Raw genomic sequence first — 259,414 nt, 5'->3', positions numbered from 1 at the left:
GTCTTCACTGCTGCCTGCGAGCTTCTCTAGAGGAGAGCAGGGAGTCCTCTTGCGCTATGGTGCACAGGCTTCTCATCGCGGTGCCTTTTTGTGGACCATGGGCTGTAAGTGTGCAGGTTCAGTAGTGGTGGCACACGGGCTTAGTTGCTCTTCTAAGCACATGGAATCATCCAGGGCCAGGGATTGAACTCGTGTCCCCTGCATTGGCAGGTGGATTCCTTTCCACTTTACCACCAGGGAAGTCCTCATTCAACAAATGTTTCTTGAATATTAGCAAACTCACACTTTGCTAATCACTTGACATATAGTGGTGAACAATTTTCACAAAGTTTATAATCTATTGGGGGAAGTCAGATAGTTAATAATTAATAACAAGCATTACTGGATCAGCCTCTTCCACAGTATAGTAGAGTGGAGAATTTATTATCTGTTCTTTAAAACTGAAGAAATTGAGTTAGTTATGTGACCTTGGGCAGGAGATCTTCATAATTCCTGGCAGGATTTCATCACTGCTGTGGATCAGGGGAGCCGTGTCTCCCATTCATCTTTCAAATAAGTAAGTAGGCAAGCAAGTAAGACGGAGTTTGTTCCTTATGTTTTCCTGTCTCTGTTCCACCAGTGTGTGTTGGGTGTGGATGGGGGCTGGGCAGATATATTGGCTTTTGGTTCCTACATGGGTCTGTATTTGGATATGATGGAGACAACTTTGCTCCTATAGCGAATCTGCTCTTGGATAAAGATGATTTTTTTTTGGTCAATTTTCTGCTTTATTTGTCCTTATATGGGCAGTAAGTGGCAGGATTTATATTTCACACCGAAAATTGCTGGCTTTCAGCTTGCTGCTGCTATTGGGATTGTAATGGCTGCAGTGAGCATGTGTGTTCCTGAAAGGGAGATGGGAAAATAGACTATTGGTCTTATAGAAACAGAGCTCCTTTACCAGATAAAGTTCCTTCCCCAGCTAAAAGCCAAATTGAAACCAAATGGTGATTCTCTTACTACCTGGAGAGTTGTTGAAGAGATGAGCCTCCTTAGATGACTTCATCAGGTTGAGCGCTGGTACTTCTCTCTGGTTTATTAACCATGGTTACTATGTTCTTTATGGGGCTTTCCAGGTGGTGCTACTTGTAAAGAACCTGCCTGGAAATGCAAGAGACTTTAAAGATGCGGGTTGAATCCCTGGGTTGGGCGTGGAGAAGGGCATGGCAACCCATTCCAGTATTCTTGCCTGGAAAATCCCATGGACAGAGGAACCTGGTGGGCACATGACTGAAGCGATTTTGTGTGCACGGATGTTCTTTGGTTTACTCATGAAATGAAGAAATGACTGAAAAGAACCTGTTGGCCTTCAGTGTCTTCTGTGGTAACCAGGAGTCAGCATTTGAGACTGAACTTCCATGTCAAGCAAGTCCATGGAAAGAAAAGAAATTCTAAATTGGAAATTCCCCATTTTCACTGCATCTTAGTCTTCACGATGATCCTTTAGTAAGCTAGTTACCCGTGGCTTCAAATTCAACATTGTTCACAAGAGGCTGCACTACTAGAGATTATAAGAACTAAAAAAAGGTAAGGAGGGGAAGAGCCACATGGATATTATGGACACATGTAAAATTAGTTGTATATTGACTAATTTTCATTTACTGATATTAAGGGCTTACCCTTTTTTCCCCACTATTTTTTCTTTGGATGTATTGTGCATTCAGTACTCCCTTCCTTCCTGTATGGTTTATCTAAACTGTTTTGAAATGTCTGGCAATTATACTTGCAATGAGAGAGAGAGAGAAACACTGTGGAAGTTAGGACACATAAAAGATGAGTAGGAAAATGGTGGCACAGTGGGAAACAATTTGCTTGCCAGTGCAGGAGACAGGGGTTCAATCCCTGGGCTGGGAAGATCTCCTGAAGTAGGAAATGGTAACCCACTCCAGTATTGCTTGGAAAATTCCTTGGGCAAAGAAGCCTGGTGGGTTACAGTCCATGAGGTCACAAACAGTTTGACACAACTGAGTGACAGAGCGTGCACACACACACACACACACACACAGGAAAGCAGTATAGCTGAGTTCAATGCAGAGAATCATACATATAGGGCACTGTCCTGTACAGTGGCCTAGATTAGGTTGCAATTAGCATATTGAAAAGCAGAGACATTACTTTGCCAACAAAGGTCCGTCTAGACAAGGCTATGGTTTTTCCAGTGGTCATGTATAGATGTGAGAGTTGGACTGTGAAGAAGGCTGAGCGCTGAAGAATTGATGCTTTTGAACTGTGGTGTTGGAGAAGACTCTTGAGAGTCCTCTGGATTGCAAGGAGGTCTAACCAGTCCATTCTGAAGGAGATCAACCCTGGGAATCTTTGGAAGGAATGATGCTAAAGCTGAAGCTCCAGTACTTTGGCCACCTCATGCAAAGAGTTGACTCATTGGAAAAGACTCTGATGCTGGGAGGGATTGGGGGCAGGAGGAGAAGGGGACGACAGAGGATGAGATGGCTGGATGGCATCACTGACTCGATGGATGTGAGTCTGAGTGAACTCCTGGAGTTGGTGATGGACAGGGAGGCCTGGCATGCTGCGATTCATGGGGTCGCAAAGAGTCGGACACGACTGAGCGACTGAACTGAACTGAACTATTAGTTTTCAAAGTTAAAAAACAAAACAAAACAAAAAACCCCAAGCATTTGTGAGAGACATGGTTAGATAAAAGTAAAACACAAAGTTCAAGATAAGCCTAAATAGTTAAAAGAGATCTGAATTTTGTCTTTGGGTCCTGCCTGGTACAGAGAGCAGTAATCATGGGTGACTTGTTCTGACAATAACTAGAAAAAAAATCCTTATTAATGGCTTGCAACATTGTAACCAAAAGCAGAACAAATTATAATTACAATTGTTACATATGTCTTGATTTACAATGCTTAGGAAATACTTAAATATTCATTGGTAATGCATTTAGAAGCTATTTCTCATATTGGGGTACAGATTACTAATTCTCAGATTAAGTGGTTCTTTCCAAAGTAGATTAGGGGATTGTTTGGGGTGGGGGGGGGGTACTCAAGACTACCTTCAGTTTTAGTAATTCATTTGGAGTAATCACAGGACTCAGCATATAATCATACCAGCAAACCAGCAAAGGGAAAAGGCACATGGGGCTAAATCTAGAAATGGTTTGCTGCACCTTCAGTTACTTTTTAAGTATATATATATTTTTGAAAGTGTTGCAAGCTTCCCAGATTCCTTCCCCAGTGGAGTCACACAGGATGTGCTTAATCCCTCACCCAACAAGTTGTGTCTAATTGTATGAAACAGTGCCAACCAGGGAAGTTCATTAGAGACTCTAATCCTAGATTTTTTTTTTTTTTACTGGGAGCTTATCATATGGGCACCCCTGCCTGACATGTATCCAAATTTCAAACTCCCAGAAGGAATGCAGAGGGTTGCATAATTATATTGTTTGTAAAAACAGTTGAGACACAGTGAACTGCTCATATCAGTCAATGGTGGGAATTCTCCTCGAATCTAAGTTCCCAGATGCCAATGAAGGGCCAACCCCGCCAGCTGTAACTATAAGCAGTCAGGAGTGCTATGTTAACTCTTTTCTGCACAGGCATAAGTGAACTCTTATAAAAATTCTAGAGGTAACTTACTAAATAACTTCTTATATATTGCCTAAAGAAATAATCTAACTTTTGTGAGCATTCATTAATATTAGTATTAATTCTCCCCAAATGAATGATGCTAGTATAAATTTAGCCTATTCATTCTACTATTACTATGCACGCTAAATCGCTTCAGTCGTGTCTGACACTTTGCGACACTATGGACTGTAGCCCACCAGGATGCTCTGTCCATGGGATTCTCCAGGTAAGAATACTGGAGTAGGTTGCCATGCCCTCACCCAGGGGATCTTTCCCACCCAGGGATTGAACTCTCATCTCTTAGGTTTCCTGAATTGGCAGGAGAGTTCTTTACCACTAGCGTCAGCTGGGAAGACCTTATTCTACTATATTTATCAAGAATTTCAGAATTTAAGTATTAAGGTTTTCAAATCTGAATAAGAACTTATTTGCCATCATTTAAATGGAATTTTACTATTCTATGTGTTATTTTCCAATTAAGGGTGCCGATTTGACTAGTTCTGTTATTTGATAAGGGGGATATTCCAGCCATTGATGTAACCATTTCATAGCACACAGAAATACTGAATATTATGGATTGCATAGCTTGATTAACTTGATCCTGATTTATTCTCTTTTGAATTCCAAGTACCCCAGGAGAAGGTAGCTATTAATCTTCAGCTGGTTCCTGTTTCAGCATATGAAGAACGTTTGTTAAAGAAAAGCACTTACATATCTCATTGTGTTTCACATTTCTGTGCCAAGGGAAAGGGCAAAGAAATATTTCAGATGTGCTACTAAAAACTGTTATTATTAAGGACATAACTGCAGGATATAGGTTGATTTCAGATTCTGACCCATGATGACTAAGCAACAGGTTTGAGGAATGCAGGCAGATATTAACATTCTGGCCCATAGGAGTTTACAAAGAAATGGCAGGGCATGTGGGAAACCCTGGAGAAGCAGACTGCCTCCTCCCAACAGGCGCAAACCCCTTCACACTGTAGAAGCAGTAACTTAGTTTGGGGGATGAGAAAAGAGGGTATTTTTTATTTCTTGCTAAAAATGCCACTCGTAGATGGGTGTGGAAAACCCCTTGCTTTTAGTGTAGACATCTAACCATTCATCATTCATATATTTGGTGTCTCCTCTGGAGCACACATACCAAGAGTCAAGGATACTGAGGAGAATGACATTGGTCATGCCCTTGAGATAAGATTTCCTGTGGCAGTGATTTTGAAATTACAGGGTGAGTAAAAACCAGCTGAGGAGTTTGTTTCTACCCATAAGCATTTAGATACTGGAGTGTAAGTGAAAGATTAGCCATTTATTAATAATTGTTGGAGTTGGATTATACCATTGTCCTTTTTATTTGTGTGAAAATTTCCATATAGATTTATATTTTATTTTTAAAATTATATTATGTTTAAAATTTTTTAATTTTATAAAATTATATATAATTTATAATTTAAATTCTATATAATTTATAATTGTCTTACATTTAAAAATCATATTTTAAAATTGTATTTTCTTTTTAAAATTTTACTTTAAGTTTAATTTAATTTTTATTTTATATTGGAGTATAGTTGATTTACAATGTTAGTTTCAGATGTACAGCAAAGTGATTCAGTTATGCATATATATATATCTCCATCCTTTCTCAGATTCTTTTCCCATATAGGTTATTACAGAATATCGAGTAGAGTTCCCTGTGCTATACAATAGGTAAGCTGGGGTTTTTAATATCCTGATAATTTACCTTGTTTTACTAAAAAATTTAAAAACATTAGCATTTTTAGTCCAAAAATATACTTGCTCTTACTTCAAGATGGGAGACCAGGATATACCATAGAGCAATTTTTATCATACAGCTGGCATAAATCATACATACTACTATAATTAAAGTATACTTTCAGCCAGATAATGTGCTTTTTATATTCTGATTAGTGATATATGAATTGGTAAGCAGCTTGCTCCATAATAGGCAGTAAAAGATGCTTGTTTGATGCTAACAAATTTCTAAAAGTAGTTTTACATACAAATCATTTGGAAAAACTAATTTGACTAAAATATTTAAAACATTTGAAAAGAAACTGACCATAAGACTGAGGGATATGTTAAGATGAACAGAATAAATAATCTAAACATTAAAACTCTCCCAAGTCAAGGTATACATTTGAAGACAGGAATCACACTCTAATATATGTGAAACATGAATGAAATTGTAAGATAACAAAATAAAATGATCATCCTTTAAAGTGCCTTATTATAAACTATGTAATCATTAAAACGTCAAACAATAAAACTGAATATTGAGTGAATGAATGGCTAAATAAATAAATAGGTGGTTTTTCTTTAGCCTCAGTTTAAGAGTCACACATCTAATTGTCCAGCAGAAATGTGCTTTTGAACTCCATAAAACTTATCAATTTGAGAGTCTTTTAAAAAATTAGCAGGCCCCAAAATAATACATGTACATTCTCTCATATCAATAATTGACTAGAGCTGAATGAAACTACCGCCTTTGTTTGCTCAAGATGACTTTTCTCAGCTCTTACCTTTTCTTTGCCTTCACTGCTGTTTTTCTGCTTTCTCATTGCCTTCTTGCTCAATGAAAGCTACCATGTGCTTAATTTGCTATTTCTATCAGCACCGCACAGGCTTATGGCAAACACAGAATTAGCCTAGAAAGTAATGGGCTAATTTGATGGGCCAGATGAAAGAAAGGGCAGACAGAACTCAACAAAGGTCTCAGCTTCCTTGCTTTATAATTCTGGATTCTGCATTTGCTATTTTTGAGTTTCTCTAATGCTAATTTATGTTATTCTTTCATAGCTTCTATACTTTTCTTAATTTCTTTTAGCTTGTCTTGAAATATTAGATTTTACAGTTTCACATTTGGTCAGCATGTCTTTTTGAAGTGTTTTTGTCATGGTTTGTGAAGATTTTATTCTGCACCTTCTCTTTTTTCTGATAAAAACTCCACATGATATTTGTCCAATTTTTTCCTTTGCTTATTTTGAAGATAAGTTTTTCCTTCTTTTATAAGAGATGAGGTCCAACGAGACAGATTTTCTAGCTTCCCTGTTCCAGGGTTTCTTCTATTGTTTTTGCAAAGTAATAAGAAAATAATAGCCTCTTTCAGCGATCTGCCTCTCATTGCCTTTTTTTTTTTGATAAGGAAGCAATGCATCATTTAACAAGGGAGAATTACTTTAAAACAGGGACTATCACAATGAATAGCTGAGAGAAGAGAGGAATTTTAATCAAAGGTACAACTGAGTTTAATGATCCAAAACAGATGACTAGTTCTCCTCTAGAGTTACAGCCATAACTGTAAAAAATGCTGCGTGGTCTAAATAACTTTTTCATATACATTAGAGCAAAGTGAAGGAAAAATTTTGTAACTATATAATCCAGAGGTGGTCTCACTCCTTCTTGGAGTGTTTTTAACTTTTCAGACGTCATTTTTCTTTCTTCCACCTCCTCCCTCCACTTTTGCTTAAAATAAATTTCCTAAGCCACATACGCCAGTGTTTTCTCTTTCATAATCTCAATACTAGATTATCAGTTATTTGGCAAAGTTTTTCATGAAGCTATATATATTATCCAATAATTTGTGTTGCATTCTCTGAAATTTTGTTGAGAACTGACTTAAAATTGCCTAGTTTCTAAAAAATACTTATATACACATTGTTAATTAGTTCAGTTCAGTTCAATCACTGTGTCTGACTCTTTGTGACCCCATGGATTGCATGCAGCATGCCAGGCTTCCCTGTCCATCACCAGCTCCGGAACGTACTCAAACTTATGTCCACTGGGTCGATGATGCCATCCAACCATCTCATTGTCTCTCGTTCCCTTCCTCCTCTTGTCTTCAATCTTTCCTAGCATTAGGGTCTTTTCCAATGAGTGAGTTATTCGCATCAGGTGGCCACAGTATAGGAGTTTCAGCTTCAGTATCAGTCCTTCTAATGAATATTCAAGACTGATTTCCTTTATGATGGACTGGTTGGATCTCCTTGCAGTTGAAGGGACTCTCAAGAGTCTTCTCCAATACCACAGTTCAAAAGCATCAGTTCCTTGGTGCTCAGCTTACTTTATAGTCCAACTCTCACATCCATACATGACTACTGGAAAAACCATAGCATTGACTAGACGAGCCTTTGTTGGCAAAGTAATGTCTCTGCTTTGTAATATGCTGTCTAGGTTGGTCAGAGCTTTTCTTCCAAGGAGTAAGCGTCTTTTAATTTTATGGTTGCAGTCACCATCTGCAGTGATTCTGGAGCCCCCCAAAATAAATTCTGTCACTGTTTCCATTGCTTCCCCATTATTTGCCATGAAGTGATGGGACCAGGTGCCATGGTCTTAGTTTTCTGAATGTTGAGTTTTAAGCAAACTTTTTCACTCTCCTCTTTCACTTTCATCAAGAGGCTTTTTAGTTCTTTTTCACTTTCTGACATAAGGGTGATGTCATCTGTGTATCTGAGGTTATTGATATTTCTCCCAGCAATCTTGATTCCAGCTTGTGCTTCATCCAGCCCGGCATTTTGCATGACATATTCTGCATATATGTTAAATAAGCAGGGTGACAATATACAGTCCTTTCCCAATTTGGAACCAGTTTGTTGTTGTTCCATGTCCAGTTCTAACTGTTGCATCTTGACCTGCATACAGATTTCTCAGGAGGCAGGTCAGGTGGTCTGGTATCCCCATCTCTTGAAGAATTTTCCATAGTTTGTTGTGATCCACACAATCAAAGGGTTTGGCATAGTTAATATAACAGAAGTAGATGTTTTTCTGGAACTCTTTTGCTTTTTTGATGATCCTGCAGACGTTGACATTGGCAATTTGATCTCTGGTTCCTCTGCCTCTGCCTTTTCTAAAACCAGCTTGAACATCTGGAAGTTCATGGTTTACATATTGCTGAAGCCTGGCTTGGAGAATTTTGAGCATTACTTTCCTAGAGTGTGAGATGAGTGCAATCATGCAATAGTTTGAACATTCTTTGGCATTTCCTTTCTTCGGGATTGGAATGAAAACTGACCTTTTCCAGTCCTGTGGCCACTGCTGAATTTTCCAAATTTGCTGGCATATTGAGTGCAGCACTTTCACAGCATCATCTTTCAGGATTTGAAATAGCTCAACTGGAATTCCATCACCTTCACTAGCTTTGTTCATAATGATGCTTCCTCAGGCCCACTTGACTTCACATTCCAGGATGTCTGGTTCTAGGTGAGTGATCACACCACTGTGGTTATCTGGATCATGAAGATCTTTTTTTGCAGTTCTGTGTATTCTTGCCACCTCTTCATAACTACAGTTGACATGTAGTTTATGTCTGTTCAACTCTTGTGTTGGACTGTAATATTTACCTGTATACAGATTTAGGAGTTCCTCTGACTATTGTAACAAAACTGCTTATCTTATGACTGTTTTCTCTTTGGGGACATGTTAGGCTTTCTGTGTTATATCCTAATAAAGGTTCCTTGTTGAGGCTGTTTGCTAAGGTCGTACTGATGTAGATTTCAAGCAGCATCTCCTCTCAAAGGGACAAGTCCTTTCCTCTGTCAGGTTCCTAGGAGAGTGGAGGGATTGAAGGCCTTAGGACTTAAGCAGGTTAGATGAGCAAGGGTGTCAGTGCAAAGATGACTCAAGTTCCATGTAGAGACTCACTAGACAATGAAGTAGGGTTCTGTGCCTTCTTACCAGGTTTCCCTGATAGCTCAGTTGGTAAAGAATATGCCTGCAGTGCACATTCTGGTTCAATTCCTGGGTCGGGAAGATCTGCTGGAGAAGGGATGGGCTACCCAATCCAGTATTCTTGGGCTTCCCTTGTGGGTCAGCTGGTAAAGAATCTGCCTGCAATGTGGGAGACCTGGTTCAAACCCTGGGTTGGAAAGATCCTCTGGAGAAGGAGAAGGCTAACCCACTCCAGTATTCTGACCTGGAGAATTCTGTGACCTGTATAGTCCATGGGTTCGCAAAGAGTCAGACATGACTGAGCAAATTTCACTTTCATATTTTTCCCTGCCTTCTTAGATCTTGTGCCCAGTTTGATCCTTTGAAGACTGGCAGGTACCTTGTTGATAGGGTCATATCTGGCTCAGCAGGTCTCAGAATTGTAATAAGCTATAAAAAATGTCCTCCAGTGGAACCATGATTGCCCAGGTTAGGAGGCAGAATGGTCCAAGGTCATGAACTAGCTCTGTGTATCTGTGTGTGTGTGTGTGTGTGTGTGCTCAGGGTCACTCAGTTGTGTCCGAGTCTTTGCCACCCCATGGACTGTAGCCCACCAGGCTCCTCTGTACATGCAATTTTCCAGGTAGGAATACTGGAGTGGGTTGCCATACCCTCCTCTAGGGGGATCTTCCTGATCCACGGATCAAGCCTGAGTCTCCTACATTTTAGGCAGATTCTTTACTGTCTGATCCCCCAGGGAAGCCCCCAGGGTGCTATCAGTATCCACCAAATCTGATGGAACAGTGACAGGAACAAAGGAGAGAAAAAATACTGAAGACTGTGGCCAAGAATTTCAAGTGAGGGAGGAGCAGGGAAGGATGCCAGGTAATGGTGAGTTCACCGGATGGGGCCCTGAGGCTCTGTACTGGGAGCATGCACTGGGCAACCCTTTTCACCAGCCACCATGCACACTGCAGAGGCTGGCAGCTGCTTAAAGGGGTTTCTCTCTGAAGCATCCTTTCAGAATACTATTCAGAAACCTTTTTCATTCTTCGCAGTCCTTCCAATCTGCCACCCTCAGATTTTATCTCTCAAATGATTCATCATTAATTTCACAGAGAAAATAGAAACCATCTAATAGAACTTTCTCAAATTCTGACCTCACATCTACCAAATGACGTGCGTCTACAACTGTGTCCTCCTTTTCTGCCTTTTTGATGGAAGAGATTTCATGCCTCATATCTACAAATAATTCCTTCACTTGGTTACTGTCTTAAATACCTCCCTACTTATAAAGGAATTCACTCGTTTATTTAACAGATACCTACCAAGCATCTACTTTGTAACAGATGCCTTGTTCCATTTTTTGAGTAACTCTTTTCTCTTCCGTATATTCAGCGTCTCTCACTCCATTTGCTTCTTCCCAGTAGTATTTAACTGTGCTCAATAGTCTCAGTCAAAAATCAACTAAACTGAATCAAATTGAAAATCATCTCCTGTCTCCCTACCCCCTTCTTCAGCTCCTAGCCTTTTTTCTTCTCTGCACAGCCAAGCAACCTCTAAAATTTTGTCTATACTTAGTATTTTAATGTCTGCATCTCTCATTCATTCTCCTGCTCTTACTAAAAGTACATTTTCTGTAGTCACCAATAACATGGCATTTGGCTAAATATGGAGGGGAACCATTCAGTCTTCACCTTATTTGATCTGTATGCACCTTTTAAAAATGTGGACCGCTTTTTTTTTTTCCTGGGTTTCCGTGGGAAACCACATTCTTCCTATGTCTCTGGTTCATCCTTCTCAGCCTTTTTGCATGCTACATTTTGGTCTGTATTTCCCTTAAATGTTGATGTTCTTCAGGGTTTCCTACACATCTTTCCTTCTCATTGTCAGCCCTCTCTGTTTGATGTCATCAGCTCTTCAGACTGAAATTATCATCCAGATCATGTAAGAAAAATGCTTTGATATGTGTTTAGACATGAAGTTGTTGGGATCACAAAGCCTGTTTTGTGTAAATAGGTCTATAAGGAGAAAGCCAAAATAAATGTTTTAATGAATCCCAATTAGCAATCTATTTCATGCCAATTAAATACCAGTGAAGTAACAGAGCAGTTATTAGGTTTATTGTTAGTATCTTAAGGTTTATTGTTAGTATCTTAAGGTTTATTGTTAGTATCTTAGGCGTCACAATGCTGGGTATATATTACAAAGTTGGTGTGTAGAGTCAGTTCTTACAACAAATATTCTAACAGATATAATTTCATGTAATACTGATGTAATTGATAAAGGTATGAAATATGAAAAAGAAACTGCAGTATCTATTGTTTTGAGTTAATGTTACATTCTGAAGAAGATGATGATCGTAATCCTTTTGTAATTAAAAATAGCCTATCACAAAATGGTTCTTTTTGTCCTGAGCAAACTGCCCAGTGATTCATATTTATGATACAGAACCTGCATATATAAATTGGACATGGCCTTCTCCCCACTTGGCTAGTGCTACATCCTCTAACATTTTTGATGTTTGAATTATAACCGCTTGCCTTCTGCCTTGGAAAATTGTCCTCTGTGAGGATTGTATCACTTGCGCCCCTTTGGCTTGTCCAGGGGCATGTATACCAGCAGGAGATGTCATACAAGAGGACAGCAAGATCAGGGCATTTCTTCTCTGCTCACTCCCTTCTCTATGCTGTATCTTTGGCAGTAGCTGCTCTCCCCACCCCCAGTAAGTCCACTACATGTGAACCTTCAAGTTGTGAAATTTCAAAGACTCAAACATGCATTAACATGTCCAATGCCATGCCAAAGGTGAGTGACATTGCAGCTCGCCCTCCATCTCCTGTCGCTGATGGTCTCAGCTCTGCCGTCTCCCAGTCAGTCAGTAACTCTTGTCGGTTCACTCAGTGCCCGTCCCTGTATACCAGCTGTTGCACTGTTATTGTTTTTTAGTTGCTAAGTCTTGTCTGACTCTCTTATGATCCTATGGACTACAGCCCACCAGGCTCCTCTGTCCCTGGGATTTCACAGACAAGAATACAGGAGTGGGTTGCCAACTGTACTTCTCAAGGTACTGTATTGTAAGATTAAAAAAATTTTTTTTAATTTTTGCTTTTTTTTATGCATTATTTGTGTGAAAAATATTATAAACCCATTATATTACAATACTATATAGCTGATAGTGTTAGTTGGGTACCTAGGCTAACTGTGCTTGACTTATGAACAAATTGGACTTATGAGCCTGCCCTTGGAATGGAACTCATTTGTGTGTAGATTTACTGTATAGGTTCTGCTGGGCAGTGCTCCCTTCAAGTTCCATTAACACCATTTGCTGCTCTTGATTTTTCAGTCATAGGTGCGATATGGGTTCCCCACTGCTGTAAGTCTCTCAGGGCCTCAGTATTCCCTGTTCTCAGTTTTGCCCTCACCTTGTTACTCCTTTCACTAAAATCTTATTTGAATCCGTCAATTTTTTTCTTTCTAGGACCTGACTGATAGGACAGTGTTGTAAAAGTAGCCCAGTGCTCTGTGTCCTCAAAAGCACTTGTGTCAGTGGTTTTCTGCTTCTGTTAAAGATTCTCACTGAATAACATTCGTGATGTGGGGGTTCCAAGATTTAGCCTATATTTTAACCACAGCTGAAAGCATGGATTTGTGATTTGTTACTTCATATGGGCTGATGAGTCTCAAATTTATATCTCTAGCCCAGATCTGTCTCCTAAATTTCAGAACGAGATGTTCAACTCCTCTGATTTCTCTGTTCTGATAACCCACAGATGTTTAAAATTCCAAATGCCCAACTGCAGTTCATCTCCCCGTATGCCCCTTAAGCAACTTTCTCAGCCTGTTCCTGTATGCATAAAGTTAGGAACCCAGAAACTTCTTTATGATCTGAATAGTCATGGTTCCTGTTAGCCCAAGTTTGCAGTACTTTTGCTAGTACAGTTCCCTTAAGAATATTGGGAGTTTCCTATACACCAGGTGAAAATCCACTCCATGCTCTAGAAGCCAAAGCCACACTTGTTTTCAGGACAGTCTTCTGTATTTTAGACTAATTTACTTTGGGATCAGGCTTTTGTGGACCTACATCTTTAAGCTTTTGAGAAGCCATTTTATTCAGCCCAAGAAAGCACCAATTTAGATTGCTTAGAAGTCTTATAAAAGTGTCTTATAACTTTGATTTTATCCTTAGGTCATGTTTTAATTTGAAAATCTTTTATTTGCTCGAGAAGCTGAAAATAAGAGTTTATACCCTTGACTAATTCTAGCCCCCTCTACAATCTATTTAAATTCTACTTACAAAGTGGTCAGTTGTTTTCCGAGCCTATGTCTTTCCTGAAGCTCCTTCTACTTCTGCTAGTATGAACACTCTGTTTTCCTCTTTGAAACCTCTGCTCAAATCCAGAAGTCCACCACGTTATTGGGTGGACTATCTTTCAAGTTACTGCAAGCGATACTTTTAGCTTTATATAACATAGGTCACTGGTTTTTAAGCTTCTATAGCAGTTTCTTGCTTTTTATCCCCCTAGTCTCCTGAAATTGTTTTCTTGCTATTATACCTGCCTCCATTAACAGTTTCCTTCCCATCTGCCTCATGGCCCTAGAATCAATGTCACATGTTTGAGAGTTTTGTTACGGCATGATCTCAACTCTGTCCACTGCATAATGTTGTAGTTGCTTTTCCTTTGCCTGCCTTCCTCATGTGAAGATGGCAACTATGTTTCCAGTGCCTGAACCATAGTAAGTTTTCCATAAATATTACTTAATAAGTAAATAAAGTATTCTTAATTTTTGAAGACCTTTTAAAGGCATCTTTGCTGCTGCTGCTGCTGCTAAGTCGCTTCAGTCGTGTCCGACTCTGTGCGACCCCATAGACGGCAGCCCACCAGGCTCCCCCGTCCCTGGGATTCTCCAGGCAGGAACACTGGAGTGGGTTGCCATTTCCTTCCCCAAAGCATGAGAATGAAAAGTGAAAGTGAAGTCGCTCAGTCGTGTCCGACTCTTAGCGACCCCATGGACTGTAGCCCACCAGGCTCCTCCATCCATGGGATTTTCCAGGCAAGCGTACTGGAGTGGGGCGACAAATCTCAATTACCCAATTCTTCAGTTGCTAAATTGGGTCTGACTCTTTGCGACCCCACGGACTGCAGCATGCTAGGCTTCCCTGTCCTTCATATCAGTTCAGCTAGTTTCCTTCTTTCTTTTTTTTTTAAGATTTATTTAATTGTCTAATTTATTTTTGGCTGTGCTGGATCTTTGTTGCTGTGCGAGGACTTCCTCTAGTTGCAGTGAGTGGGGGCTACTCTTCCTTGCGGTGGGCGGGCTTCTCTAGTTGTGGGGCATGGGCTCTGGACTGAGGGTTCAGTAGCTGTGGGGCACGGATTTAGTAGCTCCACAGCATGTGGGGTCTTCCTGAACCAGGGGTCCAACCCACATCCCCTGCATGGGCAGGCAGAATCCTAACCTCTAGACCATCAGGGAAGCCCTGTTCAGTGAGCGTCTTCTTAACTGTTTTCTCTAGTATAGTATCTGTTTGAGTACAACCTGAACAAATATGAGTAATGGCCCTTGTTTGAACCAAAATTCTCCTACTTACAAAGCATGACCCTAAAAAAAAAATCAATGTTTGTATGACTCAGTTTTCTTATTTGTAAAGTAAGGTTGATAATAATTATCTCATATGATTTTTGGTGAGGAACCTGGGTGCAGAATTGAATATTCAACAGGTGATGGCTATTATTATTACTTCATTTTTAGATCCATGCATAATAAACTTGTAACAATGGCTGTTTCCAGAAAGAAATAGGTATCTGGGGAAGGGAGTGGAAGGGAGACTTACATTTTGGTGTATTTCTCTTTTTATACTTTTCAAACTCTCTACCCTCTATATACATTACCAACTCAAAATAAAGATTGATTTTAAAACTATTACATGTATATTTGTTCATTTTAATCTCTATATTAGTGGCTTGATTGATGCATTTTAAAATCAGCAAGGAAAATGTGGAATAATTTCCCATGATAGATTTAAAATAGATTTATTTTTAAGCTTTTTAGGGACCATTAGAAATACTAAAGGGGTTCCCTGCTGGCTCAGATGGTAAAGCGTCTGCCTGCCATGCGGGAGAGCTGGGTTTGATCCCTGGGTTGGGAAGATCCCCTGGAGAAGGATATGGCAACCCACTCCAGTACGCTTGCCTGGAAAATTCCATGGACAGAGGAGCCTGGTAGGCTACAGTCCATGGGGTCGCAAAGAGTCAGACACGACTGAGCAACTTCACTTTCACTTTCACTTTCAGAAATACTAATTAAACAGGAAGCATTTTTACAGGGGACAATTTTATTGCAGCATCAATACTGCAGCATCAATAACATCCATGTAAATCCATGTAATTCTGAAGAGCGTAAATGTGAAATTTCACTCAATAATTAAACAGTACATAGTGCAGGAAGTGATTAATCTCTCCATACTAGAATTGTCATTCAAATAGTATTTTGTAACTTGACTTCATATGTTTGGCTGGTGTGGAGCTGTCTGGTCTGAAAATGTGCATTAAAACAAATGCACATTTGTTTTTTTAACAAAAAAACATTTGTTCATTTTAACCCTATGTTTCTATCTTTTCATCCCTCAAATGGTTTTTATGATAACAGAGTTTTTCAGACCACTTGAGGCACTTTGGAGTTATGCAATAAGACAAAAAATGGGTATTGTAAAATTATCCCAGCCTTATGGTAGAAGAAAAAACTGTTTCCTCTGCAGAAATTTTTAACTTCTGAAACTGATTCTGTTCTTTGGCATTCAAGAGAGCTCTAAACATGTTCCTTCACCAGACTTCATTAGTCACCTTCTGTGTGCCGAGCACTGTGCATTTGATTAGCAATCTTTTGCTATGCATTGTGTTCATTTTCTACAACATTATTCTCATTACTCACTTATTTGATACCTCAATTATCTAATTAAAAATGTTGCTTTTATAATTCTTGCCATTCATTTATCTATCAAGAGCATTAAGAAGTATCGCTGGTATTTAGGGTGTAGGCTGAAGTAAATGAATAATTATCTCAATTTTTGTGAAGACATCTTAAATTATGTTAAAAGACAAGGTGCAGTTAATTTCTTTGACTATTCCATGAGCATTTGGAAAAAAACCCAACTGTATTCTTTTTGTTATGTTCCAAAAAGATAATGATAAACTGGGAGAAATATAAAAAATGTATGTTGAACAAAATTTTATGCTTCCTAATATGGGGAGATTCTATGATTTGGGCCTAATTTTAAAAATAGGCAAAAAAGATGATCACCAAATCTTCTAAAAGAACATAGATGCTCAATAGATATGTAAACATTCTTCCTTGCTATTCCTTTCTATTATTTTCCCATTCCTTATATTCCTGATTTCTAGGCTTAACTTTATTCCTTCTTTACTTATTATTTCCTTGGGTTTTTCCAGAACATTTTTCTTGTTGTTTTTTTTTTTTAAGTTGAATTCTTAGTTCATTTATTTTCATTTTTTATTTTGATAAGTATACGTTAATCAATACATTTATGTGTATTCTATAAGTTTTGACAATTTTTTTAAACTTAATTCTATACATTTAAAATTTTCTTTTTAATCAGGATTATTTAATGCCATGTTTCTTACTTTCCAGATATATGGATTTGTAAACCTATGTTCTCAATTTCTAATTAACTTGAATACTAATCAGAAAACATATTGTATATAATAGCAATCCTTTGGAATTTATGGGCTTCCTGGGTGATGTGGTTCACAGTCATTTTTTAGCTATTTTCACAGGTGTTCTATAAAAAAAATTTGTATTATCTATTCATTTATTCATTACATATATTTAAACTGTAAATCATATTATTAAAATTTAGAAGTTTGATTATATTTAGTTTAATTTTATAGTACTGGAGAATGATTTGTTAAAATCATTGTTTTTTTTCCTGTCATTATTTTTGATGCTGTTTTTTTGTATCTGACAGCAATTTAGGGTGTAAATGTTTAAGTATAGTATCATCTTAATCCTTATACTGGCAAATATTTCTTCATGACCCCCTTCATTACATTATATTCTATTTAATCTGACACTGAAACCACAACCCTGATTTTCTCTTCATTCATGTATGCCTAATATATTTTCTTCTATTTATTTTCAATTGTTTGAATATCCTTTTGTTTTAAAAGTGATTCTGTAGACAACATATTTCTGGATCTTTAAGTCTTTATCTTTTGATCTATCAGAGTAACTAACTTACATTTACTATAGTTACTGTATGGAGTTACTGTAGCCAAACTATTTTAAGTTTCCTAATTACCACATTTTAATTTTGTTTCCTTTCTCATCTTTTCCTCTTTTTATTCCCTTTCCTTTCCTACTAGATAGATCAATATTCTACTGACTTGAAAACCATACTTTTTATATCTAGTTTTCTAGTAACTGTCCTTTATTTATTTCCTCTCTCTTCATCTCTATCTCCCAAATTTGGGAAAACTTTTTTTTTTTTTTTTTCCGGTATGAAGAGCAGCAGAAACTGACTCTGAGAGCACATAGTATTCAAAATCTTTTGCCTTTGCCAGGTTCTTAGCTTTCTAAACCTGAAAGCTAAGAATGGACTCTTTTCTTATCTGTAGTCTGCTGTGTCATCGTTTGCCTGAATAAGCAATACTTAGGTTGCCTGGGTTGGGAAAGGTCACAGGGAACAATAGGGGAAAGTCCTGATAGTATCTGAAATTGTTATTCAGTCATAAACACTTGTACTCTGCTTACTATTTCCAGTCAGAATGCTACCACAATTTTGGAGGGGAATTCTGCTATTTTCTAGTATTTTTAATTAGCTGATGGATATAGTTAGTACATTTACCTGAAATTAGCTAATTAAATCATTTTGGCATATTGCCTCCGTGATATTAGAAATCCCCTCTTCAACTTTAGATTCTTAAATTCTCATCTGCCATTTATTCATTTATTCACTCAATATTTCAGTTCAGTTCAGGTCAGTTGCTCAGTTGTGTCCAGCTCTTTGTGACCTCATGAACCGCAGCACACCAGACCTCCCTGTCCATCACCAACTCCTGGAGTTTACCCAAACTCATGTCCATTGAGTTGGTAATGCCATCCAAACTCATCCTCTGTTGTCCCCTTCTCCTCCAGCCCTCAATCTTTCCCAGCATCAGGGTCTTTTCAAATGAGTCAGTTCTTCTCATCAGGTGGCCAGAGTATCGGAGTTTCAGGTTCAACATCAGTCCTTCCCATGAACACCCAGGACTGATCTTCTTTAGGACAGACTGGTTGGATCTCCTTGCAGTTCAAGGGACTCTCAAGAGTCTTCTCCAACACCACAGTTCAAAAGCATCAATTCTTCTGTGCTCAGCTTTCTTTATAGTCCAATTCTCACATCCATATATGACTACTGGAAAAACCATAGTCTTGACTAGATGGACCTTTGTTGGCAAAGTAATGTCTCTGCTTTTTAATATGTTGTTCAGGTTGGTCATAACTTTCCTTCCAATGAGTAAGCGTCTTTTAATTTCATGGCTACAATCACCATCTGCAGTGAGTTTGGAGCCCAAAAAAACAAAGTCAGCCACTGTTTCCACTGCTTCCCCATCTACTTCCCATGAAGTGATGGGACCAGATGCCATGATCTTAGTTTTCTGAATGTTGAGCTTTAAGCCAACTTTTTCACTCTCCTCTTTCACTTTCATCAAGAGGCTCTTTGGTTCTTCTTCACTTTCTGCCATAAAGGTGGTGTCATCTGCATATCTGAGGTTATTGCTATTTCTCCTGGCAATCTTGATTCCAGCTTGTGCTTCTTCCAGCCCAGAGTTTCTCATGTTATACTCTGCATATAAGTTAAATAAGCAGGGTGACAATATACAGCCTTGACGTACTCCTTTTCCTATTTGGAACCAGTCTGTTGTTCCTTTTCCAGTTCTAACTGTTGCTTCCTGACCTGAACACAGGTTTCTCAAGAGGCAGGTCAGGTGGCCCGGTATTCCCATCTCTTTCAGAATTTTCCACAGTTTATTGTGATCCACACAGTCAAAGGCTTTGGCATAGTCAATACAGCAGAAATGTATGTTTTTCTGGAACTCTTTTGCTTTTTCAATGATCCAGCAGATGTTGGCAATTTCATCGCTGCTTCCTCTGCCTTTTCTAAAACCAGTTTGAACATCCGGACGTTCACGGTTCACGTATTGCTGAAGCTTGGCTTGGAGAATTTTGAGCATTACTTTACTAGCGTGTGAGATGACTGCAAATGTGAGGTAGTTTGAACATTCTTTGGCATTGCCTTTCTTTGGGATTGGAATGAATTTATTAAGACCCTAATAAGTGTCATCTACTGCAGTTTCAGCTGGAATAAAATACAGCACAAAACCAATAATCCTTTCTCTCAAGATGCTCTCTTCATGGGGGTAGGGGGCACAGACAAATCACCCAGTAATTATAAATGTAATAAGAGCTACAGTAGTAAACGTAGTAAAAACAAACAAAAAAAAAAAAAAAAGAAAGAAAAGAGGGCCACTAACTCTGACTGGGGAAGTAAGAAATAACTTCACAGAAGACATGACTCTTGACTTGGGTCATGAACAATAGATGAGTATTTCCATTGTGAAAGATGACAGAAATTCAAGTTGTCGGCTGCAGGAAGCAAGGGCAACCAGGGAGAAAAAGAAGCTTATGAAGCCCCATGAAGAACTGAGCATGTAATACATTGGGAATCGAAGGATTATTTGGCTGAGGGAATGGGGGGACCATGGGCAGCAATTATAAGACTGGAAAGATTTGTGCTTTGAGCTTTAGGAAATATGTATCTTCAGTTAGAGATTTTTACGCAGGAAGAAAAAATAGATGTCTGGGGAGGACACAGAATGCAAGAGAGAGACAGAGAGAAAAAAAGAGAGCACACTAGTGCTTGGAAGAAAGGAAACAAGCTCAGAGGTTGCAATGAATCTTTCCAATCTTACGTGCTAGCTTGGGCTCTTATAATTCTCATGTAGTACAATTTTTAAACTAGGATTTGACTGAATGTTACAACTTCTAGTCAATGCTGAAAACATTATAATATTGGGATATTAAAGGAGCACTTTAAAAATAGATATAAAGTACATTTTCAGATACATTGGCAGCAGTGCCTACAGGGCTATTTAGTAGATACTTCTTCAGATTGTCAGATGTGCTTCTCATGAACATATGCTTTGGCCTTTTTGAGGGGTAGCAGTGGAAGAGGAAGGGTTGGGGTGTCAGAGGATGATTTATTACCTCACCATTTAGTAAACATCATATAACTGCAGATTTTTGGTATAATAGCCACCAAACATTTTAAATTGTATCTTCCTCCTCTTGTCCTTTTCTAAATTCCAGTGGTCAAACTATAACTGAACACTTTTTAATGTGCATACAATTTTCTAAGTTTCCGCAGGTGATACAATGATAGTAAGAAAGTAATAGTTTACCATGTGGTTCATTCATGCAATAAACCAAATGTATAAATGATAATGTGTGTGTGTCTTACATCGCTTCACTTGTGCCCAACTCTGTGCGACCCCATGGACTGTAGCCTGCCAGGCTCCTCTGTCCATGGGGATTCTCCAGGCAAAAACACTGCAGTGGGAAGCCATGCCCTCCTCCAGGGGGTCTTCCTGACCCAGGGATGGAACTGGAGTCTCTTATGGCAGATGGGTTGTTTACCACTAGCGCCACCTGGGAGCCCATAAATGATAATAAAGCAAGTTATATAAGATAAGATATCTTATATATCATAGTATAATAACCTTACTGAATAGGATAGAATAGATTACAACAAGGTAACAAACAACTCCTCAATCCCAGTGGCTTAACAAAGCGAAAAAAGTTTGTTTCCCACTCATAGGAAGTGTGCTGTGTTCCTGGGAGGTTCTCCAGGACAGCTGTCCTCCATGTGCTGATGCTATGATCACAAGGAACCTCCATGGTGGACATTTCTGCCATGATCACTGAAGGGGAAGAGTCGGGCTGGACAGCAAGAGTGAGCTGGGGCCTGGACTACTGGCCATAAATGCTTCTACTCAAGATGTGATCCAAGCCACTTCTGATCACATTTTCCTGCCAAAACAAGTCTTATGATTTTGCCTATCTTCCTATGTGTCAGGATACAGAGAGGATCAGATATTGGTAAACAGTAATAATGCTCATTAATGCCTGATAAGATAAATATCACACAAAAAAGTCACAAAGAAATGGCTGAGGGCATGCCAGAGAAGGAAGCAATCACACTTAGGATGTTAGGTAATAAAAGACAGTTCTTCTATGTTTCTGTCAATAAGTAGATGTTGTTTATTGCATCGTGTTCTTTCACCAGTAGGAAATGGCCTGCCAGGGCTCCAAATTCAATCCTAGCTCCCAAGCTTGTTGATTTGATAGAACCCACAAGACTTCTGTGCTTTCCCCAGATCTCTGTTCTTTTCTTTCTCTTTTATAGATCTCAAATATGTGGCCTAGGAAATGGATCTGTATAAGAGTTTCTGATAAGGTTCTAGAACATTTTAATCACATTCTAAGAACTTTTCTCTGCTTCTTGAGACATGGTTCTACTTTGCACAAAGGCGTGGTGGTGTGAGTAAACCAGCTGAGTAAATCTAACCCATTAATAATGTCTTTATCTTGGAGCTTAAATTTTATTTATGAGAGCTATCAGGGTGCACCCAGAAATTTAGCATAGGAATAATAATTGATCATTGTGATCCTACATAAAGGATAAAAATAGTTCCAGAACTTTATAGAAAGTGAGAACACCATTAAACTGAAAAAAATAATGAGAGAGAGAAACCTAGATTTTCATTTTTCCTGTAAGTTCTTTGGAGAAAATTGAGAACTTTCAGTGTTTTTCCCACTTCTTTTGTTTACTTTTTACCTCTTCATTATAATTCAGTGAGTGAAAAGAAGAAAAGTCCAATTTTCTTTAAAAAAAGAACCTTCATATATATGGAATTTAGAAAGATGGTAACGATAACCCTCTATGCAAGACAGCAAAAGAGACACAGATGTATAGAACAGTCTTTTGGACTCTGTGGGAGAGGGCGAGGGTGGGATGATTTGGGAGAATGGCATTGAAACATGTATATTATCATATGTGAAACAAATTGCCAGTCCAGGTTCGATGCATGATACAGGATGCTCGGGGCTGGTGCACTGGGTTGACCCTGAGGGGTGGGATGGGGAGGAAGGTGGGAGGGGGGTTCAGGATGGGGAACACATGTACACCCGTGGTGGATTCATGTCAATGTATGGCAAAACCAATACAATATTGTAAAGTAATTAGCCTCCAATTAAAATAAGTAAAGTTCTATTAAAAAATTAAATAAAGATAGCCAGACTTAAAAAAAAAAGGAACCTTCTTTTTTTAAAAAATAATTAGAATGGTTAGATTTTCCCTAGAATGTTTTTTGTGTTCCTTGGAAATATATTGACTGCATATAAAAGGGTGAGAAATCTCTGTACCAGCTCTGAACTGGGTAGATACAGTGAATAAAATGGAACTTTTCCATATTTTAAGAAATCGGCTGCACTAAAAGCTACGAAGATGCATGTTTGTCTTACCATGTTACATCTTAAAGTGAAATTGGAGTTAAAAATACTTTATTGTGACTGTGTTTGCATGCAGTTTGCATGCAACTCTGTTTCCTTTCAGAGAAGTTGTAAAGCAAAATAAGTAGAGGGAGATTTTTAAAAAGATAATTCTAAAATACTATTGACAAGTAGTGCAGGTGGCTTTGACTTGAGCAGTGACTGTTGATCAGCCATCCTAGGGCAGGTGGGGGGTGCAGTTCTGAAGAGGAGGCAGGAACTATGTTCACCTTGGACATGGGCTAGGTAGAAGCATGGGTGGAAGTGGCAGTGCTGGCCCTATAGGAAGATTCGGAGCATTTTCTGCTTTGTCATCAACAGGCTGCTGGAGGATGTCACGGCTTTCACCTGAAAGCATGTGAGAGCATATCTGAAGACCAGAACCAAGCTCTGGTGGATCAAACCTGGGTCTCCTGCATTGCAGGCAGATTCTTTACTGTCTGAGCCCCCTGGGAAGCTGCAAGATGAACAATAAAGTGTGCATGTTAGTGGCTCAGTCACGTCCAACTCTTTGCAATCCCATGGACTGTAGCCCACCAGGCTCCTCTGTCCACAGGATTCTCAAGAGTACTGGAGTGGGTTGCCATTTCCTTCTCCAGGGATTGAACCCAGGTATCCTGCATATTCTTTACCATCTGAGCCACTGGATGGACAATACACTCATCCAGATAAAAATGTTAGGGGAGACCTCGGAGGAGAAAGTCTTGAATCACCTTCAGCATCCTAGTGGGGAAGGTGATGAGAGCGTGGGCTGTGCCAGAAGTGAGAGGAGAAGGCCAAGGGAATGTTGGTGGAGCGGGTCTGGCAGGTAGAGAAAAGCAAATTGTCCTGAAGGAGGGTTGACGTTTACAGCTGTTGGACTGCACTCAGTTAGTAAGAATGGGTTGACACCTGGAGGAAACTGAAACAGCTCCTCATTTTCTCTATTCTGTTTTTATACGTATTTTTCTTTCACTCATGTAACAGTCTCCCCTGGGCTCCCCTGGTGGCTGAGATGGTAAAGAATTCACCCACAATGTGGGAGACCTGGGTTCCCTCCTTGGGTTGGAAAGATCCCCTGGAGTAACCCACCCCAGTATTCTTGCCTGGAAAATTCCATGGACAGAGGAGCCTGGCAGGCTACAGTCCACTGGGTCCCAAAGAGTTGGTCAGGACTGAGCGACTAAACACAAGCACAGTCTCCCCTAGGGTCAGTGATTGGTGACCTTGATATGGGTGTAGATTGTCAAATGTGTTTGGTTCATAAAAAATAACTTTTGTTTGGAAAATGCTCTCACAAGGGAAATAGGACTTAATCAAAACTTTTTCTAGTTTATTTTTGTAAGTTTGCAGTGTTTTGAAATGTTGGGCAAGGCCTTGTATTTTGCTGTTACCATGTGACCAGATTGTTTTCTGGAATTTTGAAGACTTGGGATCACAATCTTCCAACTTCAGAGGTGCAGTGGAAGGCACTACGTGGAGGTAGTGGGTGAAGAATGTAGGAACGAGACTGCTTTGGATAAGACTGGAAAAAACCAAAAGACAGATGGACATGGAACATGGAGGGAATATAGTTTGGAACTTGAATACCTCTGTGAGAGAAAGGAAGAGAGCAATGTTTTGTGGCATATTGTCTTGTGCACACTGTATAACCTGTCACGTGTGTTTATTTAGACAACCCATTCCAAACAGATATGGGGTAATAATATTTAAGCATTTTGAGTGAGGGGAAGTAGGTTGAGGAGGCAGCAAAGATATAATCTTACAATAACCCTCTCTTAGCTCCTTCCTTGGTGGCTCAGGCAGTAAAGAATCTGCCTACAATACAGGAGACCTACATTCGATCCCTGGGTTGGGAAGATTCCCTGGAGGAGGACATAGCAACCCACTTCATTCTTCTTGCCTGAAGAATCCCCATGGATAGAGGAACCAGGCGGGCTACTGTTGGGTTTGGGAAGAGTCGGATGCAACTGAGTGACTAAGGCAACGCTGACCCTAAAGGACAAAGCAGTTTGAACAGGGAATGATGGAGTACACTTTACTTATGTAATATTCTCAACACAATAGAGACGTTAAGAGAATAGCATCAAAGAGAGAATCTACCAAGAGCCTTAAGAAAGGGGAAAGCGTATCAGAGCCAACAAAGTTCCTTCTAGGTCACCAGGGTAGTAGATCTGATTAGGGCTTGAGGTCAAAATCAAAGGTGTAACAAGTGTTCATTTCCTTTGAAAAACAAAGACCTAAAAAACCTTCCTTTAAAAAAAAATATTCTTTGTTCAGATGACCAAAGCCCCTGTGTGTTAATAAAAGAATCATAAATAAATTTCTTTTGAAACGGAAAAAAAAATCATCATAATTTCGTGATTTAAAACATGAGTGTTTTTTTGAGATTATTAGGAAATAATCAGAAATCATGTAGACTTTAGAAGGAATTGAAACCAAGCAAATATGATTACTTGAAGGAAAAAAAAAGTCTTAGGGTCCCATTGAGAATGGTCCCCTCTCCAGGGGGCAGCAGAGACGCCCAAAAGAAGACGAAGATCTCGGCGACCCGAGAGAGGACGAGTTGGTAGGGGCAGGGCCGGCGCTGGGGAGCAGAACTGCTGCCCGAGGGGCGGGTTGGAGGAGCGGTCGGGGACCGCGGCCGGAAAAAGAGGCAAAGAGGTGACTTCTCAGATAAGCTTTCAGAGACGACGCTCTCCGCCCGCCCGCCCGTCCGGAGGCGGGGTGGCAGCCCGATTAAAGAAGCAGCCAGCCTGGAAGGAAGGAAGAAGCGAGGGAGGGACGGGAACAGTAGGAGGAGGAGCAGCGAGCTGGGCTGCAGCGACCGGAGGAGGAGCGGCCCCGGCGAGGCCACGTTTCGTTTTTGTTATTTTCCACCGAAATAGTTCTCGCAGGCTCTCCAGGAGGACAGATCGCGCCGAAGCCCGGGGGCCCCGACCTTCCAGGTGACAGCCGGTCACCCTGGTAGGAATCAGCTCCGCCCCAAGTCACCCCCTCCCGCCCGCCCACAGCCGGTTCCCCGCCCAGCCTCCCCGTGCCCGCCTGCGGCCAGCGGCGGCCGCAGCGGCTCTGCAGCGCCGGAGAGGGCGGCGAGGGCCCTCGGACCCCGCGGAGCCGCGGACGAGGAACCGGGAGGTCTGACCCCGCGCGCGAGCCCGAGGAAGGAGGATGGCGATTTAACTCGCCCTCTTCAGCCAGTCCTGCTGCCCGGCGCTGCCCGGGTGCCCGCCGCCAAAGCCCGGGAGCCGCGCCCGGAGAAGTGCCGCATGGGGCAGGGCCGCTAGGGCGCGGAGTTCGGGGTCTCGCCGAGTAGGGCGCACGGCCCGGCGCAGCAGTTGGCACAGTTTCGGCGGCGCCTTCAACGCGAGAACTGGGGGGCTGGGGGGCGCGGCGGGCCTCTCCCCCCGCCTCCGTGCCCTCCTCGGGAGGAGTGAGTTATGGAGCCCCCCAGCTGCTTTCAGGATGAGCCGTTCCCGCACCCCCTGGAGCCCGAGCCTGGCGCCCCGGCGCAGCCTGGCCCCGGGAAGCCGAACGACAAAAGGTTCCGGCTGTGGTACGTAGGGGGGTCGTGCCTGGACCGCAGGACCACGCTACCCATGCTGCCCTGGCTCATGGCCGAGATCCGCCGGCGCAGCCAGAAGCCCGAGGCGGGCGGCTGCGGGGCGCCGGCGGCCCGCGAGGTGCTGCTGGTGCTCAGCGCGCCCTTCCTGCGCTGCGTCCCCGCGCCGGGCGTCGGGGCCACTGGGGGCTCCGGCCCGACGGCGGCGCAGCCCAACCCGGCCGTGTTCATCTTCGAGCACAAGGCGCAGCACATCTCGCGCTTCATCCACAACAGCCAGGACCTCACCTACTTTGCTTACCTGATCAAGGCGCAGCCCGACGACCCGGAGTCGCAGATGGCCTGCCACGTTTTCCGCGCTGCAGACCCCAATCAGGCAAGACCGCGCGGCTCCGAGGCCCCGGGGAGGGTCCGACACACCCGGGGGGAGTGGCGGGGCAGCGGGCGCCGGTACCCCACGTTAAGGACAGGCTCGGGCCCCGCTGCTGGCGCGCGCCCTCCACGTGGCGCACTTGAGCGCAGCTGGTCCCGCTCCTCGGACCCCGAGTCCGGGAGCTGGCTTTTGGGTGCGGATGGGGCAGCGGGAGCAGGTGACCCGCAGGAACGAGGACGAGAGAGGGAGGCTGAGTGGCTTCGAGACGGCGGAGGAGCTAGGACGATGCGGGGAGCAGCGCAGGTCCTGGCAGGATCCCGACGTCTTGGGGTGTGACTGGAGAGACGGCATGCCCGGCCTTGGTCGAGTGTGTGAGTGCGTGCAGGTGTGTGTGTGAGTGTACGCGGGAGAGGGTTGGGTTCCTAAAGGCCCCCGCACTCACCCTGGGTCTTGGTCGAGTCCTGTACCTTAGCCCCTTGATGGTTACACCTTCGTCACAGTAACACCTGCAGGTCTCCGATGTGGGAAGATGTTTCAGAGCCCGGTTTAGGGAGAAGTTACTAGACGTTGTCAGATTGTCAGCAAAATACGAACCTGCGTTTAGATGTTGAGCGGAAAGGCTGCTGCTGCTTCTTTTTTTCCCTTTTTGCCGTCTTTTACACACTAATTGGAAACAGAATCAATACCCACTTGGGTGATTTAAAAATCAGTGTCTTAGAAGAGGCGAAAAATGTCTTTTCTAATATAATTTCTCTAGAGTTTACGAAATCGAGGTGCCTGTTACCAAACAGTACGTTTTTACTTCCTTAAGAAACGGACGCAGTCCTTTTTTTCTTCTGGAGAGAGATAGTTAAACAGTTTTTACCACATTTTGGTTGTGTCTTGAAAAAGAGCACCCCTCCCCCCCTTTTTAAACAAATGTGTAAGGAGGTGTTTTTTTTTTTTTTTTTTTTACCGTATCAAAAGTCCCTGAGATGCTGTCATTTTTGAGTTATTTATTTGTTTGGACAAAGTACTTTAGATTCTTTGGGAAAATAGTGATGTCTAAATATAAATCAATAAAGTCCCAGTTGTACTCTGTGGCCAGTTTCTTTAGCAGCTGGCCAATTAATAGTCAGATGAGAAAAACATTCTATAAGTAAGGCTTTAAGCTTTGAAAATTCATATGATACTAGAATATATGAATTTTCAAAAATTAAAGCATCTAGTATCTGTAACAGAGAAGGAAATGGCAACCCACTCCAGTATTCTTGCCTGGAGAATCCCAGGGACAGAGGAGCCTGGTGGGCTGCCCTCTATGGGGTCGCACAGAGTCGGACCAGACTCAAGCAACTTAGCAGCAACAGCAGCAGTATCTGTAACAGAAAGACTGTCTGTTTAATAGCTTTCCACAAAAGGCCTATAGTTCAGCTGAAGAAAATAAAAGTTCAATATCTTCTGATTCCATCAGTTACTTTGTAAGCTAGTTTAATATGCTCAGAACTCCCAGTGTGAAGAGAGCGATTTTGATGTATGGGACCTCTGTTACATTATGGTAAAATACCTTATTACAGATGATCTCAGAATCCTAACCATGATTAAAATGAATTTCATTTCATACTTATGTGTTCAAAATTTATTTTTAGCTGTCAGTTGTGTTGAAGTTGGAGGGCAGCATGTTCTTTATTTCTACTGTTGTAGTACTGTATTTATCACTATCTTTATTGTTTTAAGATTTTTGGGTTCTATGAGTAAGATGGAAGTAGTGGCATTTTTCTAGGACTTTAAGGAATATTTCAAGATTCTTGATGGTTCTTTTCTTCAGGTCTGAAGCATGACACATCATTGCTAATTTCACTGATGGTCAAAGTTTGTTTCTGGGTTATAGCACCTTAAATTCTCAACAGTAGCTGTTGAGTTTTCCCTGGACTCATTGAAGTTCATTTAAAATATCCCATTTTATTTACCTTCCTTTTTGTATTTAGATTTGAGAGGCTAAATGTGCTGTCACATTACAAATAATAGCATGTGTAAGCTTATGTACCTGCTATGTAGGAGCAGTGGAAGCCAAATGGCTTTTTGATGAAAGAAGAAACAAATTTTTCCTGTTTATTGTCATTTCCTAGTTGAGTCTTTGATCTAAAGATGTAGATTACTATTTGCTCCAAACCTAGAGAGCCCCTGGCAGAGGATCATTAATTTGAAAGGCCAGATGTTGTCTACTTAAGAATTATCTCCAGCCATAAATCAAGGGTTACAAACCTCAATGGCTGGGAGGATGGTTGAGTGAGGTCCATGGAGGACTGAATAGGGAAGTTCTTTCTCAAGGTGCTGCTCAGCTCCAGATGGAAATTACATTAACAGAATATAAGCTCAGTGTTGACCAAACTTCTGATTTCTCAAGAGAAAATGGAAATTTGGATTTTTACATATGAGTCCACATTTTAAAGTATTAGCAAGTATTTTAAACATTTAAGAATCCTATCTGGGCTAAACAAAACACATCTGAAGTTTGGCTTCAGAGATCTAAGGGCGGCCACTTTTGATCTTGTGCATAAATATTTGCTGAGTGGCCAAGTGCAGTCATTAGATACTGTGTGCTCTTTGTCACATTTCCTTTTGAAATAGTGAGGAGAGTTAGAATGATTTGGAAGGCAGAATTTATAAGTCAGACTCCCAGTAGTGATGATTCCACAGTTGAACTTGTTTGAGGATGAATTCATCACATTATTTCCATCCAGCAGTATACCTCATATAGCGTAGAATCTCTGGATTTTTCTGAGCACCTATGAAATGAGAAGGAAGAAAATTTGCTGTTTGCTTTGCCACTGAATTCTACATTTGAAGTAGAGACTTATTTGTTCTTGTTTAGTCGCTAAATCATATCTGACTCTTTTGCGAGCCCGTGGACTGTAGCTTGCCAGGCTTCTCTGTCCATGGGATTTACCAGGCAAGACTACTGTAGTGGGTTGCCATTTCTTTCTCCAGGGGATCTTCCCAACCCAGGGATTGAACCTGCATCTCCTGCATTGACAGGCAAATTCTTTACCACTAAGCCATCAGGAAGCCCCAGAGAATTATTTAGCTGGACTTTAAGATTATGGCTAAATCTCCTAAGTATTTTCTACAGTCCCTGAACAAAATATAGAAGGTAGCCTGGAGCAGAAGTCCTGCAAACATCCCCAAGTAAACTAGCCTCTGCTTTGTCTTTCTTGCCCGTCCCTTTTCTGAAACAGACCTGTCTGTTGGATGCCCATATAACTTATTGTTTAATGTAGGACAATTTTATGAGAAAGGAGGTGTCGTTAAACTTACACTGGCATAACAACTATAAAACTGGATTGTTTAGGGCAAACAGGAACATAGATGACCATAAATAAATGGAAAAGTTTGTGTTTCTGCCAAGTCACGGAAATGGAGGATATGGTTTCTGTATATAAAATGATGATGTTTTGCAGCATATCTACTCACACATCTTTTTGGGGGTGGATCTCTTTTTGAGGGTGACCTCAAAGATGGGAGTGCTGTGTGTATGCGAGTCGCTTCGGTCTATTGTGGGGAGTTGCCAAAGTGATGTGCCCTCTGGCTCCACACCTTCCTGGTGGGTAAGAGTTAGCCTAAGGATGCTAAACCTTAGCCTGGAGGAGTGCTCTGCCATAATGCTCTGATGCAGAGCTATTTCTCCCAGGTGCAAAGAGAGGTGTGGGTTGGGAGCAAGTGAACTAGTTCCAGTTCAAATATATGCCAATACAGATTGCTTCCCATTTATTCAAGCCTGTGTAGTCTTGTATGGGAGGAATGTCAGTCAGCATGCATCAGCCAAGGTTGGGTATTTGAAAAGTGCTTAACTCTGCATAACTTAAAAAACAGTTGCACTGGCATAAATTGAGTCTTAGACTTAAAACTGGTTGGAGAAACCAAGAATCTCTGATTCTATACCTAAAATCTTGGAAGGTCACTAATATTCTTCAAAGTACTTGCCTTTATCTACTTTCAGAAAGAGCCTGAATGTAGCATTCAGAAAATACTACATATTTAGCATTATCTCCATTTCCCCCATGAAAAAGCAGAACTTGTTTTATGTTATATATATTTTTTATATTATAAATAAGAATTGTTGGTGTTTAATACTCTTGCCTGGAAAATCCCATGGGCGAAGGAGCCTGGTGGGCTGCAGTCCATGGGGTCGCAAAGAAGCGACTTCACTTTCACTTTTCACTTTCATGCACTGAAGAGGGAAATGGCAACCCACTCCAGTTGTTCTTGTCTGGAGAATCCCAGGGACAGGGGAGCCTGGTGGGCTGTGGTCTATGGGGTCACACAGAGTTGGACACGACTGAAGTGACTTAGCAGCATCATGACACTTGTTAGAGATTACATGTGTTATCATTTGCATGAGACTCAATAGCATGTGTTTCAGATTATAGAATGAGTAGTCATTTAAAACACAAAAACATGATTGCTGTAATTTTCATTGATTTCATTTGTGTATATATTCCTTGAAGCTCACAAGAATGTACTTTCAAAGAGATTTTACAAATTGTGTTCTTAAAATTAAAAAGTGAACTCGACATGGTTTATTTTCAACTCTAAGTTCTCTAAGCCTGTGGGTTTGTTGCTTCTTTTAAAATATTTAGTATTTTCTGAACTTTGCTCACATAACCAATTTTTACCCATATATTTTCAAAAGATCATTTTTATTGTTGTCAGAGTTGAGGATCAGTGGCTCTGGGAATATATAAGCAAGGAAACCAAAGAAATAGAAATCTTGAAATTTTCACATCTCTCTCTATACTTTCCAAGTACTTTGTGCTATTCTAGACAGGTAGATTTCTTCCCTCGTGTTTGCTCTAGTCACTTTTGTTGTTCTCTCCCTTTCTAATCTGAGGTGGATCTAATCTGCCTTGGCTTTGTGGTAGGATTGTGACTACCATATCTAGGGGAAAGGTAAAAATGTATACCCAGAGACTCCCACTTGTGAATGGCATGTTATAGTGAAGATGGTGGTGTTTGGTATCAAGGCTTGTTTATCATAAACCAGAGGTTCTCAAACTTGAGTGTGTGTCAGAATCACCTGGTGAGCTTGTTCGAACAGACGGTGGCCCTCAGCCTCAGTTTCTGATGTTATCAAGTTCTCTGATGATGTCCAGACTCTGGTCTGGGGACCACGGTTTGAGACCCACTGCCCTCAGTGATTCTGTTCATCTGGTTGGGTATATAATCCTTTCTATTCTCTTGGTTATTTTTGCAGCTATTCTCAAACTTGCAAGTTCAGGGTGAGTGTGGAGAGGAATAATATCTACAGAAGATTTTTAAGAAACTCTTCATTTTATAGCTTAATAGCTTTGCATATTTTTCTTTGCTGCTGCTGCTGCTAAGTCACTTCAGTCGTGTCTGACTCTGTGTGACCCCATGGACGGCAGCCCACCAGGCTCCCCCATCCCTGGGATTCTCCAGGCAAGAACACTGGAGTGGGTTGCCATTTCTAGATAGACATTATTCTGCCAGACATGCTGAGACTAGCCATATGTTTACTGAAAACATTACCTTTCAAGCCAAAGTTTTAGGTTCTTCAGATGGCATAATCAATTTATAAGGAATATATTCTAATGTTTAATTATGATAAATTTTTGTAAAAACCAAAGCTTTATCTATTTGAATCTGCAGAACTAACATGTAAAACATCAGTATGTGTAATATACTGTCTAGTAAGAAAAAAAAAATCAGGCAAGAAGAAACAGAATTGACAGTTTGGTGAAAAAGATTATGACTACTCTGAGTGATTATTGCAAACTTTTCTCTCCTTCTCCTTCCTCCTCCTCCTCCTTTGTCCTTTTTAAATCTCACGGCTTTTGTTTGTTTTGTTAAAATCATCTAGATAGTGATTTTAGACGCCCATTTCTTTTGGGCTGTGTTGCCATGTTGTGGTGGCTTCCCAGGTGGCGCTAGTGGTAAAGAACCCGCCAGCCCAATGTAGGAGACACAGGTTCAATCCCTGGGTTGGGAAGATCCCCTGGGGAAGGGCATGGCAACCCACTCCAGTATTCTTGCCCGGAGAATCCCCATGGACAGAGGAGCCTGGTGGGCTAGAGTCCATGCAGTCGCACAGAGTTGGACACGACTGAAGCAACTTAGTATGCACCACTGCATGCCGTGTTTTTACTTAGATATATCCCCCTGTAAAATGAGGGACAGATCAATTATAAACTAATTTTTAGTACATTCAGAATTATTGACCAGATAAAGGATTTTGCTTGAATTATGGTCTATATAAAATATTAACACAAATTTAGTAATTCATTGGGAGGCATCAACTAAGCATGCCATTGGCTTGCTACTTTAAGGGTGTAATGTGATTACTAACATACACCATAGTATGTCTGTCTAAATAGCTTTTTAATGCTTAAAAGCTAACCTTTGTTGAGCTCTTGCTGGATGATATTACTGCCCTTAGTGCTTGTCCTAGGCTATCACATTTTATCTTCACAATAACAGTGTAAAGTATGTATCAGTCTCCCTCCCATTTTACAGATGAGAAAACTGAGCTAAAGAAAGTTTAAATATTTCCCTAAAGACACAAAGCTTGTAATGGTAGAAGCAGTTTTCAGTCTGTGTGAATAGTTCTCTTATCTGCTACTCTAAAAATCTGATTTTAGTTGTTAGTGATAGGAAACTTTATGCTATCACTTTTCCCCCATTTTAAAAAATATATAGTTGTTTTATTTTATTTTGTTTTCTAGTTTTATTGAAGTATAATTAACAAGCAAAAGTGAAAGTGTGTTAGTCGCTTAGTTGTGTCTGACTCTTTGTAACCCCATGGACTGTAGCCTGCCTGGCTTCTCTGTCCATGGAATTCTCCATGCAAGAATACTGCAGTGAGTGGGTTGCCATTCCCTTCACTAGGGGATCTTCCAGACCCAGAGATCAAACTGGGTCTTCTGCATTGGAGGCAGATTCTTTACCATCAAAAATTGTACATATTTAAAGGTATAATGTAGTGTTTTGATATACATATAAAATGGAAGGATTACCACGTCAAGCTAGTTAACATATCCATCAACTCAGATAGGTATTGTTTTCTCTGTGTGTGTATGGTGAGAAAACTTAAGATCTACTCTTTTGGCAAATTTCAAGTCTACAATATAATATTATTAACTATAGTCACCATTCTCTCTATTAGATATTCAGAACTTTCTCATCCTGCATAATTGAAGTTTGTTTCCTTTGACCAACATCTCCCCATGTCTCCCATCCCCCAGCCTCTGATAACCACTATTTTACTCTCTGCATTTATGAGTCTGACTTTTTAAATTCCATGTATAAGTGAGATCATGCAGAGTTTGTCCATCCCTCCCCACCACTTTTTAATTAAAAATCTCCACATTTAAATGTTTTCATTAAATTTGTAAAATAATAATGAAATGCTAAATGCATGCTTGGATATAGTTTTGCCAGTGTGTATTTTTGTTTTAATGGAAAGTGAAAAGTTGTGTGATTTGTTAGACTGGTGAAGCTGAAGTCTAGTCTTTTACATTGTGTCTTTAAGAGTGGCAGGGAAGTAAACTGTGAGAGTCTTGTTTGCAACCCTGTAACTACTTTGACCTGAAGTGTTAGTTGCTCATTCATGTACTACTCTTTGCGACCCCATTAGGAGGCTGTCTGTGGGGTCGCACAGAGTCGGATACGCTGGAAGCGACTTAGCAGTAGCGGTAGCAGGAGTGTAGCCCACCAGGCTCTGTCCTTAGAATTCTATAAGCAAGAATACTGGAGTGGTTGCCATTTCCTTCTCCAGGGGATCTTTCCAACCCAGGAATTGAACCTGGGTCTCCTGCACTGCAGGCAGATTCTTTATGGTCTGAGCCACCAGGGAAGTCCTGATAACTACTTTAGTTTAGAATAAAGATTCTTTAGGATATGTATTTAAGAATGGGTACAACCATGTGTTTGTTTTATTGACCCTTAAAGGATATAAATATTGTAAAGTATAACAAAGTAGAAAGTATAAATTATAAAAATGTATTGTAATATCAAAGTATATAATTATAAAGTGTGAAATTATAAAATAGTCTGCCTGCAATGCAGGAGACCTGGGTTCAATCCCTGGGTCTGGAAGATCCCCTGGAGAAGGAAATGGCAACCCACTCCAGTATTCTTGCCTGGAGAGTCCCATGGATGGAGGAGCCTAAGGGAAAGAATATGTAAATTTTAAGGTTACATTAATCCCAGTGATCTGATGGGCTGATATATGGTTTTGCAGGAGTTCAAGTAGGGAAAGGTGGTTCAAAACAGCATTCATGGGTTCACAGTAACATCAGCCTGCTGAACCCATGGTGTGGCAGCCAGTGCCCAGCCAGTGCCATAGGCATGCGTTTGGGAAAATAACATCGTTCATCACATTGAATTTAGCTCATTAGTGTAATTGTTACTGGTTTTATACTTGTGTTCGTGGGTATTTTATAAGTTGGCTTTGGTTTGAAAATTGTTTAAAAGCTAGAGCTGTGTCTAAAGTTTATGTCTAGATTTTTGTGAACATGTTTAAAGTAACAGTAAGATAATTACATTAACATCTTAATTTATATTTAAAAGTATTCTAACAACCAAAGGTTAAGTTCAGAAAACTCCTGGCTTAAACTTTCAGGTGTTATTTCATATGACTGCAATCATCTATGATCCTATGACAGAGAGGGAAAAAAGTATGAGATTAAAATTTTGGTGGGTTTAATTTCAGATAATCTTATCACAGGTGTTTGCAGCTCTACAAAAAAGATGCAGAGGTATTCTTCTCCAAATTACTGATCCCTTTCAAATTTTATTTCTTGTAAGAGGTTGGGTTGGAAAGAGGATCTCCTAGTAATGGGATCTTCCTGGTTAAATATAGAAGCCTAAATTTGCTGCTTCAGATCTTTTATTTTGTGGATGCCCTTAACTAGTTGGATAGTCCTCACTTTGGAACTCTTGAGAATTTTTACAGGAATTTCTATAATTGTCAAAGTTAGAACACGAAACTTTGTACTGTCAGTATTATATAACTTCTGAGTAGTTTGAAATCAATTTCAGATTGCAAGTCAAACAGTGTTTCTGGTTGAGCAAATCAAGTAATATTTTATATCTCACAATTGTATCTTCACTCACATTTTCCATAATAGGTTATACAATGTAGACAGATACATTTATGGCTTAGGGTTTTACAAAGCAACAAGCAAATCTATCTTCTGGCCTCAGACAGCTCCCAGTTTTTTCAATTCACCTCTTGCCCTGACTTCAGCCATTTAATTCTCATTAGCTAGGCAGCTCGAGGGATTTTCTTGAGTTTATCTGAAATTAAACTGATGGCTTTCCTGCTTGGTTCTGCAAGTATTTCTGTTCCTTAGATTTCCAGTAACATATTCTTAATACCAGGCTTCCTAAGAGGTGCTAGTGGTAAACAACCTGCCTGCCAGTGCAGGAGATGTGAGATGTGGGTTCAATTCCTGGGTCGGGAAGACCTCCTGGAGGAGGGCATGGCAACCCACTCCAGGCAAGGCAAGGTCTCTTGCCTGGAGACTCCCATGGACAGAGGAGCCAGACTCGGACAGGACTTAAGCAACTTAGTACGCACGCAAGTGCTTTATACCTGGTGGGATTCCCCAGTACTGTGTGTTGCATGCGCCGCACCCTCCACTTTGGAGACTACCCAGTGTCTACTGTTGGACTCTTTAATATTGTGCACTGCCTGTTTGATTGAATTTCTTTCCACTTTTGGAAGCTAGTCTTCCCCCTTCTGAGGGATGATCTGGTTGTCTGGTCCTTACCACTTCCTGTTGGTTCCCTCCAAAGCTATTAGCCATTATTTACTGATTTTATTTTGGTTTTCATATGGAATTTTGCTAAGATCTATTGGCAGGAACATAGCCTAGTGGTGATAGGTAGTAGGCACGATCCCTCTATATTCACCCATAATTCTATATCTAATTTGAGGAAGGTTCAATAGGCTGAATTCAGAAAACTAGATTTTTGTCTAGCTTCTAATAGTACTGATAAAGCAATATGAAAGTGGGTGGTGTTATATTTTATTTTTCGACAGCCCTTTATATTTTAACTTCCCCCATTGATCCTCAATTCAAACGGCCAAATTGTTCTGTTAAAATAATAATGGCATTTGATAAAATTGCCTTCTCTATATTCCTTTAAAAAAGTGTGTTAGTTATAGCAATAACTAATAACTAATATAACTAGCCAATACCACTAACCAATAACTAATATGACATGTGGAATCTGGAAGTTAATTGATATTAAACTTTCATTTCTGTTGACAGTTAGGGTGAATATATGTTGAAATTATATTGTTCATTTTAATAACTGGAGTGTGAACATGACCAATTAAATCTAGCTTAATTAATATATGAGGTAGTATTGAAATTCTTTGGAATAAAAGTATATTTAAAACAAAAATTTCAATTTCTCAACTATTCTTACTTAAGCCCATCTTGTAGTTTAACAGAGTTTGTTATCTCTCTTTTGCTTGATCCACCACAATTATCCAGTGTTTGATTCTATCTTTGGAAGGTATGCTCTAAACTTCTAGGAACCATGTTAAAAAATAATAGATATATATTCATGATAATATTAGCTCTAAGCAGTATATATGTATTTAGTTTCTTTTTCAATCTTTGACTTTTTTCCCCTTTATTTTCTATTTTTTAAATTGTGAAAGTATGATAGCACATTTAGTGGGAAACTTGGAAAATACAGAGCCAAGTTACATATAGTTCCACTATATAATACAAATATTTTTTTAAGTAGACAGATTAAGATTTTTTTAGTTGGAGTTTCAATATCAAACTCAAAAATTAATAGAATGGACAGAAAAGGAGAAGGTATAGTAGACCTGAAAAGCACTGTGAACCAATTCAACATCGTTAAGATGTAGACAGTTTTCACACAACAGCAGGATAAAAATATGTTTGTTTTCTTGACTGGAGGGTCTCAAACTTAAGCATGCATTACCTAGAGGATTCATTTTCATGCTGATTGCTGGATCTCCATCCCCAGAGTTTCTGATTCAGTAAGTGTGAGGTGGGGCCAGAATTTGCATTTTTAACGACTCCCCGGTGACACTGATGCTGCTGGTGCAGAACCACACTCTGACAACCACAGCTCTAGACTGGGGGGTGACACACTCTTCCCTTTGTTTTTGGAAACGCAATTTCTGTGACCACCACCACCCCCCAACTCATCTATTTATATATTTATTGTCTATGGCTGCTTTTGTTCTGCAGTGACAGTACTGAGTGTTTTTGACAGAGACCCTATGGCCACCAAGCCCCAGGTTTTTATTATCTGGCTTTTTATAGCAAATGTTTGCTGACCCCTTCTCTAGCAATCCTGTTAAAAATAGGTATTTTTATCTCCATTTAATAGATGAGAAAACTAAGTCAGTAATTTTCCTAAGGATGCAAAGCAGCAGTAGCAGCCGATCTGGATTTCCGAACCTCATGCCTTTTCTGAAGCCCACTTTGTAAATTTTTTATTGATGGCCCTTAAATGTGTCCGTATAGCTCAGAGTGCCAGCTTCTTTCAGCATTTACATGCTTACTTGACATCTGCTTGTGAATATGTAGTTGCTGATACTTATAACCTGGGAATTATATTTGAGTCCTAGTTTTCACTTCCCAAGGACAGTCCTCATGAAGGACAGTCCTCATTGAAGGAAGTCATCATGTTGATTCTGCTTTCAACAGTGACTTTTTTTTTTTTTTTAATTTTTGGCTGCACTGGGCATGTGGGATCTTAGTTCCCTGAACAGGGATGGAACTGTGTCCTCTGCAGTGGAAGCCCAGAGCCAACCACTGGACTGCGAGGGAAGTCCAAAACTTGGTTTTTAGTATGTCCATGTCTCTCCAAGACCACTGCCACCACCTGGGTCTAATTCTCATCAGGTCTTTCTGGGATTATTAGACTCCTCTCAACTATTCTCCCTGCTCTACTCTTGCTCTCTTATCAGTCCCTTCTTCAATGGAAGCACAAACCAGACCAGATTTCCTTTGTGCTCAGAGTAATATCCAAATTCTTCTCACGTCATCCTGCCTGGCTCTGCCCCTTCATCTCCCCCGTCCCTGGCTGCCCCCTCAGTCTCCTCTTGGACTGCCCCTCTCCACATGCTCCCTACATTTCAGTCATCCTTAGCCAAGTCCAACTGAGATCACTGCAGAGTCTCTGCAAGTGTGCTTTCCATTCTTAGCCATTCTCAGGTTTCAGTTCTTTGCTTGACTCGCAAATAACACATCCTCAGATTGGCCTCTGACAGCGCTCTATCTAATAAAGTCGGTAGATATCTCAAATTTTCACTTCTATCTCAGCCCTTTATTTGTTTTCCTTTTGGCATTCACACATTTAATATTAATTTAAAAAACATTTTCTCTGAATACTGTCACCACCTCTAGAATGTAAGCTCCAAAGAGACAGCAATCTTGTCTGGTCATGGTTGTATCCTCAGATCTGCTGCTGCTGCTAAGTCACTTCAGTCGTGTCCGACTCTGTGCGACCCCAGAGACGGCAGCCCACCAGGCTCCCCTGTCCCTGGGATTCTCCAGGCAAGAACAGTGGAGTGGGTTGCCATTTCCTTCTCCAATGCATGAAAGTGAAAAGTGAAAGGGAAGTCCCTCAGTCGGGTCCAACTCCTAGCAACCCCATGGACTGCAGCCTACCAGGCTCCTCCGTCCATGGGATTTTCTAGGCAAGAGAGTACTGGAGTGGGGTGCCATTGCCTTCTCCGATCCTTGGATCTAGTCTTATAGTAAAAGTTATTGCTAACAAGTTGAAATTAAGCAGAGTAAGAATTGGCCCCTACCCTCAAGGAATTTAAGTCCACTGGTGAGAACTTAAAGTCTCCTGGCAGTAACATGCATGTGCTCTCATACTTGTTGCTTTTCCTTAACTTTAAGAAGTGTTGATTTTATTGGTTGCACAATATTATTTTTCTTATTAATACTTATAATTTTAAAGACATCATACTGCTTATAGTATTAAATGTGGTTTAAGCAGATATTTTTGAAATAAGCAGATATTTTTTAAATAAGTAAAATTATGCAGTTTCTGAAAACAAAATTGTAAACTCATTTGAGATGGACCTTTCCCCTCCCACATCAAAACACAATAATTTTAGTGAGGCTGCCAACGTGAGAAAACGTGAATGTTTGAATAACGTGAATCAAACCTTCAGGCACCTGGAAGATGATCAGCAAGAGTGGTGTTGGGAATACACCCTTGCAAGATTTGGATATATTTTAGTTTCAGTTCAGATGTTATTTAGGCTTCTCCATGGAAATAAGGTCTCATTTGGAAGGCTATTTATTTTCAAAATACTTTGAATGGCTTCTGTGTTTTACTCCCAAATCTAAAATAGACCTTTTAAACCTTATCCTTAAAGGGGCAGGGAAGTGCTTAAGAGGTGTCTCAAAAAAAAAAATTCTTTAAGTCAAAAAAGTTAAGTGAATGAATGACAAGAAGACACCAGGGTAACCAGGGACGGGAAAGAAAAAAAATATGGCCCATGCCCACGGTGAACTGTTGACCAATAATAAAATGTATGATTTGTATTCTGGATTTTTTATTTGCTTAAATAACATGTCCTTGTGACAGAGTGGTTTTGGCTTGTCTGTCTGTTTACTTCCTTTGTATTCTTTTTATCTAATGTTTGTAATACGAGCCATTGATAGGTTAGCTTTAGTTTTCAGTGGCTACTGAGGCATGTACCAAGCTACACATAAGGTAGTATTCATGCTTGGCAGCCGTATCTCCATGGATTGGGGGTCAACTTTAAAGAAAGAAAAAAATGACACAAGGAAAGATGATCTTATTTTTCCAGGAAAAATTAAAAGTGCCAAAGTTATTTACCTTTATAGAGATGCCCATCTCTTCTCTTCCTCATTCCTTCTTTGCCTTCAGGCATAATCTGTCCACCCATGAGCATCTCTGCTTTTTTTTTAACGTTTGGTCCCTTGTGTGGGGTAGGAGATGCCTCTGCTTCATTGATGGAGCCCTGTGTATTTACTGAATGAGCATCTCTGTTTTGTCGTTTCCCTTTTTTTAAGTGATGGAGATGATCTTTGAAAGCCAACTCTTTATTAGTAGGCTTGGCTTGAAGACATAGGTATTGCTGATGGTGCATTTTTCTTTTCTGTTTCTATTCTTTTAGCTGGGGGATCTTAGTTCCCTGACCAGGGGTTGAAACCATGCCCCCTGCAGTGGAAGTCGGAGAAGGCGATGGCACCCCACTCCAGTACTCTTGCCTAGAAAATCCTATGGACAAAGGAGCCTGGTAGGCTGCAGTCCATGGGGTCACTAAGAGTCGAACACAGCAGAGCAACTTCCCTTTCACTTTTCACTTTCATGCATTGGAGAAGCAAATGGCAACCCACTCCAGTGTTCTTGCCTGGAGAATCCCAGGGACAGGGGAGCCTGGTGGGCTGCCGTCTATGGGGTTGCACAGAGTCGGACATGACTGAAGTAACTTAGCAGCAGCAGCAGCAGCAGTGGAAGTGCAGTGTCTTAACCCCTGGACCACCAGGGAAGTTGCTGATGGTGCCTTTTTTTCAAGATAGCACATGTAGCTGCTTATTATGGCAAAAGGCAAACATGTAAATAGTTTAATAGCAGGTTTGCCTATTAAGCATGTTGTTTTTCTTTGCTCCCAGAGTGGAAGAAAAACTCACAAGCCTATTCTGAGGAAGGAGAGGCTGTAATGTACATACTAAGCTTGAAGGCTGGTGCTTGTTGGCAGTGGATTCCTTTTACCCTGCTCACATTACCCCTATTTACTTAGGAACCAGGAAGATGGATAGCTTCTGTGTGGATGTGGTTGTTCCAATTTATTGTTTCTCTGGAGACCTTGTTTGCTGTGATCAGACAGTGATTTTTTTTTTTTTTTTGAGAGTGGAATCATTTCCAGACATTGACAGTGGGAACTGACATGTGTATGCCCTGTAATTTTTTCTTATCTGTTTACATTTTCCAGATGAATTATTTTTAAATGTCATGCTGTCACCATGAAAAGGAGTTAAAACAAATGGTCTGCAGATACTCAGATATCCCTAAATCAAGTGGAGACTTTGAATAGCTTACTAAAATTATTGACTTAAAAAAATGTTGAAATGTCCTCAGTAGCTGATACTACAAAGGACTTTGTGTATGTTTTCAGTTCAGAGGTCTTACTCTTAATGAACAAAGTGTTTGTCTAATGCAGGTAGGCTAAACGTGGGGAAAATCCCATCCTTTACTCAAATCATTCTCTATTTTGGACATGTTCACATATGATCTCTCTCAAAAGAAGTGACTGTCTCCTACTGGAGTTTTCATTTGCTGTTTGGTGACTTTGCAAAGAAGAAAAGATTATTGACTCTGTCGGTGTGACCATGTGGAACAGAGATAACAGACCTTCAACTAGAGAAGGCAGACTGGACCCAGGAAATTAAAGCTCTGGGCTCCACTCTTCTGTGATTAATCATGTAACACGAACACTCTGTTAATCTAGTTAGTTAGTGTTAGTCACTCAGTCATGTCCGACTCTTTGTGACCCCATGGACTGTAGCCTGCCAGGCTCCTCTGTCCATGGAATTCTCCAGGCAAGAATACTAGGGTGGGTTGCCATTCCTTTCTCCAGAGGATCTTCCCAACCCAAGGATCGAACCCAGGTCTCCTGCATTGTAGGCAGATTCTTTACCATCTGAGCCACGAAGGAAGCCCTCTGTTAATCTGGATCATGGCTTTACCACTTGTTCTTTTGTCCATCACCCCATTCACTTACTTCTCTCAACATCTATTCATTTGTTCAGTTATCAGGGGAATTGAATGTTTCTTGTGTGCCTGGCATTCCATTGAGACTGATCTATATAAAATAAACACATTCCCTGCTTCATGTTTCTTAGAGTTTTGTGGAGGAGTCAGACAAAACTGTGAATAAAGAGAATAGCACATTGTAGTAGCTGAGTGCCTGGCCTCTGGAGTCTGATCACTGCGACTCAAAGCTCTACCGTCATTGGGCTCCATGCTCTGGGGAAGTTCCTGCCTCTCTCTCTATCTTGGTCTCCTCATCTGTAATATGGAAAGCGTAGCATTGTTGTGAAAGTTAAATGAGTCCATTGATAAAAACTGTTTAGAACAGTGCCACCTCAAAGTACTCTGTAAATGTTAGCTGCTGCTGCTGCTACTGCTAAGTCGCTTCAGTGGTGTCCGACTCTGTGCGACACCATAGATGGCAGCCCACCAGGCTTCCCTGTCCCTGGGATTCTCCAGGCAAGAACACTGGAGTGGGTTGCCATTTGCTTCTCCAATGCATGAAAGTGAAAAGTGAAAGTGAAGTCGCTCAATCGTGTCCTACTCTTAGTGACCCCATGGACTACAGCCTACCAGGCTCCTCCTTCCATGGATTTTCCAGGCAAGAGTACTGGAGTGGGGTGCCAGTACATGTCCACAAGTGTCCAATTTCGAAGGTGATAGAGTCTATGAAGGCAAAGACTATGGTGCTATGAGGGAGTAAAAGGAGGAAACTTTAGATTGGGTTGTGAAGTAGATTCTCCAGCTCTCTTTTCCTAATCAAATCTTATAATTCTCTTAAGCTCCCTCTGCCGCTCAGCCCATGTGCTACAGAAGACTGGTCTCCTCTGCAGCTCTAGGATTTGTCCAGGAATCTGGTCCCTGGAGAAGGGAATGGCTCTCCGCCCCAATATTCTTGCCTGGAGAATTCCATGGACAGAGGAGCTTCATGGGCTACAGTCCATGGGGTCACAAAGAGTCAGACATGACTAAGCAACTAACGCTGATCCAAAGCCAATTTATAAGCTTGTACCTGGAGACCTAGTGGTCCCAGGGAATGCACCCATTTGTGCCAGGGCAAAATGAGAGAAGTCTTCTCCTCACTTGTTGTGTGCAGAGTTAAAGCCTGGAACTGGAACTGTAACTGCTGTTTCGCTGCCAGAGTGATGGTGATACAGAGGAAAGTGCTCTGGAGACATCTGGGGAAAACTGTCCCTGGACTCTGACAGGAACAAGCCTGATAACCACCGACTTAAGGATGATTTCCAAGTTTGCTGACTCTATTTTTTTTTTTTTTTTAATTTTTGGCCTTACCCATGGCTTGTGGGACTTTATTTCTCTGACCAGGGATCACAGCTACGCCTCCTGCTTTGGAAGGCAGAGTCTTAACCCTTGGACCACCAGGCTTGTCCCCTGACTTTTTTTTTTTTAACTAATGGGTGAGTTTGTTACCATTTACAGATAAGAAGAAGGCTGGTTGGAGGAATTGGAGAGAAATAGGTTTTAGATCAGAAATCCTATTTGTAAAATGAGAAGGCTGGAATGTTAGCAGTGATTTGCACACCTTTTTCTGACCGAAGATTCCTAAGAGAGATGACATCCTTCCATCAGTATTTGTGATTTCTAGACCATTGGCAACCATTTTGACCAACACTGGGTCTGATCAGAATCTCAGCAGGGGTTATAAAGGGTGATCTGAGGATGTTTTTCAACCCAGTTGCACATGGGAACCTTGTGGGGTGTTTAAGAGAACTATACCATCTACTAGATTCTTAGGCCCCTCTCCAGAAACACTGCGTCAGAATCTCTAGCGTGAGACCTGGAAAGCTATTTCAAAACTGCAACTGGGGAGCAGACAGCTTGGCACTTACTGCAGCTTGGATTTGGGGAGCCTCTGCTTTAGGGGGTGCCAGGTCCCTTCCTGTACGGCAGGGGTCCCAAACCAGGAAGTGGACTGCACAGCAGGAGGTGAGTGCTGGGCTAATGAGTGAAACTTCATCTGTAGTTACAGCTGCTCCTCATCACTCGTATTACAGTTCTGCCTCCTGTCAGACCAGCAGCAACATAATAAATGCCCTTGAATCATCCTGAAACTCTCCCTTCTCCCCTTGGTCCTTGGAAAAATTGTTTTCCATGAAACCAGCGCCTGGTGCCAAAAAGATTGGGGACGATTGCTGTACAGGGTTTTATTTTTAAATTAGTTAAATTTTAATTGGAAGATAATTGCTTTACAATGTTATGTTGGTTTCTGCCATACATCAACATGAATAAGCCATAGGTATACATATGTCCCCTCCCTCTTGAACCTCCCTTCCACCTTTCACCCCATTCCACTCTTCCAGGTTGTCACAGAGCACCAAGTTTGAGCTCCCGGTGTTGTACAGCAAATTCCCACAGGGTATCTATTTTAAATATGGTAGTGTATATGTTTCAGTGGTACTCTCTCAGTTCATACCATCGTCTTCTCCCACTGTCTTCACAAGTCTGTCCAGGGTTTTTGATGACACCTCCAGGAACCAACTTCAGTTAGCTTAAGCCCAGGAAATAGCATGTACTGTAGGGGTGGCTGCAGCCCAAAATGCCTCAGCTGCCATCAGGACACTATTGCTTCTTGATACTACCTTTAGTCAATTTGTTATCATGGTTTCTGTCTAGAGTGAGAGTCAAAACACTGCGTCTGACTGCTGGCGATGTTGTGAGTATATTAATAGTTGCCAGATGCCTAGGTGTTTGATTGATGGTTATTAGAGCATCTGATACTTGAACAGCAGTTACAGATATCACTTCACATATCAGTAGCTGGGCAATTCCATGAGAAATCAGGTGGCAGATCAACCTCCAGTCCGCAGGCTGTGCTCTATAGTCACTGTGTGGACATTATTACCCTGCTCGGCCAAGTTAGAGGATAGAATAGCAGTGGATGATGCCTGTTATCAACAATGAGAGAGGGGCTTGGAGAAGAAATGAGTCAAGGACACACTGAAGCACAATTAGGTGCTGTATTATAAGCAGTGAGGGGATGAGATGTCTGGGAGTGGATGAGCCCATGGAGAGGGTCCTGGCTCCAGAGCTGAGACAGGGCCCCCAAATGCAGAGATGCTCTGCAGAAAGCACTTTCTCTAATTAATGTAATTAAAGCTTTATTTATGGTCATTTGGGGCTGCACTGGCAGCCAGGCAGTTTGCCCAAGGCAGCAGTGATTCTCTCAGCTTTGGAACACGATACTTCAGGCATTTTGGGGGCGATTCAGCTCTAGTTTGCCACATCTTTTTTTTTCCCCCCTCCCACATCTACTGTCACAGGATTATGAGTGGCAGAAGGAGAACATTTAATCCTGGAAGGAGGCATCATATTAACTCTTCTTCCTCCTAAGAGAGAGATTTCTACTTTAACTTCCCCAGGAGGAAAACAGGTTGTAAATACAATAATGTTTTCTTTGCTTATTTGAGATGTTGGTAATTGTCTTAAGTGTCATATTAAACTTCAGAACATTGGACACATACATGTTTGTTCGTCTGGCTCCAATTTGCTCTCCCTAATTGAGCTGGCTTTTATATTTAAGCATTCTTCCATTGGAGAAGAGCAAAAACAATAATGGTGTCGGTGAAGGATTTTTAGAGCATGATTTGGGGTTATGTGTTAGACAGTGGAAGCCGTGAAAATTTCATAGTTGTCAGAGTTTTAGTTTTCTGGCCACCACCATTGTTATCAGCTCCAGCAAGGCCATTTACAAATATTGGTTGAGGCTAATCAAGTGTAAGGTTAGTGTGTTAGTCACTGGGGATAAAAGGTTTAAGTGATTTCTGCAGAAAGAGATAAACAGATATGGTAGCATAAGCTTGTGTTGATTACCTGGGAAAGCTCCTCAGAGAATACACAATTGTTGGGCCTCTCTGTATCCCCTGATATGAGATGAACAGTTAGTCTCCAGGAATGCAGAAATTTCAGGCCCTAGTTCTAGAATTTAAAAAATGGCAAATAATAAGAGAGAGGTTGTTTTTTTTTTTTTGATGCATTTATGTTCCTAATGAAATGTGATTGTTAATTTGAGACTTTTTAAAGTCAATGCATCTATGTAGATGTAGCAATGAAGAACTCAGTGATTAGGAAATTTTAATGACAGTGATTTTTTTTGTCATTCTTAAATTTCTATAAAGAAGGTGGCATTTATGGGTTTAATCAAGTAAAAAATTTGTTTAAATGGCTTTATGGTGATTTCCAAGAGCATTTACATGCTCAGAAATGTAATCACACCACTTTGAAAGCACAGCTTGGTAGAGCTACAAAGTGTATAGCACCTCGTACTTTTTGAAACTGTAGCATTAAAGAGATTGATAGCCTCATTATATATGGAAATGGGAGCTCAAGACTGTATGGTAACAGAAATCCACAGACAGTCCTTCACTTGGAGTCCTTTCTGGAATGTGGTGAGGAACAAATAAGCATTGTCTTTAAGTCCTTTTTCTTGTGAGCTATCACTTGCATTTCTTTTAGGCTATAATGTATTGTAGATTCCAAGAGGTGTAAAAAACATTAAAAAAAAAAAAAGTCATAGTAAGGTGATAATGAGCTCCTCATTGCTTTACTGCTTACTTTTTGTGGTACAGACACTCACTGGCCCCCAAACACAGAGCAGAGTTTTATTTTTGTGGAATCTTAGTTCCCCAGCCAGCGATTGAACCTGGTCTCCTGGCAGTGGAAGCTCAGAGTCTTAACCTCTGGACTGCCAGGGAATTCCCATACAGCAGAATTTTAGATGCATTCTTTTGTAAGCTAGTGACTTAAGAAATCACTGATGGTATTGAAGGTGATGATGAAAAGTCATGTTGATTACTCATGGAAACACTGAATGGATGTGGCTTCATCTTCTAGAATGCTAGGGTCTAGTCCCTAAGACTCTAGTCATCGATGGGGTAAATTTGGTCTGACTGTTGACTTCAGTCCTTGTTTCTCTCCTTTTTGATGCTTAACCCAGTTACTCTGAGAACACCCACACTCCTTAATGTGGCTTCCCTTCTGCCCCTTCCCCCGGCTCCCATCCTATACCTCAGCTCTGTCTTCCAACCTCTTGAAATTTTTTACTATTCCTCTTGCCCACCTGCCCTTTCACATCTCTATGTTCACAGACTGGTCTTTTTGTTGGGAATGTCCTCTTATCCACTCTCCTGGTAGTGTGGTGTCCTAATCATCACAAATGCTACTCATTTCTGCTATAAAATCTTTGCGGTCAATCCCCAGGCCCCAGGTCAAGGTTTCTTCTCCCTCTCTGGCTCCCACCCTTCTGTATGATGAAAGCTATCTTACGTCCTCAGTGTTCATTTGCAAGCCCTTCTCCACTGCTAGTTTGTAAAGGCATTGAAGGTGGAGACAATGCCATTTTTCTACCTTTAGCATCTGATACAATGAGTCATATGTATTTCGCACTTATTGTACGCTTTGTTGAAATGATTTCAACAACATATATACTTTTTGTTGTTGTTCGGAGTGGTTCTTTCCTGAGTAGAACTGTGCTGTGTATCCGTGTATCTAAGAAGTGTGACAGTTGACCAGGGCCTTAGGGGTTTATGTTGTAATTGGACGAGAAAAGACACAAAGGAAAAAACATTAAATAATTAAAGACAGCGAATAGTACTACTTTTATTTTACACAAAGAACATGGAGAAAGCATTTAGGTCCTCCATAGAGAACTGCGTAAAAGATGTTATATTTTATATAGAAGAGGAGAGGTGTGGGGAAGTGAAATAGGACTGTGCATGTATTTTGGAGGGAAAAAAAGCAAGGAAAAAAGGCAGTGCCAGAGCCCAGAGACCACAGGGAATGAGGAGAGCTAGCAAATTCTTTCAAGTCTTTTCCCTTTCTATAAAGTAGGAATAATATTTGTCCCTCTGTCTCAGAATTATGAAAAAGAAATAAGATGGTTCATGTAAAGCAAGCAGCAAAATGCCTGCAACAGAGGAAAGGTTCTCATGATAGTAATCCGTTATTATGATTGTGATTATAGTTGTGATGATGATTAGTTTGGAGTGGCCAGGCATAAAAACACACCTTTATGAGGGAACTGTAGAAAACTAAGCCGGACAATCTGTCAGAAATGCAGTTAGAGAAATAAAGGCAAGAATACAGGTCAGGGATCAGATGCAAGTGGGAATGAACACACTGTCTGGTGTGGGGAAGAGAAGGCAGAGAAATGTGAAGGGCAGATGAGAAGGGAACACAAAGAACCGGTGTAAAGAAGACAACCTTGAAGCTAAGCAGTGCTTGCCCCAGGCTGGTTAAAATAAAAAAAGATCTACTTCCTGCCGGGATGGGAGCCCATCACTGAGCGTGCCCAGCCAGAGGGCCTGCTGGTAGGAGTAAGTGTCCCAAAAGGAGTGAACAGGTCATTAGGGGCACTTGTGAACAGTGGGGAGTTGCTGTAAGGGCAGATTGTGACAAGAGATAGTGGTTTGTTGAGACAAAAGATTGGCCAAAAGGTTTATTGGAAACGGGATCCCAGTTTAAGTTTACATGGGGCTTTCTCTAGAGCTCAGTAGTAAAGAATCTGCCTGCCAATGCAAGAGATGCAGGTTTGATCCCTGGGTTGGAAAGACCCCCCTGGAGAAAGAAATGGCAATCCACTCCACCGTTCTTGCCTAGAAAATCCCATGGACAGAGGAGCCTGGTGGGCTACAGTTCATGGGGTTGCAAAGAGGCGTGACTGAGTGACTGACCAGCAACCCAGGGCTTTTTCTTTCTGCTGCTCTAGGTTTGAAAGGCAAAGTCTTGCAATCCAGAGATGCCATCTATCTCCTGGGCCCAGGGGAGACCTCAGCCATTGGTTTGGTCTCTCTCAAAATATTAGACAGCTCCTATGTCTGGTGTTTCAGCTTTGCGGTGGCGGTTTAGTCGCTAAGTCATGTCCGACTCTTGTGATCCCATGAGCTGAAGCCTGCCAGGCTCCTCTCTCTGTCCATGGGATTCTCCAGGCAAGAATACTGGAGTGGGTTGCCATTTCCTTCTCCAGGGGATCTTCCCAACCCAGGAACCAAACCCAGGTCTCCTGCATTGCATGTAGATTCTTTTCAGCTTTAGTATATCTTTATATTATTTTATTTTACTTTACTTTATGTTTTTAAGTATGAGCTAAAAAAGAGAAAGCCTTATTTATTATGCTTGTGGAAATGTTGAGGATTTTTGTCATGCAGTATAACCAAAACATTTTCTACCTAAGGTGTATACAGAAGTCTTAGAGTATGTTTCCAACTTGCATGTTTATAAAAAATCACCTGAGGTGCTTGTCACACAATTTGATTTCTAAGCCTCAACCCAGACCTACCTTATTTCTAGTGAAAGCATCTTGGGATGCGTGTTGATAAGCATCCCAAATATTTCCTCTGATCAGGCAACTTGGATAAATATCGCTTGTGATAAATGGAAGTCTTTTGAATTCCCCTGTCCTTGTAGGTCAGGGATTCTAGTTTTCATTTTTAAGTCATAGTCTGATTGTACTCTGATTCAGGCTTTGAGAAGTCATAAGAAAAGTTTACTATATTCTTCTAGTTAGACAAGGAATTAAACAAAATGCTTCTCAACTGGGGCGGGGGAGGGGGGGAGGTAGTGGATTTTTATCCCTCAGGCAGCATTTGGTGATGTCTGGAGGCAGGTAGCTCAGTGGTAAAAAAAATCCACCTGCCAATATGGGAGACGCAGGTTTGATCCTCCGGAGGAGGAAACAGCAACCCTCTCCAGTATTCTTGCCTGGAAAATTCCATGGATAGAGGAGCCTGGTGGGCTATAATCCATGGGGTTACAAACAGTTAGACACGAATGAGCACGCATGGCACGGAGGCATTTTTGTTTGTTATACTGGGGCTGTGGGTGCTATCTGTGTGTGTCTGTGTGTGTGTGTTACATCACTTCAGTTGTATCTGACTCTTTGACCCCTTGGATTGTAGCCCACTAGGCTCCTCTGTCCATGGGATTCTCTAGACACCCACAATCTACACTGAACAAAACCTCCTCCCACAAAGAATTATCTCATTGAAAATATCCGTAGTGCTAAGGTCGAGACTCTCTTAAGGTCTATCTGTATTAATTAAATTAAATTAAACTTAATTTAATTAAAGTCAATTAATTTAAGTCTTAAGCTGGGGTATAATATATATCTTCTTTGATCACCATCCATATTAAGATGTAGAACATTTCTCCATAAAAGACTATGTCAAGTAAGAGTAAAGCTGAACACTTGCTAGACTTTGAGGTAGGTCCACCTCAAGGCCCTTGCTTTGTAAATGGATATGTTAATGGTAGTGGAGTCTTTTTTCTACTTTTTTTTACTAAATCATACTTCAAAGATTCCTTTAAAATGGAATCAGAATGTAAAAGCACTTATGAATTGGTTTGACTGTCAAGTCATCCTAAAATTTTATAATTTTTCTCATTTGCCTTTATGGATGTTTCTTCTGTACCTGATTTGATAGCAGTTTTTTGTTTCAGAGACTTGCCTCAGTCCTGTAAGACATCTTTTTTTTTTTTTTTTCATTTAGAAAAAATTTTATCAGTTTTTATTGTAATTACTTGAATATGATTACAGTTGCAGCTATTGAATAGCTGTACAGTGAGTACAAACAGGACTGGGGACAAACACAACAGACTTATAAGATTTAACTAGGGGCATGGGTTAAACCTCTCACAGAGAAGGCAATGGCACCCCACTCCAGTACTCTTGCCTGGAAAATCCTGTGGACGAGGAGCCTGGTAGGCTGCAGTCCATGGGGTCACTAAGAGTCAGACACGACTAAGCAACTTCACTTTCATTTTTCACTTTCATGCATTGGAGAAGGTAATGGCAATCCACTCCAGTCTTCTTGCCTAGAGAATCCCAGGGACGGGGGAGCCTGGTGGGCGGCCGTCTACAGGGTCGCACAGAGTAGGACACGACTGAAGCAACTTAGCAAATGGGTAAGCTTTCCTGCATGGAAGATGGGCCCCTAAATAGTAGTTGGCCGGGGCTGTGGGCACATGGGACTTGCATGTTTTACAGAGGCACTGAAGGTAAGGGTTAATTCATTAACTTATTTACGGGAAGATTGATTGAGAAAGGTCCTTCAGTTTTCAGTGAGTTATGTAGTTTGAAAGACAGGATGGGAGAGAGAGAAAACCAGGTATTTTGATCTTTTTGATTAATTACATAGAAACAGTCTTTACTTTCTCTAATTTCTCTAAATTAGACAATGAAAATTTAAATTTGGATTTTTCACCAGTTCATATTTTCTGAAAAGAATCAGAAGTAGATTAAAAAAAGTAACCGTATATTTAATTAGGAAAAACAGGTGTTCATGTTTGCATTTTTCCTAGATAGTAGTTAATTTTCAAAGTAGAAGGAATAGTTTGGGATTAGATAGATGAATCTGACAAATGTAAAAGACTATATTTGAGTACGTTTTCAATGTAATTATGTAAAGTACCTTGCAGATATATTTCAAAAGCAAAATATATCTTGTAAAGATGTGTGCCTTTAGGTCAAATCGTTGTAAACCCTGGGAAAAAGGACCAGGGACTTGCAGCCTCTTGTCAGGTCTTGCTTGTCTGTATTTGGAGTTAGCCTTGTACCAACATGCCAGATTCCACCCATAAATTCTATTGAAAAGTGGTCTGCCAATTTGAAGCTGCCTGTTGCTTAATAGTCTAGCAGCTTCTTTCTATATGTTTTCTATAGAAGCTGAATACATATAGCAAGATAAAAGTCTGTGTTTAATTTTGGAAATGATTGTATCTGTTACTTAAAATCCTTAAGTTAAAAGTTGGAAGCAATTTTTGCATGAAGTTTTAAGTCCACATGAATAATGTTTTTGTATATTGTAGAAGTCTTATAAAATATTTAAAATGGAATATCTGCTAACATTGGTATCAATTTTAAAAACTAGAAAGTGCCATATTAAATAAGTAGATAGTTTAAGCCACACTTTGGAATAGTAGATTATATACTTTAAAAAATCACAGTTGAGATTTATTTTATGATGTACTTTTAGAAATAACTGTGTTTATAAAATATTCCTTTTGTTTTCAGTTTTGCATTATTTATTGCTGGCAATTCCAAGCATCAGAATCCCCTTATGATTTTTTTCTTGTTAACATCATTAAATGAGCATCTTTTAAAACAGAAAAAATTTTTTTCTCCCTAGTGGAAGCATAGGCATTACTATATTTATAATTAATATTATGGCAAGAAAATTGAATAACTTGGTTTAAATATGTCTGAGTGGAACTCAATTATTTGGCAGTATTTGGTCGGGAAAACAGGAATTGGTGCACAATCCAAATTTGAGTTTTAGTTGTATAATTTATTGTGTTGAAAATAAAAGTTATGACATATGAAATGTATTACTTATTAGAGATTCTTAGGGAATTCGGATTTGAAGAACCAACAAAATCTTGTAGCCAGCTTAACTCTAAGTATGCCTCTCTATGCTTAAGGATATTTGGAAACAAAAACTGGTCTACCTAAAAATCTTATTTATATTATTCATAAAGCAATGTAATATCAGATTTAATTAATTCAGAAGTCTTTCACTGTGACTAATTTGTGGCAGGTGCATTGGAGATATGAATAATAAAACTTGTGCAACTGGTAAAAGTTTTAATACGTTTGAAAATAATTTTCTTGAAATTTTGCTTTTTTAATAGAGGAGACAGTAATTTACTAATGCCAGTATTTTCATAATTCTCATTTTATGTGTTCATTAAACCTGTGTGTATTGAACTGGTACTTTTACATCATAGTGGTCACAGTTGCCATTCATTTCTTGTGCCTTTTCCCCTTGTTTTTTCTTCATTGTTTTGTGCTGTCAGATTTGCCATCTTTCCTCTAGAGGTGTACTTCATTTAATGCAATAACAATGTTCCTAAGACTCTGCTGCGGTCGCTTCAGTCGTGTCCGACTCTGTGCGACCCCATAGACGGCAGCCCATGAGGCTCCCCCGTCCCTGGGATTCTCCAGGCAAGAACACTGGAGTGGGTTGCCATTTCCTTCTCCAACCCACTGGAGTGGGTTGCATGAAAGTGAAAAGTGAAAGTGAAGTCGCTCAGTCGTGTCCGACTCTTAGCGACCCCATGGACTGTGGCCCACCAGGTTCCTCCGTCCATGGAATTTTCCAGGCAAGAGTGCTGGAGTGGGGTGCCATTGCCTTCTCCGAAGACTCTGCATGTATCATATTTTAATATTCAGTTCAGTTCAGTTCAGTCACTCAGTCATGTCCGACTCTTGGCAACCCCATGAATTGCAGCACGCTAGGCCTCCCTTTCCATCACCAACTCCTGGAGTTCACTAAAACTCACGTCCATCAAGTCAGTGATGCTGTCCAGCCATCTCATCTAATCAGAGTCTTTTCCAATGAGTCAACTCTTTGCATGAGGTGGCCAAAGTACTGGAGTTTCAGCTTTAGCATCATTCCTTCCAAAGAAATCCCAGGGCTGATCTCCTTCAGAATGGACTGGTTGGATCTCCTTGCAGTCCAGGGGACTCTCAAGAGTCTTTTCTAATGCCACAGTTCAAAAGCATCAATTCTTTGGCACTCAGCTTTCTTCACAGTCCAGCTCTCACATCCATACATTCCTTTATAATTTCAGAAAGAATTGTCAAGCCCTTTAGTGCTAAACCTTTTGATAACACCCCTTGGCTATTTCTGTCATTTTTAACATTTATATATGTTATATTTTTTCCTCCTGGGAAATTACAAATGAAAAGGATAATATTGGTAACTTTACCTTCTTCTGATATGTGTTCAGAACTCTGATTTACATCCTGAAACATAGTTATGTGGCAATACACAGAGGATTGTGTATTGGGGTGAGCCAGGGAAGCTTACCCAGTTGTTTAGAGTTTTACTTGAGTCTTCACTATATAGGCATGAATAACTGAACTCAGTCTCCAGCCCCCTCCCCTCTTAGGTTATCACAAAGCACCCTCTAATTATGTGACTGGTCCTTCTCATGAGTCTTCTTGTTGGGTTTACCACCCATCACCTTAGAAGTGTAAACTATCGAGTAAGGACTGAAGGACCCACTGTGAATAACAAGGATACTCCTATCACTTGGGAAACTGCAGGGATTTAGAAGCCAGACAAATTCTTATTACAGACTTTTCGATTCCCCCTGAAAGTATATGAGTAAATCACTTAACTTGTTTGAGTCTCAGTTTTCTTGTCTGTATAATGGAGGTAATAGGACTGTTATTAGAGAAGAAGCAAATTGCCTTACAGTGTCTATAAACAAGAGGTACTCTATAAAATTGTAATCATTATTATGTGTACATTTGCACTGTAATCAAGTGCTCTTTTTAAGAATCAATAGATAATTTTTAATTGCTATGTGTAAATATACAGCTAGGTCTGTCTTGGTGTAATTTGTTTCCTATTTGTAATATATATATATATATATATAATCTATGTTATTATATATTTTACATGGTATATTAAATATGTAAATATTTTAATACTTATGCAGCATGTTTTATATTATAATGTAAACATATAGTTAGAAATACAAATGAAAGTGAAGTGAAAGTGTTAGTCACTCAGTCATGTCTGTGACCCCATGGACTGTAGCCCACCAGGCTCCTCTGTCCATGGAATTCTCCAGGCAAGAATACTGGGCAGGTTGCCATTCCCTTTTTCAGGGGATCTTGCCGACCCAGGGATCGAACTTGGGTGTCCTGCATTGCAGGCGGTTTCTTTACCATCAGAACCACCAAGGAATATATACTAGAATGCAACTTAGAATGTCTGGAGTTACTCGGAATGTACTATTATCTGCTCAGAAGTGGGTGATCTGATTACCTTTTGTACCTCTTTCACAGAATATTTGAAGTTCATGACCAAAATACCCAAATTAATGTAGGAAAGCTCCACATGTTCAAACTATGAGCATATGATATGAGCATATATTTAGGAAACTATGAGCATACATTTCTAAAACTTGTCACATTGATTGGCAAAGCTGAATTAAAATACCAATTTAAAAATGAACTATCATTTCAAATCTTATTATCTGTAGCAGTAAAAATAATAACAATTGGTGATTTGTAGAAAAATCATCTTTGTTTCATATTTTTCTAAGAGCTATTAGGAAATCAGTCCTGAATATTGGAAGGACTGATGCTGAAGCTGAAGCTGAAGCTCCAGTACTTTGGCCACTTGATGCAAAGAAACTGACTCCTTGGAAAGGACCCTGATGCTGGGAAAGATTGAATGCAGGAGGAGAAGGGGACCGCAGAGGTTGAGATGGTTGGATGGCATCACCAACTTGATGGACATGAGTTTGAGCAAGCTCCGGGAGTTGGTGATAGACAGGGAGGCCTGGTGTGCTGTAGTCCATGAGGTCGCAAAGAGTTGGACATGACTGAGTGACTGAGCTGAACTGAAGAACTATTAATTAATTTTTTCTGATTAAATATTAATCTACATTCCATTGCCTAACCTGTCTATAAAAGTTGTTGCAAATTGCCAACAAGTAATTTTCACCAGCAAAACTGGTTGAGGTTAAACTATATCTTAAAACACTTCAGTCCTTCATATGTATGTAAGGTGAAGAGAAGTAATTATCTTGATCACAGGAGATAACATTTTAGTTGTGGTTTTCCAGAAATGTCATATGAAAGTCCTTTTTCTGCTCATAACGTGTCTGCTTCAAGTTTTCTATGTGGCCTGTGGTTTTAACTCGAGGACCTCCAGGGCTATACTGTCTGGAGGTCTTAGACCCCTCACTAATTATCTTCAACTGGAGCAGCTGGTTTTATTTGATTTATGTACTGGGATTCTATGAAAAAATCTTTGAAAAAAAGAATTCATTTGAGCCCCCAAAGCAGGCTCATTCAGAAATTGCTGGTCCAAGAGAATGTTTAAGGCTTAACATAGACTGAGCAACTGAGAATTGTAGTGGAGCATAACAGAGTAAAGGGAGGGAGAAACAATACTCAGGGCAGAGAACAGGTTAGTTTTCTCTCCACACACCGCAGTGAAAATGGGAAGAAGGTAGTGTGATTATTTGGCAGCCAACCATATGCTACTTGCTGGGATTATGCTATACTCCTTTTTAGTTAAGATAAAATTTGCAGAAAATAAAGTGAACTATTTTAAATAAAATGTCTAATTCAGTAGCATTTAGTACATTTATAATGTGGTGCAACTATCACCTCTGTTTTCATCACTATGTTGTATATTAAAATTTTATTTATACTGATCTTCCTTCTTAAAACTTTCTTCTTTCTTACTGAGCATCCCTGGTGACTCAGCTGGTAAAGAATGCCTGCAATGCAGGAGACCTGGGTTCGATCCCTGGGTTGGGAAGATTCCCTGGAGAAAGGAAAGGCTACCCTCTCCAGTATTCTGGCCTAGAGAATTCCATGGACTGTGTAGTCCATGGGGTCACAGAGTTGGATATGACTGAGCGACTTGCACTTTCTTTCTTAGAAGCGCTAGGAAATGACATCTAGTAAAGACTGTTAATAAAGCAGAAGTGGACAGTTGGAACCAAGGAAAGGAGACCGAGGCTAATATGTAATTTACAGGTGTTAATGTCATGTTTATTCAGTGTCAGGGTTGATTCTTAGGCTTCCCAGCAGCAGAGCAATAAGGAACATCTGATAAGTAACCTAGAAGCAGAGAAAAATGACAGCTTCTCAGTGGAAACAGTTTTTCTCAACACTGGGTTCTAAATGAAATTTGTCATTTGAGACTTCATGTGACATTGGAGCGACTGCAGTTTTACAATGGATACGGAAGCATTTTAAATATGACTTTTTGTGAAATCACCTTCAATAAAAGCTAAGGGCACATTGTTATTCTGTGAGATGATGGTAGGAATTTAGGTATAGCAGAATCACATGTATTTGGCTTCTACTTGCTTGATCTCCAATTAGTTCAGATACTTAAAAAAAAAAAACAGCAAACAAAACTAGAAAAAGCCCGAATGTGAGGCCTTAAGAAGATCTCTGTCAGTAGGTCCAGAGGGGATGGGAGCCTGGTTGGGCCAGGAGTATTTTTGTTGCTTTCTTTTTTGAAGATGCATTTGTTTATTTATTGTTTGTTGCCCTGGGTCTTTGTTGCTGTGTGTAGACTTTCTCTAGTTGTGGCAAGTGGGGGCTACTCTTGGTTGCGGTGCGTGGGTTTCTCACTGCGGAGCTTCTCTTGTTGAGGAGCACTGGCTCTAGAGACATGGGTTTCACTAGTCCAGGCTCCGGGGCTCTAGGATGCTGGCTCAGTAGTTGCGCCCCACGGGCTTAGTTTCCCCGCAGCATGTGGAATCTTCCTAGACCAGGCATTGAACCCATGTCCTCTGCATTGGCAGGCAGATTCTTAACCACGAGACCACCAGGGAAGCCCAGAGGTAGGTGTTAAGTGAGTAGTAAAATATAGTTTCAAAGCTAAAGTCTTTTTTTTAAAATGAGGCATAGATGATATAAAGTATAAACCATGCTGTGCACAAATTTATACTATTACTGCACATGGTTCCAGAGGTTACTTGTTTTAGCCAATGGATGTGGTGTGTGGCAAACCTACAAGTAACTGGGAGATATTACAGGCAAAAATTTCCTTATTTACATTTGGTAAATTTAAATTTATCACTAGCAGTGTAAGCATGAAAGAATTAGAGTAGTTTTGATTGGTTCTATACACCTACTTTTAAGTTGCTTTTCCTAAAGTTTTGCTAATTTATAGTGCAACTAGGAGTTTGAATCCAGTTTCATTGAATATTTTTGTAAGCACCAAGTATGATCATTAAGACTTTTTTCTAATTTAATACAAAAAAAAAAGATTTAGAGGAGGAAACTAAAGGCCATGGTAACATAGTGACATCAGACATAAGCTATACATTTTTTACTTCAATTTTATTTAAAAAATTAAGTCTATAAAATGTGGAAGAAATAATACCATTGACACAGTATCCCTTCATGTAAAGTCACCAGTTTTTAACATTTGGGGACCTTCATATTACTTCCTTTACTAAATGCTGAACCATTTGAAAGTAAAATGTAGACATGGTATGTCAGCATGTATTTTTTAAAAACAAAGACATTTTTAGTCATTGCAGAACCACCCTGTTGTCATTATAGCTAAGACATTTAACACTAATATAATAAAGTTAACTGTATACAGTTTGTCTTCTAATTTTTTCAGTTGTCCCAGAAATGTCCTTTTCCAGTTTTCCCCAATCCAAATTCAAGTAAGGAGCATACCTGGCATTTGGTTGTCATGCCTTTTTAGTCTCCTTTAATCTAGAAAAGCCCCTGCTGCCTTTTATCTTTCATAATATTGATGGTGTTGAAGAGTACAGGCTAGTTTTCATATAGAATGCCTCCAGTTTGGTTTTGTCAGATTGTGTTTCCTGTTAGAGTCAGATTAAACATTATAACTAGAATGTTGTATAAGTGAGACTGTGTTCTTTCCATTTCATCGCACCACAGAGACATTCAATGTCTTTTGTTGTTTTTGGTGACACTGCCTTTGATTACTAAGTTAGGGAGTATTGCCAGATCATTTACAGATGCAATTGTAAATGAGGTTTTTTTTCTTAATTTCTCTTCCAGATAGTTTGTTAGTGTATGTAAATACAACTGATTTATATTTCTGAAAACTTTACTGAATTCATTTATTAGTTTGATTTCTTAGTTTTTAAAAAACACTTTTTACTTTATATTGAACATATTAAAATAAGTATTTGATTTATGGTTCTTGGCTAAATAGTTGAAGTACTAAAATGTAAATCATAAAGCATGTGAAATGAGTAGGCTTTTTGTAGAGAAGCCAAGTGTTTTGGTAATGAGAAAATAAGATAATAAACAGGCAGTTTTCTCCAGTGAGCTAAAACACTTTCCCAGGTCATGATTAGTATCTAGTAAACTTTATCAAGCTACCTCCTCGTCTTTTAAAAACAAACTAAACCAGTCTTTAAAGATGTAACATATTATGTAAATTTTAGCACAAGGTGCTCCAATTATGGCTCCTAAAATGTGAAAATGTCACTCATATCACAGCTTGTGAAATTCCTATCTTTCATAAGAATTTTGCATATGCATTGGCATATTTGAACTAAATACATACAATTATATATACTATCTGATTATAATTAGGTACCAAGTTCATTGATATTATATAAAATTAACACATATAATATTAACCTATATATTATATCATAAATAATTTTTAATTTTAACCCCATGGACCGTAGCCTGCCAGGCTCCTCTGTCTGTGGAGTTCTCCAGGCCAGAATACTGGAGTGGATAGCCATTCCCTTCTCCAGGGGATCTTCCCAATCTAGGGATCAAATCTGGGTCTCCTACATTGCAGATAGATTCTTTACTGTCTGAGCCACCAGGGAAGCCCTGATATTAATATATATATGTATCATAAATAATTTGTAATTTTAACTAAATGGCTGATGATATAGTAATGCCCTGTTGCTGTTTAGATTATACAAGTATGTCCATGGTGCTACTACACTGGATGACCTTTACTGTTCTGGTTTGTTCTAAAATAAAGACACTAGTCTTTGACTTAAGTATATTTCATTAATTCTAAGATACCTATGTTCTCCCCACTTTAATATCTCTGCAATCTGGATGTGTCTTACTGTCTGTGGCATCTTAGATTTGATTGTATGTATTAGTCGCTCAGCTGTGTCCGACTCTTTGAGACCCCATGGACTGCAGCCTGCCAGGCTCCTCTGTCCATGGAGTTTTCTAGGCAAGAATACTAGAGTGGGTAGCCATTCACTTCTCCAGGAGATCTTCCCGACCCAGGGATTGAACCTAGGTCTCTAACATTGCAGGCAGATTCTTTATCATCTGAGCCACCAGGGAAGCCTGGTTAAGGACAGGCTTATTATTAAGAATAATAATTATAGGAAGGTGAGATTACTGAAATGATTTTCAAAGCAACCATGACTCAGGATTACCTGAAATAACTCTTCAAAAATGGAAGTTTCTAGACTTTCAATCTAGCTTATTGAATGAGCAGTCATTGAACTAAACTGCAAGTATGATAGTAAGATGGCAGCAATATTTGAGAACTTTCTGGGAAGCAGTGGTAAGTTCCATTCACCACTTGATGGCACTTTTTCAAGGCTTGAAAACTTTTGTGCCATCAATCAACATGCCCTTGCATGTTGTGTGTTAATAAATTGTAAATTTGCCAATCCAGACTTTTTTCTTTGTTTTTGTACCAATCATAAATCCAAAATTAGATGAAGTGAATATTGGCAGTATTGGATATTACTCTGGGTGAGTAGCTGCTGTGAGCCTGCTGGTTTTAGTGCTCATGTTCACTGATGGTTTAACAGTTTAGAAAGCGTTATGCATATATTATGTCATTGGATGCTCGCAGTGGTTTCTGGGAAAAATACAATAGTGACTAGATGTTGTTATACCTTTTGGTACAAATGAGGCAATAATATGCTCAAGGTCCATATCTAGTTCATACGTCTCTACAAGAAGTCCACTGGGCAACGTGGACCAGGAAGTGGTCTGTTCTGCACATTTCAAGATGTTAATTATTCTGTATCAGTCTACCACAGAAACTAAAACAATATTGTAAAGCAACTGTACTCCAATGAAAATTAATAAGAAAGATAACAAAACTAAGATTGTTGCCATTTTGAGTAAAAATAAAGTTTCTCAGTAACAACTTGAGCATTTTCCAGAATATTTTCCAGAACAGTGGTGTGTTCTATGTGCTGTATGGGACACAGAGAACTATAGCATATACCTGAAGATTCTTTCAAATTCCGTAAAGATGTAAAAGTGAGAAATAGCATTATCTGTGTGGTTATATCAAAGAAATATCATTCAAAAATTGTAGCTTCAATATAGTATGAGGAAAAAGCATGGATTCACAGAACTTTGTTGCCGACATTTAGCTCTTTCACTGGTTAAACATCTCTGACCTTGAGCAAGTGACTTCTTTCTGAGTGTTGTTTGAAAAATAGAGAAGATTGTATCTATTCACAGATTTTGTGAGGATTAAATGAGATCATGTACAAAAAGGAACTGCAAAATTTTCTGGTTCATTTCATAGGAAGGAATCAGTAAGTGGTTGTCATTAATATAATTTCCTTCCAGTAATGAAATATTAAAAGTCATAATTAATTCACATTATAAATTAATATAATAACACAATACTAACACAAAACTTAAAATTAGGTTTATAAACAAACATACAGACTGCAGGGATAAAATGATCAACCCTAGAACAAGATACATTTTATTTTATTTTTTTCTCCTTTGAGTTGTGTTACAGGTCTTTAGAAGGCTTTTAGAAAAGCTGTGGAATACACTATAGTTTTTTTTTAAACCCAAGATTCCATGTTCCATCAAGGTATTCATGAAATAAATGAAACATGCTCAAAACTTGACTTCTTATTTACAGTGTGAAATTATTAAACTTTTAAAGCCTTTTCTCATATTCTTTTGCACTTTATTATTCTCTTATAAATTGATGATCACAGTATTTCTTTATTTACTAAGGAGAACCATTGATATAGCAGCTAAATATTATTTTATTAGCAACTAAATATTATTTTACTTCCTTGAGCATTTGGGAGTGCCTAAAATCTGTGATTACTTTGCCTTTGTTCTCTGTTACTCTAACAGCTAGTGCTTTTTTCAGGTGTTCGTTTTTTTTCCCTAGTTTATCTGCTTATAAATGCTTTACACAAACTTCAAAAGTTACCCCTTCATGCTTCTATGTGTGTGCTAAGTCACTTCAGTTATTTTTAACTCTGTGTGACCCTATGGACTGTAGCCCATGAGGCTCCTCTGTCCATGGGATTCTCCAGGCAAGAATAGTGGAGTGGGTTGCCATGCCCTCCTCCAGGGGATCTTCTTGACCCAGGGATCGACCCAAGTCTCTTAGGTCTACCTGAAGTGGCAGGCAGGTTTTTTTTTTTTTTTTTTAAATTTTATGACCAGTGCTGTCTTGGAAGCCCTGTCATGCCTTATGTCCTAATTCCCTCCATCTGGATTTCAGAGTTAGTGGCCTGAAGTGCTTGACGTACCAGGTGAATACATGTCTTACCTTTAGATTCATTTTTCCTGGTCTCTGTGATTGCTGATGGCTATGCAATACAGGAGACCTGGGTTTGATCCCTGGGTCAGGAAGATCCCCTGGAGGAGGAAATGGCACTCCAGCATTCTTGCCTGGAGAATCCCATGGGCAGAGAAGCCTGGTGGGCTACAGTCCATGGGGTCGCAAAGAGTCAGACATGACTGAAAACCTAACACTTTCACACACGTGATTCTAAGTAGGGCAAGTTCAGTTCAGTTCAGTTGCTTAGTTATGGCCAACACTTTGTGACTCCATGGACTGCAGCATGCCAGGCCTCTCTGTCCCTCACCAACTCCTGGAGTTTACTCAAACTTATGTTCATTGACATGGTGATGCCATCCAACCATCTCATCCTCTGTGATCCCCTTCTCCTCCCACCTTCAATCTTTCCTAGCATCAGGGTCTTTTCCAGTGAGTCAGTTCTTCACACCAGATTGCCAAAGTATTGGAGTTTCAGCTTCAGCATCAGTCCTTCCAGTGAATATTCAGGACTGATTTCGTTTAGGATGGACAGGTTGGATCTCCTTGCAGTCCAAGGAACTCCCAAGAGTCTTCTCCAACACCACAGTTCAAAAAGCATCAATTCTTCGGTGCTCAGCCTTCTTTATAGTCCAACTCTCACATCTATACATGACTACTGGAAAAACCATAGCTTGACTAGATGGACCTTTGTTGGCAAAGCAATGTCTCTGCTTTATAATATGCTGTCTAGGTTGGTCATAGCTTTTCTTCCAAGGAGCAAGTGCCTTTTAATTTCATGGCTGAAGTCACTATCTGCAGTGATTTTGGAGCCCAGAAAAATAAAGTCTCATACTGTTTCCATTGTTTCCCCATCTATTTGTCATGAAGTGATGGGACTGGATGACATGATCTTGGTTTTCTGAATGTTGAGTTTTAAACCAGCTTTTTCACTCTCCTCTTTCACTTTCATCAAGAGGCTCTTTATTTCTTCACTTTTTTGCCATAAGGGTGGTGTCATCTGGGTATCTGAGGTTATTGATCTTTCTCCTGGCAATCTTGATTCCAGCTTGTGCTTCGTCCATCCCGGCATTTCACATGATGTACTCTGCATGTAAGTTAAATAAGCAGGGTGACAGTATTCAGCCTTGACGAACTCCTTTCGCCATTGGAACCACTCTGTTATTCCATGTCCAGTTCTAACTGTTGCTTCTTGACCTGCATACAGATTTCTCAGGAGGCAGATAAGGTGGTCTGGTATTCTCATCTCTTTAAGAATTTTCCAGTTTGTTGTGATCCACATAGTCAAAGGCTTTAGGCATAGTCAATAAAGCAGAAGTAGATGTTTTTCTGGAACTCTTTTTGCTTTTTTTGACGATCCAGCGGATGTTGGCAATTTGATCTCTGGTTCCTCTGCCTTTTCTAAATCCACCTTGAACATCTGGAGGTTCATGGTTCAGGTATTGTTGAAGCCTGGCTTGGAGAATTTTGAGCATTACTTTGCTAGTGTGTGAGATGAGGTCAACTGTGTGGTGGTTTGCACATTCTTTGGCATTGCCTTTCTTTGGGATTGGAATGAAAACTGACCTTTTCCAGTCCTGTGACCACTGCTGAGTTTTTCTAATTTGCTGGCATATTGAGTGCAACACCTCACAGCATCATCTTTTAGGATTTGAAATAGCTCAACTGGAATTCCATCACCTCTATTAGCTTTGTTCGTAGTGATGCTTTCTAAGGCCCACTTGACTTTGTACTCCAATATTTCTGGCTCTAGGTGAGTGATCACACCATCATGATTATCTGGGTCATGAAGATCTTTTTTGTATAGTTCTTCAGTGTATTCTTGTTACCTCTTCTTAATATCTTTTGGGAGAGACTGACTTTGAGGGAAATTGGGTCTTGTTCTGATAGGGCAAGACTCCTTGGCAAATACAAAGTAGTTTCAGGGATGAAGTAGAAGAAGAAGGCGTCTCTCTGCTCTGTGAGGGATGGAGCCTCCCTGGGGCTTCTGATGAGCTGTCTTTCTTTCACCTTAGATGAGAATCACCAATGTAGAAAAAAGAAAGAGCAACAAGTGCTTCTGCTGGTTCAGTTATGACTTCACCTCTAGAATGGTGGTTGAAAGGCAGAGCTTCATAAGTGCTTGGTTGACCTCTAATAGGGAAACCCAGCTCTCCCATAATCTGGAAATGCTGTGATGAGAACTTTCCCAACCATTTCCTTGATCTTGCTTATACTTGGTAGTGTGCTTTGATTTATATATAATTATGTTTTTGTTTCATGTTACTACTTTCAAATGATTCTAACCAAAATACTGAAACATTTTGTGAATTCATATGGAAGTACAAACATTATCTTGTTAAAAACCAGACATCTGCCAAATCTAACTGCCTTTGTGTCTGTTATTCTAATTTTCATATTCTTTTAGTAAACTTTAGAAACTCTGGCAGAACTTGCCTTTTAATTTCTTGATGGTTAAACTTAACAGGAAACAAAGCTGTTACAAAGTTATTTGCAAGTGACAAATTGTGGCCGCTGTATTTTCTTTTTCATCTGCCCACATTCAACTAGGGGCCTCTAAGCCTAAGTAACTAGTTATTTACATAAGCCCAGAGAAGTTATGATGATATTTATAAAATAAACAGAGAAGTAATTACCTGTAGCAGTTTATCTGCAAAGGTGCTCTCCATCAGGCTGAGTGTTGCTGCTGTTTTTAGCAGAGATCAGGACACCAGCAAAGGGGCCTCCCTGGTGTCTCAGATGATAAAGAGTCTGCCTGCAGTGCAGGAGACCCTGGTTCTATCTCTGGGTCGGGAAGATCCCCTGGAGAAGCGGATGGCTATCCACTCACTCCTGTATTCTTGCTTGGAGAATCCCATGGACAGAGGAGCCTGGTGGGCTGCAGTTCATAGGGTTGCAAAGAGTCAGACACGACTGAGAGACTAACGCTTGTATAAGACCCCAGGAAACAGTTTTCAGCTTTGGCAGAACAGGGAGTCTGCACTGTTTTCTGTGTTTCTGTTTTTTTTTTCTGTCACCTTTCACTCTCCTTTCTTCATCTCCACCCCCCTCCCAAATCAGTCATACTTAAATCTAAATGTTAGTTTTACATTATATTCTCAAACCAAAAATAAAGTGATTTTACAGTTGTTTTCTATTTTGAGGTATTCTAGTATTGTTGTATTTTGCTAGTGATGATCATTAGACTCTTCATTATAGTAACAGTACATTAGGATTTTCATTATAAAAACATTAGTTCTAACAACCACAATGACTAACATTTATTAACATTGATTACATGCTAGATTCTCTACTAAACATTTTATTTCGTTCTAAGACTATTCTGTGGATGGGTTTTATTATTAGCACTGTTTCACAGATGAAAAAACTGAAGTTTTAAGAGGTTAAATGTGAAGTGGCATCTGGTAAAAGCCAAATACCACTTCCTCTTCTTCGAGACCTGACATTTTTGTTTTGAGGTTACTCATTATTTCATTGAGGAAGTTCCAAAAGTATCCAGGTATAGTGTATATTGTGATGTTTATGAAGTATTCACATGTTTTTTGAAATCATTATTTGGGTAGCCTTAAGATGGAGATTTTAATAATTATTAGCTATATTTAGTTCTGTTCTCTTTGTCATGTTGATTGAGCTTAAAGATTGAGTATAGCTACACTGCACTGTTAGGTACATGCTGTGTAAAGGAGTCTTGTTTATCTTTCTATGAGTGGAACAGACACAAACTGTATCAAGATCAGATTGTGATGGTTGCTGTAGTTTTGGGAGGGGGGGTGTATGGAAATTGCTTTGGGAACAGAGAGAATGTGATGATTGATTTTTACTGGCAGGATGGGGGAAGGCTGTAGGGTCTGTCTCTGTATTTAACTGATCTTGTTAAAGCTTGTGATTTTAAATTAGTTCAAATTGTCACGACTGTAATTTTCCAGCAAAGTCGATGTTGAACGCTATCTGTGCACTGTGTTACACAGGCCTTCTTGAGTTATGGCAAAGAAGAAGGTTTATTTTTAATCCCTTCAGAGAGATTAAAAAATATAATGCTTTTAAGGTACCGCTGTGTGTGTGGGGAGCTATTTAAATTTTTTTGTGAGAAAGCAGTTACCTCCGTTTTTGAGATTTATTGTGTTTGTGAGTGAAGTCACTTCAGTCGTGTCCTACTCTTTGCAACCCTATGGACGGTAGCCTGCCAGGCTCCCTTGTCCATGGGGTTTCCTAGGAAAGAGTACTGGGAAGCACCTTGAGATTGATTAGCTTTTGACTTTTGAAAAGTAAGCACATTATAATCATTTCTTCATATTAATTTGTGGTTCCTGTGGAATGAATTTGGTGCCTACTCTTGAAAATATGATTTCTAGATGAGTCCCCAGAGATACTTCCACTGTATCCATTTTGTATATTGTTGTGTATACAGAGGTATAGTTTTTTCTTTTCTTAAAAGCACTGATTATGTCCTAGTCCCTTTTTTTTTTTTTAAATCACCTAGCACTTAGCAAAGCACATGGTTGATAGAAGGTAATCATTTGATCACTGAATGTTTGTGAATGAATATTAAAATATGGTAGTTACAAACATAGGTTCAGGCTTCATTGTACATTTCTTGCTTTTAGGCTAGACTTTACACTTTCAGAGCACATGTTGTTTTCTTTTTTTTCCTTCTAAAATTTAATTCTGCCAGTCACTCTGCTACTTAACCCCCCTATCTAGTTTCTCATTACCTGAAATGTAAGTCCAAGTTTATGCATGGCTTACAGCCCACTTCACATGGGACCTGGCTCAGCGTAGCCTCAGACTTTCTCAAGGGACCTACTCCTTCTTGGAGATTTCAGTTCAGTTCAGTTCAGTTCAGTCGCTCAGTCGTGTCTGACTCTTTGCGACCCCATGAATCGCAGCATGCCAGACCTCCCTGTCCATCACCAACTCCCGGAGTTCACTCAGACTCACGTCCATCAAGTCAGTGATGCCATCCAGCCATCTCATCCTCGGTCGTCCCCTTCTCCTCCTGCCCCCAATCCCTCCCAGCGTCAGAGTCTTTTCCAATGAGACAACTCTTTGCATGAGATGGCCAAAGTACTGGAGCTTCAGCTTTAGCATCATTCCTTCCAAAGAAGTCCCAGAGCCATTTCATTTGTGTACTCCCCACCCTCAATGGAAATGTCCTTCTCTTGTTTCCAAAGTGCTTATAATCTTATTGTAAATGTTCATTCACTTGTGTGACTTTTTGGAAGTACTTGAAGGTGAGAATTTCTGCCTTGATATATTTATATTGTACATCTTCTAAATACCAGAGTTTGGCAAGTAGCGGATCAAAAAAATGCTTGTCTAAAGATAGTGAACTGTCCTCAGAATTCCTCATAAAATCAGACATTAATCTGAACATTTAGCATATTATTTTCTAAGTAGTTTTGAATGTTGTATACATACAAGTTTATTTCATACTAACCATTTGTAGGTAATTTAAAAAAATGATTCTGTTTCCTATTGCTATTGTTACCAATTAATGAAAACTTAGAGGCTTAAAACAGCACAAATTTATTGAATTATACTTCTGGAAGTCAGAAGTCTGAAATAGGTCTAAGAGACGAAAGTGTTGACAGGGCTGCTTTCCTTCTGGAGGTAGAAGAATCTGGAAGGAAGTATCTGTCCCTTGCCTTTTCCAGCTTCTGGAGGCCGCCTGCATTCCTTGGCTTGTGGCTCCCTTCCAGCCATTGCGTCATTTCCACATCTGTTTCCACCCTTCTGTCTCTTTGACTCCCTTGCCTGTCTCCTTCCCTTATAAGGACCCTTGTGATTACATTAGTCTCACTGGGATAATCCGGGATAATCTATCTCAAGATCCTTAATTTAATCACACCTGCAAAGTCCCTTTTGCTTTGTAAATTAATGAGGATTACAACATGAACATCTTTGAGAAGAGGCATTATTCTGTCTATCACTGGTTAAATTCTCTTAAAACCTAGTTTTCCTAAACAGGCAATAAAGCAGAAATAGTAATTGACAGAAAGAAGACTAGATTCAGAGGTGGATTCTAAGCAACCACATGTGAAGTCTTTATGCTGAGATTTAGATATAGTCAGCGGTTTATAATTTCTGTTAAACATTCTCCATGTTAGGCAACCTTATTATTTTGTATATATATTATCTTTGAGTGAGTAAGTAGTATAATTTGTTTATTGGAACAATCAAGCTTATTGGTTTTCAGAGTTCCAAGTAGCATATTCAGGCTGATGACACCATATTAAATATGAACTGTTAAAAGTAAAAAACATAAATTTTTATCACAATACTTCGCCTTAAATGAATACAATCAGCATAAGATACTCTAAGAGCTAAAATTTATGTGTAAATTTAGCATGAAGATGGCAAATTTCACTTGAAGTTTCCATCAAGAAACTGGAATTAGCTCTTGGGTGAGGAACAAGACAATTTTTCTAGAGATTTTCTCTTTGGGAAATATATTTATAGAATGTTCAAAGAGAAGCATTGATTGTTATGTTGCTTTAGCTCATCTATAGTGGCAGAAGCTAAACTCTTTGCTCTCAAAATGTATGGTGCATAGAATGCTACAGCATGTTAAATATTTGGTACTAAAAAATGTAGCTCTCCACCTAAATTACCTCAAACCATAAATATTTTTATCTCATCCTATGCTCTTCTTTACTAGATAGGCACATAACTGTGGGAAACTATTTCTACATTTTCTAAAATATGAATCTAAGGGAATTGGATTAGCCACTGTTTATCTGTAGTAGATGAAGTCAGTATTAAACTGCTACAAAGAGTAAGTGAAGAGACTTGCATGCTTTTGGATGAAAATCATAACATTGAAAAATGTTCTGGAATATTTTACTGATTATAACTTGGATATTGAGTTCTGTGGCTTTCCATGTGCTTTTAGATCTACCATTGTTATAGAATTCAGTTACAGGTTTGATGGCTGTGCTTCCTAAAACGTTAGGTGCCAGGGAGGATGTTGTTGGGTTTGCCCCATTTTATATACTGGGGTGGGGCACTTTCATTTCCCCACCTTTAGGCAGTGACAAGTGACTAGGCTTTCTTAAGGTGGGTATTTTAGGAGCAGCTAATATTCAAAGACATGTTTCTAGAGAAAACAGAGTGTCAGCATTGCTCAAAGAAATTGGAATGTGTTTTTCTTTAATGGTCAAATTAATAGAGGTGCTTATCTGCTTTATTCTTTATTAGATGTAAGTTTCCAGTAGTTCCCAGGAAATTTTAATGAACAGAATATATACAACTTCAAGAGAAAAGTCTGACTATGAAAATTCAGAAGGTGGAAGTTATCTTTTGAAAGAGCAGTTCACCATCATTTTAACTATTGGATAAAGCAGAGTGACAAAAAGTTTATGATGGTAAATTGGAATGTGATGGGAAAGTCTACCGATTTTCTTTTTGCCTTGCTATGCTGTGTTCAGCTGTGTCTGACTCTTTGCAACCCTATGGGCTGTAGCCCACCCGGCTCCTCTGTCCATGGGATTTTCCAGGCAAGAATACTGAAGTGGGCTGCCATTTCATTCTTCAAGGGATCTTCCCGAACCAGGGATTGAACCCACGTCCCCTGGGTCTTCTGCATTGCAGGTGGATTCTTTACCACTGAGCCACTGGGGAAGCCTTTTGCATATTAGTTTAGCTTTTTTGAGTATCTTCTAGGCTAACACCATTTCCCACAAATTGCAAAAACTGAAGATATATTTTCTCTAAAATTATTTAGAAATGATTTTAAAAATCAGGTTTATAAATGATTTGTAGCACCAGTAGAGACTCTTTAGGCAGACTTCTGCCTGCAACCAAAGTTACAGTATCTTCCAATAGTTTACAGGGAATAATAGCGATTTATCTGTGATTAGGTCAGGATCCATGACAGCCTGCTTGGTTTGTAGAGGAGTTAGCTGCTACTGGTGAATTAGCTATTTTCTGGGCTTCTGTTATCCACTGGAGAACTTTTAAAGACACCAGTTACTTTTTAGTGCATCAAGTCTGAAAAGTTGCATATTGCTGTTTTGTGGAAGAGTTAGAAATAACTCCACATTTTTTATTGACTCTAATGAGAGTATAACTTCAAGGAGTTTGCTTGAAGGGAGTAATATTCCTGTGGACTTAAGGAATGTGTGTACTTCAGCCAAGTGAAGTAGAACTTTTAAAAACTATTTTAAAAAAGTTTTTTGTTTGTTCTGAAATAATTTCAAACTTATGGGAACATTAAAAAATTGCAAAGAACTTTCCTATTTCGCTCAGATTTTCCACTTATTAAATTTTTGCCAAGTTTGCCTTATAATTCTCTCTTTATATATTTTAACATTTTTTTATGACTTTTGAACTATTTGAGAGCAAGTTGCCCTACCCAGTTAATACTTGTGTGTTTTTCCTAAAAACAGACATGCTGATATAACAGAAGTACTAGCATCACTCTCAGGAAAAACCATTGATCTATCATTTCCATTTAATCCACAGACTTCATTCACATTTCATCAATGATCTCCATAATACCCTTCATAGGTTCAGGATCCAGATCTAATATCTCTCTAGTTTCCTTCAATCTGAAGTAGTTCCTTAATCTTTTCTTCTCTTTTCTCATCTTGACATTTTTGCACAGCATTGGTTACTTTTTGAAGAGTCCAGTTATTTTGTAGGATGTCCCTGAATTTGGACTTGATGTTTCCTCCTGATTAGATTCAATTTATGCATTTTTGGAAGGAATACCACAAAGGTGTGTCCTTACCCAGAGACACAGGGTGTTGATTTGTGCTGTAGATTTGGTGATGATAGCTTTTATCACTTGGTCAAGATAGTGCCTGCCAGATTTCTCCAGAAAGAGAATTTTGTTAAGAATTTGTGCTTGTCAGTTAATTGTTAGTATTTTGTGAGGACATGAGTTTGAGCAAACTCTGGGAGATGGTGAAGAACAGGGAAGCCTGGTGGGCTGCAGTCCATGGGGTCGCGAAGAGTTGGACATGACTGAGCAACTGAACAACAACAAATTTTTTGAGGAGATACTTTCCAGATTCTTATGCCTTAGCTTTCATTGATAACTCTTTTTTTAAAATTAAATTAATTTTTATTGATGATTCTCACCTGAATCCATCACTACCATGATGGTTGAGAAATGGTATTTTTTAAATTCCATTATTCTATCTTCTGGAGTTAGTTGGCATTCTGTATCAAGTTGAGCTATACTCTATCTGTTTGTCTGTCTGTCTATCTATCTATCTGTATCTTTCTATCTTTCTATTTTTCTACTAGTGGAAATTCATGGATTCCTATTTTGGACAAGGGGCTATAATCTGTTACTGACATTATTGTTTTGGAGATCAACTTGTCTCAGATTTGACCATTACAGCTCCTTCACACTGACTTCTATCTCATTTTCGATGCCCTCATCATTCTTTGAATGATACGGAAGCACATTTCAGGCTCATTTACCCTGAAAATCAGCCATTTCTTCAAGGAGCCCCAGATTCCTGTAGTGGAGGATGGTGTTCAGAAATCAAGACCTGGACACTTGGTGTGCTCATTGCTCCTGGGCATCTTAGCTTCTAGGATCTCTCAGCCTACAGACTTATAAATTATATGTATGTATGTGTTGTCTTAGTTAAGTTGGGCTATTATGACAAAATACCGCTGACTGGATGACTTAAACAACAAGCATTTGTTTCTCAGAGTTCTGGAGGCTGGGAAGTCCAGGATCCCAGGGGCTGGTAGATTTGGTGTCTGGTGAGAGCCCTCTTCCTGGTTTGTTATATCCTCACACGGTGGATGAGGAGAGAGGGAGCACAAGAGAGGGTTTTCTCTTTTCTTTTAAGGGCACAGATCCCATCATGAGGACTTTACCCTCATGACCTCATCGGCACTTAACAACCTACTAAAGGTCATATCTGGAAAAGGTCAGTTTTCATTCCAATCCCAAAGAAAGGCAATGCCAAAGAATGCTCAAACTACTGCCCAATTGCACTCATCTCACATGCTAGTAAAGTAATGCTCAAAATTCTCCAAGCCAGGCTTCAGCAATACGTGAACTATGAACTTCCTGATGTTCAAGCTGGTTTTAGAAAAGGCCGAGGAACCAGAGATCAAATTGCCAACATCTGCTGGCTCATGGAAAAAGCAAGAGAGTTCCAGAAAAACATCTATTTCCGCTGTATTGACTATGCCAAAGCCTTTGACTGTGTGGATCACAATAAACTGTGGAAAATTCTGAGAGAGATGGGAATACCAGACCACTTGACCTGCCTCTTGAGAAATCTGTATGCAGGTCAGGAAGCAACAGTTAGAACTGGACATGGAACAATAGACTGGTTCCAAATAGGAAAAGGAGTACGTCAAGGCTGTATATTGTCACCCTGCTTATTTAACTTCTATGCAGAGTACATCATGAGAAATGCTGGGCTGGAGGAAGCACAAGCTGGAATCAAGATTGCTGGGAGAAATCTCAGTAACCTCAGATATGCAGATGACACCACCCTTATGGCAGAAAGTGAAGAGGAACTAAAAAGCCTCTTGATGAAAGTGAAAGTGGAGAGTGAAAAAGTTGGCTTAAAGCTCAACATTCAGAAAACAAAGATCATGGCATCTGGTCCCATCCCTTCATGGGAAATAGATGGGGAAACAGTGGAAACAGTGTCAGACTTTATTTTGGGGGGCTCCCAAATCACTGCAGATGGTGACTGCAGCCATGAAATTAAAAGACGCTTCCTCCTTGGAAGAAAAGTTATGACCAACCTAGATAGCATATTCAAAAGCAGAGACATTACTTGGCCGACTAAGGTCCGTCTAGTCAAGGCTATGGTTTTTCCAGTAGTCATGTATGGATGTGAGAGTTGGACTGTGAAGAAGGCTGAGTGCCAAAGAACTGATGTTTTTGAACTGTGGTGTTGGAGAAGACTCTTGAGAGTCCCTTGGACTGCAAGGAGATCCAACCAGTCCATTCTAAAGGAGATCAGCCCTGGGATTTCTTTGGCAGGAATGATGCTAAAGCTGAAACTCCAGTACTTTGGCCATCTCATGCGAAGAGTTGACTCATTGGAAAAGACTCTGATGCTGGGAGGGATTGGGGGCAGGAGGAGAAGGGGATGACTGAGGATGAGATGGCTGGATGGCATCACTGACTCGATGGACGTGAATCTGAGTGAACTCTGGGAGTTGGCGATGGACAGGGAGGCCCGGCGTGCTGCGATTCGTGGGGTCTCAAAAGAGTCGGACATGACTGAGCGACTGAACTGAACTGAAAGGTCATATCTTCAAATACCATCACTTTGGAAATCAGGGCGTCAACATAGGAAGTTTCGGGAGATGCAATTCTGTCCATAACATGCATATACATTTATATACATCTGTTTCTGTGACTGGACTTCCATTGTAGCTCAGTGGTAAAGAATCCTCCTGCCAATGCAGGAGATGCAAGTTCAACCCCTAAGTTGGGAAGATCTCTTGGAGAAGGAAATGGCAACCCATTCCAGTATTCTTACCTGGAAAATCCCTTGGACGGAGAAGCCTGGCATACTGCAGTCCATGGGATCTCAAAGAGTTGGACATGACTTAGCGACTAAACAACAATTTCTGTGGCTACATATTTTTTGTCTGTTAAAAACTTTGAGTTTTTAACATTATTAAAGATATTTACTAATATTAAAACCATGTAGTCACACAAATACTTCCAATTCCAAGCCAACACTGCAGATTATTCTATACCCCGCTTTAATTTGTTACTCCCTTTTTCATCAGTGGGAACCTTGTCTTTCCTTATCCTCAAGTGTTAATATTCTCAAATATTTACATATTTGCTTAATCTCCCTGTATGTAACAAACCTTCCAATTGAGTTGGCTGCTTTCTTCATCTTTACCATGTAGTCCCCTGATCAGATGTAATACGTCTTTGGCCCCAACCAGACCGGCTGAAGCTTCAGCCTCAATGAACATGTCAGATATGCCAGCCAAGTAGACGATCATCCTGGCAACTTCGCATGGATAGGCAAAGCATTAGGAATAAGGTATTACCTCTGTTTTCTGTGGCAAGTTTAAACTTGTTGCATTGAGAAACTTAATCTCATATTTTAAAAGTAAGCAATAGAAACAACATGATACCCTTGTGATATGGTTTATTGCTTGCCTTAACATTTTAATCTCATATTTAAAGGTTGTAAAGACCAAATTAGAAACCCCTGTTAGAGTTTTTATTGATGAAATCTTCTTTTGAAGTTAACATAAAGGAATCATGTCTGTATTTGAAGAGGTTTTGATTATATCAGTGATATCAGACTATTTTTTTTAGGGGTTGTAATTGTGTATGTTTTCTCTCTCCTCTTTATGTGGTAAATGTAATTACAAGTATTGAAAGTAACCGTTTATAGGTCTGTGAAGTTCTCTGAACTTTTTCATTCTACTGATTAAAAAGTGTACAGTGTCTCATATCCTTTCTTAGATTGAATCTGCATTATTAAAGGGTTTTGCAATCTTATATATTAAATATCTTTTAGTTATCTGTTTGAAGCTTTGTAATTTGCCAGTGAGTCTTTTTTACCTTTTAGTATGCTTCTGTGTAAGATAGTATTATATATGGTATACAAATGAGTCAAATCTATTAGGAAAGATCTATCTCTCTTAATTTATTTACTAGATTAAAGAATGTTCTTTGCCTTTATGTTACACTCATACACCTCAATGTTTGTAAAAGAGGAAAAAATCTTGGCATTTTCATTTCTTAACAAGGAAAGTTGATTGTTTTTATTTTATGACATACTGTGTGTGCATGCAATGATGAAAATATTAACACAGAAGTGGGAACAGATTGTGGACAAAATCTATAAGTTCTTTAAAAATTCTATTTTGCACTTTACTTCTTATCTAATGTCTGCATTGACCTGACAGGAGGTACCGGTCTGTGGCCCAGAGGCTGCGGACTCCTGTTACAGGTTAAGTCTTCAATCTCAGTTTTGTTGTTGTTTAGTCGCTCAGTCGTGTGGACTCTTTGCTGTCCCAGGGACTGTAGCCTGCCAGACTACTCTGTCCATGGGATTTCCCAGGCAAGAATACTGGAGTGGATTGCCATTTCCTTCTCCACAATCTCAGTTTACCTAGCATATGGTTGGTATTATCATTTTCCATTTACGGATAACCCATCTCAGTTTACTTGTCCATAAATGGAAGATGATAATACCAACCATATGCTATGTTTATGAGGAGGTAGAAAGTATATCCAACTCCAAAGCATCAGTTACCCTCTTAAACAGTTTATATATTAGTGTCATCTTTTGAATTGTTTTCTCTGTGCCATTTTCGTTTTTATCTGAGAGTGGCTGTAAATGCCCACACCTCCCCAGTCTAAACTTCAGCTTCCCATATAGTGCTAACTGAGTGCTGGTACCTCTGTCTTCTTTGTCTTCCCTAATGCTCTTCTCTGCCTCATCCATGATGTTCCATTTCACTGGGTGGTTGTTGACAGTCCTGTTGTGTTGTGGGCATTGTTTTCTCTGTACAGGGCTGCAGTCCACTACAGAAACCCATGCCTCAGAACATGTGGTTTTAGTGAAACTTGCGGTCATGGTTTCTCCTGGCTCCCAGACTGGAGAGCCTCTTCTGTGCAGATGGCTCACTTACATCTTGCCCACAGCTCTAGCTCTGGGCATGGGCCAGACCAGATAGAACTCTTCTCTGGATATTTCACATGCGAGTCCATGCTTTTCTGTGACAGGACTGGAAGGGGCTCCTGCAGCCAAGAGGGAAGGAAGCCAAGGATGGCAAGAGAATGGAGGATCCCTGGTTTCAGCTGTCTATAAAGCCAGTTCTTCACTGACCCTTTCTGGTTAAACAAAGAAAATGAGTTCTCTTTATTTGCTTAAGCCAGTTTAAATTGGGTTTCTGCCACTTTTTACCGGAGAATATTTGCCTGGAATCTTTCTCTCTCCCACTCCAGTCGACGACATTTTACTCATGCAGTAGGCTCACTTCAGGCTAATTCAGATCTTCGAAAAAGTCCACTCTTAACCCTGAGACTGAACCAAGTTGCCTTTCTCTTTTCATAGTTCCTCTCAGTACTGCTTTCTTAATGTTTTGCATATTATTTTGGAATTTATATGTGTACAAGTTTATGTTTTCCACTGTATTCTGTTCCTGGAACATAGTCTGAAACCTTTAATACCAATTCACATTCAGGTACGCTGTAAATTCTTAAAAAAAATTTTTTTTTTAATTCACTGAATGACAAGGGAAGGATTTGCTGACTGCTAATTATATGTGGGATTTGATTGCAGAACTCCCACAGGACTGGGGGAAACAGAGACTCTTGGAGGGAACAAACAAAATCTGGTGTGCACCAGGACCCAGGGGAAAGAAGCAGTGACCCCGCAAGAGACTGAGCCAGGCCTACCCGTGAGTGTTTGAGGGTCTTCTGCAGAGGCGTGGGTCGGCAGTAGCCTGCCATGGAGCCGGGGGCACAGCCAGCAGCAGTTCTGGGCATCGTGTGTTGTCTTAAGTCCTTTTTGGAGATCGTCAGTAGCCCTACCGTAGAGCTTATAGGCTCCTGGACTGGGTCACCTCAGGCCAAACAACTAACCAGGAGGGAGCACAGCCCCACTCATCAGCAGACAATTGGATTTTATGCAGATAATTCCTTAATAAAGATCTTTGGTAACAAGAATGAAACTTAAAATGCCTTTTGTTTTTATCTTTACAGTTGTTGCCTAACTCTGAGCATTAAAGTAATGATGATCATTTAGAAAATGTACCAAAAATCTTCCTATAATCCTACCGCCCATATGCTTGATAGTCTTATGACATGTGTTTCCTCAGAGTTCTCAAGGCTGAAAATTGCATAATAAAACCAACATCCAGATTGCTCATAATAATTGGTACATGTTACTTGCTTCTACAAATCAACTAGAAAATTCTATCAGTTATAATTTCTAGGCCATCTTTTATAATTGATTGTTTAGAAGTGTTTAGGAAAGCTGTTCAAAGCCCATTGCAACCTCATTTCCCTTTTATTCTGCCTGGAACACCCCCAGAATTAGCTCAGCTTAAGCTTGCTGTGGGTGTTTGCCAGTGTTCCCTAGGACCTGACTTTGAGTCCAGCCCATTTTAAGCCACAAGGCTTTGCTACACCTTGTTTTTGAATGAGAATCAGCAAGGATTTTCTCAGTTACATCAACAGAATTGTGGGGAGTAGTGTGGGAAGGCAAGTTTGAGCAAACACACCCAGGGAAGGAACCCAGTTGGCCGTATTAAAGGGAGGCGTGGGTGGACAGAGATGGGGTTGCTATGCCTTGAGGGAGCATGTGTTCGCATCCACTCAGATCAAATGGGATCATAAAGGAATGCAAGATTCGAAACAGAAACAGCCATCTGTGTGTATGATAAACATTTGGTAAGTTGTGATTTCTCCATCTGCCTCCTGATGAGCTGGGGTACTAGGCTGGTGTAAGACAACAACACTTCATCAGAAAAGCCCTTGTAATGACCTCTTTCCTGAATTCACGTGGTGACTCTGATTCTACCTGGAAAAAAGATGGAGCCATAAGAAATAAAAGAGATTTGAAGTGTGTGCTTAGGTGAGGTGAGGGAACAAATTAGAGAAATGGCTTCTTTAGTTTAGAATTCACAAAATCCCATTTATTTCATTTTGAAGCAATGAAACCACACTAAATTAAACTCCATTTGCAGACTAGGAAGTGTTCAGTCTTTAAAGACATGTGTGTTTCACAGTGAGAAAGGAATGTCTTCCAACTTAAAGTGTAATTTTTGTCATCTCTTCATCCAGATAATAAAATGTTGTAATTTCCAGTTACAGAGTAAATCTGTGATAAGATATAACTACAGATACTGTGAGAATGTTCCCTGTAAACTCAGATTCTCCACTGTCACATGCCTTTGTTCTAATTTTATTTTCACCAGGGTGCTTACTCATAGAATAATGAATAAATTGTTTTGCTCAATCTTTGTCTGGAGATTTAGAGTGAAGTACCTTTAGCCAACATTGAACTAAGTACCTTTAGCCAATATGAAACTGAAACTGAGGTCGCTCAGTCGTGTCCGACTCTTTGCGATCCCATGGGCTGTAGCCTACCAGGCTCCTCAGTCCATGGGATTCTCCAGGCAAGAGTACTGGAGTGGGTTGCCATTTCCTTCTCCAGGGGATCTTCCCAACCCAGGGATCGAACCCGGGTCTCCTGCATTGCAGGCAGACGCTCTACCGTCTGAGCCACCAGGGAAGCCAATATGAACTAAGACTAATTTTAGTTCTCCTCCTTCTCCATAAGGGTATTTTGGGAGAATGAAAGTGAAAGTGGATGTGTTAGTCGCTTCATGGTGTCCAACTCTTTGTGACCCCAAGAACTGTAGCCCACCAGGCTCCTCTGTCCATGGGATTCTCCAGGCAAGAATACTGGAGTGGGTTGCCATTCCCTTCTCCAGGGGATCTTCCTCACCCAGGGATTGAACTTGGGTCTCCTGCATTATTGCAGGAAGATTCTGGTATTACTATCTCAGCCGCCAGGAAAGCCCCATTTGGGGAAAGTTTATTGTATAGATTACAAGTTCTTCAGGACTACTCCATTCTCTGGGTTCTCACCCTTTGGTTTTTCAGGGGTTGTCTTTGCATTTCACAGTTGTCTTAGTGCACTCAGGATGCTTTAACAAAAATCTCATAGACTGGGTAGCTTAGAAATAACAAACCTTTTTCTTGCAATCTGGTCCCTGTTAAGTCCAAGATCAAGGTGGTGACAGATTCATTGTTGCCATTTCCTGGCTCATAGGTGTCTGTCTTCTTACTATAACCTCCCAAGGCAGAAGGGGTAAGGGACCTCTCCGGGTTATCTTCACACATGAAGGCAGAGCCTCATGAGGGCTAATCACTTCCCAGATACCATCATGTTGAAGGAGCAGGTTTCAACATACGAATTTGGAGAGGTCACCAGCATTCAGTTTTATAGCAAGTATATTAAGGTTCCTCCCCCCAACCCCACCATTTTTTCTGGTTTGGCCCAGGGATTTTCCTTTTTCATTTTGAGGGCAGTTAACCATAAACAGATTTGGGGATCATTTAAATTGATAACTTTATTTTACCAGGGGTTTCTTCTGAAGAAAAATTGTCTAGACTTTATTATCTGACAGAACTATAAACTCCTGCGCATGTAAGTCCTGGCACATTGCACCTCAGTTGTTTCGCCTTGAAGCCTTGGATTTGCAAGGTCAGACCAGAAGATCCTGAAAGTGCTGGGTTAAGTCTGGATCATTGTTTTATAAACACAGCCCAGAAGTTCTATTCCATGGCAGGACCTTGGGTTTACTAACTGAGCTGTGCAACTGGATTCTTTTTTGTGATCAGGTGGAAGTAAGGTTTGCTTTCAGTGATGGAAAGGGAGGTTTGCTCTATCTTCTTATGGAAGATATCTTCCAGAAGATAAGAGATAAGATACCTTATGGAAGGGGAGGTTTCCTTTATCTTCTCTGGGCTGTTGATTTCCATACTGACTGACTTTAAAGAGTAGGGTCAGACATTTATAAACTTTTAACTTTGTGTGCTATGCTACTTGAAAGAAAACATCACCAAACCTAAGGATATCATAGACAAGAAATAGTAATGATGACTTAGACATCCCATATAAAATGTTAAAAGATATTGATTCTTTTTATTATGATACTTCACTGACTTTATAGATTCTTACTGCGCAGTGTGGTTTCCCTGAATCTATTTGCTCTACTTTTATATGTTTTCTTTAGACATTGGCACGGGATAACAATTTAGTAGTTGCTGAGGCATCAAAATTGGAGTATTTCTCTTTGACAGTCTGTCTTAATCTGCTTTGACTCTAGAAAGAAATGAAAGTAGTAGCTAATATATTTGGATATGATTTTTAAAGCACCTTTTTATAAGTCATGTCATATGAATCTTTCAACTGCCAGGTAAGTAGTCATGACGAATGTCTTTATCTCAGTTTTATAGATAGGAAAATAGATTTTGTCTGAGAGTTAAATTTCATGCTGGAGATCACTCAGCAGCTTCAGTGATAGAGTTGAGATGAGAACACAGATTTCTTGCTTGGCCTGATTTTTATCTTTCAATCACTGATGTTCCCTCTACAATGGAGACTATTCATTTTATAGAAAGATATTCAAGGTCACCGTAAATTGCTATGTAGGATTTCTTTAAATAACCAATTCCCATAAACATTGATAACTTGATTTATTGATGTTTGATTAACAGAGTGATGAATTATTTTCACATTGGAGTTTTAAAGGCAGTGTTGATGGCATGATAGTGAAAATGTGTACCCTTTCTTAAGTAGGGCCTCCCACTCAATCTGGCTTTTAAGATTTTTACCTAATGAATGAAGTAATCAGGGGATGGTGGTAGGAATCCTGATGCAGGATTGTGGAATTCTGGTGTGGCATCTGTAATTGCTGTATAGCTTTAGAATTGCATTGTTCCACCTTAAAAGAGTTGTCTCTGAGATCTGTCCCTTGACCACCTCATTTGTTCACTTATTGATCACTTTAAAAGACATTTAATTTTTTTTAATCTGGTAATTCCTCTAATCAATTTTGTATTTTCTCTTAGGCTTATTTGTAAAAAAAAAAAAAGGGGTGGGGTGGGGAACTTTCTTAGTTTCTTTTTAAAATTTTTATGTTATTTGGGTATCATTGATTTACAATGTTGTGTTCATTTCTGCTGTATAGCGGGGTGGTTCAGTTATATATATGTGTGTGTGTGTGTATTCTTTTTCATGTTCTTTTCCATTATGGTTCATCACAGGATATTGAATACAGCTCCCTGTGTGATACAGTAAGACCTTCTTTTATATCCATTCTGTATATAATAGTTTGTGTCTGCTAATCTCAAGCTCCCAATCCATCCCTTCGCCACCCTACTCCCCTTGGCAGCTGCAAGTCTGTTCTCTATGTCCGTGAATCTGTCTCATAGATAAGTTCAGCTGTGGCATGTTTTAGATTCCACGTATAAATGCTATCATGTGGTATTTGTCTTTCTCTTTCTGACTTACTTCGCTTAGTATGATAATCTCAGTTTCTTCTTTAGTATGGTAATTTTCTCTTGAGATTGTCCTTTCTAGTTATCATAGAGTTCCTCTTAATATTTTAGGTTGCTCAGAATACTCTTAGATTACTATTAATTACATTTTACAACCATGAATGTCATACTTATGGTTAGTGAGCCCTCCTGGAAAAGTCATAAAATATCTCAGTTTCAATAACTGAATTTTTATCACCAGACAGATAATTTAAACAAAAGTAATACTTAAGAATATGTATCAAAATTTTATTGTCCTCAAACATTTTAGTTTGCTTTAATTTTGCACTGTTATAGTTTCTGATGTATTCTATATATGTTTTATTAAGATGAAAAATGGTATTAGAAAATGAGCATTGGCCATTGAACAGAATAAGAATGATTAGATTTTATGTCTTATGTACAGTTTTTGTAGAAACCAGACTAAATTCTTGGGCACAGTGAAATGGAACCAATTCTTCATTGGTCAAAAGGTGAAAAAAAAAAAAAAGACATTTATAGCCAGTAACAAAAGGGAACCTGCCAGTGGAGAGCTGGCATTTGAAGAGGACGCATCTTTATTTCAGCTGTCTGGAATCAAATCCAGGTCTCCCGCGTTGCAGGAGGATTCTTTACTATCTGAACCACGAGGGAAGCCCTAATTGATAATTAGTATTATATAAATTGGCTTCCTAATTTATAGGGAAGCTAGTGGCTCTAGCTTACTAGGTGGCACTAGTGGTAAAGAATCTGCCAACAAGTACAGGAGACATAAGAGGCGTGGGTTTGATCCCTGAGTGTGAAAGATACCCTGGGAGGAGGGCATGGGAACCCACTCCAGTACTCTTGCCTGGAGAATGTCGTGGACAGAGGAGCCTGGTGGGCTCCAGTCCATAGGGTCACAAAAAGTCCAACATGACTGAGGCGACTTAGCGCAGCACAGCATTATATAGATTATAGGAATGCAGTATAGTGATTTGCAGTTTTTAAAGGTTATATTCCATTTATAGTTATTATAAAATGTTGGCTATATTCCCATTGCTGTACAATATATCCTGTAGCTTGTTTTATTTATGCGTAGTAGTTTGTACTTCTTAATCTCTTACCCCTATTTTGCCCCTCCTCTCCTGCCTCTCCCCACTGGTAACTACTGGTTTGTTCTCTATATCTCTGAGTTTGCTTGTTTTTAGATCTAGCCACTAGTTTATTGTGTTTTTTTTTTATTCCACATATAAGTGATATCATACATATTTATCTTTCTCTGTCTGATTTATTTCACTTAGAATAATACCATCAATTTCATCCATGTTACTGCAAATGGCAATATTTCATTCTGTTTTAATATTCTACTGCATATATGTACTTAATCTTTATCCATTCATCTGTTGATTGACACTTAGGTTGCTCTTATACCTTGGCTTCTATGAACTATTTTTGAAATAGTATTTTTGTTTTTTATGGATATATGTGCAAGAGTGGAATTGCTGGATCATATGGTACTTCTATTTTTAGTTTTTTGAGAAGCCTCCATGCTGTTAGACACAGTGGTTGCACCAGTTTACATTCCCACAGTGTAGGAGGGTTTTCAATTCTCCACATGCTCACCAACATTTGTTATATGTGTTCTTTACTCCATGTGATGGTACATGATGAAATGGTGAAATGATATAAAGATGTATGCATATCTGCTCTTTTTCATCCATGACCTTTGATAATGGACATTATAATATGAGTAAATGTCTTATGCCTCTTTGCATTGTTTTCCTCTATGTTTATGCATTTATATGTGCATTCCTGTTCCTGAGCATGCATCCACACACATGCAAAGGCACACAAAATGCTAAGTTTGAGAAAATTACTGCTGTAATATTTTTGATATTCACAAACTATGAATAGGGACTTGATGTCTGTTGTAGTCTTGATCCTTTTTCTCAGTTCCGTTCAGTCACTCATGTCTGACTCTTTGCGACCCCATGGACTGCAGCATGCCAGGCTTCGCTGTCCATCACCAACTCCCAGAGCTTGCTTAAACTCATGTCCATTGAGTCGGTGGTGCCATCCAACCATCTCATCCTCTGTCATCCCCTTCTCCTCCTGCCTTCAATCTTTTCCAGCATCAGGGTCTTTTTCAATGAGTCATTTCTTTGCATCAGGTGGCCAAAGTATTGGAGTTTCAGCTTCAGCATCAGTCCTTCCAATGAATACTCAGAACTGATTTCCTTTAGGATTGACTGATTTGGTCTCCTTTCAGTCCAAGGGACTCTCAAGAGTCTTCTCCAACACCACAGTTCAAAGGCATCTATTCTTTGGCTCTCAGCTTTCTTTATGGTCCAGCCCTCACATCCATACATGACTACTGGAAAAACCATAGCTTTGATTAGATGTACCTTTGTTGGCAAAGTAATATCTCTGCTTTTTAATATGCTGTCTAGGTTGGTCATAACTTTTCTTCCAAGAAGCAAGTGTCTTTTAATTTCATGGCTGTAGTCACCATCTACAGTGATTTTCAAGCCCCTCCCCCCCCCGCCCCCACAAATGAAGTCTTTCACTGTTTCCGTTGTTTCCCCGTCTATTTCCCATGAAGTGATGGGACCAGATGCCATGATCTTAGTTTTCTGAATGTTGAGTTTTAAGCCAACATTTTTGCTCTCCTCTGTCACTTTCATCAAGAGACTTTTTAGTTCCTCTTTGCTTTCTGCCATAAGGGTGGTGTCATCTGCACATCTGAGGTCATTGATATTTCTCCCAGCAATCTTGATTCCAGCTTGTGGTTCATCCAGCCTGGCATTTTGCATGATATACTCTGCATATAATTTAAATAAGAAGGATGACAATATACAACCTTGATATACTCATTTCCTGATTTGGAACCAGTTTGCTGTTCCATGTCCAGTTCTAACTTGCTTCTTGGCCTGCATACAGATTTCTCAGGAGGCAGGTCAGGTGGTCTCGTATTCCCATCTCTTTATGAAATTTCCACCGTTTGTTGTGATCCACACAGTCAGAGGCTTTGGCGTAGTCAATAAAGCTGAAGTAGATATTTTTCTGGAACTCTCTCACTTTTTCAATGATCCAAAGGATGTTGGCAGTTTGACTTCTGGTTCCTCTGCCTTTTCTAAATCCAGCTTGAACATCTGGAATTTCACAGTTCACGTACTGTTGAAGTCTGGCTTGGAGAATTTTGAGCATTATTTTGCTAGTGCATGAGATGAGTGCAATTGTGTGGTAGTTTGAACATTCTTTGGCATTGCCTTTCTTTGGGATTGGAGTGAAAACTGCCGTTTTCCAGTCCTATGGCCACTGCTGAGTTTTCCAAATTTGCTGGCATATTGAGTGCAGCACTTTCACAGCATCATCTTTTAGGATTTGAAATAGCTCAACTGGAATTCCGTCGCCTCCACTAGCTTTGTTCATAGTGATGCTTCCTAAGGCCCAATGATTTTGTATTCCAGGATGCCTGGCTCTAAGTGAGTGATCACAGTATCGTGGTTATCTGGGTTGTGAAGATCTTTTTGTACAGTTCTTCTGTGTATTCTTGCCACCTCTTCTTAATATCTTCTACTTCTGTGAGGTCTATACCATTTCTGCCCTTTATTGTGCTCATCTTTGCATGAAATGTTCCCTTGTTATCACTAATTTTCTTGAAGAGATCTCTGGTCTTTCCCATTCTATTGTTTTCCTCTATTTCTCTGCATCGAACACTAAGGAAGGCTTTCTTATCTCTCCTTGCTCTTCTTTTGAACTCTGCATTCAAATGGCTATATCTTTCCATTTCTCCTTTGCTTTTCGCTTCTCTTCTTTTCTCAGCTGTTTGTAAGGCCTCCTTAGACAATCATTCTGTCTTTTTGCATTTCTTTTTCTTGGGGATGGTCTTGATCCCTGCCTCCTGTACAGTGTCAGGAACCTCCGTCCATAGTTCTTCAGGCACTCTGTCTGTCAGATCTAACCCCTTGAATCTATTAGTCACCTCCTCTGTATAATCATAAGATTATACATTTGATTTAGGTCATACCTGAATCGTATGGTGATTTCCCCCACTTTCTTCAATTTAAGTCTGAATTTCACAGTAAGTAGTTCATGATCTGAGCCACAGTCAGCTCCCGGTCTTGTTTCTGCTGACTGTATAGAGCTTCTCCATCTTTGGCTGCAAAGACTATAATCAATCTGATTTCAGTATTGACCATCTGGTGATGTCCATGTGTAGAGTCCTCCTGTGTTGTTGGAAGAGGGTGTTTACTATGACCAGTGCATTCTCTTGGCAAAACTCTGTTAGTCTTTGACCTACTTCGTTTTGTACTCCAAGGCCAAATTTGCCTGTTACTCCAGGTAGCTCTTGACTTCCTACTTTTGCATTTCAGTCCCCTATAACAAAGAGGACATCTTTTTTGGATGTTAGTTCTAGAAGGTCTTGTAGGTCTTCATAGAACCGTTCAACTTCAGCTTCTTCAGCATTCCTGGTTGGGGCATAGACTTGGATTACTGTGACACTGAATGGTTTGCCTTGGAAACAAACAGAGATCAGTCTGTCATTTTTAAGATTGCACCCAAGTACTGCATTTCGGACTCTTTTGTTGACTATGATGGCTACTCCATTTCTTCTGAGGGATTCCTGCCCGCAGTAGTAGATATAATGGTCATCTGAGTTAAATTCACCCATTCCAGTCCATTTTAGTTCACCGATTCCTAAAATGTTGATGTTCACTCTTGCCATCTCCTGTTTGACGGACCTAACATTCTAGGTTCCTATGCAATATTGTTCTTTACAGCATTGGGTTTTACTTCCATCACCAGTCACATCCACAACTAGGCATTGTTTTTGCTTTGGCTCCATCTCTTCATTCTTTCTGATGTTATTTCTCCACTCTTGTCCAGTAGCATATTGGGTACCTACCAGTCTGGGGTGTTCATATTTTAGTGTCATCTCTTTTTGCCTGTTCATACTGTTCATGGGGTTCTCAAGGCAAGAATACTGCAGTGGTTTGCCATTCCTTTCTCCAGTGGACCACATTTTGTCAGAACTCTCCGCCATGATCTGTCTATCTTGGGTGGCCCCTACACTGCGTGGCTCATAGTTTCATTGAATTAGGCAATGCTGTGGTCCATGTATTCACTTTGATGAGTTTTCTGTGCTTGTGGTTTTCATTATGCCTGCCCTCTGAGGGATCAGGATAAGAGGCTAATGGAAGCTTCCTGATGGGAGAGACTGACTGAGGGGGAAGCTGGGTCTTGTTCTGATGGGCAGGGCCATGCTCAGTAAATCTTTAATCCAATTTTCTGTTGATGAGTGGGGCTGTATTCCCTCCCTGCTGTTTGACCAGAGACCGAAGTATGGTGGAGGTAATGAAGATAGTGGTGACCTCCTTCAAAAGGTCCTATGTGTGCACTGCCACACTCAGTGCCTCCGGCCCTGCAGCAGACCACTGCGGACCCACGCCTCCGCTGAGACTCTGGGACACTCATGGGCAAGTCTGGATCAGTCTCTTGTGGGGTCACTTCTCCTGGGTCCTGGCGTGCACAAGGTTTTGTTTGTGACCTCCAAGAGTCTGTTTCCCCAGTCCTGTAGAAGTTCTGTAATCAAATCCCACTGGCCTCCAAAGTCAAATTCCCTGGAGGTTCTCAGTCCCTTTGCCAGACCCCCAGGTTGGGAAATCTGTTGTGGGTCCTAGAACTTTCTTAACAGTGCAAGAATTTGTTTGGTATAATTGTTCTGCAGTTGGTTGGGTCATCTGCTCGGTAGCTCTATGGTGGGATTAATGGCGACCTCTTCCACAAGGGCTCATGCCACACCCAGGACTGCTACACCCAGAGTCCCTGCCCCTGCGGCAGGCCACTGCTGACCCATACCTCCACAAGAGACACTCAAGCACTCAAAGGCAGGTCTGGCTCAGTCTCTGTCGGGTCTCCTGTGCGTACAAGGTTTTGTTTGAGCCCTCCGAGCGTCTCTGGCAAGTATGGTGTTTGATTTTAAGCACAATTTTGCCCCTTCTACCGTCTTTCTGGGGTTTCTCCTATGCCCTTGGATGTGGGGTATCTTTTTTTGGTGGGATCCAACATTCTCCTGTTGAAGGTTGTTCAGCGGTCAGTTGTAATTTCGGACTTCTCACAGGAGAAGATATCTGGCCTCCTCTTGGTCTTTCCATTGGCAAGCAAATTGTGTAAACCCCTCAGAATATGACTTTACCCTTTTCTTTCTGCCAGTTCTCCCCAAAGCTCTGAGAATCGGGGTGGAAATGAAACAGAGTGAGATCTTGTGGGACTCTTCAGGTACAAATCCTTTCTGTGTCCCACTTTTTATTTGCAGGAAAAAGACTTCAGCCTCCTTAAGCTTCCTTGAGTTCCTTTTTCTAGTGGGTGATTTTATGACATGAAGGCATGGTGTGGTAGTTTTGCTTTCTCATTGATGCTTAAGAATGAAAACCCAAAACTTTCTCACACAAAGCTAGGATTGTCACCACTTTGACTCCACGTAACGGTAATCTGGACGTGTAGTATGGGAGATTTGATGATAGGTGATTCAGCAGTGGTAGTTTCCACAGTTAATGTATTCTTATCTTTAGGATGCTTTGGTTTTTAGCTAGTAGGGCACCAATCATCATTATTTTTCTTAAAGTTAGCAACTAAACACCAAAGCTGTAATGGTTGGAAATATGGGAGCCATAGGAAATGTGTGATGAAAAGGGTCTCAGTGACAACTTGTGTTCTCCTATTTACTTCTCTCTCCATCTGCCCTGTGTATGTTTGTGACAGGCTCTGTTCCAAGAAGGCAAAGACGTTGTAATACTGCCTCATGTGCTGTATGATTCCGTTTCAGAGTGAACCAATGAACTCATTCAGGGAACTGTGTCTCCAAAACTACTCTGGAATACAATTGTTTCTCATTTGCCTATTATGTTTTTGTTTCTGTGCTGTTCAGTCTTTGATTCTATACACAGAGTGACTTAGCGTCTAAGAATATTAGTGTTCTTTCAGTTCAGTTCAGTTCAGTCGCTCAGTCATGTCCGACTCTTTGCGACCCCATGAATCGCAGCACCCCAGGCCTCCCTGTCCATCACCATCTCCCGGAGTCCACTCAGACTCACGTCCATCGAGTCCGTGATGCCATCCAACCATCTCATACTCAGTCATCCCCTTCTTCTCCTGTCCCCAATCCCTCCCATCATCAGAGTCTTTTCCAATGAGTCAAGTCTTCGCATGAGGTGGCCAAAGTACTGGAGCTTCAGCTTTAGTTGAATGAAATGGTTACGCATTAATTCTTGACCTTTTTTTTTTTTAAAGAAAACTCTCTTATAGATTCAGATCAGTAAACACCATTCCAGTTTTCCAATAGTTGTTATTATATATATGATTTTAAAAAGTAAGGGTAGAGCAGAAATGTGCTGGAGGGGTATGCAAAACTCATGATAGATTCCTAAGTAAATTTTCAAAATTTCCTCCTTAAAAAGTCTGATTCGGTAGTTAACATCAGACCTTAGTGTAGAATGGTACAAAACAGATGTATGTTTGAGATCTGTCTCTTGGGGTGAAGCTTTTACACTGTAACGTGTGAGCTTAGCTTGTTTTCCTTCTTGTCCTCCCCCGCCCCAAACCCTCCCAAACTATAATAAACAGTACTGAGGTACTCCTTTAATAAAGGCTGCATTTTAACAATCTTTGGGTTTTATACCTATAGAGAATACCAAGTACTAAAAACCAAGTTTTATGTTATTTGCTTTCTGACTTTATTTTTGTGGTTCATACTTTTGTTCAGATCTTTTTCCTATTGCTAAAGAAGGAAATGGCAACCCACTCCATTATTCTTGCGTGGAAAATCCCATGGATGGAGGAGCCTGGTGGGCTACAGTCCATGTGATCACAAAGAGTCAGATACGACTAAGTGACTAACACACGCGCGCGCACACACACACATACACACACACACACACACACTATTAGGGGTGTATTCTAAGTTACTTCAAAACTATTAGGGGAGTGTTTACCAAAGTGCATCAGCAATTGATGAACAGTTCACAAAATGAATTATTACGAGAAACGTAATTTAGCATTTTCTTTTTACTCTTCTAAGCAACAGAAAGTTATTTAAATTGTGAATAAAGCACTGTTGTAAATGCTATAGTAGATGCAAAGATGAATGAGACCAGTGGTCCCACCCCTTATGTGATCATCAAGTCTGGAGGAGAGTGATGTTTGTGAACAATTTGAGAAGATGAATGTGGGAGTAAGGGCAAGTGAGGTCTCTCTGCAGCAGGGGCCAGGCTCAAGCCTCAAGAGTGGGAGACAGCAGTGTGAGGTTGATGGGCTACTTTGAAAGATTTGTCTTAATAATGTTGATATACATGGTACTTCAAAGTTAGTGTTTGCCGATGTTCACTCTTTCTCCTTTTGTTTAAAGATTTTTGATTTGGGGATGTTTCCCCTTTCATGTAGTTTTTGGACAATCAGAAGCCTTTTGTGGTTATTACCAGACATGGAGTTGAGCAAGACTGCTTTCAAGCCTGTGTAGACATTTGTTCCATGAGGTAAGAACTTGAGCCAGTGGCTGAGTAGTTCCTAGAATCTCAGCTAGTGTTGCTTGGAAATAGATTTAAATTTGAGGTGACAAAGAAAAGCATTATTTGATTTATATGTGTTTATTCTAATATGTCTAGAATCACAGGGTTAGCAGTAGCCAAACATAACAAACAAAAAAGCTTAACCTCCACTCAGTTGTTAGCTGTATGCCTGATGCTTCTTGTGAAATCATTTAGGGACAGGAGTCAATCCTGTGTTAGTTTTGAAAAAATGACTTGCCTTAAGCAAGATCTAAAATAATTTTTAAAAGGTCATTGCGAAAAAGCCAATATAATTAAAAGATTTAAAATTCATTAAATGACTATGTTCTTGGATCAATGTTTTGTAATTAAAAAAAATTAATTTATGTTGACAGAGAATAAAACCTGTGGAATAAAAATTAAGTAAAGACCTGCTCCCAAAGGAATTATACTAGAAAAGTCTTAAAATGGAGACTGAATAGAAGTAGCTATGGTGTTACTAGATCATGTAAGTTTTTGTTTATGGTTTCACAGAGAAACCTTCCTTCCCCAGCCTTCAGTACCTAGAATTGTAGAGTAAATAGTGTCTGGAATTGATTGATGTCTTCACCTGCTTGGGTTTATTCCCCCTCCAACTTAGTTATTCAGTCTCCTCCTTGACTTCCCTGGTGGCTCAGACAGTAAAGTGCCTGTCTACAATGCGGGAGACCTGAGTTCGATCCCTGGGTTGGGAAGATCCCCTGGAGAAGGAAATGGCAATCCACTCCAGGACTATTGCCTGGAAAATCCCATGGACAGAGGAGCCTGGTAGGCTACAGTCCATGGGGTCGCAAAGAGTCGGACATGACTGAGCGACTTCACTTTTCTTTTTTACAGTTTTATTGCCTTTTTATATATTTATTTTTTCAATTTGAAAAGAAAACCCTCTCTGTTTCATAAATTGTAGCAAGTTACTAGTCCTAACAAATCACCTCTTGTTTAAAACAGTGCTTCCTTATGTTCTTACTGCTGTATTAACCAGGGGGAAAATATACATGTTATTGTGTCCCTTTCTTTTGGAAATCAACTATATGGAAATTTACTGAGATATTTCCCTAAAACTTACCAGTTAGCTTTAAACAGAGAGGAGACCCTTAAATATATAGATATCCATATAAATTAAGCAGTAATATAGGTAAAATTACAATAAAATGGTCAACTTTCTCTTGACTGAAGACAAATACCAGCTGCCTGTGTAGATCTAGTTTGTGATTATTACTTGGGGCTAATGTTTTTAGTTTCTAATTTAGACTGTTATTGGTTTTTGAAACTTTCCCTCCCAAGATTAGCTTTGGTATAATGCCATTATAATACATTTTCTCTGTCAATTAGGTCATTTAGTCTAACTAGGAGAGATTGCAGCTCTAAAATTGGCCTGACTTTTTGAAAATATAATTTGAGTTAAAACTATAACGTAAATTAAAGGAAAACTGGTAAACAGATGGTGGCTAGACCTACAAACTGGTGGAACACTAAAGCAAAAATTATTTTAAAACCTAAAAATAGTTGACCGAATTCTGTATTTTCCCTTATAGACAAAGTATCACATTAAATATCTCCTATTCTGTGACATTTAGAAGTGCATTGAAGATCCCTCCATCCTTATTTTTATTATAAAAGACTATTTTTCTTAGAAGACACATTACATTGATGTTAGCTTTAACATAAATGCCCAGAAAAGGTCCTTTTCACTGTCTTCCTGGACAGTTAAGAAAGATAACTGAATAAATGTGTAATAGAAGTATAGCAATTTTTAAAAGATGGATTTAAATATTGGAAAGGATTGAACTTTTGAAAGAATTTTCTTTGATAATGAAAAATATACAGTAGAAATTCTCAATATTTTCAAAGGAACTTCTGATTTTTCTTCTGATCCAAAAGTAATTAATTTTCCATTTGAAATGATTAATGGATCTTGGCTTTATAAATAGATGATAGATAACATACTATCAAAGGGTATTTGAAGATGGAGATAAAGGAAATTGTTATCTGGCATTGTTTGTTACAGCTTCTCATCTTGGTTATGAAAGAAAAAGAATGCTCTAATATTATCCTGTAGTTGTCCCAGAAGCAGTGGCTTTCTGATTTCAGGCCTGAATTATTTTGACTTTTTCCCCCTTAATACTGTATTTTTCAGACAGCATCCCAAGGAACTCTCTGAGGTCAGGGACAGATGGACTCATCTTTGCTCAGTAGTTCACAATGGATGTAGATCAGCAATATTAACCCCCTAAGTGTTAACAGTGGAAACAGTGTCAGACTTTATTTTTGGGCTCCAAAATGACTGCAGATGGTGACTGCAGCCATGAAATTAAAAGATGCTTACTCCTTGGAAGAAAAGTTATGACCAACCTAGATTGCATATTCAAAAGCAGAGACATTACTTTGCCAACAAAGGTTCATCTAGTCAAGGCTATGGTTTTTCCAGTGGTCATGTATGGATGTAAGAGTTGGACTGTGAAGAAAGCTGAGTGCCGAAGAATTGATGCTTTTGAACTGTGGTGTTGGAGAAGACTCTTGAGAGTCCCCTGGACTGCAAGGAGATCCAACCAGTCCATTCTAAAGGAGATCAGCCCTGGGATTTCTTTGGAAGGAATGATGCTAAGGCTGAAACTCCAGTACTTTGGCCACCTCAGGTGAAGAGTTGACTCATTGGAAAAGACTCTGATGCTGGGAGGGATTGGGGGCAGGAGGAGAAGGGGACAACAGAGGATAAGATGGTTGGATGGCATTACTGACTCGGTGGACGTGAGTCTGAGTGAACTGCAGGAGTTGGTGATGGACAGGGAGGCCTGGTGTGCTGTGATTCATGGAGTCGCAAAGAGTCAGACATGACTGAGAGACTGAACTGAACTGAACTGAAGTGTTAATAAGGTCTTTGTGTATTACAACGTGTTTTAATGGCTCAGTTGTGTCCGACTCTTTGCAACCCCACCGACTGTAGCCCACCAGGCTTCTCTGTCTGCGGAATTCTCCAGCAAGAATGCTGGAGTGGGTTGCCGTTCCCTTCTCCAGGGTATCTCCCTGACCCAGGGATTAAACCTAGATCTCCTGCATTACGGACTTCCCAGGTGGCACTAGTGGTAAAGAACCGCCTGCCAGTGACACTGGTTCGATCCCTGGATTGAGAGGATCCCCTGGAGAGGGGCCCAGCAACTCGCTCAAGTATTCTTGCCTGGAGAATCCCATGGACACAGGAGCCTGGTGGGCTGCAGTCCAGTGAGTTGCAAAGAGTCAGACTTAGTACGCACCCGCGCTCCTGCATTATAGGCAGATTGTTTACTGAATGAGCCACCAGGGAAGTATTACAGTGAAAGTGAAGGTGAAAGTAGCTCAATCGTGTCCGATTCTTTGCGACCCCATGGAATATACAGTCCTTGGAAATCTCCAGGCCAGAATACTGGAGGGGGTAGCTGTTCCCTTCTCCAGGGGATCTTCTCAACCCAGGGATGGAACCCAGGACTCCCACATTGCAGATGGATTCTCTACCAGCTGAGCCACCAGGGAAACACAATAGGTGTCATTAAAAACAGCCCTTAGTATACAAATATATGTATGGCTGAATCCCTCAGTGTTCACCTGAAGCTATCACAGTGATTGTTAATCAGTTATACCCCAATTCAAAACAAAAAGTTAAAAAAAATAGTCCTTTGTTTACTAACTGTGCATTTTAGTACACAGTCTTTATAACCCATGAACCTATGCTGGGGGCTTCCCTAGTGGCCTAGTGGTAAAGCATCCACCTGCCAATGCAGTAGATGGGGGCTCAATCTCTGAGTCAGGAAGGTTCCCTGGAGAAGGAAAAGGCAGCCCACTCTAGTATTCTTGCCTGGGAAATCCCGTGGACAGAGGAGCAGTTCGCAATGAGTCGGACACGACTGAGCCACTGATACTTTCATCTTCTCTTTTGCTAAAAATGTTGTCAAAATACGTCCTTACTTGTTTTCATTTAAAAAAATGTTTTACTTGTTTTTAATAATAAAGGAAATGAGGCACATTTCTAAAGCCCACAATTGCTGCGTTGAAAACAAGATTTATTAGAGAAGTTCTATTTGTCTAGTCTATGATATGCTGATTTATATCATGTTTTTCTTCCTTGACACTACACACAACCAATGGAATAGCTGTGCTCCTTTGAAGTGTAATTGTTCCTAGGAAAAACAATTATTCTACAATCCTTGTTATAGAACATTTTGTAATGGGAAAGTATGTATAAATATACTCCAAAGAAATATTTAGCAACAGGGCTTCCAATTCTACAAGAAATCCCTGAAGACTCTATACCAGACCCTCGGGGGTTGCAAAGATGAGTGGAACTCAATGCCTATCCTCAAGGACTTTGGTCAGCTTATTTGGGGATAAGACCCCACAGTTAGGGAGACTGAAAATAGGGTCAGAGAGGCCAAAACCAATGACAATCACAGACCAAAACCGATGATGAATCCAAGGATGGAGAGATGGTATGTGGCCAAATAAAATGGCCAGAAAAAACTTTGTGAAGTCAAGGGTTTGTTTTATTGTCAGTGTTCTGAGGCATCATTTGTGCCCTTGAAAGATTTGCAGAAACATCTCTGATGCTTCTGCTGTGCTGTGGTGCCCAGCTGTTCCTGTAGCTCATCATTTCTCTGAAAGAAACTTGGAAAGCCAGTGTGACATGGCCGCCAAGATGTTCTTCATGCCTCATTTGGGGTAAGTGGGTAGGGTTTCTGTTGAGAGGTAAACATCTAAATTTTGAATGAAGAGAGAGTTTTATTTGTTGACTGTCTGAATACCTGAGGTTGGGCTCTTAATAATGGCCAAGTGTGTAAGCCTGCCTAAATCATTCCTACTTTGATTAACTTCTTGGCATTTTCTATTCCCTCAAGTTCCGTGTTCTATTAATAACTAATGGCCTTGTTCAGCTCCTGCATGTGCTACATTTCTTCGCTAGAAGTTGTTCACTCCTTCCTGAACGATTTCTTGCTTTCTTCCTGTTCCCATGGCATCTGGGTACTTCAGTCTATTAGGTGTGACTTGTTACTTTGTCATTGGATAGAATTCACAAGGATCTCACAAGGCAAAATTGTATGGGGTTATTTGAAACTTTCCTTATTTCTGATTATGTTCCAGGGAGCTTTAAGAGCTGTCTGGTTAAGATTCCCGCTTATCTTCTTGAAACTAGAGAGGTCTGCATTTCAGATTGTTTTTAGCACTTGTAAATTTCTCATTTACTTAGCTCATCAAATCCCCCTTGAGACTTGGGTAGTTTCAAACTACAGAAGGAAGGCTACACATGTAGATTTTGTGACTATGTATGTACTGCAGCAGCACTTTGAAAAGAAATTCAGACCTTTTAAAATTCAAAACTTATGCTCAAAACCAAGAATTTAAAATCCAAAACTCCATGCTTAGGATTTACGTGTTATAGATAGGGCCTTGTGGTTGCAGGGCTGGCTGCAGCTGGTGAGGAGTGGCTGGCAGCCGTCAGTCAGTGGAACTTCCTTCTCTGGGATCAAGTGTTTTCGAAATAAGACGAGTCCCTTTTCCTTTTTGTTTCCTGCTGCTCCACCCAGTACTCATCTCTCACTCTTTTTGGAGGAATTCTCCAGATCCAAGCTCTTTGTCATTCTCTGGTGCTATCCTTTCTTCTAAAATGTTTTACAAGCCATTCTTTATTTTCCCCCTCTTCCTTTGTGTTTATTAATGCAGTCTTCCCATTTCTGCCTCCATGAAATCCTGCTCTTTCCTTTAAAATCTAGCAAAAAGCCTCCTCCTATATGAGGTCTTCTAATCCTTTCAGAAAATGTAATCTCAAAATGGCATATTCTTTTAGTGCTTATCTTATGTGGTATTCAGTGGTTATTTGTATATATCTTATCACCCCTGAGGACAGCCACCATATCATATAATTTTTAAAATAATCTTTATAGCATATAGCCTGGTATCAAGCCAAGCACTCAGTAAAGATTTTTGAATTTAATGCAATTTGTGAATCCCAAATGTACCACCACCCGTAAAGCAGTGATGGCTGGGAGGCCAGTTAATATATGATGCCTGCCAGTCTCATCCTTCAGCAGATTGTAAATTGTTATTCACCCATTTACCACCATGTGGTTCTCATTCATTTCCTTCATTTGTTTATTTGACTGCACTGGGTATTAGTTTCAGCACGCAGATCTTTGATCTTCAATGGGCATGCCAGTTCTTTAGTTGCGGCATATGGGATCTAGTTTCCTGACCAGGGATCGATACTGAGCCCCCTTCACTGGGAGTTGGGAGTTTTGCCACTGGACCACCAGGAAGTCCCTCATGTCCTTAAAAAATTTTTTTTCAATTTATTTTTGGCTGTGCTGGGTCTTCGTTGCTGCATGTGGGCCTTCTCTAGTTGTAGCCAGAAGGGGGTACTCTAGTCGCGGTGCATGGGCTTCTCATTGCAGTGGCTTCTCTTGTTGGGGAGCGCGGGTTCTAGGGTGCACGGGCTTAGTTGCCCAGCGGCATGTGGGATGCTCTCAGACCAGGGATCAAACCCATGTTCCCTGCATTGGTAGGCAGATTCTTAACCACTGGACCACTGGGAAGTCCCCCTCATTTTCTTCTGTAATGTAAGAAACAACATCTGTTAGAGTATTTGGAAGAATACTTTTCCTCATTTAATATTATTTTAAATAGCTTTTCCCATATAACATCAGTTCAGTTCAGTTCAGTCGCTCAGTCATGTCCGACTCTTTGCGACCCCACGAATCGCAGCACGCCAGGCCTCCCTGTCCATCACCAACATCAGGGGGGTACTTAATCTGAACTAAGATGTTTGTCTTCTGGTCTGTTTTTTTCTTAAAGCTGGTAATAGGCTATAAGACTTCAAATTTGGTAGAATCTGTGATTTAAGATCAGATTAAAACTGGATAGATGCATTTTTAGGTAGCAGTCCAAGGAATTAGGGGGGTAAGAATGTCGCAACAACTTCAACAATTTTTTTTTTTAATCCAGCACTGGAATTGGAAGAGGTCAGAACTGTAAAGGGGCCAGATGATTGCTTAAAAACACCTCTTAGATTGCAACAGAACTTGACTAGCAGAATAAGTTCCATCCAAACTTTCTGAAGCAATTATCTGAGGGAATTATAAAGTCAGTTGCATAGTAAAGGGGTTCCTTGGGTAAGGTTCATATTCAAATTTGAATTACTATAAAAATGCCTTGAGTTATTTATACTTATTATATCCATTTGTGCTTCTGAGAGAGAGTCAGGGTGGGAGGGAGGGAGGGAGGGAGAGAGAAAGAAAGAAAAGGAAGCCTGATTGTATTCTCTGGAGCTTGGGGAACAAAGAGGACCATGTAATATTTATGCCAGAGGAATCTCAAGGGAAGAAGCTGGCTGATGGAGATAGTGGCAGAGAGTAGAGAACAGTGGGTGGGGAGTCTGTTTTCCCACTGACAGTGGGCTGGAGATATTCCATGGAATTGTAAGTGACCATCCAGAGAAGGTATGCTGGCGTTGGTCACAGATGGGTCAGGGAGCCCATATGTAGGTGGAGGAGACATCTCTGGGCATCTGAATGGCAAAGCAGTATAGGTATTTGTAGGGCAGTTAAGAATTTCTCTGGTGGCTCAGATGGTAAAGAGTCTTCCTGCAATGAAGGAGACCCGGGCTTGATCCCTGGGTCAGGAAGATCCCTGGAGAAGTGAATGGCTGGACTTTCTCCATGGACAAAGGAGCCTGGCAAGCTATAGTCCATACGGTCACAGAGAGTCAGACAGGACTGAATGACCAACACATTAAGACTTTCTCTGCCTTCCCCAAGGGGGTTGCAGGCAGCTGCACAGGAGCCAGCCAAGGAAAGCTGCTAGTCAAGGGAAGAGAAAACAGCAGGTCTGAGCCAGGGGAGGGCGACACCCTACTTTTGAATGAAGTACGGAATTTGGTTTCTATGTGAATTGAGACTTTTAGAGACTTTTCATTATCCAACAACACCTGGCACACAACTGTGAGGCCTTAGATTTAAGGAAGATTCAGAGGAAGATTCAGCCTGCCTGAATAGATTTGCAGGGCTCCTCTGACCATGGGATTCTCCAGGCAAGAATACTGGAGTGGGTTGCATTTCCTTCTCCAGGAGATCTTCCCAACCCAGGGGTTGAACCCACGTCTCCTGTGGCTCCTGCATTGGCAGGCGGATTCTTTATCACTGAACCACCAGAGGGAGGAAAAGTTGCTTTATGACTTTTGTGTATTGTAGTTTGTGTCCTCAGTCTTATCTCTTCTCCTGACATTAAAGTCCTTGAGGGTGAGACCTTGGAAATTAGAGAGAGTTGATGTCTTTCTGGAGAAGGAAATGGCAACCCACTCCAGTATTCTTGCCTGGAAAATCCCAAGGACAGAGGAGCCTGGCAGGCTGTAGTCCGTGGGGTCGCAAAGAGTTGAACACAACTGAGTGACTGAGCATGCATGTCCTGATGTCTTAGTCCCCAGGTCTTAGTCATCTTTGTATATTATGCAAAGCTTAATGTACCCATTTGTTCAATATGTATGTATTGAATGAATATTTGGTTGTGAGACTAAAGCAAAACATGACCTTTAAAAAGCATAAAAGTACAGTGATTTTTTAAAAAGAATTTTAAATTTTAGAGTTGTTCTAGATTTACAGAAAAATTACAGAGATAGCACATAGAGTTCATACATTCCTCATGCTCAGCTTCTCCTTTTGTTAACATTTTATGATTTTAGTATGATATATTTGTCACTACTGATGAATGAGTGATTGCTTTTTATATGTGCAAATTCTACTTCTTACAGTGGGAGGAAATAAAGGAAAACATGCCATAGTATTTATTGCAAAAAGTAGTCATTTTGATTTGTGGATCAAGGGTTTATACCAAGTATTTGTTAAACTTCTTCATGAGTTTGCTTTATATAAGTAATGTGCTTCCTAATTTCAGTTATAAATCAAAATATATTGCAAAATTCCTAGCAAGTCATATCACTCAGTCCCTTGACCCTTGAATTTCACAAAGTAGTTATGCTTTTCTTTAAAATGGTTAAGGAGGAACTTGATATTTATTTGAGCTGTCATTTTCTTTATCCCATGATGGATTGCTTCCTGTTGCTGCCAGAAATAACATGAATTAAAAGTTAAGATTATTTTTGGTTCAGGTGGTTATATACCAAACCAAAAATATCAGGAGATGATCGAGTAAAACTCTTTAACCTAAGAAATTTTCCTCCTTGTAAACCAGCCTTAATATTTTTGATCCAAACAAATTGTGTGATCTTCCTCACAAGATAATTGGAAAGAAAAAGTCATTTAATGTAAGAAAAATGTTTGAAAAACCAAAGTCTAAAATAAATTCAAGCAACAGAATGAATTTTGTATTTATAATGTGATACACACTTTGCTGTTTGCCAGGACTGCATTTGGTTATCTGTTATTTTATTTTTTTGTGTTCACACAGTTTAAAGCATTAAGGAAAAGAGTGCCAAGGTTAGAAGTACTTTCAAATGGTATGTCTATGTAAAAATGGCTTGATAAACTTGTTTCTGCAGAATGTAGTGACCTCTGAGGGAAATTTCATCAATCTAATACTTTTCCCATTGTTAGCCATTCTCAGCATTGTGGTAGTCACTGGGTCTCTTATATCATAACTGCTACCAGTGCTGGTGACTGACTGCGACTGAATGTCTTATGTCTCTCCAAACTCAATATGTCTAAAATGAATTCATCTCTTAAAGTTTTGATTATTTCTTCTGACATCCCTCTTTCATCTAAGGTAGAAATTCAGTGACCTCTCCTCAAACCTCATACTTTACCATGATTTTCTTTCTTTCCACCCTTTCATTCAAACATTCTTCACATATTGACTTTGAATAGTATTTGTATGCATTTCTTCCTTTCTACTACCAAATCCTTAGTCGAGAGCTGGATCACTTCATATCTGGATTATTGACATAGCATCCTAACTAGTCTAATTGTGTCTATTTTCTCTAAGTACTTCCATCATTTCAACATACTGAAAATCTTTCAGTGGATGCTTCTTCCTTCTTCTAGAATGTGATATGGGCTTCCAGTCTAATTTTGTAGGCAGTTCACCTCTTAGTCCACTTTATTGAGAACTCTTCTTTTTCCATGCCCCTGAGTTTTTTCATATGTAGAAGGAGATTTCAGTGCTGTTTATTGAGACTTTCTACAATGAACTAGTGTTTGTTTAATAAAGTCAACTCTTTTAACAGCATCATCCAGGACTCAGTTGGACTTGTTCACTGGCTTAGGTGTAGAATCCCCCTTGTCTCACATAAAAACCTGAGAATATACTCAGGCAAGCTGACTGATTTATCCTTGCTGTGCTGTGCTTAGTCACTTCAATTTCACCTGACTCTTTGCAATCCCAACTGTAGCCCTCCAGGCTCCTCTGTCCACAGGATTCTCCAGGCAAGAATACTGGAGTGGGTTGCCATGCCCTTCTCCAGAGGATCTTCCTGACCCAGGGATTGAATACAGGTCTCTTTTATTTCCTGTATTTCATGCAGATTCTTTACTCACTGAGCTGACTGGGAAACCACCCTTAGTCTTCTGAAAATTTTTAGGATTAAGTAAAGTTAATATTGCCAGTAGAGGTAATACTTTTTGAGCCCTAGGGTCTTAAGAGACACTGTTAACATCCTGTGCTTGGGGCTATTACTACAGTATTATACAACAATTCCAGTATTGTTCTTTCTAAACACTTTCTTTGTTCAAAATGTCCCAGCCTCTGAAGTATTTTTGGAAAAGTCCTTTCCCTCAAATGTTTGTAAGCTTGAGAGGGATCCTAAAGGCCTCATAGGGCTAAGGTTTTTGTTGGTATATCATATCAGTTCAGTTCAGTCACTCAGTCATGTCTGACTCCTTGCGACCCCATGAATCGCAGCATGCCAGGCCTCCCTGTCCATCACCAACTCCCGGAGTTCACTCAGACTCAAGTCCGTCAAGTCTGTGATGCCATCCAGCCATCTCATCCTCAGTCGTCCCCTTCTCCTCCTGCTCCCAATCCCTCCCAGCATCAGAGTCTTTTCCAACGAGTCAACTCTTTGCATGAGGTGGCCAAAGTACTGGAGTTTCAGCTTTAGCATCATTCCTTCCAAAGAAATCCCAGGGTTGATCTCCTTTAGAATGGACTGGTTGGATCTCCTTGCAGTCCAAGGAATTCTCAAGAGTCTTCTCCAACACCACAGTTCAAAAGCATCAGTCTTTGGTGCTCAGCCTTCTTCACAGTCCAACTCTCACATCCATACATGACCACTGGAAAAACCATAGCCTTGACTAGACAGACCTTCGTCGGCAAAGTAATGTCTCTGCTTTTGAATATGCTATCTAGGTTGGTCATAACTTTTCTTCCAAGGAGTAAGCATCTTTTAATTTCATGGCTGCAGTCACCATCTGCAGTGATTTTAGAGTCCCCCAAAATAAAGTCTGACACTGTTTCCACTGTTTCCCATCTATTTCCCATGAAGTGATGGGACCGGATGCCATGATCTTCATTTTCTGAATGTTGAGCTTTAAGCCAACTTTTTCACTCTCCTCTTTCACTTTCATCAAGAGGCTTTTTAGTTCCTCTTCACTTTCTGCCATAAGGGTGGTGTCATCTGCATATCTGAGGTGATTGATATTTCTCCCGGCAGCCTTGATTCCAGCTTGTGTTTCTTCCAGTCCAGCGTTTCTCATGATGTACTCTGCATATAAGTTAAATAAGCAGGGTGACAATATACAGCCTTGATGTACTCCTTTTCCTATTTGGAACCAGTCTGTTGTTCCATGTCCAGTTCTAAGTATTGCTTCCCGACCTGCATACAGATTTCTCAAGAGGCAGGTCGGGTGGTCTGGTATTTCCATCTCTCTCAGAATTTTCCACAGTTTATTGTGATCCACACAGTCAAAGGCTTTGGCATAGTTAATAAAGAAGAAATAGATGTTTTTCTGGAACTCTCTTGCTTTTTCCATGATCCAGTGGATGTTGGTAATTTGATCTCTGGTTCCTCTGCCTTTTCTAAAACCAGCTTGAATGTCAGGGAGTTCATGGTTCACGTATTGCTGAAGCCTGGCTTGGAGAATTTTGAGCATTACTTTACTAGCATGTGACATGAGTGTAATTGTGTGATAGTTTGAGTATTCTTTGGCATTCCCTTTCTTTGGGATTGGAATGAAAACTGACCTTTTCCAGTCCTGTGGCCACTGCTGAGTTTTCCAAATTTGCTGGAATATTGAGTGCATTGATATATAATTATATCAGCTATAATACTGGTAATGTTAATTGGGTTTTACAGAAGACCTCACATTTCCTACCAAGTGGTAACAGTTTCATTTTGTTACATTACATTGTAAAGGTGGGAAGAATGATAGTGTGTATTTTATTTACTCTAATTATCTGCATTAAAATTTGAGTTGTCATGTTTACCATCTGCTTGCCTTTTGGGCTCAGTAAAGCAAAGTAAAGAACAGCTTTGAAGAAGAATATTTGAAATACTTGCAAAATACACTGCACAACATTAGGGTACTTTTGGCTTCTTTATCTCTGTGGACTTATATAGCCTTTGCCACTTGGAGTCATGGTCTGTGTGAAGTGTCTGGCATTTGAGATTGGTGAAAATATTTTATATCTATGCTTAAAATATAGGTTGTGAACTTCCCCTTTCAGTACTTTTAAGGCAGTTGATTTCACTGTTAATTTCCATGTGGTTGTTCTGAAACAAAACAGGGGTTTAATTTTTCGACTGCACATCATGTAATAGTATTCTTCGCAGTGTGCCATGACCCATCTTCTTAAGCAAATATAGCACGTGTGGAGTTTATTTATAGTTTTGCCCTCTAGTCTTCATTGGCTCCTAGTTTATTTGGGGTATAATTCACTAGGGCTATGGGTTGCAGTTGTTAAGGAGTCAGCTGAGGAGGAGGAGACAGAAGGCACATTGTCCTACTGTGTATAACACTGAGGTGTGTCCACCCTTAGATTGCTATACACATTAAGGGAGGGTGTGGCTTCAGCAGACCGTAGAGGAAGACAGACTGAACAACTTTGAGTATGAAAGGGGGATAGAATATAGAAAAGTTTTGAAAATGTATTAAATAGAGCTAATTGGAGCTACCATTTATTGAGTGATTATCACCAGCATACACTGTGTTAAGGGCTTTATGTATATCAGCTTATTTAAAGCTCACAACAGTATTCCCAGAGGACTTCGATTTCCTTTGAACAAAATAGGCAACTGAAGTTTAGCTGCTACTGCTAAATCGCTTCAGTTGTGTCCGACTCCGTGCGACCCCACAGACGGCAGCCCGCCAGGCTCTGCCGTCCCTGGGGTTCTCCAGGCAAGAACACTGGAGTGGGTTGCCATTTCCTTCTCCAATGCATGAAAGTGAAAAATGAAAGGGAGGTCGCTCAGTTATGTCCGACTCTTCACGACCCCATGGACTGCAGCCTACCAGGCTCCTCTGTCCATGGGATTTTCCAGGCAAGAGTACTGGAGTGGGTTGCCATTGCCTTCTCCAACTGAAGTTTAGGACTGTGGCAAATAGGGATAAAGTAAACAAGAATGAATTTGGAGAACAAATATCAAAATCCTGAAACTGAGGAAATTTTTAATAAATTCTGTGAAGTAGATTGGAACATTTAAAAGTTTTGCATCAGATTCATTTCCCCCAGAGGTGACAGAACAGAATAAGGATAAATTGACAGTAGTAACTTAACATCCTAAGATTAGAAGGGACTTTTATAGCTATCTGGAAAAGGGGGTTGTAAAATTCATTAATTGATGTTATACAGATATCTAAAAGATGGATTACAGAGAACATTTATGCCCTTTTTGAAGATGTTTCTAGGCAGCAGAATATTAGTTTGTTGAAGAGATTTATGGTTTTGTCCCTTAAAGCTATATTTAGGAGTTTGTTTATTTTACTGTGAAACTTCACCAAGGATTAGTCTCAATCAAACTGCACCTCAAGCTGGAATGAACTAACCAACTTGTAAAAATTCAAGAAGGGCTCAAATACTTTAAATTATCTATCAGCTAGAGTATTTGGAAGGAAAAAAAATTCTAATGAGTATTTTTGAATGAATCCACACTGGAAAAGAATCAAATGTTTTCTAAGACTACTGAAATCAATTTCTACTAACTGAAATTATAGTCATTTTCTTAGTCTTAAATTGGGGCAGTTGACAAACTTGCTTGACAGAAGTGAAAAAACACTTTAAAAAATGAATTAAAAAAACAGAAACAAATTGTACATATTAACTATAGAAAAAATTTGGAAACAAATTTAGCAATGATGAAAAAATTTCCCATAATCTACCATTACTGTAATATGAATGTTGGTAAGATTCTGTTTGTAGATTCATTAACTGTAAAAAAAACACCACATATGTGTATAATTATGTACACACACATGGATGTATTCAAAGTAAAACATCTAATAAAAGTTTTCTTGAGGGTAAGACTGATAATTTACCAGTAGCTGTTTCTGAAAAACTAATATATTTGGATGCAAGGGAGTGAGAAATGGAGAGAGAGAATCTAGAGTTTGCTCTAGGTGAAATGATTAAGACCAGAAATTTCCATCTGGCAATAAACAAGCCAAAAATGATGTTAAAAAAACAATTACATTTACACTAGCATGAAAAAGAACAAAATAGAAATAAATTTAGGAAAAGAAGTACAAGTCTTGTTCATTAAAAACTACAAAATGTTATTGAAAAACAATGAAATCTACTAAATGGCAATTCATCTTTGTTCGTGGATTGGAAAAATTAACACGGCTAAAATGGCATCCTCAAGTTGATCAACATATTCAATGCAATCATATTTGGAATCCTGAGGGCTAGTTTGTTTGTTTGTTTGTTTGTTTTTTTCAGAAATTGGCAAACTTATCCTGAAATTCAGGAGACCTAGGATACTCAAAGCATTAAAAAAAATTTACAAAGTTGGAGGACTCACATTTATCAGTTTCAGAATACAAAGTTATAATAATCAAGACAGTGTGGTACTCACATCAAGATAGACATATGGATCTATAGAACAGAATTCCAAGACAAGAAATAAACTCTTACCTTTATTGTAAATTAACTTTTGGCTAGAGTGCTAAAAGAATTCAGTGGGGAAATAAATTATCTTTCCAACAAGTGGCGCTGGAAAAGCTATATTGTTGTTGTTGTTTTAGTTGCTAAGTCATGTCCAACTCTTTAGTGACCCCATGGACTGTAGCCACGAGGATGAACTTGCAGCTATTTCACACACTATCCAAAAATTAACTTAAAGTGGATCATAGATCTAAATATAAGAGGTAAAACTATAAAACTCTTAGAATAAATGTGGGAGCAAATCTTCATGACCTTGGATTTAGTCAATGTTTTTCTAGATATGGCCTCCAAAATATAAAGGTCAAAAGAGAAGACTAAGCTGGACTTTATCAAAATTAAAAGTTTGTACACTTTTACCGTCAAGAAAATGAAAGGACAATGCATAAAATGAGAGAAAATATTTGCAAATCATATGTCTAAAGGGACTTATAACCAGAATATATAAAGAACTATTACCACTCAATAATAAAGACAAATCCAATTAAAAATGGGCAAAGTATGTCAATGGCATTTTCCCCAAGCAGATATGCAAATGGTCAAATGCTCAGTGTCTTTTGCCATTATTGAAATGCAAATCAAACCCACAGATTATTACTTGACACCTACCTGAACAGCAATGACAAAAAAGAGAGACAGTAACAAGTGTTGACAAAGAAGTAGTCATTGGAACCTTCATACACTCTTGACAGGAATGTAAAACATTAATCAAACAGCTACTATGGGAAATAGTCTGGAATTGCTCAAAAGGTTAAAGATAGAGTTACCATATTACTCAACAGTTCCAACAGAAATGAAAACATAGTGTATGCAAAACTTAAAGATGAATGTTCACAACAGCATTGTTCATAGCAGCCAAAAAGTGTAAACCCCTCAAATGCCCTTTAAGTGATGAACAGAGAAACAAAAGTGATATGCTTATACAATGGAATATTATTTGGCAATAAAAAGGAATGAAGTTTATGAAAAACGAATACATGCTACAACATAGATGGATCTCAAAAAATGCTAAGTGAAAGGAACCAGTCATAAAAGACCATATTGTGTAACAACCATTTATGTAAAATAATCAAAACTGTGAATAGAGAAAACAGTGGTTTCTAGGAGTTGGGTGAGAGGAGGAAGGCTGAGGATTTGGAAGTGTGACTGGTAACAGGTACAAGGTTTCTTTCTGGGGTGTTGAAAATGTTCTAAAATTGGGTAATGGTGATGACTGCAGTGAAAGAAGAGAGTGAAAAGCTGGCTTAAAACTCAATATTCAAAAAACTAAGATCATGGCATCCAGTCTCATCACTTCATTGCAAATAGATGGGGAAACAATGGAAACAGTGAGAGACTTTATTTTTTGGGGCTCCAAAATCACTGCAGATGGTGACTGCAGCCAAGAAATTAAAAGATGCTTACTCCTTGGAAGAAAAGCTGTGACTAACCTAGACAGCATGTATAAAACCAGAGACATTACTTCGCTGAAAAAGGTCCATCTAGTCAAAGCAATGGTTTTTCCAGTAGTCATGTATGGATGTGAGAGTTCGACCATAAAGAAAGCTGAGTGCCAAAGAATTGATGCTTTTGAACTGTGGTATAGTAGAAGATTCCTGAGAGTCCCTTGGACTGCAAGGAGATCCAACCAGTCAGTCCTAATGGAAATTATTCCTAAATATTCATCAGAAGGACTGATGGTAAAGCTGAAGCTCTAAAACTTTGGCCACCTGGTGCAAAGAACTGACTCATTGGAAAAGACCCTGATGCTGGGAAAGGAGGAGGAGAAGGGGATGACAGAGGATGAGATGGTTGGATGGCATCAGCAACTCGATGGACATGAGTTTGAGCAGGCTCTCGGACTTGGTGACGGACTGGGAAGTCTGGCATGCTGCAGTCCCTGGGGCTGCAAAGAGTCAGACACGACTGAACCACTGAACTGAACTGACCTGATGACTCCATAACTTTGTAAATACACTAAAAATGTATGAATTGTATGTTTAAAAAGGCAAACTTTGGGATATGTAAATTATGTATTCATAAGACTGTTAAAAAATGCAGTCGCTTATTTTGTGAGATTTCCTGGCTTATTCTCTTCTTTTCTCTGGACTTTCTCTCTCCTTTTCCTGTTCTACTCAAGTTTCGTTTCATGTCTAGCAGTTTCTTGTCAGTCTGAGTCCCCATCTTGAGTGTGAGTGCTGAGGGGAGCAGTTTCCAGAGTTTAGCCTCTTAGACTGGGCCATTGGCTTTCTCATTCATCTGTTTTTGGAGTAGCCAAAAAGCCTTCCAGTTTCAGCTGCTGCTCTGACGTTGGCCAGCCAGGCTTTGTAGTAAGTACCTGTTGGTTCCTCTGGTTCTCAGGCTCCTTAGTCACCTTACTGCTTCACTTTCTTTCTTTCTTTCGAGAATCTGGGACTGTGCAAGTCTTGTAGTTGGCATGTGATTCCTACCAAATGATTTGTATTTGGGGATTCAAGAAGATACTCTCTCACCTGGTTTTGTTGTTGTCCGGGGGTTTTGGTTTTGGTATCAGTTGTTCTGTTTTCATGTGGAGATTTGGGAAGATTCAAAGCTTTGCTTCCATTGCTATGACTAACATTTTTTTTAGAATTCAGAAATGTAACCTTTCTGACTACTTGAGGAAGAGATTTGGAAAGAATTAGTCTGGCAAAAACAGGACATCCTCCTGGAGATTTAAATATCCTTGAAGGAAGAGCCTGTGGCTCACTGGCCTTCTAAATCCAGCACCTAGCACAGGCCGTGGCATAGGATAACACCCAGATAAACATGTGTTGAGTGAATAGAAGTGCAGAGCGATGAACGGCTTCTTGAAGGAGAGCACGCTAGAATTCGTAGCCAGCACCCTCTTACCAGTGCTGACAAATGGGGGCCTGTTTGGATGGCTTCCTCTCCTTACACATGTAGATCAGAAACATGGCTGAAGCTTTGGGCAGCTATTCAACTGCATTACCTGCTTCAGTTTATCAAGAACTATTGAGAAATGATAAGAATTGTAAGTTTTCAATATTCTTAGGGTGTTGATGATCTAGGTTGCCTGAATTCTAGAAGTACCTGAATGAAGGTGTTAGATCCTTCATTGCCCCCAAGGTGTTGGGTCTCTGTCCCAGAAGTCTTAGATTCCCTTAGGTCTTTCATAGCCTTAGATTCCCTTAGGTCTTTCATAGCCTTAGATTCATTTTCTAACCCTAGTAAGTGAAGCCGCTCAGTCGTGTCTGACTCTTTGTGACCCCGTGGACTGTAGCCTACCAGGCTTCTCCGTCCATGGGATTCTCCAGGCAAGAATACTGGAGTGGGTTACCATTTCCTTCTCCAGGGGATCTTCCCGATCCAGGGATCGAACCTGGGTCTCCCACACTGGAGGCAGACGCTTTACCCTAACTAACCTTTCTTGTGGGTAAATAAACCACATGTATGAGATAGTATCTTGCCATGCAGAATCTGTTCAATCTGATACAGGGGAAAACTGCCTGATCTTTCCTGAGCTCTCTGCTTCTCTAATAAATCACTGTTATTTATTTTATTCTCCTAGGAACTTTGAAAACTTAGTAAATAGAGCTATATATCTTAAAAATAAGAATTTCCTCAGGTCCCATCATTCTTCTGAAATTTCTGAGTTGCCTTGGGCTGGCCATGCCACGTCTTTCCCGAGTCTCTTAGCCTCATCACCACTTACTTCCCAGGGTTCCATTTTCTTGGTACTCTGTTTCACTACATTTAGTTTGATGAAATTGTGCTGAGATAGAAATGGAGTTTCAAGGCATAAAATGTGCTGTCTGTTATTTGTGTTTTTACAAAGACTTGCAATGCTTTAAGTCAGAGAAGTTGAGTTGAGTAGAAACATGGATACCTTTGCCATTTTTCAAGTCCAGATGATGTCCGATGATCTTCGACATAATAAAAAATGTAAAAAATACAATTACAAGGAGCACAGCATTCACTGTGAGTAGCTGTGAAGATGATTACTGTTACATCTCTGAGTTGGACTCTTGAATAGGTTTCTTCACAGATTCTCTTGAGATATGTGTATCAAATCAGCTTATTAAAAAACGAAGGAACATGTGGGCATCTTGCCTTAACAGTTGGCTGCCTTTAGACACTGCAGCTGTTGGAAAGGCCTGAGTGAACTAATTAAATTATGGCTAGTGCTTGCCATGAACACCCTTCTTAAAATACTGGTGGTTGGGAGAGAAAGATGTGCAAAGAATACAGACAGCTGCATTTATTTTCAATTTGAAAAAGGATCTAAACACACAAAAATGCCATTTACATTCTTGGAAGTTGAGTGAAGAATTGTAATCTTGGTATGCCATTTCTGAAACTTTTTGAAACTTCCTTCTTTTGGTTTTCTCTTTGCAACTCTGCCCAATTTTGTATATGGTGGTTAGTTTAACTCTTTAAACTGGTGAATTTTTGGCTTAAAGCTTCCCTATATTTTAAAGTGGTTTTTAAAATGATAAAAGATGCTTATGGTAAAGTTGATATAATATGAAAAAGTGAAATGAAAGTGTTAATCATTTCAATTTTTCATATTATATAAACTATCCATAAGCATCTTTTATCATTTTTAAACAGCATTTTAAAATATAGAGAAGCTTTATGGTGAAGTTTATATAATATATCAATGTATCAGCAGTAAGAAAGCCAAAAATCAACTTCCCTTTTAATTCTGTTTTCCTTCAGGAAGTTGCAGACTGATGCACACCCTTCTAGGCTTAAAAAATACATATATGAAATTGATTTGACATTTATATATTCTATTTATAATAATTGTGCCTACCATTTACACTGTTCTGCAACTTGATTTTTTTCACCTAATAGTTCATGATCTTTTCTCCACATAGATTAGAATTTAATGGGCTGAGTTCTCCCTTTTCATATACATAATGGTATATTGCATGTTGCCCTATACATAAGAAGATGTCAGAAAGAATGACAGCCCTACCCAAACAGTTTGCCCTTCTCTGTCTCTAGCCTGAATAGATGCACCGGTACCTAGAAGTCATTCAACAGCTGTCAAATCAATTACACGGCTTCTGGTGACAAGAGGAGAAACAGCAGCTGGTAGACAAGTGTAGCCACCCATTTCTGAGCATGGGAGGAGGGACAGCAGATGACATATTTCTGCTATTGTTCCATTTTTAACTATATGATTTCTTTTTAGGTATTTCATTTTATAATAATAAAAATGGTTTTAGTGAAGCATTTAAAAAAGTGATTTAGGTCAATGATGGAAGAAAAAAATTACTCATAGACCCTCATTACTCAACTTAATTATTGTTAAACATTCTGGTTAACATTTTGTTATATTTCTTTTTTCCCATGTTGTCTCTTAAATGTGTTGTTGGAAACAGTACTTTCCTTCTGTGACCTTTCTCTTCAAAACCCATCATAACCATGACAAAAAAATAAGGAAAGTCCCAGTTAAGGAATATTTTACAAAATGCCTTGTATGTCTGAAAACTATAAATAACAAGGAAAGTATGAGATACTGTCACAACCAAGGGGTGCTTAAGAAAATATGACTACTAAATGTGATGTGAGATCCTGGAACAGAAAAGGACATTTGGGAAAAGCTAAGGACATCTGAATAAAGCATGTAGTGTTAGTCGCTCAGTTGTGTCCAACTCTTTGTGACCCCATGGACTATAGCCCGCCAGACTCCTCTGTCTATGGGATTCTCCAGGCAAGAATACTAGAGTGGGTTGCCGTGCCCTCTCCATGGAATCTTCCCAACCCAGGGATTATACCCAGGTGTCCCACATTGCAGGCAGATTCTTTACCATCTGAGCCACCAGGGAAGTTCCTGAATAAAGCATGGACTTTGGTTAATAAAAATGTATCATTATGGGCTGAGTAATAGTGATAAGTTCACCATGCTAGAGGAAGATGTTAACCACAGGAGAAATTGTTTTTAAATTATATGGAAAGCCTTCATATTACCTTGACATTTTTTCTGTAAATCTAAAACTATTCTAGAATAAAACAAACAAAAAAGAATTATATTGTAATGGTACCATGTATACAGTTTTGTATTCTACTTTTTCTTACTGTGTCATCTTTTCAAAAACTAATGATTGTTTTTATTACTCAGAATGAATACACTATAATAGATAAATTATCATCTATTTCTTTCCTGTGGGATATATATATATCATATAAATTGTTTCTAATAATTAGTAATGCTCTGATGAATGGCTGTATCATTTGTTTATACCTTGTTCTAAAAGGATTTTTGAAAAAATAATTTATTTTTAAGACAAATTTAATAATTTTCAGAAATATTTCTATATTTAATTTGAGATGGTGGTGGCTCGATTCCTAAAAGTGGAGTTAAAAAGTTAAAAAGTCAAGTTGTATGAAGGTATTAAATATTTTGCCCAATTGTTTTATGAAAGTCTATTCTTATTTATAGTTATACCATCAAGGGCTCATTTTACTGGATCTTCTCCAGCACTGTGTATAATTTTTTTAAATAATCTTTTCCAAAACTAACATCTTCTTGATTTAATCTATATTTCTTTACTTTTCAATTATCTTTATTTTACCACTTCTCCTAAGAATAATCTGCTCATGATTAGAAAATTGGCAGAAGACCTGAATAGACATTTTTTCAAAGAAGACATCAGATGGCCAACAGGCACATGAAAAGATGCTCAACATCACTAATCATCAGAGAAATGCAAATCAAAACCACAATAAGATAGCGCCTTGCACCTGTCAGAATGTCTATCATCCAAAAGACCACAAATAACAAACACTGGCAAGGTTGTGTGGAAAGAGAACCTTAGATTTCTGTTGGTAAGGCTGTAAATTGGTGCCATCACTCTGGAAAACATTATGGATGTTTCTCAAAAAATTAAAAATAGAGCAACTATATGATCTAACAATTCTGTGATTGGATATGTCTGAAGAAAATGAAAACATTACTTCAAAAAGATACATGCACCCCAATGTTCATAGCAGCATTTGCTTACAATAGCTAAGATATGGAAACAACCTGAATGTCTATCAGCAGATGAATGGATAAAGAAAATATGGTGATATACGTAGTGGAATACGACTCAGTTGTAAAAGAGAATGAAATTCTTCCATTTGCAGCAACATGGATGGACCTAGAGGGTATTATGTTTAGTGAAGTCAGTCATGCAGGGAAAGATAAATACTGTTTGTTATCACTTAGATGTGGAATCTAAAACATAAAGCAAATGAATGAATATAACAAAACCAAAACAGACTCACAGAGAACAAACTAGTGGTTACCAGTTGGAAGAGAGAAAGGGGAAGAGGTAAGATAGGAGTAGGGTAGAGGTACAAACTACTAGGTATAGAAAAATAAGCTACAGGGATATATTGTACAGCACAGGGAAATGTCAATATTTTATAACAATTTAAATGGAGTATGATCTATAAAAATATTGAATCACAATGTTATACACCTGAAACTAATATAAAGTAAAGCAACTATACACCAGTAAAAAAAGGATTATACATTCATATCCTTTGTCCTATTTGAATGTGTGTTTTTCTTCTCAATTTGAGTTCTTTAAATGGTAAACACAACAAATTTAACAGAAAACACAGAAAGATGAAGTATTAGGTTCTTTTATAATGTCATAGTACACCTAGGAAGAGGAAAAAGTATAAATTCCCATGATAAAATCTAATGCAATTGAAATTGGTATCATAAGAAAATAGAAATGATAGTAATCAAATCATATTATAAATCTAAAACAGTGTTGTATATCAATTATATCTCAACAAAACTAGGTAAAAAGCAAATAGTAGTAAGTAGTAAATTACTTTCTTTGTATATATTAATTTTTTTGCAACAACATGTGAATTTTGAAAATGTTGGCGTATTTAGCAAAATTATTTACACTTGTCTTTATTCATTAAGGTATCTACCAGATCAAAATTAGTGAAAACTTAATAAATTGTGAACATGGTAATGTGCAAAAAAAACCAAAAACAAACCTCACACAACCCTCACTGTCTTTCAGAATGTATTTTAAGCAATATAAGTAATGGATATCATAATAAAAACATTTTGTTTAGCAATGATAAAAGCCAGTCGTTAGTGAACATTTTTATTACTACCCGTGAAATTAGAACTAATAATTATTTTCATGCTGTTTCCCCACCAAAAGAATCTACACATTTTTCTCTGAAAAATAGTGATGATGTGAAGCTGAGGATGTGGTGGACAGGGAGGAATTAAAACTGTTGATTTTGGATCTATGATACCTGGCCAGGTACAGGAGTAGGTCGTCATCCATGGGTGAAAGGCAGTTCAGTGTTCTGGTTTGGTTTATTTTGGACCTGCATTCCTGGAGCAGCCCTGAAGAGAGGGGCCCTGGAGCATGGGAGCTGTGTGCTCTTTCCTCATGACTGCAAATGCCAGAAATTCTGTGACACTGGACTGTGCATTCCATTCACCCAAGGCCCAGTGGCTGGCATGCTTCACACTTCCTCTGCTTTTGGCTGGAGACAGAAGTTCAGACATCTTGTGTGTGTAACTTTACCTCTCTGTGAGTTCTGTTTTTCTTTTTTGTTCTTAGGCAGTGTATGTTTTTAGGTATAAAAGTGTCCTGTATCTCTCTCACTTTTACATTTTTTGGGTCAGTTGATTGGGGTACCTTTATTCTGTGCTCATCTGAATTAAAATTGCTATGTAAAATGACTTACAGAAATCTTTTAACCACAGATTATAATATTTTGTGTGTGAGTATATGTTTACTCCTAGAGGAGGGCATGGCAACCCACTCCAGTATTCTTGCCTGTAGAATCCCATGGACAGAGGAGCTTGGCAGGCTACATACAGTCCATAGGGTTAAAAAGAGTCAGACACAACTGAATCGAGTGAGCTCACATGCATGCGTTTACGAAAGAGTGGAAGACCACACGGAAAATGTTTTTTAAAGTTTTAGGTACCAAATAAAATATATAGAATCAGGTAGGCAGATGACCTTTAAAATAGAAAACGTGATGAGAAAAGTGAAGTGAAGTTGTGTCCGACTCTTTGCGACCCCATGAACTGTAGCCTACCAGGCTCCTCTGTCCATGGGATTTTCCGGGCAAGAGTACAGGAGTGGGTTTCCATTTCCTTCTCCAATGTTAGAAGTTTACCTTTAAATATTTTATCCCTTTCTTTGCTGCCATTACCTGAGAATGGAAGCATTTTATTAGAGTCATTATTATGTAATGAATCTTTCTTACATTGAAAGAATGCTGAAACGTTCTATTCAATCTTTTTGAACTTTTAAACCAAAGCTTAAGGTCAGAGGAAAGTATAGCTGTACATGTGGAGAGAATGGGGGTGACAACTTTGCAGTCTCCTACAAGCTCTAAATGTTTTTGAAGCTTTGCTTATGTTAAGAATTAATGCAGATTTTAGTCTATTTTTTAATACATCCTATTTATTTTCATATAAAAATGTTTTAAATTGCTTGCTAATAAAATTTTTCAACCCCTTCCCTCCAATCTATAGGTAGGAAACATTCTGCTAGAATTCATGTCGTGTATATCCTTGACTTTGGGCACCCCTTGACTGACATCATCCATCCTAAAGGAGATCAGTCCTGGGTGTTCATTGGAAGGACTGATCCTGAAGCTGAAACTCTAATACTTTGGCCACCTCATGCAAAGGGTTGACTCATTGGAAAAGACCCTGATGCTGGGAGGGATTGGGGGCAGGAGGAGAAGGGGAAGACAGAGGATGAGATGGCTGGATGGCATCACTGACTTGGTGGACATGGGTTTGGGTAAACTCCAGGAGTTGGTGATGGACAGGGAGGCCTGGCATGCTGCAGTTCATGGGGTCGCAAAGAGTTGGATGCAACTGAGCGACTGAACTGAACTGAACTGACATTGTTAGACATCTGTTAGACATCCTACAGAATATGCATAGCTTTGTTTAAGTAACTTTATAAGAGATAGAACAGTTCAAGATCTACATGTTTTTGGAGGTGCTAGTCTGAATTTTTATGTGAAGTGTACTTTTGAGCAAAAGTCCACAGATTCGCATAATTTGAGTAATACCTCATTGCTTCATATTCCCTTTTATTAACTCATTCATTAATTTCACAAATAGTCTAGTCTCCAGGACTGAAAAAGCATCCATCTTCATGGAGGTTACAGTGTAGTTTTATTTATGACTTCAAGTTTTATGGACACATTCTAAAAGTAGTTTGAATTTCTTGCCTTTACTTTCTAGGAGTTTAAAAAAACAGTAATGTATAAAAACATCTTCCTTAATCTGGCCAATAAATATGCTACATTCTGTGGGTAAGAAATTGCAGATTAATCTTCAAATGCTACTAACTATTTTTAAGAAGAAAATGTCTCCTTGCCAGAGTATTATATTTTTAAACTTTATACATAACTTTTGATGGAAAAGAATTGATTATGTCTCTGAAGTTAGAATATTGTGTTTTTTCTGATTGTACTTCATTTTCAGCTATTGAAATACTGCCTAATGTCAAGATCACTCAATGTCATGTACTGACTTGGAAATATTTCTAGAGGTGATTCTTACCTGTGAGGTATGTGACTCATAAACAGTCATGCGTGCAAATTCCAGCAGGTACCCTCCCCTACTCTGCTCACCGGATCATCGTGAGGGTGACCATGAGAAGGAAGCATGGGCTTTGTGAAGATAACAGGACAAAGTAAAGGGGGAATTAAGAACAGATAAGGAGAGCTGATCCTGGAGACAAGCAGGCAGGAGGGTAGGGCTTGGGGCCAAGGAGAAGGATGGTATGTATAAGCTCCCCTTTGAAACACATTTTCTTTCTTTCTAATTTCCAAAATTTAAGTCCATGGGGTTGTAAAGAGTTGGACACAACTGAGCGACTGAATAGCAACAACAGCAAAAGAATTGGGGGAATTACAGCATACAGAGATGGAAAGTGAAGGAGAAATCATCTAGTTCTTGTCTAACACTAATGTGTATGTCAGTTCAGTTCAGTGGCCCAGTTGCGTCTGACTCTTTGCGACCCCATGGACTGAAGCATGCTATGCTTCTCTGTCCATCACCAACTCCTGGAACTTGCTCAAACTCATGTTCATCGATTTGGTGATGCCATCCAACCATCTTATCCTCTGTTGTCCCCTTCTCCTCCTGCCCCCAATCCCTCCCAGCATCAAGTCTTTTCCAATGAGTGAGTTCTTCGCATCAGGTGGCCAAAGTATTGGAGTTTCAGCTTCAACATCCGTCCTTCCAGTGAATATTCAAGACTGATTTCCTTTAGGATTGACTGGTTTGATCTCCTTACAGTCCAAGTGACTCTCAAGAGTCTTCTCCAGTACCACAGTTCAAAAGCATCCATTCTTCTGTCCTTAGCTTTCTTTATATCCAAGTCTCACTCCATACATAACTACTGGAAAAACCATAGCTTTGACTAGATGGACCTTTGTTGGCAAAGTAACATCTCTACTTTTTAATATGCTGTTTAGGTTGGTCATAGCTTTTCTTCCAAGGAGCAAGTATCTTTTAATTTTATGGCTACAGTCATCATCTGCAGTGATTTTGGAGCCCAAGAAAATAACGTCTCTCACTGTTTCCACTGTTTCCCCATCTATTTGCCATGAAGTGATGGGACCAGATGGCATGATCTTAGTTTTTTGAATGTTGAGTTTTAAGCCAACTTTTTCCCCTCTCCTTTTTCACTTTTACTGTGTATGTAAAAGAAGCTAAAGTCTATTTCAAGTGATTGCCAAGTTCATAGGGTTAATTGGTGGCAGCCTATATAACATCTGTGGCTTCCCTGGTGGCTTATGATAAAGAATCCACCTGCCAATGCAGGAGACATGGGTTTGATCCCTGGGTCAAGAAGATCCCCTGGAGAGGGACATGGCAACCCATGGACAGGGGAACCTGGTGGGGTTACAGTCCATGGGGTTGCAGAATCAGACATGACTTGGTGACTGAACAACAACATATATGCCTCCAGATTCCAGAACCTATGCTTGGATTTTTCACACTTGACTTATTCTGTTTCTGGAGTGCTCATTGCCTGTGGGAGACAATGGGCCGTGGAGCTGAAGAGGTGGTCTGAATCCAAATTGTGGAAGGTTTTGTATGCATGCTGAGATGTCTCTTATGTGTGTGGGAGAGCTAGTGATGATTTTAAGCTCAGGTGTGACATTAGATTTGCATCTAGAAAGACAATTTGACTGTAATTTGGAGAATGATTAATGTCTAGGGTGGTGGTGAGTGATAAAGGGATATTAGAAAGTTGCTGGAGTAATTCATTCAGAGTGCTTAGACTGAATATAAATAGTGGGAGTAAAGAGGAGGGTGAACTTGTTAGAGCAATATTGGGGAGGTAGAGAGAGAGAAATTAATGATTTTTGTGTATTGTTGGTGATTGTTGCTGTTCAGTCAGTAAGTCGTGTCCAGCTTTGCAACCCCATGAACTGCAGAGTGAAGGGAGAGGGAAAAATTAGACATTTTTTACTTTCTTGAGTGCATAACAGGTCACCTTAAAATTGGCTTAAGCTGATACCTATTATTTAGTTGTCACTATTGCGCAGTTTGGGCAGGACTTCGTAAAGATAGCTCTCGCTACTCCATGTGGCGTCTGACAGAGTTGGAATCTTCAGCATGGCTTCTTCCCTGTCTGGTGCCTCAGCTGAGGTCACTGTCAACTTGGAGTTGGCCAGGAATCTCTCTGTGGTGTCTCCGCATGGACAGTTTTAGCTTCCTCATAGCGTGTCAGCCTCATGGTAGTCTGACTTCTTATATGGCAACTATTTTTTCATCAGCGTACAAAAATAGAAGCTGAAGGCTTTCTAATGCATGGGTTAATGCATGGGTTTAGAAATCTCAGGACGTTATTTCTACTGCATTCCATTGGTTAGAGCAGTCACAGGTCCAGATTTAAGACTTGGGAAATAGCCCCATGAAATAATTTATGGACATATATTTAATCCACCACAGTCTGAATTCTGTTCACAAATTATTTACATCCTTTGACAGGAAAAATATACTCACCCATTTCTAAGATGCCCAGCAGTCTCATTCTATCACAATAGATAGAATGTTGTGATTCAGACTCAAATAGCAGAATCTTATTTGCTAAATCATGTCTAGGTGCAGATGAAGTGTGTTGGGTATGATTTCTCAGATGCAGAAAGCTGTGAACTAAGAGAAGTTACCTGGTCTTCTTCTCCAATATAAAATGAATTTGACTTATAAGTGGTATCATATAGTATTTGTCTTTCTTTGTAAGTCTTATTTCACTTAGCATGAAACCTTCCAAGTCCACCCATGTCGTTGCAAATGGGAAAATTTTATTCTTTTTTAATATATTCATTCATTCTTTTTTATATATATGTTGCACTCATAGGAAATAAAATGCAAAAATGTTTGAAGTATCCCCTTTGTCTGTAAGAATCTCTTTGTTTTTTACCCTGGTGAGATAAAGGGAAATTGTTCATAGCTTGTTTCAAGACAGTTTGTCTCTGAACTTTATCTTTAAAAAAAAAAATTGATTAATTTATTTTAATTGGAGGCTAATTACTTTACAATATTGTAGTGTTTTTTGCCATACATTGACATGAATCAGCCATGGGTGTACATGTGTTCCCCATCCTGAACCCCTCTCCCACCTCCCTCCTCATCCCATCCCTCAGGGTCATCCCAGTGCACCAGCCTCGAGTACCCTGTCTCATGCATCGAACCTGGACTGGCGATCTGTTTCACATATGGTAATATATATGTTTCAGTGCTGTTCTCTCAAATCATCCCATCCTTGCCTTCTTCCACGGAGTCCAAAAGTCTTTTCTTTATATCTGTGTCTCTTTTGCTGTCTTGCATATAGGGTCATCATTACCATCTTTCTAAATTCCATATATATGTTAATACACTGTATTAGTGTTTTTCTTTCTGACTTACTTAACTCTGTGTAATAGGCTCCAGTTTCATCCACCTCACTAGAACTGATTCAAATGCATTCTTTTTAATAGCTGAGTAATATTCCATTGGAGAGGGCGCAGAGAGAAGGGAACCCTCTTACACTGTTGGTGTATGAATGCTAACTATGGAGAACAGTGTGGAGATTCCTTAAAAAACTGGAAATAGAACTGCTGTACGACCCAGCAATGCCATTGCTGGGCATACACACCGAGGAAACCAGAATTGAAAGAGACACATGTACCCCAATGTTCATCACAGCACTGTTTATAATAGCCAGGACACGGAAGCAATCTAGATGTCTGTTGGCAGATGAATGGATAAGAAAGCTGTGAACTTCATCTTTTTAAAGCATTTCTTTATCCATTCATCTGTTGATGGACTCAGGTTGCTTCCATATGTTGGCATTTGTAATTAATGTTCTATGCGCATTAGGGTACGTGTATATTTTCAAATTAGTGTTTCTTTAATGGTATTTATTAAAATTTCTATGTCAATTCTACAACCTTTGCCTTTTAAAAATCTCTTGTCTTCTACTTCTACTTTCTAGTTTCTGGTATCTGTACTTTTTTATGTTGATAAAATTGATATCATTACAGTATGATGTGCCCATAGTTAATTTCGTGCTTTGTTTTTAGATTCTAAGATTTGATCATTAGTAATAGGTCATGCTGTTGTAACTCTGTAAACATTCATCAAAGCATCAGTGTGCCATGATTATACGTCTTTTGTTTTCTAGCTTTTTTTCGTTTGCTTCTGTTTTCCCAGAATCTCTACCAATTTTTTCTTGCCCTCTCTGCTGTAGTTTATATCCTTAAATTCTTCTAACATTTCAAGCCTGCTAGCCAGCCTGAAAGCCCTTCCTTTCCTAGGTACTTCTCACCCAGTATAGCTCTCTGCTATCCTGTTCAGTGGGACTGATGGCACAGGTGCCTGTGGCACAGCCCTTGAGGTTGGAGTCACTGTTTCCTTCATCCCGTGACTTCCTGTTTCTTATTTTACTGTGTTGTTTTGTTCAAGCATATTTTAAAATAGCTTCTCCAAAACATTTGTATGGGTGAACCTTCTGAATCTTTTTTGGGTGGGTGGGGATCAAGACATATGATTCAGGGCCTTTGGGGGAGGGTTGAAGGACCGGGAAGACAATGAGATCCGATGTCCTCCAAAGCTGGGATCTTTCGAGATTCACAGTTGCTGAAAACCCAACTCTTTTCTCATCTGAAAATGTGTCTATTCTTTGACAAGAATATTTTTTCAACACTGTAGAAAAAGAAATATCTAAGTACTCAGAACACTCTATGCTCTAAATGCCTTGCAGTTATGCTCTTAATAAATATAAAGGATAAGCTACTTGGTTTTGTGTTTTCCCCCCAAACTCCATGTTATAATTGTTTGTCTATTTCATCATTGTTTAATTTTTCTTTTTGGTATTCATATTTTTGAATTGTAGGAATTGCATTCAGACATTCGTTGTTGTGTTTATATATTGATAATTAATTCTGTTAGATGACAAAGTTGTGAAAATTTTTCCTGTATGGAAATCATTCTTGTGAAACAAATAGATAAGCCTCCTTTAGGGGGGGAAATGCCAAAAGGTTTGAAGTATCCTTTTTCAGTCTTTATTTAAGAATCGCTTTACTTTTTTCCCTGGTGAGATAAAGGCACATTGTTCAGAGCTTGTTTCAAAACAGTTTGTTTCTGTAGATGAACTTGAACTTTATCTTTTTAAAACACAGTTAACAAGATCTGAAAAGGTTTCTGAGCGGTGGTAGTGGTGCTGCTCTTGGGTCAATTCTATTATCCCTCCTTTGAAAACAGCTGTTCAGATAGTAAAAAGGTTGAGATATAAACTCCATTAACAGCATTCATGTCTGCAAGAAAAATGCATTTTATTGTTTTAGTATAGTGACTGGAACTGTCTGTACCGAATTTTTTCTGCACCTGTGGAGGTGTGAGATTTGAAGCTTGTGATTTATAATGAAAGAAACTGGATTAAGCATTTACCCTTTACCTAGGTTATCAGCATGGGAAATAACCCTGTGGAAAACATTGCCTGAAAGCAGGAACTACATTAATAGCAGGTCATGAGACAAACAAGGTGCCCCGTCGGAAAGTGTAGAGCCAGTGCGTTGCAAAAACAATCTGATCCTGTACACAAATGGGGAAACTTAAAGAGGCCAACCAATGAAAATGGAAGTAACACAAAAATTAATTGGATCTGGAGCAATCCAGGATACATACCAAGGTGTTATTTATTTTATTTTTTCTTTAGTGGATTGTGAACTGCTTTAACTGTAGGTTTGCTATTTCTAGTAACTCATCATATAATACAAAGACTCTTTATATGCATAGCCTTTAACAGGATAAGGGGCTTCCCTGGTGGCTCAGATGGTAAAGAATCTGCCTGTAATGCAGTAGACCCAGGTTTCGTCCCTGAGTCAGGAAGACCCCCTGGAGAAGGGAATGGCCACCCACTTCAGTATTCTTGCCTGGAGAATCCTGTGAACAAAAGAGCCTGGTGGGTTACAGACCATGGGGTTGCAGAGTTGGACAGGACTGAGCAGCTAACACTTGATAGGATAAAGCTATTTTTATTATAATGTTGGAGGAATGCATTTCATATTATGACTTCTGAACTTCACTACTCACAAGTGTGAAAGAAGTCTTATAGTGTGCTGTACTTAGTTGCTTAGTTGTGTCCAGCTTTTTGTGACCCCATGGACTGTAGCCTCCTGGGCTCCTCTGTCCATGGGGATTCTCCAGCCAAGAGTAATGGAGTGGGTTGCCATGCCCTCCTCCAGGGCATCTTCCCAAATTAGGGATCAAACCCAGATCTCTGGCATTACATGCAGTTTCTTTATGATCTGAGCCACCAGGGAATCCCAAGAATACTGGAGTGGGTAGTTGATCCCTTCTCCAGGGGAACTGCCTGACCCAGGAATCCAACTGGGGTCTCCTGCATTACAGGCAGATTCTTTGCTGGCTGATCTACCTGGGAAGTGCTTTATAGTGAAGAATTAGCATTTTACACATCATTCCTGGTTAAATATTCTGCAGAGATGGGAAGCAGGCACTGGGGAGAAATAGCAGTAGATGAATCCCTTTCTGGCCTAACCTTACCCCCTGCCTGGTTGACACCAACTGGTATGTGTACCTCCTGGGTTCCCGTCTCTTTGGATTGTATTCACTTATTTTAAAATCTGTATTTATTTATTTTTGACTGTGTGGGTCTTCGTTGCTGCACGGGCATTCTCTCTTTATGGCGAGTGAGGGCTGGTTGCACTGCGCGGGCTTCTCATTGCCGTGGCTTCTCTTGTTGCAGAGCACAGTCTCAATAGTTGTGGCACACGGGCTTAGTTGCTCCACTGCACGGGGGATCTTCCCGGATCAGAGACTGAACCTGTGTCTCCTGCATTGGCAGGCAGATTCTTTACCACTAAGCCACCAAGGAAGCTCTCTTTGGATTTTAGGAAATTTATACTTTGTCCTTTAACTTCCCTCACAGGACTACTTTAATACATAAAGGAATGACAATATTTTTTCAGAAAATATATTAAAATTTGATAAATTCACTTTTTAATTCACACACTTCGGTGTGCAGAATCTCCGAGTTTAGTGCCTCTCCTCTGTAAATGGTTTTTTGTGTACTTGGCAAGCTTTATACTGAATCTAATAACACAATCATTTTTTTTCCTCCTGAGATAATCATCTTTTAAAACTTATTCTTTAAAATTGAGGTAACATTTGTTTATAACTGGATGCAATCTTTTTGAATATGGTGATATTTCCACCCACTGTACACTTTGCCAAATCTAACAAGAGTTTTGCACATAGCAACTGCTTGATACTGTTTGTTGAATGAAATTAACTAGATATAGTCCTGTTTCTATTGTTGTTTCTCTTCAATTCAAAGTCTACATTATGTTTGTACAGTAAAAGCACAGTAGTGTTGCTTCCAGGGTTCAGAGTCACTGGCAAAACATATTTGATTTGACTTATACTGAGAAATAAAATAGGAACTAGACAAAACAGCTAGCTACACTCTTTTTACTTTTCTTAAAAAGATTGGCTGGCAAGTCTGGCTTCTATTGTATTTGAAATATGAAACATAATTATTTGTGTTATTTAGTAATACTCTAGCAAGTATTTGACATATAGGTGATTCTTGCTGAGCACTCGTTTTTTCTTTTTTGATTTTCTAAACTATTACGCTTGAAACATCTAACAAACTGATTTCATAAACAACCAAAATTACCATTGTTCTTTTCATGAATGTCAATGGTTTTGATGACCTTCTGTGTTTGATGACGATGTTTCTTTTTCAGAGTTGATAAAGACCATGGCAAGATCTAAAATCTGTGTAATCTAGATGATGATTCTGCTAAAGCTAGGTTAATGAGTAAGAAAATAATATGGTGGTATGAATTTGAGCTCAAAATAAGTTGGTCTGAGATGATAGTAAACTTGTGTTTACTTCTCAAAGTTAATTATAACGTGTTGTCCTAATAACGTAATTTTACAAGTCAACTTAGAATTAATTGAAAAGCACTTTATAAGGTATTGGAATGTCTACATTTTGTAGACTTGGCCTGTTCATAGCAACCAAATGGGTGCTAGTGGGCATTATATTATCTGGTGGATCTGATCAGCTAAGCCTGTCCCTCAGTTGATATTTGTCAAAATGTTTGAAACAGGGCCTGGCACACAATAAGCCTTATATACTTTTTATTATATAAATATTGAAAACCTTAATTGCTGTAGTTAACGGGTGGTTAAGTGTAGCATTCCAGAGACCAACTTAGTAGGATGAGGGTCAAAAACTCAGAAGGCACAGGTTTCAGGAGTAAGCAAGAGGTGATGCCCTCTGATGTCCAAGGTGTGTGTGTATGTGTGTGTTTCTGCCTTCACCAGCAATGTGTTCATTCATAGTATGGGTGGCAAGGCAGAATATAAAGGTGCAAACATGCAGATAGGTGATTAGATGTGGAAAGAGGAACTGGTGAAAGCTTTTTTGGATATATATACAAAAATAATATGTATTTTGTCTATTTATCTATCCATCTATCTACACACACACACACATACACACACTCACACACACTCACATGCACATATACAATGATTCCGACAAAACAAGTTATAGAGAAAGATGAGGCTTTGTCTTTTGATAACTGCTGACTCATATATTAATACTGTAAGATCTGCTGTAATTTTCTGATCTCTTTGTAAATCTCTTTGAAGTTTACATACAGCATCCTTAAACTTTCATTCCAAGCCTTGACTTCCTTGAGGAATATCTACAACCCTGGAAATACATCTTATGGTTTCAGCTGTCAGAAAGACAGGATTCAAGTAGGCAATATCACTTTCCTGTTTTAAGTATGAGAAAAAAAAAATCTGTAATATTGGAATCTGTCCATTAAAAAACCAAAATATTTGAACCCAGGATAGATGATGAGAAACAATGGCTACCATTTAGTGAGCACTTATGTGCCAACCATATATATTCTCTCATGTAATCCTTACAACAATCATTGGAAGCAGGTCTCATTAAGCAATTTTATACATGAAAAAAGGTTAAAGTTCTAGAGAAGTTAGTAACACATTTGTATAAGAGCACAGAGCCATAAATCGGAGAGCTGGTATTAGAGCCTGTTTGAACAATTTTGGAAGGCATTAAAATTTGATTATAACCCATATGTCCTTAAGTTTAACAGATAATTGAATTCAGTGGAGATAACTTAGGTTTAATGTTTTTATACTTTATTGCTGTGGGCATGGTAGAATATTAACCATGATTCTCAAATGTGGTTGTGGATCTCTGGGTTCCCTGAGATGCTTTCAGTGGGTCAGCAAAACTACTTTCATCATAACGTTAAAATGTAATGTGTCCTTTTCACTATGTTACCATTTGTACCGCTTGTCTGAAAGCAGTGGTAGATAAAACTACAGATGACTTAGCATGAATCAGTGTAGTGGCACCAAACTTTACTAGTAGTCATTATATTTGTCACCACCAAGAATTCACAGTAAAAAAAAAAAGGCCAGGTTCATTTGAGAATATCCTTGATGGATCAGTAGAAATTACTCAATTTATTGAATTTTGTCCATTGAGAACACATCTTTTTAATATATGTGACAGCATAGGAACTGCATACACAAATACCGTGGTTGTCCAAAGGAAAAGCATTTGTGCATTTGTATGGGTTGTATGGTGCGCAGAATAATGACCCCAAATATTTTGGTGCCCTAGTCCTCGGGACCTCTGAATATATCACCTTAGGTTGAAAAACTGATTTTGCAGATGTGGTTAAGGTTAAGGATCTTGAGATGGGGAGCTTATCCTCAATTATACAGGTGGGCCCAGTATAATCACATGTGTCCCTAAAAGCAGATGAGGAAGGCAGAAGAACGGCTTACAAAGATGCGATATAAGAGGGACTGGATCCCTGTTGTTGGCTTTGTAGGTGGAGGAAGGAGCCACAAGCCAAGGAGTGGGATTATTCATTATTTTTAGTGAAATTACATCATTTAAGTTCATGTGCAAATGATTTGTTTTTATTTTAAATGTACTTTATTTAAATGTATCTAATTTAAATGTGATTTTAAATGTATTTTAAATGAATTAAAAATATTTAATTTTCTCAAATGTAATTTTTAAAATGACAAATATTAACATAATCACAAGCACAAAAGTTCTTTGAAGTCTCTCATTTTAAAGAAAGAGAATTGCTGTTCTAGAGAGCACTTTAAAAAGGATGATAAAGATCTATAATTATTGACATGAAAAATGGTTAGGGCATGTTTTCAAGCACAAAGGAGGTCACAAAACTGATGCTTTGAACCATCCTATTTATTCAAAATATTATTCTTTAATTATATGTTCATAAAAGAGATCTGGAGGATGTTCACTAAAATTTCATTCATTTTTGGATGAGTTTTTTCTCATTTGTACTTATTTTATTATTTTACAGTGAGCATGTATCATTCAAAAAACAACAAAGCTATATAAACCCACATTTTATTATTTTACAGCAGATGTTTTATAAAACCATATTCCTGACCCAGGGATCAACCCTGGGTTTTCTACATTGCAGAAGGATTCTTTACCATCTGAGCTGCGAGGGAAGCCCAATAGGAAAACCATATAAAGCATGTATAGTGTGTTTGTATAAACTGTTCTTACAGTGCATTCTTTTTAGACATGCTAAACAGTAGTTGTGGTTTGTGGTCCAAATTTATTGCCCTAAACTTTAATGTAGTCATTTGAATCTACATGTTTAATTAAGGTGGTATTATTGGTAGCTTGACCTAGTAGGTACTGATATTAGATATTTGGTAATGTGATTGTACATTAGCAATTTTACTAACCTTTTTGTTTTCTGTCTAGTATTTGTGGATAATCCTTGCAAGAGGGAATTAGACTGATGATGTTGATAAAAAGACTGCAGATTGTTTAAGATCATAGCAGGTTGCAGCGACTTTGTAGTGTACACAGTTAATCATAAGAAACCCAGTGTTTGATATCAACTTAGTGTTATCATGAAATCACCTTTGATCTTATCCTTCTCTCAAGGTTGGAAATTGTTATCTTCACTGTCTTGATCCAGTTAGCATGATTTAGAGTGTGGGTTATGTAAATCTACAGAATCTAGGACAGTTTCTTATCAGTAAAATGAGGATAATAATAGAATTACCTCCAAGATGGTTGTGAGGATTAAAGGGATAAAATATGTAAAGCATTTAGAACAGTGCCTGGCACATAACAAGTACTTGATAAAAGCTACTGTTTTCTAGAAAGTGCACAAAATAAGTAGGAAGCAAATAGTACTTACAAAGAGCCGACTTCTCCCAATATTCATTTGCTAGTTGTTCCAGTATTTACTTTAGTGATGGCTATGCAAAGCCTCTTATCAGCTTTTCCTTTTAGAGTGGGCACCTGCTTTTAGAGTAGGTGGCATTCATAATTTGATTACTACTGTTTCCCCAAGTGAAGATACTCTGGTTTTGAGCAAGAACTTATTTAGTATTCTGATTTAGGAAGGCGGGCACAACCACCATATTTTCTTTGTTTGTTCATTCATTTGTACACTCACTTTTGCAAATATACATTGAATGTGACCCATAGGGTTTGTGCTAGAGACAGAGAAAAAGGCATGAGACACATCTGGGCAGAAGCCATTGTTAAACTAAAAATGATACGTTAAGTGTCTTTCAAGGGGGACACAGTGGATGCTGTGGGCAATTTGAAGGGCTGTGTTATGGCTACTGGGCTCTTGGGCCAGGCACCCATTGGAAAGGGCTCTGAAGGGAACTTTTCTCCAGGCTGATTGTGTTAGTCAGAGGGGAATGCAGGCAAAGGACCTCCCAGGCTGAAGAGCAGCATAGCTTTGTTCTTGGTCTCACTTGTTCCAATTCTCTGAGGACACCTTATCTTTGCTGATATGGCAGTTATGCCCTAGAGGCAATGTGCAGGGAAGATTTATATGTGATGCTGCTGTGTTCTTCACATTCTGTTCACTGGGCTAAAAGTCAGCATTTGTGTTTATCCAATATTTATAGGTCATCAAAATCTTTAGGAGTATTTCAGAAGGGCAAGGAGGTTTCTGAAAGATTTTTCCTTAGGTTCTTTTAACCATACCATAACTTGAGGGTTTTTTAAAAAAATATATAACTTAGAGATTAATTGTATTTCAGAAATGTTGCAGAAATGCCTCTCTTAAAATATTTTTTTTTCCCTCAATCAGTCCACAATCTCATAGATGAATCACAAGAAAACCATTCAACTGGCATCAGTATAAGAAAATATTTTTTACTATAATTGAATTTTCATAAACATGGGCTCATATTCTTATCTTTCGCAATCGTATGTCTTTTTACTGTTTTTTTTTTTTCCCCTTTCATCTTTTCATGTTGACAAGCTGAAGTAAAATTTTCAAGAAACTGGAGACTTCCTGCTAAGTTGGTTTGAAGCAGTGCTTCAGGGGTGTCCAGGAAGGAATATAACTCACTGGAGATAAGTTTAGAAGTGACTTAAGAGCTGGACAGCAGGAGAAAGAACAGTTCAGGGAAGTGGACAGACGGTGTGTCCAGGAAATAGATTATGAGACAAGAGAGAGTTTTAAGCAAGGAATTTCAGAATCTTGTAGGAGACACATGGAAGAAGACAGATTACATACGAGTCTTAATGTTAAGTACCATGAGGGTAAAACAAAGTGTTCATGCAGTTTATTCAGTAGGTATTTATTGAGTGCCTACTGTATGCCATGAGTGGGAGGGAGATAATTTCTATTTGAAGAATTCAGGATAGGCTTTTGATAGAGTTTGTAAAATTTAACTTGAATGGTATACAGAGGACAGAATTCTAAGGCAGTGCTGTTCAATTGAAATAAAATGAGTCAGCTCTTTGCATCAGGTGGCCAAAGTATTGGAGTTTCAGCTTCAGGATCAGTCCTTCCTATGAACACCCAGGACTGATCTCCTTTAGGATGGACTGGTTGGATCTCCTTGCAGTCCAAGGGACTCTCAAGAGTCTTCTCCAACACCATAGTTCAAAAGCATCAATTCATTGGTGCTCAGCTTTCTTTATAGTCCAACTCTCATATCCATACATGACTACTGGAAAAACCATAACCTTGACTAGATGGACCTTTGTTGACAAAGTAATTTCTCAGCTTTTTAATATGCTGTCTAGGTTGGTCATAACGTTCCTTCTAGGGAGCAAGCATCTAAATTTCATGGCTGCAGTCACCATCTGCAGTGATTTTGGAGCCCCCCAAAATAAAGTCAGCCACTGTTTCCACTGTTTCCCATCTATTTCCCATGAAGTGATGGGACTGGATGCCATGATCTTTGTTTTCTGAATGTTGAGCTTTAAGCCAACTTTTTTACTCTCCTCTTTCACTTTCATCAAGAGGCTCTTTAATTCTTCTTCACTTTCTGCCATAAGGGTGGTGTTATCTGCCTATCTGAGGTTATTGCTTATGTTATATACCTGAAACTAATATAATATGTTAATATATCAATACCTCCTTGCTCATAACATTTGTTCGATAAAATTTTGCTGAGTCAAGGGATTTTAAAAAAGAAGTAAAAAGAAATAGATGAAGTTAGTTTTAGTAGTATACTTTAGTATATCTAAAATATTGTAATTTCAGCACATAATCTGTATAAAAATTATTAATGAGTTCTATTACATTTCTTTACTGTGTACTTGAAATGTGCTATGTGACTGCACCAGTATAATATGAAAGGGGTAGGTTCAGGTTGAAATAAGATTTATATGGTTATTTTGTGCATTGGTGCCCCCATTCCTCCCTCTTAAGAACTGTAAAAGTTGACTTTGAAACCACCAGCCAACATGGTTCTATTTGGAAAAAATATTTATAAATTTCAGTGTTGGCTTTGAATGGGATTTACTGTCATGGACATCAGAAGTGCTCTGTTATCTTTGAGTGAAAAGCAGTAATCTCATGATTGTCTTGGAGGGTTGTTCAGAAGATTTTCTGCTTCTTCCCTTTGGAAAAGTTTTGAAACACCTTGTCCACTCTTAAGTATGCATTTCTTCAGTTTTGACATCAGATCCTTCTTTTCGGAACTCTTCCATGATTTAAACACTCTGACCTAGCTAACCTCCACTTTTCTTTTTTGATCAGCTCTGACTGATGCCTTTTTTCCTGATGAATCATTGACGATTATAACAAGAATGCAGATTGTTCCTGATTTCTATTCTCTTCTTTTTTAATAAATAGAATTTTAAACTAGGTATGCGGCCATCCAGAAGCAGGACTACATTTCTTAGCTTTCCTTACTGCTATAACTTTCTCTAGTTTTGGCCAGTGGGGTGTAAGTAGATTGTTTCGAGGGGGCAACTTCCTTAAGAAACCTTAAGAGTGTCCATTATATTTGTGTGCGTGTGTGTGTACATACCTCTTGCTCTCTTTTTCTGTTATTTACTCCTTACTTCTGCTTGCAATACAGTTGCCACTGTTTTGGACAATGGGGTTGAGTCCCCCAGGGCATAACAAGAAGCTAGAAGGAACCTGAGTCTTCGATATTTAATGACACAGTGTCAAAACAAAACAGCCTTGTACTGTCAACTGACTTTTTATGAGAGAGAAAAAAATTTCTGTTTTGTGTAATCAACTGTTGCTTTGTGTTTCAGTCATAGCAGATGAACCCCATCCCAACAATTGGGTTCAACAGATTATATGTAATATTACCAGCTTTTTAATATCTATGTTAATGTATATTCTCATAGACTTATATACTAGTCAGGACTCCTAGAGACAAGGGTGAATTCCATGGACTGTATAGTCCATGGAGTCACAAAGAGTCAGACACAACTGAGTGACTTTTGCTTTTCACTTTCCCAAGTGGCGCTAAGTGGTAAAGAACCCACCAATGCAGGAGATATAAGAGACGTGGATTCAATCCCTGGGTCAGGAAGATCTCCTGGAGGAGAGCATGGCAACCCACTCCAGTATTCTTGCCTGGAGAATCCCTTGGACAGAGGAGCCTGGCAGGCTTCCATCCATAGGGTTGCAACGAGTCAGACATGACCAAAGCGACTTAGCATGCATGCAACAACACTTTAGTCACATCTCCAAGGATGTCTACAGCCTGAGACCCCAGGACTCTCTCTAAGTCTTGGCTTTAATTCTGTTTTTCTCTAGGTTTCATTTTGTGTTCAGTTCAGTTCAGTTCAGTCGCTCAGTCGTGTCAGACTCTTTGCGACCCCCTGAATCGCAGCCCGCCAGGCCTCCCTGTCCATCACCAACTCCCAGAGTGAACTCAAACTCACACCCATCGAGTTAGTGATGCCATCCAGCCATCTCATCCTCTGTTGTCCCATTTTCCTCCTGCCCCCAATCCCTCCCAGCATCAGAGTCTTTTCCAATGAGTCAACTCTTCTCATGAGGTGGCCAAAGTACTGGAGTTTCAGCTTTAGCATCATTCCTTCCAAAAGAAATCCCAGGGCTGATCTCCTTCAGAATGGACTGGTTAGATCTCCTTGCAGTCCAAGGGACTCTCAAGAGTCTTCTCCAACACCACAGTTCAAAAGCATCAATTCTTCGGCACTCAGCCTTCTTTACAGTCCAAGTCTCACATCCATACATGACCACAGGAAAAACCATAGCCTTGACTAGATGGACCTTTGTTGGCAAAGTAATGTTTCTGCTTTTCAATATGTTGTCTAGGTTGGTCATAACTTTTCTTCCAAGGAGTAAGTGTCTTTTAATTTCAGGCTGAAATCACTATCTGCAGTGATTTTGGAGCCCCCAAAAATAAAGTCTGACACTGTTTCCACTGTTTCCCCATCTATTTCCCATGAAGTGATGGGACCAGATGCCACGATCTTCGTTTTCTGAATGTTGAGCTTTAAGCCAACTTTTTCACTCTCCTCTTTCACTTTCATCAAGAGGCTTTTTAGTTCCTCTTCACTTTCTGCCATAAGGGTGGTGTCATCTGCATATCTGAGGTTATTGCTATTTCTTCTGGCAAACTTGATTCTAGCTTGTGCTTCTTCCAGCCCAGCGTTTCTCATGATGTACTCTGCATATAAGTTCAATAAGGGTGACAATATACAGCCTTGACGTACTCCTTTTCCTATTTGGAACCAGTCTGTTGTTCCATGTCCAGTTCTAACTGTTGCTTCCTGACCTGCATATAGGTTTCTCAAGAGGCAGGTCAGGTGATCTGGTATCCCCATCTCTTTCAGAATTTTCCACAGTTTATTGTGATCCACACAGTCAAAGGCTTTGGCATAGTCAATAAAGCAGAAATAGATGTTTTTCTGGAACTCTCTTTTTCCATAATCCAGCGGATGTTGGCATTTTGTGTTACTCTAGACTAATTTTCTCCAGTGAAGTGATATGGCCACCTGTTTTACCAGACTAACTTCCTCAACAGCTCAAGAACTCACATGGAAAACAGTTGTATGAATATCTCACCTCCTGTTTGAGAAATACTAGGGAGTTACTCAGATTGACCTGACTTGGGTCACGTGCCCAACCCTATATCTGTCACTGGATCCACTGAGATTAAATGCTCTTCACTGTGGTCTGCTTTGTGGGGGGTTTGGAGATTGGGCTCGGGAAGGGTGCAAACATTGACAGCATCCACTAGAACCATTTGTTCTAAATTGAGGTGGGTGCTATTTAGATAAAACAGTGCCTATTTCAGCTGATAAATGATAAGAATCATCTTTTTCTTGAAAGCCATCACATGTATGAAAAATGAGGACTAATAGTATGAGGACTGCTAGTTTGCTTTGAGTTTGCTTTCTGACTTTGAAGTTGTGAATTTTTGCAAGGTAGATCCCATGGAAAATTTTGATGAAAAATAATTCTGGCCAATTATCACAGTATACAAGCTAATTATTAGTTGCCACCAAACAGATTTCTTTCATTTCTTTTATCTGCAGTCAAGTTGATTATAATGTCAGCCACGAAGCATTGCTGTAAGTATTAATCTTTTTGAAATAGATATGAAAATGCATTTGGGATATTAAAAAAATTAAGACTATTATCACATGAAGAATATTTCAGTGCCAAACCTTCTATTTAGAATTCTCAAATGAGGGTTTCCTTCAAAGAATTACAATTTACCAGTTAAATGTTTTACATACATGAAATCTGGTAAGTGAAAATAATTTTGGGGGTAGAGGCTTTGAGTTACCAATGTTTACTTGAAATCGTAACAAATTTATGAAAGATCAATTAATTGAAAGGTAACAGTGTCATGTGATTGAGTTCTGAAGGGGAGAGGAGATATCTGTCCACAGGTCATGTCCAGGGGTGGGTAGGACTGTGCTTCTGCTGGGTAAAGGCTAATCATGTCACAGTGCACTCATCCACGTGGTTTCAAGTAATCTGGTGACATTTCAGAGACCTCAAAGGTAAACGGTTATGTTTGGGGAGTACTATATTTGTTAATCTGATTTTAAGTCAGATGCCTGTAAGGTGCATAGTCAGAAAGTGTTCCTTCTCTAGGTCTGAAAGACTCAAGCTTTTCATTGTTTTCTGCAATCAAAGATGGCAGGATGCTGGAGTGGTTTGCATCCCCTTAATCATTACATGAATTTGAGCAAACTTGGGGAGACAGTGAAGGACAGGGAAGCCTGGCTTGCTGCAGTCCATGGAGTCACCAAAAGTTGGGCATGACTTAGCGGCAGAACAACAGCAATCATTATATGGTTTCCTTTGGTATCGTTTAGGCAGATCACACAAAGAAGGGCAAGGGGGAGATCTTTGATATTTACTGAACAAAGAAGCGTATCTTTAAACAGCTTGTATCAGCTCTGAAAAAAATTTTTTTTCTGGTACAACACTTTTCTAGGTACAATCACCATGTCCTTAACAGAGAAAGAAGGAATGACTGTCCCAAAGGCAAGTCTTGATGCAAGATTTTATTGTACTAATTTTTCATTTCTCCGAGAGAAAGAGTGCCTAATGACGCTCTGTTTTCAGGAGTTTGCCTCCACTGGGAGGGTTGGAGAGCAAAGGGAGCGTTCCAAGATGTACAGTTGCTACGCGGAGAGACAGTTGCTATGTGGAGACATGCTTTTCCTTTCATCCACAGAGAGGACAAGTCAGATCAGAGATCCAGCATCTGGTTGCTTGTTGTTTTTGACTGTGCTGGGTCTTCCTCACTGTGCACAGGCTTAGTTGCTGTCTGTGAACTCAGTTGCAGCATGTAGGATCATAGTTCCCTGACCAGGGATAGAACCTGGGCCCTCTGTATGGGGAATGTGGAACTTTAGCCACTGGGCCACCAGGGAGGTCCCCTGCGTGCTTGTGATTGCCTGTCCTTCCAGCCTAATTTTGGAGAGTAGCAAACATACATTTTCCTTTTTGTGCTTGAATAGCAGGTGTCTAGGACTTTTTCTTCTTTGTGTAAGGAAGAAATTCGCACATTTAGGGGTTAATGATAAGGTCTACAAGTCACTGATGCCTCTGAACACAAGTTCAAGAATGTTGGATTATTCTCCTTCGCAAGATGCTCATTCATCACTGCTGTGGGGTATAAATATCTGAAGTAATAAGGAAGGCCAGGACAAAAATAGGTTTCTGAGAAACTCATGACACTTTTTGCTTTTTGATAACATTACAGCTTTATCGTTTAATCTCAGCTGGAGCTGGTCCCGTCCAGGTCCCTCTGGGTTTAACCTCTTGTCTCTGGCCTCTTTTCCAGAGTTCGTTCTGTTTCACAACCCAGCATTGCTCAGAAAAGCTCTCTTCTCAAGAGTTCAGACGTTTCATAAGTTAAAACCACTTATCAAGTGTCCAGCTTTAGCGTTTTGTTTAGATGACTATACTTTCATATGTTACGATAAAGAACCAAGACATATCTTTTTTATTAGGTTTATTATGTCCTGTTTGAAAATATCTAACAGATTAAATGTTTTGAAGGGTTGATATTGACATACTCTAATTTTTTCAGTTTATTAACTTATTAATATATCTAATCAGTTAAAATTCCAGTTAATTTACTAGCCAGTGGTTAATATTTTAAGACTAAAATGAGAGCAGTGGTAATAAATGGTATTTCATAAACAGTGGTATTTTCCAGTATTATAAAAAACTTAAAATTTTTTCCTTTGTTTTTGGCTTAGGTAAACTAGTTCGTGAGGGAAAGCTCCCTCTAGTGTTTATTGTAGTAAATACAAATGATGTTGAACTGTGTACTTTTTGAAAACAGATTTTATTTCTTTAGGGCAATTTAAAGATTTGCAATGTAAGGTCCAGAGATTCCTGTACGCCCCTGCCTCACCACATTCATAGGCTCCTCCCTGTCAGCATCACTTATCAGAACTGTCCGTTTGTGCCTACACTGATACATCATAGTCCCCCAAGTCCCCAGTTTACCTTAGGCCTCACTCTTGGTGTTGTACATTTCAGGTTTCGACACATTTATAATGACATACACCCACCATTACGGTCTCACACAAAGTATTTTCACTGTTGTAAAACTCTCTGTGCTTTGTCTCCACTATCTCCATTCCTGCAACCATTGAAACTTTGTATTGCCCCCATAGTCTTTGCCTTTTCTAAAGCATCATATAATTGAAATCATGCAACAGGTAGCCTTTTCAGATTGGCTTCTTTCACTTAGTAATATGCTTTTAAATTTCTTCCATGTCTTTTCATAGCCTGATGGCTCATTTCTTTTTAGCCCTGAATAACATTTCAATGTCTGAATGTACGACAGTTTAATTTATTCATTCACCTACTTAAGGACATCTTGGTTGCTTCCAAGTTCTGGTAATTTTGAATACACCTACTTAAAACATCAGTGTGCCAGTTTTTGTGTTGGTATAAGTTTTCAATTCCTAAATACCAAGGAGCAAGGTTGCTGGATTGTATAGTAAGAGTAGTCTTGTAAAAAGAAACCCAATATATTGGATTTCCCTGATGGCTCACTGGTAAAGAATCTGCCAGCCAATGCAGGAGACATGGGTTCGATCCCTGGTTCATGAAGATACAACATGCCCTGGAGCAACTAAGCTCACATGCCACAATTATCGAGCCTGTTCTCTAGAGCTGAGGACCTGCAGCTACTGAAGTCCGCACCCTGCCTGGAGCCTGTGCTCCACAACAAGAGAAGCCAGCACTTTGCAACTAAAGATTAGTCCCTGCTTGCTGCAGCTAGAGAAAAGCCTGCACAGCAACAAAGACCCAGGGCAGCCAATAAATAAGTAAAATTATTTTTTAAAAAAGTATGTTTCGTTTTGCAAGAAATCACCAAACTCTCTTCCAAAGTGAGTGAACCATTTTTCACTCCCACCACCAGTGTATGGAAAGTTCCTTTTGCTCCATATCCTCATAGCATTTGGTGTTGTTAGTGTTCCAGATTTTGGCCATTCTATTAGGTGTGTAGTGGTATCTTGTTTTCATTTGTATTTCTCTGATGACATATGCTGTGGAGTATCTTTTCATAATGCGTATTTGACATCTGAATATCTTTTGGAGGGAGATGTCTGTCAAGGTGTTTAGTTTATGTTTTAATCAGGTCTTCTTTTATTGTTGAGTTTTAAGAGTCCTTTGTATATTGTTGACAAAGGTCCATCTAATCAAGGTTACGGTTTTTCCAGTAGTCATGTATGGATGTGAGAGTTGGACTATAAAGAAAGCTGAGTGCCAAAGAATTGATACTTTTGAACTGCGGTGTTGGAGAAGACTCTTGAAAGTCCCTTGGACTGCAAGGAGATCCAACCAGTCCATCCTAAAGGAAATCAGTCCTGGGTGTTCATTGGAGGGACTGATGTTGAAGCTGAAACTCCAGTACTTTGGCCACCTGATGCAAAGAGCTGACTCATTTGAAAAGACCCTGATGCTGGGAAAGATTGAGGGTGGGGAGGAGAAGGGAACGACAGAGGATGAGATGGTTGGATGGCATCACCGACTCAATGGACATAAGTTTGGGTAAACTCTGGGAGTTGGTGATGGACATGGAGGCCTGGTGTGCTGCGGTTCATGGTGTTGCAAAGAGACATGACTGAGCGACTGAACTGAACTGAACTGTGTATTGTGGATAACAAGACTTTATCAGCTGTGTCTTTGGCAAAATGTTTTCTCCCAACCGGTGGCTAGTCTTCCAATTCTCTTGATACTGTCTTTTATAGAGCAGAAGTTTTAATTTGAATGACATCCACCTTATCAATTTTTTCATAGATTGCATCTTTGGTTTTGTATCTAAAAAAGCATCACCCTACCCAAGGTCATCTGAGTTTTCTAGATTTGAGTTAATTTTGTAGAGTGTAAGGTCTGTGTCTAGATTAATTTGGCATGTAGATGTCCATTGTTCCAGAACCATTTGATGAAGAGACTATCTTTGCTCTGTTGTTCTGTCCTCTGTCAAGGTTCAGTTGACTATATTTATGTGAACCTATTTCTGGGCTGTCTATTTTGTTTCATGAACCTATTTTTCTACTCTTTTTCTAATTCCACACTGTCTTGAATATCATAGCTTTACAGTAAGTCTTGAATCCAGATAGCACCAGTCCTCCAACTTTGTTCTTTTCTTTCAACTTTGTGTTAGCTATTCGGAGTTGCTTGCCTCTAGATATAAACTTAAAATAAGTTTTCAATATCTGTAAAATACCTGCTGGGATTTGATTGTGATTGCATTGAATTTATAGATCAAGTTGATATCTGGACAACAGACAGTCTTCCTACTCATGAATATGGAATATTTTTCCATTTATGTAGTTTTTCGTTGATCATGTTCATCAGAGTTTTGTAAATCTCATATAGATCTTATACATATTTTGTTAGATTTATACCTAAGTATTCATTGTTGGGTTGCTAATATAAATGATATTGGGCTTTTAATTTCAAAATTCACTTACTCATTGCTCACATATAGAAAGCAGTTGACCTTTTTACATTAACCGTGTATCCATGCAACTTTTTTTTTTTTGACTGTACCACCTGGCCAGTGGGATCCTAGTTCCCCAGCCAGGGATAGAACTTGCATCCCTAAGATGGAACTGCTGAGTCTCAATCACTGGATGCCAGGGAAGCCCCTTGTGCAACCTTGCTATAATCACTTATTAGCTCCAGGAGGGTATTTTTTTTTTTTTTTGGTAAATTTTTATTTCATATTTTCTGCAGACAATCATGTCATCTTAGAACAGTTTTATTTCTTCCTTTCCAATCTGTATACTTTTAGTTTCCTTTTCTTGACTATTAGCAAGGACTTCTAATATGATGTTGAAAAGAATGGTGAGAGGAACACTCTTGCATGTACTTGATCTCAGTGGAAATGCCTTGAGTTTCTTACCATTAAGTATGATCTTAGCTGTAGTTTTTTTTCTAGATCGTTGAAGAATTTCCTTCTATTCCCTATTTGCTGAGAATTTTTACCATGAATGGGTGATGCATTTTATCAAATGCCTTTTCTGCTTCTATTGATATGATCATGTGATTTTTCTTTTTTAGTCTGTTGATGTGATGTGACATTAATTGATTTTTTTAATGTTGAACCACCTACATACTTGGTCTTGGTGTATAATTCTTATTATACATTTTTTTGTTTCGCTAGTATTTTGTTAATTTTTGCATCTATATTCATGAGAGATATTGTTTGTAATTTTCCTATGATGTCTGTGCCTGGTTTTGATATTAGGGTAATGCTGGCCTCATAGAATGAGTTAGGGAGTATTTTCTCTGCTTCTATCTTCTGAAAGAGATTATGGAGGATTGGTATCACTTTTTCTTTCTTAAGGGTTTGACAGAATTCACGAGTCTATCCATCTGAGCCATGTGCTTTCTGTTTTAGAAGATTAGTAACTAGTTATTCCATTTAGGCTTATTCAGATTATTTATTCTTGTGTTTTGGCAGATTATGTCATTTAAAGAAATTTTCCCTTTCATCTAGGATATCAAATTTCTGGCCATGGAGTGGTTCATAGTATTCTTTTATTATGCTTTTATTTTCCGTAAGATCTGGAGTGCTGTTCCCTCTTTCATTTCTAATATTAGTAATTTGTATCCTCTCTCTGATCTTAGCCTTGCTAGAGACTGATTGATTATGAGCTGTATATTTTTAAAAGTGTCAGCATTAAGCAAATAATAGGACTGGCTTGATGAGTAGAAAATCTTCTGCTGAATAAACACATAGTGGGTCAATCTTGAAAGTGTTTTGTGATTGGGTGGAAGGTTATGCTGCATTTGAAAGTGGATTTCATAATGTCAGCATAAGTAAATAAATAGCAACTTTTCAGGATTGTTTCCTAGAAGCCTCATTCTGTTTTTCTACAGTTTAAAAATGAAAGATTAACTTTCTTGATGACATGGTTGTAATAAGTTTGATTTTCTTTCATTGATGCCTTTGCTTGTTTCACCTTTTTTGGTCGTATCTGTATAAATATCCACATCTGAAGAAAAGAAATATAAAGTTATTTTTCACAAGTGATACAAATATTCTATATTCACACTGTGTTATTCTTATTTTGGTAAGGTACAGAACATTTTTTTCCCCTACCACATGCAAACCTTTTCCAAAATTTATTTCTTATACAGGTATACATGCCTGCTCAGTTGCTTCAGTCATGTCTAACTCTTTGGAGCCAGACATGGACTGTAGCCCACTGGGATCCTCTGTCCATGGGATTTTCCAGGCAAGAATTTTGGAATGGGTTGCCATTTCCTCCTCCAGGGGATCTTGCCAACCCAGGGATCAAATATGCATCTCCTGCACTGGCAGGTGAATTCTTTACCACTGAGTCACCTGGGAAGCCCCCTGTTTTTATACAACTGTTACTTGTATGGGTTAGCTCCTCATCTCATCCTAGGCAGAAAAAATAGTTAACCTGTATTATTTCACTTCAGGGTACAAAACCCTCTCTTCTAATTTCTGGTTGATTCCTGAATTTCATCTAAGATACTTGAGTTCTCAAGTTAAACCTTCAGTTAAATGCAAATTTCTCCATGAAAGAGCTGTAGGAGTCATCTTTCTACATCATCACAATACAGAAAGGGTACCCTGAGAGTTCTAAAGTTAACATCACTTCACAGTTTTGCCCCCAGTAAGCCTTGAATTAAATGATTACTGATCAATACTTATTTGATCTTCTTCTCCTCCTTACCTCAGCTGATGATCATGCTTTCAATTTTCCTAAGAAATTAAAGCATTCAGAGGTGAAATTCTCCAAACTCTGACCTCTATGTCTTCCTCTATCTGCACCTTTTGAGATGAACTAGCCATTCCTTGGGTCAATTCAAATTCTTCCGCTGATTCTCTAGATTCAGTCCCTTCTTGCTTACTTAAAGATGTTGCTAGCAATTCTACTCTCATTCTCCACATCATCCATTTCTCCTTCACTATTGAAAATTGAAGGCTTCCCTCAAGGCTCAGACACTAAAGAATCTGCCTGCCAGCGCAAGAGACCCAAGTTCAATCCCTGTGTTGGGAAGATCCCCTGGAGAAGGGAATGGCTAACGATTCCAGTATGCTTGCCTGGAGAGTCTCATGGACAGAGGACTGGCGGGCTACAGTTCATGGGGTCTCAAAGAGTCAGGCACGACTGAGTAACTAACACATGCTGGCAATTCTGTACTGAATATTGTCGTTTCTCCCATCTATAAGAGAACCCTCTTTGGACTCACTTGTACCTCCAGCTACATCCCTAAAAGGTTGCCTGTACCTAATGTTTGGATTTTGTTCCTGAAATTTTCTTTTGAACCTACTCCAGGAAGGCTTTTGCCCTCAGTTCAGTTCAGTTCAGTTGCTCAGTCATGTCCGACTCTTTGCGACCCCATGAATTGCAGCACACCAGGCCTCCCTGTCCATCACCAACTCCCGGAGTGAACTCAGACTCATGTTCATTGAGTCCGTGATGCCATCCAGCCATCTCATCCTCTGTCATGCCCTTTTCCTCCTGCCCCAGTCCCTCCCAGCATCAGAGTCTTTTCCAATGAGTCAACTCTTCGCATGAGGTGGCCAAAGTACTGGAGTTTCAGCTTTAGCATCATTCCTGCCAAAGAAATCCCAGGGCTGATCTCCTTCAGAATGGACTGGTTGGATCTCCTTGCAGTCCAAGGGACTCTCAAGAGTCTTCTCCAACACCACAGTTCAAAAGCATCAATTCTTCGGCGCTTAGCCTTCTTCACAGTCCAACTCTCACATCCATACATGACCACAGGAAAAACCATAGCCTTGCCTAGACGGATCTTAGGCAGCAAAGTAATGTCTCTGCTTTTGAATATGCCATCTAGGTTGGCCATAATTTTTCTTCCAAGGTGTAAATGTCTTTTAATTTCCTGGCTGCAGTCACCCCCTGCAGTGATTTTGGAGCCCCCCAAAATAAAGTCTGACACTGTTTCCACTGTTTCCCCATCTATTTCCCATGAAGTGATGGGACCAGATGCCATGATCTTCGTTTTCTGAATGTTGAGCTTTAAGCCAAGTTTTTCACTCTCCAATTTCACTTTCATCAAGAAGCTTTTTAGTTCCTCTTCACTTTCTGCCATAAGGGTGGTGTTATCTGCGTATCTGAGATTATTTATATTTCTCCCAGCAATCTTGATTCCAGCTTGTGTTTCTTTCAGCCCAGCGTTTCTCATGATGTACTCTGCATATGAGTTAAATAAGCAGGGTGACAATATACAGCCTTGACGTACTCCTTTTCCTATTTGGAACCAGTTTGTTCCATGTCCAGTTCTAACTGTTGCTTCCTGACCTGCATACAGATTTCTCAAGAGGCAGGTCAGGTGGTCTGGTATTCCCAGCTGTTTCAGAATTTCCCACAGTTTATTGTGATCCACACAGTCAAAGGCTTTGGCATAGTCAATAAAGCGGAAATAGATGTTTTTCTGGAACTCTCTTGCTTTTTCCATGATCCAGCGGATGTTGGCAATTTGATCTCTGGTTCTTCTGTCTTTTCTAAAACCAGCTTGAACATCTGGAAGTTCATGGTTCACATATTGCTGAAGCCTGGCTTGAAGAATTTTGAGCATTACTTTACTAGCATGTGAGATGAGTGCAATTGTGCGGTAGTTTGAGTATTCTTTGGCATTGCCTTTCTTTGGGATTGGAATGAAAACTGCCCTTTTCCAGTCCTGTGGGCACTGTTGAGTTTTCCAAATTTGCTGGCATATTGAGTGCAGTACTTTCACAGCATCATCTTTCAGGATTTGAAAAAGCTCAATAGGAATTCCATCACCTCCACTAGCTTTGTTCATAGTGATGCTTTCTAAGGCCCACTTGACTTTACATTTCAGGATGTCTGGCTCTAGATGAGTGATCACACCATTGTGATTATCTGGGTTGTGAAGATCTTTTTGTACAGTTCTTCCATGTATTCTTGCCACCTCTTCTTAATATCTTCTGCTTCTGTTAGGTCCATACCATTTCTGTCTTTTATCGAGCCCATCTTTGCATGAAATGTTCCCTTGGTATCTCTAATTTTCCTGAAGAGATCTCTAGTCTTTCCCATTCTGTTGTTTTCCTCTATTTCTTTGCATTGATCACTGAAGAAGGCTTTCTTATCTCTTCTTGCTATTCTTTGGAACTCTGCATTCAGATGCTTATATCTTTCCTTCTCTCCTTTGCTTTTCGCCTCTCTTCTTTTTCACAGCTATTTGTAAGGCCTCCCCAACAGCCATTTTGCTTTTTTGCATTTCTTTTCCATGGGGATGGTCTTGATCCCTGTCTCCTGTACAATGTCACGAACCTCATTCCATAGTTCATCAGGCACTCTATCTATCAGATCTAGGCCCTTAAATCTGTGTCTCATTTGCACGGTATAATCATAAGGGATTTGATTTAGGTCATACCTGAATTGTCTAGCGGTTTTCCCTACTTTCTTCAATTTAAGTCTGAATTTGTTAATGAGGAGTTCATGATCTGAGCCACAGTCAGCTCCTGGTCTTGTTTTTGCTGATTGTATAGAGCTTCTCCATCTTTGGCTGCAAAGAATATAATCGATCTGATTTTGGTGTTGACCATCTGGTGATGTCAATGTGTGGAGTCTTAAGCCTCACCAAAACTTTTCTTGTCAAAATCACCTACGATCTCCTAGTGCTTACTCCTTCTTTCTGGGAAACTTTTCCTACTTGGCTTCTGATTACAGTACCATTCTTTTCTGGTTTTATCCCAGGCTCTCGCTGTATTTTCTTTACTTATATTTCTCCGTCTCCCAAACTATATGAATTGTGCGTCTCACAGCTTGGTTCCTGGAGATATTACTCTTGTGTCTAGCTCATCAAGTCTCTCTTCCTCTTGCTCTGTCTCTCTGTGTCATCTGTGCTCACTTTTTTGATTAACTCCTCTAATCTCATGGCTTTAATTGCCATTTATATGCATTCCAATTTTTCTTTCTCAGTTCTGTCCACACCCCTGAGCTCCAGACATGTATACTCAACTGCCTACTGGCATCACCCCTTGGATGTCTGTAAGCTTTTCCAAAATTAACAATCCAAAATGAAGCTCCTACTTCTTAAGCCACCCCCATCCCTCATCCTGTTTCACGGCGGCTCCATTTTTCTAAGTCCTCTGGCCAAAACCCATAAAGTTCATTCATGCCTCCTCTTCTTTTATAGTCCATCTTAGATCCATCAACAGATCATGTAGACCATGGCTTTAAAATGATCTTTAGAAGCCTGTACCTTCTTACCCCTTCCCTTGCTGTTGTTCTTGTGTGAACCACCCCTGGCTCACCCTGAGAGTGGTAGGCTTCTGCATCCCCCCCCCCACCCCCACATCCTTTCCATCTATTCTCCATACAGCAGGCAAAAAATAAAAAAATGTTAATCTCTCAGTCATGTCTGACTCTGTGACCCCATAGACTGTAGCCCACCAGGCTCCTCTGTCCATGAAATTCTCCAAGCAAGAATACTGGAGACAGTTGCCATTCTTTTCTCCAGGAGATCTTTCTGACCCAGGGATCATACCCCGGTCTCCTGCATTGGCAGGTGGATTCTTTATCATCTGAGTCCAGCAAAGGGATTCTTTAAACATGTAACTCAGCACTCTGCAATGGCTTTCTGTCTCACCAAGGGGTCAAAGCCAAAGTCCTTTCAAGGCCCTGCAGGATGTAGATGCCCTCTGCTCCCCACAAGGGCTTTCAGTAATCTTCTGCTCCCTCACCCACATCCAGCCACACTGACTCCTCACTCTTCCCTGAACACACCAGACAAATCTCTGCTTCATGGCCTTTGTACTTGGTGTTCTATCTGCCTGGAATGTTCCTCCCCCAGATACCTGTGAGGCTCTCCTTCTTGCTGACTTCAGCTTTTTACTCAAATGTGTTATACAGATTCTTTTCTTTAAAGTTGCAACTATTCTGATATCTCCTCCAAATTTTCTGTACCCTTTTCCTTGCATTATTTTTCTCATTGGCAATTTTCACTATCTCAGATCCTTTATGATTCACTTATTTATTCTATACCCCCTACTATAATTTAACTTTCATAAAGGGATTTTTTTTTTTGCAGCAGCAGCAGCAGCTTCTCACTTCCTCCATCTCCTTGCACAGCACGTCAGACTTACATGTTAGATTTAATTAAACATTGTTGAATGCTTTCACTGTCTCAGCACTGTGTCAGGCACTTTGCACATTTAGTTTAATTTTCCCAGTTTACCTTTGAAATAAACATTGTGATTCTCATTTTTCAGATGAAAAACCAAGAGACTATGAAAGATATGGCATCTTTTCTACAGACAGTCATAGCTACTAGAATGAGCTTTAAACGCTAGACCTCTAACTGCCTGTTATGTGCTTTTCTAATATGCTGTGCTACGGACTAATCTACTTTTAAAAGAGTGATGTTGTTTTTGAAATGGAATTTGAAAAGGACTGTCCTTGTCTATCCTTTGCCATCTAACTTCTCACCCATCCCATCTTCTGTCTTATTTCCCTGTTTATTTATTCCCTGTCTTATTTCCCTAAAGTCAGCCACTACTAAGGATATTCCATTCTCTTAATCAAAATCATGAGTCCCTGCAGGGAGCTCAAACTGGTGCTCTGTGACAACCTAGAGTGGTGGGATGGGGTGGGAGGTGGGAAGGAGGTTCAAGAAGGAGGGGAGATATATATATATATATATATATATATATATACTTATGGCTAATTCATGTTGGTGTATGGCAGAAACCAACACAATATTGTTAATTATCCTTCAATTAAAATAAATTAAAAAATATATCTGTATAAAACATGAGTCCTTGGATTTCCCGTGAGTTACCCTTATTTTACATCTGATCACTTTTTCAAATTTTGAATGGTCATAGAGGCACAAGTCATATCTTTTGGGGAAGGAATTCAAAGATATGCAGTGAGACAGAATGGAAGGGGAGCCTTTGGTAGGAAGTTTAAGGACTTTCTGTCTCTGATGCTTGAGCTAATGCAGAGGCCGCCAGGAAAGCAGCAGAGAAGAGATGAGCTAAAAATTCCATTTGGAGCAAAGGAACTGAGAATATCTAAGAACCAAAGTCTAGTCTGAGAGGAAACTGCCTTGGCTGAAGCCCAAGATTCCAATTCAAGCAACTTGTCTGACTGCTGTGTAAATGGTAGAGATATTCTTGCTTTCTTTGGCTCCAAAGAGTCTCGTTACTTGTAATCTCATTATTTTCTTCTTTCTTGGTTTAACTTTTAATGTAAACCGTTTGTTTCCACATCTGTAAAACAAGATAGTAGGGACTGGTGATTCCATAAGGGACCCTTTAAGTTTAAAATTCTGTGATTTTAAAATTACTGCATTTTTCTATTCAATTTTGATTCTAGACCTAGTGATAATCAGATACCTTTTTTACTGTGCCAAATTTACCATAGAATAATAACATATATTTAACCAAATACAAAGAATCACTGAAATACTTTTGGATAAAAGTTAAAATGGTTTAAAAATCAATTTTATTTCTTAGTGAGATTATCAGACAATCTCACCTTAAGAATGATAACACAGACTGAGCAGCCTTCCCAAGTAACTGGAGCTGGAACATCTTCATGGGTTCTTCAATAATGGTGATTTTTTCCCCTTGACGTAAGTAAGCTATTTCAGGGCACATATATAGCTTCCAAAATTACTTTCCATTGGTTGAAGATGAAGTTTTAAAAGCCAAACAGAAATTATGATATTTAATGACCAAATTAGTCTTTTCTTAAAATGCTGAACTAATCTTAATAGCTTCTTAAGTAAAACAGAATTAGAAAGGAAATCTACCTGTTCCCTAATGGCGTATACTAGTTTCAAAGCAAATGCATTTTCTTTTCCTTACTGTCTCTCTTTGATTGGGACTAGTTTAAATGATCAGTTCTTCTCATTTGTCAGGTTTTTGCAGTTTACTTGAAATGCTTCCTCATATTCTTCCTCATCTTTTCTTAAATACCCTTCCCCTATTTTTTGTGAGGGCTTCCCGTGTGGTGCTAGAGGTAAAGAACTCACCTGCCAATACAGGAGAGACATGGGTTCAATCCCTGGATCCGGAAGATCCCCTGGGGAAGGGAATGGCAACCCACTCTAGTATTCTTGCCTGGAGAATTTCACGGACAGAGGAGTCTGGTGGGCTACAGTTCATGGGGTCATAAAGAGTCAGATATGACTGGAGAAACTTAGCACACACCTCTTTTTTGTGCTGACAGAAATCTTGCTGTGCCTACTATAGTTATTATAATAATGAATCAAACAGCTAAGATCATTTTAGTTGTGAAAGAATTTACCCAGTTATTTTCTTTACTTTGAATATTTTTTTACTTTAAGAAGCTTATTTTCATATTCATATTTGTATCCACTTTTTAAATGTTTGCTGAAGATCATCTGTTTATCAGTGAATTCTATGAGGAAAGAAGACACTGTAGATTAATTTTCTCCTACTTTCATAATTAAAAAGCCTTGGACACTTATGGTTATTTAAATAGCATAAGAAAGACAATGGTACTCAAATTTTAAATGCTTCTTTTTAAAGAAAGCTAGAGAGTCTATTCTTTAGACTCTGAACACACTGAACAATCAGTGTGTTTCCTGACTGCACAGTCAGGAAATGCTTTACTTTTGAAGCAATAACGGTTTTTCCCGGGAAGTTTTATAATTGGCTGCACAGTGATAACGTGGACTTGAACAAATACAGCAAAATTACTGCTGGCTTATCTAGAATGAAAGAGAACTTCTTAAGTGTGACAGAGTACTACTACTGAGGATTATATCAGTTTGGCATATTCGCAGCTCTTGGAGAACTGCTCCAATTTTCTGCTGGCTTCCTGACCAAAGGTATCTTTTCCTTTGTGTTTTTCAGTATCCAGATGATTTTTCCCACCCCTGGGTTTGCTTAGGCCATTAGACATCAGCATTGGGTGGCTGTAGAATTTATTTTATTTTGAAATTAAGTGGAGAGTTACTTTAACCATACCATTGGATTTCTTGGAGTATGATAACTAATTATGGTAATTAATTAATGAGAAACAACAGTCTGACATCCAGGGACCTAGTGGCAATTTTTTTTCTCTAGAGTGAGGAATTGCTTTAATGTCTGAATTTTGATATTTGAGGTTATATCCTTTTTTTCTCTTAGAAATTATACTTCTAATAAATTTCTATTTTCTTTTAAAAATTAATTTATTTTAATTGAGGATAATTACAGTATTGTCATGGTTTTGCCACACATTGACATGATATCACTGAAAGTATAAGGACAAAACACTGGCTAAAGGTGGCACTGTGCTTTTTCTAAATGTCATGAGGCATTTGAAAAAAGCCCAATTTATTTTATCACCTGTTGAATTGCTTATTGTCTGTTAATGGAAATGAATAATGTCAATAACTTACAATATTTCTGGCTTAATGACAGAGATGATTTTCCATCTCCTTTTAATGTATATTATTTTGTTTCTATATGCATCAATGCAAAAATGAGCCCATAGAAATCTGGATTTAGATGAGATCTTATTGAGCATCTATCTAGTCTTCCATTTTACTGGGGAGGAAATTCAGGTGCAGAATGACACAAATTCCTGGCAGATCTGGGATAGAGTATAAATCTCTTAATTCCTGGGTAGAGGGGTTATTCATTTAAAAAAAAATATTGTTATTGTGCGCTGTCATACAATAAAACTTTTGCCATGAATTGGCACTGAATCTGCATCAGACTCTTTGCAACCCTGTGGACTGTAGCCTGCCAAGCTCCTCTGATCATAGAATTCTCAGGGTAAGAACACTGGAGTGGGTAGCCATTCCCTTCTCTAAGGGATCTTCCTGACCCTGGGATTGAAGCTGGGTCTTCTGCATTACAGGCAGATTCTTTACCATCTGAGCCACCAGGGAAGCCCATAAATCTTTTAATTCCTGAGTAGAGGGATTATTAATTCCCTTTTAAATATTGTATTTGTGTGTTAAAATTATGTGCTGACATAAAATAAAACTTTCTCCTTGAATTGGCATTGAATCTGCATCAGACTCTGTGACATGTAGACAGATTCTAAGCAGTGGTGTGTCCATGACAAGAGTAAGAATACCTAGAGTTATTCTTTTAACGAGGTGTCTCAGCATCTGGAGACATTCCTGCCACACACATTCCCTTCCTCACTGGAGCGAGCATTGAGGAGAGTAGAAAGCGTCAGCTCTTCATTTTGGGGAGTGCCAGGTTTCTCATGAATTAGCAACAGGAATTTGCTAAACCTATCTCAGTCCTGGAGAACTTTCATCAGGGTTCTTGGTAGTTGTTCACTATTTGTATGCTTCTGTTTGCTGACAGCTGTCAATCAGTTTCTTCTGAGCATGAAATTCTCTCCCAATGGTCACATGGGAAAAAACTCTAGGTAAGACACAAAGTCATCCCAACTCAGTCTTTCACTTAAGGGCTTATAGTATAATGTTAGAGAGAAAAAGAGATGTTGTAAGATGCAATACATGCAAGGAGTCAAATTCATTGAAAAGCACATATAAATCTAAATATATGTCAGTTAATACTCAGTGGTAAAAAAATCCTCCTGCTAATGTAGGAGACATCAGTTCAATCCCTGGGTCAGGAAGATCCCTTGGAGAAGGAAATGGCAACCTACTCCAGTATTCTTGCCTGAAAAAGTCCATGGACAGAGGAGCCTGGCAGGCTACAGTCCACGGAGTCACAGAGTCGGACATTACTGAGCACTCATGCAACATAGAAGAATACTGTTTTCCCAAAATGTCTTGGGTACGTGCAAGTACTGGAGAGAAATTTTTTTCTCTTGTGTTGCTTCTGATTGATCTCGTAAATAAATGTCTCAGCAGAAAGTTTCCGTGGTCCTCTGATAACTCTTTTCCTCACCAAGGACATTTTACTGTCCTTGCTTTATCAGTGTCCCTTTGGTATGGGTGCTGATTGTGTAGGCAGGGGCTGTATAATGTTAACTTACATGTGCGATTACACTTAGAAGAAAAAATAGAGTGGAATGTTGTTAGATCAGTTTCATAGTTAGAGCCTCTTTGCAGCCCAGGTCATTGAAAGCTGCATTTAGTCATGACCTCAGAGAGGATATTAAAGGCAACTAGAATCTATGTCTTATGGTGCAATTAATAATTCAGATTATTGGAGGGTTAAATTACTTACTCAGCTTAGTCAAAGTGATAAGCTTTGCTTCTATCAACTGAGTCATTAACTGGATTATATTTAGACGTTGAGCTTTTACTTGCGGTCACGGGGAAGTGTCCTGTGGGACTATAGAAATTCAAGCACTAATCAGTTCTTCACATAATATCTCTCAATATAATAGTAGAGAAAAAGTACAAACATATAATATTGAAGAACTGATACAACTAAGGTCGAACTGACTATATTTTCAGTCTCAGTGATAGGATATAACTCTAATCATCATTAAAATATTTGTCACAAGATAAAAATTCTGCAGGTTCAAAAACATCCTACAGATAATATTTTTCTTATTATGCACTCCATAGAGAGACTTTGGAAATTTAAGTGCACTAGAGTTGCAAAAGGAGAAGGAAATGGCAACCCACTCCAGTGTTCTTGCCTGGAGAATCCCAGGGACGGGGGAGCCTCATGGGCTGCCGTCTATGGGGTCGCACAGAGTTGGACACGACTGAAGTGACTTAGCAGCAGCAGCAGTAGAGCTGCAAAATCGGATGAAAAGTATTAGATGAAATATGGTTAGTGAGGAAGGAGGGGTTTTACCTAACCCACTAGAATCACTGTATAGACATTCTACAGGGTTGAATGTCTAGGTCAGTCTCCATAGCTTTGGTCCTTGACAGATACTAAAACAAAAAGAAAATGACAGAGGGCTAAGGCTGCTGATCATGTGTTAGTATAAAGCATCTGACTTCCCTGGAGATAAGTCAAGTGTTCGGGGTGAGTCACTGAAACTATAGCATTTGGACTTTATTCTTTCCTAGGAAATATTCTGCTAGCAAATGGAAAGTCTTGTAATTTTAAACTGTGGATACTCTGGCCATATATCCCAAATAATTATGTGAAAAAGAAGAAATTCTGGTTTTAGAATGGTTGCTGGTAGATTTAAAGAAATACCATGTGTGTCTGAAGGTGAAGCAACCCTGCATATAAAATGATCTCTGTTTCCCAAAGGTAAAAATTACCAGAAAAGGTTTCCCCTGTCCCAAGTCCACATACTGAGGATCTACTTTATATTGAAACTTATTCTAGGCTATGGGGATACAAGGAAAAATGTGGGAAAAAAACCCAGAAATCACCACCCTCCTAACGGCTTACATTCTAGCAAATCAATTACACAGAATGTTCAAAGGGGTAAGTGCTATAGAGAGTAATAAAATGCGGGAGAGGGGGTGGAATTCCAGGGGAATGCTGGCTGTCAGAGCATGTGTGTGTGTTTTTTGGGGTAGGGGACAGATGCCACCTCAAGGTGACACTAGAGCATGGATTTAAAGGAGGTGAGGAGTGAACTGTCCAGTTATCTAGGGGAGGAGCTTGGAGTTCAGAGACCTTCAGGGAAGAGTGTGCCTGGCATGTCCAAAGAGTAGCCAGGAGGCCAGTGAGGGAGAGAGCTGGGAGGAGTAAGGTCCAAGGAAATGGGTGAGGATGAAAAGATGAAATGCAAGTTGACCATCTAAAGGTCACATGGAGGATGTGTAGCCACAGTGCACATTTAATCTGTTTGTCATGTGCAGAGAGTGAGAGCCCTGTAGGACACTGTAAGGATTTTGTCTTTTACTCAAGAAATGGGGAGCTTGGAGGATTTGCAGATGAGCACTACGACAAGTTTAAAAAGGATTCTTTTTACTTTTGAGAGTACATTAAAGGGGGCAAGGGATACCAGTTAAAAGACTACTGCAGAAAACCAGATGGGAGATAATGAGTTGTATTCCATTTTATGTGAATGTACCACCTTTGGGCTTCCCTTGTGGCTCAGCTGGTAAAGAATCCACCTGCAATGTGGATTGACCTGGGTTCGATCCCTGGGTTGGGAAGATGCCCTGGAGAAGGGAAAGGCTACCTACTCCAGTATTCTGGCCTGGAGAATTCCATGGACTGTGTAGTGAGTTCATGGGGTCACCAAGAGTCTGACTGAGTGACTTTCAATTCACTTCAATTCAATCAGCTCAGTGACAAAGAATCGGCCTGTGAATACAGGAGATGCAGATTCAATCCTTGGGCTGGGAAGATCCTCTGGAGAAGGAAATGGCAACCCATCCCAGTATTCCTGCTTGAGAAGTCCCATGGACAGAGGAGCCTGGCGGGCTACAATCCATGGAGTGGAAAAAAAGTCAGACACGACAGAGTGATTAAACAGCAACAGTACCACCTTTAGTTTATCTGTTCACTTTTTTCCTTTCAGTTTTATTGAGATATAATTGACATATAGCATTGTATTTAGGTCAAGGGGTACAACATAATGATTTGATACAGTATATACTGCAAAATGATTAACATAAGTTTAGTTAACACCACTTACCTCAAATGGTTACAGATCTTTTTTTCTTGTGAGAACTTTTCAGATCTACTCTCTTAGCAACTTTCAATATACAATACGGTATTATTAACTCTAGTCACCATGCTGTACATAATATGCCAAGAACTTACTTTTCTTGTAACTGGAAGTTTGTACTTTATATTTTCAACTTTCTATTGAGCTTTCTATTTGTTTTCATATCCCAAAATATTTTGTTCATCTTAGATTTTTAAAATCATAGCTATTTAAACAATATTTGATTGAGTGACTTAGCTTCTTGTTCAAGTCATATAGTTATATATATATATATATATATATGTGTGTATATATATATATATACTTTATTTATTTATTTTTTTAAAGGCTACCCACTCTAGTATTCTTGGGCTTCCCTTGCGGCTCAGCTGGTAAAGAATCCGCCTGCAATGCAGGAGACCTGGGTTCGATCCCTGGGTTGGGCAGATCCCTTGGAGAAGGGAACAGCTACCCACTCCAGTATTCTGGCCTGGAGAATTCCATGGACTGCATAGTCCATGGGGTTGCAAAGAGTCAGACACAACTGAGTGACTTTCACTCACTTTCACTAGGTTAACTTAGGTTGTTTCCATGTCTTTACTATTGTGAATAATTCTGTGATGAACATGAAGGTGTAGGTATCTTTTTGAGAAAGTAATTTTGTTTCTTTTGAATAGATACACAGAAGTGGAATTGCTGGATCATATGATAGTTCCATTTTTAATATTTTAGGAATCTCTATACTGTTTTCCATCGTGACTGCACTGATTTACATTCCTACCAACAGTGCTCAACCGTTTCCTTTTTTCCATGTACTTCCCAGCGCTTGTTATCATTTATCTTTTTGGCAGTTATCTTTCTATCAGATATAAGCTGATATTTTATTGTGTTTTGCTTTACATTTCCTTAACAATTAGCGATCATTCACTTGTTGATGAATATTTGAGTCATTTTGATTTGGGGAATGTTGTGACAAAGGCGTCTGTTAATATTTGTGAACAAGGCTTTCTGTGAACATATATTTTGGGGGCTTTCACCTAAATCTCTAGGAGTGGAATGGTTGGGTTGTGAGATAGATCTGTTTAACTTCTAAGCAACTGCCAAATTCCTGAGGTGCTTGTGCCATTTTACATTTCTGCACACAATGTATGGGCGTTCCAATTGCTCCATATTCTAGTCGGTACTTGGTCTTTTTGATTTTAGCCATTCTAATAGGTGTGTAAAAGATAGTATCTTTCTATGGTTTAAACGTGCATTTTCTCTGATGGCTAATGCTGGTGAGGGGTGTCTGTATTTTAATCTCTTCATTCAGAAAGTAAATTTTAGTCTTATTGTTGGAACTTCCATTCCTTTCAGCTGAAGCTCATAATAACTTAATTAGTTTATCTCAGTGGTGGTTGGTACTTTTGTTACACTTTATTTTTTAAATTTAATTTTAACCTTTTGCTCCTTTTTGTTGTTGTTCAGTCGCCAAGTAGTGTCTGACACTTTGCAAGCCCGTGTACTGCAGCATGCCAGGCCTGTGTGTCCCTCACCATCTCCTGGAGTTTGCCCAAGTTCATGTCCATTGAATCAGTGATAATAATACCTTTTAGAAGTGCTCAAAGGCTATATTGTGGTAATTCATTAAAGGTTGCAGTGGCTTGTGGAGTCTCATGGCTTTGTTTTAGGGGAATGAATACATTTAAAAGGGGAAATTATAAAAGTGATAAAATTTTTCAATCTCATCTTTATATCACTTAATCCGATAGTGTAATTTAAGTTTATGCTTTGTCTTGTGTACTTAGCTGATCAGTCATGACCGACTCTTTGTGACCCCATGAACTGTAGCCCATCAGGCTCCTTTCTCCATGGGGATTCTCCAGGCAAGAATACTGGAGTGGGTTGCCATTTCCTCCTCCAGGGGATCTTCCTACCCCAGGAATGGAACCCAGGTTCCCCCGCATTGCAGGCAGATTCTTTACTGACTGAGCCCCCAGGGAAGCCCATGCTTTATCTTATGTAGGGTCTATTACTTTCAGTATTTTATCACTTACCATGAGAATGCATTCCGTGTGATAATAATAATTGTTCTGAATTCTTTTCCAGGTTCCTGATGTTATCAGCAGCATAAGGCAGTTATCGAAAGCTGCCATGAAAGAGGATGCCAAACCCAGCAAAGACAACGAGGACGCCTTTTACAACTCTCAGAAGTTTGAGGTCCTGTACTGTGGCAGGGTGACCGTGACCCACAAGAAGGCGCCGTCCAGCCTCATCGACGACTGCATCGAGAAGTTCAGCCTGCATGAGCAGCAGCGCCTGCGGCTCCAGGGCGAGCCGCGCGCGGGGGACTCGGGCGAGGACCAGGCGGGATCCGAGGCCCGAACGCCGGCCTGCCCCGCCGACGTTCTGTCGGAAGAAGGGGCTGGCGTCGCCGACACCTACCCGGTCTTCCCTGCCGCGCCCAGCCAGCCTGGGCCATCCAGCTCTCGAGTCTGCTTCCCTGAGAGGATTTTGGAAGATTCGGGCTTCGATGAGCAGCAGGAGTTCCGGTCTCGGTGCAGCAGCGTCACGGGGGTCCTGCAAAGGAAAGTTCACGAGAACAGCCAGAAGCCGCAGCCACGGCGGAGGCACGCCAGCGCGCCCAGCCACGTGCAGCCCTCGGACTCGGAGAAGAACAGAACCATGCTGTTTCAGGTGCTGTCCTGGCCGGCGGCTCTCCCGGTGTTTCCCCCTCCTTTGCTATAGCCGGAAGCAGCCCAGCGGCCAGCTTCTCCCTGGTCCTCAATCTGGAAGCATCCAACTTCTGTCATGTCCCCCAGGCAGCAGAGAAGGCAGGTTGGAGAAAGAGCAAAGGACAGTAGTGAAGGGGTGAGAGACAGACGGGGAATGTAAGAGAAAAGGGAGCAGGGCAAGGAGGGAAAGAGAGAAAAGCACTTGAAGGAGCATCAGGGAAAGTTGGTTGGGGAAATTAGCAGAGGTTACCCAGATGGCGCTAGTGGTAAAAAAACAAACAAACAAACAAAAAACAACCCGCCTGCCAACGCAGGAGACCTAAGAGACGGGGTACCATCCCCGAGTGGGGAAGATCTCCTGGAGGAGCACATGGCAACCCACTCCGGGAGTTTTGCCTGGAGAATCCCATGGACAGAGGAGCCTGGCAGGCTACAGTCCATAGGGTCTCAAAGACTTGGTAACTACTGAAGCAGCTTAGCAAGCATGCCATCTTAGCATCACCAGCGTTTGCCTTAGGTTGATTCTTCACTAGGGCCTCCCAGAGGGCTCAGTGGTAAAGAATCCTCCTGCCAGTGCAGAAAACACAGGAGATGCATGTTCAATCCTTGGGTGGGAAGATTCCCTGGAGTAGAAAATGGCAACCCACTCCAGTATTTATGCCTGGAAATCCCATGTACAGAGGAGCCCGGCAGGCTGCAGTCCATGGTGTGGCAAAGAGTTGGACATGACTCAGCACATATGTGATTCTTCAGTAAATGTTGCTATTTATTGTTATTATTTTTTAATGACTGCAGAAAGTCAGAAGGGTTTGAAGATATGAATCTGGGAGAGTGTGAATCTTCTTGAAGGAGAGAGAATTTTCTAGAGAGAAAAAAAGTCCAGAGACTCATGGTTGTATCTTCAGATGAGGATATACCAATTTACTCTGTCATACAAAGGAGAGGTTTAGGAAACATCACAGGCCTGATTATTGGATCAGTTGTTAAAATGATTGGGCGCAAGCTATATTGTAGGTGTAAAACATGATTCTTAATTCTAATGAGTAGTTTTTGAAGTTGTACAGGGTATAGAAAGTGTCCAGTTCCACTTGAAAGAATTGAATTCCTAACAATGCCCTGTAGAGGTTCTTTAATTAATCCTCAGCTTTGAGGATTAGAGTTTTCCTCAGATTTGAGTTTTCTTGAAAAAGGAGTGACGGTCCTTTTATCCCATTGCAAAGAGTCCTTAAGAAGGAAATCGCACTGTGTACCTTGGTAAATAGTCCCAGGATGTAATATTTGCTTTATCAGAAGTTCATGGTTGTTTTGTTCTGTTTTGTTCTTGATAACTTGAGGCATGTGATTAAAGTGTCTATAGTCTTTTCTTTGGTAATATATTAACGAGTTTCTTCTCTTTTTTCTAAGCTTTTTTTTTTTTTTAATGTGAATGATTTTTAAAGTTTTTATTGAATTTGTTACAGTATTCCTTCTGTTTTATGTTTTGGCTTTCTGACCGCAAGGCGTGTGGTATCTTAGTTCCCCAACCAGGAAGCAAACCAGCATCCTCTGCTTTAGAAGGTGACGTCTTAACCATTGGACCACCAGGGAAGTCCCCTGAGTTTCCTCTCTTGATTTGTTCTTTTTCTTAGCTAGCCAGAGTCCATGTTGTTAATTTTTTCTTAAATGGTTGTTTATTTAAAAATTAAAAAAAATTATCTGCCCAATTGCAAGTATATCTTTCTGTTGATCCTTTGTGAGAAAGCAAATTTTAAATTATAATTGAATAATTGGTATTTTTAGAAAACATAAAGTGAGGAAAGGTTGCATATTTTTTGAAAAGACAATTTCTAATTTGGCAAACAATGGTTTCTTTTAAATTAAGAGCAGCTTATTTAATGAATTCTAGATGAAAGGAAGAAATGTTTTCAGATGACTGATAACTGAGGTTGTAAATTTGATGGGGTTGGGTATTGACACTGTGTTTTCCTATACAGTCCATGGTATTCTCCAGGCCAGAATCTTAGAGTGGGTAGCCTTTCCCTTCTGCAGGGGATCTTCCCAACCCAGGGATCCAACCCAGGTCTCCTGCATTGCAGGTGGATGCTTTACCAGCTGAGCCACAAGGGAAGCCCAAAAATACTGGAGTGGGTAGCCTGTCCCTTCTCCACTGGATCTTCCTGACACAGGAATCGAACTGGGGTCTCCTGCACTGTAGGTGGATTCTTTACCAGCTGAGCTACCAGGGAAGCCCATATATCTTGTATAGAGCATTTGAATCTGTATTATTGGTCAAATATTAATTGTAAACTAAGATATTAGGTTCTTGGTAAGTTGAAATTAATTGGAATGCTTTATTTTTAAGGTTGGACGGTTTGAGATTAACCTTATCAGTCCGGACACTAAATCAGTTGTGCTTGAGAAGAATTTTAAAGATATCTCTTCTTGTTCCCAGGTATGTATTGAAGTAGATTATAGTATTTGAGGAAACCAGTTAAGGCTTGTTTCTCAATTAACCATAAAATAACTGGGATTGAATCCCTTCAAATGTTATTTATTTTTTGAAAACTTATTTATTTAGTTGGAAGCTAATTACTTTACAATAATGTGGTGGTTTCTGCCAAATGGATTTATCTTCAGAGTGTTCATGTGTTTGGGTCCAGGTCTCTCAGTATCATAATATTTTGCGCTCACTGTCATCAGCCCTGTCTGCTCGTAGCATCCGTTCATCAAAGGGGTGAGTGGAGTTTTTGTGGTGGTGAGTTCTTTTGGAAATATCTTCTCAGTTTTCCTCAGAATCTTGGGCAGTGGGTTTTGGCATCACTGAGTCATGTTTGCTCTTTATACCGTAATAGGTAATAAAAGGAGAACTAGTGCTTTCGAGTTTGTTGTTATAAATGTTAAAGTTTGAAAAGAAGGTTTGTGTATGTATCGTTGGCCTTTTACTTATTGTTAATTCTTATATTGTGTATATGAAAGTGTTAAAAATAATCAATACAATTATATGTGCTTGAGGTCATATCAGGCATAAAGTAGTATTCTAAGTACCATAGTAATATAATAATTTAGTACAGTTATCCAAAAGTTAGAGCTGCCTAACTATATGGCAAACCTAGGAAGATTTTCTGAAGAGGTTGGAATGGAGGGAATATCTAAATCTGAATATGGAAAAGTTAAAAATGCAAGGATGCCTCTGAGGAGGTCCCTGGAATAGAGAAGCAATAACTTATTTCCTAATAGGTGTACCTTAGATGTACCTTCAGGGTCTTGGGTCTTGCCAAGGCCCTTTCCTGTATTTTAATGTTGAAAATCAAGGCTGCTTATTAAAAAATTTTTTTTTTGAATTTTGGAGTTAGCACTGCCATAGGTAGGATGTTCAGATATTCTTCTGCTGGAAAATGATAACCTTTTGTACATCTTGTTAATTACTCTCCTCAGACTCAGCTAATGTAGTTTCACTTCTAGAGTTTTATTTTAATATTTGTGCTATTATATGGAGACCTAAAATTATGCTCTGAAGATAAAAGCTTTCTACTCTAATAATTGAGAAAGGCAGCATCTGATTCGGTGAATATATTGAAAATTTCTAAATTCCTATTTAAGGGACAAAAAACTTGGTAGAAAGATGATTCACTTTAACTGAAAAATGGTATTTACTAAGCTGGGATTGGGGGCAGGAGGAGAATGGGACGACAGAGGATGAAATGGCTGGATGGCATCACTGACTTGATGGATGTGAGTCTGAGTGAACTCCGGGAGCTGGTGATGAACAGGGAGGCCTGGTGTGCTGCGATTAATGGGGTCGCAAAGAGTCGGACACGACTGAGTGACTAAACTGAACTGAACTGAAGCATTCTTGTAATGACATGTTTCCTTGGGGTCTTTGCATGATCATAAGGTCTGTGAGGGTGGGTGTCTTATGCTGTAGAGCATCAGAGAATAAGATGTGTTAAGACAGAGCTTAATGCTTAGGTGTTCAATAAATGTTGAATGAATATTTCTGTGTATTGGGTCTTATGTCCAGTGTTGAGGAGAGAGTTGTGTGGAAAGCTGTGTATTTCCTGTTTCCCAGAGCAAGAGTCGCCATTGGAAAAGGCTGTGCCTCTCTCTAGCCCCACCCCAAGTCTTGCAGGAAGAAAACTAGCAATGCTCATTGAACATTTAAGGGGAAAAAAAAAAAATTGAAAAAGAAGGAAAAAAGAAGCAGCCAAACCAAATATATAAACTGGCAGTTCAAACAAGATTTTTCCTTTTCCTTTCTTTTTTTTTTAAAGCAAGCTTTGTAGTGACATTAAGAATTAAGAAAAAGAATTGACTGAAATATGAGGAAGTTTTGTGTAAAGGCCTTTGATCAGAATAATTGTCAGGTTAATTTCTGCCACTCTCTTCGTGGCCAACTCCTATTGCTTTTCCACAGAATTGCACTGATAGAGGGTGGCTGCATTTGGGAACAGGCATACTTTTAAACACACGACATGATGTGACTCTTTGCGACCCCATGAACTGTAGCCCATCAGGCTCCTCACATGTACCCCTACATATGTTTCTTTCTTCAAAATCAGTAGGACTGGATTTTTGGCAAGCATGAGGAGTAAGGGAGTGGTTTTCTTTACTGGAACATTGCCACTGCCTGAAAACTTGGTGAGCTGGTGAGGTACTATGCATTTTTCCCATTTAATGCCAAGTTAGTCAAAGATTTTTTTTTTTAAGATGATGCTATTTCTCCATTTTATTTTATTTACTTATTTGTATTTGGCCGCACTTTGCAGGCATGTGGGATCTTAGTTCCCCGATCAGGGATTGAACTCATGCCCCATTCAGTAGAAGCACAGATTCTTAACCTGGATCTCCTGGGAAGTCCCAAGTGAAAGAAATTCTATAATCATGAATGAGTTGTATCAGATGGAATTTACTTTCACCTCATGGACTGTATAACTTAATTCCTCCTATTAACTTTTCTTTTTATAGAGTTGATTTCTTTTCTCCATATCCGTTGGATAGGTGAAGCTTATTAATACAAGAATTGTGGTTACTGTTTATCAAACATGCAAGGAACTAAGATATTTCTTAGTTCTGAATCTCAAAAATTTTGGGGAATAGGTGCCGTGACTACTATTTTATAACGAGAAGTGGAACTTCTGAGATACTTTTTATCAACACATCACAATATCTTATACCTAGTAAATTGCTTGAACCAAGGTGGAAGCACAAATCTGACTCCAAAGCCTGTTTCCTTTTCCCTGGAATTTAAGTGATTGCAGGACAACTTAAAATTTTTGGTTTTCCTGACTTTTCAAAGTACCGTGCTTTCTGTTAAAGTACCAAGGTGCTCAGTTCAGTTCAGTTCAGTTGCTCAGCCGTGTCCAACTCTTTGTGACCCCACGGACTGCAGCACGCCAGGACACAAGGTACTACTGGCTGCTAATTGGTGTGTATGTATTCAGGCTGATTGAAGTTCTCAAATGATTCAGAATTTCTTATAAAGTGTAGCTGAGGTTATTTAGTCTGTGTTCAGAAAGTACAGATTTGTGAATTTGAATCATTGACATCTGCAGTAATTTCTTTAATGTATTCATCTTCTAACAGTTGTGACTCCTTGAATGTCTATAAATAGATAAATGTTCTAGTACTTCTAATGCATACTTTAGGGACTTGCATGCCATTTCAGTAGAGTATTGTCAGTTTTATGATTCTTAATCTCAAGTAAATAAGAACAGGGTTTATGATGAATCATCAGACTGCTTGCTCAATGACGACCAATAAATTGAAAACTCCGGTACTGCCAAACACTGGGTGGTGGTTTTATTACAAGAGACAATGGATCGTGCCATCCTGTTTTTCCTTCTGTGGCCTCGAGTTACAGAGTGTTTGCCAGAAACAAAGCAATCTGAGCTGGTTTCACCCTTCACTTTATGTATCAAAAGTCTGCCTTATAAGTTTGCTCTGACATTATGTCCCCTATCACAGTGCTGTGAAGGAGAAATTTCGTGAAAGTGTGAAAGCACAGAACTGTTTCCATAGTGTCCGTTAAATGGACATAATCTTATAAACTCCCCACTTCTTCCCTCTCTAGGGTATAAAGCATGTTGATCACTTCGGCTTTATTTGTCGGGAGTCCTCGGAGCCTGGACTGAGCCAGTATATCTGCTACGTGTTCCAGTGTGCCAGTGAATCTCTGGTAAGTGGGGTGACTGCTGTCCACAGGCTCCTCCCCAAACCTCTGATTCCTGGGAGACTTGTCTCTAACAGACCCAAGCCTCAAGGAATGGCCATCAGTGGAAAAAGAGGAGGGCAGCCGGAAATGAGGCAGAACCACAATAGAAAAACAAAACCAGATTATCTTGGCAATTTTTCAGCCTAGATAATTTTCTTGAGTTTAACAAATCCAGAAATATTACTGGGAGTATTTTTCAAAGGTGGTGGTTCTTGTTGTTCAGTCGCTAAGTCGTGTCCAACTCTTTGAGACCCCATTGACTGCAGCATGCCAGGCCTCCCTGTCCCTCACATCTCCCGGAGTTTGCCCAAGTTCATGTCCATTGAATCGATGATGTCATCCAATCATCTTATCCTCTGCCACCCTCTTCTCCCTTTGCCTTTCCCAGCATCAGGGTCTTTCCCAATAAGTTGGCTGTTTTTTTAAAAGGTAGGAAAAGCCTAATCGTGGAAGCAGAGTGGTTACTTTTTCCATTGCTCATGTAAGAAGATAAAGAAGACCTTTTATTCTCTCAGTTGCTTTAACATCTCAGAGTAGATAATGCTTATTTCAATAGGGTAGACAGCGATTTTGTTTTTTTCTCTGTATTTCATCAGCCCCTGTCCTCATTTTAAAAACACTTTATGGTCTTTTTTTAGCCTTGATTTTCTTTCTTTGGAATTTGGAAGCTAATTTTTCTCTCCAGCATTCTCACTCCCTCTTTAATGGGAACAGTTAGAATTTTTGAAGAAATATGTAAGACGAAGTTGGAAATGGTTCTGAGTGACTAAAAATATGTCAGTATTTTCCCCTAAATTTTTTTTACGTATTCTTCCACTTGAGTTACCTCTCTAACCAATTTAGCACAAATCTTCAGATGTATATGTGACCATTCTTGGAAGCACAGCATTTATTAGACGTACATCTTCCCCCTCGATTTTCCCCAGGGAAATACCACCACTTAGAACAAAGTAAGCCAGGCTTCATTCTCTGCAACTCCTTAAAGCATGTTGCCATCCTCTTTGCTAACTCATTTGTAAAACTTTTTGTTTTGTGTTGGGATATAGCTGATTAACAATGTTGTGATAGTGTCAGGCGAACAGCAAAGGGACCCAGCCATACATATATGTGTATCCATGCTCTCCCAAACTCCCCTCCCATCCAGGCTGCCATATAACATTGAGCAGAGTTCCCTGTGCTATACAATAGGACCTTGTTGGTCATCCATTTTAAATCCTCTCTAGTAACTCTTGCCTTCCATGTTCCCAGCGTGGACACTGAGTTGAGGAATAATGAAGAAATGGAGATGAATTGGTGCCAAGACACTTTCTGTCTAGGGAATGTAGCATTCACCAGTTTTTACCCAAGAGGGATCCTTTTAAAGTTTTGTTCTCACTTTAGGCAATTAGCCATACCAATGAAAACCACATGTTGATAGCCACGTGGCCACTGTATTATATAGGTTTAGTTTAGGGCTTGGGATAGAAATTAAGGAGTTATTGTGTAAAGAATGATTGAAGGTGTGGGAGTTGATGAGTATGCAGGAGGAAGAAAAAGAGAGAAGGCTAAAGAGAGCCAAGGACACAATTCTGGAAAATGCCAACTGAATAAGACTTAGGTAGAAAATGAGAAGGTGGGGTAATCTTGCCCCTTTCCCCACCCATCCACTGCCCCACTTGCCCCTCTTCCTTCCTTCCTCAGTCCCTCCTCCTAAGACAGATTTTTCCCCCATTGCAGAGCCTTGCTCTCCTACCCTTCCAAAACCTGTCGTATTTTGTTTTGACTGTTCCATTTACACAACTTCCATATTTAGAAATCATAATGCATCCTTTTGCACCATCGATATCCACCTGTTTACGCAATCCTACAAACCAGCAGTCCCCAAGCTTTTTGGTATCAGGCACTGGTTTCATGGGAGACAGTTTTTCATGGATGGGGGCTGGGATTGGTTTTGGGATAATTCTTTAAGGACTTTGTAACTGGGAGATATATGTATAATTATGACTGATTTTCATGGTTGCATGGCAGAAACCAACACAACATTGTAAAGCAATTTTCGTCCAACTAAAGAAAAGGAAGGAGCATGCAGTCTAGACCCCTCATGTGTACTTCACAGTAGGGTTTGTGCTCCTGTGAGAATCTAATGCCGCGCTGATCTGACAGGAGGCAGAGCTCAGGCGGTAATGCGAGTGATGGGGAGCAGCTGTAAATACAGATGAAGCTTCGTTCACTTGCCCACCATCCACCTGCTGCTGTGAGGCCCAGTTCCTACCAGGCCATGGACCGGTATCCGTCTGTGGTCCCACAGCTGGGGACCCTTGCTATAAACTCAAAGGTAGAATGTCCCTTATGTCCATCTTGCTTTCCTTTTTCTCTCTGTCTGGTATCTAAGTCTGGGCCTTCTTTAGAAAGACAATTGCCTTCGTGTCCTAACTAGTCTTCCTGCCACTGGTTTAATCTGTCATCTGTCTATATCCTATCTTACGTTGCAGTTTTTTTCTCACAAAATTTTTTCACTAAGGACCAGTTTATGCCTCCTTATTAAGAGACAAAATCTACATGGTCTAGCATGGCAGAAGGGCCTACCTCACGCTTCTCCAGTCCCCCTGAAAGCGCTCCCTCTCACTGCTGTGTCCTCCCACGTGCTGTCCTCTGCACTCAGCTGTCTCTAGGCCAGACTCCAGAGGCTGCTGTGATGACTGATGTGAGGTTGCGTTTATCTGGCTTGCTACTGAAGCCACAAATGGTTCATGCACAGGACACATAAGATCAGGGAGATACGTGGGTGGTGCAGCTCACAGAAATGCTGCTGAAATTCTGAGCCAACTGTTGGCTGCGTGGAGTGAGGGGTCTGCCTGTGAGAGGAGGGCAGAGCCAGGGCTCAGTGCTTTCATACCATCGGGTGGGGAATGCGACTGTGCCAGCCTTGAGGGTCCACCCCGCTACTATACAAGGAGACTGTGTATGTTCTTTCCGTATCCATTTTCACATTCTTTTCTCGCCTGCTTCACTGGATGGGAAGCAGGCCTCCTTTGCTCAGCTCTGACTTGAATTCCTTTCCCCTGCTTTTCTACTGTGTACTTTTTAGGACTCTGTTTAAAGATAAACTCCTAGTAACCCCTTTTCTGACACCGTTTTCCAGGAATTGACCCCTTTCCTTGCTTTGTTGTCAGTGCTCTTGCTGTGCTTTGTTCATAGATCTCTAACAGTTCCTGCAAATCCATTATCTTGTGTGTTTGTTCACATATCTTTCCACCCCACTGGATGGTGAATCCTACAAGGTTAGGCTGTCCTTACTGTTGTATCCCCCAGTAGTTTCTAGAAGAGCAGGGGTTGGTAAGTGTATTTTTCAGTGATAGAGTGTGTTACTCTTAACTTCAGGTAATCTTTTTATAGGTGCTGGTTAATCTCTGATGAGGGCTTCCCTGGTGGCTCAGATAAAGAATCTGCCTGCAATGCAGGAGACCCAAGTTTGATCCCTGGGTTGGGAAGATCCCCTGGAGGAGGGCATGGCAACACACTCCAGTATTCTTGCCTAGAGAATTCTATGGACAGAGGAGTCTCCTAGGCTACAGTCTATGGGGTCGCAAAGAGTTGGACACAACTGAGTGACTAACAAAAAGAACAACAACAAATTTCTGATTACTGGATAACCTCCACCAAGAGGAAAACTGTAAAATCTTCTGATTTCTAACCTCTTTTACAAGTTTTGTTTTGTTTGTATTTTTTAGTATTTTTATTTTCCCCTCATGTACATTGGATGAGTTTTCAGAACAGGGAGTCAAAGCTGAAAGGCTAGGAACATGCTGCATTTTTCCGTCTTGAGAAGTTCTGTGGCTCAGGCAACAGCCAAGACTGGCTGAGAATGTCTTCATGTTACATTGAAGTTGCATCAGAATATTAGTGCTGGCATCATTATTCTTTTTTTTTTTTTTTTTGGCATCATTATTCTTAAGAAGGGGCCTATGCTGGAATCTTTGAAATCCTGTTCACTCTTTTTTATCAGTAACCATCTTAACTGAATGGTGAGGCATCAGAATTGCAAGCTACAGGAAAAATTAAATATAAATTTCCTGTATAAAGGAGGATGGTTCCAGCAGCTGACATATAGAATAGAACAGTCAAATATTATATAGGTCTAAGCAGTGTTATGATTGATGTGGCTTGGTAGTTGTGAAAGACAAAATATTGCAAAACTGTACATGCTGACTTATCTACTCTGAGCACAGAATATGCAACTAGCTTTTTCTCTTGTTTCTTTGTAGAGATTGTTATGAATTGATAAACAGTACAGTAAGTCCCACACGTATGAGTTTCATTTTGAGAGTGTGTTTGTAAGTCCACTTTGTTCCTAAGTCCAGCAAAGTTAACCTATGTACCCAGCTAGCACAATTGGCTATATAGTACTGTACTGTGATAGGTTTCTAATACTTTTCACACAAATAATACATAAAAAACAGACAAAAACAATAAAGAAAACACTTTTTATCTTACAGTGCAGTACCTTGAAAAGTATAGTAGTACAGTACAACAACTGGGACATGGGGGCTGGCATCTAGTGGACAAGCAAGAAGAGTTACTGACTGGAGGAGGGAGAGGAGGTGGGAGATGGTAGAGCTGAAGGGTCTTCAACAATAGGAGATGGAGGGCAATCTCAAATTTCACTCATGCCTCATGCTGATGGCACAGGTTCTGCTTCCTTGCTGGCTTCAATTCCATCTACCCTCTTGAAAAAACAATCCAGTGATGTCCAGGTATTAGCTCTTTTTTTTTTCTCACCACAGATAACACAGTAACACTAGATTGCATCCTGAGTGGCTGCTGCAATCTTTGTGTACCCGTCTATGTTTGAGTGCTGGGTCTCAAAAACTAACAGTGCCTGCTCAAATCAAGAAACTATCCTTGCCATTTCCTGTGTCATGAATCTCTTTGGTTCTTCAGTGACTTCTTCCTTTCGTCTTTGCCTTTTTTCTGGGCCTCCAGTTCTATCAGGTCTTCATTAGTAAGCTCCTCCTGTTGCTCACAACAGTACTGTGCAGTAAAGTACACAAAAGCACAACCACTTGTAGAGGATGGACGCATGTGACAATGTACGCCAGGCATGTGTGCTAACTCAACGTGATTTGACACATGAACGCACGTTCATGTCTTTGAAAGTTCCCAACTTGAAGGGTTCCTGTATAGGGGACTTACTGTGTAGAGGTCAGATGGGCCCTGGAGGGTTACTCGGGAAGTTTAGATGCTCAGTGCTCCTCCCTCCCTCCTTCCCTTGCTTCCTCCTTCCTTCCTTTCCTTCTTTTGTAAAATAACGCAAAGCAGGTGGCTTAATCTTGTTTAACCACATTTGAGATTTCTGGAAAATATAATTTCTGCTTTCTCCAAAAGTGGTTTAAAAGGTATGAAAAAAATGGAAGTGACTACTGTTCATAGACAGAAAAAGTAGAACTCCTCAGATCCACAGATCCACACAGTAGTATCCAGGGAAAGTAAAACTAGTAAAACAAAGCAACACCCCCCCCAAAAAAATCAACATTACCAAGACCCAGGCTTTGTGTGATGTTAAGAGTGTAGATTTTCCCAGAGAATTAGGCTAGATAATCTTTTGAAGTCCTTATATATTCTGTGATTCTCATTCTTAAATGCCATACAGAACTTAAGCTTGGTAGGGAAATGTTTATGAGCATTATCTTCATTATGGAATTTCCCCTTAATATCATAAATTAGCTTTCTTTGTTCCATCTCATAATTTTCTCTGGAAAGTTAATATTTCTGATGGTCACACTAAGAATACTTTATTTTTGTTCCATATGGTTGATTTCTCTTTACTCATTCCTTTAGTGTTAAACTTTTAACATTTCCTAGGATTTTTTGTTGTTGCTGAATCTAAACTAAAACAATTAAGTTATTCACAGTGCTAATTTAATTTCCCGGAGTTTGAGCAAACTCAGGGAGTTGGTGATGGACAGGGAAACCTGACCTGCTGCAGTCCGTGGGCTCTCAAAGAGTTCGACACGACTGAGCGACTGAACTGAATTTAACTTCATAGTGCTAATTTAACTTTTAGTTGCTCTGATACCATCATAGAATTTATAAACCATCTATAAAATGGTAGATTAAAATAAAGTAAAACACTGAAAATTTTACAAGTAAAATTTTAGTAATATTAATGCCTGGGAGAAATCAGTAGCCACATTTCAGTCACCATTGAAATGATCTCGTTTCACCTAGAAATGGATTAAAAAATCATGAAAATTCAGTATTTCCATTGGAGACCTTTTACATTATTACTAAATAACAAATAATAAATGTACCTGAAAGTTAAACAGATGACTAATTCCTTCACTGCCTTAAATAAATGAGAAACAAGAAAACAATGGTAAATATCCATGTAAGTCATTGAAATTGCTTTTGAATACAATACATAACAAGGCAAATGAAATGAAAATGCAAAGTCACTAAAGCATGTAGTGCTTTTATTTTTAAGCATTAGAAATCTTAATTTTTTTAAATTATAGTATAAAAGAGCAGATTATGAATACTTCATTTTTTGTACATAGAATGATGTAAAATTATTGATGAGCTTCTTAAAAAGTTATAGTAAAACATAGCTGACTAATCACTGGCTACTTGGTCCTTTAAGCAATATCAGAAGAATAAAGTGTCTTTTAAAATTTTTTATTGGAGAATAATGGCTTTACGATGTTTTATTGATTTCTGTCGCACAATAATGTAAATCAACTATATATATACATATATCCCCTCCCTCTTGAATCTCACCCCCATCCCACCCCTCTAGGTTGTCACAGAGCACCAGGCTGAGCTCCCTGTGTTATGTAGCAATTTCCCACTAGCTTTCTATTTTATCCATGGTATTATATCAGGTGGCACTAGTGATAAAGAACCCACCTGCCAATGCAGGAGGTAAGAGGCTTGGGTTTGATCCCTGGGTCAGGCAGATTCCCCTGGAGGAGAGCAAGGCAACCCACTCCAGTATTCTTGCCTAGAGAATCCCATGGACAGAGGATCCTGGCAGGCTACATACAGTCCGTAGGGTCACACAGAGTCAGACATGACTGAAGCAGCTTAGCATGCATGCAGGCATTAGATTTCAGTGCTACTCTCTCAGTTTGTCCTACCCTCTCCTTCCCCCACTATGTCCAGGTGAATGGATAGAGAAGTTGTGTGACATATATACAGTGGATTATTACTCAGTCATAAAAAGGAAGAAAATCTGAGTTAGTTGAACTGAGGTGGACAAACCTAGAGCCTGTTATACAGAGTGAAATAAGAGAAAAACAGGCATTTTGTATTAATGCATATATATGAAGTCTAGGAAAATGGTACTGATAGAGATACAGAGAATGGACTTGTGGATAAAGTTTCTTTTTATTCCAGGTTCTTCATACACTCAGATGCAACAGTGAAGTAACTCCTTTAAGTAATAACTTTTTCTTAAACCAGGCCATAAGGGAAGGGAGAAAAAGGCCTTTTAAAAAGGGCTTATGTGTACGAGGGTTCTTTTTCCTCAACATCCTCTCCAATACTTGTTATTAAATATTTCTTATCTTTTGGATAATAGCTATTCTGATATGTGTGTGAGGTAATATCTCAATTGTGGTTTTGATTTGCATTTCCCTAAAAATTAGTGATGTTAAGCATCTTTTCATGTGGCTGTTGGTCTTTTGTTTTGGTAGAAATATAAACTGGTGTTGCCACTATGGAAAACAATATGGAGATTCCTCAAAAAATTAAGAATAGAATTATCATGCGGCCTAGCAATTTCTGGGTATTTATCTGAAAAAACTGAAAACACAAATTTGAAAAGATATGCACTGCTCTGTTCATTGTGGTATTATTTACAAGAGCCAAGATATGGTATCAGTGGAAGTGCCCATCAATGGATGAATGGATAAAGAAGATGTGCTATGTGTATATATATGTGTGTATATATATATATACACACACATGTATGTGCTGTGCTTAGTTGCTCAGTCATGTCTGACTCTTTGTGACCTCATGGTCTGTAGCCTGCTAGGCTCCTCTCTCCATGAGATTTCCCAGGCAAGAATACTGCCATTTCCTTCTCCAGGGAATCTTCCCAATGCAGAGATTGAACCCAGGTCGCCTCCATTGCAGGTAGATTCTTTACCATCTGAGCCACCAGGGAATATATATATATATAATATATGTATAATGGATTATTATTCAGCCATATAAAAACATGAAATCTTGCCATTAATGACACATGATTGGACCTAGACCTTGAAGGTATTATGCTATGAGAAATAAGTATGATTTCCCTCATATGCAGAGTATAAAAAATAAAACAAAAACAAACACATACACTCAAAGAGCAGATTGGTGGTTACCAAAGGGACCAGGGGTGGGAGAGAGCAGAATGGTAAAGGGGTCAACTGTATGGTGACAGATGGAAGTGAGACTTTGGTGCTAAGCACACTGTGTATACAGAAGTTGAACTAAATGCCGTACTGTGAAACTTAAATAATGTTGTAAACAAATGTTACCTCAATAAAAACAGAACAAAACAAAGCATAGTTTATAAAGCATGTGAATGGTTTTGAATATCAGAGGTAGTTTGGATGAGGCCCTGGTACTTTACAGCTCCCCATGCAGGTTTTAGACTTTGACCTCAGTTCTACAGTGGGTGAGAAAACTACACTTTACTCTGATGATTGTGCCACAGAGGAGGAAACGTGGCCTGAAGTTGGCTTAACAATGCCTGGAGGATGAGCTGTTGGTTGACCTCCAAGAAACAACCAGGAAATCAGAATGCTAGAGTCCAACTTCTTGACTAAGTCACTGGAAGAGCAAGGAAGAAACAGGCTGGCAGTTTTCAAGCTCTTGACCTAGTGGAGAGACCCAGCTATTAGACAGGACGATGTCAGAAGTTCTTAGTGTCACAAATCAGAAGCAAAATGTTAATATTAATAAATAGAAGCCATAGATAAAAGACAGGAGTTCTCATCACAAGGACAAAAAAAAAATCTGTTTATTTAATCTTGCATTTATGTGAGATGACGATGTTCACTAAACTTATTGTGATAACTATTTCATGATGCATGTAAGTCAAATCATATTGTACATCTCAGACTTATACAGTGCTGTATGTCGATTATATCTCAGTAGAACTCTAGGAAAAAAAACTTCAGCAGCCTTCATAGAATTTCCCCAAGATTATTATTTTTTTTTTAATTTTTAAAAGGTATATTTATTTTTAATTGGAGGAAGATTGCTTTACAATATTGTGTTGGTTTCTGCCATACGTCAACATGAATTAGCCGCTTACTCCTTGGAAGAAAAGTTATGACCAACCTAGATAGCATATTGGAAAGCAGAGACATTACTTTGCCAACAAAGGTCCGTCTAGTCAAGGCTATGGTTTTTCCAGTGGTCATGTATGGATGTGAGAGTTGGACTGTGAAGAAGGCTGAACACCGAAGAATTGATGCTTTTGAACTGTGGTGTTGGAGAAGACTCTTGAGAGTCCCTTGGACTTCAAGGAGATCCAACTAGTCTATTCTAAAGGAGATCAACCCTGGGATTTCTTTGGAAGGAATGATGCTAAAGCTGAAACTCCAGTACTTTGGCCACCTCATGCGAAGACTTGACTCATTGGAAAAGACTCTGCTGCTGGGAGGGATTGGGGGCAGGAGGAGAAGGGGACGACAGAGGGTGAGATGGCTGGATGGTGTCACCAACTCGATGGATCTGAGTCTGAGTGACCTCCGGGAGTTGGTGATGGACAGGGAGGCCTGGCGTGCTGCAATTCATGGGGTCTCAAAGAGTCGGACACGACTGAGCAACTGAACTGAGCTGAACTGATAAATATCTTTTCTCCCTCTTGAACCTCCCTCCCACTTACCATGTTATTTATTGAGCTGGTTTCTCCCAGAACTTTGGTTAAACACATGTTCAGTTGTTGCACTAAAAATGATCCAAAAGGATAAAGTCAATAAGATACCTATTAACACAAGTGAATGTTAGATTTATTTTGTTGCTCCCTATGCATTGCAGGCAAAACTTCCAAAGATATCTTTATCTGATAAGCTACTTTAATTAAACAAAGAACTTAGATAACCAACAATGACCTACTGTATAGTACAGGGAACTCTACCCAATATTCTGTGATAACCTATATGAGAAAATAATCTGATGAAGAATGAATATATATATATGTATAACTGAATCACTTTGCTGTCTACCTGAAACAAAACTAAATCAACTATAATTCTATAAAATTTTAAAAAAGAAAACAAAGTTCTGATTTACTATCATTTAACTGATAGCATAGTACTCCGTGGGATTCAAAAATAGCATTCAAGTAACAGGTCAGTATTGTGGTACTACACATATTAAAATAGTCTTATTTCATCCAGTTTCCAATTTTATGTATAATTAGTTGAAGGTCTAACTTCAAGACAATGTTTTCTCTCTATCATCAAATTACATTATTAAGATTTAGTAGGCATCAACAAAGCCTCACATTGCTATTGGGCTTTTAATATGTTACCCTGAAGGCAAACGTTTGCAGACCTGGCCTCTGTTTTTCTTGTAGGTTGATGAGGTAATGCTGACTCTGAAACAGGCTTTCAGCACGGCCGCTGCCCTGCAGAGTGCCAAGACCCAGATTAAGCTGTGTGAGGCCTGCCCCATGCACTCTTTGCATAAGCTCTGTGAAAGGATCGAAGGTATAGTATAAGTTGGCCTTGGCAGACAGGAGTTTGCTTTGGCGTTGAGGAAGTGAGAAAGTTGCTACTGTTGTTGAATGCTTCTTTGTTTCGAGGTGAACCAAGAGCCCTAAGAATCATTTCTCACATCCAGTCAAATTTGTGCAGTCAGTCTCTCCTAGGTGCTTGGCTCTTTTTCCTTTTTTTAAATTTTTTAACTTTTTTTCCAGAGGCAGACTCCAGGGAGGAGCTTGCATTTCCCACAGTTCTTAAGACTCTACTGTGTGCACAGTGGGAACTGACCAAATATTTGTTGAATGAATGAAGAGAGGCAAACCCTCCCAGAATGTTGATTATAGATTTTTTTCTCTTCTCACTTGATGATGTGTTTTTTTTCCGTAAAGGTTTAGAACAGGAATGAAAGTTTCCTAACTTTTGAGGGACATTTGAAAATCACCCAGATAATAGACATGATGTCATAAAGCAAGTTAAAAAAAAAAATGGGTTTTGAAGAGTGAGAGGGGCATGAGGAAGAGGTGATTCTAACTCAGTTTTCCTTTCTTCTCCTTATCCCCTAATAAAAAAGGTTGAAAGCTACTGCACCTGAGAGGACACACAGTTTAATAGACACTTGTTAAGTATCTGTTGGGTTGGCCAAAAAGTTTTTGGCAGATTCAAGTTTTTCTAAATCTGCTTATGGAAAAACCCAAACAAACTTTTTGGCCTACCCCAAATCATGTTCTGGGTAGTGTGCTCAGCACTGGGGATGCAGAGATGATTGAGATGCAGACTGTGCCTTCAGGAAGTTTATAGTCTGAAGGGAAGGCAGGCTTGGGAGCAAGTAAATGTAATTCAGTATGATAGATGTTAGTGTTGATGGAGAGAGGTTGAGCTATAGAATAAAGCAGAGAATGTATGAGCCATAATAAGTGTAAATTGTGATATCTGTTAAGTAGGCAGGAAAATCATAGGCACATGGCAAAATTTTTTGAATTTCCACTCACCTGTGTGAATAAGGACTATTTAAATGCAATAGTCAAATTTAAAAATTTATAATATTTTATAGAACATGCCTTGTTTTCAAACATATATATAACCTTTACAAAAATGGAACAGTTTTTGGTGTATGGTAAAGGGAATATAAGTCTGGGGAGAAAAGTCTGAGTGATTCAAGAGATGGTGTTGGATCAGTTTGCAATCCAAAGAGACAAAGATTCCTTCTATGTATCTACTGAGAATACATTCTAGAGGGATCAAAGTCTTCAATGTAAACAAGCAAAATACTAAAATCATTAAAATAAAAATATTATTTAGTCCCTAAACAAGAAAGCCTTTATTAAGACACAGAAATGCAGAAACTACCAAAAGAAGACATTGACAGATTTGATTTCATAAAATCTTAACATTTTTACAAAACAACAGGTGCTTACTTGGAAGTTAAATGATGAGCAACAAATGAGGAGATAGCAGATTGCTGTTCGGTATTTGTGAGGACTGTTATTATCTGTAAGAAAAAGATAAAAACACCAGTAGGAAATTATGTAAATCATATTTTTAAAAAAGCTCCTTTAAAAATTTTAGTTTTAGAGACCTTTGTAAAGAAAGAGAATGCAAACCATACATCCAGAATTAGTAGGGCCATCCCAAGATCTTGAATAGACTGAAATTTAAGGTCCCCAAACTTCAAGGTATGTGTGTATCTGAAAGGAGCAAAGGAAGGGTTCATATTGACTGAGAAAGATTCACACAGATTCTTTTCCTAAGGCCTTGGCTAACACCTTCTGATACAATTTTTTACCCTTGTCTTTGACATTAGACTAAGAGAACATAAGATAGGGCAGTGCTCTGATAGTAAAAATGAAAGGAATAACAGTAAGACAGATACTCTCATAAGACTTACTGTGTCTCAGCACTATTGTGGTTTCCATATCTTCGACCACTTCATCCATATAGAAATCCCACAAGATAGGTGCTGTTTTTAATCCTCATTTTACTCATAAGGAACAGGCACTGAAATGCATAGTGGGTAATAACTATCACATCCTCACTACTTAGGAGGGGCAGAATCAGGATTTGAACTTGTTCGATCTGATTCCACAGCAACTTGATGTTTCTTTCTGGAAGAATATCAGAAAGCAAGGATTTTCAGGATCACACTGTCCTGAAGCCATGGCATCAGTGTGTTTCCCCAAAGGCTTTTTTCATCGGGGCAGGATAACTGTGGATTCTGAACTTGTGTTATGTACAAAGTATAAAGTGGGAAAAAGGACTGTATTCAGATTCAATACAAATTAATATGAGTAGAAAATGAAAAAGATAGGAGTATATATAAGTATTTAGGAGTATCTAGATATTAGTATTTCATGTAGCTTACTCAGAATTATAGAGTCCTGTCAATACATTTGGCTGCATTAATATGGAGTTCTTTTTGTGCTAAAAAAGAAAGAAAGAAAAGGAGTAGATATGTATGCCAACATCATCTATGCCTATGTTAAGGACATAGACCAGGAAGAGTAGCATAGTCATGTTGGTGGACCAGAGTGAATCCAGGAAGCAGTGTCTGAGGGCACCATCTCTAGGACGCATCCTCAGCACGTGAAACCAAAGTGATGCTGAGCATTGTGGAGATGGAACAGTTATCCTCAATCTTGTTTTCCTACAATAACTTGTGTGAGGGCTAAATAATATACTTACCTCTCAGGACTGGTTAATTCACTAATCAGTGATTCCAAATTGGAAGCCAAATCAAATTCAAGGCAGTGTAGGGGGCATGCATAGTTTGAAAATAAATAATATACAGCTGTTTGCAATTCTTCCATTGAAATAAAAGACTGAGGAAACTTCCTGGGCTATAGATTTAGTTACATACTTCAAGTAAATACCCTGTTTACTTTTCTCCTTTTTAATCTTTTATCCTCCTACACATGCTAATAACATGCTGGAATAATAACCAACATAAAACAAACAAACAAAAAAACCCCACTCATGTGAATCAGTTTCTTAATATACTGCCTTAGGAGACTTTGCCAGCAAATAATAAGCTGTGGTAGTGTGTGACATCACACCATCAAAATGAATTTTAGTGTTTCTGAACAATAGAACAATAAAGTTTTTAAAATTTCTACACAACAAAGCAAAAACCCTTAGCAATATCAAAAGACCAAAATAGAAAAAAACTTAAAAACCAAACTGGGCAAAATATTTGCAACTCATGTCACAGACTAAGCTTTTAATTTATCAAAAAAGTAAAGAGCTCTCAGAAACAAACAACAAAATATTAAAAAAAAAAAAACCCAAATGAGCAAGGGGCTTTTAAAAATATAAAAAAGATGTAGAGCTTGATATAAAATAAGAGATAATTATATTAAAATAATACTGAGACACCATTTTTCACCAATCAGATTTATTTAATATCCACAAATCAATCAATGTAATTCACCACATTAACAAATTGAAAAATAAAAGCCATATGATTATCTCAATAGATGCAGAGAAGGCCTTTGACAAAATTCAATATCCATTTATGTTAAAAACTCTCCAGAAAGCAGGAATAGAAGGAACATACCTCAACATAATAAAAGCTACGTATGACAAACCCACAGCAAACATTATCCTCAATGGTGAAAAATTGAAAGCATTTCCCCTAAAGTCAGGAACAAGACATGGGTGCCCACTGTCACTGCTACTATTCAACATAGTTCTGGGAGTTTTGGCCACAGCAATCAGAGCAGAAAAAGAAATAAAAGGAATCCAAATTGGAAAAGAAGAAGTAAAACTCTCACTGTTTGCAGATGACATGATCCTCTACATAGAAAACCCTAAAGACTCCACCAGAAAATTACTAGAGCTAATCAATGAATATAGTAAAGTGCAGGATATAAAATCAACACGCAGAAATCCCTTGCATTCCTATACACTAATAATGAGAAAGTAGAAAAAGAAATTAAGGAAACAATTCCAGTCACCGTTGCAACGAAAAGAATAAAATACTTAGGAATATATCTTCCTAAAGAAACTAAAGACCTATATATAGAAAACTATAAAACACTGATGAAAGAAATCAAAGAGGACACTAATAGATGGAGAAATATGCCATGCTCATGGATCGGAAGAATCAATATAGTGAAAATGAGTATACTACCCAAAGCAATCTACAAATTCAATGCAATCCCTATCAGCTACCAGCGATATTTTTCACAGAACTAGAACAAATAATTTCAAGATTTGTATGGAAATATTTTAAAATTTAAATATTAATAATACATTCTGTTGGTGATGGACAGGGAGGCCTGCATGCTGCAGTTCATGGGCTCGCAAAGAGTCGGACATGACTGAGTGACTGAACTGAACTGAACTGAATGTGATCACAGATTTTCACAGCATTTTGTTGTATATTGCACAAAGAAATGTAGAGCTGAGAAGTTTCTAGAAGCTTTTCTTCTTTCCGGTTCTCATTATATACCACACAGTGGTTTAAAACAGGTCCAGTGGTGGCCCTATACATGTTCTGCACACCATGAAAGGAATTCTAGTTTTGTTTTTTTTTAAACAATACATATTTTGTGGTAAATCTCTCCTAGGGATTTTAAAGTGCAGTCTACCTTTAAGAGTCATTAAATATGAATAGCTGGATATCCTCTTTCTAATCACAGTACAATAGCAATATTATAAGTGACCCCTAACTATGTAGATCTGTTTCTTAAAAATGGATGATCAGGCAAATCATTATTAATATGAATTTCACTTCCCCCTTTAAAAAAATTAAAACAAAAATGTTTTTATGGAAAAGATGTTTGCTTGAGGATTTAATCTAAGTTATGTGTAGAAGTGCAACAGATATATGAATAACATGATATAAGAATATAAACATTTTATTGGGAAAATTGTAACACTAAAAAATGTCCCTAAGTACTAATGATGTCCTTGAAGTTTCATTACCAAGACCTGCATAAAGGGGAGAGCTTCCTACCTAATAAGCTCCAGCTCTGCTTTTTAATATTAGTGGTTATTTTTTCTTTTTTGAATGTCCAGTTTTAAGCTTAGAGATTTTGGCTAAGGCTAATAGTATCCTAAGAGTTTCTAGGATGGCTAAGTTTGTTAGTACCTTCAGTGGTGTCTGGCTAGCTGTCAACAGCTAACCATGGCAGCTATTTTTCATGGCAAATAGATGGGGAAACAGTGGAAACAGTGTCAGACTTTATTTTTCTGGGCTCCAAAATCACTGCAGATGGTGATTGCAGCCATGAAATTAAAAGATGCTTACTCCTTGGAAGGAAAGTTATGACCAACCTAGACAGCATATTAAAAAGCAGAGAAATTACTCTGCCAACAAAGGTCCATCTAGTCAAGGCTATGGTTTTTCCAGTGGTCATGTATGGATGTGAGAGTTGGACTGTGAAGAAAGCTGAGTGCAGAAGAATTGATGCTTTAGAACCGTGGTGTTGGAGAAGACTCTTGTGAGTCCCTTGGACTGCAGGAAGATCCAACCGGTCCATCCTAAAGGAGATCAGTCCTGGGTGTTCATTGGAAGGACTGATGCTAAAACTGAAACTCCAATACTTTGGCCACCTCATGCGAAGAGTTGACTCATTGGAAAAGACCCTGATGCTGGGAGGGATTGGGGGCAGGAGGAGAAGGGGACAACAGAGGATGAGATGGCTGGATGGCATCACCGACTCGATGGACTTGAGTTTGAGTGAACTTAGGGAGTTGGTGATGGACAGGGAGGCCTGGCGTGCTGGGGTTCATGGGGTCTCAAAGAGTCGGACATGACTGAGCAACTGAACTGAACTGAACTGAGACATTTTTTGTTAATAAGTCTGACTTCAAGATCACTCATAGGGGTCATTGCTTTTGGTGAGGAGATTTTCCATTTAATTATTTCATTGCAGTGTTCCAAGGTTTGTTGTAGGCAGGAACACAACTCCGTGAGAAGGTTTAACTTCAGAGCCTGCTGGTGAAGGGACTACACACACACACACACACACACACACACACACACACACACACACACACACACACATATATATATATACACACACATATTTATGAGTGGTAAAGAATCTGCCTGCCAGTTCAGGGTTCAGTCCCCAGGGTTAGTGTTTCTGGGCATGATCACAGATTTTCCCAGCATTTTGTTGTATATTGCTCAAAGAAATGCAGAGCTGAGAAGTTCTTAGAATTTTTCCTTCTTTCTAATTCCTTGGGTCAGTCCCTGGGTTGGGAAGATCCCTGGGAGAAGGAAATGGCAACCCATTCCAGTATTCTTGCCAGGAAAATCCTATGGACAGAGAAGCCTGGTAAGCTACAGTCCATGGGGTCGCAAAGAATCAGACACAACTGAGTGATTAACATATGTATCTCTTTGGCTAGAACCTGTTTAACATGAATCCCCATCATTTCCCTTAGGACTCTACCCACCAAGAGCCAAGCTGGTAATACAGAGGCACCTCTCATCCTTGACAGATAACGAGCAAGCTGACATCTTTGAACGTGTTCAGGTAACATGATTTATAGTCCTCACAAATAAGATATAAAGAATGAGAACTGGATCCTGATTTTTGAGTTTCTTTTTCCATTTCTCTATCTGAAATGAAAGATAGGTATCCTACTATATTCTCTGATAGTTACTAGAAGCCCCTTTTGTTCCTAAGAGCAGCTAAGTGCTTAGCTTTATTTATGTTTGTCTACCAGACAGATAAAATTAAATGAGAATAAAACAGTGGATGTTGTCTTCCCATAATGTACTGTTGTTGGTCTGTCTTCAACAGAAAATGAAGGCAGTCAATGATCAGGAGGAGAATGAACTTGTGATTTTACATCTGAGGCAGCTATGCGAAGCCAAGCAGAAGACACATGTTCATATCGGGGAAGGCCCATTGGTGAGATGTTTGCTCCCTGACTGATTTTTGTTTTTTTCATATATTCAGTCAAAATTTCATAAAAGTTGTAAAAGGAGTTTGTTTGCTTTGTGTTCTCATCTTTAGGGTTAAGCCCTAATCATTCTTTTCCTCCTAGCATCTCAGAAATTTTATAGTAAATTTTAGCAAGCATTGGCACATGGAGATAAAATTTTGATGCTTTTAAAATGTAAAAAAATTGTGAATTTTGATAGAAAACCAGTAATAGCAAATGCTCATGATTTAGAATGAATGTGTATATTTTAGTAATACTAATCCATTATTTTATTTCAAATCCATATGAACATCTTATTTCATTAAAAACTTACACAGCCTTGAGCAATATTAAGCAAACATGCAAAGAAGAAGTAATGTCATGGAAACGGTGCTCCTGATTGCAAACTAAGGGATGATATTTCTGTGCACATGGTTTAGAATGTGTTCTCAGCTGCATGTAGATAAAGCAAGACCACTGGCAATGACATCTAAGGAAATTATGACATATTTACCTCAATAACACTAATTCAGGTTATATTTTTATTTCACTTTGTTCAGAACAATTCACTTGCCATGTGATAAGTGATTCCTTAATTATTTATTGTACAAGTACTTCTAGAGGACCTTCTACGAGCCAAGCTATATGATAATGTGACAAAAAAGACATCAATGATGATGCAGCCTGCAGAGAGGAGCTCAAATAATCCAAAGGGAATGCAAACCTAAATATTAAAAGTGAAAAGTATTAGTTGCTGAGTCCTTTCTGACTCTTTGCAGCCATAAATATTAATAGATACATGTAGTACAGGCAACAAGATAGCTTTTTAAAAGAATGTGCAGTGAACATGAAGTGGCTATGTGTTTGCTTTGGAACCAGAGCAAGGAGTGAGGGTAGAGGAAAGCATGAAAGAATTGGAGAGGAAGAGATTTTAGGGGGAGGGTGGGGCTGGAATTTTAGGGGAGATAAAATTTTCTAATCAGAACAGTTGAGGATTTGTGTTTTAAGAAGGAACACTGAGCAGTTAAGTGGTAACTTTGTGACCATGAGTGAACATACTCCTTGCAGGCCCTCCAAGGACATACTGGCTTTTTAGGGTTTGCTTGAGGGGCAGGAGGAGGAGGGGACAACAGAGGATGAGATGGCTGGATGGCTTTACCGACTCGATGGATGTGAGTTTGAGTGAATTCCAGGAGTTGGTGATGGACAGGGAGGCCTGGCATGCTGTGATTCATGGGGTCGCAAAGAGTCGGACACGGCTGAGCGACTGAACTGAACTGAACTGGGGATTGATGGGGGATAAGGCTGGAGGCTAAGCAGTGGTGAGATGATAAAGAGCCTTAAGTGCTATGCCTGACTTTGTCATTGAAGGATTTCAGGTAAAAGCAAGAGAAAATCAGATTTGTACTTTAAAGAGATAACTCTTCTGTCATAGTAATGGTCGGTTTGTGGGGCTGGTTGGTGAGTGAGGGGGTTACCAGTGCCAGGACTGAAATAACATTTTTGAATTGGGAGACTCTGGTAATAGACTATGTGAGAAATGATTCATTTATCAAGTACATACTATGTACTAGGCAATAGAGATGAATAATGACAGCTCTTTTCTGACCTCTAACTGTTTCCTTCCTCTAAGAAGGAAAAACCAACATGTAATCAAATGAAGTGAAAATGGAAGTACAGTGTGGTTAGCACGGTGATATATAAGTATGTTCTAGACAGAGATAGCACTGGGACATAAATAGATTGAATGATTCTATCTTGAAAAATTTATTTTGTCTTAGAGGCTAAACTGGAGCCCTAGAAATGTAAGGGAGGCACTGAGTCAAGAGCTATCTGGGAAGCATAATCCTTAGGACTTGCTGACTGATTGGATAGATACGTTTAGGATGGGAAAGGGTCTTGCTGGGAGAGACTTCAGGGTTTCAGATTTGGAAGAACTGGGTGCAGTAGCTAAGAAATACACAAAGAAGACAAGAGTAGGGCAGAAGATGGAAATAAGAAAGAAAAATTCAATTTTGCAAGTGTGTTTGAGATATAATTAGAAAATGGATTTGGTGCTCGTAGAATTTGAGTTGACATTATTAATACAGAAGACAGTGAGCTTTGGCACAGGTTTGAAGTCAAAGGCGGGTGTTCTGAGGGATACCCACATTTTAGGCAATGAGTAAATTAAAATGGAGCCAGTAATAGACTGAAAGGGAATAATGAGGTCGAAAGATTTATTATGGTATGACCAAGGTAGGAGCAAAGTTCAAGTAAGATCAGTGATGTCCAGTGACACAAGAAGGTCAAGAAATTTAAAGGGTAAAATCTGTTAATGGGTTTGCTTAAATCAGTCATTGATGGTAATAGTCATGTTGACCAGAAGGCCAAAGGCAGTATGTGAGTAGTGACACAAATTTTCTATATGATGGAGAGAACTCAAGGTCACAGAGGAGGTTTTAACAATTTATGTATGTTTTCCTGCCAGTATACTTAAATTACTTCCTCTTGCTCTCCTTTGCTCTTTCTTTTCCTTTCTTCCTTCCACTAGTATTCATTGAGTGGGCTTCCCAGGTGGTTCAGTGGTAAAGAACTTGCCTGCAGTATAGGAGATGTAAGTTTGATCCCTGGGTTGGGAAGATCCCCTGGGAAGGAAATAGCAACCCACTCCAGTATTCTTGTCTGGAGAATCCCATGGACAGAGAAGCCTGGCAGGCTACAATCCATGGGGTAGCAAAGAGTGGGACATGGCTTAGAGACTGCGGCTACTGCTACTGCTGCTGCTAAGTCGCTTCAGTTGTGTCCAACTCTGTGCGACCCCATAGATGGGCAGCCCACCAGGCTCCCCCAGCCCTGGGATTCTCCTGGCAAGAACACTGGAGTGGGTTGCCATTTCTCTCCAATGCATGAAAGTGAAAAGTGAAAGGGAAGTCACTCAGTCGTGTCCCACTCTTTGCGACCCCATGGACTGCAGCCTACCAGGCTCCTCCGTCCATGGGATTTTCCAGGCAAGAGTACTGGAGTGGGGTGCCATTGCCTTCTGTGGCTTAGAGACCCAACAACAGCAAATTCACTGAGTAGCTGCTCTGTCAGGCACTGCGCTCAGTGACAATACGATTTCCCTATTTCAGTTGTGTCATTCATCCCAAAGCCTTAGAATAATGAGTATCCTAGTCCTTATACACAGCCAGAACCCAGTCCAGCCCTCATTCCAATCCACTGTTTATCAGTAACTCCTTAGAAGATCCTGTGGCACCAACTCTACTACAGACCTCTGTTGTCTCCTGTATAGACTGTGCTGAAGCCTCCCATCTGATCTTCCAGTCTCTGATTTCCCAGTCCTTCGGGTGACTTTTGAACACTCTTTTCACATAAATCTTCTCCAAACATTACTTTCACAGTGATATTCTTCTGCTTATAAATTGTAATCAGTGATTCTTCCTAATTACCCAGCATTTAAGATCAAGGTTTTATCTCCAGCTTCACTTTCCCACTTTCCACTCACTTCCTTCTGTTGCAGTCAACTATCTGTACTGACATCCCGTCCTGTGAGCATCCCAGCCTTTATGATTTTGCCAGCATCATTCCCGGTGTTGGGAAAGTCTTCACCCTTTTTTTTTTTCTGCCCACATTAAATCCTGTGTATCTTTTTCTTCCTAACCATTGAGAGCCACAGCTCATGGTTCCGTGTTTGATATTTATGTGTTGCTTCTTTTCACTGTTACATGTGAGGCTATTTCCTCCACAGGCAAAGGACAAAGTTTTCTCTTTTGGAAGTTTTCTGGCATGAAGAACCATGTGATATACATAGTAGCTTTTTATGTCTGTATAGGATAAAATATTTAGAGAATCTCAATTTATATAATGGACATATTGTAGGTTCTCATACAGCTTAGTACTATCAGGGAGTACTTGTTGACTGAAAAGATAGATGACCCACTCGCAAATGAAAAGCGAATTATAACAAAGGCATTAGCAGAATCCAGCTTTACTAAAAGATTCTTTGTTCTTTGAAAACTGTTTCTTGTGTTTTCCTTGGTAATTTGGATATAAAGTATGCAATTTGGAAAAGCATGAATATAGTTATTAATCAAAATAACAGCAGTAAAAGGTGACATCTTTAGTTTTTGTTAAATGCAGCAAGAATATATTAGCAGAGACGAAAGGCATAAATGAAAGATATTATTTCTATCTTTTTTACTACTTATAATATTAAACCCATTTGCTTATAATCTGTGTGCTTATGATGTAGAACCTAAATTATTACTTCTTTAATAGAGCTCCAGAAGAATTTTTGTGGTTTTTAATGGTTTAATCATAAGCCTGTCTTTAAAGCTTCATTTAACCTTGAGTTTTTCCAAACCAAAATTAATGTTTTTCTTTCCATAGACTATTTCAAATAGTACAATCCCGGAAAATGCGACAAGCAGTGGAAGGTTCAAACTTGACATCCTGAAAAATAAAGCTAAGAGATCCTTAACTAGCTCCCTGGAAAATATCTTCTCAAGGGTAAGATTAAACTGAGGCTCTTCAAGATATTATGTGTTGTCTAATTACTCTGCTTCATTCTCAACTGGCTTACAGAAGATTTCCTTAAAAAAAAAAAAAACTACTAAGATAACTTTAAGTTAGTTAATGCTTATTTAAAATAATCTCTCAAAATAAGTTTTATTCTCAGATCTCGATTTATTCTTGTGCATCTTCTGTCTGAATTTGAACCGCAGTCATTTAGTAGTTGAGATATATGTATAGTAGAGGGGAAATAGAATACTGATGTCCAATCCTGTATGAACTTTTTATCATTTTTACCATTTAGAGTTATAATGGGGGTCTTTCTTTTACTGATTCTTAGGAGCTGAGAGGGAATGCTGAAAACTTTTAAGCATTTCTAGATTCCATATATATGCATTAAACATTATAGTTGTCTTCCTTTTTCTGACCTACTTCACTCTGTATGATAAGCTCTAGGTTCATCCACCTCATTAGAACTGACTCAAATGCATTTCACTTTATAGCTGAGTAATACTCCATTGTGTATATCTACCACAACTTCTTTATCCTTCCTTTTTCGATGGACATTTAGGTTGTTTCTATGGAAAGAAACCATCCCAATATTATAATTATCCTCCACTTAAAAATAAAATGAAAAAAATTTAGCTGTAGTTTAACAGAAATGTGTGTATTCTTAAGTGAATTTATTTATTCTGTTTAAAAATAGCATAGTGATTTCTCTTCCCCTTCATTTTCGTCTTCCTGAACAGTTCACTCCTGAAGCTACTAGACAAGACATAGCAAGGTGTATGTCTTGGGTCTGTAAGGCAGAGGAGACACAGTGGCTCAGGGCAAGGAGACAGCCTGAATGGGTGCTGTGTGTGGTGGTGGGGGTGGGTGGCCCAAAGCAGCGTGCAGAAACCCCAGTGTGATGAGGAGGGTGTCAGCCTGTGGGGGCAAACTGGTTTCTACAAGTGGAGCATGAGCAGGTGAAGAGGGTGCCCTGGAGCAGGATGCCTCAGCACGGGGTGTCAGAGGCAGAGTGGAGGGGAGAAAGCATTCCAGGTGCCCAGTACAAGGATGGTGCCTTGTGTGGGGCTGCTGGAGCTGGGTGAGGTGAGGAGAGGGTGAGGTGCCAATTGTGCAGATTGGTTACATACAGGGAACTGACCAAATATGTAAATGTTGAGGGATAGTGGGATTCTGGGAGAAGGGAATTACAAAGTTAAAAGGGGAGAGGGAATTAGAATGAATTCTGCTGCTGTTGAATTCAACTCAGAGGTAGCAGTATGGAATCTTGGTTTTTCTGTTTTGAGCAATAGGATAACGTATACACATATTATACACATACATATAATATGTATGTAATATATGTATTAATATATGTGTTTGTGTGTAAATGTGTGTATATAGTCCACTGATAGGCACTGGGAACAGCTTTTCTATACATGTCAGATAATAAATTAAGCTTGGTTGGGTGACCAGGTTAAAGTCTGTTTGGGTGACCAGATTTTTGATTTAGGACTTGGATTTCGGTTTCTGTACAGAAACAAAGAGGGAACCAGGATCCTGGCAGAAATGGCTAGTTCCAGGACTATATGGAAATTACGAGAGAAGTCCAGAGCACCTTGGCATTCTAGATAATAAAGAAGTTGTCAAAGAGAGATGGCAGGATGTCACAAAGACATAAACACCTTGAAGGATTCCAGTGGTGACATCTGAGACAATTTGAGCGTCACAATAATTGACAGTGACAGACAGTAGCCTGTTGTATAATAGGAAGGTACTAAGGCGCTTAGTCGCCCACTTGTGTCCGACTCTCAGTGACCGCATGGCCTGCAGCCTGCCAGGCTCCTCTGTCCATGGAATTCTCCAGGCGAGAATGCTAGAGTGGGTATCCATTTCCTGTATGAAAGGAAACTGAGTCTATTCAGATGTGAAAAATAAATGGACAATTTGATCATTATGAGGATATTTACTGGATAGAATGAATACCTAGTAATTACAAAGGGGAAAATAGTAACTTTATGGTGAAAAAGGCTGACAGGCATCTTCTTAATCAAATGATAAATTGAACGTCATCAACAATGGACAAAATTAAAATCCTATGCTACAAAGAATACGGAAGCACTTCTGTGGTATTCCCGCCAGAGGGGCAATACTTTAATCATGAGGAAACATCAACAAACCCACTTTGAGATACAGTCTACAAAATAACTACCTGTTATCTTCCAAAGTGTTAAAGGTAGGAAAGTCAACATAGCAGTGCATTGGAACAGTGACTTCTGATGTCTGGTATTCTTATTTTTATTTCTCTGCTAGAACTCAAAATCCTTTATGGGTATTTCTATTAATGATGGAAGTCTTCTAATTTTAACAAAAGCCCTACAGCAGTCATGGTCATCTGACAATGCTGTTATTTTATTAGCAGAAAATAGAACCTAGGAAAAAGCCTCTAGAAGATTAAGCAGAAGTGTGTTAATGTAACTTCTCATAAAACTTCCTTATCTCCTTGTCGTCAACATTTATAAATCAGTTAGGTTCTTTGTTTCTCTCTCAGTCCTTCCCTCTCTCCTTTTCTCCCTCTCTCCCATAGTATTGAGTGAGAATTTTAGTAGACTGATCATTTATGGGGTAGTCAGGGATCTGAATTCAAGATCTTGCCCAAGCGCATTTTGTATTTATGACCTTGGACAAATTATTTACCTTTCTAAACAGTTTTTTCTCCACTTGTGAAATGGGAAAACATTTCCCATCCATTCTGATTAGGGTCCATTGCCGTGAGGATGAAATGTCAGTATGTTAGGAAAATGTCACACTGTGGATATGAGGTGGTACATACAGCAGTGGTAAGCCCTGGAACCTGTCACTGACAAATGACACAAGGATATTATCCTACCGAGTACCTTGGCATTCCGCACAGTACTTACGTGACGCACTTTGAAGTGCCCCTCCATAGCCTTGATCAGCTGTAATGAATTTCCAGCAAGGGCACTGCCAGTCTATTCTGGTCAAGGTGGGTACTGTAGCTTTTGTGTCTCAGAGTGCTGCCAAATGCCATAAATTATGTGGCCTAACAAGGTCTTACTTGCAACATATGCAGAAGAATGGACTTCTTGGAAAGGCTGGCAGCTAACTATGTTGTTTCAGAGGTTACACATGGAAAATGGGTTTTGCCTACTTCTAAAACTTGTCAGTTTATTTATTTTTTTTCTCTCTGAGTGATATAGTAGAAAGTTGACCCTCCAGTCATAGTTTGGCTCATAATTGCTGCTATTTTTAAATGTTGGAATATTTCATTTAATGAACTATAGCTGTTTATGAAATAGGATACATTTGCAAAATGCTTTAAAGCTCAGTTCATAAACAATTAAAAAGTGAGTCCAAAGGAAAAGGCTTGACACATCTGTTACTAAATCATAATGTAGTAAAACTGAAAAAGCTATCTGTTCAAAAATGAGAGGATGGAGTCTTACATTCTTGTTGTTTGTTGCTTTTTCTCAAATTGAAGTTTTTCAAAAGAGGAATATTTACTAGTATATTAATTATTATTCCAAAAGAGAACTGTCTATTAATATAAAGTGTGAGTTGGAAAAAAGTCCTTATTTTATGTTTTCTTCAGAGTAATAACCATTGTCTTTATTTGTTAAAATGTGTGAGTTAACAATTGTGGTAGAGTAAATTTTAAAGTAAGTTTATTTTTCTTTGTGTTTAAGAAAAATTTATGGATAAAACACTCCTACAAGTAATATGTGTGGCAGTGTTTTTTTAACGATGGAAATGGTTTGATATCCATCTGAATGCTTTCTCTATTGTGAACAAATAGCCTGTTTGAAATAACGAGGCCGGTTGGCATATAAGTAGCAGCTAAAAAAGTAGCAGAAAGCAACATGGCCCGTTTTTCTTGCCCACAAACTTGAACCCCATAATTTATCAGCCACATTTATAGTTTATCATGTTATAATATAGAACTGAAGAACTGAAAGAGCCTTGATCAAATTCTAGGACATTTACAAAATAACACAGCTAATGTAGGCTAATTGGTTTTATTCGTAATTTTACTTTTCACAAAGCTCTATCTTTAGGAAATAGTATTGAGCTCAAGAGCCTCCCTTTAAAGTTGTCTTCCCTGAATTCAAATTGCTGCTCAGTTTTTTAACTGTGTAAATGTTGGCTACTTCAGCTACCAGAGCTTCAGTCTCTTTATCTATAAAGTTGAGCCAAATTAAGTATCTACTTCATTAGAACTGTTGTGGGGATTAATGAGGTAATGCCTGATAGAATACTTTACATAATACATGGCACATGGTAAGCATTTGGTAATATTAGATGCAGCTATTAGTTTTATGATTGATATAGTTGGTATTGACAGAGCCACCAGAGATAGAAAACTATAATTGATATATATACACACACATATATATGTGATATATATACACATGAGAATAAGTATTGCTTCTATGAAACAAGAGGGCCACCATAAATACAAGAGTCAGTTAAGAACAGGATAGAACTTTTATAACTTTCTGATAGTGAACATAAAAAGAGAAATTCAATAGAAGGCAATGAAACTAAGTTGAAAAAAAAATCTTGCGGAAAGTAAAGCAAAATGAGAAAGAAATGGAAAATAAGAGAACAATGTAAACAATTAAAGAATCTGTCTGGAGGTCCAAAAGCCAAGGGGTAGGAGTTCCAGAAAGAAAATACATGCAGAAATTTTCATAGAAATCATTGAAAAAATTTCTCAGAGCTAATGGACATGTTTCAAAATTTAATGAAGTGAGGAAATACACGGTAGAAAGACTGAACAAAGCCATGCCAAGGCAATTCATTGTGAAATTTCATAATGCCCAAGGGTAAACTTAGATTCTCCTCCATAGAGAAATAACAGGGTCATAAGGGTCAGGTCACAATGACATTAGACTTCTGTACTAGAAAACACTTGAGCACTGCTAACATAGCCTGAAGGAATGTTTCCAAGCAGAACTGTATATTCAGCCCAACTATTAGTGTAGTATAAATAAAGAACAAAGGCATTCACAGACATGTGTTTATAAATTAAAAAAAATACTTCCCAGTCTCCCTTTCTCAGAAAGCACCTGGAATCTATGTTCTGCTAAAATGAAGAAGTAAGCTGAAAAAGAGGAAGACATGGCCCAGGGAAACAGAAATTTCAACAGAAGATAGCATCAGAGGAAATTTCTAGGTTGATAGTGAAGGAGAATACTGGAAACATCTATTTGGCAAACCTGAATTTCTACCAGTCCAGACTGGGACAGGAAGACAGAAGTCTCAAAAATGGTTTGCTCAAAGCAAAAGAAAAAATGTAATTGACGCATTATGTGATGGATGCCCATAATGTGGTTGTTGGTGCTATTGCCTCAGTTGTGTCTGAATCTCTGTGACCCTATGGACTATAGCTCTCCAGGCTCCTCTGTCCGTGGGATTCTCCAGGCAAGAATACTAGAGTTGTAACCATTCCTTCCTCCAGGGGATCTTTCCCACTCAGGGATTGAACCCATGTCCTTTGCATCTCCTACACTGGCAGCCGAGTTATTTATGACCAGCACCACCTGGGAAGCCCTGACGGTGATAAATAAGTGATAAACAAATAAATTAGTAGTAACAAATTAGTGATTACTCAGGTAGTTATGGGGCTTCCCTGGTGGCTCAGATAGTAAAGAATCTGCCTGCAATGCAGGAGACCTGGGTTCAGTCCCTGGGTCAGGAAGATCCCCTGGAGAAGGGAATGGCTGCACACTCCAGTATTCTTGCCTGGAGAATTCCATGGACGGAAGAGCCTGGTGGACTGCAGTCCATGGCATTGCAAAGAGTCAGACACGACTGAATGACAAACACTTTCACTCGTTTCAGGTGATTTTCTGAAAAACAAATTGTACAAGATGTGAGTTGTATTAATAGTGAAATATATATGTAGCTCAGGTGCAGACAATATTTACAAGGTCTAAAAATCTAAGAACCAAATATTAGTTTAACTGAAACTTGTGATCGAAGTCTACTGGGAAAAGAAGGGAAGAGAGAATTGTGTATGGTGACGGGTAATGAAGGACTGATGTTGAAGCTGAAACTCTAATATTTTGGCCACCTGATGTGAAGAGCTGAATCATTTGAAAAAACCCTGATGCTGGGAAAGATTGAAGGTGGAAGGAGAAGGGGACTACAGAGGATGAGATGGTTAGATGGCATCACTGACTCAATGGACATGAATTTGGGTAAGCTCCGGGAGTTGGCGATGGACAGGGAGGCCTGGCATGCTGCGGTTCATGCGGTTGCAAAGAGTTGGACATGACTGAGCAACTGAACTGACTGACTGAATGAAGTTAGAATTCTAAAGTCTCATCTTCCAGAGTAGGAGGTCAATAAATAGTGCCTGAAGCTCCAATACTTTGGCCGCCTGATGGGAACAGCTAACTCATTGGAAAAAACCCTGATGCTGTGAAAGACTGAAGACAGGAGGAGAAGGGGACGACAGAGGATGAGATGGTTGGAAGGCACCACCAATTCAGTGGTGAGGGACAGGGAAGCCTAGCGTGCTTGGGGGTTGCAAGTCCATGGGGTTGCAAAGAATTGGACACAACTTGATGACCGAACAACAAAAGCATTAAAATGAACAACAGAAGCATTAACATAAATTTAATTTCAAGTGCTTACTTTTGAAGAATGGGATTCACTGTGTGAGAGACGGATCTGGTGATTGTCGTTTATCATTACAAGTTTTATAGTACAGTTTGACTTTTTTTTGGCCATGCTGGGTCTTCGTTGAAGCACATGAGGGCTTCTACAATTGTGGCACGTGGGTTTAGATGCCCCTTGGCATTGTGTATCTTAGTTCCCCAACTGGGTATCCAACTTGTGTCCCTGGCATTGGAAGGTGAATTCTTAACCATTAGACCACCAGGGAAGTCCCTAGTTTGACTTTTGAAACTTTGTGCAGGCATTACTTTGATTAAAAATTAAAGTGAAGCTTAATGCCTTTTCCCTCCCCACCAAATGAAACCCAAGAATGTTTGGAGACACTCTTTAGTGTTGTAGAGCGCTATAAAAATACTGGGTGTTTTTTCATTGTGCAGAGTTACTGTCACACCGACTTGATGTATTTCTAGTTACTCTTTTCAGAACTTTCCCAAGTTATGTAGAACTTCTTAGTCTGTTGTTTTGTCTCCTAAGACCTTCTATGTGATGTGGTTCCCAACCAGCCTTTCCATCTTCTTTTCTTCAATACTTGGCTTCAGTTTCTTCCTCCGTAAAGTGGGGGAAATAGATGAGATGATCTTTTTGGTTCTTTTCTTAGATCATCTGTGAAATCCATATGAAGGAACTGTGTAAAAAGAAAGTAAAGAACCAATTCACCAATACCGAAGCAGACTTTTATCTAGTCTTCTGGAGAGAAGTGCTTTCCTGAAGTAGTTTTGTTTTATGGAATAATGAATGAAAATAAATCCATACATTTTAGGATGCATTTTCTTTTTTTAACCTGTGCTTATTATCATCCTATAATGTAAGTTATGATCTAGCTTATAGGAAGCTGTATGTAATAAGCCATTTTCTTTATAACTGTTGTGGTTTGTTGTGCTTTACTTTCCACGTGTGTTTACCTGTATGTGACGTCACGTTCATGGAACTCTCTCATCATATATGTGAATAATGTTTAACCTTGTAACCAAAGTCACTTCAGTAGCTTGGTCTGAGTATTTGGTTATCTGATGGCTGATTTAGAAATAATGGAAATAGATGGTGAACAGTTCTATTTACCATGCTGGAACGGCTGTTAATCAGTTCAGTTCAGTTCAGCTCAGTTGCTCAGTCATGTCCAACTCTTTTGCGACCCCATGGATTGCAGCACGCCAGTCTTTCCTGTCCATCACCAGCTCCCAGAGCTTACTAAACTCATGTCCATCAAGTCAGTGATGCCATCCAACCATCTCATCCTCTGTTGTCCCCTTCTCTTCCCACCTTCAATCTTTCCCAGCATCAGGGCCTTTGCCAGTGAGTCAGTGCTTTGCATCAAGTGGCCAAAGTATTGGAGTTTCAGCTTCAGCATCAGTCCTTCTAATGAACACCCAGGATTGATCTCCTTTAGGATTGACTGGTTGGATCTCCTTGTAGTCCAAGGGATTCTCAAAAGTCTTCTCCAGTACCACAGTTCAAAAGCATAAATTCTTCAGCGCTCAGCATTCTTTATAGTCCAACTCTCACATCCATATGACTACTGGAAAAACCAAAGTTTTGACTAGATGGACCTTTGTTGGCAAAGTAATATCTCTGCTTTTTAATATGCTGTCTAGATTGGTCATAACTTTTCTTCCAAGGAGTAAGCGTCTTTTAATTTCCTGGCTGTAGTCACCATCTGCAGTGATTTTGGAGCCCCCCAAAATAAAGTCTCTCATTGTTTCCATTGTTTCCCCATCTATTTGCCATGAAGTGATGGGACCAGATGCCATGATCTTAGTTGTCTGAATGTTGAGCTTTAAGCTAACTTATTCACTCTCCTTTTTTCACTTTCCTCAAGAGGCTCTTTAGTTCTTCCTTGCTTTCTGCCATAAGGGTGGTGTCATCTGCATATCTGAGGTTATTGATATTTCTCCCAGCAATCTTGATTCCAGCTTGTGCTTCATCCAGTCCAGCATTTTTCATGATATACTCTGTATGTAGGATAAATAAGAAAGGTGACAGTATACAGCCTTGTTGAACTCCTTTCCCAATTTGGAACCAGTCTGTTGTTCCATGTCCAGTTCTAACTATTGCTTCTTGACCTGCATACAGATTTCTCAAGAGGCAGGTCAGGTGGTCTGGTATTCCCATCTCTTTTAAGAATTTTCTACAGTTTGTTGTGATCCACACAGTCAAAGGCTTTGGCATAGTCAATAAAGAAGAAGTAGATGTTTTTCTGGAACTCTCTTACTTTTTCAGTGATCCAGCGGATATTGGCAATTTGCTTACTGGTTCCTCTGCCTTTTCTAAATCCAGCTTGAACATCTGGAAGTTCATGGTTCACATACTGTTGAAGCCTGGCTTGGAGAATTTTGAGTATTACTTTGTTAGCGTGTGAGATGCGTGAAATTGTGCAGTAGTTTGAGCATTCTTTGGCATTGCCTTTCTTTGGGATTGAAACGAAAACTTCCCTTTTCCAGTCCTGTGGCCACTGCTGAGTTTTCCAAATTTGCTGGGATATTGAGTGCAGCACTTTCACAGCATCATCTTTTAGAATTTGAAATAGCTCCACTGGAATTCCATCACCTCCACTAGCTTTGTTGATAGTGATGCTTCCACTATCCACTTGACCTCTCATTCCAGGATGTCTGGCTCTAGGTGAGTGATCACACCATCGTGATTATCTGGGTCATGAAGATCTTGTCTATAGTTCTTCTGTGTATTCTTGCCACCTCTTCTTAATATCTTCTGCTTCTGTTAGGTCCATATCATTTCTGTCCTTTATTGGGCCCATTTTTGCATGAAATGTTCCCCTGGTATCTCTAATTTTCTTGAAGAGATCTCTGGTCTTTTTCATTCTATTGTTTTCCACTGTTTCTTTGCATTGATCACTGAGGAAGGCTTTCTTATCTCTCCTTGCTATTCTTTGGAACTCTGAATTCAAATGAGTATTTTTTTCCTTTTCTCCTTTGCCTTTCACTTCTCTTCTTTTCTCAGCTATTTGTAAGTCTTCCTTAGATAACCATTTTGCCTTTTTGCATTTCTTTTTCTTGGGGATGGTCTTGATCCCTGCCTCCTGCACAGTGTCAGGAACCTCCGTCCATAGTTCTTCAGGCACTCTATCAGATCTAATCCCTTGAATCTATCTGTCACTTCCACTGTATAATCATAAGGGATTTGATTCAGATCATACCTGAAGGTCTAGTGGTTTTCCCTACTGTCTTCAATTTTAGTCTGAATTTGGCAATAAGGAGTTCATGATCTGAGCCACAGTCAGCTCCCAGTTTTGTTTCTGCTGACTGTATAGAGCTTCTCCATCTTTGGCTGCGAAGAATATAATTAATCTGATTTCAGTATTGACCATCTGGTGATGTCCACGTGTAGTCTTCTCTTGTGTTGTTGGAAGAGGGTGTTTGCTATGGGCAGTGCTGCCAACAAATTTGAGTGAACCCCAAAGGATGGATTTCATACTAACACAAATTGACAGCTGCCTTTTATAATTTTAAAGTAAAAATTCAAACCATGTGAATGATTTAATTTTACTCTTCACACAGGGAGCTAACAGAATGAGAGGTCGGCTTGGAAGTGTGGACAGCTTTGAACGATCTAACAGTGTTGCTTCAGAGAAGGTACGCAAGTGGAGCTCTCCTTTTTTCTGCTGTTTTAACCTGGCAAAAACAAACACTAATATGGTATTATGCTTGCTTAGTTATTTTATTATGAGTCCTCTATGACTTCTAAAAAATAACTCATGAGCTTTTATTATTTCAAAGAAGATTCTGTATATTAGCTCCTTTCTGTCAACTAAAAAAAGATCTACAACTTGAGATTTGTGAGTTAAGTTTATTTGGGGCAAAATGAGAACTGTAGCCTGGGAGGCAGTATCTCAGATAGCTCTGAGAGACTGCTCCAAAGCAGCAGTGGGGAAAGTCAATATAAGGTTTTGGTGAAGGGGGAGTTCAATACCACAAGCACTCATTTTACAAAAGGGTTTTTGTTAGTCAGGAGGATCTGATGTCACCATGAAGGGATTTAGTGCTTCTCTAGATATGAGGAGATGCAAGGATTGAGATAATAAAATCTGTTCTAAAAACATCCCACTATCTAAAGACCTCTCCCACCAGATTCCCTGGAGCACAGAGTACCTTATTCCACCCTGGACTCCCTCAGGGGCTGTTGAAGGTCAATAGCTATAGCAGCATGGGGTTCAATCTCCATCTGTTCTCCCCTTCTCCTCCTGCCCCCAATCCCTCCCAGCATGAGGGTCTTTTCCAATGAGTCAGCTCTTCGCATGAGGTGGCCAAAGTATTGGAGTTTCAGCTTTAGCAGTGAATGAACACTGTTTCCAATGAACACCCAGGACTGATCTCCTTTAGGATGGACTGGTTGGATCTCCTTGCAGTCCAAGGGACTCTCAAGAATCTTCTCCAGCACCACAGTACAAAAGCATCAATTCTTCGGCTCTCAGCTTTCTTCACAGTCCAACTCTCACATCCATACATGACCACTGGAAAAACCATAGCCTTGACTAGACAGACCTTTGTTGGCAAAGTAATGTCTCTGCTTTTGAATATGCTATCTAGGTTGGTCATAACTTTCCTTCCAAGGAGTAAGCATCTTTTAATTTCATGGCTGCAATCACCATCTGCAGTGATGTTAAGGCTTAGATATGGTCAATTACATCCTCCAACTCCATTGAAGGCACATGCACGCACACACACACACACACAAAAGCTGCTAAATGGTCATACTAGTAGAATACAGATCTTTGACCCACTGGGGTCATACCAGTGATAGGTTGGTTGGGGTTACCTCCAATTTATTAACATGTATGATGTTAAATTCATAGGAATCCCAGGTTAAAGCTTTGTATCCATCCCTGTAGATATCAAGGCCATGAATTAGTACCACAAAACCACTGAGTTCCATACCAATCACTCTCTCTAAGGGTAATAACAGGCATAGTTCATAAAGTACCCAGCCTTGTCTCATAATTACTAGACTGATCATTTTTAGTATGATTTAACCATTCCCAACATAGAGGAGCCTTTAAACTTACATGACCATAGTCTGGTGTTAATCATGAATTTAAGGTCATACATCTGAGATGCTGCCTCCTGGGCTGCAGTCCTCATTTTGCCCCAAATAAAACTTAATTCACAACTCTCAAGTCTACATCTTTTTTTAGTCGGCATTTCTATCTGTTCCACTGAAGCTTTCTCTTGGTGGGACAGAACACATTATTGGCTGACTAACTCTGTTCTCTCAGGCTTTTGACTGTTTGGAGATAGTATATTTTGGGGAACAGTATTGAACAACTATTGATCCAAAGCCCTAGAAAAAGGAACCATATAATTGCTGTACTTATAGGGCAATCTTTTTAACCTTTGTTCTCGCCTCATATTACTTCCCCCTCCTCTATGTTTAACCCTTTTAACTGCAACATTAGGCTCTTCTTTATCTCATAGACAATTCTGACTAGGTTTGGTTTCCTGTTTCCTGTAACATGTAACCTGAGGCAGATGCAACCTATTTGTTTTTAATGGAAAAATACTAAAATATTTTCACTAAACTTTTTGTCGGTAGAATTGAGGACAGTTATGAGTCCATGAGCCCTAACCCGTGTTTATCAAGCTACAGATTTCTACAGCGGAGCCTGTTCTGGAGAGTATAAACAGCATACTTGTCTAAATTGAAAGATTTATGTTGCCGACCCATGCAGTATGAGAGGCATTCCGGCAGAGCTCACTTTTCATTCATTTCCTGTTTTTCATATCTTTAAAAATTTTTTTACCTCAGGGACCACGTAGTTAGAAACATCCACTGTGAGGAAAGATACTTAACAGGCTTTATTTTATTTTCCTGACGTCTTTGCCATGAGACTTGGACACTTAAGCGTTGTTATATTGTTTGACAGTACAGGAAGCGTGCAACAGAGATGTCACGGAAATCAGTAGATATGTTAATACAGACTCCACCCTCTTTTGGTCAGGATCTCTTTTCATCTTTCTGGTAACAAGGAGTACAGTAGCTTTGTAGCATTTTACCAGAAGGGGTGACAGGAAAGAATACCTTTTCTTATCATCCCTTTCACTTTCTGGCCTATCTTTAAGGATGCTGTCTTACAGCTGCTTATCAGAAGAAATGGGCTGTGGTGATAGTGATTAGGCTTCAGCATGGATTGAGTAAAAAAAAACAAAACAAAACACAACAGTTTGTCATGACTCAGGAGGCAGAAGAGACACTCTGTCCCTTTTGAGCTGTGTCTGAACAGGTCTGCCATGATCCATGTAGGAAAGAAACGCCTGACTTTTTGCATTTCAGGACTACTCTCCAGGAGACTCTCCGCCAGGGACCCCGCCAGCTTCCCCCCTGTCCTCAGCTTGGCAGACGTTCCCTGAAGAGGATTCTGACTCCCCGCAGTTTCGAAGACGGGCCCACACATTCAGCCACCCACCTTCAAGCACGAAGAGGAAGCTGAATTTGCAGGATGGGAAGGCCCATGGGGTTCGCTCCCCTCTTCTGAGGCAGAGCTCCAGCGAACAGTGCAGGTGAGTCCAAACCTCTCTCCAGAAACTGAAACCAGATTCTCCTGTCCCTGTGTTCTGACCACTGTGGAGTCAAGAGTTTTGTGACTTCCTGCTGTAGCCAGTGTTTAGTTTTCAGGGAGACCAGAAAAGTGAATTAAATGATCAAAACCTTTGTCCCTAAGGGAAGCAGGCAAGCTTTAAGGCATCCCCAAAAATCAGGGTTCAAATATTTTGGATGCAAGTATTTTTTTTCCTAGAAAAAAATGCAGAAAACAAGATATCATGCCATTGTTTTATCTGAAAAACCTGCTGACAATACATGTTCCTCAGTGTCTCCTATGAAGGCATTCATGAAGCAGCAAATTGGAAAATAACATAGCTGAGCTTCCTGTAAGCTTACAATGAAAAACACAAAGAGTCACTCATATTACCTTTATGCATGGGGTAAAATTTGGCTGTTATTTAATTTCATAAAAATTATCACCAAATGTGAAAATTGTTAAAAGTTTTATCTAGAATAAAATGATGTTTATAAAGAAGAATGCATATACCATAATTGACATGAGCATCCATTAGAAATTAACTCACATGATATTTAGGAAATACTTTAACAAAATAATTTAGCATTTGATAAGAGATAATAAAATTTGCAATTGTAGAATGATTATACTTCTTATTGTATAGTACAAATCAGAATTTATATCCAAGGACTAATTTTGTTTCTCTTCTTTACCTATGAGTTTGGTTTAGGAAATAGTTTGATGGGAATTCCAGTCAGAGGGAAAAAAATAAAATCAGAACTCTAAAAAAGAAGATTAATTTTTAAATTAGTTGCTATTTACCAGCATTTCTTTTAAAAATATAATTGAATTCTCATTGTTTTAATAATTTCATATTATAAACAAAGAATTTAAGATATATAAAAATAGTAGAACTAATTATCCTCAGATTTTTCTTTTATGAAAAAGAACTAAGTATTCATGTATATAGCAAGCATTTTTTATGATCATTTATATTTAACCAAGGTATTAAATATCTTTTTCGAGGAAAAGTTATTTTCAAGAATTTAAAATATTAAAGGATAAATGATGTCTATATTTTCTTATGTTTTCCACATTTTGTAATGTATATACTCAAAGAATTTCTGTCAATATGAGAAGATGCTATTTATATCATGGTAAACATTTGCTATGAAAAGAATCTTCCGGAAAAAAATCTTTGTAGGTGACTTAAGGATTCAGATAAAACCATGGCTGCACAATTCTACAGGCTGCAAGAAAGAACATGGTCATTAACATTCATTAAGCCAACGATATTATGATGACTCCCAACAACCAAACATGTTGATCTTAAATTTTTAGAAGCGTTTATATCTTTAAAATAATTAAGTCTTTGAACTACTGATAATCAGTTTTTCCTTCTGGAGCTTGTTTCCTGTAATTATTTGTGCCTTCCTACTTTTTCCCCTTGAAGGATATTTTGCAAGTCAAAATAAACACTTTTTGTCCTAAAATTGTTAAGAGCATGTTAGAGACAAACACATATGCTGAGAAACACTGCATAGATGAGGAATTCAGTTTGTGAAACAATGAACCAGGTCATCATCATCTAATAGAGAACTGCATGCATATAAATTTTTTCCATATAAATTCAGCCTTGATGACAGTGATAGCAAGAACCTGTGTATATGCTATTTCATAGTGAATAAAGATTGTTCCAGAATATAACTTAAGACGAATTTGCTGTATTTTCTGTACTCAGCATCCTTCCACCAGCTCGGCGCATGCACAAGGAGTGTAATTCTTCCTCCAGTCTTCCAAGTCTTCACACTTCCTTCTCTGCCCCTTCCTTCACTGCCCCCTCTTTCCTGAAAAGCTTTTACCAGAATTCAGGTAGACTATCCCCACAGTATGAGAATGAAATCAGGTGAGATCAGTGTCCTCTGTTTGCAAAGCAACCTTTCTGCAGTGATATACTGATATGTTACTAAAAAGTGGTGAATTGATTTGAGTGACATGAATGCATCTGTGTGTTGTGCCTGTTCTAACCAGTTTCTAATATATTGGTTCCAGTTCCAATTAATTTGAAGAAAACCTTTACAAACAAGTGTTTTAAAGCTTTTAGATGACATGATTATCTTACTTTGTGGACTATATTTTTGTACTCTTTGTGTGTTTCTTTGCCTTGGGCCCCAGAGTCTGAGCTTTATTTTGTTTGGGGCAAGACCTATGCAAATATATACTAAGCAAACCTCCCCAGTCATGTCTCTCTCTTTTTTTATTTTTAGCTTCTCTGGACATATAAAGTCACTTATTTAAACAGCTGTACTAACGTAATGGATATTATATATTTTTATTATTAAGTATATAGAATATTTCCTAGGTGTTTCACTGGTTTTTCAATGACATAGACTTACTTTTCTGAATCTCAGTGTTAGTCACATAATGGCTACAGGATCATATTGATAACAGCTCTTTCTGGCAGCATGAGGGATCTCTTGAATTCTGTAGACATTCAGTTTTATTTGTCCCCCAGTATTGAAAATGTATAACCTATTAAATCTTGTTCCTTGCTGTTATAACTACACAAAATTAAATGTGGTGATTTTTTTTGAGAATTACCATTAGATAATTTTTGAAATTCTGAATTCTTACTGATCTTGCAGGTTCTCAGTGGGATATTCTAGCCTTTGGAAAGCAGTGGATTAAGCTAGAAATTATCAAGGGGTTGTTGTTGGCTTAGAATTTTCTGAGATTCATTTTTATTTTTACGTGTAGCTTGAGCCATTCTTTTTTCTTGCTGTATAGCATTCCATTTAATACATCACAATTTATCCATTCTCTTGCTAGTGGATATTTGGGTTGTTTCTATTTTTTGATAATTGATAATTCTTGCAGTCAAGGAGAGGGATACATGCTGTCAACCAGCCTGCGTGCCACTAAAATCTTCTTGGGTGTTCTTTTGGCCTCCTTTCTTTTAGACAAAGGGAATTAAAAAAGTTAGTATAATTAGGCAATGTGCATTAACTTGTTAAATTATAATAACCCTTGAATTATCTCTGAATGTCTTTTGTCCATGTATGTCAAGCTCTTTTCATCCCAAGGCAGGCAACTAATATTGGATTAATAAAATTTTGAATCTGAACTGTCCTTTGAGTTAGTACAAAATTATGCTGAAATATTGAGTTTCTATTGAAGAAAGTTGACAAAGAACTGATTTTAAAAGGTTTTTACAGGCTCAACCTTATGTGAGAAGAAGAAAACCATAACAATTGCATTATGTATATGGAATATGCAATGAATTTAGAGAACTGATAGTTTAGATAATTGAGAACTGATAAAACATTTTACACGTTAACATTAAAAATTTCAGTCTACCTCAGCTCTATAGTTCTATCTATATAGCACTTTCAGTGACACCCATTTTCAGGTTCCTGCTGTTATGTTAAGGAGAACATCTAGAGAATTCCTGTTTTCTTCCAGAAACAGAACCATGTCTGAAGGTGACAATCAGGGACAGCCACCAAGAAGGTTAGGATTAGCTGTGAATAGGTTTTAGAGTAAAAAAGCAGTGACTATAAAAGATTATTATAGTTGTTAATTTCTGCCGAGGTGTATGTATTATTCTTGTGCCAAGCTTACCTTAGCCCACTACACCTCATTCTCATAGGAGAGTATTGAAGTCAGAGGGCAAATATTTAATTTTGCATTGAAAAAAATGTACCTCTTTGTGGTGATCTTATTTTAAATGCTATATTTAGACATATGGAAAACTTTTAAGTTTGTAGGATCATTAAAAACATCCTATCTTCTGAAATTTGTAGTGTTTTCTTGGTTCTGAGGAATTCTAAAAAAATCAGAGTTGCACTTTCTGGTATGTTTTTGTTTCCTTTTTGTACAGTGTTTTGTAATTTGACAGCTTAGAATTAATAGGCCAAAAAGACACTTAAAAATTTCATTAAAGATTATGCCAGGTGTAAGCATCTGGCTCCATGGATTATCACAGTGAACATCCCACATCACCCCTACTCAGTCAGCACATGGAATGCTGCCAGCACCCTGGCAGCTCCTCCCATTTCCCCACCCAATCTCTACTCCTCATCCTGACCTCAGGTACCACAGTTTAGTTTTGCCTGGTTTTGGACTTTCTATAAATGGAATGATACAGCATAAATTCTTTTATATCTGGCTTTTTTCACTGGTAGAGAATGCAAATGCAGGAGATGCAGGAGACACAGGCTCTATCCCTGGGTCGAAAAGATATCCTGGAGGAGGAAACGGCAACCCACTCCAGTATTTGTGCCTGGAGAATTTCATGGACACGGGATCCCAGTGGGCTACCATCCATGGGATCACAGAGTGTTGGACACCACTGAGTGGCTGAGCATGCGTGCACGCTCCCTGGATATTATCCATGTCCACATTGGTACATACTTGTGCATTGTTAGTAACTATCTACACAGTAGCAAAATAGTGGGACAGAATTCACTCTTCAGAGGTTTATTTCAATTAGTCAGTCACTTTGACATAAATTTACTACAGCCTTGGAGAGAGATTTTTTTAAATTAGTATTATAAAATAGCTTCAGATTTATAGGAAAATTGCAAAAGTATTATAGAGAACTGCTAAACCTTTATCCATATTCATCCATTTTTAACATTTGCCACATTTGCTTTATCATTCTGTTTCCATGTATACATGCATATGTATATGCATATATATTTTGTTATTCTAAGCCATTTGTGAGTAGATTGCAGATAACATGTCCCTTTACTCTGAATCCTTCAGTGTGTGTTTGCTAAGAATGAAGATATTCAAGAGTGTGGCTTTAAGCCAGGAATTTCTGAACTCTACATCTCTCATTATCACTGGTTTCAGAGAAAACATCATATGCACACAATTACCATGATATCTGCAACTATTCAAAATAGAAAGGGAGAGGTCCATAAAACTATGGAATATACTTTTCCTTTGAGTAGCTCATATCTTATTAGAGGCATAGTGTGGATCTGTAAATATTTACAGACTTCCTTGGTGGCTCAGACGGTAAAGTGTCTGTCTACAATGCGGGAGACCTGGGTTCGATCCCTGGGTTGGGAAGATCCCCTGGAGAAGGAAATGGCAATCCACTCCAGGACTATTGCCTGGAAAATCCCATGGACAGAGGAGCCTGGTAGGCTACAGCCCATGGGGTTGCAAAGAGTGGGACACAATTGAGCAACTTCACTTCAAAGTATAGAGTAGGTTAACACATAGGTTAACAAATACTATTTAAAGAGCATGAGCATTTGAAATTTGAAATTCAGATTAGGCATCCTTCTCCAGGACCACTACTTTTAATTATTAAAAACATGTAGATTGTTGTTGTTAAGCAGGCTGAGAAAAAGAAGCCAAGATACTTTTAATATCGGTTTACTTAGAAGTAGGTTCATTTGTACAACAGTGAAATGCTAAAGGAAAGGGAGTACATATATGTTTTGTTTTACCTTACTTCAAGTTAATTCTTAAAATTTTAATATTATTTCATTGTGTAGTAGCTGAAATATAATTATGCATAATCTGATGGTATATTTACATAACGTCCATTTAGCAAATATAATATATCCTTTATAAACAAGCATCTGTTTCCTCCTTATTGTTGCTTCTCAGCTTTTGAGCCTATATTTGAAAAATTTATATTGAAATTCACTGGTCAAATGATAGTCATTTCATCTACTTCTAAAACTTTTCAGTGACAAAATAGGTTTTTGCTGACAAGTACTTTGTGGTGTAGTTTGGTTCTATAGTTTTCTCATATTATCTGATAAAAATAGTGTAATTACTCATGGTACAATATTGAAATTATTTGTACTTTATTGATGTCTTATGGGAATGCCTTTTTATCCTAAATCCTGGTTTTGGACATCACTCTCTTTCTGTGCTAATGCTGTTCCTTGTTTTCCTGTGGTACTAGACAAGACACTGCTTCAGAATCAAGGTGATTAGAGGTCTAAATATTTTCATTTACAAGTTTATTAATTCTTCTAACTGATTATTACCATTCACTTAAAAAATCAGTTTTGGCTGTCTTCTCCATGCATGCCATCCTTCCGGTGATGTGAGGGGTATATAGTAGGGGGAAAATGACTCCTGGTGTAATCGAAGATTATGAATGATCATATAAAAGATTGATTGTAAACAAATCCTGTTTCTACTCTATTCCACACTGACATTTCCTTAGGACTCTGCTGTGGTCCTCAGTAGAGATTAATTCAAATTTGAAACTAATGGGAGTAAGTGAATTTGCTAGTTTGGAGATACATATGTACATTTAAGGAGTTTATTTCAAATCCCAAGTAGATGCAGAAATAAGAATCCTAAAAGAAATCAAATCTGGTTTTCACTGAAAAATATTCTTAGTCTATTTCTGTTCATCTTAATTGCTGACACATGGGTTACTTTGAGACACTGCTGTGGCCTTCCAGACCTCCCACTGGGCTGGACACAGGAAAACACCTACTTCCTTTTTATGGAAGTCTGACCACATCTGTGATGACATTTCTTCCTCCTGACACACATGCTTTTTGTGGTAAATGTCCAGAATCACTGCTGAATAGCTTAACTGAAAATGATTATTCTTTCCTAGTTTCCATGCTTTGCTCATATCACAAGCCCAGTGGAAAACAGACATTCCTATCTTCCTGTTGGGGTCACTGACATTTAGATTTCTTTCCAATGGGAGTTAAAATCCAGTATAAAAGATTGGGCTAGCATGAGATGTACAAAGAAAAAAAATTATTTGGGGCCACATTGATAAGATAAAAAGTGACTGAGACTTGTAATTGACCTACATTTTTTAATGGTTGCATGTAAGACCATTTCAGTAATATTTCTTATCTACTTCCAAAAGCCCGACAGAAATGTTAAGATTTTCTGTGTCCTTCTAGAAGGTTCTACCATAGGCATGGAAGTAGGTCTGTGTTTTACCTTAGGGGTCATCTGGCCTATTATTTTATATATGGTTAGACTGAATCCCAGAAATGTTTAATATCTTGCTTGATATAGTTTATATAACATTAAGTTATAAGAATGTGAGTAAGCAAATGAGCTCCCTAGAGATATTTAAAATTCCAATGCAAAGAACTTAATTAAAAATTTTTTTTTCACTCAGTCTAGAGTTTAGGAAATAAAATTCTTTGTTTGTGTTCTTTTTTTGTTTTACACATTGATGAATCTATCTGATTTGATTCAGCTTAATTGATTTCCACTCGATTAGCTCATTCTCAGTTTTATTTAATTAGTAAAGATATTCCATAGAATGATAGATGGGTACCCAGTTGAAACCAGGGCTTACATAAGCTATTAGTCCACCTAAAGTAATTATGAATTAAATCGTACTATGGGCCTTGTGGGAAAAACTCTCAAATTGTAATACCGTGTTATTCCACTGCCTTTCTTGAGGCATCTACAAAGAAAGCCTTTTCAGATTTCTGTTAAATGGTTTTCTTTTTGTTGTTATTGTTCAGTGGATTAGTTGTGTCTGACTCTTTTGCGACCCCATGGACCTACCAGGATCCTCTGTCTATGGGATTTCTCAGGCAAGAATACTGGAGTAGGTTGTCATTTCCTTTTCCAATATATGTTGGTATATATATTAATGTGTTTTCTATTTGATCCTCCTATTTAAAAATGAAAAAGTGTTTACATTTTGAAATCTAGTGGTTTCAAAAGAAAATGAAGTGAGACATTTACATAAATGAACACATAATATAGTAATACTCTATAATAATGTAAAATGACATTATTCCATTAAAAAAAAAAGGAAAGAGAAGTGCTGACCTGACCTAAAGACTTAATACTAATTACAGACTGATTTTTTACCCTAGAAATACAGGGGAACCTGGGAGTTCTAACAGCTTTATTTTTATGAACCAATAGGGCTTTGTCTGAACTAATGCAAAGGGTATTTACCTTGACATAGTAAACTATAGAGCCTAAGTGTCTGGATTCTGGATTGCCTGGGTTTGAATCCTGACTCCCCCACTATATCCCTGAGACTGTTGGCAAATGACTTAGCTTCTTTCTGCCTGTTTTCTCACTAAAAATAGGAATTGTAATACCATCTACCCCATAAAGTTGCTGTGAGGTTGAAATGAGTTCATACTTATGAAATGCCTAGAACAGTGCCTGGCACATGGTATGTCTATTTGTTTTAGCTTTATTATTACTATAAAAAAAATACATGTTATTTTGTTCTTAATTTTACTCCAAAGGTGGACATTACCTAGGATTACTTAAAGGAGAAACTGAAGTGAAAACTAATATTGTAGTAAAAAAAAAAAGGCAAAAAACAAACACAAATTAAAAATTTCAAACAAAAACTTACCCCCTCAGCCCGGTGAAGTTTCCAAAGTGAGAGAAAGAATTTTTAAAAAATATTTTCTTTTTACTTGTGGTTTTGGTGACATATTTAAGGAGCCTTAATCTAACTCAAAATCTTGAAGATTTACTCATATATTTTCTTCTATGAGTTTCATAATTGTTTTACATTTTTTAATTGAAGGATAATTGCTTTATAGAATTTTGTGGTTTTCTGTCATACATCAATAAGAATCAACCATAGGGAGATTAAGAATTCTGATGCACACGGTTTTGATTCTTAAAATTACTGCCTTAGGAATGTTAGGTTGCTGATTAAATCTGAATCAAAAAGTAAAGTGCCATAAGCTGCACGTACGCACTGCCTGTTGAAACCCTTTTCTGGACCTGGACTTCTGGATACACGTTTTTCTTAGTAGATGAAGCACGGAAATTTTTGCCTTATCTTGGCCACCAAACTGCTTTTTCAGGATGTCGTTTTCTAGTACATGATAAAGGGTCAATGGTCTGTTATATAAGTTCTTCCTTTTCATATAACATTATCTTATATTTTGACGGTTAATTTTTGGCTTATTACTGGCCATTAAATTCCAGACAAATGAGGAAAATGTGTCTTTTTGGCAGTTTGTTTAGATTACAGAATTTTAAGTTTTAGATATTATGAAATTTTCAAATTTGTAACAGCAAGCTGATATAAGGGTGCATTATGCACCAGTTTTATAACCTATTCCCCCAAATTTGTATATTTTACAGACAATAATGAAAATGACATGGGTTCTTCTCAATTGTACTTTTAGTACTACCCAGACACTTGCTTTGTTATTAACACTGAATTTGAAAAGATCTTTTTAATTCCAGTATTAAAATACAAAAGTTTCAGAATCCCTTTGCTTTGTTTTATTCTAATTTTGCTGTTAGATATACTAAGCGTTAAAAGAAACTACTATTTATTGAACATTTATCCTGTGAGGCATTGAAATTGTTGCTTTTACATAAGTCACTTAGCTTCCTAGGATTAACTTATAAATTGGATACTCTTATGTCAATGTGTTACTATCTGGAAAAAAAGGTGCCTTATGTTGTTTATTATGTATTGTCATTGTTAGTACTTACTATTGACACCTTAGTCTGTGCTTTTGGGAAATGAAGCTATTAGAACTTTTTGCCAGAAAAACTTGAAAATCATGACTATCAACAAAATATTTTAAGAACGTAGATCTCTTATTTATTCCTGACCTGTCAAGGAATTTATTCCTGACAAGCCAAGCCAACATGAGTTTGATTAAACTCCGGGAGACAGTGAAGACCAGTCCCTGGGGTCACGAAGAGCTGGAGACCACCGAGTAACTGAACAACAGCAGCAATATCAATGTATTCCGCAGATATTTGTTGAGTTTGTTGTTCAGTTGCTAAGTTGTGTCCAGTTCTTTCGGAGAAGGCAATGGCAGCCCACTCCAGTACTCTTGCCTGGAAAATTCCATGGACAGCCTGGTAGGCTGCAGTCCATGGGGTCGTGAAGAGTCGGACACAATTGAGCGACTTCCCTTTCACTTTTCACTTTCATGCATTGGAGAGAAATGGCAACCCACTCCAGTGTTCTTGCCTGGAGAATCCCAGGGATGGGGGAATCTGGTGGGCTTCCGTCTATGGGGTTGCACAGAGTTGGACACGACTGATGCAGCTTAGCAGTAGCAGTCCAATTCTTTGTGACCTTGTGGACCATAGCACTCCAGGCTCCTCTGTCCATGAAATTTACCAGGCAAGAATACAGGAGTGGTTTGCCATTTCCTTCTCCAGGGTTTCTTCCTGCCCCAGAGATCAAACCCGCATCTCTTGCATTGGTAGGCGGGTTCTTTACCACTGAGCCACCAGGGAAACCCCTTTTGTTGAGGGCTTACCATTAATTACCAGTTGCTATACTAGGAGCTAGAAATACATCCTTGAGTCGGGCATGTAACACATAACTGCCAAACAGTTATACAAATAGTGTTATACAAATGAAGATACAGGGTACAGTTAAGAATGCTTCTTAGGATATAGCTATTATATATAGAACTAATTATAGTTCTCAAAAGGAAAATATTGAATTAAGGCTTTCCAAAGGGGAAGTAAAGGTGGACATATTCAGTCAGTATTACAGAGTGGTGAACTGTGGACTCATATTAAAGTTATAACATTATCCAGGATACAGAACATAATGGGCTTGACTCTACTGGGATGTGCATCAGCTACTTCCTGAAGTATCATGGTTCAGCATGTCACTTGCTGTCTGTGAAGTTGCTCAAAAGTATGTCTTTTTCCTAACCTTAATTTACCTAATCTAGAAAGACAGATCAAGATTAGAAACAACTGAATGACCTGATAACTGTTAGTATGGATATGCAAAGCAAATACAAATACGACAGACAAGGGCTGACTGGCTCTTCTGAATTCTGATTGTCTCAGCCTTAGGGAGTTCCTCTGAGTATGTGAGTGAGGTGGTGGCTTTTCTAGCTGAGTTTTATTTCTGCACTAACTACTAACACTGCTTAGTTCCATCAGAAATTTCGCACCTTCACTTGTTGGAATCACCACATGCAAATATTGTTCATCATTCTCTCAGGAAGCTCAGAGACTTTAAAATGTAAAAAAGCAAAATATTCCCACCACCATGAGTGGCAACAGTTATTGCATGGTGTTTCAGCTGCTAACATAATTGGTCTCAAACGTTAAGTTTGAGTCATAATGACCTTCTTAAAAAAAAAATGACCTTTTCCTGCAGATAGCCCCAGCAGAATTTAGAGTACTCTTTTCTAGAAAATAAAATTCTTAGAGCAGACCAGCATTACTGTATGTTCATATTACAAACCATTAAGGTAGAAAGATGTGACATCCCCCAACTGCCTACCTCACCCCTGCCCCACTAAGAAAGTTACGGAAAGTGATTCTGGGGTCAAATAATTTAAGCAAGTTAGGGAATTTCTGTATCCTATTTGCCTTTGGTGAGTCACAGTGCATGCCTGCATACTGTGGTCTCTAAGAAGTCCTGCTCTAAAGAAATCTGTTTAGTATTTTAAAATGCAACCTATCCAGTTGATTTGGCCACACTTTTTTCTTTAATATATCACTTAACAGTAATCCCAAGGTTGACTGTCCTGTCTTTGTTCAGGTTATTTTCTATCATGATCCAACTATTGGTGGTTAACACTTTCCAGATGGATTGTAACAGTTAGAGGCAACTAGAAGCTATCTTAGTCTGTTCTATAATAGCTATAAGAAAAGCTCTTTATGATCTTTTAACCAAGTATTTACAATGTTTAGAATATACTACTAATTAAAATTCTTTCAGCAAATGATGAGGTCATTAGTTAAGCAGCCTTTGCTCCTCTGTATAAGCGCTTCTATTGCTCAGGATAGAACTTGGAGTGGTTGGCTCCTATGGAAAGAGTAGAAACAGGTGAGCTTCTGATAGGTGGGCTGTGCCTGGACTGCACCTGTCCCGGGATGTCGTGGCCTGGGTGATCCGTGTGCCTCGCGATGCATCGCTCCATGTTGCCTGTGGCTTGTGCTTGCCCCTGGTAGAACTTGTGAATGCCTTGTGCTACCGTTTTGTTATGAAAGATCACGTTACGCAGTTTCCTTTACAAGTTATCTATTTCTGTGTTTTCCACAGTGATGGAGAGGGGAGAAAAAGGACCTCATCCACCTGCAGCAATGAGTCCCTAAACGCTGGAGGAACCCCTGTCACTCCTCGCCGAGTTTCCTGGCGGCAGCGCATCTTCCTCAGGGTTGCCTCGCCCATGAGCAAATCTCCCTCCGCGATGCAGCAGGGTTCGTTCGCCAGTCGCTTACCTCTCACTACTGTCCTAGACTCGGCAGTGGAAGGCGATGCTTTTTGTACAAAGAGAATTAAATGATTACAGTAGAGAAGTAACGTCTCTGTTACCTCCGAGCTAGTGTATATCGAGATAGTCATGTATCATTAGAACCTGTTAGACGTACAGTGAATGCTGTTGAATGAAGGAAGGAATTTCCAAAACCTGTTTGGGAGCCTACTTCATCATGCAGAGGGAACTAAGAGTAGTGATAGAAAAGAAGTCAGAGATCTTTTTATTTTTGGAAAAGCAGCATTTTTTACGAGTCACACAAAACAAAGTCACATAGAAACACTGAACAATATAGAAGTGTATGTAGGTACGCTCGGTAGATGTCACCCAGCAGCTCTCTTTCCGTATTAGACCTGTAAGAAATGAAAGCAAAATATACAAGGGGGCAAAGTAAGTGTAACAAAGAACAGAAAGATTTAACGATGATGAGAACACTAAAATAATACTAAAGAGAATTTGAGAGAGAAATGAATAAATAACTTTCATGGGAGATTTTAACATACTTCTCTCTGAAAATTAAGTGTAGAGAAATTAAACATAGATAATACTTGAGAAACACAATTGAACAAGCTTGATCTGATATTTGTATAGAACCTTGTCACCTATAGAGAAAAAAGATTTTTAAATGAATTCCAGATAACCTTGATTATTCATACTATATTCTCTGATCACACTACAGAAGGATAAAAGGAAGGAAAGGAGGAAAGGAAGAGGAAGAACTAGAGGATAACTAAAAAATTTCATGTGTTTAGAAACTGAAAACTGTTTTCCTAGAAACTAGAAAATATGATTGGATCCCTATGTGTCAAAATTGACTGGTATTTAGAGGGCAGTTCTAAAACCAAGAAAGCAAAATTCAAATGTACTAAGTTTTAATTTCATACAGTAAGATTTTTTTAAAAATTATTAAGGAAGTAAATAATAAGAGTAGTGAAGTGAAGTGAAGTTGCTCAGTCGTATACAACTCTTTGCGACCCCATGGGCTATAGCCTACCAGGCTTCTCTGTCCATGGGATTTTCCAGGCAAGAGTACTGGAGTGGGCTGCCATTTAGGGAAGAGGTCAATTAATAAAGAAAACAACCCAAGAAAACAACGTTTCTAGAGGCAAAATTAACTCTGCTGGGGTGGTCAGAGAATGTTTTTCAAAAAAAGTGAAGTATTTTATTTAAACTCATTGCTGGGAGAAACATCTTTTGAAAAGAGGGACCAGAAAAGCGCTAGAGTCATTGCAGAGGACTTTGTGGGTAAGGGAGTCATGAGAAAATCAGCATCGTGAGAGCAGAGAATGGAGGATGGAGACGAGGTTGGAAAGATTGAGGCCAAACTCTAAAGCGATCAATGTGCTATTCCCAGGAGTTTGGACTTTGGCATATATGCAACCACTGAAATGTTTTAAGACACAGAATCATGTTTGTTAATAGGAAAATAAATTGGCAACCGTGCAAAAGATGGCCTGGAATGGAGGGTGAGAATGAACTCTGGAAATTGGGTAATAGTGTTGCAGGGACTATTGGATTGCAGGGACTAGTGTTGCAGAGACATGGATTCAGTCCTTGGGTCAGGAAGATCCCTTGGAGAAGGGAACAGCAACCAACTCTGATATTCTTGCCTGGAACATCTCATGGATAGAGGAGCCTGGAGGGCCATAGTCCGTGAGGTTGCAAAGAGTTGGACATGACTGAGTCCCTCGTTTCAGGAGTGAGCAAAGTGTTCTGAGCCAGGCTGTGCCCAGAGTCACTCAGTTGTTTTTTGTTTTGTTTTGTTTTGCACACTCAGAGAATATACATAGATGTTGTCAATTGCAGAAGTGTTGAACCCTGGGAAAGGCCAGGTCATTTTGGAGCACCTATCTTATAGGTCATTTTGTGCGGAAAGAAGAAGTAGTGACATCATGCATGCTTTCATTTCAGCAGAGGGAAATCTGAAAGGGGAATTCAGTCTAGTGAATTGACTCAAATCATTAGTTCCAGAAATGGAGAGTTTACGGGGGGGCGGGCGGGGGGGGGGGAAGCTTTGTGTACGGCTTTAAAGGCGGAACACAGAAGGAGAGAGTGTCGAGTCCAGAGAGGACTTGTGTGGTCTGGGTTACGACTTTGGAATGCCTCTCACTGTTTTCTTCTCTGCAGATGGCCTGGACCGGAGTGAGCTGCTGCCACTGTCCCCTCTTGCTCCAACCATGGAGGAGGAACCGCTGATGATATTCATGTCTGATGAAGATGACCCAGAAAAGGGTGAAGAGAGAAATAAGTCAGAGGAACTGAGGTGTTTGTGGAGAAAAGCTATACACCAGCAGATCCTGTTGCTTCGAATGGAAAAAGAAAACCAGAAACTTGAAGGTTAGCTATTCAAACGGGGCCAAAGGGCATGATATGATACTGTAATTTAAAGGTGTAGTTTGTTAATACTCTCCCCCACACTCATTCTCAATCTGTATACACACTTTTACTAGAATAGCTACTGATGAAGATTGTTTCTTTCTAGTTCGTGAGGTTGTCATGACAGGGGAAAGGTTAGCCTAAGAAATCTGTATTTCTGTTTGATAGATTTAAAACATCAGATGCCTTTTGAGTATATTTGGGTGATAGAGTAATAGAAGGTAATAGAATGTATATAATATGAAGTCAGTGGCTTTAATATGACTAAAGTTTAACATCTTTGTGTATAATTTAAAAAAAGACTTAAACATGAAAAAGTAAATTCTCTTCAAGCTTCAGGTCAACTATTCATAATATGAGAAATATTCCTATTTCAAATAAATTATATTGTATCCAATTCAACTAATTATCTCTTGACAAATCAAAAGTGCTATGTTTTGTTACTGTTTTATGAATTTTCTATTTAAAAATCATATTGAAGTGATTAAAATTTTAATTGGACAGTTTATAGCAGCTATTGTACTATTCATAGTGCTTGACTATTAAATTTATGAATACCAAATGCATTAGAATGTGTTTTCCAGACTCTGAAATAATGATGACATTTACCCTAGTGCTGATAGAATCACACACAGGGAGATGTGTAGACAGTACCAAAATCTGAAAAATGTTTTAAAGCCCTTATCTTGGGCAAATCACTTAATTTAAAGGGCCTTTTTTTCACATTTATAAAATGAATGGTTTAGCTTATGTAGGCCTTTGACTTTTAAGATTAATGGAAAATTATAATCTAGGTTTTTCTCTGACTTGCTTTTATTGTTGTCTTTCAATGAAGCTTCTTTTAATATAGGCAGGTATTCACATTTCTGTGTTCAGCATCTAAAGATTCCTCTTACTATATCTATTGTTCCACTAAATCTTTTACTTTTTAGTTTGCTAGGGCACAATTTATTTTTGCTTAACACTATATTCTTAGCAGAATGAAAAGTTTATAAGACTTTTATATATCTTTAGGAAACAAATCTTTTCTTTCAAATTAAAAAAGCAATGAATTGTTATTAACATAGCTTTTAAAAGTTTGATGTGATAAATAGTATGCCCACTCAAGCTTCCATAGATTTTGAAAGGAATTTAATTTGTGTTTTTTGTAGTTGATTATATCTTGAACTAACTCATAAACAGAAGAAGAGGTTGAAGATAGATGGTTATTATTTTCTTAAAACATTTAAACCATGACATTGTATTTCATTAACAGGAGTATGTGCAGTAGAGTATTATATTAAATATTAATGGATAATTTTAGAATCATACACTGTTTGAACTGGAAATGACCTTGGAGATTATTTAGTTCCATTTTTCATTCTGCAGCTGATTTAGTGACTGGCTTGGGGATTCTAAGAAAATTAACCTGAGGTCAAACAGTGTTATACTGGCAAACAAGTATGAAAATTCCAGTTTATTTACCACAGTTTTTAGGCTTTTTCCCAGTACACCATATTGTATTTCTCAAATATATAGTTAATATAAAGAAATGGAATGTTTTACTATAAATGACTGCATATTCTATGTGTTATATATGGCTGTATAAATTGACAGAATAAGAGAAGAGGTGACATTTAGAATATATGATCAGAAACCTTTGTCAGTTCTGTTTTTATTTCTGTACTTAAGGAACAAAGACCAAAAAAAAAAATAGCTTAACACATTACAAATGTTAGCCAGTGGATAAGCATTCTTTCATAGTTCTCTGTTCTTTCCTGGGTAACCAGGGCAGATATTAATTGTTCTTACTTAGCACTTTATCCTCAGGGTGTAGATGATGGTTAGTATTATTGTAAGTGAATAATGATCCAGAGAAGGTTGGAGAAAAAAAATCTGAGGAAATAATATGGTTCATCCATTATGAAAAATATAATTCGTAAAGTTATATGTTGGATTATGTTAATTGTTAGCTTTCTCTATGATAATCCTAGAGAAATATAAAACAAATTGTTGCAGTTCAGTTGCCAAGTCATGTCCGACTCTTTGCAGCACCCCAGGCTTCCCTGTCCTTCACTGTCTCCCAGAATTTGCCCAAGTTCATGTTCATTGAATCAGTGGTGCCATCCAACCATCTCATCCTCTGTTGCCCTCTTCTCCTTCTGCCTTCAGTATTTCCCAGCATCAAGGTCTTTTCCAGTGAGTCAGCTGTTTGCATCAGGTGGCCAAAGCGTTGGAGCTTCAGCTTCAGCATCAGTCCTTCCAATGAATATTCAGGGTTGATTTCCTTTAGGATTGACTGGTTTGATCTCCTTGCTGTCCAAGGGACTCTCAAAAGTCTTCTTCAGCATCAAGAGTTCGAAAGCGTCAGTTCTTCGGCAGATATTGAAAAGCAAAACTAAACTATGCTAGAAAGCCATCTAGTGGTATCTAGGAGGAATTTTTGATAGTTTGATTTATCTTTTGATTATGTGTTGACTTTTAAGTAGAAATTTTTACTGCCCTGCCAGAATAGTAGTCTATTATAAGATGGTTTAATTCTTTTGAAATGGCTTCAACATTAAGTAAAGAGTAATACTCATTCTGCTATTTTTGTGCTGTCGAGGACTTTGGATGCCTGACAGAGATTTGTGTTGCAGGAGGTAAGCTGACTGAGCCCTGGAGCTTCAGTGATTACAGATTACACTTAGCGCTTCCGTTCCATGTGGTCCTAATGAGAGAGAAGAAATATGCTTCCGTGTTTTTTCACCCTTCTCCCCTTTTGGAATCAATTCTTCAAGATAAAGCTGAGGTGTAGATACTGGTTGCTTTTATAAACATTTCTTTTAATGAATTCTGGGCTTAGATTTTAGACAATCAAGTCAGAGAAAATTTTGTATCATTTTGAAAAATGAAAATGTTAACTTCAGTGAAATGGACTTTCCTCTTAAAGATTATTAAAAATTTACGCAGGAATATGTAACCTAGTGTCTGTGTGGCTAAAGACAGTGTGGGTAACTCTGGAAATAATTATAAAAATGTATCAGGCTATCACGATCAAATATTTATCAAATCAAGGTTAGCCTGAGGCATTATTCTCTTATAGATATAGGATGTAAAATATTAACATTTTAACAGTATTAACAATGAAACCGCAAACTGTCACTTTAGTAATTATCTATCGCATTTGTCAAATATTTGAAATTTCTAGCCTGGAAAACATGGTTTGTTTTTTATGCCTAGGAGACTTGTCATCTGTAAGATATAGAGTAAAACCTCCTTAGAAGTTATTCCTGTTTTTCTTTTTTTTTAATACATGAAATGACTCAAAATTTGAGAACTTTTCATGTATCTTCCATTTTTTACAAAAATTTTTATTTTGAGAAAATGTTAGTGGTTGATTCCTAAAAGTCATATGCTGAGGTTTTACAAAGGCAATAAAACATTACAAATTCTGTGTTTTACAACGCATTAGTCTTAATGCAAACTCTTTCTTTCTTAGCAAGCAGAGATGAACTGCAGTCCAGAAAAGTTAAATTGGATTATGAAGAAGTTGGTGCATGTCAGAAGGAGGTCTTAACAATCTGGGATAAGAAGTTGTTAAACTGCAGAGCTAAAATCAGATGCGATATGGAAGATATTCATACTTCTCTTAAAGAAGGTATTCTGGATCATCTTAATCATCTTTTTTTTTTTTTTTGAAAAGTTTCAGAGATTGTTTTGACTCATCCAGTGTAAGCATAATTTTCTCTTTGTCTTTACCTATAAAAAAAAGGAAAGTAGTTTGTTTCCTCCTGTAGTTAGTGACTATGTTGGTAGGAACGTGGTGCTAACGGCAGTCCTGTCCCTGAGGAGATAGCAGGCACGTTTTCTACAGTTTCCTGCTTCTTCAGTCAGCTGTTTTCAACTCAAGAGTTATCATTTACTGAGGAAAGAGCATGTGCATTAGTACAAATCTTTGATCATATCCATAAAAAGATATATCTCGAACTTATAAACTTGACTCGTTCCCATTATTTGCTCAGAAGTATTTATTTATATATATATGTTCACCTACATGTATGTGTTTATACAAATCTATATTATTAGTTAGCAATCAGTTGTCCTAACATCTATTTTTTCTTTTGTTTATTTTTGGAACATTGCTTTTATTCAGCCTTATATTGCACTGCCACTTTGTCATATAAAATGACTGACATTTAAACATCTTAAATTTAAAATTAAAACTAACGTGTGAATTGCTTACTTGCAGTTTCTGTGACTCAGATTCAATATATTAAAATGAGAATCTCTATGACCTGCTGGGCATAAAATAAAGATTCCAATGTAACTTGATCATGAATCTTAAAAGCCTATGATAATGTGAAGCTGTTGCATAATTAAGTTAAAATTAAGATTAATTTTGTAAGATGCTGTGCTTACAAACCTGGTACCTGTTCTTTTCCCTTGAAGATATGGAAATCCCAGAGATTTCCACTGAATGCATTGTTTGGGAGACAAAATAGTGGCTAATCAAATGTGTGTGAGATGTAGATCATACTGTTCTTCGGTATGACTTACAGAGATATTTTAGAGGTGCTCATCTTCCCATTTCTTATAAAACAGAGTTGAAACTTCTTAGCACTGTGCCCAAAGCTCTCCTTGATCTCTCCTTCTTTCATTTCTCATCTCATTTTCTACCTTTCCCCACCTTGTAGCCTGTGCTCCGAAGATGCTAACTAATTTGCATCCCGGTATGGCACAGGCCATTTCTTTCTTTCTTCCTTTTTTTTTTTAAAGATATTCTGTATTTTTAAAAAGCTTTGTTTTTGCTTTTCGTATTAACCCTTAGTCTTTTTAAAAAATAATTTTTATTTATTTATTTTTGGTTGCGCTGGGTCTTCATTGCTGTGCACAGGCTTTCTCTAGTTGTGGTGAGCAGGGACTATTCTGTAATTGTAGTGCATGGGTTTCTCATTGTTATGGCTTCCCATTGCAGAGCATGGGTTCTAGGGTACTGGGCATCAGGAGTTGTGGCATATGGACTTAGTTACCTCTCAGCACGTGGGGTCTTCCTGGACCAGGGATCCAACCCACATCTCCTGCATTGGCAGGTGGATTCTTAACACTGGACCACCAGGGAAATCTCACTGGCTCTTTCTTGATTAGATGCTCCAGCTTCCCTTCCCTCCTTCTTCTGTCCTCTCTACCTTCTCCCCATTTCCCAGCTCCCCTTCTTTCCATCACATCTTCTTCTCACTCCTCCTTTATGCCCCCTTTCTCTGCTCCTCTCAGGGCCTCCATACATTCTTCTTGCCAAAGTCATTGCTGCCTACACTCCCAGCCTGGAGAATCCTGTTCTCCCTCAGCTCTCAGTTTAAATACCATTTCCTCAGAGTGCCCCCCCCCGCCCCCCACCAACCCCAAATAAAATAGTTTTGCTGTGTTATTCTTTCTCATGATTTTTTCCCTTTAATTGTCCTTCCCATAGTTTATAATTTTGTATCTATGTGTTTATCTGTTAAATGTTTTCTCACCATTCCCCCCCATACTCCTAACACCTAAGACAGCATCTTACATGTTATTTACTAGATGAATGAAGGTGATGGTGAAGTCGCTCAGTTGTGTCCAACTCTTTTCGACCCCGTGGACTGTAACCTACTAGGCTTCTCCATCCATGGGATTCTCCAGGCAAGAATACTGGAGTGGATTGCCATTTCCTTCTCCAGGGGATCTTCCCGACCCAGGGATCGAACCCGGGTCTGCTGTATTGGAGGCAGACGCTTTAACCTCTGAGCCACCAGGGAAGCCCTAAAAATGAATGCATGAGTGAGACTAATGAATGAGACTAATTTTCCTGAGAATGGATTTATTCAGCTCTCAATGATGAGGTTTCTTCAATGCCCTGCTCTATTCTCTGCTATATGTTAGATGCTCAATAAATATTTAACTAAGGTGAATTACCTGACTTCTCTGGTGGTCCAGTGGTTAAGAATCTGCCTGCCAGTGCAGGAGCACAGATCTGTCCCTAGTCTGGGAAGATTTTACATTCTGTGGGGCGACTATGCCCATGCACCACAACTACTGAGCCCACGCTATAGAGCTAATGCTCTGCAGCAAGAGTAGTAGCCACAGTGAGAAGTGCACACACTGCAACAGAGAAAACACAACTGTTTTCTCGCTGCAGCTGGAGAATGCCTGCATGCAGCAATGAAGACCCAACACAGCCAAAAATGAATAAATTAAGTGAATTACCTTTTTGGAATTGTTATTGGATGGTTAACATAACAGCCCTCTCCTTAACAGTGATCCATTTAATGGGCTAATGAAAGTTACCCTCTAAAAATGACTTTTTATGTAAGATCATTCATTCATTCAACACATACATAAGTAGCAAGGTATATTCTTGGATTTCATCATGCAGAGATGAAAATATGCTGATTATTCTCAGGGAGTTCACCGTTTAAGTGAGGAAACTAGACAGATATACAGTATAGCACTAACTGTAATCCAATATGCTAATATTACAGTCTGAGTCACATAGTATGTGAGAAGGGAGTCTTACTCCTAGAGATGTTAGGGAGAGTTTCTGCAGAAGAATGGCATACAGGCTCATTCCTGAAAGACAAATGGAGATATACTAGGTGATCAACTGGAGGAGCTTGGAATTCCATAAAGGTAACAGTAGAAACAAAAAATTGGAGGTCTGACAATAACCATAAGCTTCTTGAGTATGTGAATACTTAGTGTATACTTAATATGGCAGGGAATGGGACGTAATGGAACTAAAAATAGTAGTTTCAAGGAATACCCTGTGGAGGACCTTATAATTCATGTTCAGGAGCCTGGAGTGTAGTTTTCGGACAAGAATACTTTCAGCTTCTGCAGACTGTGACGCTGCATTCCAAAAAGATTAGTGCCGTTAAACCTTCCTCTACCCAGCTAGAACTCAGGAACCTATCCCATATCTAGTCTTCTTGGACTGAAAGCAGTGAAATAAAATTACCTTTCCTGCAGAGAATTGAATTATGTCCCTCCCAGTGCTTTACTTCATGTCCCTTAGCATAAAAAACATAGTTTTAACATACTTTGAATTGCTTGTTTTTGGTTTTCAAGCACACTGGAGTTACTATTTCATTATATACGAATGAAGGAAGCATTGTATAGGCTAGCTACTTTCTTCTCAAAGGCTAAGTGACATTCTGGAGCACTCCCTTTGTATTGTATTTACCATTTTTATTTCATTTTTTTGTGGACCATAAAAATGCTATTTAATTCTCGTTTACAAAGTTACTTTTTAATGACAGATATTTAGAAATCAGAGTATGAATATTAGCATTTGTTACTAGCTTCAAACCAAATAAAAGGTGAAAATAAGCAGTCATACATTTCAGTATTTTAGAATTTGGCCTCTGAAACTAGAGTTTGGATTCTCAACTGCACTAGCTATGAGAACCTGGGAAGTGACTTAGCCTCTTTCTGCCTCAGCTCTGCCATCTGTAAAGTATAGATAGTAGTAATTACCTGTCTCATTAAGCACCTGTGAATAGTTGAGGTGTAGTTTCTGTAATTGCAATGCTTAAAAGCTACACGTCCTCAATACATGTTGTATTAGGCTCTCAATCAGTAGTGGCTGGTGTTCTTGTTAATATTGCCATTATTTTCCTCATTATTTTAGGGTTTCTTTTGTAAGTCAGCAGCTAGAGGATTAAACCTGTCAAAATATGCTTGCATACTGTGTGGTTAGCATGGGACACAGGACACGTGTATGTATGGCTGTGTGTGTGTAGTAGTATGGCTGCCTATTTGAAGCATTATAGTTAATCAATTGTGATTTAGGAACATCACTCCAGTCTTCAAGGCCTTGCTTTCTCATCTCTTTGATTGCAGGTGTTCCCAAAAGTCGACGAGGAGAAATCTGGCAGTTCCTAGCTTTGCAATATCGTCTGAGACACAGATTGCCTAATAAACAACAACCTCCCGACATATCCTATAAAGAGCTTTTAAAACAGCTCACGGCTCAGCAGCATGCTATCCTCGTGGATTTAGGTATGTCTGCCGTATTGATTCTAATTTATGAAAGTAAACAATAGGTCCTTTCATTGAGTTTTTTTTTTTTAATTTTGTTCTTGGTGTTGATAAAGATAATCTGTTAGTCTGCAAAGTTGCTGACTTTGTTCTTTCCTGAGGGCATATCGGCTTTATGTCTGGTTGAAGATACCCTGAATGCCTGCATGTGGAGTGAAGTCTTTATCCTCTACTTGTACTCTGAAAAGAGTCATCTTGTATTTGAATCATTAAAAAGGTCATGTTCTCGGGTGCTCTCAGTTCTTATTTTTTGAACAACTGACTTTTCTTTGAGATAGACAATTATTATTTCCGTCAGCAGTGGTCTTGAAATAGGCTAGAGCAGGTTTAAAGGGGCACCAGAAAATTTAACAAAGTCTACTAGGTATTCCTGGACATATTGCTGAAAACAAGCTTTTGAATAAGCCTTTAAAAAGCAATACAGTATGTGGTTAGGTTGTGGAAAATCATGAATACATCTTTGGAGGATGAAATAAGAATTAACTGTCCTACTGTTTTGTGAATTTCCAGCATTTATGGCAGCATTATAAAGTCACCCTTTAAAAAGCTGAGTTTCAAATAACTTATGGAAAGCAAAATGGTGTAATAATTTAAAAAATAATGTTGTCTCTAATTTTTCTCTAAATTAATGTTACATTCTATTATTTAAAAATATGCAACTTACTGAATTAAATTGACATTGACATTTGAATTATCTTATATATATCCCTAAAAGTTGATTTATTTAAGGTGGCCAGATATGTTATTTCAGCCCATATGGGAAAACAAGGGATTACTTTACATTGAGAGGTCACTTCATTTCAGGTTGTATAAAAATCACAGGGCAAAACTGACTTCTGCTCCTTTGGATGACAAACAACTTCTGTTGGGAAAAGGCCAATTAAGTTAATATTTTTTGAGCCCAGTAGAATTGAAAAGGAGAATTTTACTGAGAAATTGAAAACTTCATTTTTTGTCCTAATGTTACCACTGAACAGTAGTTTTAGGCAAATTACTTTGCTTCTGAGTTTCAATCCTCTCTCTTAAATGAGGACAATGAACCAGTCAATCACTGTGAATCCCTGCAGATGTGTGGTTCTGTGACCGGAAACAGATAATGAGTCTAGAAATTGGGATGTCAAATTTAGAGCTAGTCAAGATATCCTAAAAGATAAGGAGATGATGAGATCATGTTATAGGGGAAAAAAAAAGCCTGGTCGGAAAAAAATGGAACCAGAATTAATATCTTGGATGGACAGTATATTTATAGTTTTCTGTAGCAAGCATTTTAAGTGAAAAAGTAAAATGATAATTTAAAAAATTGCTTATTTGACTTTGCTCATAGTCATCTGTGTTTCCTTAGCACATTCTTGTTAATTTCTCATATCTTCCCCTTTATTTGCTCTGCAGAAATAATCTTATCAGTTCCTGGGTGTGTGTGTGGGAGAATCACTTTTAAGCAAATCTGGTGGAAAACATTAAAAAATCTGGCCTTCTTACAAGTTCTAACCGTCAAAAGTATTCATTGCACAAGGAAGCTAATACTCCCTTCATTTTCATGACACAAGGAAAGTCCCAAACCACTGTATACAGCTTTAGGGGTGAAGATGGGTTTGTTTCTGTGTTTAGTACCAACTTTTCAGTGATCCAGGACTAACTTGCTTGCTGAAGCGTCTCTATGGTAATTTTGTACACAGAAGTGAATTTTAGAGGGGAATTTATTTTAAATCAGCTTGGCCCTTCATTATCCTTGACCTTCTTGGATTATACTGAAAATAAAAGAGGTCTGCATGGCTCATGGATCAGTTCAGTTCAGTTCAGTCACTCAGTCATGTCCGACTCATGGATGGAGGTAGTTTAAGAAACAGAAAGCCAAGAATACTTGAAAAAAAAAAAAAACACAAAAACTGGGGTATTTCCTGAATGATAGACTGACTGTAAAAGAAAACAACCCAAAAAAGTCCCTCTTCTGTCATAATATAAGAAAAGCAGAAAGGAATCTTCTCTGGACTACTAAGATTTCTTCTTAAATTATATGATACCGTCTGTAGAATTCTGATTTCAGTTGTTGTTCAGTCACTAAGTTGTGTTCTATTTTTTGTGACCCCATGGACTGTGGCACACCAGACTCCTCTGTCTTCCAGTATCTCCTGAAGTTTGCTCAAATTCATGTCCATTAAGTCGGGGATGCTATCAAATCATCTCATCCTCAGTCTTCCCCTTCTCCTTTTGTCTTCAATCTTTCCCAGCATCAGGGTCTTTTCCAGTGAGTCAGCTCTTTGCATCAGCTGGCTAAAGTACTGGAGCTTCAGCTTCAGTCCTTCCAGTGAATATTCAGGATTGATTTCCTTTAGGATTGACTGGTTTGATTTCAGTTAGTGGGTGGTTTCTATGTGAACTTAGAATTAACCTTGATTTACAATCAGAATAAGTTTTATATTCTATTCCCTGAGATCTTTTCTGAATATGTCTTTGATTTGTTTATGAACTTTTTTCCCCTAAAAATAAGTGCTTATTAGCATCAGTTATTTGCTCCTCTATCATATACATGGAGATGGGGTGATCTCCATGTATATGATAAGAGGACTTGGGACTCTCTAGAGGGAGAAAGACTCAGTTAGAGGGGTAGGTACTCCAGGCGGTATTCAGTATTGGAAAAGAGTGTTGATTTATTCCTCAAAATTGCTGAATTGCAGTTTCACTCTGGACTCCAAAGCATCAGGGCATCTCAAAAATATTTTTCTTTTTGCTTCTGCAGGGAGAACATTTCCTACTCATCCTTACTTTTCAGCACAGCTTGGGGCAGGGCAGCTGTCGCTCTTTAATCTCTTGAAAGCCTACTCATTACTGGACAAAGAAGTGGGTTACTGTCAGGGGATCAGCTTTGTGGCTGGAGTCTTGCTTCTGCACATGAGTGAAGAGCAAGCCTTTGAAATGCTGAAATTCCTCATGTATGACCTGGGCTTCCGCAAGCAGTACCGACCTGACATGATGTCGCTGCAGGTGAGTGGTGGGTCTTCACAAGAAACGGGTAAAAATCTTAGCAGAGCCCTCTTCTGATTTACAGTGAAGATTTAAAGAAATTTGGGCCCATGGTCTCGGAATTTGGATAAATGCAGAGGCATGTTTTAGTTCATGGTTTTAGTGTGGGATTTGCGATTTTGCTAAACCAGTAAGTGTATGACACCCATAGGCAGAGTAACTTTTCCACAGTTTCTGAAGCAGATAAATAAGCCATTTGCATGTGTCCACAAGTCCCTATTTCCTAAGCATAACAGTTGCCTGGAGAAAGTATCATCTTTGCTCACTTTCCTTCACCTTATCAGTTGAAAAGAATCATAGATATTTTATTTAAAATCTAAAACTATAATGCCTTATTCTTTTGCTTTGAGTGCATCAATGGCAAATATATATATTGTGTTTCTTCTCAAACTTTCTGTCTCCCTCCACCTTAAGAGCAGACAGGGCTTTATAGCGGAAAACGTGTTCAGCGTCAGTGACGCTTTTTCACTCTGCTTTTCTTACGTTCTGAAGAAGAACATTAAGATTTTTCAGTTAAGTAGTGTATTCACTGCCATTATTACATTTCAAACTTCCTGTTTATACATTTCTCCTCACTAGTTTAAACTTCACTTTCCTTAACTTGCTGTTTTGTAACAAAAAGTTCAAATTTTCACTGTAGATACGGTATCTTAAACAACCACTACCTTGCAATTTAAAGCTTTCAGACATAAAAATATAAAGAAAGGCTTTAAAGAGAAAAATGTGTCAGGGTTCTCCTCCCGTGAAATGAGGTAGACATGATGCTGAGTTCGTCATAATATTATGCTTTAGATAAGAACTAAAATATTTTAAAGTGCTTTTAAAATATACTTTTTACTGGTTCCCAGTGATCAGTATTTGCATGTAGTATTTCAGTCTTACCAATCCTTGGGCAAAGTGATACTTTATTTTCACTCTATGAATGTTATAGTAAGTGGCGTTTTCTTGAGAGGATGAGTAGAGAGGGAGTGCTCCATTTTTTAATACTTCTTCAAGATGGAATTTTTGGCAGGGAGATAGGGTTTTGCTCTCAATGTTGGGTTTCAGCTGTCAGTTCTTATGAAGGGTATACAGAAATCCTGATTTCAGGGTAGTAAAATCAAATACAGTGATTCATGAAAGTGAACATCTCTCAGTCGTGTCCAACTCTGTGACCCCATGGACTTACACAGTCCGTGGAATTCTCCAGGCCAGGATACTGGAGTTGGTAGCCTTTCCCTTTTCCAGGGGACCTTCCCAACCCAGGGATCGAACCCAGGTTTCCTGGAATTGCAGGTGGATTCTTTATCATCTGACAGTTGATTCCTAGTTGATGACTATTCGTAGGTCTATAAACATTCCGCAAGTGAAATAGTAATGACTATGGAAGGTTTTATTTTTTACTTTATTTCTAAACAGTTTACTGTGCCATATTGTATAGGAAGCATTTGGTACCCTTGTAAGAATTCAGTAGCTTTGATTTTCAGAAGTAACAGTTTGGAATCTGCCATTAAAATTTCAAAGAAAGGAGTCGCATGGTCTTGATTCATAAATTAAAAGGGTAGATACAGACATCACTTTAAAAATGCAACCTTCTTCCAATTTGAATAAATTCCTCATCAATTTGACATTATAAAAAGTCATATACACTGGATTTATATGTTGATTTAATATGACCTGCAATTACCAAGAAATATTTCCTGTCCATAGTTATGAAAATGAAGATGTTTAAGAATCTTTGGGGACAGTGTTCTTAGAGGCAGAGACTGGGAATCTTAACTGGAAAATAGAGCCTTTTGATCTGTAAAGTGAGATGCAACACTTTCCTACTTTCTAGAACGAAATAAAGTGTTTCTTTTTCAATCAGCATGATGTTCAGAACTGGAAGTGGCAACAGGCTTAGGATCACTTGATAGGACTTCTGATTACCTGCATGGTGTGAGCTTGGGCACAGCAGTTCAGTTCAGTTCAGTCGCTCAGTCATGTCTGACTCTTTGCAACCCCATGGACTACAGTACGCCAGGCTTCTCTGTTCATCACCAACTCCCAGAGCTTACTCAAACTCATGTCCATTGAGTCGGTGATACTATTCAATCATCTCATCCTCTGTTGTCCCCTTTATCCCACCTTCAATCATTCCCAGCACCAGGGTGTTTTCAGATGAGTCCATTCTTTCCATCAGGTGGACAAACTATTGGAGTTTCAGCTTCAGCATCAATCCTTCCAGTGAATATTCAGGACTGATTTCCTTTAGGATGGACTGGTTGGATCTCCTTGCAGTCCAAGGGACTCTCAAGAATCTTCTCCAACACCACAGTTCAAAAGCATCAATTCTTCAGCATTCAGCTTTCTTTATAGTCCAACTCTCACATCCATACATGACTATTGGAAAAACCAAAGCTTTGACTAGATGGACTTTTGATGGCAAAGGAATGTCTCTGCTTTTTAATATGCTGTCTAGGTTGGTCATAATTTTTCTTCCAAGGAGCAAGCGTCTTTTAATTTCATGGCTGCAATCACCATCTGCAGTGGTTTTAGAGCCCCCAAAATAAAGTCTCTCACTGTTTCCACTGTTTCCCCATCCATTTGCCATGAAGTGATGGGACCAGATGCCATGATCTTAATTTTCTGAATGTTGAGTTTTAAGCCAACTTTTTCACTCTCTTTCATTTTCATAAAGAGGCTCTTTAGTTCTTTTTCACTTCCTGCCATAAAAGTGGTGTCATCTGCATATCTGAGGTTATTGATATTTCTTCCAGCAGTCTTGATTCCAGCTTGTGCTTCATTCAGTCCAGCATTTCTCCTGATGTACTCTGCATATAAGTTAAATAAGCAGAGTGACAATATACAGCCTTGATGTACTCCTTTCCAGATTTGGAACCAGTCTGTTGTTCCATGTCCAGTTCTAACTGTTGCTTCTTGACCTGCATACAGATTTCTCAGGAGGCAGGTCAGGTAGTCTGGTATTCCCAACTGTTGAAGAATTTTCCAGTTTGTTGTGATCCACACAGTCAAAGGCTTTGGTATGGTCAATAAAGAAGAAGTAGATGTTTTTCTGGAACTCTCTCATTTTTTCAGTGATTCGATCAATGTTGACAATTTGATCTCTGGTTCCTCTGCCTTTTCTAAAACCAGCTTGAACATCAGGAAGTTCACGGTTCACGTATTGCTGAAGCCTGGCTTAGAGAATTTTGAGCATTACTTTATCGGTGTGTGAGATGAGTGCAATTGTGTGATAGTCTGAGCATTCTTTGGCATTGCCTTTCTTTGGGATTGGAATGAAAACTGACCTTTTCTAGTCCTATGGCTACTGCTGCATTTTCCAATTTTGCTGGCATATTAAGGGCAGCACTTTCACAGCATCATCTTTTAGGATTTCAAATAGCTCAACTGGAATTCTATTACCTCCACTAGCTTTGTTGATATTGATGCTTCCTAAGGCCCACTTGACCTCACATTACAGGATGTCTGGCTCTAGGTGAGTGATCACACCATCATGATTATCTGGATCATGAAGATCTTTTTGTACAGTTCTTCTGTGTATTCTTGTCACCTCTTCTTAATATCTTCTGCTTCTATCATACCACTTCTGTGCTTTATTGAGCCCATCTTTGCGTGAAATGTTCCCTTGGTATCTCTAATTTTCTTGAGATCTCTGGTCTTTCCCATTGTATTGTTTTCTTCTATTTCTTTGCATTTATCATGGAGGAAGGCTTTCTTATCTCTCTTTGCTATTCCTTGTAACTCTGCATTCAAATGGGTATATCTTTCCTTCTCACTAGCAGGCACTCACCTTATCTGTAAAATGAGGAGGTTGAGGGCTCTTTTAACTATGGACAGCCCATCATATTTGTGTCTGCTGTTTTCTATGCTAAGTGTAAAGCATCTTTTTATCTGAAGTCCTTGGTCTCTGCTTCTCCCCGTCTCTCTGCATCTCCCTTCCTCCAGTTCTGTCTCTTCCATTGGAAGATTTTCATGTTATCTCTAAAGTAGAATTGAAAAATTGTGTATTATTAGCAAATGGCATCTTGTTATGAAAGTTTCCTTGGAAGGAAGACTGAATTATATTTTATTTGTCAAAAGAAACTTAATATAAATATACCTTGATGGAAGAAATATTCTTAACCCCCAGGTTAGAATGTAGGGAAAAAATAAGGTTCTACTAAAAAAACAAACAAACAAAAAAAACCACAACATATTGCTTCTGTATTAAGATATTGAATGAACAAGGACAGAATGTTTTTGATGATAGGCTTTCTTTTTATTCTGCTATAGATGTCTTTGTTTTTTGTACTACCAACAACACCAATACTTAGAGCCCAGTATGTCTAGTTTCTAAACAGTGTGTGGCCTAATAGAAATAAATTTATGATATTTTTCAACATGACTTAATGAGATTATAATCTCATTTTTTAAACCTCTTTGCTTGACTGCTGCTAAACTTATTTTATGACTTCCAGTGGCTCTTTAATTCTTTCCTTTTACGGCTTGTGTGGAACCTTAGTTTCCACAGATAGAGATCAAACATTTGCTATATTTATGTATAGTACTTTGATTTTTAGTTCTGTGCTCTGAAAAACAGTTGAATTCATAATATAGTTGGTTATTTTAAGCCATTTTTATACTACTTAAGAATGATATTTTGATGATATCTAGAGAAAGAAGTTCTGCTAGATTTAGGAAAATGTTGAATGTATTTCACACCAAGAAGTTAAGCTGATATAACTGATCAAGGACTCATGACTCAATCTGTTACTCTGTAGATAAAATTTTAAATTAAAGCACAAATCATAGATTTATTATTTGCTACTGCTTTACTTTTAACTACCCACATGTAAGACTTTAAAAGTTACTATAAGCTGTCTTTATAATATTTTTTTAAATATGAATAATCAGCTCAGTAGCTAAGTGAAATAATTTCTTTCAGTACTATAAACATTCGGACTGCACTTTTTGCTTTAATCTCCTGTGTCAAGAGAAAATGTGCTGCTGGAATATCTTAGATATTAGAAATCACAGTTCAGGTTTCTGGCTCCTTAACCTTCTAAGCCTGACAGTATCCTAGCAGTGCAGATTGCCTGGTGGGTTCTGTCATAAATCCAGTGCTGGACCCAGCAAAGAGAGACAAGGTCTTGCTTCTGAATTAGATGTGGTAGATTCTCTTGAATGGAAGCTTTTCTGGAACTGGTCTGAAATTAGAATGGACCTTCCATGAGAGTCCTGAGCCAGGACGGTTCTGACTAAATTCCAAAAGCCATACCTTCCTACAGGAGGAATAATTACCATTTCCATGTATACATGGCGATACCAAAACACACGTGTTAGAGAAATGTGCTCTGTAGTCATAGATGGACTTACAGTGACTTGCTTTGTGATCTCAATTAAATGAACTTGGATCTGTCAGCTTTAACATAATAATAAAACAATATTGCTTTTGTTTCTCTAATATACCTGAGTTAGTTATTAAATATTAGAGTAATGAAATTAAACAGTATTTATTTTATGTGTACTCAGATAAATGCATAATATTTTATTTTTCTTCTCCAAATTAACTTTAGATTCAAATGTACCAGCTGTCCAGGCTCCTTCATGATTATCACAGAGATCTCTACAATCATCTTGAAGAAAATGAAATCAGCCCCAGTCTTTATGCTGCCCCCTGGTTCCTCACATTGTTTGCCTCTCAATTTCCATTAGGATTTGTAGCCAGAGTGTTTGGTAAGAGATGCCAATGATTAATTGGAACAGCATTATTTATTCCAAGGGGTATACTTCTAGCCATAAGGTGCTCCAATTGTTTTATCTAGCATCGTGTCACAGAATCACAAATTGCTAATGGAATTTAATAAATGTGCCTGGCTCCATTCTGAGAGCAATTTGAAACCATTTTAGTCTTAAATTGAAATGCAAAGGGAAAGAAGAAGAGTTGAGCTCCTGTATTTGAGTAAACTATAATGGAATTCTTATTTTCATTTATACCTAAAAAAATCACAGTGTAATTAAAAAAAATATGAACTAAGGAATTCCACTGTATAATTTTTTCAGATATTTATGCACATCTTTCCTATCTTTTTTGTTTTTCCTTCCCTGTTGTCCTCTTCAACCTGGATTCAAAGCACAGAGAAACAGCATGTTCTCTGACTGGGTTAATGGAAGCAACCTCTTTCAATGTTGTTTCTAATGGCACTTGTTAATGTGACTTTTTATTGTTAACAAGGTAATTTGGAATTCCTGTTTTATTGCTTTAAGTGCCCTCCTGTCATGCCAGTACAGAGGTGGTGCCCATCTCTAACACTGGGTGCGCAGCTGGTTGGACCCAGGGCAAGTTGTTGAGTTGCTGCTTTGCTCCACAGTGTAGTAAAAAGAGAGTGTGACACAGCTTACGTTACCTTATGAGGCTTTTAAATCTATCATACCTCTTTAGTTAGGTTTGTCTAAATCTGTCATTTAAAAAGCAAACCATCTTTTAAAAAACTACTCTTTAGCAGAGGTTTATTCTAATGTTGAGAGCTTGATGACCTCAGAAGAGGCTTCCAGTTTTTCTGTTCCACTCATCTATCCGGTACCTGTGGTGCAAGTAGACAGTATTTATATCTTTGCTTTTGCTAAATTGGATCTTTTGGTCAAATTTTAAGTATTGGCCTGATTGTAGGTCATTACCAGGATTGAAAAAAATGAACTAAAATAGAATAAAGAGAATATATCAGTTATAGGGAAATAAAGTTATTTGGAGAAACTTCAAATTTGAAGATATATCCTCCTCCAGGGGATCTTCCCAACCCAAGGATTGAACCCAGGTCTCCTACATTGTGGCCAGATTCTTTACCATCTGAGCTACCAGGGAAGCCTGAAGATATAGTAATACATGTAATATGTATACATAACACCAGATTGCCGTCTATGGGGTCGCGCAGAGTCGGACACGACTGAAGCGACTTAGCAGCAGCAACACCAGATTACAGTGTACTGTGTCCTTCTTACTAGGGGCTGTGGCTTTAAAAATTAGACACTGCATTAGTGCTGATACAATTTGTAGGCAAAGTGCAGCAAAAGAGTAAAACAAGGATGCCCAGAATCAAATATTTACCAAATTTCCATATTTTTATTGAGCATACACGATTGCTTTTTCTCCAGGGAAGTTTGCTTTGGAGCTTGGGTTTCTCTTTATAGGTCTTCTATAAATCCTTTCATTTATATATGTCCTTATCAGGAAATAGCTTATCAGATCTAAAATGATATTTAGGGTATCTCTCTCTGAATTACCCTAGGAAGCTTGATATCTGAATTCAGGAAACATACCTCCCCAGTCATCTGTTTTCTGCTAAGAGAATATGAATGATGCTGTCAGCTCTACAGTAGCCACTCCATTCTTAGAACTGAGTGAAGAAGAGACTGTCAGCAAAGGGAAAGATGTGTGAGCAAGAAGAAAATGACCCTGTTTGAAGTGATTGTTTCATGGTTCCCTCATTTTTAACAACCCCCTCTTGTTTATTACTGACTACAGAATGGCATGGATTGAGAGGAATGCGCATACAAAAGTATTTAGTACTTTTCAAAACTATTGTGTGTTTACATCTGTTTGGAGCAAAGTTCAGAGTTAGGGTGAAGCTCTGGTGGCTCAGACGTAAAACGTCTGCCTGCAATGCAGGAGACCCAGGTTTGATCCCTGGGTCAGGCAGATCCCCTGGAGAAGGTCATGGCAACCCACTCCAGTACTCTTGCCTGGGAAAATCCCAAGGACAGAGGAGCCTGGTGGGCTACGGTCCACGGGGTCACAAAGAGTTGGACAGGACAGAGCACCTTCACTTTCACTTTCAGAGTTAGGGTAGCCTTTTTTTTTTCTATTCAGATTTAGGTTATACCCTGATTTTGATTTTTCTTTTAAAGTTTTTTTTTCTTTAGATTTTTTTCCCTAGTACAGGTTTAATTACATATTAACTGGTTCTTGTAGTTTTATATTATGGAAATGAGAGTTTAAATAATCCTAAACTATTGATTATGTTGACTTGTTTTTGTATTCTCCTCATGAAGAAAATCTAAATATCAGTCTCTGTTAAATTTTGCAACTGCTGCTGCTGCACTAAAAATTATAAATACGTGGACAAACAAATATACAATTTATCTTTTTCTTTTTACATTGACCTTATCTGAGGTTCCTAAATAAGTAAGAAGAATAGTTAAACAACTGATTATTTGTTTTTGTCATATTATTATTTAATTCAAACTAGGTTATTTTGACCAGTTTTATTTTGTAAAATATTCTGTGGTTTTGTTGCAGTAATTAAAACAACCACCATACACACACACACATACACACAACCATGCAAAAAACCACATTAACACACAGAGGTCACGTTTTACAATAGTAGAGGCATCATTTTGATCATGAAAATTATGTATCTTTTTTTTCAGATATTATTTTTCTTCAGGGAACTGAAGTTATATTTAAGGTTGCCCTAAGCCTGCTGAGCAACCAAGAGACGCTCATAATGGAATGTGAAAACTTTGAAAATATTGTTGAATTCCTTAAAATCACTCTCCCTGATATGAATTCATCTGAAATGGAAAAAATAATTACCCAGGTATGATTTAAATGGTAATAATAAGGTATAAGATTATATAGCAGTTTCTCTACTAATTATATTATTAAATGTTTTGGCATAAACATGTGTTTTGCTTGACCATTTTAAAATTTGATCAGATACATTTTACCTAGAAATGAAACTATGGTGTAATTTCTCCTTGTCACATTGTGTGGCTGTGCCCAGGCAAGGTGATTGAGTCCTTGCCTGTGATGATTCATAAGTTTTTCAATGTAGATCGGTGGTAAGACTGAAGATAGAGCTTAGAGAGTTCAGTTCAGTTCAGTTCAGTCGCTCAATTGTGTCCGACCCTTTGCGACCCCATGAATCGCAGCACGCCAGGCCTCCCTGTCCATCACCAACTCCCGGAGTTCATTCAGACTCACGTCCATTGAGTCAATGATGCCATCCACCCATCTCATCCTCTGTCGTCCCCTTCTCCTCCTGCTCCCAATCCCTCCCAGCATCAAAGTCTTTTTCCTCTTACGAGTCTGTAATTATACTGTACATACTGTTGTGTAATGATTTTTTATTAAAATATTTGTAGAGTATTGGACATTTTTGCATGCCAATAAATATCTCAATGCTCTCATTTTTAAGGGTTGTATAGTATAGTCCACTGTGTTCATACTCACTGGGTAGGGGTAAAAAAAGATGCTTATTTAAAAAGAATAACAATATTGTCACGAAATATCATTTCAATTCTAAGATTTGAGTATCTCTAATAGTAGTAGTGCAAGTAAGTCAGTGAGATTTTTTTGTGGTTTCTTCTCTCCCAACAGTGTTAGTGTGGATATCAGTGCTTAAATGGCAGCTCACTTTCTCTTGCAAGTTTAGACTAAGGAGGAGTTACTTGTTCTCTTAACTTTGAAGCAAACTGTCTTCCTAATGGGTGACAATATGGGAGAGCAGAGGCAGCTGCAATTAAACAGCTCTATACAGTGCCCAATTCCCAAGTGGCTCAGTGCTACAGAATGCACCTGCCAATGCAGGAGATGCGGGTTTGATCCCTGCATCGCGAACATCCCCTGGAGAAGGAAATGGCAACCCACTCCAGTACTGTTGCCTGGAAAATCCCATGGACAGAGGAACAGTCCATGGTGTCACAGAGTTGGACACAACTGAGTGATTGAATACGTATGTATAGTTCCCATGGTGTGCAATTTTAAGATTCTCTCTCTGGTAGGATATGTTAGTGAATTCTAAGAGACTTGTATGGATTAGAAAATGGATGAAAATATTTAGTACAAGCCCTTTCTACCTCCTTGACAAATAATTAGAAGGGCTTTTGATCTTATTATTATAGAACTGCCCTGTGCAGTTTTGCTTATTAACCAGCAAAGATGATCTCCTTATCTCTTGTGTAAGGGTTACTCAGTTACTCATGTGTATCTGGTAGGCAACACTTTGGGAGGCCATTCCTAGATTATGTATATTTTAGTTGCAAAATATCTTTGGACCTTAACTTCTCTAGTGTCTTGGCCTTGTCATGAAAATGTTTCAATTGTATAGAAATCATCTGTTTGTCCTTATTTGACAGTCACACTTGTTACAATTCCCTTTGTTTGGTATGTCATGCTGTTCCTCATTAAGAAGTACTGGGAAATCTACATGAAGTACCTTAGATACACAGATGTATCTTTGTGTACATCCTGAAGGTCAGACTGACCCCTGTTTTCACTGCAGGTTTTTGAGATGGATATTTCTAAACAGTTACATGCCTATGAGGTGGAGTATCACGTGCTACAGGATGAACTCCAAGAATCTTCCTATGCTTGCGAGGAGAGCGAGCCCATGGAGAAGCTGGAGAGGGCCAACAGCCAACTGAAAAGACAAAACATGGACCTTCTAGAAAAATTACAGGTACAGAGATGACGATTTGACCATAAAAGCTGTTGAGTGCCTCCTCTCCTGCATAGAACCATCCCAGGAAGGATAGAGCTGTGGTGTAGATTGAGCCATTGCTGACTGTTGACCTATGTGTCAGATTGTGTCCAAGTGCCCTGGGGGCTACAAGTGCACAGGCTGATTTAAGTATCAGTTGGGAGAGAAAATCTCCTCTCACAAAATAATTAAATGGCAGTTCAGAGCAGAATCTGATTCAAAACTTACTGGGTTTTGAATGTTTGGTTTAAGTTCAAGTTGGGAGGGATTGACTAGAGGAAACTGGGAAAGTTCTGGAGGTCTTGGGGCTTGAGCTGGACTCTAGAGGCTTGGTGGGAGGAATGAGTGAGGAGTGGGGAGTGTTGAAAGCTAGATAATATGGCAGAACTTAGAGGAAACTTAAATCCTCTTAAGATTTACATTGGGGAGAAGTGGGGTAAACATGATGGAGGTGGATTTGTAAATAACTTTCAAGGTCAAGAAGAAGAACACAGCTTTAATCATGTTGAGAGAGAAATCTCTCAAAATTTTTGAACCATACTTTAGGAAGATCAGTCTGGAAAAACCTTGATGAGGACAGATTAGAATGGGGAGAGAAGGTAGGGAGACCAGCTAGCAATTATTTGTAGAAATCTGATTGGGGAAGATGAGAACTGTCTAGAGTAAAACTCACAGAAATGGAAAGGAGAAAAGTGAATGAAAACAGGTAACATGTAATCCTTGCCATGAAGAAATTTGCAGCTGATAGCTTAATGTGTTGATCTTCAAAGACGATTTAGCCAGGGCCCAGACTTGATCCTTCAAGAGCTTTTGTGTACCAGAGTTTTATTAAAGTGAAAAAGGGACAGAGAATGCTTCTGACATAGACATCAGAAGGGGGCCTGAGAATGCCCCCCTTACTAGTTTCAGCAAGGGAGTTATATACTTTTTCAATTAGTTATTACAGTAAATCAAAAGAATGTCTCAAGGTTGTAAAGGTCTTACCAGATCCACTCCCACAATTTACATTTTAACATAACAGGATTGGAGCTAACAATAGAAAGAGAGGTCTTACCAGACCCACTCCCATAATTTTGTTAAAATAACAAAATTAGTCAGAACGTTCTTGTTAAGGAGAAACATGTCCTGAGCAAGATACATTGTTATATTGGCTAAGACAAAGCAATGTAGAAAAAAAATTCCTGTTCCTCCCTTTCTCCTTGAGAGCCTCAGACCCCCTTCTCCTTCTCTAAGGCCTTGGACCCTTCTTCCTCAAGGGCCCTGGACTCCTTATCAACCTACCTAAGGATGAGCTCTCTCACAGTTACTTCAGAATATAAGTTCAGTTCAGTTCAGTCACTCAGTCATGTTCGACTCTTTGCGACCCCATGAATCACACAGCACGCCAGGCCTCCCTGTCCATCACCAACTCCCAGAGTTCACTCAGACTCACGTCCATCAAGTCAGTGATGCCATCCAGCCATCTCATCCTCTGTTGTCCCCTTCTCCTCCTGCCCCCAATCCCTCCCAGCATCACAGTCTTTTCCAATGAGTCAACTCTTCACATGAGGTGGCCAAAGTACTGGAGTTTCAGCTTTAGCATCATTGCCTCCAAAGAAATCCCAGGGTTGATCTCCTTTAGAATGGACTGGTTGGATCTCCTTGCAGTCCAAGGGACTCTCAAGAGTCTTCTCCAACACCACAGTTCAAAAGCATCAATTCTTCGGTGCTCAGCCTTCTTCACAGTCCAACTCTCACATCCATACATGACCACAGGAAAAACCATAGCCTTGCCTAGACGGACCTTAGTTGGCAAAGTAATGTCTCTGCTTTTGAATATGCTATCTAGGTTGGTCATAACTTTTCTTCCAAGGAGTAAGTGTCTTTTAATTTCATGGCTGCAGTCACCATCTGCAGTGATTTTGGAGCCCCCCAAAATAAAGTCTGACTCTGTTTCCACTGTTTCCCCATCTATTTCCCATGAAGTGATGGGACTGGATGCCGTGATCTTCATTTTCTGAATGTTGAGCTTTAGGCCAACTTTTTCACTCTCCTCTTTCACTTTCATCAAGAGGCTTTTAGTTCCTCTTCACTTTCTGCCATAGCGGTGGTGTCATCTGCATATCTGAGGTCATTGATATTTCTCCCGGCAATCTTGATTCCAGCTTGTGCTTCTTCCAGCCCAGCATTTCTCATGATGTACTCTGCATATAAGTTAAATAAGCAGGGTGACAATATACAGCCTTGACATACTCCTTTTCCTATTTGAAACCAGTCTGTTGTTCCATGTCCAGTTCTAACTGTTGCTTCCTGACCTGCGTACAGATTTCTCAAGAGGCAGGTCAGGTCGTCTGGTATTCCCATCCCTTTCAGAATTTTCCACAGTTTATTGTGATCCACACAGTCAAAGGCTTTGGCATAGTCAATAAAGCAGAAATAGATGTTTTTCTGGAACTCTCTTGCTTTTTCCATGATCCAGCAGATGTTGGCAATTTGATCTCTGGTTCCTCTGCCTTTTTGAAAGCCAGCTTGAACATCAGGAAGTTCACGGTTCACCTATTGCTGAAGCCTGACTTGGAGAATTTTGAGCATTACTTTACTAGCTTGTGAGATGAGTGCAATTGGGCGGTAGTTTGAGCATTCTTTCGCATTGCCTTTCTTTGGGACTAGAATGAAAACTGACCTTTTCCAGTCTTGTGGCCACTGCTGAGTTTTCCAAATTTGCTGGCATATTGAGTGCAGCACTTTCACAGCATCATCTTTCAGGATTTGAAATAGTTCAACTGGAATTCCATCACCTCCACTAGCTTTGTTAGTAGTGATGCTTTCTAAGGCCCACTTGACTTCACATTCCAGGATGTCTGGCTCTAGATGAGTGATCACACCATCGTGATTATCTGGGTCAAGAAGATCTTTTTTGTACAGTTCTTCCATGTATTCTTGCCAGCTCTTCTTAATATCTTCTGCTTCTGTTAGGTCCATACCATTTCTGTCCTTTATTGAGCCCATCTTTGCATGAGATGTTCCCTCGGTATCTCTAATTTTCTCTTCAAGATCTCTTTAGAATATAAACTATGTATTTATTTATCAGTGCACTCTTACAAATGTGATAAGTGATTTAGTGTAAAGTAATATTGCATATCTGTAACCTATATGGGGCCTCTCCAGGTGGTGAAAATGATGACGTTTGCAGGTAAGGGTGGAGAAGACAATGGCACCCCACTCCAGTACTCTTGCCTGAAAAATCCCATGGATGGAGAAGCCTGGTAGGCTGCAGTCCATGGGGTCACTAAGAGTTGGACACAACTGAGCGACTTCACTTTGACTTTTCACTTTCATGCATTGGAGAAGGAAATGGCAACCCATTCCAGTATTCTTGCCTGGAGAATCCCAGGGATGAGGGAGCCTGGTGGGCTGCCGTCTATGGGGTCGCACAGAGTCGGACACGACTGAAGCAACTTAGCAGCAGCAGTAGCAGCAATATTGCACATCTGTAACCTATATGAAGTATGCTGTAACCTATATGAAGTATCCAAGCCTCAAGGAGTGGGGTTTCCATGTGATCAGAGGAGTGGGAGGTGAGAAAGTAAAGCTTCCAGGGAGCCAAGAGGTAGAGGGTAGGGAGTGTGGGGAGAGGGATTCTGAGTTACAGCTTAAGTACCCAATGGCTCCTTGGTTTCTGCTTACCTGTCACTTTGTCAACACTGCATGTCTCCAAAGTAGGGAACACTAAAACCCTGTTTTGATGTGTGATAACTCCTCTGAAGGATAGCTAGGAGAGTAATAGTTTAGAAATGAGGGGTTCCTAGAGTAATTGCTCCCCAAGAAGAAACACTGGCCTCCTTCATTTCATCTATATTAGCTCTGGCCCATAGAACATTTTATGCCTTTTTCTATTCAAAACAATGCCAACAATGTTGTATTAGTGCATTGCTAAAGATCATTTTTTAAACAAGATTTGCAAATAAATTCATCCATACCGTTTTTCTACATTCCACATATAAGCAATATTATGTGATACTTGTTTTTGCTCTGTCAAACTGACTTCACTCTGTATGACCGTCTCGAGATCCATCCACATCTCTGCAAATGGTACTATTTCGTTCCTTTTTGTGGCATTGTGTATAGGTGCCACATCTTCTTTATCCATTCCTCTGCTGATGGACATCTAGGTTGCTTCCATGTTCTGGCTATTGTGAATAGTGTGCAATGAACCTTCGGTTGTATGTATCTTTTTGAATTATGGTTTTCACTGGATATATGCCCAGGAGTCGGATTGATGGATCATATGGAGGCTCTAGTTTTCAGTGTTTTAAGGAACCTGTATACTGTTTTCCATAGTGCCTGTACCAATTTACATTCCCACCAACAGTGTGGGAGGGTTCCATTTTCTCCACATCTTCTCCAGCATTTATTTACCAAATTATATCTTTGTTTGAGGTGTTAATTATATGAAAGTGAAAGTTGCTCAGTTGTGTCTGACTCTGTGACCCCATGGACTGTAGCTCCTCTGTCCATGGAATTCTCTAGGCAAGAATACCACAGTGGGTAGCCTGTCCCTTCTCCAGGGGATCTTCCAGACCCAGGAATTGAACCGGAGTCTCCTGCCTTGCAGGCGGATTCTTTACCAGCTTAGCTGCCAGGGAAGCCCTCCGGCATTTATTGTTTGTAGATTGTGTGTGTGTGTGTGTGTGTGTGTGCGTGCGCGCGCGTGTGATGGATACCAAGGTGGAGGAGGGGGAGGGGGATGAACTGGGAGATTGGGATTGACATGTATACACTATGGGTACTGTGTACAAAATAGATAACTACTGAGAACCTACTGTATAGCACAGGGAACTCTACTCAGTGCTCTGTGGTGACCTAAATGGGAAGGAAATCCAAAAACAGAGGAGATTTATGTATGTGTATAACTGATTCACTTTACAGCAGAAACTAACATAACCTTGTAAAGCAACTATACTCCAATAAAAATTTTTTTAAAAAGAAACAACAGTGTCTATTTTCAGAAAAAAAAAATAAACAGGCTATTGTCCTTTATTACTAGGATGTTTCAGTGATGATTATTTGAACATTTCTTTATTTAGGGAAAGTGGGTTTGCACCTACTTTATGTTATTATGGTTTTTATTAATGGTTGCAAATTTTTTCATTCACAGTTCAATGTTGTCATCCCCTCTGGTCCCCAAGTTATGTGGGCACATCCAACACCTGTAAAAACTGATAAGATCCCACGTATGTGTTGAGCAAACCCTGTATTTCCACTCAGAGGGCAAAATACCCTCTTTTAACACCTTAGGGCAGTGTCAGGAATCTCCTGTTTTTCCCTGTCAGATCCCAGTCACTCGAGCAGAAGACCTGTGTGTGGAGTGAGTGCCCTCACTCCTGAGGGATGATGATTTAATATCGCATTTTTGGTGTATTCAGTGAAATGAGATATATTTTGTTAGAACTCTAGTTATATTTTTGAGAACCATAAAAAATCGCCATGTCATGGATGGTTTCAGGGTATTTGCTTCCTATACTAAGATGTACTAAGTAATATGATATGATTAGCTAATATATATAAGTTCTGACTGCTGCTGTGATAATGAACCAAAACCTTCAGATTTTTGATTTGGCGGATTTTGTGTTTCTGTTTTGGCCCCAAACAGATAGCTCATGCTAAAATTCAGACCTTGGAGTCCAACCTGGAAAATCTTTTAACCAGAGAGACCAAAATGAAGTCTTTGATCCGGACTCTGGAACAGGAGAAGATGGCTTATCAGAAGGCAGTGGAGCAGATCTGGAAGCTGCTGCCTGCAGATATTCTAGCCAACTGCGAACCACTGCTGAGAGACTTAAACTGCAACCCTAACAACAAAGCCAAGACAGGAAACAAGCCATGAAGACTTGCCACCTCAGCAGGACATGACCATTCAAGGATGCTACAGTCTGGAGGAGTCTGCATGCTGCTGGCCCAGCGCTGGCCACCAGAGCTGACAATCACTGAATCAGCTGTGAGCCCGTCAGAGCCAGTGGCCCTTGCTGTCCTCAGAGCATGCCAGTTCTAAACCATTGTACATATGTAGACTGTTTTTTGCTGTCCTTGTTGACTATGTACATATATATAAAATGGACTTGAAGAGTTCATGCTTTCAGATAAAAGTAGATGCATATTTACAGCAATTTTTTTAAAAAAGAAATCAAAACTTCATGAAATCCACAACAAAGGGAAGTTAGAATGAAGTTCCCCTTGGACACATGTGACATCTGTTTGTCTTTGTAGTGAAACAAAGCTAGAACATCTTTGTATATTGAAATATACTTGAAAAAAATGAATGTATTTTTTTCTCCAAAGAATGGCATGTTTCACGCAGTGGTGGAGAGGTGGAAACATTTGTGTAACTTTATGTGCATCTGTCTTAAAATTTACTGACATTATATATATATGAGGAAAATGACTGATTGCCAGTAAATCTCCTCTGAGTTTTTCAGGAAAGTAGGGGCCTTCCCCTGCTGCCTGCTTTGTGCCAATGAGCATGTCGCATCTACATGCATTTTGAGTCTGGTCAGGCATTACTTTAGTTGTATGTAAGGAGGAAACAAGACAGTGGCTGAGTCTGCCCATCCAGCTCAAGGTGAAAGAGAACATTACTAATTTTCTAGTAAATTAGACCAGCGTTTTGTTAAACTAAACATATCAGTCCTTAAAAATTAATTTAGGACCTAAAGTGTCTAGCCCTGGAGTAGGAAATGGCAACCCACTCCAGTATTCTTGCCTGGAAAATCTCATGGCCTGAGGAGCCTGGCCGACTACAGTCCATGGGGTCACAAAGAGTCGGACATGGCTGAGCGACTGAGCATACGTAAATTGTCAAGATTAACTTTCTACCTTTTTATTGAAATTTGTCCTGAATGAACTACTTGGTGCCATAGTTAGTGACAAGGATTTGCCATTTCCCACTAAAATGTGGGAACTCTTGTCTTAGTTCTCTCTACCTTAAATGGAGGGTAGGTTTTCTAAAGATGAGATACTGTGTTGAGATACTTTTTTTTGTCAATTGACAGGTCTGATAAGGTTGTAATCATCCTCCCCTTCCACATGAGCATTTATGAGAACTGTGGAGTGTTTAAAACAAACTTGAAATCCATGGGAAGGGAAGGAGAAAGCCTTTCTAAAACCTACAGTTCTGCATTTGGACTCCTGACTTTCTCAGTCTACAGAGAGATTATAAGAAGACATTCATGCATGCTGGGTGAATGGAAGGAAAGGGATTTTTAACTTACACATGGAATTTCTCCATTTCAGAGATGATTCTATGACAGTGCCTCGGAAAGTGGATGCAGCAATTTTGCCTTTCCAAACAATATTTTTCATCACTGCTTTTTGCAGTACTTGTATTATCAGAGATGGATTATCTGGGATAATTTTCTTCAAAGGGAGTTTGTTATATACAAGCTACAATGTATTACAGAGTAGAAAAGTAAAGCTCTAAAAGTTTCAGAAATGTTTGATGAATGGATAAGGATCTGAACATCCCCTCTCACCCCACAACCGACCAGCTACTCAGTGGAATGTAGTGTAGTGTAGTAAATGTAATGTTACAATCAGCACGCCCTCTCATCCAGGCAGTGTCTCAGAAGAAAATGAAGTCTTACTAGTAAAGTTAATGTAATTTCTAGATTCTAGAAAATGCTGACCTAATCAGTTGGGGCCACCAACTGTTTTGTTGCTTGGATTTCCCTCAGATTTCTCTATTTGTAGGAGAGGTATTTTCTTATGAGGAATATGATAAATATCATTGGTTACTGTCTGGTGATGAAAATTACCTGGTGTGTATGATACACAGGTGGTAGCCAGGGAACCTTCAAGTTGGGAAAAGAAACTTTTTCTTTCAGTTGTTTGGTTTAAATTTTATTCTGGATCTTCACAGTCAATGTTATCAGTTGTATTATGGTGTTCAGGGCTTGCCTTGGATGCAATATTTCTTTTGAAAATGAATTTTCTTTTTACTTTGTGATCTTTTAAATGTTGCACCAATTATGCTTCATGCATTGTTACATCTTCATTTGGTTAATGTAATGTCTAGTTCATTTCCAATAAATACATTGCTGCCTGTTTCCTTGACTTATTGGTTTTACCTTTGTAATAAGAGAGAAGACCTTGGTTAGAGTCCTTTACAAAATCTGCATGGGTTGGATTGTTGCTACTTAAAATTTGTTCACTGATAATTCTTTGAATCAGAGACAACAAAGATAATTGTTAGAAACATTTATGAAAGTACATTCAGTTCAGTTCAGTTCAGTCGCTCAGTTGTGTCTCTGACTCTTTGGGACCCCATGGACTGCAGCACACCAGGCCTCCCTGTCCATCACCAACTCTCGAAGTTTACTCAAACTCATGTCCATCGAGTAGGTGATGCCATCCAGCCATCTCATCCTCTGTCATCCCCTTCTCCTCCTGCCTTCAATCTTTCTCAGCATCAGGGTCTTTTCCAATGAGTCAGTTCTTCGAATCAGGTGGCCAAAGTATTGGAGTTTCAGCGTCTTCTCCAACACCACAGTTCAAAAGCATCAATTCTTTGGTGCTCATCTTTCTTTATAGTCCAACTCTCACATCCATACATGACTACTGGAAAAACCATAGCTTTGACTAGACAGACCTTTGTTGGTAATGTCTCTGCGTTTTAATATGCTGTCTAGGTTGGTTATAGCTTTTCTTCCAAGGAGCAAGCATCTTTTAATTTCATGGCTACAATGAAAGTACATCGTCTGTTACTAATTTTCAGCTGCTTTCCCAATGGAAACTTTTGCTGATAGGTATAAAAAGACAAAAGATAACCATATGGACAGATCTGCATTTACCCCTTTTGTTTTCTGTTTACCCACATAGATAGCAAGTGAGAGAAAGAGGATAAGAAAATACAAAACTAAAATTGAGTTAACTCCTCAGTAAAAAGATTAAGGGCATTTGTTGATAGATATAAATGTGTTTATATAAAATAGGTATCAGAATATTTTCAAGTGTGTTTGTAATTCAATAAATGGATACTGTATCCTCTTGCTAACTATAGGACTAAAACTGAAATATTTTGCACTACATGTAATTAAGCATTTTGAGGAGTCAGTGTAGGCGTTAAGTATTAATAGAATGGTCCCTTAAATACTCTACCATGATGTATCAGTCTTATTTGCTGTGATATGTTGAGAAAAGCACTAGATTTAAGGTGGGGGTTGAGTCTTGGCTCTACCCCTTTTTTTCACTCAACAAATAGTTTTTGTAAGCCAAGCTAGATGCTGAGTATTCAGAGGTGGAGAAGATACAGTCCTTGACCTCCATGAGCTTGTGGTGTAGTTGCAAGGAGTTAATTAGAAAACAAGAGAAGTTACACTATAACAGATATGCTGGGTAATCCAGACCAGACTCACTACACGCAAGCTGCCAGGAGGGGCTCACAGCGCTTTGGAGTGGGTGGCAAGTCCTCAAGGAGGTGATGCCTTCCCTGAGCCTGGAAGAGCCAGTGGAAGTGGAGTGGCCTCTGTTGAACAATAGATGAATGAGAAAGGATGGCATATTTCTGAGATCACAACTCATTCTTTAATCCCAAAGTACAGTTAGTGTTCCCATGGAGGTGGGGCAGGGTGGTGGTGGGAGACAAGTCTCCTGACAAGCAAGGGCTCTCATCATGAAGGTCGTAGCTATTAGATAGCTAACAGATATTTTAAAAGAGTTTGAACTTCACCTATTGAGAAATGGGAGCCATGAAGACCAGTAACCTGGCAAGTGACGTGCTTCAATTTGCTCCAATCCACCTAGTATATTTGGACAGAAGCTGGGCCCTGGGAAACTGCAGTTTAGTGAATGCATTCAAAATCTAGGCCAAAAAAATAGTAAAAGCCTGGTCTGTGGCAGTGACCTTGGGAAAGAAAGTTTGATATAGTTGGTCACTGAAATCTGCTAGCTTTGTCTGCTAAATATTCATCCATTTCCCCCTGAAATCCCTGAAACCAAGGGTAGTCACCAGACAGATCTGTTATACTGTGCCCGTCTGCTGAGTTGCTTCAGTGGCGTCTGACTCTTTGCGACCCCAAGGACTGTAGCCCACCAGTCTCCTTTGTCCGTGGGATTCTCCAGGCAAGAATCCTGGAGGGGGTTGCCATGCCTTCCTCCAGGGGATATTCCCCACCCAGGGATCAACCGTGTCTCTTCTGTCTCCTGCTTTGGTAGGTGGGTTCTTTACCACTAGCGCCACCTGGGAAGCCTGATTGGTTAAACAACTTACTTTATAACAAATTTAACCTGCCTACACTAATCAAGCTAAATTTAATTGTTTTTAGGAAAACTTGCATATCCTCCAAGCATCAGGTAGCCTAAACAATATGACATCTGTGCAAACTCGTTTTCAGGAACTTTGAATCAGCTGTGTCCAGTTAGAGCTCCAGCTGCTTAGGACTTGCTTGGATCAGTGCTCCTCCAACTGGGCATGTGCTAGTATCAGATGGGGTGACGGCAACGGCAACCCACGCCAGTACTCTTGCCTGGCAAATCCCATGGACGGAGGAACCTGGTAGGCTGCAGTCTATGGGGTCGTGAAGAGTCGGACACGACTGAGCAACTTCACTTTCACTTTTCACTTTCAGGCACTGGAGAAGGAAATGGAAACCCACTCCAGTGTTCTTGCCTGGAGAATCCCAGGGACGGGGAAGCCTGGTGGGCTGCCGTCTACGGGGTCGCACAGAGTCGGACACGACTGAAGTGACTTAGCAGCAGCAGCTGCAGTATCAGATGAGTGACGTTTCAGAGGGCCAAAAACTCCACCCACAGAGCACCGGTGCCCTGTTAAGAAGCGTGCAGCTTAGCTGCGCCTGCGCAGAATGATAATTACTGCACGTTTTCCTTCTCTCCAGCTGGCTTTCCACGCTCCCCATGTCTCAGTTTCATCCTGAGCTCCTCACCTGCGAGGCACATTTGAGGTCTATTCTGCCATCTCCTCTTTTGGCTGTCTCAGGGACAAGCCCTTTCTCTGGTGCAAACCTCGGCGTTTCAGCGTTTGGTTGGCTGTGCATCCAAGAAGAATGTGGTTCATTGGCAACCCCATCGCTCTTGCAGGTAGGTGCCTTGTTCATGTCCTTGCTAGAGTTTAAACTGAGATCAACCTCCATTTGGAGGGGCTCCAGAGTCACAGATATTGAGCTTGTTGGTGTTTGTTTGATCCATGAGGAACCAGATATGCCACAAATCCTACGTAGAGGGTATGGCAAAGGGAGCCTGTCCGGATACGGGTTGTTACCACGTACCCGAACTGCGCTCACCTCGGGCAGAGGGACTTTCCTAAAACGTGACTCTCACCAAGTTTATCCTCAGTTTAAAACCCTCCCAAGGCTCCTCCTTCTCCCCAGGATCATCCAGTCTTTGAGGTGGCACGCTTGGCCTTCCGTGAGTATGTTCCTGTCACCTGTCCAGCTTGTCCTCTGCCCTAATCAAATGGTTAAGCTCCATCGTTTCCTGAACCAGCCACCCTTTAGCTTTGCACTGGCCACTTCTTGTCCTGGGTGGTCTGGAAGCGCTCCTTTCCCTCTGTACTCTGTCCGGCTCACTCCTTCAGGACACGTTCCCATCTGTACTGTGTTGTGGGAGGAACTGAACTCCCCCACTATAGACCAGGGTGTAAGGTCATTGGTTACCCTGAGGGTCCTGCTGACCTTCACATAGGACTCACTGCCCCCAGAGGGGATTATGTATATATATTTTTAAAAAGTTAACATCATCATTACTCTGTTATTTAAAAAAAAACATGTTAATGAATTTTCGGTCAGTTGAGAGGTAGGCTTAATATTATTTAGCGTTTGTGTTCCTTGGTGGTGTAGTATGGGTCACGTACTTTGCTAGATGTTAGAACTTCAAAAATGCCTCTCTTAGCTTCTTTGAGTAATTTCCTACTGACAAATTCACAGTTCCTATGGAAAAAAAAATCAGAATATATGGAATGATATTTCATTAAGTTGTAAGGGGACTCTGGTGCTTTATGTTTATCATAAATAGATGCTAAATGGGATGTGCTATAAATAATTTATGTCATATGCAGTGTATTAGACTCTACCTTAAACTTATTTTAATACATGCTACAGCTATAATAGGGATCTCACGTTGCCTAATTCAGGAAAATTATTTACCAGACTGTGATATGGACAGTGGTCCCTGGAGCTGTGTAATATAGCAGTTGATAAAGTATATTAAATATTTACACATGTATGTATTATACTGAGAACTGAGATTATATACCCTGCACAGCTTATGGGCTACCTGAACATGATTTTACTATTGCATTGTTTTCATTGGCATAATTTTACTATTCTGGGAGACTCTTATTCAGGCAAATTAATTTATTTTTCATTACAGGAACTTCCCAAAAGACCCTTCAGCATTTCAATAGAAAATTTATACCCTGAAACACTTTGAATTTCTTGCTTCAAAATTCTCACCTTGTTCTTTCACCAGTCTTAAACTATTATATCCTGATCTTTACCAGTCTTAATCAAGTTCTACATTGAAATACTTACCTGAAACTAAACTTGGCTTCTGAGATACAAACAAAGCTCTATAGAGTTGGTGTTCTCCCTTACTGTGATAATAAGCTCAGCTCTATTTATCAACAGGCTGTGTTGGTGAGATTTGGTAATATTATCTGTTCTATATGCATATACTCCATAATGCACACACTTTTAGTTTTCTCTCTATTCTTTTGTGTTGTATCTCATGCTTCATTTCTATTTTCTTACTCTGGTCCCCCTTTCCCTAAGCTGTGTTTTGTCTCATTTCCTGGTAATTCTCATCAACATTTCATACCATAATTGGTGGCTCCTGAGAATAGAACTAAGTGTTGACCTTCAGTACCAATAGTATAAAACAGAGGAAAAAGTTTGCTTTTAACTAAATATTTGGATGATATCCAGCCATCACGTCCTCTGTCGTCCCCTTCTCCTCCTGCCCCCAATCCCTCCCAGCATCAGAGTTTTTTCCAATGAGTCAGCTCTTCTCATGAGGTGTCCAAAGTACTGGAGTTTCAGCTTTAGCATCATTCCCTCCAAAGAAATCCCAGGGCTGATCTCCTTCAGAATGGACTGGTTGGATCTCCTTGCAGTCCAAGGGACTCTCAAGAATCTTCTCCAACACCACAGTTCAAAAGCATCAATTCTTCGGTGCTCAGCCTTCTTCGCAGTCCAACTCTCACATCCATACATGACCACAGGAAAAACCATAGCCTTGACTAGATGGACCTTAGTTGGCAAAGTAATGTCTCTGCTTTTGAATATGCTATCTAGGTTGGTCATAACTTTTAATAAGCGTCTTTTAATTTCATGGCTGCAGTCACCATCTGCAGTGATTTTGGAGCCCCCCCCCCCGCAAAAAAAAAAATAAAGTCTGACACTGTTTCCACTGTTTCCCCATCTATTTCCCATGAAGTGATGGGACCAGATGCCATGATCTTCATTTTCTGAATGTTGAGCTTTAGGCTAACTTTTTCACTCTCCTTTTCCACTTTCATCAAGAGGCTTTTTAGTTCCTTTTCACTTTCTGCCATAAGGGTGGTGTCATCTGCATATCTGAGGTTATTGCTATTTCTCCCAGCAATCTTGATTCCAGCTTGTGTTTCTTCCAGTCCAGCGTTTATCATGATGTACCCTGCATAGAAGTTAAATAAGCAGGGTGACAATATACAGCCTTGACATACTCCTTTTCCTATTTGGAACCAGTCTGTTGTTCCACGTCCAGTTCTAACTGTTGCTTCCTGACCTGCATACAGATTTCTCAAGAGGCAGGTCAGGTGGTCTGGTATTCCCATCTCTTTCAGAATTTTCCACAGTTTATTGTGATCCACACAGTCAAAGGCTTTGGCATAGTCAATAAAGCAGAAATAGATGTTTTTCTGGAACTCTCTTGCTTTTTCCATGATCCAACGGATGTTGGCAATTTGATCTCTGGTTCCTCTGCCTTTTCTAAAACCAGCTTGAATGTCAGGGAGTTCACGGTTCACGTATTGCTGAAGCCTGGCTTGGAGAATTTTGAGCATTACTTTACTAGTATGTGAGATGAGTGCAATTGTGCGGTAGTTTGAGCATTCTTTGGCATTGCCTTTCTTTGGGATTGGAATGAAAACTTCCCTTTTCCAGTCCTGTGGCCACTGCTGAGTTTCCAAATTTGCTGGCATATTGAGTGCAGTACTTTCACAGCATCATCTTTCAGGATTTGAAACAGCTCAATTGGAATTCCATCACCTCAACCAGCTTTGTTTGTAGTGATGCTTTCTAAGGCCCACTTGACTTCACATTCCAAGATGTCTGGTTCTAGATTAGTGATCACATCATCATGACTATCTGGGTCATGAAGATCTTTTTTGTACAGTTCTTCTGTGTATTCTTGCCAGCTCTTCTTAATATCTTCTGCTTCTGTTAGGTCCATACCATTTCTGTCCTTTATCGAGCCCATCTTTGCATGAAATGTTCCCTTGGTATCTCTAATTTTCTTGAACAGATCTCTAGTCTTTCCCATTCTGTTGTTTTCCTCTATTTCTTTGCATTGATCACTGAAGAAGGCTTTCTTATCTCTTCTTGCTATTCTTTGGAACTCTGCATTTAGATGCCTTTATCTTTCCTTTTCTCCTTTGCTTTTCGCCTCTCTTCTATTCACAGCTATTTTTAAGGCCTCCCAGACAGCCATTTTGCTTTTTTGCATTTCTTTTCCATGGGGATGATCTTGATCCCTGTCTCCTGCACAATGTCACGAACCTCATTCCATAGTTCATCAGGCACTCTATCTATCAGATCTAGGCCCTTAAATCTATTTCTCACTTCCACTGTATAATCATAAGGGATTTGATTTAGGTCATACCTGAATGGTCTAGTGGTTTTCCCTACTTTCTTCAATTTAAGTCTGAATTTGGTAATAAGAAGTTCATGATCTGAGCCACAGTCAGCTCCTGGTCTTGTTTTTGTTGACTGTATAGAGCTTCTCTATCTTTGGCTCCAGAGAATATAATCAGTCTGATTTCGGTGTTGACCATCTGGTGATATCCGTGTGTAGAGTCTTCTCTTGTGTTGTTGGAAGAGGGTGTTTGCTATGACCAGTGCATTTTCTTGGCAAAACTCTATTAGTTTTTGCCCTGCTTCATTCTGCATTCCAAGGCCAAATTTGCCTGTTAGTCCCTGTGTTTCTTGACTTCCTACTTTTGCATTCCAGTCCCCTATAATGAAAAGGACATCTTTTTTGGGTGTTAGTTCTAAAAGGTCTTGTAGGTCTTCATAGAACCGTTCAACTTCAGCTTCTTCAGCATTACTGGTTGGGGCATAGACTTGGATAACTATGATATTGAATGGTTTGCCTTGGAGACAAACAGAGATCATTCTGTCATTTTTGAGATTGCATCCAAGTACTGCATTTCGGACTCTTTTGTTGACCATGATGGCTACTCCATTTCTTCTGAGGGATTCCTGCCCGCAGTAGTAGATATAATGGTCATCTAAGTTAAATTCAGCCATTCCAGTCCATTTTAGTTCGCTGATTCCTAGAATGTTGACGTCCCCTCTTGCCATCTCTTGTTTGACCACTTCCAATTTGCCTTGATTCATGGACCTCACATTCCAGGTTCTTATGCAATATTGCTCTTTACAGCATCGGATCTTGCTTCTATCACCAGTCACATCCACAGCTGAGTATTGTTTTTGCTTTGGCTCCATCCCTTCGTTCTTTCTGTATTTATTTCTCCTCTGATCTCCAGTAGCATATTGGGCACCTAATGACCTGGGGAGTTCCTCTTTTGGTATCCTATCATATTGCCTTTTCATGTTGTTCATGGGGTTCTCAAGGCAAGAATACTGAAGTGGCTTGCCATTCCTTCTCCAGTGGACCACGTTCTGTCAGACCTCTCCACCATGACCCGCCCGTCTTGGGTTGCCCCACGGGCATGGCTTGGTTTCATTGAGTTAGACAAGGCTGTGGTCCTAATGTGATTAGAATGACTAGTTTTCTGTGAGTATGGTTTCAGTGTGTCTGCCCTCTAATGCCCTCTTGCAACACTTACCATCTTACTTGGGTTTCTCTTACCTTGGATGTGGGAGTATCTCTTCACGGCTGCTCCAGCAAAGCACAGCTGCTACTCCTTACCTTGGATGAGGGGTATCTCCTTACCGCCACCGTTCCTGACACACATCACGGACTCGATGGACGTGAGTCTGAGTGAACTCCGGGAGATGGTGATGAACAGGGAGGCCTGGCGTGCTGCGATTCATGGGGTCGCAAAGAGTCGGACACAATTGAGCAACTAAACTGAGCTGAACTGAACCATGGGTAAAATCTATAAATGTCAGTACCTGGGTATTCCAAAGAAATATCCCCTGAAACCTCATATAAGGAAACATGAGATCTTTTAAGGTGAAATCAACAGTTTTTGCTCTCATCTGTAAGGTTACTTTAGATTGAATAGCACTTGAATCTGAAAGCTTCAACTGCGATCTAATTGAATATAATTTATAGAGCTAAAGAGGGCTTTCCTGGTGGTTCAAATGGTAAAGAATCCATCTGCAGTGCGGGAGACATGAGTTCGATCCCTAGGTTGGGAAGATCCCCTGGAGGAGGGCATGGCAACCCACTCCAGTATTCTTGTCTAGAGAATCCCCATGGACAGAGAAGCCAGGAGGGCTACAGTCTTTGGGGTCGCAAAGAGTCGGATATGACTGGGTGACTAAGCACACACACGTATAGAGCTAAAGAATGATAGGATTAATCAGAAGAGGACTGATTAGTCTTGGAAAGACAGAAGAAAGAAAACCAGGCAGGTTTAGGCAGTCCAGAGGAGAGAACCTTAGCCAAGACCCCTGGCAAAGCTGTCCTTGTTAAAATGGACACAGCAAGTCCTGACCTCCAGAATCCTAGTGTTCTGGCTGGCTCTCACAAGTCTGTTCCCAACGTGAGAATGATGTGTCAGTGTTGGATAGAGGCCCCAAACGTACAGTTCATTGTACTCCCTTTGTTTGAATGTATGTCCTGAGAGCAGTCTTTCATTTATGATTTAGAGATTCAGAAGCCAGGCTAGTTACACAAGCACAGATACTGGAGCCCCTGCCAGAGTCTGTTTTTTTATGTAAGTTAAAAACAGGAATTCTGCATTTTTAAAATTATAAAATACACATAACATAAAATTTGGCATCAATAATTTTTAAGTGTATAGTTCAGTGGCATGAAGTATTCACTTCCTGCCACCATCACCACCATCCATCCATCTTTTCATCTTGCAAATCTGAAACTCTGTACCTTTGAAATGGTAATTTTGCATCCCTCCTCCCAGCCACTGGCAACCATTGTGCTTTCAGACTGTACGATTTCAACTACTCTAGTACCTCACTTCAGTGGATTCAGTGTATTTTTGCTTGTTTGTTTGTTACTGGCTTATTTTAGGCAGTATGATGTCTCCAAGGATCTTTCATATGTAGCATACATCAGAATCGCCTTCCTTTCTAAGGCTAATATTGCATTGTATGCATGCCCTACATTTTGTTTACCCATTTACCTGTCAGTCGATTGCAACCTGGGTTGCTTCTACCTTTGGCTATTGTGAGAAATGCTCCAGCGAACATGGGTGTATAAATCTCTCTTCGGGTTTCTGATTTTAAACATCAGTCTCAGGACTGAGCTTTTGGAAGTCCATCCATGAGAGGTGAATCTGTGGTTTGTGTGCTACTGAAATCAATTGCTGAACCTTCAGGGCCCTGAACTAGAGCAAACTCATTAAGGTAAGTGACGTGTTAACCATTAAATTTTTTTTATATTGAAATATTAGTTTACAATGTTGTTAGTTACTGCCGTACAATGAAGTGAATCAACTAAATGTATACATATATCTCGTCCCTCTTGGACAGTCCTCCCAACCCCCCATCCCACCCCACCTCCATCCCACCCATCTAGATCATCAGAGAACACCAAGCTAAGCTCCCTGTGGTATACAGCTATTCATACTAGCTATTAGTTTTACACACGGTAGTGTATATATCTACAAAGTGTATATATCTAAAAACTAAGATCATGGCATCCAGTCCTATCACTTCATGGCAAGTAGATGGGGAAACAATGGAAACAGTTCACTTTATTTTCTTGGGGTCCAAAATTGCTGTAGATGGTGACTGCAGCCATGAAATCAAAAGATGCTTACTCCTTGAAAGAAAAGCTATAACCAAACTAGACAGCATATTAAAAAGCAGAGACTTTACTAACAAAGGTCTGTCTAGTCAAAGCTATGGTTTTTCCAGTGGTCATGTATGGATGTGAGAGTTGGACTATAAAGAAAGCTGAGTGCTGAAGAATTGATGCTTTTGAATGTGGTGTTGGAGAAGACTCTTGAGCGTCCCATGGACTGCAAGGAGATTCAACCAGTCCATTCTAAAGGAAATCAGTCCTGAATATTCATTGGAAGGACTGATGCTGAAGCTGAAACTCCAATACTTTGGCCACCTAATGTGAAGAACCGACTCATTGGAAAAGACCCTGATGCTGGGAAAGACTGAAGGCAGAAGTAGGGGACAACAGAGGATGAGATGGTTGGATGGATCACCAACTCGATGGACATGAGTTTGAGTAAACTCTGGGAGTTGCTGATGAACAGGGAGACCTGATGTGCTATAGTCCATGGGGTCCCAAAGAGTTGGACATGACTGAGTGACTGAACTGATTTCCAGTCCTAATCTCCCAGTTCATCCCACCCTCCCCTTCCCACCTGTTTTAGATGATTGTTTTCATTATACAGAAAGAATCCTAGAATGTGTAGCTTGGATATTGAGCATATTGGTTTTCTTAAAAGTTCTGCTTTATTAAACACAAGGAAAGAGTATTTTTTCTAAGAGGTACCCAAATATTGCTAACATTCAAGCTGTCTTTTGCAAAGTAAAATTCTTATGTAGTCTTACATTGTTTCCCTTCTCAATCTGAGTTAATTTGTACATTCACAAATGTTATTTTCAGTACAACATGATATTATTTAGAAATAGCCATTTCAGTTAAATACACATCTTGCAGTCTAAGCTCAGGAACATCTCAGGGACTTTACAGAATGAAATGTGGGAATTACTTGGGCACATTCAGTTTTCCTTATACATTTATATTCTGTCTGGCTAATAATCACTCTTTCTGAATCCTCTCTGGCCTCAAATTAATTAGTTCTTCTGTAGTAAATTGGGTGCTTATGAGAAGAAATCACCATTTACTGTTTAATAAGTCTATTAAAGCTATGTAATTAGGGCATTCATTAGTACTTTAACAGCACTTATTTTAAAGTCACAGGACAAGGCAGGAAGGGATGTATCAGTGACATGAATCGGTTAACATGCTTGGTTTTTCTTCCCATTTCTTCTGAAGCTAAGTTTATTATCAAACATGTATGCCTTTGAATAAACTGTTCTAGATATGAAAAAAATCAAATGAATACACTGTGTATGCTGTTTCTATGAAAGGATTGCAGACCAGAAGACAAGCACAAATTTGGAAAATATACTTGCTTACAGTTGTATTTTTCTGTTCCTCTGCTCTTCTTAAACCTGGAGGAAGTGGGCAAGACTTATTATGAGCATAGTCCTCTGCTTAGAAAGTCTTTGTCACAAGCAAAACACCACTTCCTGAGAGAGGGCACCAATGCTCTGAAGGATCGTTGGAAGGCATGACAGCTGTGCACCGTTTTGTTGTGCGGGGTGCCTTTTCTTGTGTCTGGCACAGTCTGATAGCCCCAGTCCATGTTATGCTTTTGTAAGTATTTTATTGAGCTGAGTTGTCACCAGCCCAAGTGTACATGTGTCCATGGCAAGTCACATAGAAGAAATGGTTCCCCCAATGCATTTTGGGATCAGTAACCACATGAACTGTTGGTAGCATCTGTGAGATCTAGTCCCTGTGGCTCTGTAGCTGGGATCCTTGGGCTATCTCAGGATTCCCTGAAATTTATTTCCAGAGAACATTTATAGCTGCTAAAAGGTAAACAGGTCCTATGGCCAAGTAAGTTTGGGAGACAAGAAATTGAGCAGCATTACCAGAATTCTCTACCACAGGGCTTCCCAGAACCTTAAACCTGCCTTGACTGTTCAGGATGAGTGTGGACTAGACAAAAAGGATGAATTACCCAATGTCAGGAGCATGGATTTGTCAACATGTAAGTCTGGCTGAGTTCTGGCTCCTCCACTGAGTATTTGTTGACCTGAGACCAGTGAGAATACTCACTAAGAGCTGAGTTTTCTCGTTTGTAGAAGATGGGTTTCAACTGGAGCTTAATCGGCTTCCACAGTGGCTCAGCAATACACTATCTGCCTGCAGTGCAGATGTGGTAAGAGTTGTGGGTTCTATCCCTAGGTCAGGAAGATCCCCTAGAGAAGGGAATAGCAACCCACTCCATATTCTTGCCTGCAAAATCCCATTGACAGAGGAGCCTGGCGTGCTACAGTCCATGGGGTCGCAAAGAGTTGGACACAACTTAGCAACAAGACAACAATAAACTAGAGCTTAATGGTCTGCTCAATTGTGTGATTTCTTTGGTAACTGATTTTCCAAAACTCCAGCTAAATTAAGGCACATGGAAAGCGAATTCTAGTTTTGCTCTTTAGTCTTTCATAATCCCCCTTCATCTCGTAGATGGCTTTCTAAAAGAAATACTACAAAACTAATGGCCCTAGTAAAATTTTGTTTTGACTAATATTACAAGTGAAGTAGCTGAAACTGCATGGTTAGCCTTGTTTTTTAAAAAAAGTGAATAAGTTATTTCCCCCTCTTTACTCTTGGTGTTGGCATATAGGGACTTCATTTTCTCTATAGTCTTGCCTTTTTTCACTGGAATGGTGAATGGAGAAGAATGCTACATATTTTCTTCTAGTTTAACCAAGAAAGTAAATTTCACTTGAAAATTCTAGTTTATTTTTTTAAAGTCTATAATCTGAACAGATAAATGCTGTTTCTTCAAGTGTATTTCTACAAATGCTTAGCTCTTAACTGTTGCCCTCGTGAATCTATACGCAGCTTCTGTCTTGTGGATGATCATCATTCTGTGAATGAATAAGCATGGCAAAGAGAGAAAGGCCCATTTGCATAAGGAAAGCATTCCTGTGTTTCTACTTTACTCACAACATTTCCAAACTCCTAACACTTCTAATGCCAGATTTGTGGGTTTTCTACAAATTCAGCAGTCAGTTCTGTAAAACCAACTGAGAATCCTATGATTTAATTCCATTCTGACACAATTTACTTGGAGTTAGTATTTGATTCTCCAGGCTAAGGCTTCAGTCCTATAAGTCTCTACCCACTTAACACAACAATGGCAGGTTCCAGTCTGACTACTGGGAAAAACCATAGCTTTGACTACACTGACTTTTGTCAGCAAAGTAATGTCTAAGGTTTTTAATATGCTGTCTAGGCTGGTCATAACTTTCCAGTCAAGGAGTAAGCATCTTTTAATTTCATGGCTGCAGTGATTTTGGAGCCCCCCAAAATAAAGTCAGCCACTGTTTCCACTGTTTTTCCATCTATTTGCCATGAAGTGATGGGACTGGATGACATGATCTTAGTTTTCTGAGTGTTGAGGTTTAAGCCAACATTTTCGCTCTCCTCTTTCACTTTCATCAAGAGGCTCTTTAGTTTTTATTCAATTTCTGCTGTAAGGGTGGTATCATCTGCATATCTGAGGTTATTGATATTTCTCCTCCCAAGCTTGATTCCAACTTGTGCTTCATCCAGCCCAGCGTTTCTCATAGTGCATACTTCTTTTCCTACTTGGAACTAATCTGTTGTTCGATGTTCAATTCTAACTGATTCTTCCTAACCTGTATACAGATTTCTCAAGAGGCAGGTCAGGTGGTCTGGTATTCCCATATGTTGAAGAATTTTCCACAGTTTATTGTGTTCACACAGTGAAAGGCTTTGGCATGGTCAATAAAGCAGAAGTAGATGTCTTTCTGGAACTCTCTTGCTTTTTTGATGATCCAGTGAATGTTGGCAATTTGATCTCTGGTTTCTCTGCCTTTTCTAAAACCAGCTTGGACATCTGGAAGTTCACGGTTCACGTATTGCTGAAGCCTGGCTTGGAGAATTTTGAGCGTTACTTTACTAGCATGTGAGATAATTCTGTGGTAGTTTGAGCATTCTTTGGCATTGCCTTTCTTAGGTACTGGAATGAAAACTGCCCTCTTCCAGTCCTGTGGCCACTGCTGAGTTTTCCAATTTGCTGGCATACCGAGTGTAGCACTTTCACAGCATCATCTTTTAGGATTTGAAATAGCTCCACTGGAATTCCATCACCTCCACTAGCTTTGTTTGTAGTGGTGCTTCCTAAGGCCCACTTGACTTCACATTCCAGGATGTCTGGCTCTACATGAGTGATCACACCATCGTGATTATCTGGGTCAAGAAGATCTTTTTTGTACAGTTCTTCTATGTTTTCTTGCCAGCTCTTCTTAATATCTTCTGCTTCTGTTAGGTCCATATGATTTCTGTCCTTTTTTGAGCCCATCTTTGCATGAAATGTTCCCTTGGTATCTCTAATTTTCTTGAAGAGATCTCTAGTCTTTCCCATTCTATTGTTTTCCTCTATTTCTTTGCATTGATCACTGAAGATGGCTTTCTTATCTTGTCTTGCTATTCTTTGGAACTCTGCATTCAGATACTTATATCTTTCCTTTTCTCCTTTTCCTTTTGCTTCTCTTCTTTTCACAGCTATTTGTAAGGCCTCCTCAGACAGCTATTTTGCTTTTTTGCATTTCTGTTTCTTGGGGATGGTCTTGATCTCTGGCTTATGTACAATGTCATGAACCTCCATCCATAGTTCATCAGGCACTCTGTCTATCAGATCTAGGCCCTTAAATCTATTTCTCACTTCCACTGTATAATCATAAGGGATTTGATTTAGGTCATACCTAAATGGTCTAGTGGTTTTCCCTACTTTCTTCAATTTCAGTCTGAATTTGGCAATAAGGAGTTCATGATCTGAGCCACAGTCAGGTCCCGGTCTTGTTTTTGCTGACTGTATAGAGCTTCTCCATCTTTGGCTGCAAAGAATATGATCAATCTGATTTCGCTATTAACCATCTGGTAATGTCCATGTGTAGAGTCTTCTCTTGTGTTGTTGGAAGAGGGTGTTTTCTATGACCAGTGTGTTCTCTTTGAAAAATTATATTAGCCTTTGCCCTGCTTCATTCCGTACTCCAAGGCCAAATTTGCCTGTTACTCCAGGTAGCTCTTGGCTTCCGACTTTTGCATTCCAGTCCCTTATAATGAAAAGGACATCTTTTTTGGGTGTTAATTTGAGAAGGTCTTGTAGGTCTTCATAGAATCATTCAACTTGAGCTTCTTCAGAGTTACTGGTTGGGGCATAGACTTGATTACTGTGATATTGAATGGTTTGCCTTGGGAATGAACAGAGATCATTCTTTCATTTTTGAGACTGCATCCAAGTACTGCATTTCAGACTCTTTTGTTGACTGTGATGGCTACTCTATTTCTTCCAAGGCATTCTTGCCCACAGTAGTAGATATAATGGTCATTTGAGTTAAATTCACCCATTCCAGTCCATTTTAGTTTGCTGATTCCTAAGATGTCGATATTCACTCTTGCCATCTCCTGTTTGACCACTTCCAATTTGCCTTGATTCATGGACCTAACATTCCAGGTTCCTATGCAATATTGCTCTTCACAGCATTGGAACTTTATTCTATCACCAGTCACATCCATAACTGGATGTTGTTTTTGCTTTGGCTCCATCTCTTCATTCTTTCTGGAGTTATTTCTCCACTGATCTCTAGTAGCATATTGGGCACCTACCAACCTGGGGAGTTCATCTTTCAGTATCCTATCTTTTGCCTTTTCATGCTGTTCATGGGGTTCTCAAGGCAAGAATACTGAAGTGATTTGCCATTCCCTTCTCCAGTGGACCACGTTTTGTCAAAACTCTCCACCATGACCCGTCCATCTTGGGTGGCCCTACACGGCACAGCTCATAGTTTCACTGAGTTAGAAAAAGCTGTGGTCTATGTGATCTGATTGGTTAGTTTTCTGTGATTGTGGTTTTCAGTCTGTCTGCCCTCTGATGGAGAAGGATAAGAGGCTTATGGAAGCTTCCTGTTGGGAGAGACTGTCTGAGGGAGAAACTGGGTCTTGTTCTGATGGGCAGGGCCACACTCAGTAAATCTTTAATCCAATCATCTGTGGATTGGTGGAGCTATACTCCCTCCATGCTATTTCAGTTCAGTTCAGTCACTCAGTTGTGTCCGACTCTGCGACCCCATGAACTGCAGCACGCCAGACCTCCCTCTCCATCACCAACTCCCAGAGTTTACCCAAACTCATGTCCATTGAGTTGGAGATGCCATCCAGCCATCTCATCCTCTGTCATCCCCTTCTCCAACTGCCCCCAATCCCTGCCAGCATCAGGGACTTTTCCAATGAGTCAACTCTTTGCATGAGGTGGCCAAAGTATTGGAGTTTCAGCTTCAGCATCAGTCCTTCCAACAAACACCTAGGACTGATCTCCTTTGGGATGGACAGGTTGGATCTCCTCACAATCCAAGGGACTCTCACGAGTATTCTCCAACACCACAGTTCAAAAGCACCAATTCTTCGGCACTCAGCTTTCTTCACAGTCCAACTCTCACATCCATACATGACCACTGGAAAACCATAGCCTTGACTAGACGGACCTTAGTCGTCGGCAAAGTAGTCTCTGCTTTTGAATATGCTGTCTAGGTTAGTCATAACTTTCCTTCCAAGGTGTAAGCGTCTTTTAATTTCATGGCTGCAATCACCATCTGCAATGATTTTAAGTGAGTAAGTAAGTGAAGTTGCTCAGTCGTGTCCAAAAAACTCTTTGCGACCCCATGGACTGTAGCCTACCAGGCTCCTCCATCCATGGGATTCTCCAGGCAAGAATACTGGAGTGGGTTGCCATTTCCTTCTCCAGGGGGTTTTCCTGACCCAGGGATAGAACCCAGGTCTCCCACATTGGAGGCAGACGCTCTAACCTCTGAGCCACCAGGGAAGTTGGAGCTCCCTAAAATAAAGTCTGACACTGTTTCCACTGTTTCCCCATCTATTTGCCATGAAGTGATGGGACCAGATGCCATGATCTTCATTTTCTGAATGTTGAGCTTTAAGCCAACTTTTTAACTCTCCTCTTTTACTTTCACAAGAGGCTTTTTAGTTCCTCTTCACTTTCTGCCATAAGGGTGGTGTCATCTGCATATCTGAGGTTATTGATATTTTTCCCGGCAATCTTGATTCCAGCTTGTGCTTCTTCCAGCCCAGCGTTTCTCATGATGTACTCTGCATAGAAGTTAAATAAGCAGGGTGACAATATACAGCCTTGACGTACTCCTTTTCCTATTTGGAACCAGTCTGTTGTTCCATGTCCAGTTTTAACTGTTGCTTCCTGACCTGCATATAGGTTTCTCAAGAGGCAGGTCAGGTGGTCTGTATTCCCATCTCTTTCAGAATTTTCCAGTTTATTTGTGATCCACACAGTCAAAGGCTTTGGCATAGTCAATAAAGCAGAAATAGATGTTTTTCTGGGACTCTCTTGCTTTTCCATGATCCAGCGGATGTTGGCAATTTGATCTCTGGTTCCTCTGCCTTTTCTAAAACCAGCTTGAACATCTGGAAGTTCACGGTTCACGTATTGCTGAAGCCTGGCTTGGAGAATTTTGAGCATTACTTTACTAGTATGTGAGATGAGTGTAATTGTGCGGTAGTTTGAGCATTCTTTGGCATTGCCTTTCTTAGGTACTGGAATGAAAACTGCCCTCTTCCAGTCCTGTGGCCACTGCTGAGTTTCCAAATTTGCTGGCATATTGAGTGCAGCACTTTCACAGCATCATCTTTCAGGATTTGAAATAGCTCCACTGGAATTCCATCACCTCCACTAGCTTTGTTTGTAGTGGTGTTTCCTAAGGCCCGCTTGACTTCACATTTCAGGATGTCTGGCTCTAGGTGAGTGATCACACCATCATGATTATCTTGATCATAAGATCTTTTTTGTACAGTTCTTCTATGTTTTCTTGCCAGCTCTTCTTAATATCTTCTGCTTCTGTTAGGTCCATATGATTTCTGTCCTTTATTGAGCCCATCTTTGCATGAAATGTTCCCTTGGTATCTCTAATTTTCTTGAAGAGATCTCTAGTCTTTCCCATTCTATTGTTTTCCTCATTTCTTTGCATTAATTGCTGAGGAAGGCTTTCTCATCTCTCCTTGCTATTCTTTGGAACTCTGCATTCAGATTCTTATATCTTTCCTTTTCTCCTTTGCTTCTCACTTTTCTTCTTTTCACAGCTATTTGTAAGGCCTCCTCAGATAGCCATTTTGCTTTTTGCATTTCTTTTCCATGGGGATAGTCTTGATTCCTGTCTCCTGTACAGTGTCACGAACCTCTGTCCATAGTTCATCAGTCACTCTGTCTATCAGATCTAGTCCCTTAAATCTATTTCTCACTTCCACTGTATAATCATAAGGGATTTGATTTAGGTCATACCTAAATGGTCTAGTGGTTTTCCCTACTTTCTTCAATTTCAGTCTGAATTTGGCAATAAGGAGTTCATGATCTGAGCCACAGTCAGGTCCCGGTCTTGTTTTTGCTGACTGTATAGAGCTTCTCCATCTTTGGCTGCAAAGAATATAATCAATCTGATTTTGGTGTTGACCATCTGGTGTTGTCCATGTGTAAAATCTTCTCTTGTGTTGTTGGAAGAGGGTGTTTTCTATGACCAGTGTGTTCTCTTGGCAAACTCTTTTAGCCTTTGCCCTGCTTCATTCCGTACTCCAAGGCCAAATTTCCCTGATATTTACCTGGGGCCAAACTATGGTGGAGGTAATGAAGATAATTGTGACCTCCTTCAAAAGATCCCATGAATATAATGCTACACTCAGTGCCCCTAACCCTGAAGCAGGCCACCACCAAGCCATGCCTCTGGAGACTCCTGGACACTCATAGGCATGTGTGGGTCAGTCTCCTGTGGGGTCACTGCTCCCTTCTCCTGGGTCCTGGTGCACAAGGTTCTGTTTGTGCCCTCCGAGAGTCTTTTTCCCAGTTCTAAGTTCTGGCAGCTCTATGACGGGGTTGATGGCAACCTCCTCCTAGAGGGCTTATGCCATACCCAGGTCTGCTGCACCCAGAGCCCCTGTCCCTGTGCAGCCCACTGCTGAGCCATACTGTCACAGGAGATGGTCAAACACAGTTCTGTCTCAGTCTCAGTCCCTAGGTCCTGGTGTGCACAAGATTTGTTTGAGCCCTCTTAGCATCTCTGGCGGGAATGGGGTTTGAGTCTAAATGTAAATTCGCCCCTCCTACGATCTTGCTAGGGCTTCTCCTTTGCTCTTGGATGTGGGGTATCTCCTCACAGTCACTCCAGCACCTACCATCTTACTGGTGTTACTCTGACCTTGGATGTGGGGTATCTCCTCACAGTCGCTGCTTCTGACCTTCTCCTCATGGCCCCTGCTTCTGTCCTTAGATGTGGGGTATCTCCTCTTGGCTGCTCCAGTGCCACGCAGCCGCCGCTCACTGCTCCAAAGGCATAAAAGTTAGGAATCATTAAGTTATTTGTTGTTTGTATCTAAGGAGTCATGTCACCTGCAAATTAGG

The 259,414-nt window shown here is 39.3% G+C and overlaps 1 protein-coding gene and 1 non-coding gene across 5 annotated transcripts; one reads left to right on the top strand and one right to left on the bottom strand.

The window, feature by feature from the left end:
• The first annotated feature begins 25,651 nt into the window (after positions 1-25,651).
• TBC1D4 (TBC1 domain family member 4) lies at positions 25,652-239,898 on the top strand. Of its 4 annotated transcripts, none has more exons than XM_027973695.3 (20): positions 25,652-26,821; positions 153,669-154,256; positions 156,636-156,725; positions 160,344-160,448; positions 171,040-171,172; positions 177,560-177,651; positions 177,922-178,032; positions 182,417-182,536; positions 192,745-192,819; positions 195,515-195,741; positions 197,482-197,646; positions 207,730-207,887; positions 210,071-210,280; positions 213,780-213,938; positions 218,147-218,305; positions 221,082-221,326; positions 226,903-227,062; positions 229,757-229,926; positions 231,613-231,789; positions 237,443-239,898. In XM_027973695.3, exons 1-20 carry the CDS (start codon positions 26,324-26,326, stop codon positions 237,674-237,676), a joined length of 3,876 nt encoding a protein of 1,291 aa, XP_027829496.2. In that variant the 5' UTR covers positions 25,652-26,323; the 3' UTR covers positions 237,677-239,898. The 4 variants fall into 4 exon arrangements, with proteins under 4 accessions (XP_027829496.2, XP_027829497.2, XP_042110881.1 ...); XM_042254947.2 differs by lacking the exon at positions 25,652-26,821 and adding an exon at positions 27,231-94,908; XM_042254946.1 differs by lacking the exon at positions 25,652-26,821 and adding an exon at positions 146,799-146,916.
• TRNAC-GCA (transfer RNA cysteine (anticodon GCA)) lies at positions 78,786-78,857 on the bottom strand. Its single transcript has one exon. It is a non-coding gene; the product is annotated as a tRNA-Cys (tRNA).
• Positions 239,899-259,414: the final 19,516 nt, after the last annotated feature.

This window comes from Ovis aries, chromosome 10 (assembly GCF_016772045.2).
Source record: "Ovis aries strain OAR_USU_Benz2616 breed Rambouillet chromosome 10, ARS-UI_Ramb_v3.0, whole genome shotgun sequence".
NCBI classification, from domain to species: Eukaryota; Metazoa; Chordata; class Mammalia; order Artiodactyla; family Bovidae; genus Ovis; species Ovis aries.
The sequence above is the reverse complement of the archived record's forward strand: the minus strand, read 5'-3'. Positions and strand labels throughout refer to the sequence as shown.

Coding starts and splice junctions, on each gene's coding strand:
- TBC1D4 (XM_027973695.3), top strand. CDS start 26,324: ATGGAGCCCCCCAGCTGCTTTCAGGATGAGCCGTTCCCGCACCCCCTG. Junction 171,173..177,559: donor GCTCTGTGAAAGGATCGAAG/GTATAGTATAAG, acceptor CATTTCCCTTAG/GACTCTACCCACCAAGAGCC. Junction 213,939..218,146: donor TCATACTTCTCTTAAAGAAG/GTATTCTGGATC, acceptor CTTTGATTGCAG/GTGTTCCCAAAAGTCGACGA.